This window comes from Pseudophryne corroboree, chromosome 6 (assembly GCF_028390025.1).
Source record: "Pseudophryne corroboree isolate aPseCor3 chromosome 6, aPseCor3.hap2, whole genome shotgun sequence".
NCBI classification, from domain to species: Eukaryota; Metazoa; Chordata; class Amphibia; order Anura; family Myobatrachidae; genus Pseudophryne; species Pseudophryne corroboree.
The window spans coordinates 187,911,466-188,199,823 of record NC_086449.1 but is presented as its reverse complement, the minus strand read 5'-3'; the positions used below and the strand labels follow the sequence as shown (position 1 = coordinate 188,199,823).

Below are 288,358 nucleotides of genomic sequence, written 5' to 3'. Positions count from 1 at the left end.
CACAGCGGCGATGCCTTTGCACTTGAAGAGTAGCTCCTGGCCAGCGCAGCTTTAGCGTGCTGGACGGGAGCTACTCATCGCTCCCCGGCCCTCAGTGTCTGCCACTCCCCACACGGTCCGGCCATGCCTGCGTTTCACCCCCTCCCGCCCATCGATCGCCTTTGCCTGTCAGTCAGGCAGAGGCGATCGTAGCTCAGCGCCGGGCCTCCGGGCCCCGGCGCGCATGCGCAGTTCTGACCTGATCGCTATGCTGCAAAAAACTGCAGCATGCAATCGGGTCAGAATGACCCCCTAAGGGGTGTAGTACGGTATGCCGGCGCTCGGGCTCCCGGCGACCAGCATACCGGTGCCGGGAGCCCGACCGCCGGCATACCGACAGCGTGGCGAGCAATAAGGAGCCCCTTGCGGGCACGGTGGCGCGCTAAGCGCGCCACACTATTTTATTCTCGCTCCAGGGGGTCGTGGACCCCCACGAGGGAGAATAGCTGTCGGTATGCCGGGTGTCGGGATTCCGGCGCCGGAATAATGTGCGCCGGGATCCCGACATTCGGCATACTGAAGACCACCCCCCCTAAGTGCAGGAGCCATAGTAGAGCGGGTTGAGATCCCGTCTTCACTCGATCACAGTATGACAGGTGTATCCCTTTGCATAAACCAGGGTGCCATAGATGTGCCGGGACGGAAGTACGGTGGATGCGCTCCAGGGGCTCCACCTCCGGTGGAGCAGCTGATTCCAGTGCATTATTCTCTCTTTGGGTGCACCAGCGCACGGGGCGGCACACGCGGCTGCTAGCCAACACTACTTTAAAACAGCGCGGCGCACCATTTAATCAAAAGCATTTTTCGGCGCCATGCGGGTGGGGGTGGAGCTAAGCTCCATACAGACACTAGTCTAGCCCCCTCCACAGACAAGGTGTGCGCGCTTCGGCGGCAGATGAACTTTACACATTGGGGGGGAGTATTCAATTGTTTGAAAAGTCAGTTGGGTGTCTGTTTTTTCCTGTATAATAGACAGGAAAAACCAGACACCAAACCGACTTTTCAAACATTTGAATTAACCCCATTATATCTGAATGTCTATGGAATTGAGGTATGTGAGACCTGGGTTCCTGTCCAGATTTGGACAACAGCAGGGATACGGTTTCCTGGCCAGATAAGGTCAGGATCGGGGACCTGGGTTCTGACTTCCTGCCCATTTCGGGACAGGATCAATTACATCTGTAATAAATTTATTAGCAATGATTAAATAAATGTAATAAATGTTTGAACTGACCCATGGCACCATTCGCTCTCAAGCTGGGGGGCTGGGGCCTGCATTAAAGAAGCTGACACCCCAATATATATTCTAGGGATATATATACATGTTTATAATATGTTGTATATATGTATAGCTGTATGTATTGATATAAATATATCTATATAGATCCAGTTCTTATTAGCAATAGCTCCATCTGATATACCGGTGATGATTGCTTCACGCTACGATTAAATACAGGCTTAAGTATATGAGGCGTCGCGGAGGGTGTGATTGTTAGCGTTACTGCCTCGCAGCACTCACACTTTTGGCCATTACTGTGTGGAGTTTGTATGTTCTCCCTGTCCTGTATGCACTTTGACACAGATACTTGTTTTGACAGTGTCATCTACTGGCCTGGTAGTTTAGTAACAACCGGTGTTTATCGCTTTTCTGCCTTTTGAATAGGATCAGGGTAATATATGTTCTTATTAGTTTAATATCTGATACACCTCTATCGGGGGGATTTATATATATATATATATATGTGTGTGTATATTGAATGGATTTTAAACAGGTGATGGAAGAAAGGGTAACTCTGTAAACCCTACGCATTGACCTGGTATTACACTTTCACCGGTGTAACTATGTTATTTGAATCCAACACATCTATACAAACATCATGTAGTCTCGGATTTGAGTTTTATAAAATTCTATCATTCTTATTGCAAACACAGCATGCTGTGCGCTATACCTGGGAACATTCACTAAGATGTATTCCCAGTGGCGCACCCAGGGGGGGTTTCCGAGTACCCAGAAACCCCCTCCACTAAAAAAAAAAAAAAAAAAAAAAATTTTTTTTTTTTTTTTTTTACACACACATATGATATATATATACATGTGTATATATATGTGTACTGTATGTGTGTGTACATATATATATATATATATGCATGTTTAATATGCTATGTATATGTGTATATGTATGTGTATGTATATATATATATATATATATATATATATATATATATATATATATATAGATATATATATATATACACACCCACAGACACACTAGTTTTACGGACCCAGCATATACTGGGTCACCTCAGTCCCCACCCCCGTGATTGGCTCCGCCCAGTTCTGGAAACCCCCCCCATGCAAATCCTGCGTTTGCCACTGATTCCAGTCTCTACTGTCTATAATGACCTTTATTTCCCACAGATTCCTAGAATACAGGCATCTCCCTGAGTGTCCATTTGACTACGGTCAAGTCGGTTTTCTCTGTCCAGCTGAGTTTTACTACAATGAACAGGGAAGTAATTGAAGCTCATCAGAATCTAATTAGGCAGGAATTTGTATAGAAGATAATTCAAGGTATGCTCCATCCTTTCCTTCTGTTCTGGTATTCGCAACATTGTAATACTGCACAGCACAAATAGACGCCTGAGAGGCGGTTATAGCTTCCTGATACACTGCCAGAGCTCAACCTTTCGCTTACAGGCGTAAAAAGGGAGTTTCCACTTAAGCACATCCAGTGCTTCGAGCGTCCCCTTACAACGGAGCCACCCACTAACGGAAGCTCGGAAGGATGTGAAGAGCAGTTTATTAATTTATTCCCGTAATCAGGTTTGCTGGTAAGGGTGAGGAGTATTGGGAAGGGAGAAATTTACACTTTGTGTCATTTTATGTCTTGCTATTGCATTCCAATTATTCGGAATATATACATTACATGTCTGTAACGTCAGTATATATGTATCTGTGTACCTCCTATTCCTACAGGATAGGGAGAATGGAGATTGTTGACAGAAATGTCTGACAGCGCTCTGCCATCCATTACCAATTTCTACTCTTCTTCCCTATTTATGGAGGGATATCTACGCTATGGTAGTATTCCGTCTCTTGTCCAGCAAGGAGGTTCGTCTGGACCACCCTTTTTCAAACATCTGGATAGGTATATTTATGTGCAGATGTGTTTGTTTGTATGTATGTATGTATGTATGTATGTATGTATGTATGTATGTATCTATCTATCTATCTATCTATCTATCTATCTGTATATATACACATATATCTATCTATGTTGTCTAGCCCTGAGGACGGGGAGTTTCCCCGAAACATGTAGGCAATAAAGGGACATCGTTTGCATAACTCCACCAGTCTGTCTGAGTGCCGCCGATACTTCTAGTTTGTACAGGCACCATTTGACCTGGAGGGCACCACAGCAAAGTACTCATTGAAGCCAGGAGTGCCGGAAAAATCTTTTCTTCTATGTACATCTATATATCTATATATATATATCTATATATCTATATATATATATATATATATATATATATATATATATATATATATTAATTGGTATGCATGTACAGGTTGTGGGTATGGTCGGTTTTTCTCTAAGTAGATTCCATCGGCAAATTACATTACCTCCCATCTCAACTGGAAAATTGCAGTGTGAAAGGGGTCTCACAACTCTCTTTCACGATTGGGATTAAGGACTCCACATTTATAGGTCATTTATCTCAATTGCAACTCTCTTTCACGATTGGGATTAAGGACTCCACATTTATAGGTCATTTATCTCAATTGCAACTCTCTTTCACGATTGGGATTAAGGACTCCACATTTATAGGTCATTTATCTCAATTGCAACTCTCTTTCATGATTGGGATTAAGGACTCCACATTTATAGGTCATTTATCTCAATTGCTTACAGACAAAGGATCCTCAATTTTCAGATATCTGGCTTCTCTCAGAACCATAATTCCAGTAGTATAGCGAAAGGAGTCCTGGGCCTTAAGGCACTAATTCGGACTCCAAGCCTTCAGCTAACATACTGATTGTTTTGTTTACAGTTCTAAAAAATAAAAAATAAAAATGATCAGGAACACCACGCAATATAGGGTCCTGTATTATGGTCACAGTCTCTTCTGGACCTGAGGGTTTATATCCCAGTTCGGACTTGGTGAAGGGGGATTTTCCTAAATGTCTTTAGATTTTTCCTCCTTGTTGCCTTCTGACAGATTCTTCTTCAGTAGCTTGGTTTTATAGTCCTCTAGTCATCTTCCAGCTTTTAATATGTTTTCCCCTTGACGCCCCGTGGCTCAGGGGGTGTTTTCCTTGGTCGCAGGAGCCGCTCATTTGTGACCTCGACTTATTGGCTTCATCCCTTAGCTGGATGACCTATTACTCTAGGCATATTCCAGAGAGAGATTTGATTAATGCTTCTGTTTCTACAACAGTATATACAGTACTGTATGAGGGACACTTTCCTTGAGTCTCAGTACATACAGAGACTTTAGCCAGAACGTGTAGGCTCCATTGGATACTCTCCTTGAGAGTAAGGATTCTCTTGCTGGGTCCTTGGCTCATCCAGTGTACTCTCCTTCTGGGAGCGTTGGTTGACCTTCAATAGGAATTCCCGTTAAGCCCTTTCCATTTACCTATGGGGTCTCCTTGTCACAGGGACTGGATTTTTCCTGCAAGCGGGACTCATTTCCTCAGTTACGGATTTTTTCCATGTTCTGTTGTACAACCCAATTTATCTCTTCGGACCAGTGCAGGTATTCCCTTAGAATTCTGCGCTGCCTATTGAGGTCCTGGACCCAGGACTACTTAAAAGTGCTGGGTCACATCGCCTCTCCCTTTGAGAGTGAGTTGCTTTAGTCAGGTCAGGCTACACCCCTACTGTAGCATACTTTTAGGATTAAGAATATACAGATTATGCTCTACTCTTCTACTGTAGCATACTTATAACAGTAAGGAGTCACCATATTGTGCTATACCACCTTTGTTTTTTTATCCACAGGACATCTTCTTGACCATAGTCCTTGCAGTAGACAACTCCTACCTTAGTGGAAGGGGCTTTTCTATATAAAACTTGCTAAGGTGCTCCTCATTTTTTATCTACTCTAGTGGGAGCGACAACAAGGGAGACCTTGTCTGCTCTGTGGGTTTTCCAGTTAGCTTGGGTGTTAACTGATTTTCTGCTCATTCTTTGTTTTTTTTTCCTCATGCAGTGTGAACAATATACGACTGTCTTCACAGGTCTTGGTCTCCAGATCTGCTGGTCCGTCTCGCGGGTGACCCTGGTATGTTGCCTCGGGCATTCGGGCTTGTTCTGGCACCTACATTTCACATATTGGTGGTCATTCCGAGTTCTTCACTCGCTAGCTACTTTTAGCAGCAATGCAAACGCAAAGCCGCCGCCCCCTGGGAGTGTATCTTAGCATAGCAGAATTGCTAACGAAAGATTAGCAATTCTGCTATTAAGTATTTCCTTGCAGTTTCTGAGTAGCTCACAAAGTAGACGTGATTCCGCACCAGTATTCTGAAGGTTCCAAAAAAATTATTTATACTAATAATAATACAGTACCAGAATAACATGTAATATGCACGTATGATTCGTGTTTTGATTGAAAGGTCTGGTGGTGCACCCAGAGTCAGAAAGAAACTAGGAAGAGAAGGAAATACAGAAGACTCTTGTGTGGGTGCACTCTTTTTTAGATTTGTTAATATGAAGATATTAAAACATAACTTTTATTATCTAATTATTCTAAGAAAAAATCCACGTTTATATGATCCACCACAATTAATTCATAAAAATATATTAATACATACGAATATGATTCAGCCCACCAGCATCTCTGAGGGATGCCATATCTATTGATGTGGCTGAAATTTAAATTTTAATTTTTAATTTTAATATTGGTTGTGGTTTATACACACCCCAACTTTTCGAGTTTGATCAGCCACATCAATAGATATGGCATCCCTCAGAGATGCTGGTGGGCTGAATCATATTCGTATGTATTAATATATTTTTATGAATTAATTGTGGTGGATCATATAAGCGTGGATTTTTTCTTAGAATAATTAGATAATAAAAGTTATGTTTTAATATCTTCATATTAACAAATCTAAAAAAGAGTGCACCCACACAAGAGTCTTCTGTATTTCCTTCTCTTCCTAGTTTCTGAGTAGCTCCAGACCTACTCCTAGATTGCGATCACCTCAGTCCGTTTAGTTCCTGGTTTGACGTCACAAACACGCCCTGCGTTCGGCCAGCCACTCCCCCGTTTCTCCAGCCACTCCTGCGTTTTCTGCTGGCACGCCTGCGTTTTTTAGCACACTCCCGGAAAACGCTCAGTTACCACCCAGAAACACCCACTTCCTGTCAATCATTCTTCGATCAACAGAGCGATTGAAAAGCTTCATTCGCCCGTGAGTAAAATAGCATAGTTTTGTGTAAAATTGCTTAGCGCGTGCGCCCTGCGGTGCATACGCATGCGCAGAACTGCCGGATTTTAGCCTATTAGCAATTCTGCTAAAAATAGCAGTGAGTGAACAACTCGGAATGACCACCATTGTCTGTTCAAGGTGTAGTGATGGGATGCGGGGGAACTCTGGTGGCTCAGCATGTTAGATCCCTCATTTTACGTGACCTACTCAGACGCATCTGTGGCCGCATGCATTTGTATCCTATCAGATGGCAGATGTTGCCTGAGGTGCACAGCAGGTCCCTGACTGCACTTCTTTAAGGTAGAGACTTGTTTATTGCTCTTCTCTATGGTGCTTTCTACTGGATATTCAGCTGTTCAGGGTGTTGTTGGCCTTCAACATTCCGCATTAGTCCTTTGGATCTCGATTGATATTGCAGTGTTGCAAACTGTCTGGCTAGCCCATGCTGTCTATGGGTATTTAAGGGCTTGATTATGGATTTAGTCTTTGCATAACCATGATGGCTCCACCTTGGGTTTGATATCTGCCTGGCCAGACTCGACATGCTGTCTGGTTCGCTGGCATGGCTGTTGGTATGATCAGGGCCGGCGCTTCCATTAGGCAGCTTTAGGCAGCTGCCTATGGGCGGGAGATCTAAAGGGGCGGCCCGCTGAGGCTGCCCCGGAGAAAACAGTGCATAATTGACAGTAGAGGGTGAAGGCACAGAATGGTGTCATAACAAGGTTGGGACAGCATAGGGGGTGTAGGGGGCACAGCTTGGAGTGCACTGTGTCTGTGCATAGTCATACCGATCGCCCACGACTCCTGTGATGCAGCATAGAACCCGCTGTCAGGCAAACCCGAGTCTCCGTTCAGCCAAGCTCCTGTGGCTGGTCCCTCCCTTAAGAGCAGCCACCAATGAGCTGAATCTTTCTAGCAGACCCGCCCCCCTCAACCCCTTGTAAATGTTCTTCTTCCTATACGACGTGCAAGCCTGAAACACCACCTGTCCAGGGCCAGAGCTAGAGACTGATGTAAATCAGTCCTTCTTAGCATCTCTGTGCAATGAATGAGATCTAGTGGAATTAGTTCCTCGATGGTAAGTCTTATTTCAAAATAATCTCACTGGACGAAAGTATATTGATACAGTACCAGATTGCGGCGTCCCACACGTCTGTGTAGTGAGCATTCTAACTTTGAGAGTTTGGAATGGGATTGGATGAATGGCGTAGGGGTCTTCACAGTGTCTGTCTGCTCATGTATGCTGCAAGGAGTAGACAATGTAGGGGCTCTGGACTTGTCCTCTTTCTCTTACACTGTCCTACAGTGGTGCGTCCGGGTTCAGACGCTCCCCTGAAGGCCAAAACCTAACCATCCAGGAACTAATTCCACTAGATCTCATTCATTGCACAGAGATGCTAAGAAGGACTTATCCAAGTGGAGTTTGTTACAAAGTTACATTTGTTGCATATTTATTTCACGTATCTTTTTCTTTTTTTCCTTTCTCCCTGTTTTGTGCTAATTTTGCTAATTCTGCACAATATAAAGCGTATGTTTAACACTGCATTTTACTCTAGTTTATTAAACAAACACTAACTATCATAAAGGTTGCAAAAACAAGTTAAGCATATAGAAGGAATACGGCATTCTAGTGTTACTCTTCAGAGAATAGAGGTGGTACAAACAAATGCATCACGATATACAGGGGTTGAGCGCAGTTAGGTAGAATACCTGTAATCAGGTTTGTGATTATAATCCCCCCCACCCCATCACTGTTTACATGAAGGCTCTTCCTCATCTCTAGGTCTGCCAATCTCATTGCTTGCTCTCAACATTCTAGATTGAAAGATTTAGGTTTACAATCTTATTTTTCAGTTCACTGGAGGGAAGAGGGTGTTAGGGGTGGTGCGAGCATAATGTGTAAGGGGCACTTCTGTGTGGTATAATGTGTAAAAGGGGCTCTAGTGTGCATGTTAATGTGAGCAATGGACACTGCTGTGAGGTGTGATGTAAATAACAGACACTACTGTAACAGTGACAGGGAAGCCGTCGTCTCTCCTGGGTACAAGTTACACTTCCCCACTGAGCTCTCCCTATGCCACAGGTGACGTTCAGCACGGTCTGGCAGTCATGCCTCTGCAGCAGGGACAAGATCCACTTGGGATACTTATCGGTGCATGTTCGCTTGTCTCCGATGTAGTAATGCCAGACCGAGCTGCTAGGCCATCCACGTCCTGATCCGGGAGCCCCTTGTCTGCAAACCCCAGGGAGCGGGTCCAGTACACACTATCAACCATGGTCCCCTGCTACGCATCTGGAAGCCGAGTCAGCAGCAGTAGCGTCCACTGTGCACACGGCACCCTGCAGATACACTGACCAATGACAGTGGCAGCAGCTGCAGGAGGTCCCGTGCTGTGCACAGGAACAAGTTCACCATCTGGCCAAATACAGGTCACCGTGCAGTGCCAGCATGGTGCGGTGGTGCTAAACCCTGACACAGATCTATCTCCTTCACGATTTTTCACCTTAGGGGGAGGTGTGTGTATATGGGTGGCATAAGTTTTGCCTCGGGTGCCAAATTACCTTGCACCGGCCCTGGGTACGATATATGTATCCCAAGCGATATATGTATCCCAGTTGTCTTGGTGGGTCTCTGTATCGGTTGCCTCTGGGTCATCCTGCATCTTATGTTGCCTGACATCCTTTTGTCACGCTCCACAGTCTCTTGGTTGTGTACTTCAGTCACGGCTGGACTGTGCAGTGTTCAGGAATACTCAGCACTCTCCCACCCGTTTGGGAGGCTCTGGGACGTCCCCATGGTAAGGAACTCCAGCGTCCCCTATGGATGATAGAGAAAACAGGATTTTGGTACTTACTGATAAATCCCTTTCTCTGAGTTCATAGGGGATGCTGGACGCCCACCCTGCGCTGCTCTCTTCCAGCGGTGTGGTTATAACCCTGGTTGCCCCTGTGGTGCCGGGTGGCTGGGTGTCCTTAGGACCTGGTTGCAAGTTTTCCTTGTGTTACTGTTATTTTGACTTTTTTGTCTGATTCTGTGTATCTATGTGTGTTTCTGAGGTTCCTGTTTTACAGATTCTCTTGGCTGTTTTGCTTACCTCCTCCTCTGTTGGTCGAGTTGCCGTCTTTCCTCGGGCACAGTTTCTTAACTGGTCTGGGGAGGAGTATAGAGGGGGAGGAGCCAGTCACACACATTGAAAATTTAAAGTGCCGGCTCGCCTGATCACCCCATCTATACCCCATGGTAAGGAACTCTGCTGTTATTATTCTGGTACATTCTCATGCATGCACTAGCAGTGTTTACTGTATATACTTTTCAGGGGGCCCAGACCATGCACTCTCTAATGGTTAGCCAAGCCTCTGTGGTAGCTGGCCACACCCCCTCTGGATACTGGCCACAAACATGGGCCCATACCACTACATTCCCCCGGTGGGCCCTTGATTAGAGTGACCATTTTATCCCTTTTACCTGGGACTCTCATGGATTACACAGGTTCTGTGGCTGATTATACAGGTTCTGTGGCTGAAATGTAGGCTTGAAGTCAGCCAGCCACAGAACCTGTGTAATCCATGAGCATCGTAGGTAAAAGGGATAATATGGTCACTTTACCTTGATGCATCAGTCCGACACTGCTTCTTCTCATCAACAGGTAAACCAATTTAGATCACAATTGCAGCCAATTTCAACTATTGTTAATCAAGTATTACTAGGTAATTTGATCAACTAGTACTTTCATTGAATTTAAGTGATCTATGTTTTTATATCATAGCAGTGATTGCATTGCATAGTTAAAACTTAAGAAAGCTGTTATAAGTGGATTTATATCTGTACTATGTTAAGAATTTGTAGTGATTGAGTGTGGTTTACTGACCTTACATTTGTAAGATTTGATGAAGAACTTTTGCTGGAGGTGGAGGGTTGCTGTGTGGGGGTTGTAATCAGGATGAACACGTGTTGCAGTAGTTTTATTTATACAGTATAGGTTAGGATGCCAATCCTTTAGGACGTTACAGTGCCTAGTATATAAAGTGGCTAGTTATAAAGTGGCAGCTTAAAATCAATAATAGTGTTATACCTGCATTAAACCAAAGGAAAACAGAAGGCAAACAAACGACAAACCAACATTACTACAGAAGGACTGCCTTACATTCTCAAAGCAGGGAGCTATGGGGGAGAGCACCAGGAGCAGGCTCAGCAGTGACATTTTAATTTCTCCTAGGGTTAGACTATTGCACCCAGGGTAATCCTACACAGCGTGCCCAAGATGGCTGCCTCACCTGGTATCTGTTTGGGTGGAATACACAATCCTTGGAAGTTGTTACCCAAAATGCCTACACCAATCCTGCATTATGCTTACAGTGTGCTCAAGGTTTTCTTTTTATGTCTGTGTGGCTTGTCTATGGCTGTATTACTTCAATCTTCTGTATTATGTGCATTGATTTTGATGTCTGTAAAGTACCTTGAGTCCTTTTGGAGAAAGAGCGCTATATAAATAAAATTATTATTATTATTATTATTATTATTATTATTATTTTTATCATTACCTTTCTCTCCAGGCTACCCCGACGCTTTGGTGAAACAACAGGCCATTAGTGACTACCTTGTTAGAGTTGGGTTTCCTAAGCTCACCGAGTTTGATTGTGAGGAGTTGGAGAGGCCTTTTACTATGCTTGAACTGGAGGAGGCTATCAAATCTATGCCTTCTGGGAAGTCCCCTGGCCCGGGCATTTTTACTATCAACTACTACAAGGTATTAAAGATAACCTACTTCCGTTACTGTTGGTAGGCCTTTAACACTTTCTCCTAATCATAGGCGTTTCTATAATGGGTGCAGTGTGTGTGGTACACACAGGGTCCTGGTTCCAGGGGGGCCCTCACCGCACACCCATATATTATACTTACCCCTCCGGACTCCCACGGTGGTGGCTCTGAAGTGTGGACAAAAATCACTTGGAAAATGGACCGCCAACGGTCATTTCAGAGTGTTTTGCGAATACACACTGGAGATGTCCCAGGGAACAAGGCATGGGCGTCATGTTCCTGGAGACTTGCACATGCGCAGTAGATGCCAGAGTCTACTCTCTGCCCGAGAGACAGCCTCCCTTGTCATACTACGTGCCAAACTCCTGAGATTTTCTATAACAATAATTAGAAAAATACAAAGAAGACATTTATAACCACACATTCAGCACCTCTCACAAACCTGCCGTTTTCATCTAAAAAATATTTCCAGGGTCAGACCCTTTCTGACCCAGGATGCCACTAAGACTCTTATCCACTCACTGGTCATCTCCAGACTGGACTACTGTAATATCTTCCTGACTGGCATTCCTGATAAATACCTCTCTCCACTCCAATATATCCTCAATGCTGCTGCCCGGCTCATCTTCCTCACCAAACGCACTACGTCCACCTCTCCTCTCTTACTAGACCTTCACTGGCTCCCCTTCCCTTTCAGAATCCATTTCAAGCTTCTCACACTTGCTTACAAATCCCTCACCCACTCCTCTCCCATCTACATCTCTGACCTTATCTCCCTTTACACTCCCACCCGTCCTCTTTGCTCTGCTAATGCACGCCGACTCTCCTGCCTACGGATTACTTCCTCCCACTCCTACCTCCAAGATTTTTCACGTGCTGCACCACTTCTTTGGAATTCCCTACCTCTCCCCCTCAGACTATCCACCTCTCTACAAAACTTCAAATGGGCTCTCAAGACCAACTTCTTCACCAAACCCAGCCAAATCTCATCCTAAACCTCTGTTCCACGCTCTCTATGTACCCCATCTGTCTCACCCCTGTCTGTCTACCCCTCCCCTTTAGAATGTAAGCTCTCACGAGCAGGGCCCTCTTCCCTCATGTGCTTATCCTTTTCTTACTTTAATAATCCTCAACTGCATCAACTCCAGCAGTATTCTGCCACCTGATACTTATTCCAGTGTCATCTGCTGATGTAACTATGTTTATTTACCCTGTACTTGTCCTATATTGTCATCAACTGTAAGTTGCTGTTTTCCTGCTTGATTATTTATGTACTCTGTAATTGGGCGCTGTGGATCCCTTGTGCCATATAAATAAAGGATAATAATAATAATAATAATAATAATAATAATAATAATAATAATAAAAAACATGTTCTTTGTTTATTGTAATCCTTTTTATATCTAACACTGCAGATTTGTGGAGATCCAAGTACAGACAGCACAATAATCATTTTTTTTTATCGTATTTCATTCATATGTCGCTAATTCTAAGTTGTAACAATCTTATGCATAAATGGTGAATTTTGTCAGTTTTCTTTTATTTATTTTTTGTTTGTTTCTTTTTTTTTTGTAGCCATCTGTGCTGGCAACATTTCACTCCATGTAATACAGACTGAGTATCCCATATCTGTAATGCTTGGGACCTGAAGTATTTTGGATTTCGGAAATTTCTTGATTTTGGATTATTTGCATACTCTACTTTAATGAGATATCTTGGGGATGTGACCGAAGTCTAAACACAAAATGCATTTATGCTTCATATACAAAATATATGCATAGCCTGCAGGTCATTTTATACAATAGTTATAAGAATTTTGTGCATGATACAACGTTTGTGTATATTGAACGGGTATGGTTCATAGGGTCGACCACACTTAGTGTCTAGGTCGACCACTATTGGTCGACAGTGACTAAGTCGACACACAAAATAGGTCGACGCAAGCATTAGGTCGATATGAGCAAGGTCGACATGAGGTTTAAAAAAAAAATGTGTTTTTTTTCTTCTTCGTAGAGTGACCAGGAACCCCAATTAGTGCACCGTGTTCCCTCACATGGCTCGCCATGCTTCAGGAAAGGTGCCTCGCTCCACTAATGCTGTGCTCAGCACAGGTTACCGTTCCCAATTGTAGTCCACGTGGATTGTAAACCATGAAAAAAGTAAAAAAATGGAAAACATTGTGAAAAACTCATGTCGACTTTTTGTCATGTGAAACCTAGTACATGTCGACCTAGTGACCATGTCGACATAGAAACCCTGTTGACCTAATGCATGTCGACCAATAGTGGTCGACCTAATGACTGTCGACCTAAGTGTGATCGACCTAGAGACCGGATACCAGATTGAAGCATCAGATCACAAAGATGTCACTGTCTCAGGTGTATCGTAGACTCAACTTGTACCCTGTAAAATGTTAAATAAAAGTATACATTGTATTTTTCCACAAATAAATGATAATGCAAATTAGATTTTTCATTGAATAATTCTTAACAATGGACATATAATAATGAATGTATACGTGCGCACATTGTGGATATAATGGACTGACATTTATTACGTAAGTCAAATAAAAAGCGGATTGCAATATGGATTCTTTTTCTGGAGTTTGTTGATTGTTTTTACATTTTTCTGCTTTAACCTTATAGGCGAAGATTACATGTGAGAAAACTTTTAGCCTCACACTAAGAGATACAGTATAAGTTTGCCAAAGCCAGTAAGCCAGGAAACCGGCTTCCTAGCCTTGAGCATTGTCTGGATGATGCGCCCTGGAATCTCCCTGGGACTATAGATGACGTCCATTAAATCCGATTGATGTAAAGCGATATATACAAATGGCCATGAGTGAGATGATTGGGACGTGCCACGGAGAGTCTGCCAGAAGTCTACAGAGGTCTGAGTACCATGACCTCCATGGCCAGCCTGTCAGGGACATGCATTTAGGGTAGACAGCCTCCCCTGTCATACTCCCTGTCAAACTCCTAAGATTTCATATAAAAATGATTAGAATAATACAAAGAAGACATTTATAACATAAACATCTTCTTTGTTTATTGTACTCCTCTTTATAGCTAACACTCAGCAACTTTGGCTGCAGGGAGCTACCCGCCGAAGCGAATGCGTGTGATATCACGCAGCAGCCGCGGCCTGCCCCCCCCAACAGTCTGGGCACACCTGCATTGCCCGGACCATGCACCATAAACGGCAAGCGGCGGCTAAACGACGCCGGCCCGCCCCCTCCAGCCCAGCGACCGCCTCTGCCTGTCAATCAGGCAGAGGCAATCGCAGGGCTAAGACAGCTGTCGGCTGTCTGCCATGCGCCGGTGCACTGCAGCACCATCGCATGCACAGTTCAGGCCTGATCGCTGCTGTGCGAACATGCACAGCACCAATCAGGTCTGAATTAGCCCCTAAGTGTCAATTTTGATTATACTATGTACTAGATTGTACACAATATAGTCTAGATTGCCTTGCCTGCACAGTCTATCTTTTCTTGCGATACCGACTCCACGGGAGCATGCATCTGTATCACAAGCTGTGTACACACGGTGCAATTTGCACTAACTTTCCTTAAGATTATGACTATATAGTCAAAATCGTAAGGTTACATCGCACTGTGTGAATGCACTTAATAGAGGCATGACTCTGAGTGTGGAGGTGTGTCTTGTGCACTGATAGACACTTGGATGTGTCATGTGACCAGGAAGTGCACTTGGATCTCAGTCAGCAGCAGCAATAGGGATGCAGGTAGAAGACTTAATGGATACTGTAGCTTAGTGTAGTGAGGGGAGAGTTACAGTGAGTAGGGTATGAGACAGGCTTCCAGCATTCAGACCCATCCCCATGTGTGCCTCCCCAGCCATTCACCTCACCGCATGTCACTGTACTTTATCTGCTTGAGTGCCTGAGGTAACATGGAGATTGGAGCAATAACAACCTATTTTATGGTTTCACTGATATGCCATCATTTTGATGTGTGACAAACCCCACCTGTCAACCAGAACCTGAAATACACCTAGGTAAAGGGACCACTTGACAGGATGGAGATCTTGAAGGTTGAGATAATAAGCATCACAAATTTCAACCCTGGCAATAAAGACGGCCAACATGGTAGGAATGTGCCACTCTGCGTACTTCATGATATTGACTGTCCCCTTCATGGTCAGAGAGCTTCTCATGCCTCACTTATGATTTGTAGAAAACACAGCCATCTCTCTTGTGTGAAGACCCACCAGATGTCTGTACTTCACACAGGAAAGAAAAGTGCTAGTAGACTAGCACTCAGGAGTCTGTGGATTGCACTCAGCTGGGCTACGTCGCACTTGAGTAAAGTACTGCTTCATGAGAGTCTGGGAATGATGTCTAACAAAACTGACTGGAGCTGGAACTATATAGGAAAGCACAGGTGGCTGTTTATAGTGCTTAGCATGACTTTATAACGCTGGAGAGACATACAGCTTACATAGGAGTCCAAATAAAGCAGGAACAGGCTTGATCTTGTAGTACACAACAATACATAGGGCTGTGGATCGCGCTCAGCAGTAGTGACTAGTTCTGGAGAAATACAAAGCTCACATGAGTCCAGAATATATTCAGCAGAACTGTCTGGACCTGGAAGCATTAACAATGAACAAAAGTCTATGGACAGGGCAAAGCAGGACTTGGTGTCACTGGAAATAAACATAGCAGCAGGTAGAATATACTGAACTGTGGAGCCAAACTCTGAATATTGTAGACTGGGACAAGCGGACAGGATACAGCAGAAATTGTTCTGGCAATGAGTAGTGGCCAGAGAGATATGTATATAGAATGCCCTGGCTGCTGACAGGGTCCTTGAGTCATGTTCAGGACACCTGGACTGGAATTGGTTGAGCAGTGGTCAGCTGATCTCTAGCAAGATGACTGCGCCCATGTACCTGCTTCAGATGAAGAAAATAGTCTTACATTAATAGGGCTTGGAACATGTCTTGATACTTTAGGTGAGTGATGCACTGCCATAAAGCACCAGCGCCTAGTGCAAAAATGGGTTTTAGCAGTCCTGCGTGTAACATTACATACCCAGCAGCCTCTCTGAGAAGAGGAAATGTGAACCATAACCTGAACAGACCTAGCTAGTTCTTGGAACCAGAAAAAAACTAAGTAGATAGGGAAATAGAAGGAAGAATGTAATTCCTGCTCTCCAGGTTAGCCATCTGAGAGGGGAGCCCAGAATGACCAGCCAATAGCTGAGAAATAGAGGCCATCAAAGAGGGGGTCCAAGAATGACCAGCCAATAGCTGAGAAATGGAGGGATTCACACTGCTATCTATTAAGAGTTCAGCTCCCTAGCCAGTTCTGGCATCACATTGGCCAAAGTTGCCACCCAGGCTGGCACCTATGTAGACGGGTTAATACAGAATGTCACCCTGGCTATATGCCTCACAAGCAACATAACCAGACTGTGCACTCCCTGCATGATTGAATCAGGATCAGAGATGTAGAAGAGGGGGAATGACCATGACTAACATAGGGTGTCCTACATGAAGACATGACCATAGTCACCACTACTTGCTGTCTCCAGTGCGCAGTCCAAGCAGCTGAATATTGAGTGTCTCCCAGGGATGATGGACACAAGCCTGCATTGGCTGTGCAGAAGACTCCATAGCAAAAGGTGCACCTAATGCAAACTAAAAATGGAAGCAACCCGAATCTGAGGTTTTGTGGCTATCTGGGGTATAGAGGGGAGGAGCCATGAGCACATTGGGATTCATTCAGGATCCGTGCAGTCAGAATGCCAATGCCGGAATCCTACACTGCTCCTGAACTAAGGGACTGCAGAGAGGTAAGCGGGGGGGGGGTTAGGTTTAGGCTGCAGGGGAAGGGCTAGTGATTAGTGATAGCATACTTACCTAGTTGGTGTCGTCAGGATCCTGAAAGTCGGGATGGTACTTTCGGTATTCAGACTGCCGGCATCCCGATACCATCTCAGCACACCCTGCAACCCATATTATCAGGCACAGCGCAAAAGTCTGATCGGCACATGCACTCACAAGAGAAGGGTTGATGGGCAGAGTGAACACTGCATTGGTGCACCCTCCTCTCTTGATACCCCCCCCCCTGGGAGGACCCCTGTTCAAACAACTAAGGTTTTAAAATGCCCCAAGTCTCACCATGGAAGGAGAAATCATGTATTTTTAATAACTATTAATATGATCATCATAATACACAAATTATTTAATTTATTTATTTATGTGAATTATAGATGAATAATATCAATGTATATTGCACTTTAATCATATGGGATGCTTTTTTAATTATGTTTAGTAATATTTTAATGAAATGAATACATTTCTGAAATAAAAATTAAAAACATTTGTATATTTCTATGGTGGTTTAATTATCCACTGAATTAAACCACCATTAGTGTTGAGCCGAATACTTGTAATTCCCCAGTATTGAAAAATAGAAGCTCTCACCCTTATTGGCTAGAGATAGCGTCCGTGTACCTCTCTCTGGATCTATATGCTCAGCCTCTCCACCTGAGTGTATCAGTATTAAGATCCTTTAACACCTCGGCGGCATTGATGTATAGCTAATACCCCTTTCACACAGCCATAAATTTCCCCGCGCATCAACCAGGGAAATTTCTTGGTGTGAAAGGGTACAGGGACAAAAACCCGGGATTTCTGTCCCTGCATTTCAACCCTGCAATCGACCAGGGTTGGTCCCGGGATCGTACCTGGACCCTGGACAGTGTGAATGGTGCAGGGACATGTCCCACCTTCCCGGGTTGCCTCTGCTGATGCTGATGGGCTATTCAGGGCACTTCCTGGTCTTGTGGTTTCTCTGAGACGCCCATTTTCAGAAAATGCAGGGCCATCCCCGGGTTCAGTATGAAAGGTGCAGACCCGGGATGTTTTGGCAAAAAATGCTGGTGTGAATGGTGCCAACCCGGGAATGTCCCTGCATGAGCCCGTGGCAGAATTCCCGGGTTTTGTCCCTGCATTTCTGGTGTGAAAGGGGTATTAGTAGCGCTGTAATAGGCTGGCGGTCCCAGTCCGCTGACTGCTGCAGGGACACTTAAAGAGGGCTTAGTTGTGGTCTAATTACCGGAGCTGGCAGGCACGGCAGAACATCCACTCAGGGGAAAGGTATAAATGGCTGTAGTTCAACCAGTTTTCTCTAAGGAGGCTGAAAAAGGAATACTAATAGTGCTATGTGTCGAATAAATAACTAGTGATGTGCACCGGAAATTTTTCGGGTTTTGTGTTTTGGTTTTGGGTTCGGTTCCGCGGCTGTGTTTTGGGTTCGGACGCATTTTGGCAAAACCTCACCGGAAATTTTTTGTCGGATTCGGGTGTGTTTTGGATTCGGGTGTTTTTTCCAAAAAACACTAAAAAACAGCTTAAATCATAGAATTTTGGGGTCATTTTGATCCCATAGTATTATTAACCTCAATAACCATAATTTCCACTCATTTTCAGTCTATTCTGAACACCTCACACATCACAATATTATTTTTAGTCCTAAAATTTGCACCAAGGTCGCTGGATGGCTAAGCTAAGCGACACAAGTGGCCGACACAAACACCTGGCCCATCTAGGAGTGGCACTGCAGTGTCAGGCAGAATGGCACTTAAAAAAAATAGTCCCCAAACAGCACATGATGCAAAGAAAAAAAGAGGCGCAATGAGGTAGCTGTGTGACTAAGCTAAGCGACCCTAGTGGCCGACACAAACACCTGGCCCATCTAGGAGTGGCACTGCAGTGTCAGACAGGATGGCACTTGAAAAAAATAGTCCCCAAACAGCACATGATGCAAAGAAAAAAAGAGGCGCAATGAGGTAGCTGTGTGACTAAGCTAAGCGACCCTAGTGGCCGACACAAACACCTGGCCCATCTAGGAGTGGCACTGCAGTGTCAGACAGGATGGCACTTGAAAAAAATAGTCCCCAAACAGCACATGATGCAAAGAAAAAAAGAGGCGCAATGAGGTAGCTGTGTGACTAAGCTAAGCGACCCTAGTGGCCGACACAAACACCTGGCCCATCTAGGAGTGGCACTGCAGTGTCAGACAGGATGGCACTTGAAAAAAATAGTCCCCAAACAGCACATGATGCAAAGAAAAAAAGAGGTGCAATGAGGTAGCTGTGTGACTAAGCTAAGCGACCCTAGTGGCCGACACAAACACCTGGCCCATCTAGGAGTGGCACTGCAGTGTCAGGCAGAATGGCACTTAAAAAAAATAGTCCCCAAACAGCACATGATGCAAAGAAAAAAAGAGGCGCAATGAGGTAGCTGTGTGACTAAGCTAAGCGACCCTAGTGGCCGACACAAACACCTGGCCCATCTAGGAGTGGCACTGCAGTGTCAGACAGGATGGCACTTGAAAAAAATAGTCCCCAAACAGCACATGATGCAAAGAAAAAAAGAGGCGCAATGAGGTAGCTGTGTGACTAAGCTAAGCGACCCTAGTGGCCGACACAAACACCTGGCCCATCTAGGAGTGGCACTGCAGTGTCAGACAGGATGGCACTTGAAAAAAATAGTCCCCAAACAGCACATGATGCAAAGAAAAAAAGAGGCGCAATGAGGTCGCTGTGTGACTAAGCTAAGCGACCCTAGTGGCCGACACAAACACCTGGCCCATCTAGGAGTGGCACTGCAGTGTCAGACAGGATGGCACTTGAAAAAAATAGTCCCCAAACAGCACATGATGCAAAGAAAAAAAGAGGCGCAATGAGATAGCTGTGTGACTAAGCTAAGCGACCCTAGTGGCCGACACAAACACCTGGCCCATCTAGGAGTGGCACTGCAGTGTCAGACAGGATGGCACTTGAAAAAAATAGTCCCCAAACAGCACATGATGCAAAGAAAAAAAGAGGCGCAATGAGGTAGCTGTGTGACTAAGCTAAGCGACCCTAGTGGCCGACACAAACACCTGGCCCATCTAGGAGTGGCACTGCAGTGTCAGACAGGATGGCACTTGAAAAAAATAGTCCCCAAACAGCACATGATGCAAAGAAAAAAAGAGGCGCAATGAGTTAGCTGTGTGACTAAGCTCAGCGACCCAAGTGGCCGACACAAACACCTGGCCCATCTAGGAGTGACACTGCAGTGTCAGGCAGGATGGCCCTTCAAAAAAATACTCCCCAAACAGCACATGATGCAAAGAAAAATGAAAGAAAAAAGAGGTGCAAGATGGAATTGTCCTTGGGCCCTCCCACCCACCCTTATGTTGTATAAACAGGACATGCACACTTTAACGAACCCATCATTTCAGCGACAGGGTCTGCCACATGACTGTGACTGAAATGACTGGTTGGTTTGGGCCCCCACCAAAAAAGAAGCAATCAATCTCTCCTTGCACAAACTGGCTCTACAGAGGCAAGATGTCCACCTCATCATCATCGTCCGATTCATCACCCCTTTCACTGTGTACATCCCCCTCCTCACAGATTATTAATTCGTCCCCACTGGAATCCACCATCTCAGGTCCCCGTGTACTTTCTGGAGGCAATTGCTGCTGGTGAATGTCTCCACGGAGGAATTGATTATAATTCATTTTAATGAACATCATCTTCTCCACATTTTCTGGAAGTAACCTCGTACGCCGATTGCTGACAAGGTGAGCGGCTGCACTAAATACTCTTTCGGAGTACACACTGGAGGGAGGGCAACTTAGGTAGAATAAAGCCAGTTTCTGCAAGGGCCTCCAAATTGCCTCTTTTTCCTGCCAGTATACGTACGTATTCTTTCAATGGTGACAGAATCATATGCAGTGACAGTAGACGACATGTCAGTAATCGTTGGCAGGTCCTTCAGTCCGGACCAGATGTCAGCACTCGCTCCAGACTGCCCTGCATCACCGCCAGCGGGTGTGCTCGGAATTCTTAGCCTTTTCCTCGCACCCCCAGCTGCGGGAGAATGTGAAGGAGGAGCTGTTGACGGGTCACGTTCCGCTTGACTTGACAATTTTCTCACCAGCAGGTCTTTGAACCCCTGCAGACTTGTGTCTGCCGGAAAGAGAGATACAACGTAGGTTTTAAATCTAGGATCGAGCACGGTGGCCAAAATGTAGTGCTCTGATTTAAACAGATTGACCACCCGTGAATCCTGGTTAAGCGAATGAAGGGCTCCATCCACAAGTCCCACATGCCTAGCGGAATCGCTCTGTTTTAGCTCCTCCTTCAATGTCTCCAGCTTCTTCTGCAACAGCCTGATGAGGGGAATGACCTGACTCAGGCTGGCAGTGTCTGAACTGACTTCACGTGTGGCAAGTTCAAAGGGTTGCAGAACCTTGCACAACGTTGAAATCATTCTCCACTGCGCTTGAGACAGGTGCATTCCACCTCCTTTGCCTATATCGTGGCCAGATGTATAGGCTTGAATGGCCTTTTGCTGCTCCTCCATCCTCTGAAGCATATAGAGGGTTGAATTCCACCTTGTTACCACCTCTTGCTTCAGATGATGGCAGGGCAGGTTCAGGTATTGTTGGTGGTGCTCCAGTCTTCTGTACGCGGTGCCTGAACGCCGAAAGTGGCCCGCAATTCTTCGGGCCACCGACAGCATCTCTTGCACGCCCCTGCCGTTTTTTAAATAATTCTGCACCACCAAATTCAAGGTATGTGCAAAACATGGGACGTGCTGGAATTTGCCCAGATGTAATGCACGCACAATATTGCTGGCGTTGTCCGATGTCACAAATCCCCAGGAGAGTCCAATTGGGGTAAGCTATTCTGCGATGATCTTCCTCAGTTGCCGTAAGAGGTTTTCAGCTGTGTGCGTATTCTGGAAAGCGGTGATACAAAGCGTAGCCTGCCTAGGAACAAGTTGGCGTTTGCGAGATGCTACTACTGGTGCCGTCACTGCTGTTCTTGCTGCGGGAGGCAATACATCTACCCAGTGGGCTGTCACAGTCATATAGTCCTGAGTCTGCCCTGCTCCACTTGTCCACATGTCCGTGGTTAAGTGGACATTGGGTACAACTGCATTTTTTAGGACACTGGCGAGTCTTTTTCTGAGGTCTGTGTACATTTTCGGTATCGCCTGCCTAGAGAAATGGAACCTAGATGGTATTTGGTACCGGGGACACAGTACCTCAATCAAGTCTCTAGTTGGCTCTGAATTAACGATGGATACCGGAACCACGTTTCTTACTGCCCAGGCTGCCAAGGCCTCAGTTATCCGCTTTGCAGCAGGATGACTGCTGTGATATTTCATCTTCCTCGCAAAGGACTGTTGGACAGTCAATTGCTTACTGGAAGTAGTACAAGTGGTCTTCCGACTTCCCCTCTGGGATGACGATCAACTCCCAGCAGCAACAACAGCAGCGCCAGCAGCAGTAGGCGTTACACTCAAGGATGCATCGGAGGAATCCCAGGCAGGAGAGGACTCGTCAGACTTGCCAGTGACATGGCCTGCAGGACTATTGGCTTTCCTGGGTAAGGAGGAAATTTACACTGAGGGAGTTGGTGGTGTGGTTTGCAGGAGCTTGGTTACAAGAGGAAGGGATTTAGTGGTCAGTGGACTGCTTCCGCTGTCACCCAAAGTTTTTGAACTTGTCACTGACTTATGATGAATGCGCTGCAGGTGACGTATAAGGGAGGATGTTCCGAGGTGGTTAACGTCCTTACCCCTACTTATTACAGCTTGACAAAGGCAACAAACGGCTTGACACCTGTTGTCCGCATTTGTGTTGAAATAATTCCACACCGAAGAGCTGATTTTTTTTGTATTTTGACCAGGCATGTCAAGGGCCATATTCCTCCCACAGACAACAGGTGTCTCCCCGGGTGCCTGACTTAAACAAACCACCTCACCATCAGAATCCTCCTCGTCAATTTCCTCCCCAGCGCCAGCAACACCCATATCCTCATCCTGGTGTACTTCAACAGTGACATCGTCAATTTGACTATCAGGAACTGGACTGCGGGTGCTCCTTCCAGCACTTGCAGGGGGCGTGCAAATGGTGGAAGGCGCAAGCTCTTCCCGTCCAGTGTCGGGAAGGTCAGGCATCGCAACCGACACAATTGGACTCTCCTTGGGGATTTGTGATTTTGAAGAACGCACAGTTCTTTGCTGTGCTTTTGCCAGCTTAAGTCTTTTCTTTTTTCTAGCGAGATGATGAGTGCTTCCATCCTCATGTGAAGCTGAACCACTAGCCATGAACATAGGCCAGGGCCTCAGCCGTTCCTTGCCACTCCGTGTCGTAAATGGCATATTGGCAAGTTTACGCTTCTCCTCAGACGCTTTTAATTTTGATTTTTGAGGCATTTTACTGATCTTTTGTGTTTTGGATTTTACATGCTCTGTACTATGACATTGGGCATCGGCCTTGGCAGACGACGTTGATGGCATTTCATCGTCTCGGCCATGACTAGTGGCAGCAGCTTCAGCACGAGGTGGAAGTGGATCTTGATCTTTCCCTATTTTTTTAACCTCCACATTTTTGTTCTCCATATTTTAATGCGCACAACTAAAAGCCACCACAGGTATACAATGTAGATGGATGGATAGTATACTTTATGGATGACGAGTGACAACACAGAGGTAGGTACAGCAGTGGCCTACCGTACTGCTATATACAGTATAATGGACCTGGTGGACACTGTCAGCAGACTGCTAAACTACTAGTATAAAAAAAAAGCCACCACAGGTATACAATGTAGATGGATGGATAGTATACTTTATGGATGACAAGTGACGACACAGAGGTAGGTACAGCAGTGGCCTACCGTACTGCTATATACAGTATAATGAACCTGGTGGACACTGTCAGCAGACTGCTAAACTACTAGTATAAAAAAAAAAAGCCACCACAGGTATACAATGTAGATGGATGGATAGTATACTTTATGGATGACGAGTGACGACACAGAGGTAGGTACAGCAGTGGCCTACCGTACTGCTATATACAGTATAATAGACCTGGTGGACACTGTCAGCAGACTGCTAAACTACTAGTATAAAAAAAAAAAGCCACCACAGGTATACAATGTAGATGGATGGATAGTAAACTTTATGGATGACGAGTGACGACACAGAGGTAGGTACAGCAGTGGCCTACCGTACTGCTATATACAGTATAATGGACCTGGTGGACACTGTCAGCAGACTGCTAAACTACTAGTATAAAAAAAAAAAAAGCCACCACAGGTATACAATGTAGATGGATGGATAGTATACTTTATGAATGACGAGTGACGACACAGAGGTAGGTACAGCAGTGGCCTACCGTACTGCTATATACAGTATAATGGACCTGGTGGACACAGTGTCAGCAGACTGCTAAACTACTAGTATAAAAAAAAAAGCCACCACAGGTATACAATGTAGATGGATGGATAGTATACTTTATGGATGACGAGTGACGACACAGAGGTAGGTACAGCAGTGGCCTACCGTACTACTATATACAGTATAATGGACCTGGTGGACACTGTCAGCAAACTGCTAAACTACTAGTATAAAAAAAAAGCCACAGGAGTGTTTTTCAGGCAGACAAACGTATACTGGTGGTCACTGTCAGCAAAACTCTGCACTGTACTCCTGCTATAGCTGCTCCCCAGTCCCCACAATTAAGCAGTGTGAGCACTCAGCACAGATATATCATGCAGCACACTGAGCACAGATATGGTATGGAGCGTTTTTTTCAGGCAGAGAAGAGAACGGATAAAAAACTATTGGTCACTATCAGCAAAACTCTGCACTGTACTCCTCCTAACAGCTGCTCCCCAATCCTCCCCACAATAGTAAAATAAACAAGCAAAGCAAAGCAATCAGATCAACTGTAGTGTCTCGTATAAACGGAGAGGACGCCAGCCACGTCCTCTCCCTATCAATCTCAATGCACGCGTGAAAATGGCGTCGACGCGCGGCTGCTTATAGAATCCGAATCTCGCGAGAATCCGACAGCGGGATGATGACGTTCGGGCGCGCTCGGGTTAGCCGAGCAAGGCGGGAGGATCCGAGTCTGCTCGGACCCGTGAAAAAAAAGGTAAATCTCGGGTGGGTTCGGTTTCTCGGAAACCGAACCCGCTCATCACTATAAATAACTCTTTCTCTGTGATGCCAAAATGATTGTTTTATTTTTCTATACACTTTTTCTGTGATGGTTATTTTGGATATAATGTATTATATCCAAGGAAAGGAATACTAATAGTGCTATGTGTCGAATAAATAACTCTTTCTCTGTGATGCCAAAATTATTGTTTTATTTTTCTATACACTTTTTCTGTGATGGTTATTTTGAAAATAATGTATTATAATTAGGGAAGCCAATCCAGGGCCATTTTTTCAATCCCGGGTATCGGGATTGAAAAATGGTCAATCCCGGGATTCCCGGGATTGGCTTTAGACTGTGTCCGGCCGCCCCCCACGCCCTGCCCCTCCCGCCCTGCAGACATAAAAAAAACCCGTACCTGCACAGCCAGGTAGCGGGTGATGAGGAGCCGGCGGGTGAGTGCAGCGGAGCCGGCGGGTGAGTGTAGGGGAGCCGAGAGGAGGCAGCGGGTGAGTACAGGGTGAGCCGGGAGGAGGCGGCGGGTGAAGACCGCCGAACTTTCCGGCTCGGCGGCTGCTGAAAGCGCAGCGTGACCTCACAGTCACAGGTCACGCTGCGCAGGGGGAGACAGGAGGAGGGAGCCAGGCAGCGTCTGAGCGTCCTGAGGACGCTGAATGCTGATCCCTCAATCCCCGGGATTGGAGCTTCCAATCCCGGGATTGAATCCCGGCCGTTTTTGGGCCTAAATCCCGGGATCCCGCCGATCCCGATCCCGGGATTGGCCTCCCTAATTATAATTATATATATATATATATATATATGCTCTCCTCCGTTAATTCAAGCCCTGTGTTGCTGAAGTCCTCCAATCTTCCTCAAACCCGCAGAAATATTAACACAATTAATCTTCAAGAACTTTCCACTTCACTCCAACAACTGCTTTCACCTATTTCTGCATTCACCTCTCCTGAGATGGCTGTATCACACCTTAATGAGACTCTAGAACTAGCCCTTGATGAAGTGGCTCCAGCTACCCATCACACTCCACGTAGGCCTAGATGTCAACCATGGCACTCCACATTAACAAGACAACTACAAAAACTCACACGAAAACTTGAACGTCAGTGGCGTAAATCTCGTATTTCAAGTGACTTCCTCACATATAAGACTGTCTACCATTCTTATAAAAATGCCCTGGACACTGCCAAACAAACATATTTCCAAACTCTTATCTCTGCTCAAGCCTCCAACCCCAAACGACTCTTTAATACATTTAAATCACTTCTGAATCCTCCCTCACCTACCCCACCAGCCAGTATCAAGGCACAGGATCTTGCTTTCTACTTCAAGGAGAAGATTGATAAGATCCGAAATGAAATGGTATGCTCTTCGGCAGCCAGTGACCTGCTCCGTTCTTTACCTGAACCCTCTGGCACTCTTTCTTCATTTGATCCCACAAATGAAGATGAAGTATCATCACTCTTCTCATCCTGCTTCTCCACTACCTCTCCTCTTGATCCTTTACCCTCACAAATAAGTAAAGCTCTGTCTCTGGTGCTCATCCCTACCTTAACTAACATATGTAATCTCTCTCTCTCTACTGGTATTTTACCTTCACTCTTCAAGCATGCAGTGATTACTCCCATTTTAAAGAAACAAAATTCTGACCCTAACTCTCTCTCAAACTACCGCCCTATCTCTCAGCTCCCTTGTCTCTCTAAGCTACTTGAGAGACTTGCCTACACTCGACTCACACACTTTCTTAACTCATACACTTTATTGGACCCACTTCAGTCAGGCTTCCGTTCCCAACACTCCACAGAGACAGCACTGACTAAAGTGGTTAATGATTTGGTCACTACGAAGTCTAAAGGCCATTACTCACTACTTATTCTTCTAGATCTATCTGCTGCATTTGACACTGTAGACCACTCTCTTCTCATACAGACATTACAATCCCTAGGTCTTAAAGACACAGTCATTTCTTGGTTCCTATCCTACCTATCTAATCGCTCCTTCAGTGTTCGCTTCTCTGAATCTACCTCCTCTTCGCTACCTCTTTCAGTTGGAGTACCGCAAGGCTCAGTCTTGGGTCCTCTGCTTTTCTCTATCTATACCTCATCTATTGGTAAACTAATCAGCTCTTTTGGTTTTCAGTATCATCTGTACGCAGATGATACTCAAATATACCTATCCTCACCTGACTTGTCCCTATCTGTACTGGACCATGTCACTGAATGCCTTTCTGCCATTTCATCCTGGATGACATCTCGCCACCTCAAACTGAATATTTCAAAGACAGAGTTAATTATATCTCCACCGGCCAATAGTAGGTACCAACCTGATATCTCTATCACTGTTGAAAACTCGACTATCTACCCTACCCCACAAGCTCGCTGCCTAGGTGTCATCCTTGACTCTGATCTGTCCTTTGTTCCCCACATTCAATCTGTCTCAAGATCATGTTACATGCATCTAAAAAACATATCCAAAATACGACCATACCTTACACAAGACACTGCTAAAACTCTAATCCACGCTCTCATTATCTCCCGCATTGATTATTGCAATAGTCTCCTAACTGGTCTTCCCAAAACGAGACTCTCACCACTACAATCCATTCTGAATGCAGCGGCGAGGCTTATCTTCCTTGCTAGACGTTCATCGTCTGCAGATCCACTCTGTCAGTCCCTCCATTGGTTACCTGTACTCTACCGCATTCAATATAAAATACTTTTACTCACACACAAGGCCATTAACCAAACTACACCAACGTACATCACTTCGCTTATCTCAAAATATCTCCCAACCCGACCTCTTCGCTCTTCACAAGACCTGCGTCTCTCATCCACACTCATTACTCGCTCCCACTCACGATTGCAGGACTTTCATCGGGCTGCACCCACTCTGTGGAATGCCCTACCACGCACAATAAGACTCTCCTCTAGTCTCCAAACCTTCAAGCGTTCCCTGAAAACTCACCTCTTCAGGCAAGCATACCAAATTCCAGAACCGCCCACATAACTTTCATAAACCTTCCTATCAAATTGCATCCACTCTGTACAGTCCACACATATTCTCACATGTCTTCTCATTCTATGCAATAGATAGCACCTTTCCTTATGTACACATGCCTATTTCCCTATAGATTGTAAGCTTGCGAGCAGGGCCTTCCTACCTCTATGACTGTTTGTTATCACCCATTTTGTTATTGTTATTTCAAATTGTAAAGCGCAACGGAATTTGCTGCGCTATATAAGAAACTGTTAATAAATATATATATATATATATATATATATATATATATATATATCATCCAAACAGCCGGCACTCCCCTTGCTTACATATCAGCTGCTCCGGTGCTCTCCCTAGGAACGAATTCCAATTGTAGATAGGAGACTGGGCGGCACTCAGGAGACTGTTCAATCAATTTTCTTTATTGCAAAGACATCCTACAATTGTTTCGGGCGTCCGCCCGTCGTCAGGGATGTACAACATAGAATAAACCAACATTAAATACCCTCACAGAGACTTCCCACAAACATAATTTAAAATTAACTCACCCCACCTGCGTGTCAGCCCTCCGATCTGCACACCACGCTGACCGCTGCTCTCACACACTGTGCAGCGGCTTCCATGCGGCGGGTGACGTCATCGGAAGGCGCCCGCAAGCAGGGACGAGCATAACAACACGTTGCCAAGGCAACCAAACTAAACAAAAAACAACTTCATGCGCACGGAGCATCTCATCTATGAAAAAAAACAGAACATAGATTTTACGATGCTACCAAATCATATAACCAAATAATAACAATGCAAATAAGCAAAAGAGTTATACAATAATACAAAAAATAAAGAAAGAAAACATATATTGTAAAAAACACGTATATAAAACATGAGACACTGCAGACAAAATAAGATCCACCACCTAATAAGAAATATATTAGCATCATTATATGTCCAGAACCCTCCCCAGGTAATTTCATTATAGCTATTTGCTTATAATAATTTATTTATATTGCCATTCACCACAAACAGCATATGCCAAACACCCATATTTAGTTAGACATTAATTTATGGTATACTAAAAACGCCTCAATGGACTTACAAAAAACTATGCAGTCCATGCTGTTCATTCAGCCCTTTCGGGGACAATGTGTCCAACCTGAAAATCCACTGACTTTCTAACTGAAGCAATTTCCTACCTCTATTACCACCACGAATAGACGGTGGTACATGGTCTATTATCTTACTTCTAATGCTAGCAATACTGTGCGACCGTTGCGCACAGTGGCGAGCCATGGGTTGGTCACTAGAACCTGACTCAAGGGCAGCCCTGATTGCAGACCTATGATTTGCCATCCTTTCTTTAAATTGACATTCTGTCTTACCCACATAGAAAAGACCACATGGGCAAGACAGAACATACACAACGTACCGTGAGGTACATGTGAGTGGAAAATTGATAGAATATTTTTTACCTGATCTAGGATGGCAAATAAAATCCCCCACCAGCATAGAGCGACAGGTAACACATCCTATGCACCTGAAGCATCCAGGTTTACGTGATAAGAAATGCGGAACAGATTTTACTTTCGTCAACTCCGTTACATCAACCTTGACTAGTAGATCTTTCAAGTTTTTTCCCCTGGAGTATGCAGGCATAATCCTAGCATTATGAAGGCTTGGAAGATCCTTATCAGTGTTTACAATAGGCCAGATTTTTTTAATTTCTTTATTAGTTTTTTGACTGGCCTCTGTGTACCTATTTACCCAAGGAATCCTTTGCTGGTCACCATCTACAATAACTTTACCTTTAAGAGAAACCTCCCTGGGGATTTGCAAAACCCTCTGTTTGGTGGCCAATAATAATTTGTTATCATAGCCCCTTTGCTTGAACTTAGCCACCATACCATCCAGTGCACCATCTATTTTAGAAGGATCACTTGTGATCCGTCGTGTTCTAAGCATCTGGGAATATGGTAATCCATATTTTAATGAGGGAGGGTGGAAACTATCAGCTTTAAGGACAGTGTTACGATCCGTCTCCTTAACATATAAGGATGTACAAATTTGGCCATCCCTGCATGAGATGGTGACGTCTAGAAAATTGACATTAGTGGTACTCATATCATAGGTAAATTTTACAACACTGGAGGATACATTATGACTATCCAAAAGATCACGTAAACTTTCCTGAGAACCACCCCATACAATCAGCAAGTCATCAATGTATCTAACATACATGATGACCTGATGACTGAAGGGGCTGTCCAAAAGAAGGGGTTTTTCAATCCAACACATGAACGCATTGGCGTACGACGGGGCCACATTGGACCCCATCGCACAGCCCAGGCGCTGCAGATAGAAATCACCATTGAAGAAAAAGTAGTTTCTTGTTAACACCAGAGTTAGTAATTCTAGAAAAAATTCCTTAGGCGGACCAACATAATGGGGGTTATTCTCAATCAGTGCTGCTACCGCCATTATCCCCAGTTCGTGGGGTATACACGTATACAGTCCAACCACATCTGCACTGCAAAGTACTGTACCTGTTGGAAGTGAGCCTAAAGCATTCAACCGTAACAATAATTCATTAGTATCTTTGAGATATGAAACAGTATGTTGGATGCATGGATTTAGTAAAGCATCCAAATAAACTGAAACTGTTTGAAATAAAGAACCCCTGGCAGAGATGATTGGTCTGCCAGGGGGCCTCTGACTATTCTTATGGAGTTTGGGCAAGGTATAAAATAGGGGCACCACAGGATATGTTGTTTTTAATGCTGTAAATAATTCATTAGATATCCATGAATTAGTGACCGCCCTAGATAACACCCTGTCCAACTCCATTTTGAACTCATTCGTAGGATCCTGTGTCAATTTTTCATAGATGTCAACATTTGATAATTGCCTATTACATTCAGCAATATAATCTGGCAGGTCCTGTACGACTATCGCCCCACCTTTATCAGCACTTCTGATTATAATATCAGAACGAGATTGTAGATTCTTTAGTGCCTGTCGTTCAGGACCCGTCAGATTATTATGACCACTACCATCCTGTTCATAATCATTTCCCAGCCTCTCCATGAGCCGTGAAAACGTTTTAATGGAGGGGTTATTTGACACAGGGTCAAATTTAGACTTAGGCTGTATACTCTTAAGCTGTTTAGGTACATCAGTAATAGTTGTAGTTAATACTGCCGGAACAGTTTTAAAATGTTCTCGTAATTTTAGTGTCCTGTTGAATTTAAATGATTCAACCTTCCACTGAAATGGATCGTGGCAGCCTTTGTTTTTGTCTTGTCCCTTTAGGGGTAAAAACCCGGGCCACGTATGGCAAACCGCCAAAAGGACGAGGAGAGGTGGCCAAAGCAAAAGACAAGACAAAAACAAAGGCTCGCAAGTAAGGGACCTTGTCTTTAACCTTTCTAGAACTCCACTTGATGATTTTGAATATCAGGTGTTAGCGAAGGGACTCTCTTTTATTCCCACTGTCCGCCACGATCCATTTCAGTGGAAGGTTGAATCATTTAAATTCAACAGGACACTAAAATTACGAGAACATTTTAAAACTGTTCCGGCAGTATTAACTACAACTATTACTGATGTACCTAAACAGCTTAAGAGTATACAGCCTAAGTCTAAATTTGACCCTGTGTCAAATAACCCCTCCATTAAAACGTTTTCACGGCTCATGGAGAGGCTGGGAAATGATTATGAACAGGATGGTAGTGGTCATAATAATCTGACGGGTCCTGAACGACAGGCACTAAAGAATCTACAATCTCGTTCTGATATTATAATCAGAAGTGCTGATAAAGGTGGGGCGATAGTCGTACAGGACCTGCCAGATTATATTGCTGAATGTAATAGGCAATTATCAAATGTTGACATCTATGAAAAATTGACACAGGATCCTACGAATGAGTTCAAAATGGAGTTGGACAGGGTGTTATCTAGGGCGGTCACTAATTCATGGATATCTAATGAATTATTTACAGCATTAAAAACAACATATCCTGTGGTGCCCCTATTTTATACCTTGCCCAAACTCCATAAGAATAGTCAGAGGCCCCCTGGCAGACCAATCATCTCTGCCAGGGGTTCTTTATTTCAAACAGTTTCAGTTTATTTGGATGCTTTACTAAATCCATGCATCCAACATACTGTTTCATATCTCAAAGATACTAATGAATTATTGTTACGGTTGAATGCTTTAGGCTCACTTCCAACAGGTACAGTACTTTGCAGTGCAGATGTGGTTGGACTGTATACGTGTATACCCCACGAACTGGGGATAATGGCGGTAGCAGCACTGATTGAGAATAACCCCCATTATGTTGGTCCGCCTAAGGAATTTTTTCTAGAATTACTAACTCTGGTGTTAACAAGAAACTACTTTTTCTTCAATGGTGATTTCTATCTGCAGCGCCTGGGCTGTGCGATGGGGTCCAATGTGGCCCCGTCGTACGCCAATGCGTTCATGTGTTGGATTGAAAAACCCCTTCTTTTGGACAGCCCCTTCAGTCATCAGGTCATCATGTATGTTAGATACATTGATGACTTGCTGATTGTATGGGGTGGTTCTCAGGAAAGTTTACGTGATCTTTTGGATAGTCATAATGTATCCTCCAGTGTTGTAAAATTTACCTATGATATGAGTACCACTAATGTCAATTTTCTAGACGTCACCATCTCATGCAGGGATGGCCAAATTTGTACATCCTTATATGTTAAGGAGACGGATCGTAACACTGTCCTTAAAGCTGATAGTTTCCACCCTCCCTCATTAAAATATGGATTACCATATTCCCAGATGCTTAGAACACGACGGATCACAAGTGATCCTTCTAAAATAGATGGTGCACTGGATGGTATGGTGGCTAAGTTCAAGCAAAGGGGCTATGATAACAAATTATTATTGGCCACCAAACAGAGGGTTTTGCAAATCCCCAGGGAGGTTTCTCTTAAAGGTAAAGTTATTGTAGATGGTGACCAGCAAAGGATTCCTTGGGTAAATAGGTACACAGAGGCCAGTCAAAAAACTAATAAAGAAATTAAAAAAATCTGGCCTATTGTAAACACTGATAAGGATCTTCCAAGCCTTCATAATGCTAGGATTATGCCTGCATACTCCAGGGGAAAAAACTTGAAAGATCTACTAGTCAAGGTTGATGTAACGGAGTTGACGAAAGTAAAATCTGTTCCGCATTTCTTATCACGTAAACCTGGATGCTTCAGGTGCATAGGATGTGTTACCTGTCGCTCTATGCTGGTGGGGGATTTTATTTGCCATCCTAGATCAGGTAAAAAATATTCTATCAATTTTCCACTCACATGTACCTCACGGTACGTTGTGTATGTTCTGTCTTGCCCATGTGGTCTTTTCTATGTGGGTAAGACAGAATGTCAATTTAAAGAAAGGATGGCAAATCATAGGTCTGCAATCAGGGCTGCCCTTGAGTCAGGTTCTAGTGACCAACCCATGGCTCGCCACTGTGCGCAACGGTCGCACAGTATTGCTAGCATTAGAAGTAAGATAATAGACCATGTACCACCGTCTATTCGTGGTGGTAATAGAGGTAGGAAATTGCTTCAGTTAGAAAGTCAGTGGATTTTCAGGTTGGACACATTGTCCCCGAAAGGGCTGAATGAACAGCATGGACTGCATAGTTTTTTGTAAGTCCATTGAGGCGTTTTTAGTATACCATAAATTAATGTCTAACTAAATATGGGTGTTTGGCATATGCTGTTTGTGGTGAATGGCAATATAAATAAATTATTATAAGCAAATAGCTATAATGAAATTACCTGGGGAGGGTTCTGGACATATAATGATGCTAATATATTTCTTATTAGGTGGTGGATCTTATTTTGTCTGCAGTGTCTCATGTTTTATATACGTGTTTTTTACAATATATGTTTTCTTTCTTTATTTTTTGTATTATTGTATAACTCTTTTGCTTATTTGCATTGTTATTATTTGGTTATATGATTTGGTAGCATCGTAAAATCTATGTTCTGTGTTTTTTTTCATAGATGAGATGCTCCGTGCGCATGAAGTTGTTTTTTGTTTAGTTTGGTTGCCTTGGCAACGTGTTGTTATGCTCGTCCCTGCTTGCGGGCGCCTTCCGATGACGTCACCCGCCGCATGGAAGCCGCTGCACAGTGTGTGAGAGCAGCGGTCAGCGTGGTGTGCAGATCGGAGGGCTGACACGCAGGTGGGGTGAGTTAATTTTAAATTATGTTTGTGGGAAGTCTCTGTGAGGGTATTTAATGTTGGTTTATTCTATGTTGTACATCCCTGACGACGGGCGGACGCCCGAAACAATTGTAGGATGTCTTTGCAATAAAGAAAATTGATTGAACAGTCTCCTGAGTGCCGCCCAGTCTCCTATCTACAATTGGAATTCGTTCCTAGGGAGAGCACCGGAGCAGCTGATATGTAAGCAAGGGGAGTGCCGGCTGTTTGGATGATATTTTATTTGAGTTATGCTGTTTGGGCAAATCTTATAGCAGGGCACCCCACGCTAGTGTTTTTCTATATTCGCAGTGGATGCTTCTCTTTTTAAACACATGGGACACTGACATTTTGTGGCATCATTTATATTAAAGAACGCTGTACGTCATGGAGGATGTTCCTGAATTAGGGTGTGCTATCGCCCAGCTAAATACAAGGGAATTTTTCAGTTACTCTGATGCAGAGGCTGAACATATCCTCAACACCTGTAAAGTGCAGATTGATTCCTCGGAGCCTGATAATGCCGATCTGTACAAAGACCTTTATTTTCTGAAGAAACGTGAATTAGATTATACGTATCATGCACTGACCCTGTCTGACTATTACAAAGATAAGCAAATCCCTAGGGGTTTCAGGGTGAGAAACACCCCTACAATTGGGCGATATAATGTGCTTTTCTGTAAGAAATGGGTCGGCATTCTCAATAAATGTTCCATGGACCTGCTCCTATTGGTCATTGAAGAATCATCTAAGGAGCTTACAGCTGTAAAAGCTAAAATCTCTGAGTTTGAATCAAAACATAAGCCGGTGTTAATACAGGACACTCAAACAAACTGGCTGGAGAAATTGTCTGCACAGTTGGACCAATATAAAAAAGACCTAATCAAGTTTAAACGTGATAAAAAACGTGTGGTCCAACAGGATTATGATCAAAACAGGGTCTATGTTTGGTTGAATGCTCCAGGGGCACGTCAACAACAGAGGCCATTTAATCGTAACCGGAGAGCAAGGGCACAATTCACCGACTATGAAGGATCAAGCACCTCCGCAAGTGATAACGACGTACAAGTTGCAACAACATCTCGCCAGGAACACCCTTTAGGGGTAAAAACCCGGGCCACGTATGGCAAACCGCCAAAAGGACGAGGAGAGGTGGCCAAAGCAAAAGACAAGACAAAAACAAAGGCTCGCAAGTAAGGGACCTTGTCTTTAACCTTTCTAGAACTCCACTTGATGATTTTGAATATCAGGTGTTAGCGAAGGGACTCTCTTTTATTCCCACTGTCCGCCACGATCCATTTCAGTGGAAGGTTGAATCATTTAAATTCAACAGGACACTAAAATTACGAGAACATTTTAAAACTGTTCCGGCAGTATTAACTACAACTATTACTGATGTACCTAAACAGCTTAAGAGTATACAGCCTAAGTCTAAATTTGACCCTGTGTCAAATAACCCCTCCATTAAAACGTTTTCACGGCTCATGGAGAGGCTGGGAAATGATTATGAACAGGATGGTAGTGGTCATAATAATCTGACGGGTCCTGAACGACAGGCACTAAAGAATCTACAATCTCGTTCTGATATTATAATCAGAAGTGCTGATAAAGGTGGGGCGATAGTCGTACAGGACCTGCCAGATTATATTGCTGAATGTAATAGGCAATTATCAAATGTTGACATCTATGAAAAATTGACACAGGATCCTACGAATGAGTTCAAAATGGAGTTGGACAGGGTGTTATCTAGGGCGGTCACTAATTCATGGATATCTAATGAATTATTTACAGCATTAAAAACAACATATCCTGTGGTGCCCCTATTTTATACCTTGCCCAAACTCCATAAGAATAGTCAGAGGCCCCCTGGCAGACCAATCATCTCTGCCAGGGGTTCTTTATTTCAAACAGTTTCAGTTTATTTGGATGCTTTACTAAATCCATGCATCCAACATACTGTTTCATATCTCAAAGATACTAATGAATTATTGTTACGGTTGAATGCTTTAGGCTCACTTCCAACAGGTACAGTACTTTGCAGTGCAGATGTGGTTGGACTGTATACGTGTATACCCCACGAACTGGGGATAATGGCGGTAGCAGCACTGATTGAGAATAACCCCCATTATGTTGGTCCGCCTAAGGAATTTTTTCTAGAATTACTAACTCTGGTGTTAACAAGAAACTACTTTTTCTTCAATGGTGATTTCTATCTGCAGCGCCTGGGCTGTGCGATGGGGTCCAATGTGGCCCCGTCGTACGCCAATGCGTTCATGTGTTGGATTGAAAAACCCCTTCTTTTGGACAGCCCCTTCAGTCATCAGGTCATCATGTATGTTAGATACATTGATGACTTGCTGATTGTATGGGGTGGTTCTCAGGAAAGTTTACGTGATCTTTTGGATAGTCATAATGTATCCTCCAGTGTTGTAAAATTTACCTATGATATGAGTACCACTAATGTCAATTTTCTAGACGTCACCATCTCATGCAGGGATGGCCAAATTTGTACATCCTTATATGTTAAGGAGACGGATCGTAACACTGTCCTTAAAGCTGATAGTTTCCACCCTCCCTCATTAAAATATGGATTACCATATTCCCAGATGCTTAGAACACGACGGATCACAAGTGATCCTTCTAAAATAGATGGTGCACTGGATGGTATGGTGGCTAAGTTCAAGCAAAGGGGCTATGATAACAAATTATTATTGGCCACCAAACAGAGGGTTTTGCAAATCCCCAGGGAGGTTTCTCTTAAAGGTAAAGTTATTGTAGATGGTGACCAGCAAAGGATTCCTTGGGTAAATAGGTACACAGAGGCCAGTCAAAAAACTAATAAAGAAATTAAAAAAATCTGGCCTATTGTAAACACTGATAAGGATCTTCCAAGCCTTCATAATGCTAGGATTATGCCTGCATACTCCAGGGGAAAAAACTTGAAAGATCTACTAGTCAAGGTTGATGTAACGGAGTTGACGAAAGTAAAATCTGTTCCGCATTTCTTATCACGTAAACCTGGATGCTTCAGGTGCATAGGATGTGTTACCTGTCGCTCTATGCTGGTGGGGGATTTTATTTGCCATCCTAGATCAGGTAAAAAATATTCTATCAATTTTCCACTCACATGTACCTCACGGTACGTTGTGTATGTTCTGTCTTGCCCATGTGGTCTTTTCTATGTGGGTAAGACAGAATGTCAATTTAAAGAAAGGATGGCAAATCATAGGTCTGCAATCAGGGCTGCCCTTGAGTCAGGTTCTAGTGACCAACCCATGGCTCGCCACTGTGCGCAACGGTCGCACAGTATTGCTAGCATTAGAAGTAAGATAATAGACCATGTACCACCGTCTATTCGTGGTGGTAATAGAGGTAGGAAATTGCTTCAGTTAGAAAGTCAGTGGATTTTCAGGTTGGACACATTGTCCCCGAAAGGGCTGAATGAACAGCATGGACTGCATAGTTTTTTGTAAGTCCATTGAGGCGTTTTTAGTATACCATAAATTAATGTCTAACTAAATATGGGTGTTTGGCATATGCTGTTTGTGGTGAATGGCAATATAAATAAATTATTATAAGCAAATAGCTATAATGAAATTACCTGGGGAGGGTTCTGGACATATAATGATGCTAATATATTTCTTATTAGGTGGTGGATCTTATTTTGTCTGCAGTGTCTCATGTTTTATATACGTGTTTTTTACAATATATGTTTTCTTTCTTTATTTTTTGTATTATTGTATAACTCTTTTGCTTATTTGCATTGTTATTATTTGGTTATATGATTTGGTAGCATCGTAAAATCTATGTTCTGTTTTTTTTCATAGATGAGATGCTCCGTGCGCATGAAGTTGTTTTTTGTTTAGTTTGGTTGCCTTGGCAACGTGTTGTTATGCTCGTCCCTGCTTGCGGGCGCCTTCCGATGACGTCACCCGCCGCATGGAAGCCGCTGCACAGTGTGTGAGAGCAGCGGTCAGCGTGGTGTGCAGATCGGAGGGCTGACACGCAGGTGGGGTGAGTTAATTTTAAATTATGTTTGTGGGAAGTCTCTGTGAGGGTATTTAATGTTGGTTTATTCTATGTTGTACATCCCTGACGACGGGCGGACGCCCGAAACAATTGTAGGATGTCTTTGCAATAAAGAAAATTGATTGAACAGTCTCCTGAGTGCCGCCCAGTCTCCTATCTATATATATATATATATATATATACACATTCCAAACGGACCGGCACTCCCACTATTTTCTATACACAGGCTCCGGTGCCCTCCAGGAAAATCCACAACCAGAAAATAAGAGGCGGCACTCGGAGGCTTAAAAGTGCAAATCAAAATTGTATTCCCACAAAGAAGAACTAACGTTTCGGGGTCACAATACCCCTTTGTCAAAGTGAACAAGTGTGTGTAGAAGCAAAAACGTACCTTAAATACCCAAGAATCCCGCTTAGGTGAGCCGACGCTGTCCGGGCCGCACTGGCTGTGCGCTTCGTTTCGGGTCCTGCAGAGATGACGTCATTCACATCGCGTCTGGTTGCCGAGGTAACTTTAGATGCCAGGCGGCCCGGGTGCAGCGCTGCATGAAAGAAAGCAGTGCAACTTACAGTGTCCCACTAATGAAACAACAAGTAATAAAACTAGATGCAGGCATTACTGAGACCTCACGCAGGGATGTTGTAATAATACAAGTAAAATCACTATATTGGGAGCGTCTAAAGATTAATTGAGGATGCTACAGCACTATTCCCTGAGCCCGGGATATTAAGAATATCCGGGGGTCATAATTCAATAAGGGTGATTACTAAGGTTATGCATAGGATACCGATTAAGGATGGTTCCTATTGCATATGTTGGAACGTGAATCTGGGTGAGGTTTCAGTGAGGGAGCAGAAAAAATCACCCTTACATATGAGGAAAAAGAGTCGTGCATACAATAAATAAAGGTATAGGAAGCCAGAGAATACAGGCCACTATTTAAAGATATTAAGACTCAATTTTTCATTGAGACCATGGGGACTAGTAGTTCCAAGCTCGAAAATCCATCTGGTCTCGAGCCGTAGTAGTCTTCCATCTCTGTCACCACCTCTAATATGTCTGGGGACATGGTCGATGATGAGGTGTTTCAAATCCTTCATGGTATGGCCGGCAGTAGCAAAGTGTCTGGCCACCGGCTGTTCAGAGATCTTGCCTTGCAGTGCTTGTTTAATAGCTGATCGATGGAGGGCCATCCTCTCCCGGCCCGTTCTGATGGACTTCCCTACATAATGAAGGTTGCATGGACATTTAATAATGTATATGATATGAGTGGTAGTGCATGTAAGAACATGCTTGATGTGATAGATTTTGTCACGGTGGGGATGCTTGAAGCTCGAGCCAGTAATCATGTGTTCGCATGTCGTGCATTTAATGCATTTGTAGCAGCCTGGTGTCTTCTCCAAGAATGTCGATTCTGGCCGTCTCTGTCGGTCTAGCTCGGCCTGAAAACCAGTGACATCAGAGTGGACTATTGTGTCCTTAAGATTCCTACCCCTTTGATAGCACATCATTGGTCTTTTCCCATTCAATGAGGAAAGTGATTTATCAGAGGCCACTATAGGCCATAGGGCTCTAGTGGCCCTTTGTACTACTGGACTTGAGGTGTTGTATTTTGTAAGGAATGGTATAACAGAGTCCTGTTGTTTAGGCTTAGAAGTTAAAAGTAAGTCTCTGGGAATCTTCATCACTTCCTTCTTATGCTCAAGGAGGAGTTGTCTGCTGTATCCTCTTTCCATAAATTTAGACACCAATTTATCCAGTTCTTGCTCCAAAGTGCTGCGATCACTGATGATACGGGAAACCCTGATCATTTGGGACCGTGGGAGGCCTTCCTTCAGTGGTCTTGGATGGTGACTGCTGGCCTTGAGGAGGGTATTTTTATCCGTGGGTTTACAGTACAGGCTGGTATGTAGAGCCCCATTGGTGATGGTTATTTGAACATCCAAATAATTCAGGGAGCTTGTACTAGTTTGAAATGTGTATTTAATACTGGAAACCCTTGAGTTGATGGATAACATAAGTGCTTTGAAACGATCCTCACCTCCTGTCCATAGGATGAACAAGTCATCTATAAACCGTGTGAACAGGAGGATCTGGGCAGCTACGGTTTCATCTTTGAAGAAAGCCTCAAACTCCTCCTGAAACATAAAGATGTTAGCAAATGATGGGGAGACATTGCTCCCCATCGCACACCCCGTTCTTTGTCGGTAAAATTTACCATTGAAGAGGAAGTAGTTTTTCTCAAGTGTAATACGTAAAAGAGACAGAAAAAGGGGGAGATCAAGGGACTCCATTCTTTCGTTTCTCAGGAAATCTTCCATGGCTGACAAACCAGCCTCATGGGGAATGCTTGTGTACAAGCTGACTACATCCACGACACAAATCAGTGTGCCTTCCGGGACTTGCTTGATTTCCATCAGTCGATTAATAAAGCAGGTGGTATCCTTGATAAAGTTCTTATGTTTAAGGATCAATGGCTGCAAAATGTTATCCAAGAATATCGACACTGGTTGAAAGATAGAATCACGTGCTGCTATTATGGGCCTTCCGGGAGGTGCTTGGAGGTTCTTATGGATTTTAGGGACACTGAACAGGATAGGTACCAGAGGATGTTCCTGCTTCAAGGCTTTATACATCTTTGGAGTTAAAGTGCCTTGCTGTTTTGCATTATCTAAAATGACCAGTAAGGCCTTCTGGTATTCAACAGTTGGATCCTGTTGCAATTCTTCGTATGTGTCCGTGTTACTCAACTGGCTGTTAATTTCTGAAATGTAATAGTCCAAGTCTAAAACCACCACTCCACCCCCTTTATCCGCCGGACGGATCACAATGTCCTTGTATTTCCCCAGCTGTTGTAGCGCGGACCACTCGTCCCGAGAAAGGTTACGGTGTACCTTCGCTGAGTCTGGGGCCGCATTGTATTTTTTGACAGAGTCTCCAATCAATCTGGAAAAAGACTTTATAGAGGCATTTGTGGACGTGGGATCAAAGGAGGACTGGGAACGTTGATTCAAAAATTTCTGATGTTTACTATCAAGCGGATCAACCAGAGAAGTATTTGCAGCACTAGTCTGAAAAAATTCTTGGCGTCTCAGTTTGCGCGAGAACTGATGCAGCTCGATGTTCCACGTGAAATCATTAAAGGGGTTAGTGGGGACAAATGAGAGTCCTTTCTCAAGCACAGATTGTTCCACATCTGTGAGGACCCTCTGTGACAAATTATACACTAGGGTTTTTTGCTTAGTGAGGCTCCTCTGGTTCCTCGAGCTTTGGCCACCCCTGCGGGTGGTCGCCCTCTTCTTCCTTTCTCTGCTGGTATAGCCGACGCTGCCCCTAAAGGGGCCGTTGGTTGCTGATGAGGTCCCTCCGAGTCGACTGGCCCGAAGTCGCTGTCGCTGTTGGATGTCCCTGTTATATTCTGTTGGACCTCTCTCCTTTTGCGCCAGCTGTGTTTACTCCGGAAATTATACGGTTTGGAAGGCGTTGCGTTGTCACCCATGAGCCATCTGTAGACTCTGTTTGTGTCGTAATCCTCTTCGAGACCCTCCATAAACAGGAGTTGCAAAGTGAGACCAATCAGGATTGGATGCAGAAATTTCAAGTCCAAGTTGACAAGTACAAGAGTGACTTGATCAAATTTAAGCGTAATAAATTGACCATCGTTAAAGAGGATTACGACACAAACAGAGTCTACAGATGGCTCATGGGTGACAACACAACGCCTTCCAAACCGTATAATTTCCGGAGTAAACACAGCTGGCGCAAAAGGAGAGAGGTCCAACAGAATATAACAGGGACATCCAACAGCGACAGCGACTTCGGGCCAGTCGACTCGGAGGGACCTCATCAGCAACCAACGGCCCCTTTAGGGGCAGCGGCGGCTATACCAGCAGAGAAAGGAAGAAGAGGGCGACCACCCGCAGGGGTGGCCAAAGCTCGAGGAACCAGAGGAGCCTCACTAAGCAAAAAACCCTAGTGTATAATTTGTCACAGAGGGTCCTCACAGATGTGGAACAATCTGTGCTTGAGAAAGGACTCTCATTTGTCCCCACTAACCCCTTTAATGATTTCACGTGGAACATCGAGCTGCATCAGTTCTCGCGCAAACTGAGACGCCAAGAATTTTTTCAGACTAGTGCTGCAAATACTTCTCTGGTTGATCCGCTTGATAGTAAACATCAGAAATTTTTGAATCAACGTTCCCAGTCCTCCTTTGATCCCACGTCCACAAATGCCTCTATAAAGTCTTTTTCCAGATTGATTGGAGACTCTGTCAAAAAATACAATGCGGCCCCAGACTCAGCGAAGGTACACCGTAACCTTTCTCGGGACGAGTGGTCCGCGCTACAACAGCTGGGGAAATACAAGGACATTGTGATCCGTCCGGCGGATAAAGGGGGTGGAGTGGTGGTTTTAGACTTGGACTATTACATTTCAGAAATTAACAGCCAGTTGAGTAACACGGACACATACGAAGAATTGCAACAGGATCCAACTGTTGAATACCAGAAGGCCTTACTGGTCATTTTAGATAATGCAAAACAGCAAGGCACTTTAACTCCAAAGATGTATAAAGCCTTGAAGCAGGAACATCCTCTGGTACCTATCCTGTTCAGTGTCCCTAAAATCCATAAGAACCTCCAAGCACCTCCCGGAAGGCCCATAATAGCAGCACGTGATTCTATCTTTCAACCAGTGTCGATATTCTTGGATAACATTTTGCAGCCATTGATCCTTAAACATAAGAACTTTATCAAGGATACCACCTGCTTTATTAATCGACTGATGGAAATCAAGCAAGTCCCGGAAGGCACACTGATTTGTGTCGTGGATGTAGTCAGCTTGTACACAAGCATTCCCCATGAGGCTGGTTTGTCAGCCATGGAAGATTTCCTGAGAAACGAAAGAATGGAGTCCCTTGATCTCCCCCTTTTTCTGTCTCTTTTACGTATTACACTTGAGAAAAACTACTTCCTCTTCAATGGTAAATTTTACCGACAAAGAACGGGGTGTGCGATGGGGAGCAATGTCTCCCCATCATTTGCTAACATCTTTATGTTTCAGGAGGAGTTTGAGGCTTTCTTCAAAGATGAAACCGTAGCTGCTCAGATCCTCCTGTTCACACGGTTTATAGATGACTTGTTCATCCTATGGACAGGAGGTGAGGATCGTTTCAAAGCACTTATGTTATCCATCAACTCAAGGGTTTCCAGTATTAAATACACATTTCAAACTAGTACAAGCTCCCTGAATTATTTGGATGTTCAAATAACCATCACCAATGGGGCTCTACATACCAGCCTGTACTGTAAACCCACGGATAAAAATACCCTCCTCAAGGCCAGCAGTCACCATCCAAGACCACTGAAGGAAGGCCTCCCACGGTCCCAAATGATCAGGGTTTCCCGTATCATCAGTGATCGCAGCACTTTGGAGCAAGAACTGGATAAATTGGTGTCTAAATTTATGGAAAGAGGATACAGCAGACAACTCCTCCTTAAGCATAAGAAGGAAGTGATGAAGATTCCCAGAGACTTACTTTTAACTTCTAAGCCTAAACAACAGGACTCTGTTATACCATTCCTTACAAAATACAACACCTCAAGTCCAGTAGTACAAAGGGCCACTAGAGCCCTATGGCCTATAGTGGCCTCTGATAAATCACTTTCCTCGTTGAATGGGAAAAGACCAATGATGTGCTATCAAAGGGGTAGGAATCTTAAGGACACAATAGTCCACTCTGATGTCACTGGTTTTCAGGCCGAGCTAGACCGACAGAGACGGCCAGAATCGACATTCTTGGAGAAGACACCAGGCTGCTACAAATGCATTAAATGCACGACATGCGAACACATGATTACTGGCTCGAGCTTCAAGCATCCCCACCGTGACAAAATCTATCACATCAAGCATGTTCTTACATGCACTACCACTCATATCATATACATTATTAAATGTCCATGCAACCTTCATTATGTAGGGAAGTCCATCAGAACGGGCCGGGAGAGGATGGCCCTCCATCGATCAGCTATTAAACAAGCACTGCAAGGCAAGATCTCTGAACAGCCGGTGGCCAGACACTTTGCTACTGCCGGCCATACCATGAAGGATTTGAAACACCTCATCATCGACCATGTCCCCAGACATATTAGAGGTGGTGACAGAGATGGAAGACTACTACGGCTCGAGACCAGATGGATTTTCGAGCTTGGAACTACTAGTCCCCATGGTCTCAATGAAAAATTGAGTCTTAATATCTTTAAATAGTGGCCTGTATTCTCTGGCTTCCTATACCTTTATTTATTGTATGCACGACTCTTTTTCCTCATATGTAAGGGTGATTTTTTCTGCTCCCTCACTGAAACCTCACCCAGATTCACGTTCCAACATATGCAATAGGAACCATCCTTAATCGGTATCCTATGCATAACCTTAGTAATCACCCTTATTGAATTATGACCCCCGGATATTCTTAATATCCCGGGCTCAGGGAATAGTGCTGTAGCATCCTCAATTAATCTTTAGACGCTCCCAATATAGTGATTTTACTTGTATTATTACAACATCCCTGCGTGAGGTCTCAGTAATGCCTGCATCTAGTTTTATTACTTGTTGTTTCATTAGTGGGACACTGTAAGTTGCACTGCTTTCTTTCATGCAGCGCTGCACCCGGGCCGCCTGGCATCTCAAGTTACCTCGGCAACCAGACGCGATGTGAATGACGTCATCTCTGCAGGACCCGAAACGAAGCGCACAGCCAGCGCGGCCCGGACAGCGTCGGCTCACCTGAGCGGGATTCTTGGGTATTTAAGGTACGTTTTTGCTTCTATACACACTTGTTCACTTTGACAAAGGGGTATTGTGACCCCGAAACGTTAGTTCTTCTTTGTGGGAATACAATTTTGATTTGCACTTTTAAGCCTCCGAGTGCCGCCTCTTATTTTCTGGTTATATATATATATATATATATATATATATATATATATATACTGCTCAAAAAATAAAGGGAACACTAAAATAACACAACCTAGATCTGAATGATCTTATTAAATACTTTGTTAAATACTTTGTTCTTTACATAGTTGAGTGTGCTGACAACAAAATCACACAAAAATTATCAATGGAAATCAAATTTATTAACCCATGGAGGTCTGGATTTGGAGTCACCCTCAAAATTAAGGTGGAAAAACACACTACAGGCTGATCCAACTTTGATGTAATGTCCTTAAAACAAGTCAAAATGAGGCTCAGTAGTGTCTGTGGCCTCCTCATGCCTGTATGACCTCCCTACAATGCCTGTGTTATGATTCCTGTACTCCAGACCGGAGGAGATCTTATGGCAGGGATCTGAGTACAGGAAAATAAGCTGGTTGTGGGAGCTGGATAGCCTAGTAACCCCTGGCGCCCTAACTCCGTTGTCTCGCCCGTGTTATCAGAAATCCCCTGCGAGACTATGGTTGCTTGAGCCCATGGCAGCCGCGTTCGAAGGGCGGATTATGTCTGCCCAACCCCGATGCCCCCGCAGGTCTTAATGGGAGACAAGGGGAAGTCCGAGACAGGGTGATAACAAGGGGCCCTCTGACTAAGCAACCAGGCCAGGGGTTACAAGCTAACTAACTAAATCAAAAGGTATGTGCGGACTTGCCGCCAGGAAAAAGGACAACCAAGGATCCACTGATCCGACACTCCTATCCGGCACCGCCGGACACCAGAGTGGATCTGTGGAAGCGGAATCCTCCGCAAAGCTCCAGAACACAATTAAACAAAATAATAAACAGAAGCGGACAAGCCGCAACACACGGCTGCGCCGCGACTCACGAACACCACCAGATGTTAAAGGTGCTCGGTCAGACTCCAGGAACAGATGGTAACTTCCGAGTACAGGATCTCTGAGGACAGGAACAACCGAAAAGACCGGGACTGGGAACTCTCTGCAGCAGACACAGGCAAACAGGAAGCTATCACCGGCGTCTGTAAGAAGTCCTGAGGGTGCCTTTATTCAGGCACCCTCCAATCAGGATCCAGACAGGACAATCAAATAGAAATGCCGTGCAGCTTGCATGCTGCACGGCCAGCACATAATCAGGGTAATGAGAATAGACCCAGCAACGGGGAACGCGGCTGAACGTGGCGTCCCCGTTGCTAAGGTCAGAGCGGCTCCGTGCGCCCGGCGTCTTAGCGTTGCCAGGGAGCCGGCGGCTGAACGCGCACGGCGTCCCTGGTTGCTAGGCGCCGGGCCGCACGGCCGAGCGGACCCCGGCGCCTAACAGTACCCCCCCCTTGAGGAGGGGTCAAGGAACCCCTAAAGCCAGGTTTCCGAGGAAATTCACGAAAAAATGCCCTTTTGAGCTTTGGGGCATGAAGGTCTTCATCCAGGACCCACGACCTTTCCTCTGGCCCATAACCTCTCCAATGCACCAAAAAATAAAGCCGACCCCGGGACAACTTGGAATCGAGAACCTTCTCAACCAAGAACTCTTGCTGACCCTGTACATTAACTGGTGATCTCCCCTGAGATTTTTTACGAGGAAATCTGCTGGACGAAACATATGGTTTAAGCAATGAGCAATGGAAGGTATTTCCGATCCGTAAAGTTTTTGGTAAACGTAACCGGAAAGCAACTGGATTGACTTTTTTGATAATGAGAAATGGTCCAATATATCTAGGACCCAATCTGGCTGAGGTTTGTCGAAGTTTGATGTTGCGAGTCGACAACCACACCCTGTCTCCTACTTTAAAAGTGCACGGCCGCCGGAGCCTGTCAGAAAATTTTTTTTCCCGGAAAGCTGCTTTTCTGAGAGCCAGGTGCACTTTTTTCCAAATAAGTTTAAGATGAGAGGTCAGGGCCAGAGAGGAGACAGAGGAATGTTGAAAAAATGAATTAGCTCTGGGGTGGAAACCAAAAACTGCAAAAAATGGAGACACATTGGTGGAGGAATGACAGGCATTATTATAAGCAAACTCCGCCAATGGAAGAAACTCAGACCAGTCATTTTGGAGTTTGGCCGAGTACAAACGCAAATATTGTTTTAGAGATTGGTTAACTCGCTCAGTCTGTCCATTGGATTGTGGATGATAGCCGGAGGTTAATGATAATTTCATCTTTAATGAAGCACAAAAAGACTTCCAAAATTGCGCAATGAATTGTGGACCCCTGTCAGAAACAATATCAGTGGGTAACCCATGGAGTCTGAAAACATGACGGAGGAACAAGACTGCCAATCCCTGGGCAGATGGCAATCGGGGAAGAGCAATAAAATGGGCCATCTTGCTAAAACGGTCCACTACCACCCATATGACTCGGCATCCGGCTGACAGAGGGAGATCCACCACAAAATCCATGGAGATATGCGACCATGGCCTAAGAGGAACTTTCAAGGGCATAAGTTGACCAATAGGCAAAGAACGGGGAACTTTATGCTGTGCACAGACCTGACACGAAAAAACAAACTCTTTAATGTCTTTGGAAAGACCAGGCCACCATACTGAGCGGGATACTAATTCAAAAGTCTTAGCGATTCCCGGATGCCCTGCAACTTTGCTATCATGAAATTCCGCCAAAACAGTTGCTCTCAAAAACTCAGGAACAAAAAGACGACTAGCAGGAGTATTTCCCGGAGCTTGATGTTGAAGCAGCTTTAATTGGGAAAATACATCCTGTGTGAGACCTGCCTGAATGACTGAAGGCGGAAGTATGGGAGTAACAGGACTGTTGTCTTGAACCGGAAGGAAACTGCGTGACAGGGCATCTGCCTTGGTATTCTTGGAACCTGGTCTGAAGGTGATAATGAATTTGAAACGAGTAAAAAATAAAGCCCAACGAGCCTGTCGGGCATTCAGTCGTTTAGCCGATTCAATGTATTGAAGATTTTTGTGATCAGTCAAAACTGAAATGGTGTGGGTAGCTCCTTCAAGCCAATTTCTCCACTCCTCGAAAGCCCATTTAATAGCCAGCAATTCCCGGTTACCAACATCGTAGTTGGATTCTGCAGATGAGAATTTCCTGGACATAAAGGCACAAGGATGTAACTCAAGGGAATCTGGATCCTTCTGAGAAAGGATAGCCCCTACTCCAACCTCCGAGGCATCCACCTCAATAATGAAAGGTAATTCTGGGTTGGGATGTCTAAGGACAGGGGCTGAGACAAAGGCTTGTTTTAAGGCCTGAAAAGATAACTCCGCTTCACATGACCAATTGGTAGGATCTGCTCCCTTCTTAGTAAGTGCCACAATGGGAGCAACTAGGTCAGAGAAAGAGTGAATAAATCTTCTATAGTAGTTTGCAAACCCTAAAAAGCGCTGAATTGCTTTTAAATTGGTGGGTTGCGCCCAACTAAGGATGGCTTGGAGCTTTTTTGGTTCCATTCGGAATCCCCGAGGGGAAATAATGTACCCTAAAAAGGATACTTCCGTGACATGAAATTCACACTTCTCCAGCTTGGCATATAAGTGATTTTCACGTAATCTCTTTAGCACCTGACGCACCTGGGTAACATGTTGTTCCACGGAGTCAGAATATATCAAAATATCGTCTAAATAGACCACGACGAATCTTCCCAGAAACTCACGGAGCACATCATTAATGAGATCCTGGAAAACTGCCGGAGCGTTAGATAGGCCGAATGGCATGACCAGATACTCATAGTGGCCCGACTGAGTACTAAATGCCGTTTTCCACTCATCCCCTGACCTGATTCTGATGAGGTTATATGCTCCTCTAAGATCAATCTTAGAAAAAATAACAGCCGAACGTAGCTGATCAAAGAGGACAGAGATCAGCGGCAGAGGGTAAGTATTCTTTACTGAGATTTTATTCAAAGCCCTAAAGTCAATGCAGGGTCTGAGTGAACCATCCTTCTTCTCTACGAAGAAGAAACCTGCACTTAAAGGGGATTTAGATGGCCTGATAAACCCTTTCCCAAGGCTTTCTTTCACATACTCATTCATGGCCACAGTTTCAGGACCAGACAATGCATATAACCTTCCTTTAGGCAACGTGGCACCAGGAATTAACTCAATGGCACAATCATAAGGCCTATGGGGAGGCAAAATATCCGCATTGCCCTTGGAAAACACATCAACAAAATCCTGGTATTCCCCAGGAATATGTGCGGAACTGGCGGCAGCTACTCGGATAGGAAGCGTAATACATTCTTTATCACAGATGGTACCCCATTGTAGGATCTCCCCAGACTGCCAATCAATGACGGGATTATGAAAGGCCAGCCAAGGATGACCCAGAACCACAGGAACTGCTGGACAATGGGTAAGGAAAAACTCAATTTTTTCAGAATGCAGAGCTCCCACCGAGAGCAAAACAGGAGGTGTACATAGAGAAATAACCCCATTGGATAAAGGACTCCCATCTAAACCATGCATGGTGATACACCTACCTAAGGTTAGCTGAGGAATACCTAAGGCCTTGGCCCATGGCCCTCATTCCGAGTTGTTCGCTCGGTATTTTTCATCGCATCGCAGTGAGAATTATCTTAGTGCGCATGCGTAATGTTCGCACTGCGCATGCGCCAAGTAACTTTACTAAGAAGAAAGTATTTTTACTCACGGCTTTTTCATCGCTCCGGCGATCGCATTGTGATTGACAGGAAATGGGTGTTACTGGGCGGAAGCACGGCGTTTTAGGGGCGTGTGGCTGGAAACGCTACCGTTTCCGGAAAAAACGCAGGCGTGTCTGGGGAAACGGTGGGAGTGCTTGGGCGAACGCTGGGTGTGTTTATGACGTCAGCCGGGACCGAAAAGCACTGAATTGATCGCACAGGCAGAGTAAGTCTGGAGTTACTCTAAAACTGCTAACTCGTTTTTGATCGCAATATTGCGCATACATCGGTCGCACATTTAAGAAGATTAGATTCACTCCCAGTAGGCGGCGGCTTAGCGTGTGTAACTCTGCTGAAATCGCCTTGCGAGCGAACAACTCGGAATGAGGGCCAATGTTAAATCCATAAAGTTTCCTGCAGCTCCACTGTCCACAAAAGCAGAGACCGAGGAACAGAGGCTGCCATAGGAAACTTTAGCAGGAACCAACAGTGAATTATTTGAGGAGATGAGCTGCAGACCAAAGTGAACCCCCTCACAATTCACTTGGTCAGGAAGTTTCCCAACTTGTTTGGACAACTACGGGCAAAATGTCCCTTACCTCCGCAGTATAAACACAGACCATAATTTTGCCTCCTGGTTATTTCTTCCGGAGACAATTTGGAGAGACCAATCTGCATAGGCTCCTCTATGTCTACAGGAATGGAAGGAACCCAGGGAGAGGACCCGACAGATGCCCCTTTTTCAGCCCTCCGCTCTCTGAGCCGACGATCTATTTTAATAGATAGCTCCATGAGGTTATCGAGGGTCTCAGGAGCGGGATACTGGAGGAGACTGTCTTTTATAGATTCCGATAAGCCGAGGCGAAACTGACTGCGCAGGGCTGGGTCATTCCAGCCACAGTCGTTCGACCAACGGCGAAACTCCGTACAATAATTCTCTGCGGGACTCCTACCCTGTCTAAGAGCACGCAACTGACTTTCTGCGGACGCCTCTCTATCAGGGTCGTCATACAATAGCCCTAAAGATTTTAAAAAGGCGTCTACAGACGATAAGGCCGGATCGTCTGTCTTTAAACCAAAAGCCCAGGTCTGAGGATCCCCCTGAAGTAGAGAAATAATAATCCCAACCCGCTGAGCCTCTGTACCTGAGGTAACTGGTCTTAAACGAAAATACAGTTTGCAAGATTCTTTAAAATTAAAAAACTGTTTTCTATCCCCAGAAAAACGGTCAGGCAGATGCATTTTTGGTTCAGGGATGACCCTCTGGGAAGTCCGTAACAGATCTTCCTGTGACCTCACCCGGAGGGACAGATCCTGAACCATCTGAGTAAGTTCCTGAATCTGACTAACAAGAAGCTGGCCAGGGTTTGGCCCAACACCGGTGGGATTCATAAGGCCGACAAAAATCTCCCAACTAAAAAGTGAAAAAATTTACTGTAAGTTAAATCTTTTCTTTTGTAGGCCGGTGATAATGTTATGATTCCTGTACTCCAGACCGGAGGAGATCTTATGGCAGGGATCTGAGTACAGGAAAATAAGCTGGTTGTGGGAGCTGGATAGCCTAGTAACCCCTGGCGCCCTAACTCCGTTGTCTCGCCCGTGTTATCAGAAATCCCCTGCGAGACTATGGTTGCTTGAGCCCATGGCAGCCGCGTTCGAAGGGCGGATTATGTCTGCCCAACCCCGATGCCCCCGCAGGTCTTAATGGGAGACAAGGGGAAGTCCGAGACAGGGTGATAACAAGGGGCCCTCTGACTAAGCAACCAGGCCAGGGGTTACAAGCTAACTAACTAAATCAAAAAGGTATGTGCGGACTAGCCGCCAGGAAAAAGGACAACCAAGGATCCACTGATCCGACACTCCTATCCGGCACCGCCGGACACCAGAGTGGATCTGTGGAAGCGGAATCCTCCGCAAAGCTCCAGAACACAATTAAACAAAATAATAAACAGAAGCGGACAAGCCGCAACACACGGCTGCGCCGCGACTCACGAACACCACCAGATGTTAAAGGTGCTCGGTCAGACTCCAGGAACAGATGGTAACTTCCGAGTACAGGATCTCTGAGGACAGGAACAACCGAAAAGACCGGGACTGGGAACTCTCTGCAGCAGACACAGGCAAACAGGAAGCTATCACCGGCGTCTGTAAGAAGTCCTGAGGGTGCCTTTATTCAGGCACCCTCCAATCAGGATCCAGACAGGACAATCAAATAGAAATGCCGTGCAGCTTGCATGCTGCACGGCCAGCACATAATCAGGGTAATGAGAATAGACCCAGCAACGGGGAACGCGGCTGAACGTGGCGTCCCCGTTGCTAAGGTCAGAGCGGCTCCGTGCGCCCGGCGTCTTAGCATTGCCAGGGAGCCGGCGGCTGAACGCGCACGGCGTCCCTGGTTGCTAGGCGCCGGGCCTCACGGCCGAGCGGACCCCGGCGCCTAACAGCCTGGGCATGCTCCTGATGAGGTGGCGGATGTTCTCCTGAGGGATCTCCTCCCAGACCTGAACTAAAGCATCCGCCAACTCCTGGACAGTCTGTGGTGCAACGTGGCATTGGTGGATGGAGCGAGACATGATGTCCCAGATGTGCTCAATTGGATTCAGGTCTGGGGAACGGGTGGGCCAGTCCATAGCATCAATGCCTTCGTCTTGCAGGAACTGCTGACACACTCCAGCCACATGAGGTCTAGCATTGTCTTGCATTAGGAGGAACCCAGGGCCAACCGCACCAGCATATAGTCTCACAAGGGGTCTGAGGATCTCATCTCAGTACCTAATGGCAGTCAGGCTACTTCTGGCGAGCACATGGAGGGCTGTGTGGCCCCCCAAAGAAATGCCACCCCACACCATTACTGACCCACTGCCAAACCGGTCATGCTGGAGGATGTTGCAGGCAGCAGAACGTTCTCCTTGGCGTCTCCAGACTCTGTCACGTCTGTCACATGTGCTCAGTGAGAACCTGCTTTCATCTGTGAAAAGCACAGGGCGCCAGTGGCGAATTTGCCAATCTTGGTGTTTTCTGGCAAATGCCAAATGTCCTGCACGGTGTTGGGCTGTAAGCACAACCCCCACCTGTGGACGTCGGGCTCTCATACCACACTCATGAGGGGAAATTTACTAAGGTGGGAGATTTTTAGAACTAGTGATGTTGCCCATAGCAACCAATCAGATTATATCTATTATCTGCTAGAAGCAGCTAGATAAATGGTAAGTAGAATCTGATTGGTTGCCATGGGCAACATCACCAGTTCTAAAAATCTCCCACCTTAGTTAATTTCCCCCATGGAGTCTGTTTCTGATCGTTTGAGTAGACACATGCACATTTGTGGCTTGCTGGAGGTCATTTTGCAGGGCTCTGGCAGTGCTCCTCCTGTTCCTCCTTGCACAAAGGCGGAGGTATCGGTCCTGCTGCTGGGTTGTTGCCCTCCTACGGCCTCCTCCACGTCTCCTGATGTACTGGCCTGTCTCCTTGGTAGCGCCTCCATGCTCTGGACACTACGCTGACAGACACAGCAAACCTTCTTGCCACAGCTCGCATTGATGTGCCATCCTGGATGAGCTGCACTACCTGAGCCACTTGTGTGGGTTGTAGGGAGGTCATACAGGCACGTGGAGGCCACACACACTACTGAGCCTCATTTTGACTTGTTTTAAAGACATTACATCAAAGTTGGATCAGCCTGTAGTGTGTTTTTCCACTTTAATTTTGAGGGTGACTCCAAATCCAGACCTCCATGGGTTTATAAATTTGATTTCAATTGATAATTTTTGTGTGATTTTGTTGTCAGCACATACAACTATGGCCCTCATTCCGAGTTGTTCGCTCGTTCTTTTTCATCGCATCGCAGTGAAAATCCGCCTAGTACGCATGCGCAATGTTCGCACTGCGACTGCGCCAAGTAACTTTACTATGAAGAAAGTATTTTTACTCACGGCTTTTTCTTCGCTCCGGCGATCGTAATGTGATTGACAGGAAATGGGTGTTACTGGGCGGAAACACGGCGTTTCAGGGGCGTGTGGCTGAAAACGCTACCGTTTCCGGAAAAAACGCAGGAGTGGCCGGAGAAACGGTGGGAGTGCCTGGGCGAACGCTGGGTGTGTTTGTGACGTCAACCAGGAACGACAAGCACTGAACTGATCGCACAGGCAGAGTAAGTCTGGAGCTACTCTGAAACTGCTAAGTAGTTAGTAATCGCAATATTGCGAATACATCGGTCGCAATTTTAAGAAGCTAAGATTCACTCCCAGTAGGCGGCGGCTTAGCGTGTGTAACTCTGCTAAATTCGCCTTGCGACCGATCAACTCGGAATGAGGGCCTATGAAAAGAACAAAGTGTTTAATAAGAATATTTCATTCATTCAGATCTAGGATGTGTTATTTTAGTGTTCCCTTTATTTTTTTGAGCAGTGTATATATATATATATATATATATATATATATATATATGCTACCTCTGAAGTATCACTTGAAATGCTTTTTATTATAAATACTATTAAGATCTCTGCTAAGAACAACCGACTGATGAAACAATGATGCACAAGTGCTAGCCTTAATAATGTGGACAATTTCATTGGCTGAAGCCGATTTAAATACTTATCTAATCTAGTCACCTGTATGCACCTCCTGAGGAAACCGCTGAGAGCTATAGCGGAGAAACGCTTAGAGGAACCCCACATGTGTGCACACCTGTTCCGGTGACTGGTTGAACTACAGCCGTTTATACCTTTCCCCTGAGTGGATGTTCTGCCGTGTCTGCCGGCTCCGGTAATTAGACCGCAGTCAAGCCCTCTTTAAGTGTCCCTGCAGCGGTCAACAGACCGGGACCGCCAGCCTACTACAGCGCTGCTTAGCTATACATCAATGCCACCGAGGTGTTAAAGGATCTTAATACTGATACACTCGGGTGGAGAGGCTGGGCATATAGATCCAGAGAGAGGTACACGGACGCTATCTCTAGCCATTAAGGGTGAGAGCTTCTATTTTTCAATACTGGGGAATTACAAGTATTCGGCTCAACACTAAATATATTACTGTAAACTGAAACTTTATTTCACCTGAGAGTGTAATAATCACTCTGGAAGCAGTATTGTGCATACATGTGAACATTACGTCCACTAGCATCAGTCCACATCTAAAGTGTGTGTTATGAGAGATCATTTTAATCTAATTGTGTTATTATTTATGTATGTAATTAAAATGTCTACATAAATATTTTAAGCGCTTATCATTGGTTTGCTTTGTATCAATGTGTTTATTTTGGTTAAATTGACGTCCAGATTGTCTATTAGAAGCTGCATTAATATGCTCCCTAACTCATGAGGTGCATGTAACACCAGACTCCTTACCTCAGAGGTTGTGTTACCTGTCAGTCTAAACTGTGCAATAAGTGTGATGGATAACCCGCGCTTTGAAAGTTTTGTGGAGCTGCTCCTTTAAGAAATAATAACAATAAAACGGAATGACAGGAGCACTTAAATATATAAAATGAATTAATAAAAATAATAAAAGATTTTTTTGCAAACACCTGTGAAAAAAGAAATGGTTAATTAGAAATGTTTACAGCACTTTCGTGCTAATGTGAGAAGTCCTGTGCGGGAGTCCTTTTTATAGATGCCGGCACTTCGGTCCGTACTGCGGCTGCAGTGGGAAAGTCTAACTAGCTATCCCTATTGCTGCCTACCTTTAGTCACGTCCAGACTGTGCTTCTTTCTTGCGGATTGCGTCCTGCCGGCTGGTCCCGATGCTGGTACACCCGCTCCCGTCTTCACAACCGTTTGGCGCCAATTTAAGCGCTCCTGTCATTCCGTTTTATAGTCTAAACTGTGCGCCCGATAATTTTCCACATGTGCATGGGTAATACTAAGCACATTTGAAAAATGTTGTAAAGGAATTTATAGAAGCACGACTGAGATAGTGACACCTTTGCTGTCTGATGCTTCAATGGACACAAGCTTTGTTTAATGCACACAATTATTAAAACTATTGTCTAAAATGACCTTCAGGCTGTGTGTATAAGGTGTATATGAAACATAAATGCATTCTGTGCTTAGACTTGGATCCCATCCCCAAGACATCTCATTATGGTATGGTTTGCAGCCCTATATAAAAGACACAATTTTGGGGCTACTGTAAGCACGGCATCACACACACAAGTTGACCCCAAACCTTTATGGATTGTAAGTGTTTTTTAATCCACAGGTACTGTAGCAACAACAAGAAACACCAGTGTGACAGTCGGCAATTGTGCGTCACAGTAGGGGAAAAAATCTTTCCTAACCCTGTAAGGGACACAGGGAAGGAGGGCTGCTGTTTCATGCAAGCGGCCAGCAGTAGTTATTGGAAGAAAGACGGTTTCACCATAAGCACAAGAAGAAGTTCTCAGGTTGTTGAATTTCTTATTACAGGCAGTGACAGTAAAATCACTGAGTGAATGTAAAAATGTATTGGGTGCCTTTGTTTTACAAGCAATGGTATCTGTAGCTATAAATAGCATTATGGGGGTGATTCACCCAGACAATTATTCCAATCTGCAGTTTGTGGAGCAGAAGGATTTTCTAACCTCTCTTATGAGGCAAAATTTTAGATTGTACGTTATTTAGTAATGTGCAGTGCCTTACTGCAAAGCTGCTTTCTGTCATTGAGGCGTTTTATGCTCAATAAGGTCCTCAACTGGTTTACTGGCCTTAACCTGGTCAGGCCCATCCAATATACGCTCTGGCAGCTCCTAATGTAATCCATGCTCTTGACCTTAAGGGGCCTTCACACGGTGCGATATGCACCCGCGATTTAAACCAAATGGTTTTAATCAAATCAAATATGGTGCATATGGCACCATGTGTACAGGGATTGCGATGCTGATGCGCGGTCCCGCGGTCAGACTGCAAGCAAACAGGGTGCATATTTACATCACACAAGCCACTCCCTGAGCCCTCCTCTTTTCACTGCGCGGAGGAAGGAAAGGAAGCCATCAAGCAGCAGCCGGAGCCTTGAGTTTTGGTATTAAAAACAGTATCCAAACTCCAGGTCGACTCCAATTGGTCGACACACATTGGATCGACACCCGAAATAGGTCGATACTGACAAAAGGTCGACATGGAAAAGGGTCGACATGAGTTTTGACATTTTGTTTCATTTTTTTGAACTTTTTCATACTTTACGATCCACGTGGAGTACATTTGAGAACAGTAAGGATGGCGAGCGAACACGCTGCACTAATTGGGACACCAAAACACAGTAAAAAAACTCATTTCGACCTTTTTCCATGTTGACCTATTTCTGGTGTCGACCTAATTGGTGTCGACCTGGAGTCCCAGACCCTTAAAAACCACTGACCACCAATGTTTTTACTTATAATGGCCGCCGCTGTTTATCCCCTGTGAAAAGGTGCCACCCACACTCCTGTAATACCAACCCACTATTTAAACAAGCTTTTTTTTTTTTTTTTTTAGTATGGTTCAAATCGCACATGGTTTAAATACCACCGTGTGTATATGCAATGTCAGCACCCGGGACGTCAAGGAAAATTGCATGGTACAAATCTCACCGTGTGTTAGTACCAAACGCCCAGATCTCATCCAATTTGGCTGCCCGTGTGTGGACAATTTTCAGTCCTTGTACAGTCTTAAAGTGTTTGCATATACATTTATAAATGTTCTCATCAGCTTTATAAAAATCAAATTGCATTTGATAGTTTATTGTCAATTACGTTTTATTATGTTTTGCTACCTTCTTTGGCGAAGAATATCTTCATATTGGGTCAAGTATATTTTGTATTTGTTTAAAAATGAACTAGAACTACATTTGTAATGGTCATTTCTGACTACTACAGGGTCATTCAGATCTGATTGCTGCTTTTCGCACAGGGGGGCGATCAGGTCCAAACTGCGCATGCGTATGTACCGCAATGCACAGGCGCGTCGGACAGCTACAACGGGCTTCGCCGGTCAGCGACAGGATGGTGCGAAGGATCCATTCGCACGGGCATACGCAAGATGATTGACGAGAAGAGGCCGTTTGTGGGTGGCAACTGAGCGTTTACAGGGAGTGTCTGGAAAAACGCAGGCGTGTCCAAGCACTTTGAAGGAGGGTGTCTGATGTCAGCTCCGGCTCCGATCAGCAGGATTCAGTCGCACTGGAAAAGTAAGTCCTGGGCTGCGTAGAAACAGCACAAACTGATTTCTAGCAGCTCTGGCAACACATAGGAGCGCACACTTGCACAGCGAAAATATACTCCCCCTGTAGGCGGTGACTATCTGATCGTAGAACAGCAAAAAACGCAGCCCAGTGATCAGATCTGAATTAGGCCCTATAGACAGTGGGCCAGATGTATTAACCTGGAGAAGGCATAAGGAAGTGATAAACCAGTGATAAGTGCAAGGTGATAAATGCACCAATCAGTTACAATATGTAAATTAACTGTTAGGATCTGATTGGCTGGTGCGTGTATCACCTTGCACATATCACTGGTTTATCACTCCCTTATGCCTTCTCCAGGTTAATACATCTGCCCCAAGGTTTGTTGTTTTTTCCTTTCATTTTCAATCACAAACAGAACATATCAATCAACAGGCTTGGTTGGTGGTAACCCTGAGATAAAAGATTTATTAGCGAGAGGTAATCAGGAAACACTTTATAGTACAAAAAATAAACCAAAATGTAGCTGCAAATTTTTCTCCAAACCCACCGCTGAACCTCCCCCTGCATAACTCATTCATGTGGCCAGATTGTGGACGTTCTCCCCAATCCAGCCTACAATAGCAACATCAACCTATGCCTTACTGCTGGACTTGTTCCATATGCAACAGTCCCCATGATCCAACTGCAGTTACTCCCTGTGTTGCGATGGCACTTTTGCAATAAAGCAGTTAATACCCAGCCTTAATAGCAGTCATTACACTATATAATGTATCAGCTATTTAGCTTCAGGCTATTGGATTTCTTACATAAATATATAATTTGTGCATTTTTTTGTTTAGTTCCTTTTGCAGCCATGGACACATATTACTACACAGACAAAGCTGAAGTAGAGTCCACAATTTGCAAAGTGTGCTGGACACTGCCATTCTGGACATCAGAGGCTGATCATTTCATGGGACTGGTTCTGTTTTCTAGAGCTGTACTCCCTTACATTGATGTTATGAATGTGCCCTTTTCTCCAGGTGTAGGATAGTATCACTTTTTTGTTCCCTACATTAAAATACGTGGAGTGTTATAAATTAACCTCTTCTGCTTTATAGTTCACTATTATAACCTCCTCTGATATATAGTTCGCTCTTTAAACCTCTCCCTGAAACATACACAGAAACATGGACCTCTCCGTACTCGCATGGTGGTGGAGGAGGTGACCGCTGGTGTAATGGGGAGCTGCTGCTTAGTTCTTACATTTACAGTCAATAGGAGGCAGCGGCAACTCTTCAGTCATTGCCAGCACAGCCTGGTGTGCGTTAGGATAGTGCTCCTGGTGAGAGGTATCTCAGTCTCCACCCTGTGCACTCTTTCTAGGGGTGTCTTTGGGGAAAACTGGGTGTGGGGGCATTGTGGGGCATCCCATAGGAGCAGTTGGGTGTTTGGGATGGATGGAGACACAGACATCTCTACCCCTGCATGGTGACCCCTGCATAATGGGGTCTGGCGAGAGGCGTGGGGGGTCTGTACAATATGATACAGGCAGGTGGTGCGCAGCAAAAATTCAAGTGGGGAGTTTGGGTTCTAGACGGAGAGAAGCTTCATAAAGACCCTCTTCATCCAGCACTCCTGAGGAGTCCAAGAGATACTGTGTGACCTGCAAGAAACAGTAAGGAATAACGTTTGTAAAGTGTATGGGTAGTTGTACAAAGGTGGGTAGAATGCCCTTTACAGTAATATGCGTACAGACATGTCCCCATTACTAAACATTCTACAATGCAAAGTTGAGAAACAATTATGCAGTTATCTTTCTTGATTTGTAAGAAGCCTCAGTGCTCCGCAGCACCGGGCAGAGTTCTGCATTGGCACTGTACTGCACCGTAAAGAGACAATGTAAAACCACATACAATGGGGGCATCATCACATCAAAATGTCTATGATAGCAATAACATGCTGTTATGCTAGCTATACCCCCATTTTATAGGAGAAAAAGGTACGATCTCACTTGCGCTCCAAAATTGTCCAACTATATAGTAGATCCTTGATGTGATGATTAGCTGATGTAATCAGTTCACACGTTAATCGGAAATTTTCACATGAATTCACACGTTATCCGGAAATATTCACATGCAAAAAATGAATGAACATATGATAGTGTAATACTGTAAATGAACTTTGCTCATATACAGTATTACACTATCATATGTTCATTCATTTTTTACATGTGAATATTTCCGGATAACGTGTGACCTGACTACATCAGCTAATCATCACATCAAGGATTATTGTTGGACAATTTTGGAGCGCAAGTGAGATCGTACCTTTTTCTCCTACATGCATTTCTATGTTTGGTGGCCTATTTGTACTTTCTTCTGCTGCTCCATTGTGCAGTGCCACAGGTAGAATTGTTTCTTTTCCATACCCCCAGTTTATGTATACACACTGCTCAAAAAAAAAAAGGGAACACTAAAATAACACATCCTAGATCTGAATGAATGAAATATTCTTATTAAATACTTTGTTCTTTACATAGTTGAATGTGCTGACAACAAAATCACACAAAAATTATCAATGGAAATCAAATTTATTAACCCATGGAGTCTGGATTTGGAGTCACACTCAAAATTAAGGTGGAAAAACACACTACAGGCTGATCCAACTTTGATGTAATGTCCTTAAAACAAGTCAAAATGAGGCTCAGTAGTGTGTGTGGCCTCCACGTGCCTGTATGACCTCCCTACAACTCCTGGGCATGCTCCTGATGAGGTGGCGGATGGTCTCCTGAGCAGTGGCGGAACTAGCAAGCGGTGGGCCCAGGTGCGACAAAATGCTTTGGGCCCCCCCCCCCATCCCATCCAAGTCCACCCCCTCACCCCTTGAGAGGATCTGGTGAGGGGGACCTGCTCAGGGCCAGAGAAATGGATAACTAGCAACAGTGCCGTAACTAGACATTTTAGCACTGTGTGCAAGAAACGGCATCGGAGCCCCACCCCTGCATGCAAAACAGGGGCAGTGCGCGCCGTAGGCGCGCGCAAAAATACATAGTGGCGTGGCTTCGCGGGGAAGGGGTGTGGCCACAAAATAATACCAATTCCTAAAACGGTGCACAGTAGTCTCCATTCTTCAAATTACGCCGCACAGTAGCACCACTACACCAGGTAGAGACCCTTTTACACCTTACAGCGAACAGATTCCTCTTTTTACACATTACGGCAGACAGCGTCCCCTTTTTACACATTACGGCAGACAGCGTCCCCCTTTTTATACATTACGGCAGACAGCGTCCCCTTTTTACACATAACGGCAGACAGCGTGCCCTTGTTACACATAGCGGCAGACAGCGTGCACTTTTTACACATTACGGCAGACAGCGTACACTTTTTACACATAACGGCAGACAGCATGCCCTTGTTAAACATAGCAGCAGACAGCGTACACTTTTTACACATAACGGCAGACAGCGTCCCCCTTTTTACACATTACGGCAGACAGCGTCCCCTTTTTACACATTACGGCAGACAGCGTACACTTTTTACACATAACGGCAGACAACGTACACTTTTTACACATAGCGGCAGACAGCGTGCCCTTGTTACACATTACGGCAGACAGCGTGCCCTTGTTACACATTACAGCAGGCAGATTCCCCCTTTTTACACGTTGCGGCAGGCAGTCCCCCGTTTTTACACATTGCGGCAGGCAGATTCCCCATTTTTACACATTACAGCAGGCAGATTCTCCCTTTTTACACATAGCGGCAGGCAGATTCCCCATTTTTACACATTGCGGCAGGCAGTCCCCCCTTTTTACAAATTGCGGCAGGCAGTCCCCCATTTTTACACATAGCGGCAGGCGGTCCACCCTTTTTACACATTGCGGTAGGCAGTCCCCCATTTTTACACATAGCGGCAGGCAGTCCCAACAAATAAAGAAAGAAAGAGACAGAAAGAAAGAAAGAAAGAGACAGAGAGAAAGAAATAAAGAGAAAGAAAGAAAGTAGAATCATACTTACCCTCTCCGCTGGCTCAGGCTCCTCGTGCAGCTTGACGATTCCCGGGCAGTAGACGAGGTGGAGGAGGGAGCCGCAGCAGCGCTGTGTTATTGGTGGAGGCGCTGCTGCTGCTGCCCCCCTGCTTCACTATAGGCAGTTCTCGGAAGACAGCCTATAGTGAAGCAGAGGGGCAGCAGCAGCAGCGCCTCCACCAGTAACAAAGCGCTGCTGCGGCTCCCTCCTTCACCTCCGTCCTCCTCCTTCCCCCGTCCGTGCCGCTGCTCTTCTCCTCTGTGGGCGGCTGTGCGCTGCGGGCAGCGGTTGCCCGCAGCGCCTTCGGCATGTAATGAGTCAGTTTGACTCATTACATGCTTGGGCCCCTGGACAGAGGCGGGCCCCAGTGCAACGCACTGCTTGCCCTGCCGGTAGTTCCGCCTCTGCTCCTGAGGGATCTCCTCCCAGACCTGGACTAAAGCATCCGCCAACTCCTGCACAGTCTGTGGTGCAACGTGGCGTTGGTGGATGGAGTGAGACATGATGTCCCAGATGTGCTCAATTGGATTCAGGTCTGGGGAACGGGCGGTCCAGTCCATAGCATCAATGCCTTCGTCTTGCAGGAACTGCTGACACACTCCAGCCACATGAGGTCTAGCATTGTCTTGCATTAGGAGGAACCCAGGGCCAACCGCACCAGCATATGGTCTCACAAGGGGTCTGAGGATCTCATCTCGGTACCTAATGGCAGTCAGGCTACCTCTGGCGAGAACATGGAGGGCTGTGCGGCCCCCCAAAGAAATGCCACCCCACACCATTACTGACCCACTGCCAAACCGGTCATGCTGGAGGATATTGCAGGCAGCAGAACGTTCTCCTTGGCGTCTCCAGACTCTGTCACGTCTGTCACATGTGCTCAGTGAGAACCTGCTTTCATATGTGAAGAGCACAGGGCGCCAGTGGCGAATTTGCCAATCTTGGTGTTCTCTGGCAAATGTCAAACGTCCTGCACGGTGTTGGGCTGTAAGCACAACCCCCACCTGTGGACGTCGGGCTCTCATACCACCCTCATGGTGTCTGTTTCTGATCGTTTGAATAGACACATGCACATTTGTGGCTTGCTGGAGGTCATTTTGCAGGGCTCTGGCAGTGCTCCTCCTGTTCCTCCTTGCACAAAGGCGGAGGTAGCGGTCCTGCTGCTGGGTTGTTGCCATCCTACGGCCTCCTACACGTCTCCTGATGTACTGGCCTGTCTCCTGGTAGCACCTCCATGCTCTGGACACTACGCTGACAGACACAGCAAACCTTTGTGCCACAGTTCGCATTGATGTGCCACCCTGGATGAGCTGCACTCCGTCTCATGCTACCACTAGAGTGAAAGCACCGCCAGCTTTCAAAAGTGACCAAAACATCAGTCAGAAAGCATAGGAGCTGAGAAGTGGTCTGTGGTCACCACCTGCAGAACAACTCCTTTATTGGGGGTGTTTTGTTAATTGCCTATAATTCCCAGCTGTTGTCTATTCCATTTGCACAACAGCATGTGAAATTGATTGTCAATCAGTGTTGCTTCCTAAGTGGACAGTTTGATTTCACAGAAGTGTGATTGACTTGGAGTTACATTGTGTTGTTTAAGTGTTCCCTTTATTTTTTTTGAGCAGTGTATATATATATATATATATATACAGACCTGTATATATATATATCACACACACAAAATAAATATATATATATATATATATATATATAATTCTAATAAGATTTAATCCAGGCACAATCATTATGCTCAGACTTCATAGTGGCTCTGTCTCCCAGTTTGGGAACGTTCGTGCCTGTGGGTCCGGTGTCAGTAAAGCAATCTACTTGGATGACTACTATTATACCAGTCTATTTTAGGCAAAAGGTTGGTGGGAAAAGGTTGGTGGGTCATGGTCTTTTAGCCTTACCTTAGGCTGATGTTCTATCTTGTAGGACGTCTGCTGAAACTGCCTAATCTCCCGAATTATATGTGAAATCTAAAACCAAAAGATAAACCAAGAAATTGTGTTACAGTCAAAGTCTGAACAGATGTCCATAATACAGCCTCTACCATCTAATAATGCCAACAGTACAAGCAAGTCCAATTAATGGGAAGGCAGTATAGCAGCTACCAGGAGATACACACAAATCGTATTAGATAGTAGATTGTTACTTGAAATCAGGCAAAAAAGTAAGTGTGCGCCTTCCCCCACCCCGACTCAATGCTTTTACTATGGGAAACAATCTGGACTTTGATGTGGTATTCCTCAAAAACCTGACCACTTATCAAAATTCTGCAACCTTATTGCACATCTACATCACACACCCTATCGAATGGCACCTGAACCATCAAAATCAGTGTTGTCATTTCAGAGTAGTTGCTCCCTCACCAAAAAATTGCTTAGCCCAGTGGTTCCCAAAGTTTTTTGAGTCACGGCACTCTGAAGTGTCAGAATTTTTTTCACGGCACCCCTAGGTCAAAAGTTTCTCATACCCCTTTCACACAGAAAATGAAATTACCGGGTGAAGCAGTTCTAACCAGTATTTTCACGAAAAACACGGGTCCTTTTTCTGTGTGAAAGGGTCAACACGGGTTGAAATTCCCGGGACTTCGACCTAGGAATTTACCAGGGTTGGAGATACGAGAATTACGACGGGTTGACCCTTTCACACAGACAAAATACCCATGTTGATCCGCAAATTACTGGGTCGAAATTCTTGACCCAGTAATTTGCTTCTCTGTGTAAAAGGGGGGTCAGACAGTGTCCAGCAGACTTCCGGTGGGCGGGCCATCCAGCATGGCTGCTTTTAACATGGGCTCCGTCTTGCAGGATTAGAACCCTCAGCCATCCTCCTGCAATATACCCCTCATTCACCTGAGAGACCTACCCTGCTTCTCCCTGAACTGAGGGGAACTCGGAGATACCCTGCACGAGTGGGTACAAAATTGTAAGCCCCCGGAATCCGGCCCTCAAAGAGACGGCCTGCATGAACGCCGGTAAGCTGACTGGCGCGAAAAGCAAAACCCCGGGTCCTGCTGACATAGCCCCTGCCGTGGGCTCTAACTATCTCATACCTGCTGCTCCCCGGTGAGGACAATCACACGCGGTGACCCGTGGACTGGCCGAGACTCCTGCTCCCCTGCGGCCGCCTGATTGATCAGCCGTCGGGTACGTGAGGAGATTTCCGCAGCTGCCCGTGACGAGGACCCAAGACGAAAGCGATCTGTGGCCGGGCTATCCCTGCGCCCACCCCCCGCCTCTCCGGCCCCTGGTCCCCGGGCGGTGTTGCAAGACCTGGGAACGCACCTGACGCGGCGGAGCGATGGACGGCGTCAGTGACTGGTGACGGTCATAGAACGGAGGAGGACTTCAGCCTGCCTGCTACAGCGCGGTGAACGCCGGCTACGCCTGAGACCGGCTGCGGTCTGATCGCGGGAGAGGGTGAGCGACATTCTTGCCGGGAACCTGGGTGGATGTCCCTCATTGCCCCTGTATTGCCGCCTAGTTCCAGACCCTACTCCCAAGCCCAGTGCCTCTGACTCCTGGGATCCTACTAAAGCACCGGCCGGACTCACTTGTCATCCTGCGGTGGACAGACGGCAGAGACTGTTGCAGAGGGCTGTATAGGTGCCTAGGACAGCTGGGGTGCCTTGGAGGAATTGCTGGCGTACCCCCCCCCCCCCCTTTTTTTTTTTTTTTTGTCTCTCATATATATCTTCCCTGCAGCTTTGGAGGAGAGGCTTTGACACCTGGTGGTTGGCTGCAATTGACCCTGCATTGATAGCTGGGGGAACTGCTGGCAGTAGACTGGACTGTGTCACTAGCTGCATGGGTTCTGCTGCTGGGACTGCAATCTCCCTGGTGACTTTGTGTGGACCCATCTTTATTTTATAAATGCTAATTACCTCCTCCTAGCCTTTATCTTACCTACACACACTTTCCTATTACTGTTTGAAACTCTTACTCTCTCACTATTCTGCTTTTTCTTCCTATTTTTATTTATTCATCTATTTTTTCTTTATTATTATTTTTGGTAGCTGCCACAGGTGACACTGATACTGGAGTGTGTGGAAATCGCTGTGCAGAAATTTTTGAGGTAATATCGCCATCTGGTGGATACTTGGTTTCAGCAGTAAATTGGCTATACTAATCCATTGTTATCCTTTAAAAAGCCTTTTTACGGGAGCAATTTATTCTATCTTGATTAATATCTGTCCCTCAATGGTTTTGCACTGATTTAGGCTCCTGCCGGGAGATTTTAGGGTGCAATGCCCCTACAATACCCTTATCTGTACACTGTGTAATCTAATGTCTACTTAAATGTTGTTGCTATTTTTTTGCTGAGTAGCACTGACATATCTTCTGACTCAGGCCATTACGTGAGGTGTTTTATTATCATATATACTGTAGTGTGTTCGTATAGAAGCCCCTAGCTTATTGCATATAGTGGTCTACGGACCGGGGGATGGACAAATACGTCCATAAAACTCCAGCGGTTAGACTCTCCCAATCCTCAGTTACTACAAGAATGAGTAAGATCAAGAACTCAGCGGGGAAACCCAACCCCCCCTCGCCCCCGGAGGCAGGGAACTCCCGAGACCAAACTCAGGAGGTGGAGGCGCTTCCTGATCAAACCTCGTTAGTGCATATGGCCCAGGAGCTCTCCCGACTCCTCATGCCCCAAATTGACAAGAAACTTGAGAATATCCCTTTAATTGATAAAAGGCTTGAACAGATACAGACACTGCTTGATTCAACGCTTGCGAAAAAATTGACCATAACACCTCACTAGAACAGCGGGTTAGCGATGGGGAGGATCAGATGCACACACTCCAACGCTCCACTGACACTCAAGATTCCTCTCTTAAAACTCTACAGGCAAAAATAGATGAGCTTGAAAACAGGGATAGAAGATCAAATCTACGCTTTGTGGGCATCCCCGAAGCAGTTAAGGACAGACAATTGTCAGATTTTGTAACGACTGATATATTCCAGGCGTTGGGAATCACAGATGCCCCATTCTTATCTCACATTGAAAGGGTGCACAGAATTGGTCCTGCTCGCCCTGATGCTGAAGTGAAGCCGAGGCCTGTCATTGCGAAATTCATGGACTTTCGTATGAAGTAACATGTATTGCGCTCTTATCGCAAACTCCAACAATTGGTAGTGCAGGGAAAACGTATTTTGATTTTTCAAGATTTCTCGGCCTCTGTTGCGCAGAAGAGAAGGGAGTTCTCGGATGTTTGCAAAATACTCCATGAGAACAGTACTAGATTCGCACTGATGTATCCCGCTAAACTACGCATTCACGACAACGGTCGCACATTGATATTTGTTGATCCCGCCACCGCACAATCCCATGTTACACACATGCTGAACCCTGGAAATCCACCACACTAATACTAGACATATTGATGTTATATACTCTATGCCTGAGTCGATCTAATTTTCACACGAGAGAGACACTTGGTCTCTTCACATGCTACTTAGCTTGAATTTTAATGTTGCATTTACTTCTGATAGGTTTCTAAACATTATGTGGTTAAGTGCCCTGTGTCAGAGTCGGTATAGACTCTATTTGAGAGAGACATTGGGTCTCTTTGCATGCTACTCAGCTTACATTCTAATGTTATATATATTTCTGATAGGCCTCTCGCCAGTGCTACCGGTGGGTTTGGCACTCGCGTGGTCTTTAGTTTGGTTTGGAAAAAATGGAAAATGTTATGTGAAGCAATGTGTGTTTTTTTTATTTTACTTTTTATTTTATTTTTTGTTGTTTTTGTTGTTCTGCCCGTGCCGTGCCTTCCTCGCCCGATCTGCTTCTAGGCTCAATGACATTGTGTGGTCTCGTTCGTTCCTCTCCGCTCGCTGGGAAGGAGGAGGACGGCGATGTGACATGATATTCCCGTTGGAGAGTCACCCTAGGGTGGGAGTGGGTTGATGGTCAATGACGGATCCTAGGATAGGGGCCTCTAACGCAGATTCTTGTTTTAAACTGTTATCCTGGAACGTGGGCGGCCTTAACTCCCCGATAAAACGTAAGCGGGTTGTCACACACCTGAAGCGGTTTAGACCTCAAATTATATTTCTCCAAGAAACCCACTGGATGGAGGGCGCCTCCTCTGCTCTTCGGGCACCGTGGTTGGATAGATGTGTCTCAGCAGATAACACGAGGAAGACTAGGGGGGTGGCGATTCTATTTAGCAAACACCTACACTATACTGTTTTAAACTCTGTAGCTGACCCGGGGGGACGTTATTTCATTTTGGACGTGGAGATTTGGGGTAACAAATACACACTGGTTAACGTATATGCACCGAATGGCGAGACAGCTGCTTTCTTCCAAGAAATTAGCTCTCAACTGCTTCAGCGAGATAATTCTCAGCTTATCCTGGCTGGTGACTGGAACACAGTTGACGATCCTACTGTTGACAAACGCCCTGTCCCGCGCACTGCCGGTTCCCCTTCTTGGACACATCTCCAAACACTGAAAACCTCCCTTCAACTTACTGATATTTGGCGTCTCCTCAATCCCTCTGACAGATCATTTACTTTCTTCTCCGGGGTTCATAGCTCCTGGTCCAGAATTGACTCCATATTGGTTGCAGATTCCCTAGTGACGCGAGTCATGAAAGCTGATATACACAACATTCTGATATCAGACCATGCTCCTGTGACATTGACGCTGCAAAGAACTCTTCATTCAGGGGGTTCTAGGATTTGGAGATTTCCAAGCTATCTCTATAACTGTGATGATTTTAGAAAATTTCTGATAACAAGTTGGGCCAATTATTTAGACGATAATTTAGAGCACTGGGACCGCCCAAACATTCTTTGGGGAGCGGCAAAAGCAGTCTTAAGGGGTCAAATTATTGAGTATGTTCATAGATTGAAAAAGAAAAACTTAGCGATTTATACCACCTTACACTCAGAATTGACTGATGCAATGCAACGCCATCTTACCCTACAGACTGATGAGTCCTTGCGGCTTTATTTACAGGCTAAACAGCTCTTAAACGATCACTTACTAGCGCAAGCAAAACGTGATGTGGTATTCTCTTCCCACAAGTACTACACATGGGGTAATAAATCCGGTAGACTACTGGCAACCATGGCTAGGAAGAAAACGACACGCAAATTCATTACAGCTGTTAGACATCGCGCCTCGGGACAACTCCTTACCAATTCCCCAGACATATTAGATAATTTTGAATCTTACTTTGCGGACCTATACTCTGATCTCCCCTTCAACGAATCCACCCACACCACACTCCTACCAGACACTCTATTACCGCCAATCACGACCGCACAGTCGGATCTACTAGTGAGAGCTATTACAGAAGAGGAACTGATCTCGGCAATGTCCAAACTGAAGTTGCACAAATCTCCAGGCCCTGACGGCCTCTCTAATGAATTTTACAAAATCCTCCAGCCCCATGTGGTTCCGACTCTGCTGGAAGTGTTCAATAGCCTTTTACAGCATCGCTCCTCCTTTCACCATTTCACGACAGCACATACTATTTTAATCCCTAAACCTGCGCATGACCCACAATTGGTGACCTCTTATAGGCCTATTACGTTGCTAAACACCGACATAAAACTATTTACTAAGATTCTAGCAGACCGGCTGCAAGTTATTCTCCCCCACACTTTAACTAGCCACCAACTTGGCTTTGTTCGCAATACCCATTCGGTTAGAGGAATTAGGGCGGCGATCGCGGCAGTTGTAGCTTCTGCTCAATCGCCCCAATCCAGAAATATACTCCTCAGTTTAGACACCACCAAGGCCTTCGACACAGTACTCTGGCCCCATCTATTTAAGGTCCTGGAACGTAGACTGTTCCATCAAGACTTCATTGAAACTATTCGATACCTATACGACTCTCCCTCGACTTCCCTTTTGCTTAATGGCTATATGAGCAACCCGGTGGTGATGCATCGGGGCACGCGGCAGGGTTGCCCCTTATCTCCCCTGCTGTTTAACCTTTCCATAGATCCCTTACATCGCTTGTTGTTAAATGATAATCAGTTTCAAGGAATCCAGATTGGTCGCAGAAATCTAAAACTTACTGCTTTTGCCGATGATCTTCTGCTATATATCTCTGATCCGGAGGCTTCATTGACACATATATTTAATCTATTACAGGCTTATGGTCAAGTTTCAGGCTTTAACGTTAACTGGGCAAAATCGGTGGCACTCAGATTGGGGAATGGTTCATTTTTGAGGCAGGGGGCGATGAATCTACCATTACAATGGAGTTCGGATCACATAACGTATTTAGGGATTCGAATATCGAGAAAGCCTGAGCGACTATACGCCCTAAATTTTACCTCGGCCATTCGAACAATTGAAACAGAACTTGAGACATGGAAAGCTATGCCTTTATCATACTTGGGGAGGGCTAGCTTGATCAAGATGATATCATTCCCCCGTCTGATGTATTTCATTCAAGCCATGCCACACACACTTCTACCTAAAGACGTTCAACGTCTCAATTTTCTCTTTAGGAGATTCATCTGGCAGGGAGGGAGACCGCGTATAGCGCTAATCAAACTACAGCAGACTGTAGGGAATGGGGGAATTAACTTCCCTAATATCTTATGGTACTCCCAGGCGGCCCAACTACGTTACCTACATGACTGGATGCAAAACGATAACACATACACAAATACAGACATAGATAGAGAATTTATACAGGAGGGGGATCTCATTACATTTCTACATCTGCATGATCAGGAGGTGTCCGAGGAGTTGAGGGAAAACCCCTTACTGTGGAACGTAAAAAAACTGTGGAAGGAAATGCGACATAAACTAAATCTAAATGCCCACAAATCATTACACCTTCCGTTCGTGGTTAATCCAGACTTCCAAGAGGATCAGGCACATTACCCGTATACTATATGGAGGCTGGGGGGGGTGTCCAGGATCGGTGATTTAGTAGACATGCGGGGCTCGAGGCCGTTCACGTTCCAGGAGGCCACTACTAAATACCCAACTCTGAGGGCCTTTCCTGTAGCCTTTCTTCTGGCTCAACACTATATTTCATCCACTATCAGATGTTTTTCACCTGGGGATTGGGATAATCCGATGGATAGAATGTTGAAACAAACCCCTAGGGTTAAGAAAGCAATCTCGAATGCGTATGGGTACTTTCGGAACGTCCTGGACTACTCGAGGGGTCCGGGAGGGGTTATGTCTTGGAGAGAAAGTCTTCCGAACGTTGAAATCACTGACCTACTGGCGGCACATGTTAAAACCTGCAAATTCTTTCCCTCTTCTAGATATAAAGAAATGTCTCTCAATGTTTTGCATAGGACTTATCTATCGCCCCATAGACGACACTTGATAGGACTTGCTGACACACATACTTGTTAGAAATGTGGCACTCCTCAGGCAGATATGTTTCACTGTCTGTGGACATGTCCCTTAATCAGACAATTTTGGATTCAGATACGAAATTACTTGACGGCCAATCTGGTAAATTATTGGAGGTTGTCTCTGGAGTGGGCGCTCTTTGGTATTATACCACCGAATCAGCGCCTCTCGTTGAGCAGTAAAAAACTGTTGCTGGCAGTTAGTTTGGCGGCTAAAAAAAGCCATCCTGCAGGTGTGGATAGCGAAGGATCCACCAACTCTATCATTATTTAAAGCCAAATTATTCTACCTCTTTAGGATGGAGTGGATAAGTGTTCTGCTAGAAAAAGACGCCAAGATACACAATTTCTTTGAGGTTTGGGAGAGTTATATAACGACCCTGTCAACAGCGGTTAGGAAACAGCTCCACGACTCGTTGTCCAACACAGAATGGTTTCTCACTAGAATGGCTGCGGGGGATCCGCCGATTGTACTTTAAAAGTTAATTGACGAACAGGGCACTGTGGGCGGGTTGGGGGGGAAATTGGGTACGGCACGGGTATTGCACATACGTGTATATACATGTGTGTGTATATTTGCTTTTATTTTATTTTTATTTATTTATTTATTTATTTTTTATTGTAATTTCCTTCTTTTATTATATTCGAAAGTACAAATATGGGTCAGCCGACTGAGTTGGATTTCAGATCAGTAGGACAGATGATCTTCAGAGGTCCTGTTACATACCATTGTGATGCTGTTGATTGCTTATAACAGATTTATCTCTTGACTAAGGACTCAAATGTATTCTTTTTGTTCTGTTTTCTTATAATACCCTTATATCAAAGATTTAAAACATACTGAACATCTATGTATGTATAACATGTATTGCTTCAATAAAAAATTTATGTTAAAAAAAAAAGACAGTGTCCAGCAAAACGAGCCGGCACTGAAATGCTGGGTAATTGCCGGGTTTTCTGTCTGAAAAAGATTTTATTGAGAAAAAAAATATTAAGTAAATTAAGTTTATATGTCATCTTTTAGGTTCCGTTATGCGGTGAGGGGCAGGATTCACTGTTTGTCCACATATTTTAAGATTGTAAGCCACAAGAGCTGGTTCTGCCTAATACTTTGACCGTAAATAATTTGGTCCTGGAACACCAACCCCGAGTCACCCCTGTATGTACCCCGAGGCAACCCAGGGTGCTTAGGCACACAGCTTGAGAATTACTGGCTTAGCCAATAAAATATATAGATACCTACAAAAACACATGAAAACCAACCAAAACTGTGTTTTAGAAGAAACTAATTATGCAGGTAATTTCTCTCTATATGATTTATGTGACTGTTATGTTTGCAATCATTAAATCTGTAATATCAGCAAATGATTTTCTTTTACTAAAATTGCCTCTACTCCTGGAAAAACAGCATATAGCAGCCAAAGCAGAGTCTCTGTGGTGAACCACATTGTAGCTGCCTGGTACGGCAGGAAAATGGTGGTCTGCCTGCATGCAGACATGTGCTCTGGAGGGGAGGGTGGACCGATCCTATCCACTTTGGGCTAACAGACAGGCTTGGATCCAATGGGAACCCCCCACTGACTATGAGGAGGCGCTCAGCACAGCCCCAGTGAGGGAAACCAGCGAGGAAGCATACGCTAAGTCTCAGTCTAATGACTGCCGCTGCGGCTGCTCAAACTTTTACACCCACTGCTTTACTGCAGCCGGCATATAGTGTGCTCATGTACATACTACTGGGATGGGGGTGCAACTGCAATTTCGGCACTTACTGCCCCCTCCCCACTCCAGTGTACAGTAGTGCCCCAGTGTCTAAGGACACTGTACTCAGGGACCTAGACACTGGCCTGTGTCACAGCTGTGGCAGGACCCTTGTGAAGCTCCCCCGACATAGACAGACTCTGACAGCATAGAGTCTGTCTGTCCAGTTAGTAAAAATTTAAAAAAAAAATTGAAACAGGCTACCCAGCAATCTAATAGACGGCCGGCACCAATAGGTACTTAAACTAAACTAAAGTCAGGTGGGGTATAGAGGGGGAGGAGTGAAGTTCAAATCATCTAGGATTTAAAGTGCCAGGCTCCACACATGACCGTCTATGCCCCAAACTGACTCCAGTGTCCTCCAGTGGATGAAGACTTGCTTGGCATTCATTTATACTGCCGTTTTGTTTCTATTGGTCAATGTCACTGATGATGGCAGCTTTGACAACCCGCTGGTTAGTAAATTCACTGCAAACGGTTAGAATTGCTTCTATCAGTGTACTTGTATATCTCACCATCCTCATCTTTGAGAAATTGACCAGTCCATCCTCGGTATAATTCGGGGTACCCTCCTCTATAAATGCCAGATCTGTCAGGTACATCCCCAGGTAAGGAACACAGGGAGGGTCACAGCTGAGGGTAAAAGAGAACACAAGGTTTAACATCAATCCTCAGGTAGCCATGTTCTGCAGGGGATGCCATCACTATACTCTATAACACTGTAAATAAAGTCAGTTCACTCTGCAGTAAGATGACACTATTAGTGATTGAAAAATGTGCACCAGACTCATACTGAGTGCAATGCCCGACAGAATGATAACAGAATATATTGTACATCTGATGTGTGCTGAGTGTAATGTACAACAGGGAATGATAATATGATATAGGGGGTAATTCAGACTGCATTGCTGCAGGGGCAGCGATCGCAGTCTAAATTACTTTGTGGAGTGCGCACCCTGGTAACCCAGTGAGATGCTATCAGCATGTCACTGGTGCGATCGCCTCTGCCTGATTGAGGCAGCCGCTGGGCAGGAGGGGGCGTGCCTGGACAACAGAGGTATGTCTGGACCGTTGGGGGAGGGGGGGGGGGGGGGCGGCGGGCCGCGGCAGCTGAGTGACGTCACATGCAGCCACTGTGACCCAGGACGCGGCGAGAAGCAGCACTGGCAGGGAGCTACTCGTCAGGTACAAAAGCATCGCCGCCGTGCAATGCTTTTGTACCTGTGCGAGGGGGGGCAGAGCCAGACATGCAGGCGGACTAGCCATGTGCTGAGCGTCCCCTCCGCATGTCTGTGAAACTGATCGTAGATGTGCTAAATTTAGCACATCTATGATCAGCTCTGAATTAAGCCCATAATGTACACCAGAAGAGCGCTGAGTGCAAGGTATGACAGGAAATGATAATATGATATAATGTACACCAGAAGAGCGCTGAGTGCAAGGTATGACAGGAAATGATAATATGATATAATGTACACCAGAAAAGCGCTGAGTGCAAGGTATGACAGGGAATGATAATATGATATAATGTACACCAGAAAAGCGCTGAGTGCTATGCACAACAGGAAATGATAATATGATATAATGTACAACAGAAGAGCGCTGAGTGCAAGGTATGACAGGGAATGATAATATGATATAATGTACACAAGAGGAGCGCTGAGTGCTATGCACAACAGGAAATGATAATATGATATAATGTACACCAGAAGAGCGCTGAGTGCTATGCACAATAGGAAATAATAATATGATATAATGTACACCAGGAGAGCGCTGAGTGCTATGCACAACAGGAAATGATAATATGATATAATGTACACCAGAAGAGCGCTGAGTGCTATGCACAACAGGAAATGATAATATGATATAATGTACACCAGAAGAGCGCTGAGTGCTATGCACAACAGGAAATGATAATATGATATAATGTACACCAGAAGAGCGCTGAGTGCTATGCACAACAGGAAATGATAATATGATATAATGTACACCAGAAGAGCGCTGAGTGCTATGCACAACAGGAAATGATAATATGATATAATGTACACCAGAAGAGCGCTGAGTGCTATGCACAACAGGAAATGATAATATGATATAATGTACACCAGAAGAGCGCTGAGTGCTATGCACAACAGGAAATGATAATATGATATAATGTACACCAGAAGAGCGCTCAGTGCTATGCACAACAGGAAATTATATGATATAATGTACACCAGAGGAGCGCTGAGTGCTATGCACAACAGGAAATTATATGATATAATGTACACCAGAGGAGCGCTGAGTGCTATGCACAACAGGAAATGATAATATGATATAATGTACACCAGAAGAGCGCTGAGTGCAAGGTATGACAGGGAATGATAATATGATATAATGTACAACAGAAGAGCGCTGAGTGCAATGCACAACAGGAAATGATAATATGATATAATGTACACCAGAAGAGCGCTGAGTGCTATGCACAACAGGAAATGATAATATGATATAATGTACACCAGAAGAGCGCTGAGTGCAAGGTATGACAGGAAATGATAATATGATATAATGTACAACAGAAGAGCGCTGAGTGCTATGCACAACAGGAAATGATAATATGATATAATGTACACCAGAAGAGCGCTGAGTGCAATGTACAACAGTAAATGATAATATGATATAATGTACACCAGAAGAGCGCTGAGTGCTATGCACAACAGGAAATGATAATATGATATAATGTACACCAGAAGAGCGCTGAGTGCTATGCACAACAGGAAATGATAATATGATATAATGTACACCAGAAGAGCGCTGAGTGCTACGCACAACAGGAAATAATAATATGATATAATGTACACCAGAAGAGCGCTGAGTGCTATGCACAACAGGAAATGATAATATGATATAATGTACACCAGAAGAGCGCTGAGTGCTATGCACAACAGGAAATGATAATATGATATAATGTACACCAGAAGAGCGCTGAGTGCTATGCACAACAGGAAATGATAATATGATATAATGTACACCAGAAGAGCGCTGAGTGCTATGCACAACAGGAAATTATATGATATAATGTACACCAGAGGAGCGCTGAGTGCTATGCACAACAGGAAATTATATGATATAATGTACACCAGAGGAGCGCTGAGTGCTATGCACAACAGGAAATGATAATATGATATAATGTACACCAGAAGAGCGCTGAGTGCAAGGTATTACAGGGAATGATAATATGATATAATGTACACCAGAAGAGCGCTGAGTGCAATGCACAACAGGAAATTATATGATATAATGTACACCAGAGGAGCACTGAGTGCTATGCACAACAGGAAATGATAATATGATATAATGTACAACAGAAGAGCGCTGAGTGCAAGGTATGACAGGGAATGATGATATGATATAATGTACAACAGAAGAGCGCTGAGTGCAATGCACAACAGGAAATGATAATATGATATAATGTACACCAGAAGAGCGCTGAGTGCAAGGTATGACAGGAAATGATAATATGATATAATGTACACCAGAAAAGCGCTGAGTGCAAGGTATGACAGGGAATGATAATATGATATAATGTACACCAGAAAAGCGCTGAGTGCTATGCACAACAGGAAATGATAATATGATATAATGTACACCAGAAGAGCGCTGAGTGCAAGGTATGACAGGGAATGATAATATGATATAATGTACACCAGAGGAGCGCTGAGTGCTATGCACAACAGGAAATTATAATATGATATAATGTACACCAGAGGAGCGCTGAGTGCTATGCACAACAGGAAATGATAATATGATATAATGTACACCAGAAGAGCGCTGAGTGTTATGCACAACAGGAAATGATAATATGATATAATGTACACCAGAAGAGCGCTGAGTGCTATGCACAACAGGAAATGATAATATGATATAATGTACACCAGAAGAGCGCTGAGTGCTATGCACAACAGGAAATGATAAATAATATGATATAATGTACACCAGAAGAGCGCTGAGTGCTATGCACAACAGGAAATGATAATATGATATAATGTACACCAGAAGAGCGCTGAGTGCTATACACAACAGGAAATGATAATATGATATAATGTACACCAGAAGAGCGCTGAGTGCTATGCACAACAGGAAATGATAATATGATATAATGTACACCAGAAGAGCGCTGAGTGCTATGCACAACAGGAAATGATAATATGATATAATGTACACCAGAAGAGCGCTGAGTGCTATGCACAACAGGAAATTATATGATATAATGTACACCAGAGGAGCGCTGAGTGCTATGCACAACAGGATATTATATGATATAATGTACACCAGAGGAGCGCTGAGTGCTATGCACAACAGGAAATGATAATATGATATAATGTACACCAGAAGAGCGCTGAGTGCAAGGTATGACAGGAAATTATAATATGATATAATGTACAACAGAAGAGCGCTGAGTGCTATGCACAACAGGAAATGATAATATGATATAATGTACACCAGAAGAGCGCTGAGTGCAATGTACAACAGTAAATGATAATATGATATAATGTACACCAGAAGAGCGCTGAGTGCTATGCACAACAGGAAATGATAATATGATATAATGTACACCAGAAGAGCGCTGAGTGCTATGCACAACAGGAAATGATAATATGATATAATGTACTCCAGAGGAGCGCTGAGTGCTATGCACAACAGGAAATAATATGATATAATGTACACCAGAGGAGCGCTGAGTGCTATGCACAACAGGAAATGATAATATGATATAATGTACAACAGAAGAGCGCTGAGTGCTATGCACAACAGGAAATGATAATATGATATAATGTACAATAGAAGAGCGCTGAGTGCTATGCACAACAGGAAATGATAATATGATATAATGTACAACAGAAGAGCGCTGAGTGCAATGCACAACAGGAAATTATAATATGATATAATGTACACCAGAAGAGCGCTGAGTGCTATGCACAACAGGAAATGATAATATGATATAATGTACACCAGAAGAGCGCTGAGTGCTATGCACAACAGGAAATGATAATATGATATAATGTACACCAGAAGAGCGCTGAGTGCTATGCACAACAGGAAATGATAATATGATATAATGTACACCAGAGGAGCGCTGAGTGCTATGCACAACAGGAAATTATAATATGATATAATGTACACCAGAAGAGCGCTGAGTGCTACGCACAACAGGAAATAATAATATGATATAATGTACACCAGAAGAGCGCTGAGTGCTATGCACAACAGGAAATGATAATGTGATATAATGTACACCAGAAGAGCGCTGAGTGCTATGCACAACAGGAAATGATAATATGATATAATGTACACCAGAAGAGCGCTGAGTGCTATGCACAACAGGAAATGATAATATGATATAATGTACACCAGAAGAGCGCTGAGTGCTATGCACAACAGGAAATGATAATATGATATAATGTACACCAGAGGAGCGCTGAGTGCTATGCACAACAGGAAATTATATGATATAATGTACACCAGAGTAGCGCTGAGTGCTATGCACAACAGGAAATGATAATATGATATAATGTACACCAGAAGAGCGCTGAGTGCAAGGTATGACAGGGAATGATAATATGATATAATGTACACCAGAAGAGCGCTGAGTGCAATGCACAACAGGAAATTATATGATATAATGTACACCAGAGGAGCGCTGAGTGCTATGCACAACAGGAAATGATAATATGATATAATGTACAACAGAAGAGCGCTGAGTGCAAGGTATGACAGGGAATGATAATATGATATAATGTACAACAGAAGAGCGCTGAGTGCAATGCACAACAGGAAATGATAATATGATATAATGTACACCAGAAGAGCGCTGAGTGCAAGGTATGACAGGAAATGATAATATGATATAATGTACACCAGAAAAGCGCTGAGTGCAAGGTATGACAGGGAATGATAATATGATATAATGTACACCAGAAAAGCGCTGAGTGCTATGCACAACAGGAAATGATAATATGATATAATGTACACCAGAAGAGCGCTGAGTGCAAGGTATGACAGGGAATGATAATATGATATAATGTACACCACAGGAGCGCTGAGTGCTATGCACAACAGGAAATGATAATATGATATAATGTACACCAGAGGAGCGCTGAGTGCTATGCACAACAGGAAATGATAATATGATATAATGTACACCAGAAGAGCGCTGAGTGCTATGCACAACAGGAAATGATAATATGATATAATGTACACCAGAAGAGCGCTGAGTGCTATGCACAACAGGAAATGATAATATGATATAATGTACACCAGAAGAGCGCTGAGTGCTATGCACAACAGGAAATGATAATATGATATAATGTACACCAGAAGAGCGCTGAGTGCTATGCACAACAGGAAATGATAATATGATATAATGTACACCAGAAGAGCGCTGAGTGCTATACACAACAGGAAATGATAATATGATATAATGTACACCAGAAGAGCGCTGAGTGCTATGCACAACAGGAAATGATAATATGATATAATGTACACCAGAAGAGCGCTGAGTGCTATGCACAACAGGAAATGATAATATGATATAATGTACACCAGAAGAGCGCTGAGTGCTATGCACAACAGGAAATGATAATATGATATAATGTACACCAGAAGAGCACTGAGTGCTATGCACAACAGGAAATTATATGATATAATGTACACCAGAGGAGCCCTGAGTGCTATGCACAACAGGATATTATATGATATAATGTACACCAGAGGAGCGCTGAGTGCTATGCACAACAGGAAATGATAATATGATATAATGTACACCAGAAGAGCGCTGAGTGCAAGGTATGACAGGAAATGATAATATGATATAATGTACAACAGAACAGCGCTGAGTGCTATGCACAACAGGAAATGATAATATGATATAATGTACACCAGAAGAGCGCTGAGTGCAATGTACAACAGTAAATGATAATATGATATAATGTACACCAGAAGAGCGCTGAGTGCTATGCACAACAGGAAATGATAATATGATATAATGTACACCAGAAGAGCGCTGAGTGCTATGCACAACAGGAAATGATAATATGATATAATGTACACCAGAGGAGCGCTGAGTGCTATGCACAACAGGAAATGATAATATGATATAATGTACAACAGAAGAGCGCTGAGTGCTATGCACAACAGGAAATGATAATATGATATAATGTACACCAGAAGAGCGCTGAGTGCTATGCACAACAGGAAATGATAATATGATATAATGTACACCAGAAGAGCGCTGAGTGCTATGCACAACAGGAAATGATAATATGATATAATGTACACCAGAAGAGCGCTGAGTGCTATGCACAACAGGAAATTATATGATATAATGTACACCAGAGGAGCGCTGAGTGCTATGCACAACAGGAAATGATATGATATAATGTACACCAGAGGAGCGCTGAGTGCTATGCACAACAGGAAATGATAATATGATATAATGTACACCAGAAGAGCGCTGAGTGCAAGGTATGACAGGGAATGATAATATGATATAATGTACACCAGAAGAGCGCTGAGTGCAATGCACAACAGGAAATTATATGATATAATGTACACCAGAGGAGCGCTGAGTGCTATGCACAACAGGAAATGATAATATGATATAATGTACAACAGAAGAGCGCTGAGTGCAAGGTATGACAGGGAATGATAATATGATATAATGTACAACAGAAGAGCGCTGAGTGCAATGCACAACAGGAAATGATAATATGATATAACGTACACCAGAAGAGCGCTGAGTGCAAGGTATGACAGGAAATGATAATATGATATAATGTACACCAGAAAAGCGCTGAGTGCAAGGTATGACAGGGAATGATAATATGATATAATGTACACCAGAAAAGCGCTGAGTGCTATGCACAACAGGAAATGATAATATGATATAATGTACACCAGAAGAGCGCTGAGTGCAAGGTATGACAGGGAATGATAATATGATATAATGTACACCAGAGGAGCGCTGAGTGCTATGCACAACAGGAAATTATAATATGATATAATGTACACCAGAGGAGCGCTGAGTGCTATGCACAACAGGAAATGATAATATGATATAATGTACACCAGAAGAGCGCTGAGTGCTATGCACAACAGGAAATGATAATATGATATAATGTACACCAGAAGAGCGCTGAGTGCTATGCACAACAGGAAATGATAATATGATATAATGTACACCAGAAGAGCGCTGAGTGCTATGCACAACAGGAAATGATAATATGATATAATGTACACCAGAAGAGCGCTGAGTGCTATGCACAACAGGAAATGATAATATGATATAATGTACACCAGAAGAGCGCTGAGTGCTATGCACAACAGGAAATGATAATATGATATAATGTACACCAGAAGAGCGCTGAGTGCTATGCACAACAGGAAATGATAATATGATATAATGTACACCAGAAGAGCGCTGAGTGCTATGCACAACAGGAAATTTTAATATGATATAATGTACACCAGAAGAGCGCTGAGTGCAAGGTATGACAGGGAATGATAATATGATATAATGTACACCAGAAGAGCGCTGAGTGCAATGCACAACAGGAAATTATATGATATAATGTACACCAGAGGAGCGCTGAGTGCTATGCACAACAGGAAATGATAATATGATATAATGTACAACAGAAGAGCGCTGAGTGCAAGGTATGACAGGGAATGATAATATGATATAATGTACAACAGAAGAGCGCTGAGTGCAATGCACAACAGGAAATGATAATATGATATAATGTACACCAGAAGAGCGCTGAGTGCTATGCACAACAGGAAATGATAATATGATATAATGTACACCAGAAGAGCGCTGAGTGCTATGCACAACAGGAAATTATATGATATAATGTACACCAGAGGAGCGCTGAGTGCTATGCACAACAGGAAATTATATGATATAATGTACACCAGAGGAGCGCTGAGTGCTATGCACAACAGGAAATGATAATATGATATAATGTACACCAGAAGAGCGCTGAGTGCAAGGTATTACAGGGAATGATAATATGATATAATGTACACCAGAAGAGCGCTGAGTGCAATGCACAACAGGAAATTATATGATATAATGTACACCAGAGGAGCACTGAGTGCTATGCACAACAGGAAATGATAATATGATATAATGTACAACAGAAGAGCGCTGAGTGCAAGGTATGACAGGGAATGATGATATGATATAATGTACAACAGAAGAGCGCTGAGTGCAATGCACAACAGGAAATGATAATATGATATAATGTACACCAGAAGAGCGCTGAGTGCAAGGTATGACAGGAAATGATAATATGATATAATGTACACCAGAAAAGCGCTGAGTGCAAGGTATGACAGGGAATGATAATATGATATAATGTACACCAGAAAAGCGCTGAGTGCTATGCACAACAGGAAATGATAATATGATATAATGTACACCAGAAGAGCGCTGAGTGCAAGGTATGACAGGGAATGATAATATGATATAATGTACACCAGAGGAGCGCTGAGTGCTATGCACAACAGGAAATTATAATATGATATAATGTACACCAGAGGAGCGCTGAGTGCTATGCACAACAGGAAATGATAATATGATATAATGTACACCAGAAGAGCGCTGAGTGTTATGCACAACAGGAAATGATAATATGATATAATGTACACCAGAAGAGCTCTGAGTGCTATGCACAACAGGAAATGATAATATGATATAATGTACACCAGAAGAGCGCTGAGTGCTATGCACAACAGGAAATGATAAATAATATGATATAATGTACACCAGAAGAGCGCTGAGTGCTATGCACAACAGGAAATGATAATATGATATAATGTACACCAGAAGAGCGCTGAGTGCTATACACAACAGGAAATGATAATATGATATAATGTACACCAGAAGAGCGCTGAGTGCTATGCACAACAGGAAATGATAATATGATATAATGTACACCAGAAGAGCGCTGAGTGCTATGCACAACAGGAAATGATAATATGATATAATGTACACCAGAAGAGCGCTGAGTGCTATGCACAACAGGAAATTATATGATATAATGTACACCAGAGGAGCGCTGAGTGCTATGCACAACAGGATATTATATGATATAATGTACACCAGAGGAGCGCTGAGTGCTATGCACAACAGGAAATGATAATATGATATAATGTACACCAGAAGAGCGCTGAGTGCAAGGTATGACAGGAAATTATAATATGATATAATGTACAACAGAAGAGCGCTGAGTGCTATGCACAACAGGAAATGATAATATGATATAATGTACACCAGAAGAGCGCTGAGTGCAATGTACAACAGTAAATGATAATATGATATAATGTACACCAGAAGAGCGCTGAGTGCTATGCACAACAGGAAATGATAATATGATATAATGTACACCAGAAGAGCGCTGAGTGCTATGCACAACAGGAAATGATAATATGATATAATGTACTCCAGAGGAGCGCTGAGTGCTATGCACAACAGGAAATAATATGATATAATGTACACCAGAGGAGCGCTGAGTGCTATGCACAACAGGAAATGATAATATGATATAATGTACAACAGAAGAGCGCTGAGTGCTATGCACAACAGGAAATGATAATATGATATAATGTACAATAGAAGAGCGCTGAGTGCTATGCACAACAGGAAATGATAATATGATATAATGTACAACAGAAGAGCGCTGAGTGCAATGCACAACAGGAAATTATAATATGATATAATGTACACCAGAAGAGCGCTGAGTGCTATGCACAACAGGAAATGATAATATGATATAATGTACACCAGAAGAGCGCTGAGTGCTATGCACAACAGGAAATGATAATATGATATAATGTACACCAGAAGAGCGCTGAGTGCTATGCACAACAGGAAATGATAATATGATATAATGTACACCAGAGGAGCGCTGAGTGCTATGCACAACAGGAAATTATAATATGATATAATGTACACCAGAAGAGCGCTGAGTGCTACGCACAACAGGAAATAATAATATGATATAATGTACACCAGAAGAGCGCTGAGTGCTATGCACAACAGGAAATGATAATGTGATATAATGTACACCAGAAGAGCGCTGAGTGCTATGCACAACAGGAAATGATAATATGATATAATGTACACCAGAAGAGCGCTGAGTGCTATGCACAACAGGAAATGATAATATGATATAATGTACACCAGAAGAGCGCTGAGTGCTATGCACAACAGGAAATGATAATATGATATAATGTACACCAGAGGAGCGCTGAGTGCTATGCACAACAGGAAATTATATGATATAATGTACACCAGAGTAGCGCTGAGTGCTATGCACAACAGGAAATGATAATATGATATAATGTACACCAGAAGAGCGCTGAGTGCAAGGTATGACAGGGAATGATAATATGATATAATGTACACCAGAAGAGCGCTGAGTGCAATGCACAACAGGAAATTATATGATATAATGTACACCAGAGGAGCGCTGAGTGCTATGCACAACAGGAAATGATAATATGATATAATGTACAACAGAAGAGCGCTGAGTGCAAGGTATGACAGGGAATGATAATATGATATAATGTACAACAGAAGAGCGCTGAGTGCAATGCACAACAGGAAATGATAATATGATATAATGTACACCAGAAGAGCGCTGAGTGCAAGGTATGACAGGAAATGATAATATGATATAATGTACACCAGAAAAGCGCTGAGTGCAAGGTATGACAGGGAATGATAATATGATATAATGTACACCAGAAAAGCGCTGAGTGCTATGCACAACAGGAAATGATAATATGATATAATGTACACCAGAAGAGCGCTGAGTGCAAGGTATGACAGGGAATGATAATATGATATAATGTACACCACAGGAGCGCTGAGTGCTATGCACAACAGGAAATGATAATATGATATAATGTACACCAGAGGAGCGCTGAGTGCTATGCACAACAGGAAATGATAATATGATATAATGTACACCAGAAGAGCGCTGAGTGCTATGCACAACAGGAAATGATAATATGATATAATGTACACCAGAAGAGCGCTGAGTGCTATGCACAACAGGAAATGATAATATGATATAATGTACACCAGAAGAGCGCTGAGTGCTATGCACAACAGGAAATGATAATATGATATAATGTACACCAGAAGAGCGCTGAGTGCTATGCACAACAGGAAATGATAATATGATATAATGTACACCAGAAGAGCGCTGAGTGCTATGCACAACAGGAAATGATAATATGATATAATGTACACCAGAAGAGCGCTGAGTGCTATGCACAACAGGAAATGATAATATGATATAATGTACACCAGAAGAGCGCTGAGTGCTATGCACAACAGGAAATGATAATATGATATAATGTACACCAGAAGAGCGCTGAGTGCTATGCACAACAGGAAATGATAATATGATATAATGTACACCAGAAGAGCACTGAGTGCTATGCACAACAGGAAATTATATGATATAATGTACACCAGAGGAGCCCTGAGTGCTATGCACAACAGGATATTATATGATATAATGTACACCAGAGGAGCGCTGAGTGCTATGCACAACAGGAAATGATAATATGATATAATGTACACCAGAAGAGCGCTGAGTGCAAGGTATGACAGGAAATGATAATATGATATAATGTACAACAGAACAGCGCTGAGTGCTATGCACAACAGGAAATGATAATATGATATAATGTACACCAGAAGAGCGCTGAGTGCAATGTACAACAGTAAATGATAATATGATATAATGTACACCAGAAGAGCGCTGAGTGCTATGCACAACAGGAAATGATAATATGATATAATGTACACCAGAAGAGCGCTGAGTGCTATGCACAACAGGAAATGATAATATGATATAATGTACACCAGAGGAGCGCTGAGTGCTATGCACAACAGGAAATGATAATATGATATAATGTACAACAGAAGAGCGCTGAGTGCTATGCACAACAGGAAATGATAATATGATATAATGTACACCAGAAGAGCGCTGAGTGCTATGCACAACAGGAAATGATAATATGATATAATGTACACCAGAAGAGCGCTGAGTGCTATGCACAACAGGAAATGATAATATGATATAATGTACACCAGAAGAGCGCTGAGTGCTATGCACAACAGGAAATTATATGATATAATGTACACCAGAGGAGCGCTGAGTGCTATGCACAACAGGAAATGATATGATATAATGTACACCAGAGGAGCGCTGAGTGCTATGCACAACAGGAAATGATAATATGATATAATGTACACCAGAAGAGCGCTGAGTGCAAGGTATGACAGGGAATGATAATATGATATAATGTACACCAGAAGAGCGCTGAGTGCAATGCACAACAGGAAATTATATGATATAATGTACACCAGAGGAGCGCTGAGTGCTATGCACAACAGGAAATGATAATATGATATAATGTACAACAGAAGAGCGCTGAGTGCAAGGTATGACAGGGAATGATAATATGATATAATGTACAACAGAAGAGCGCTGAGTGCAATGCACAACAGGAAATGATAATATGATATAACGTACACCAGAAAAGCGCTGAGTGCAAGGTATGACAGGGAATGATAATATGATATAATGTACACCAGAAAAGCGCTGAGTGCTATGCACAACAGGAAATGATAATATGATATAATGTACACCAGAAGAGCGCTGAGTGCAAGGTATGACAGGGAATGATAATATGATATAATGTACACCAGAGGAGCGCTGAGTGCTATGCACAACAGGAAATTATAATATGATATAATGTACACCAGAGGAGCGCTGAGTGCTATGCACAACAGGAAATGATAATATGATATAATGTACACCAGAAGAGCGCTGAGTGCTATGCACAACAGGAAATAATAATATGATATAATGTACACCAGAAGAGCGCTGAGTGCTATGCACAACAGGAAATGATAATATGATATAATGTACACCAGAAGAGCGCTGAGTGCTATGCACAACAGGAAATGATAATATGATATAATGTACACCAGAAGAGCGCTGAGTGCTATGCACAACAGGAAATGATAATATGATATAATGTACACCAGAAGAGCGCTGAGTGCTATGCACAACAGGAAATGATAATATGATATAATGTACACCAGAAGAGCGCTGAGTGCTATGCACAACAGGAAATGATAATATGATATAATGTACACCAGAAGAGCGCTGAGTGCTATGCACAACAGGAAATTTTAATATGATATAATGTACACCAGAAGAGCGCTGAGTGCAAGGTATGACAGGGAATGATAATATGATATAATGTACACCAGAAGAGCGCTGAGTGCAATGCACAACAGGAAATTATATGATATAATGTACACCAGAGGAGCGCTGAGTGCTATGCACAACAGGAAATGATAATATGATATAATGTACAACAGAAGAGCGCTGAGTGCAAGGTATGACAGGGAATGATAATAAGAATTTACTTACCGATAATTCTATTTCTCGGAGTCCGTAGTGGATGCTGGGGTTCCTGAAAGGACCATGGGGAATAGCGGCTCCGCAGGAGACAGGGCACAAAAAAGTAAAGCTTTTACCAGATCAGGTGGTGTGCACTGGCTCCTCCCCCTATGACCCTCCTCCAGACTCCAGTTAGGTACTGTGCCCGGACGAGCGTACACAATAAGGGAGGCAATTTGAATCCCGGGTAAGACTCATACCAGCCACACCAATCACACCGTACAACTTGTGATCTAAACCCAGTTAACAGTATGATAACAGAAAGAGCCTCTTAAAGATGGCTCCTTAACAATATAACCCGAATTTGTTAACAATAACTATGTACAGTATTGCAGATAATCCGCACTTGGGATGGGCGCCCAGCATCCACTACGGACTCCGAGAAATAGAATTATCGGTAAGTAAATTCTTATTTTCTCTATCGTCCTAAGTGGATGCTGGGGTTCCTGAAAGGACCATGGGGATTATACCAAAGCTCCCAAACGGGCGGGAGAGTGCGGATGACTCTGCAGCACCGAATGAGAGAATTCCAAGTCCTCTTTTGCCAGGGTATCAAATTTGTAGAATTTTACAAACGTGTTTTCCCCCGACCACGTAGCTGCTCGGCAGAATTGTAATGCCGAGACCCCTCGGGCAGCCGCCCAAGATGAGCCCACCTTCCTTGTGGAATGGGCCTTAACAGATTTAGGCTGTGGCAGGCCTGCCACAGAATGAGCAAGTTGAATTGTGTTACAAATCCAACGAGCAATCGTCTGCTTAGAAGCAGGGGCACCCAACTTGTTGGGTGCATATAGTATCAACAGCGAGTCAGATTTTCTGACTTCAGCCGTCCTTGAAATGTATATTTTTAAGGCTCTGACAACGTCCAACAACTTGGAGTCCTCCAAGTCGCCAGTGGCCGCAGGCACCACAATAGGTTGGTTCAGGTGAAACGCTGATACCACCTTAGGGAGAAAATGCGGACGAGTCCTCAGTTCTGCCCTATCCGAATGGAAGATTAGATAAGGGCTTTTATAAGATAAAGCCGCCAATTCAGATACTTTCCTGGCGGAAGCCAGGGCCAGTAACATAGTCACTTTCCATGTGAGATATTTAAAATCCACCTTTTTCAATGGTTCAAACCAATGGGATTTGAGGAAATCTAAAACTACATTTAGATCCCACGGTGCCACCGGAGGCACCACAGGAGGCTGTATATGCAGTACTCCTTTAACAAAAGTCTGTACCTCAGGAACTGAGGCCAATTCTTTTTGGAAGAATATTGACAGGGCCGAAATTTGAACCTTAATAGATCTCAATTTGAGACCCATAGACAATCCTGATTGTAGGAAATGTAGGAAACGACCCAGTTGAAATTCCTCCGTCGGAACACTCCGATCCTCGCACCACGCGACATATTTTCGCCAAATGCGGTGATAATGTTTCGCGGTGACTTCCTTCCTTGCCTTAATCAAGGTAGGAATGACTTCTTCTGGAATGCCTTTCCCTTTTAGGATCTGGCGTTCAACCGCCATGCCGTCAAACGCAGCCGCGGTAAGTCTTGAAAGAGACAGGGACCCTGTTGTAGCAGGTCCCTTCTCAGAAGTAGAGGGCACGGGTCGTCCGTGACCAACTCTTGAAGTTCCGGGTACCAAGTCCTTCTTGGCCAATCCGGAGCCACTAGTATTGTTCTTACTCCTCTTCACCGTATAATCTTCAATACCTTTGGTATGAGAGGCAGAGGAGGAAACACATATACTGATTTGTACACCCAAGGTGTTACCAGTGCGTCCACAGCTATTGCCTGTGGATCTCTTGACCTGGCGCAATACTTGTCCAGTTTCTTGTTGAGGCGAGACGCCATCATGTCTACCATTGGTCTTTCCCAAAAGTTTATTAGCATGTGGAAGACTTCTGGATGAAGACCCCCCTCTCCCGGGTGAATATCGTGTCTGCTGAGGAAGTCTGCTTCCCAGTTGTCCACGCCCGGGAAGAACACTGCTGACAGTGCTATTACGTGATTCTCCGCCCAGCGAAGAATCTTGGCAGCTTCTGCCATTGCACTCCTGCTTCTTGTGCCGCCCTGTCTGTTTACATGGGCGACCGCCGTGATGTTGTCCGACTGAATCAACACCGGTTTTCCTTGCAGGAGTGGTTCCGCCTGGCTTAGAGCATTTTAGATTGCTCTTAGTACCAGAATGTTTATGTGAAGAGACTTTTCCAGGTTCGTCCATACCCCCTGGAAGTTTCTTCCTTGTGTGACTGCTCCCCAACCTCTCAGGCTGGCGTCCGTGGTCACCAGGATCAAATCCTGTATGCCGAATCTGCGGCCCTCCAATAGATGAGCCTTTTGCAACCACCACAGAAGATATACCCTTGTCCTTGGCGACAGGGTTATTCGCAGGTGCATCTGAGGATGCGACCCTGACCATTTGTCCAACAGATCCCTTTGGAAAATTCTTGCATGGAATCTGCCGAATGGAATTGCTTCGTAAAAAGCCACCATTTTTCCCAGGACTCTTGTGCATTGATGTACAGACACCTTTCCTGGTTTTAGGAGGTTCCTGACAGGTCGGATAACTCCTTGGCTTTTTCCTCGGGAAGAAAAACCTTTTTCTGAACCGTGTCCAGAATCATCCCTAGGAACAGCAGACGTATCGTCGGAAAACAGCTGCGATTCTTGGAATATTTAGAATCCAGTCGTGCCGTCGAAGAACTACTTTAGATAGTGCTCTTCCGACCTCCAACTGTTCTCTGGAACTTGCCCTTTTTAGGTCGTGCAAGTAAGGGATAATTTAGATGCCTTTTTTCTTTGAAGAAACATCTTTTCGGCCATTACCTTGGTAAAAAGGCCCGGGGTGCCGTGGGTAATTCAAACGGCATCGTCTGAAACTGATATTGACAGTTCTGTACCACGAACCAGAGGTACCCTTGATGAGAAGGACAAAATTTGGACATGGAGGTAATCCTTGATGTCCAGGGACACCATATAGTCCCCTTTTTTCCGGTTCGCTATCACTGCTCTGAGTGACTTTATCTCGATTTGAACCTTTTATGTAAGTGTTCAAAACATTTTAGATTTAGACTATGTGTCACCAAGCCGTCTGGCTTCAGTACCACAATATAGTGTGGAAAAATAATACCCTTTTCCTTGTCGTAGGAGGGGTACTTTGATTATCACCTGCTGGATATACAGCTTGTGAATTGTTTCCAATGCTGCCTCCCTGTCGGAGGGAGCCGTTGGTAAAGCAGACTTCAGGAACCTGCGAGGAGAAGATGTCTCGACTCTCCAATCTTTACCCCTGGGATAATACTCGTACGATCTAGGGGTCAACTTGCGAGTGATCCCACTGCGCCCTGAGACTCTTGAGACTACCCCCCCACCTTGAGTCCGCTTGCACGGCCCCAGCGTCATGCTGAGGACTTGGCAGACGCGGTGGAGGGCTTCTTTTCCTGGGAAAGGGCTGCCTGCTGCAGTCTACTTCCCTTACCTCTATGTCTGGGCAGATATGACTGGCCTTTTGCCTGCATGCCCTCATGGGAAAGGAAAGATTGAGGCTGAAAAGACGGTGTCTTTTTTTAGCTGAGATGTAACTTGGGGTAAAAAAGGTTGGATTTCCCAGCTGTTGCTGTGGTCCCCAGGTCCGATGGACCGACCCCCAAATAACTCCTTCCCTTTATACAGCAATACTTCCATCTGCCGTATGGGATCTGTATCACCTGACCACTGTCGTGTCCCTGACATCTTCTGGGAGATATGGACAACGCACTTATCTTGATGCCAGAGAGCAAATATCCCTCTGTGCATCTCACATACATATATATAGAATGCATCCTATTAAATGCTCTACATGAATAAAATATTTTCAGTCAGGGAATCCGACCAAGCCAACCCAGCACTGCATCTCCAGGCTGATGGCGATCGCTGGTCGCAGTATAACCACCGTATGTGTGTATATACTTTTTAGGATATTTTTCCAGCTTCCTATCAGCTGGCTCCTTGAGGGCGGCCGTATCTGGAGACGGTAACGCCACTTGATAAGCGTGTGAGCGCCTTATCACCCTAAGGGGTGTTTCCCAACGTACCCTAATTTCTGGCGGGAAAGGGTATAACGCCAATATTTGCTATCGGGGTAACCCTACGCATCATCACACACTTCATTTTATTTTATCTGATTCAGGAAAAACTACAGGTAGTTTTTTCACTCCCACATAATACCCTTTCTTGTGGTACTTGTAGTATCAGAAACACGTAACACCTCCTTCATTGCCCTTAACGTGTGGCCCTAATGAGAAATACGTTTGTTTATTCACCGTCGACACTGTATTCAGTGTCCGTGTCTGTGTCTGTGTCGACCGACTGAGGTAAATGGGCGTTTTTAAAACCCCTGACGGTGTTTCTGAGACGCCTGGACCGGTCCTAATAGATTGTCGGCCGTCTCATGTCGTCAACCGACCTTGCAGCGTGTTGACATTCTCACGTAATTCTCTAAATAAGCCATCCATTCCGGTGTCGACTCCCTAGAGAGTGACATCACCATTACAGGCAATTTCTCCGCCTCCTCACCAACATCGTCCTCATACATGTCGACACACACGTACCGACACACAGCACACACACCGGGAATGCTCTGACAGAGGACAGGACCCACTAGCCCTTTGGGGAGACAGAGGGAGAGTCTGCCAGCACACACCAAAAACGCTATAATTATATAGGGACAACCTTATATAAGTGTTTCTCCCTTATAGCATCTTTTATATATATACAATATCGCCAAAATCAGTGCCCCCCCTCTCTGTTTTAACCCTGTTTCTGTAGTGCAGTGCAGGGGAGAGCCTGGGAGCCTTCTCTCCAGCTTTTCTGTGAGAGAAAATGGCGCTGTGTGCTGAGGAGATAGGCCCCGCCCCTTTTTCGGCGGGCTCGTCTCCCGCTATTTTTGAAGTTAGGCAGGGGTTAAATATCTCCATATAGCCTCTGTGGGCTATATGTGAGGTATTTTTTGCCTCTAATAAGGTTTTTATTTGCCTCTCAGAGCGCCCCCCCAGCGCTCTGCACCCTCAGTGACTGTTGTGTGAAGTGTGCTGAGAGGAAAATGGCGCACAGCTGCAGTGCTGTGCGCTACCTTTATGAAGACTCAGGAGTCTTCAGCCGCCGATTTTGGACCTCTTCTCTCTTCAGCGTCTGCAAGGGGGCCGGCGGCGCGGCTCCGGTGACCATCCAGGCTGTACCTGTGATCGTCCCTCTGGAGCTAGTGTCCAGTAGCCAAGCAGCAAATCCACTCTGCACGCAGGTGAGTTCACTACTTCTCCCCTAAGTCCCTCGTTGCAGTGATCCTGTTGCCAGCAGGACTCACTGTAAAGTAAAAAACCTAAGCTAAACTTTCTCTAAGCAGCTCTTTAGGAGAGCCACCTAGATTGCACCCTTCTCGTTCGGGCACAAAATCTAACTGGAGTCTGGAGGAGGGTCATAGGGGGAGGAGCCAGTGCACACCACCTGATCTGGTAAAAGCTTTACTTTTTTGTGCCCTGTCTCCTGCGGAGCCGCTATTCCCCATGGTCCTTTCAGGAACCCCAGCATCCACTTAGGACGATAGAGAAAATATGATATAATGTACAACAGAAGAGCGCTGAGTGCAATGCACAACAGGAAATGATAATATGATATAATGTACACCAGAAGAGCGCTGAGTGCTATGCACAACAGGAAATGATAATATGATATAATGTACACCAGAAGAGCGCTGAGTGCAAGGTATGACAGGAAATGATAATATGATATAATGTACAACAGAAGAGCGCTGAGTGCTATGCACAACAGGAAATGATAATATGATATAATGTACACCAGAAGAGCGCTGAGTGCAATGTACAACAGTAAATGATAATATGATATAATGTACACCAGAAGAGCGCTGAGTGCTATGCACAACAGGAAATGATAATATGATATAATGTACACCAGAAGAGCGCTGAGTGCTATGCACAACAGGAAATGATAATATGATATAATGTACACCAGAAGAGCGCTGAGTGCTATGCACAACAGGAAATGATAATATGATATAATGTACACCGGAGGAGCGCTGAGTGCTATGCACAACAGGAAATTATAATATGATATAATGTACACCAGAAGAGCGCTGAGTGCTACGCACAACAGGAAATAATAATATGATATAATGTACACCAGAAGAGCGCTGAGTGCTATGCACAACAGGAAATGATAATATGATATAATGTACACCAGAAGAGCGCTGAGTGCTATGCACAACAGGAAATGATAATATGATATAATGTACACCAGAAGAGCGCTGAGTGCTATGCACAACAGGAAATGATAATATGATATAATGTACACCAGAAGAGCGCTGAGTGCTATGCACAACAGGAAATTATATGATATAATGTACACCAGAGGAGCGCTGAGTGCTATGCACAACAGGAAATGATATGATATAATGTACACCAGAGGAGCGCTGAGTGCTATGCACAACAGGAAATGATAATATGATATAATGTACACCAGAAGAGCGCTGAGTGCAAGGTATGACAGGGAATGATAATATGATATAATGTACACCAGAAGAGCGCTGAGTGCAATGCACAACAGGAAATTATATGATATAATGTACACCAGAGGAGCGCTGAGTGCTATGCACAACAGGAAATGATAATATGATATAATGTACAACAGAAGAGCGCTGAGTGCAAGGTATGACAGGGAATGATAATATGATATAATGTACAACAGAAGAGCGCTGAGTGCAATGCACAACAGGAAATTATAATATTATATAATGTACACCAGAAGAGCGCTGAGTGCAAGGTATGACAGGAAATGATAATATGATATAATGTACACCAGAAGAGCGCTGAGTGCAAGGTATGACAGGGAATGATAATATGATATAATGTACACCAGAGAAGCGCTGAGTGCTATGCACAACAGGAAATTATAATATGATATAATGTACACCAGAGGAGCGCTGAGTGCTATGCACAACAGGAAATGATAATATGATATAATGTACACCAGAAGAGCGCTGAGTGCTATGCACAACAGGAAATGATAATATGATATAATGTACACCAGAAGAGCGCTGAGTGCTATGCACAACAGGAAATGATAATATGATATAATGTACACCAGAAGAGCGCTGAGTGCTATGCACAACAGGAAATGATAATATGATATAATGTACACCAGAAGAGCGCTGAGTGCTATGCACAACAGGAAATGATAATATGATATAATGTACACCAGAAGAGCGCTGAGTGCTATGCACAACAGGAAATGATAATATGATATAATGTACACCAGAAGAGCGCTGAGTGCTATGCACAACAGGAAATGATAATATGATATAATGTACACCAGAAGAGTGCTGAGTGCTATGCACAACAGGAAATAATAATATGATATAATGTACACCAGAAGAGCGCTGAGTGCTATGCACAACAGGAAATGATAATATGATATAATGTACACCAGAAGAGCGCTGAGTGCTATGCACAACAGGAAATGATAATATGATATAATGTACACCAGAAGAGCGCTGAGTGCTATGCACAACAGGAAATTATATGATATAATGTACACCAGAGGAGCGCTGAGTGCTATGCACAACAGGATATTATATGATATAATGTACACCAGAGGAGCGCTGAGTGCTATGCACAACAGGAAATGATAATATGGTATAATGTACACCAGAAGAGCGCTGAGTGCAAGGTATGACAGGAAATGATAATATGATATAATGTACAACAGAAGAGCGCTGAGTGCTATGCACAACAGGAAATGATAATATGATATAATGTACACCAGAAGAGCGCTGAGTGCAATGTACAACAGTAAATGATAATATGATATAATGTACACCAGAAGAGCGCTGAGTGCTATGCACAACAGGAAATGATAATATGATATAATGTACACCAGAAGAGCGCTGAGTGCTATGCACAACAGGAAATGATAATATGATATAATGTACACCAGAGGAGCGCTGAGTGCTATGCACAACAGGAAATAATATGATATAATGTACACCAGAGGAGCGCTGAGTGCTATGCACAACAGGAAATTATAATATGATATAATGTACAACAGAAGAGCGCTGAGTGCTATGCACAACAGGAAATGATAATATGATATAATGTACACCAGAAGAGCGCTGAGTGCTATGCACAACAGGAAATGATAATATGATATAATGTACACCAGAAGAGCGCTGAGTGCTATGCACAACAGGAAATGATAATATGATATAATGTACACCAGAAGAGCGCTGAGTGCTATGCACAACAGGAAATGATAATATGATATAATGTACAATAGAAGAGCGCTGAGTGCTATGCACAACAGGAAATGATAATATGATATAATGTACAACAGAAGAGCGCTGAGTGCAATGCACAACAGGAAATTATAATATGATATAATGTACACCAGAAGAGCGCTGAGTGCTATGCACAACAGGAAATGATAATATGATATAATGTACACCAGAAGAGCGCTGAGTGCAATGCACAACAGGAAATTATAATATGATATAATGTACACCAGAAGAGCGCTGAGTGCTATGCACAACAGGAAATAATAATATGATATAATGTACACCAGAAGAGCGCTGAGTGCTATGCACAACAGGAAATGATAATATGATATAATGTACACCAGAAGAGCGCTGAGTGCTATGCACAACAGGAAATGATAATATGATATAATGTACATCAGAAGAGCGCTGAGTGCTATGCACAACAGGAAATTATAATATGATATAATGTACACCAGAAGAGCGCTGAGTGCTATGCACAACAGGAAATGATAATATGATATAATGTACACCAGAAGAGCGCTGAGTGCTATGCACAACAGGAAATGATAATATGATATAATGTACAACAGAAGAGCGCTGAGTGCTATGCACAACAGGAAATGATAATACTATATAATGTTCACTAGAGGAGCGCTGAGTGCTATGCACAACAGGAAATGATAATATGATATAATGTACAACAGAAGAGCGCTGAGTGCTATGCACAACAGGAAATAATAATATTATATAATGTACACCAGAAGAGTGCTGAGTGCTATGCACAACAGGAAATGATAATATTATATAATGTACACCAGAAGAGCGCTGAGTGCTATACACAACAGGGAATGATAATATGATATAATGTACACCAGAAGAGCGCTGAGTGCTATGCACAACAGGAAATGATAATATTATATAATGTACACCAGAAGAGCGCTGAGTGCTATGCACAACAGGAAATGATAATAAGATATAATGTACACCAGAAGAGCGCTGAGTGCAATGCACAACAGGAAATTATATGATATAATGTACACCAGAGGAGCGCTGAGTGCTATGCACAACAGGAAATGATAATATGATATAATGTACAACAGAAGAGCGCTGAGTGCAAGGTATGACAGGGAATGATAATATGATATAATGTACACCAGAAGAGTGCTGAGTGCTATGCACAACAGGAAATGATAATATTATATAATGTACACCAGAAGAGCGCTGAGTGCTATGCACAACAGGAAATGATAATATTATATAATGTTCACTAGAAGAGTGCTTAAATTGGGGGGTTATTCAGAGATATATGTAGCCAAATCTGCATTAATCTCTGCACATGCTGGGGGCTGCCCAGCATGTGTGAGGCCGCCTCCCGATGCGTCCACATACTAATTGTGGATGCATCGGATCCAAGGTTGACCCCTGGCAGCGCTCAGGCGGTCAGCGGCCATTTCTTGATCGGTCCCGGCCTGCCCCCGTTCGCCCCCCCCCAGTGCTGCAATGGCGCCCTGAAAAGCCTTCTGCTGTCAGTCACATTGCGGTCGCATCCATCAGGGATGCAACCGCAATGTGTGTGTCCGCGCAGGCTGCTGCGTATGCGCAGATTACCTCCATCAACAAACTGCGCTGCGGGCCGCTGCCAGGTCTGAATGACCCTCATACACCAGAAGAGTATAGACTGCAATGTACAACAGAGAATGATAATATTACATAATGTACACCAGAATGTACAAGAGAAGAGTGCTGAGTGCAATGTACAACAGGGAATGATAATATGGGCCGGATTCAGAGGGGAACACACAGCGATCACATATGCATCTTTGCCGGTCCTCTGTGTGCGATATAAAAGCCCTTCCCTGGTGTATATCCATGCATATGAATGTGCAAGGACTGAGACACCTGCTATAAGCGCCTGTAAACGCTACAATACTGCCTGGTGCATCTTTAGACGTAACAACGGTCACACCACCAAAACTGGCACCAGCCCCATAGTAGTTGTACATTATCAGCCTGTATATGGCCTCCAATGTCAACGATTGAAATGTGTACACAACCACTGTCAGCCTGTGACACTCCGACAACAGCCCATTAGACAACCGCCATGCGTCTGTTTACGCCCAGAAATGCACCAGCCCCATAGTAGTTGTACATTATCAGCCTGTACATGGCCTCCAATGTCAACGATTGAAATGTGTACACAACCACTGTCAGCCTGTGACACTCCGACAACAGCCCATTAGACAACCGCCATGCATCTGTTTACGCCGAGAAATGTCCAGCACTTTTCCAAAACATTTCTATTTGCACTCTGAGTAATGCATGCTGCATGGGCATGGGCGTAACTATAGTGGGTGCAAGGGGTGCCACTGCTATGAGGCCCAGAGGCTTAGGGGGGCCTGGACTAAGGTTATAAAGCTGCATACCAATTTCCCAGATTTGCTTGCTAAGCAATTGGGTCTGATCCATTGCCCAGTCTGAACTGCGTGACATTACATTCTCAGTGTGGGGAATGTGTAGTGGAAGCTATAATGGTAAGGGGGCACTGTAATGTGGCATCTGTTGAACTGGAGGCCACTGTAATGTGGCATCTGTTGAACTGGAGGGCACTGTAATCCTATATAATAAAAGGCAAACGCTGCTTCCCACCTCTATTGGGGGAATTCAAGTGTTTTGTGCGTCAGCGGCCACTAGATGGCGCCTGACAGAGCAATTCAAGATTTTCTCCGTTCGGAAACGCACAGCCACGGGCGCTGACATTACTGTCATGTTGTTCTGACGGGCTGGTAACTAGTGTGTCATAATCTGATATGCTCATTGTAATATGGAGGGCAGTATAATGTTACATAAGAACTGGGGCACTGTAATGTGGCACAGTATGAAATAGAGGTACTAAAATTAATAACTGATGCGTGGAGGTGTCTATCTAGATGCACTGGGACAAGGGCCACTTCAATATGTTGCTATGGAGTCAACAAAGTTCTGGTTATGCCCCTGGCAATGGGAGTTTTTAGGGATTTTCATAGGGATCGATAATTTAAAAACATTGATGGTCTATGCCCGATGTCAAATACTTTTGCCTCTGATAGGAGGAGAACCAAATGGTCTACCACCATCGATGACATAGAACCATTTGATAGTGTGTTTTTTTCCCCTAGCAGTGCAGGAACATCGAGTATAACTCCACCCCTGACACCCTCAAAGCCCTGCCCCCAGGCTGTGAATGGCCAGTAGGCCAATCAGTGAAAGAAGAGGGATGGCCATCAGTGGTTAAAACCATCAATGGTCTTCCATAGCACAGTTTGCTACCATCAATGGTCACCCATAGATTTGCCATCGATGGTAACCATCGATGGAGAGCACACCGATGGCCATCCCTTGATTTTAACGCATGCGCAGTAGCAAAAAATAGTCCAACTCTGTGGACATCAGCATTGCGTGTAACTCTGAATCAGGCACTATGGGGGTCATTCCGAGTTGATCGCTCGCTAGCAGTTTTTAGAAGCCGTGCAAATGCTATGCCGCCGCCCACTGGGAGTGTTTTGTAGCTTAGCAGAAGTGCGAACATTTTTATCGCAGAGCACCTGTAAAAAAAAATTGTGCAGTTACAGAGTAGCTCAAAACCTACTCAGCTCTTGCGATTACTTCAGACTATTCAGTTCCGGATTTGACGTCACACATCCGCCCAACGTTCGCCCAGCCACACTTGCGTTTTCCCTGGCACGCCTGCGTTTTTCCGAATACACCCTGAAAATGGTCAGTTGCCACCCAGAAATGCCCACTTCATGTCAATCACTCTGCGGCAACCAGTGCGACTGAAATGCATCGCTAGACCCTGTGCAAATCTGCATCGCTCGTTGTGCCTGTACGACGTGCGTGCGCATTGCGCCGCATACGCATGCGCAGAACTGCCGATTTTTAGCCTGATCGCTGCGCTGCGAACAAATGCAGCTGGCGATCAACTCGGAATGACCACCTATATACAATGTACACAACATGATACAATGTATGACAAGACTTGGCATTATAATATAATAATGTACACAATGGGGTATATTTACTAAGATTCGTAATTTCCGAAAATAGGTCAAAGTTCAATCACGAATGACATCGACAGTGTAAAACTGCAACTTTTTGAATTGATTACGATGGATTTACTAAGCTGTCGTATTCGTATTTTTCTTTGCTTCCGATGTCGATGTCATTCGTTTTTTTTTTACCTATTTTTACGGCAGTGATTAGCAAAACACTGCCGTTTTTTTTTACAATCAATCTCGGCCGGATCTGTGTGATCCGTGCTGGGGTTCTTATTTTTTTTTTTTTTAATTAAACAATGTAAAATCCCCAAAAAAAATGCGTGGGGTCCCCCCTCCTAAGCATAACCAGCCTCGGGCTCTTTGAGCCGATCCTGGTTGCAGAAATATGGGGAAAAAATTGACAGGGGTTCCCCCATATTTAAGCAACCAGCATCGGGCTCTGCGCCTGGTCCTGGTTCCAAAAATACGGGGGACAAAAAGAGTAGGGGTCCCCCGTATTTTTAAAACCAGCACCGGGCTCCACTAGCTGGACAGATAATGCCACAGCCGGGGGTCACTTTTATACAGTGCCCTGCGGCCGTGGCATCAAAAATCCAACTAGTCACCCCTGGCCGGGGTACCCTGGGGGAGTGGGGACCCCTTCAATCAAGGGGTCCCCCCCCCCAGCCACCCAAGGGCCAGGGGTGAAGCCCGAGGCTGTCCCCCCCCATCCAATGGGCTGCGGATGGGGAGGCTGATAGCCATTTGTGATAATGAAAAGATATTGTTTTTAGTAGCAGTACTACAAGTCCCAGCAAGCCTCCCCCGCATGCTGGTACTTGGAGAACCACAAGTACCAGCATGCGGCGGAAAAACGGGCCCGCTGGTACCTGTAGTACTACCACTAAAAAAATACCCAAAAAAACACAAGACACACACACCGTGAAAGTATAATTTTATTACATACATACACACATACATACATACTTACCTTATGTTCTCACGCAGGTCGGTCCTCTTCTCCAGTAGAATCCAAGGGCTACCTGTTGAAGAAATTCTACTCACCAGATCCATGGGTCCAGGCTCCTCGGCAAATCCAGGGTTAATCCACGTACTTGAATAAATAAAAAAAAACGGTGTCCCGACCACGAACTGAAAGGGGACCCATGTTTGCACATGGGTCACCTTCCCACGAATGCCAGAAACCCACTTTGACTTCTGTCTAAGTGGGTTTCTTCAGCCAATCAGGGAGTGCCACGTTGTAGCACTCTCCTGATCAGCTGTGTGCTGCTGTCCTCACTGACAGGCAGCACGCGGCAGTGTTACAATGTAGCGCCTATGCGCTACATTGTAACCAATGATGGGAACTTTCTGCCCTGCGGTTGACCTAAAGTGACGTCACCGCTGAGCAGAAAGTTCCCAGCATTGGTTACAATGGAGCGCATAGGCGCTACATTGTAACACTGCCGTGTGCCGCCTGTCAGTGAGGACAGCAGCACACAGCTGATCAGGAGAGTGCTACAACGTGGCACTCCCTGATTGGCTGAAGAAACCCACTTAGACAGAAGTCAAAGTGGGTTTCTGGCATTCGTGGGAAGGTGACCCATGTGCAAACATGGGTCCCCTTTCAGTTCGTGGTCGGGACACCGTTTTTTTTTTTTATTCAAGTACGTGGATTAACCCTGGATTTGCCGAGGAGCCTGGACCCATGGATCTGGTGAGTAGAATTTCTTCAACAGGTAGCCCTTGGATTCTACTGGAGAAGAGGACCGACCTGCGTGAGAACATAAGGTAAGTATGTATGTATGTATGTAATAAAATTATACTTTCACGGTGTGTGTGTCTTGTGTTTTTTTGGGTATTTTTTTAGTGGTAGTACTACAGGTACCAGCGGGCCCGTTTTTCCGCCGCATGCTGGTACTTGTGGTTCTCCAAGTACCAGCATGCGGGGGAGGCTTGCTGGGACTTGTAGTACTGCTACTAAAAACAATATCTTTTATTTTACAACAAAGGCTATCAGCCCTCCCATCCGCAGCCCATTGGATGGGGGGGGACAGCCTCGGGCTTCACCCCTGGCCCTTGGGTGGCTGGGGGGGGGGACCCCTTGATTGAAGGGGTTCCCACTCCCCCAGGGTACCCCGGCCAGGGGTGACTAGTTGGATTTTTGATGCCACGGCCGCAGGGCGCTGTATAAAAGTGACCCCCGGCTGTGGCATTATCTGTCCAGCTAGTGGAGCCCGGTGCTGGTTTTAAAAATACGGGGGACCCCTACTCTTTTTGTCCCCCGTATTTTTGGGACCAGGACCAGGCGCAGAGCCCGATGCTGGTTGCTTAAATATGGGGGAACCCCTGTCATTTTTTTCCCCATATTTCTGCAACCAGGATCGGCTCAAAGAGCCCGAGGCTGGTTATGCTTAGGAGGGGGGACCCCACGCAATTTTTTTGGCAAAAATAAGCACTTTCCCACCCCTTCCCACTGATATACATGCACGGATCTCATGGATCCCTGCATGCATCTCAAATCACGGAAAAAAAAAGCAGGTCTGTTTTTTTTTAGGACTTTTTTACGAGTTGTAATTTTTCACGGCAGTGTTTTGTGTTTTTTTGCTTTGCACTTCTTAGTAAATGACCGAGATTCATATCTAAACAGGCGTAATTTGACCGATGGTGTATTCATTCGTAATTTTTTACCTGAACTAGCAAAAAATTACGAATGCCCTCATCACTGCCGTGATTAGTGTTTAGTAAATGACCGAGATTAACCGAGATGACACTTTGAAGAAAAAACGGCATCTCGGTCAAAATCGGGAGCTTAGTAAATATACCCCAATGTCAGTTCAGAATACAATTCCCATCAAGCATCAGATGACAGTATAGGTGCAAGGGCCCTCATTCCGAGTTGTTCGCTCGCAAGCTGCTTTTAGCAGCTTTGCACACGCTAAGCCGCCGCCTACTGGGAGTGAATCTTAGCTTATTAAAATTGCGAACGAAAGATTAGCAAAATTGCGAATAGACACTTCTTAGCAGTTTCTGAGTAGCTCCACACTTACTTGGCATCTGCGATCAGTTCAGTGCTTGTCGTTCCTGGTTTGACGTCACAAACACACCCAGCGTTCGCCCAGACACTCCCCCGTTTCTCCAGCCACTCCCGTGTTTTTCCCAGAAACAGTAGCGTTTTTTCGCACACACCCATAAAACGGCCTGTTTCCGCCCAGAAACACCCACTTCCTGTCAATCACATTACGATCACCAGAACGAAGAAAAAACCTCGTAATGTCGTGAGTAAAATACCTAACTGCATAGCAAATTTACTTGGCGCAGTCGCACTGCGGACATTGCGCATGCGCATTAGCGGCTAATCGCTCCGTTGCGAGAAAAAAATAACGAGCTAACAACTCGGAATGACCCCCAATGTTTTACCTACCAACATCACTGAGAATTACAGTGGCCCTCATTCCGAGTTGATCGCTCGCTAGCTATATTTTGCAGAGCAGCGATCAGATAGTCGCTGCCTCTAGGGGGGTGTATTTTCGCTTTGCAAGTGTGCGAACGCTTGTGCAGCCGAGTGGGACGCAAAAGTTTTTTGCAGTTTCTGAGTAGGTCTGAACTTACTCAGCCCTTGTGATCACTTCAGCCTGTCCAGTCCCAGAATTAATGTCAGACATCCGCCCAGCAAACGTTTGAACACACCTGCGTTTTTCCAACCACTCCCAGAAAACGGTCACTTGACACCCATAAACGCCCTCTTCCTGTCAATATCCTTGCGATCAGTTGTGCGAATGGATTCATCGCTAGAAGCATTGCACAGCAACGATGCTGTTTGTACCCGTACGACGTGCGTGCGTATTGCGGTGCATACGCATGCGCAGTAGTAACCTGATCACTGTGCTGTGAAAATCTGCAGTGTGCGATCAACTCGGAATGACCCCCAGTATCCCAATATTGCATATTTTCAACACTTTGGGGGTTATTCAGAGATGGGTGCAGATCGCTGCATACACAGCAAGATCTGCGTCCATCTCACATGTTGGGGGCTGCTTATCACAGGGCAAGGCCGCCCAGCAAGTGTGGCGCCGCCTCACGATGCATCTGCAATTTAATTGCGAATGCATTGAATTAAGGTTGACCCCTGCCGATGCAGCCTGGCTGCGCTCTCAGGCGGTCCGTCGCCATTTTTCTAATCAGAGCAGCTGCATGTGACGTCACGCAGCCACCACGAAAACGCTCCCATTCATCCCACCACGCCCGCGAAATACCATGTCGCCGTACACCCAACGCCCGCCGCTGTCAGTCATGTTGCGGATGCATCCTTCGGGGATGCGGCCGCAATGTGAATGACCGCCAATGTGAATGACTGCCTACGTACGGCAAACTGCGATGCGGCTGCATTAGCGGCTAGGTCTGAATTAGGCCCTTTGTGCTCTTCACTACTAAATGATGATAACATAGTATACTGTACACAAGAGTTCTGGGAGAACTGCAGTGGCGGGGATGGCAATGATTCATATTATAATGTACAGAGTTTATGAAAATGGAAAAATTTGGTTCTTTAATGCAAGTTTCTTTTTTTTTGTGACCAGCCAATCATTATATACAATATTTATTATTTCCCCTGTTTCTGGTGTATGTAAAGATGGTAGGCACTGCACAGGAGCCAATGTTTGTTCCCTCTGATAGGAAGAGCGGGGCGGCTTGGCATGCTCATTGCTGAATGTGGGTTACTCGCAGTAATCCATCTGATTCTGTGCCCAAATGCAAACAGGGTTTTGTTTAGCAGATGCGATATGTTAACGAACTTCAAGGGGTAGATAATTAACGAGAGTAAGATGTAACGAATGAGAGCTAGATGTACCCATACATTTCATACTGCCCACATATGCAAAAATTATTCTTCATTTTGAAAAAGAGAAATTTATCTCTAAAATTGATCTGTGATAGCTACCAGTATGTCGCCGATCTAGCTCTTCAAGCGGGATGTAGTCAGGATCCCGGTGGTCTGAATACCGACGCCGGGATCCCGACCGCCGGAATGCTGGCAAAGCTGCCACCACTATTCCCACTCCTGGGTGTCCATGACACGACACCCATGCAGTGGGAATAGAACCTGTGGCAAGCGCAGCGACCACTAAGTCCGCAGCGAGGTGAGCGCAGCCTCGCCCCCCTACCGGCATTCCAGCGGTCGGAATACTGGCGTCGGGATTCTGACCGCCGGGTTCCCGTACCCAACCCCTTCAAGCATGTATATGTTACTTATGTGAAAACTTACTTCTTCAAGGCCTCTCTCAAGTTCTTAAATCGTCCTTCTGAAGACACCAACTTCTGGAGACGGTCAATCAAAGTCTTTGTCTGTGAAGAGGTATTGCAAAATGAGGGTTATGTGCAGTAAAAAGAGGATTTAGAGAGCAATGAAGGGTAAAACAGAAAGCGTATAAATGCATCCTGTATACATAAATCTTATTATATTATACATCCGACGCTGAAACAGGCAGTCAGGGTATGTTTAGTACCTGTTTGGACACTTTGATCCAGGTTCTCTTGAGTCGAAAGATTGCACTGCGATTTAGTGATGACGTAATCTCCAGAACAGCGTTGTAATTGTGTAGACAGCGACAAATATCAGCCACTGCCACCCACTTCTCAATTGTACATCCACGTAATCCCGGCTCCTCACTCCGCAGAATCTCTGTGGCAATCAGGTTACTCATCTGACACATAAGTGTTATAATATTAATACTTTATCTTGCTGTTTCTTTCCATTTTTAAATTGTATATTATAGCTTATATTATGAAACAGTGCAGTGAAAGAGAAGCCATTGATAAACTTCTCACAGTTAACGCTTTACATAATTAGTTATCAAGCATAATTGGCATTTGGAACCAGCAAGAGGGAGAATTATCCCAGCCTTAACATCCTACAACCATCATCAACCCAATTACATATCAGTGCTTGCCATACAATAATATATACCAATTAGCCACTGTGTTCATCTATATTTGCATCAGAATCGCTGCAATTGAGTTATATAGATTATATATAATAATATGCTAATTTAGATCTTTCTTACTCTGACCAATTAACCCTAGAATTCTTGGTCTAATGCAACAATCTCTGGATATCTACTATGTTTGGACTATAATAGAATAATGATACATTCTCACAAGTTTTGAGTGTATTCTCCAAGAGGCTGCACTCCTACCATACATACAGTGACTGAGAAAGCCAATCACTTTTGCCTAGGTAGTGTATGAGACAACATTAACGTTAATGGTATATATGTAACAGACCCACAGTGACTCACGTGGTTGAAGTGGTTGCTTGTGCCCATGATATATGGTGTTCTCTCATTCTTGTCTGCTTTCATCCAACCTTGACCAAAAAATTCCCTATAGGGAGAGGACACTAAGTGACTCTGCTACAGCAGAAGACATCAAGCTAGAGTCAGACAACCCCAACAATGGAGTGTGACAGTTGGGCTAAACCACAAATAACAGATTTTAGTAGTGTGGATGATAGGACACGTGTTTGTTGGTGAAAAGACAGAAGGATGATGATGATGATGATGTCAGTTGTTCGTGGCTGGGATGGAAGTTTTGTTTGTTTGTATTTGATTATCAAGCAGCCGTCCTGTCCATTGACAATGAGATGGAGGATATTAGTATACAAAGAAAATGACATACAAAACAATACTTAAATTCACCATCGTTTTTAACATAGATGTTACAGATTCATTTTTGCAACCAAATTGTTGATATTATAGTCCAAAATTGTGTGTAAGACATACTGTAGCCATAAGACTGGTGGATGACGGAGGGCAAATTTGGATTCATTTCAGTTGTGATGCAGACAGGTAGTGTGGTATGTTTAGGGTATTTTATTAAGTGATGAGACTCACTCATATGGGATCTTCTTGAAGATCAGATGATCCAGTAACGTCAGCTGTTCTGCAATCTCCAGAGCAGAGAGAGACTCAAATGGATCCACGGGAGTGCTCAACACCTGTAAAGCACAAGCACCCCTACATATCAGATACACACATTATGGGTGATCAGTCTTTGAGAAATGTCATCTTTCATCTAAATTAAAAATAAATAAATATATCACTTCCCTCTAGCAAATCTCTTTTAACTCGGCTGCGGCTATAAAAGTGCCTGATTCATAGTGACATGCATTTGTGGCCACATTGCGTCCTCTGATATAAAAGCGGGTCTTTAGCTATATTCAGATTGGCCCTACATATTAGTTTTGGCCTACGTTATGGATCCATGGGCAGAATGTAATGAATTCCGAGTTTGGCGGCCGTGCGGGATGCCAGCTGAACTCGGACATTTGTTTTAAATGTGCACTCATGTACAAGGCATGGTTTTTGTCTTGTACATGATCGCCCCTTTTAAAAAAACGTCCAAGTTTGGCCGGCATTCCGCTTGGCCAACAAACTCGGAATTCATTACATCCCGCCCCATATAAGTTTTGGCACCAGATATTACTCTGCATACATAATTATTTTTGCACGTGGGACCGTGAAACATAGAAACATAGAATTTGACGGCAAATAAGAACCACTTGGCCCTCTAGTCTGCCCCTTTTGTTTTTTTACCATATTTTTTTTATCTCAAACCTTATTTGATCCTTATTTCTTTGTAAGGATATCCTTATGTCTATCCCATGCATGTTTAAATTGCTCTACTGTCTTAGCCTCTACCACCTCTGATGGGCTATTCCACTTGTCTACTACCCTTTCTGTGAAGTAATTTTTCCTCAAATTTCCCCTGAACCTCCCCCCCTCCAGTCTCAGTGCACGTCCTTGTGTCCTATTGCTTCTCTTCATTTGGAGAATGTTTCCCTTCTGGACCTTGTTAAAACACAGATATCTTGTACATACTGTAATGTCTGCCATCATACAAAGCTCTACAAATAGTTGTCTATGGCTAGATTTTAAAAATGGGGCTGCAGCCACCAGGTGGCGTATTTCCTGAACCGAACAGTGCTGCTCTGAAAGATTAATATCATATATCATAAGGGAACCATGAGGCTGCAACTTCTAGTATAAGAAATCTCCTACAAAGTCTGAATTTATAAGTCTGCATCCTAAAGAAAATCGGTGATGATTAACAAAGAAAAATGTGCTATAGCATAAAAGTCACAAGAGATTACCTTTAAGGAACAAAAATATAATGTAATACATAAACTAAGCGGTATCATGATGATAGGTCGACAGAAATAAGGTTGACAGTCAATAGGTCAACCCCATATGGTCGACCTACATTGGGTCGACATGGTCAATGAGTCAACATGTAAAATGACGAGTGTTTAAGCTCGACATATTAAAATGGTTGATATGACAATGGTCGACATTATGGTTGACACAAGTATTTTTTACTTGTTTTCATTTTTTTCCTCAACTTTTTCATGGTTTACCATCCACGTGGACTACAACTGGGAACAGTAACCTGGGCCTAGTGCAGCGGTAGCAGAGCGAGACGCCTTGCCTGACTTTTTTACTGTGTTGACCAACGCCGGCTGCTGCTCAGCACATATAAACATACATGTTATGATGTATGTAAAATACTGTACGTGCTGGCTTGTTCCCCCAGGGATCGGCAGTGCAGTGTCTATCAGGCGCCGTGCGGCACCCGGGACTCGGCATAAGGCTTCACGCTCTTTCTAGGCCCACCTCAGACTCCCATTGGCTAGTTTCACAGGAATTTCCCTGTTATATGAAATGTCACATGAATGTATTACCAGCTCCTCTAATCTTTGCACAGAGACTTTTGTCTCTCTATCACAATAAACTGTTTTAATGTTTAAACTTCAAAACTTACCATGTGTTCAATCTCTTCCAGAGTGACCTGACTATCTCCAGGGTCCTCCTGTGTCAGTGTGCTGGCAACAGAAAACAAACCCGGTAAGTACATTCACACAAAGTGTTTGTACAGAGCTATGTCAAGTTATAGGTATGCTTACTGGGATGTTAGTTAGTAACACTGTACGAAAAGCAATGCCGTTTTGAAACCCGTGGCAACCAAAAAGCTATCAGCTTTTAGATGTCTGGTGCAGCCAAGCTAATCTATTTTGTTTACAAGGTATGCCATATGCTGTCTCAGCAGCTGTCCAGTCAGTCCATAAAGGGTTATTTAGGTGAGGTTTAAAATTAATCTACTGTTCACATTTTAGTCTCCTAGGTCAGCGATTCTCAAACGCGGTCCTCAAGGCACCCCAACGGTCCAGGTTTTAGGTATATCCATGGCTCAGCACAGATGGTTAAATTGACTCAGGTGCTAATTAAGTCACCTGTGGCCAAGCATGGATAAACTTAAAACCTGGACCATTGCGGTGCCTTGAGGACCGCATTTGAGAACCTCTGTCCTAGGTAGTGATGCATACTTGCCTACCTGACCCTCTCCATGAGGGAGAAAATGCTCTGTTCCTGGACTTCCCTGGTAATGTATGATTGTCATCACCTGTGGTGAAACACCTTTCTTATCAATTACCTAGCTCACCACAGGTGATGGCAATCATACATTACCAGGAAAGTCCAGGAACAGAGCATTTTCTCCCTCATGGAGAGGGTCAGGTAGGCAAGTATGTAGTGATGTGATTACACAAGTCCTGAGCTACGTTAATTTAGTGATGTTAAAATCATAAATGTGAGAATGTAGGGGTTTATGCAGCTTTGTGAATGAAATTGGCTGCACCCTGAGGGAACAGGTCAGCATCTGTGATCGTCTCACCGAATAATATTGGCAGCAGCCTTCCTTTCCTGCGCTAGCAGCTCAGGATTGTGGATAACCTCCTCCAGGAAGCTGATGACTTTGTTCTTCAGCGGCAGGTTTGTCTCAAAATCCTGTCAAAATAGAATAAAAAAAGAAACCATGTTTGTCCAATGTCAGTTGCTATAACATACCACGTTGAGTACTGTAACAATTAGATTTTTGGTTCACTTTTGAAGACTAGTATAGGATTAAACAATTTGTGCTTAATTTTAAATGCTACAAAATTGGTAGAGTCAAAACACCATGGGTCTCAAGCCCAAGCAGTGCAATATATTTAAGATTTACATCACCAGACCGTAGAGCACAATGTAACAAATACCACTCCATCTGTACAAAAGTAGAAAGTTTATTTCCCCTCCATGGTGGATGCTTCCAGCGTACCTGAGCATGTTTGGACACCCAGTGTCTCAGGACATTCAGCACACGGTTTGTGGCTGCTCTTCTGATCACAAATTCCTTGTCTCCATTCCTCTGATCTGAAGGAAAACCTGTAGCCCACAAAATATACAAAAAACCTCAGTCATGGACTTGGAAATCTATTTACAGCAATGCAACTGTTTACTTCTTGGAATTACTTGTATCCTGGAACAATGGCTCTATACTGTTTTGCATTGTCAATTATCATTGGCTTTTCACTTCTATCTACTTTCTTGGTATATGCAATTGCGGTCGAATTCCCGAAATTGTCGAATTTCGGGACTTTTTCGCCCCCAAAAAAAAATCGTCAATGCAATTCAGTACTTTCCGTGCAAAAAACGGACTTTCAAAATTCGACTTTTTGAAATTCGACTTTTGTCAAATTCGACTTTTCTGCAATGATACAAGTGCTGCAATTCGACCAAAGTATATTCAATTGAAGTTTGGAAATTCGACAACAGTGCTTTTAGACAGTAAATTCAACTTTTTCAATCCGCCACACTTTGGTGGGTGAAACTAATAAAAAAAATTTAAAACATGTTTTTTTTTGTGTTTTTTTTATTGATAATAGCATATCTATTTATATTAGAAGGGATTAGGTACTTGGTTTGTCTTTTTTGGAGGCACAAGTATTATTTATATATTTTTTTAAATAATTTTTATTTTTTTATTTTTTTAGATGGAATGGTAAAATTCAGAAAAAAAATGGCGTGGGGTCCCCCCTCCAAAGCATAACCAGCCTCGGGCTCTTCGAGCTGGTCCTGGTTCTAAAAATGCGGGGGGGAAAATTGACAGGGGATCCCCCGTATTTTTAAAACCAGCACCGGGCTCTGCGCCTGGTGCTGGTGCAAAAAATACGGGGGACAAAAAGAGTAGGGGTCCCCGTATTTTATACACCAGCATCGGGCTCCACTAGCTGGACAGATAATGCCACAGCCAGGGGTCACTTTTATACAGTGCCTTGCGGCCGTGGCATTAAATATCCAACTAGTCACCCCTGGCCGGGGTACCCTGGGGGAGTGGGGACCCCTTCAATCAAGGGGTCCCCCCCCCCAGCCACCCAAGGGCCAGGGGTGAAGCCCAAGGCTGTCCCCCCATCCAAGGGCTGCGGATGGGGGGCTGATAGCCTTGTCAAAATTGAAAGAATATTGTTTTTTTCCAGTAGTACTACAAGTCCCAGCAAGCCTCCCCCGCAAGCTGGTACTTGGAGAACCACAAGTACCAGCATGCGGGAGAAAAACGGGACCGCTGGTACCTGTAGTACTACTGGGAAAAAATACCCAAATAAAAACAGGAGACACACACCGTGACAAGTACAACTTTATTACACACTGCCGACACACATACATACTTACCTATGTTGACACGCCGACTGCCACAGTCTCCGACGATCCGAGGGTACCTGTGAAAAAAATTATACTCACCTGCCAGTGTCCAGAGATAAATCCACGTCCAGAGATAAAATCCTCGTACTTGGCAAAAAAAAAAACACGAACACCCGTACCATGCCGGACTGAAAGGGGTCCCATGTTGACACATGAGACCCCTTTCCACGAATGCAGACACCCCCGTGACAGCTGTCACAGAAGTGTCTCTTCAGCCAATCAGCGAGTGCAACGTCCTTGCACTCTGCTGATTGGCTCTGTGTGCGTCTGAGCTCAGACAGCGCATCGCAAAGCCTCTCCATTATATTCAATGGTGGGAACTTTGCGTCAGCGGTGAGGTCACCCGCGGTCAGCGGCTGACCACGGGTAACCCCACCGCTACCCGTAAAGTTCCCACCATTGAAAGTAATGGAGAGGCTTTGCGATGCGCTGTCTGAGGTCACACGCGCACAGCCAATCAGGTGAGCGCCACGGAAGTAGCGCTTCCTGATTGGCTGAAGGGACCTCAGTGACAGGAGTCACGTGATGTCCCGGCATTCGTGGAAAGGGGTCTCATGTGTCAACATGGGACCCCTTTCAGTCCGGCATGGTACGGGTGTTCGTGGGTTTTTTTTGCCAAGTACGAGGATTATCTCTGGACGTGGATTTATCTCTGGACACTGGCAGGTGAGTATAATTTTTTTCACAGGTACCCTCGGATCGTCGGAGACTGTGGCAGTCTGCGTGTCAACATAGGTAAGTATGTATGTGTGTCGGCAGTGTGTAATAAAGTTGTACTTGCCACGGTGTGTGTCTCCTGTTTTTATTTGGGTATTTTTTTTCCAGTAGTACTACAGGTACCAGCGGGCCCGTTTTTCTCCCGCATGCTGGTACTTGTGGTTCTCCAAGTACCAGCTTGCGGGGGAGGCTTGCTGGGACTTGTAGTACTATTGGAAAAAACAATATTCTGTCATTTTACTCAAGGCTATCAGCCTCCCATCCGCAGCCCTTGGATGGGGGGGACAGCCTCGGGCTTCACCCCTGGCCCTTGGGTGGCTGGGGGGGGGACCCCTTAAATGAAGGGGTCCCCACTCCCCCAGGGTACCCCGGCCAGGGATGACTAGTTGGATATTCAATGCCACGGCCGCAGGGCACTGTATAAAAGTGACCCCCGGCTGTGGCATTATCTGTCCAGCTAGTGGAGCCCGATGCTGGTGTAAAAAATACGGGGGACCCCTACTCTTTTTGTCCCCCGTATTTTTTGCACCAGCACCAGGCGCAGAGCCCGGTGCTGGTTTTAAAAATACGGGGGATCCCCTGTCAATTTCCCCCCCGCATTTTTAGAACCAGGACCAGCTCGAAGAGCCCGAGGCTGGTTATGCTTTGGAGGGGGGACCCCACGCCATTTCCCCCCGGGTTTTTCCCGTTTTTCCAAATCGCGGCAAAATCCGGCAAATCGGCCGTTTTTCGCCCGCGGGACTGTCGAATCCGTTTTTCATTGAATATGGTGAATTCCGGAAGCCACCTGCCGGAATTCACCTGTCGAATTGTGTCGAATTAAAAAACGGCGATAATTTGCCGCGATTCGCCGCTAATTGCATATACCAATTTCCAAGATAATGTCACACATTTAATTACTTGTCCTTGAACTATTCATATGATGTTCATCAAAATATGAACAATAATACCATGCTTTTATTTGCAAGATACACACATATATGCAGTATATTATTATTTGCGCAGATAGCAAAAGTCTTTCTGTTTTGTGTACATATATGGCATTAATACTGCCATGCAGCTGGTACCATGTACAGTGCATCCAGAAAGTATTCACAGCGCTTCACTTTTTCCACATTTTGTTATGTTACAGCCTTATTCCAAAATAGTATAAATTCATTTTTTCCCTCAAAATTCTACACACAATACCCCATAATGATAACGTGAAAAAAGTTTTTTTGAGATTTTCAAGAGATAAAAGTGAAGCGCTGTGAATACTTTCTGGATGCACTGTATAATATAAAAGTGCGGGCATAGTTCTTTTCTGTTTTGTCTCTAAACTTTCATTGTCGGCACCTTGAGGATGTGCAAGTCTACTTTCTGTGACGACATGTTATACTTATTACCCAAATATTGGACAAAAAAAAGATGTAATAATTAGATTATAGTTTAATCACAGAATGGTTGTTTTTATCACTAGAAGAGCTACTGAATGCATTGCTTCTTCTTTTTTAGTATCACATCTAGTTGTTTTATTTGTCAAACGTCAATTATCCTATTCCCTTCAAACATCCTGATTAAGCTCAATCTATATTCTCACTAGATATATTTCACTCTTTGTACATTCCCCATTATTCTGCATACATCTCTATGTACCTACCTGCTGTGGCTAAAGACATACGCCGATAAGTCTCCTTGGTTGGAGTACCCTCATTAGCTCCGGCCGTTGCTATTGCGAAGGCAGAGGCTGCTGATAAGTTGCTGCGATTACTGTCGTGCTCCCGACAGGAAGTCATCACCATTCCATTATTATATGAAAAGAGTGTAAAATCTGTACAAGAAAAGTTGACATCATCTTAAGTACACCAGTCACCTACACACATCGGAAGCTGCCATTCTGTGGGCTTATCAACATCCACGAGGACAATGCCTATCAATCCACTAGGAGCAAGTGACAACGATAATACACAAGGTGCCTTATAGTCCTGTTTTTTTATCAAAGTATATTTGTGGGTATATCCCAGAAAACACCCATTTTCGGGTGTAGCTCCAAATATAAGGTATATCTTCAATGTATGTAGGAGGGACCGCAGAAGGTATACCTCCAGGGAGTTACCCCTCCATTGCAGCCCGCAGCCGCATCCCCTATGAGGGATGCGATGCTGCCAAACTTACCAATATCGGGAATGTGAAGCATTCCCGATATTGTCCCCCCGGGGCTACCGCTACTTGGGGATGGTGGTAGTCCATTGTAGTCTATGGGTTACTCATCGCACTTGTGTCTGGACAGAGGGTTCCTCCCGGAACCCTCCACAGAAGTGGCCGCTATGCAGTGCAGTCTGTCTGACCACGCATGCGCAGAACACCCCTCCCCTCAGCCACCACAGCACATTGCAGGGATGGGCTCCGCCTGTTCCTGCATGTGCTGGATGATACATACAGACAATAGGATTGCATATTGCAATGTGATCCATAATAAAATGGGCCCCTTAAGCTCTCTTCCTCACACTGTGTCAACATGTTCTGGCTCCAGCAAGCATCAACATGGCTAATCGTGTACCTGGAATGGCTCATATTGTCCTTAGTTGGCTTTTCCCCCTCAAAAGTAAACATTTACATTAAAGGTACATACTGTATCCATTGTACAAAGTCTGTGTTTTATTTAAGATTTGTTTGTGGGTGGGACAGTAAAAGAGGGTGCCCAAGAAGTTGGATAAAACAGATGAAACAGTTAAAACAGTGGTTCCCAAACTGGGTACCGTGGAACCGTCAAGTGTGGCACTTGCAGCGGTGCCTCGGGTTTGTGGTCCAGGGCCAACAATATTATTTATGGTCAATGTAATCGGCAAAACCAATGCTTGTGGCTGCCAAACATAAAATATATGGAAAACAGGAGCAAATCCTGTCCCTCCCCACACAACTGAACCTAGGGATGACATATAAACACAATTTACTTAATTTCAAGATTTGTTTCTGAATTTCTCAAAAAGATACTTTTGACCTTGGGGTGCCATGAAAAAAATTCTGATACTCTAGGGTGCCGTGACTCAAAAAAAGTTGGCCAACCACTTTGTTAGAACATTGCAAACAAGATTACAGAAAACTATTTCTTATAAATATAGATGGTTGATATACAGGTAAATGTAAATTATTACATGCTTTGAATAAATGGCTTGAATTCCTTTTTTTATTAATTTTTCATAAAATAGGATGAGATTACATTTCTAAATAGCATATCTAAAGCATGTTTGAAAAGGAATAATAGAAACTATTTTGTTGCAGTATGCATTAAAGATGATTTATTTACCTGCAGAGTTCCGTCCACGTTGAGAAATTGGGGTGGTCGGAGAGCGGGTGGGGGATGTGTCAGTCTCGGCCTCATCGCTTTGTGTCTGTTCATTGTCCGATTCTGCACGGCAGGAAACCTCAGAGTCTGCAGAAGATAATAAATGATAAATCAGCATTTGAAACTCATTGTAATTTCCACCACCAATGTGACTACTGCCCCTTCTGCAGTCTCTGCTCCTGCTTTCCTTTATTGCAACTTTCTCTCCAACCCTTACTTTGCCTTGGTGTTACTGGCTCCTCGTCTCTCTCTGCAGGTGGCTCCTCTCCCTCGCCCACCTTGCTTGGAAAGCTTCCAGACACATAAAGTTTATTGATGTCCAAACTGGTCTTGCTGTATGGGGGAGGAGCAGGGCAGGCACTTGTATGTCCATTGGGAGAACATCCTAGGGCAGCCAGGTCCAGGGCTTTTCCACCGGTGATAATAGGAATATTGAGAGATAATTTGCGTCTACGACTAGGTGATGACGACTTGGTGATAGAAAGGGGTGGTGGAGATGAGAACTTGCGTGTAGCTCTAGGAGATTTGGGTGGCTCACCATACAGGAGTTTATTATTCTGATTACTTGCAAACAGTAGCTCTAAAGACCTGAGGAGGTGACAGTGAATAGGTGTTATCAAGCCAAAATGCTAATAACCTGATCTCACTAATGCATGCAAGCAAAGATAAGCAAGCCTGCAACTACATAGCAAAGTCTGGACAATATTGGGTGGAGATTACGAAACAATGTCAATCTTGTAAAGTTGTGCAACCTACCCATTTGCTTACAGGTGCATGTACATAAAGTGGACAACCCCATAAAACATATTGGATTCTAACTCAGACCAAAAAGAAGACCCTGAAGTCCAGGTTAGAAGGGAATACATTTATATCACAGTATTTTATAACAAACAGCAAAATAAAGTTGTGCAGAGGCAGCAACATCTTACTAACCCCAAGTATAAACATAGTAAATAAAACAAAAATTATATTTAATTGTGGATATATAGGAGCTGACTCTGAGTCGCAGACGAAGTGGCTGTATTTGTGGGTCAGATTATGGCCCAAATCTATCAAGCCTTGAAGAATGATAAATAGCTTGGTGATAAAGTACCAACCAATCAGCTCCTAACTAACATGACAGGAGCTGGTTGGTTGGTACTTTATCACCGTGCAATTTATCACTCTCCAAGGCTTGATAAATCTGGGCCTTACTGCCTTATGTTAACATGAGTTTCCATAGGGCTAATGTGAGGGTCCAGCCAAGTTACTAGGCATGCCTGTTTCTATGCCAACCGCCGCAACCGTCACCCAGCCCAATGCTAGGTGCAAGAGAGCTATCAGATAGAGGCTTGCTTTCCCCATATACACGGCTCAGAATTGAACAGAGCCTCAGAAACACACCCATGGTGCATTTCCTTCCATATGTCAGTGTGGTTACATATGATTGCACTGTCACCCACCAGGTACGACACCGAAATGCTCAATTTTATGGAAAGACAGATCCGGACAAATTCTGTACAACTCTAAATATGACGGACATACACAAGGTTGCATAAATTTGCATCTGTGCATGTGCTGTATACATCCATGCAGAGAACCATCTGACTCAGAATCAGCTGCTTAACATGTAAACATCCTGTAACATACATTATTCCTTTTAACAAACCATTACATGATAGCTCCTGCAGTCTATATTCTTAGAACACCTGTCTCACCTCTTCCTACTACCTACTTTTTACTACTGATAGAGTGATCGTATACATTGGGCTGAATCCCAAAGGAGCCTTACAGAGGGTCCCTAACTCCATATCCATGTGTGTTCCACTCATGAAAAATGTCCACACCTCTACAAACAGTGCACATGGCCAAAACCAGTGACCAGATGCAGCACAACTTGGAAGGACACAATATTGTAATCACTAACCTACAACTCCAATGTCAGTAGTCATGTAATTAAATAGGCTGGTATTAAAATGACAGTAACCAATAAGTAACAACAAATGCACAATACAATACCTACAGGGATATTCTTCCAATAATAAATACAGATATGTTACAAAGCGTCAGAGTGATCTGTGTGAGAGGAAGGTTAGTCCGACATATAGATCCCCACCTGGCTGGGATAGCGCTGACTGGTTTCCTGTAGATAGCTATAAGCTTGTCAAGCACAATCTCCGCGGTGGTGAAGACCCGGTAAGAGTGCAAGAATGTGTTTAGAAAGTCAATGCTCAGGAAGCGCAGATCAGTGAGCCGTTCCAGTAAGCGTTCAACACTTGCGTAGCGAATCTGCAGAACCTTGCAGGAGTTCATAGTCTTGCTGAATCGAATGTCAATGTCGTCGCAGTACAGACTACTGTCCGACCTATAGGAACACATTTCCAAGAAAGAAGATTGTACAGGCAATGTGAGCAGGAACAAGAATGAAAACATAAAGTGACTGAGTTATTAAGGAATAAGTGCATTTTTCTTTACCCTTTAATATAATATGATCCCATTTTTTTATGTAAACCGCCCTCCATTCCAGTACCTAACACCTATGCATGTCAATTTAAAGGTATCAATTTAGGGGCCTGATTCAGCAACTTCTATTGGCAGTCGCCCGTCTGTGAGTTTATGCAAATGGTCAACAAACGCCTTTCCTTGTGTACATCTGTGCGCCTGAACGTGCAAGGACTGAGACACCCTCTTCTAGACCCCGTGCATGCTGTAATACCGGTTGGTGCGTTTTTATGGTATCCGCCCTATAGATCTACACCTGGAAGGTCTACTGTCAATAGGCCGACCACTAATGGTAGATATGCATTAGGTCGACAGGGTCAAAAGGTCGACAAAGTCAAAAGGTCAACATATAAAAAGTAGCAGTTCAAAAGGTCAACAGGCAGAGCCTGCCCTAGCCAATATGATGCCCTAGGCAAGATTTTGGCTGGTGCCCCCTAGCACCACCGCTGGTTCCGCCTCTGACCTTGCACCTCTTTCCTAGCACTATCACCCCTCACCCATAGCAGTCATTATTTTGGTGTTTGTACCCCCTATATTTTAAATAGGAACAGTTCGCACATTTGGCGCACAGACCAAAAAGGGGTGTGTTTTTGCTGGCAAGGGGCATGGCCACACAATAGTAACCCCACTTCCAATTATGCCACACATTACTGCAACTTTATTCACATTTGATCATGCGATAGTGTTCATAATTCATGTTACATCCCACAGTAGTATCACTTTTCCTTATAAACGTTACTCCTCAAAGTAGAGCAATTCAGCTCCTTATTCACATTACACCACACCCTATTGCTCTTTATTCACACTAGCCGACACAGTAGTGCCCTTTCTATATGCAACGCCACATAGTAGAGCACCTTATACACATAATGCCACACATTAGTAATGCATGTATACACAATTGCACACAGTAATGCCCCTTACACTTATGAGACACATTATTAATGTCCTTATAAGCATAATGCACCTTACACATTATGACAACCTTTATTAATGCCATTTTACACATAATGTCCCTTACACATATGCCACACATTATTAATGCTCTAATACACAGGTTCTCAAACTCGGTCCTCAGGACCCCACACGGTTCATGTTTTGCAGGTCACCTGTAGATTTTTAAAATGTGACAGTTGCTGATACACAGTACACCTGCTGGGTGACATGGAAAACGTGAACCGTGTGGGGTCCTGAGGACCGAGTTTGAGAACCACTGCTCTAATACACATAATGACACACATAGTGACCCCTACACATTTGCTGCACATTATTAGTGCCCCTATACACATAATGACACACATACAGTAGTACCCTGTTACACATATGCCCAGCGGTGCAAGTATGCGGGTACGGCGTACCCTTAAGAATTTCGCCGTGGGTACGTCGTACCCACACCGACGGGCCGCCGCTTGCTACCGCTGATGTGAGGGGAGGAGAGCGCAGCCTGCGCCTCTCCTGCCCTCAGTGTCTTCGTTCAAATCAGCGCCGCCCGTGAGCCAATCGGAGCTCGCGGAGCTTTGATTGGCTCACGGATCGGCGCTGAATATTGAACTCACCCGCCGGAGACTGAGGGGAAGGAGAGGCGAAGGCTGCGCTCTCCTTCCCTCACACACGGGAGACAACACAACAGCAGCAGTGGTGAGCTGGGAAAGGGGGGGGGAGGCAGCACTGTGGGGGGCAATGTATATCTAGCACTGTGGGGGGCAATGTATACCTGGCACTGTGGGGGGCAATGTATACCTGGCACTGTGAGGGGCAATGTATACCTGGACTGTGGGGGGCAATGTATACCTGGCACTGTGGCGGGCAATGTATATCTGGCACTGTTGTGGGCAATGTATATCTGGCACTGTTGTGGGCAATGTATACCTGGCACTGTGGGGGGCAATGTATATCTGGCACTGTGGGGGGCAATGTATATCTGGCACTGTGGGGGGCAATGTATATCTGGCACTGTGGGGGGCAATGTATATCTGGCACTGTGGGGGGCATTCGTGTATCTGGCACTGTGGGGGGCATTCGTGTATCTGGCACTGTGGGGTATTCGTGTATCTGGCACTGTGGGGCATTCGTGTATCTGGCACTGTGGGGCATTCGTGTATCTGGCACTGTAGGGCAACGTGTATATGGCACTGTGGGGCAACGTGTATCTGCCACTGTGGGGGTCATATGTGTATCTGCCCCTCCCCCATATGTGTATCACGCCCACATTTTCATTGACCACGCCCCATATAGCATTTGGCCACACCCATTTTTGGCACGCACGCCGAAGGCGCGCGCACACAGTACCTGTAAGACATTTTTTCTACTTGCACCACTGCATATGCCGCACATTATTAATGCCCTTATACACATAATGACACACATAGTGCCCCTTTACACATATGTTGCACATTATTAATGCATTTTTACATGATACACATAATGCTCCTTACACATATTCCGAATACTACTGCACAATCAACCCATTTACATGCACACAGCACTCACACTGCCACTAACACTGTGACCTCTGCCAATGCTTGGATACAGATGTGTCCTCATAAATCTTGCCTCAATGCCAACGTCAGGCACCTTTTTTTATGAAAATGCATCTTATTTGCATTGCTATGTGGCTAGGATACACAAGCAGCTTCTGCTGATTAAACTGATATGCAGCATGCCTATATACTGTGTGAGACTGTGGCTGTATCTGCATATGAAATGCTACACACAGAATATAGGCATGCCGCATATCATTTTAATCAGCAGAAGCTGCTGATGCCCTAAGGCATATCAAATGCCCTAGGCAATTGCCTAGTTTGCCTATGCCTATGGCCGGCTCTGTCAACAGGGTCAAAAGACAGACATGGTCAAAAGGTCGACATGACAATGGTCAACACACATATAGAAGGCACAGATTTTTGTATTTTATTTTTTCATTTTTTCCCCAACTTTTTCATACTGTGCTGAGCGCACCCTACCCAAAGCATGCCAAGTGCAGCAGTACACTAATGGGGCTTGTTTGTGGCAGAAAAGTGACAAAACACCCCCCAAAAAATAAATAAATTTGTGTCTACCTTTTTTGTTTTGACTATTTCCATGTCAACGGTTTGACCCTGTCGACCTTTCCTGCTGTCAACCTATTCTATGTCAACCTTTTGACCCTGTCGTCCTAATGCATGTCTACCATTAGTGGTAGACCTACTGACTGTAGACCTTTTTTGTGTAGCTCTAATAATCCACACCCCATTTTTATACGTCACCAACGACTGCACCATCAACTCTTGCAGCAGCACTATGGTAGGTGGCATCTCCGTCTGACCACGGCCTCCTATGCCTGCAGCTGCTCTGCTTCCAATGACATGCCCATGACACTCCATAATATCCCAGCTGAACAGACCATTTTTGCATGCAGTGCTAGCCACCTCCCAGTCACTGCCCAGGAACACACATCACTTTTCCGCCACATTTTTTATACCATCTGGATGGATCGCAAAAGAACCTCTGTTTGTACACTCAGGGTAACGCATGCATCGTCGGGGGTTTCCAGAAATCTTTGCACACGTGGAGTTGCAGATAATTGCTGAACTACGTGAACATCGACATTGAGTGCAGCTATGAATCAGGGTGGTCATTCCGAGTTGTTCGCTCGTTGCCGATTTTTGCTATGCTGCGATTAGTTGCTAAATGCGCATGCGCATGGTACACAGCGTGCATGCGCTTAGTTATTTTACTAAAAACTTAGCAGTTTTGCTGTTGTTCATGCTGCGCTTTTCAGACGCACTGCTGATTGGTGAGTGATTGACAGGAAAGGGGCGTTTCTGGGTGGTAACTGAGCGTTTTCCGGGAGTGTGCTAAAAAACGCAGGCGTGTCAGGGAAAAACGCGGGAGTGTCTGGAGAAACGGGGGAGTGGCTGGCCAAACGCAGGGCGTGTTTATGACATCAAACCAGGAACTAAACGGACCGAGCTGATCGCAATCTAGTAGGTCTGGAGCTACTCAGAAACTGCAAGAAAATATTTAGTAGCAATTCCGCAAATCTTTCGTTCGCTATTCTGCTAAGCTAAGATACACTCCCAGAGGGCGGCGGCCTAGCGTTTGCAATGCTGCTAAAAGCACCTAGCGAGTGAACAACTCGGAATGAGGGCCCAGGTCCTAAATCTCTATTCAATCTGAATTTTCTGATGATAGGAAAAGGTATAACTAATACTAGTGTCCGAAGCTCCAGTTATATACATATTTAGTGGCTGCTATGAGAATTTCTCATGTAACCCATGCCATAGTCATCCTTTGTGCTCACAGGACAAGTGATTTGACACCAAGAGTTCACTACAGTAAGAGAAGTAATGGAGTGGAACATTCTACTAGGGGACATCATACAATCAGGGGCAATACAGGACTTCCATAACGATAAAGCCAAAAGTGCCTCATGCTCTACTACCATAGATTATTTTTTTTGCCAACTCACTTGATCATCTGGGGAACAGTGACCTTGGAGTTCTCTTCAAACGCGTTCATCATCAGCCCATTGCAGCGGATGTTATCCACACACTGAAGAGCAGACCCAGGGTCAGGTATGGGCACAGAGAACAGATAATAGAGAAGGAAACAAGATGGAGGGAAGAGATGGGGCACACAAAGAGAGGCCAGAAAGGTCACAAAGACAGTGTTTATTTGTGAAAGTTGTGTGTGTTCAAATTAAAAGCTGACAGGAAATATTTAGAGATATTGTTGTGGTTTCATAAACAGATCCCATGGCCGGGATGTAATGAAGTCCGAGTTTGGTGGCCATGCGGGATGCCGGCCGAACTCTGAGTTTTTTTAAAGGGGCAATCATGTACAAGGCTACACCATGCCCCTTTAAAAAACAAAAACCTGAGTTCAGCCGGCATCCCGCATGGCTGACGTTATAGCTGATTGCTTTTACTAAGTAAAACATTTGCAGCTCCCAGTAGTTTCACAGAAATTCTACAGGGCCACAATGGGACATCCAGCAATAACCTCAAAACTGTAAAAGTGTTTCACAAACAACACAAGCAGCCCACTGGTTCTTTGCTCAATAGAGTTTAAGGCTCCAGGTGTCTCATTAATACAACTGTGAAATGAAATGGCTTTAATACTATACACCCTGCCCAGACAAGTTACAGGAAAGTAACACTCTGTCTTGATATGTTACAGGAAAGTAACACCCTGTCCTGACATGTTACAGGTAGTAACACCCTGTACGGGTTCACTACGGCTGGCCGGCGGTCGGGCTCCCGGCGACCAGCATCCCGGCGCCGGGAGCCCGACCGCCGGCTTACCGACAGCGTGGCGAGCGCAAATGAGCCCCTTGCGGGCTCGCTGCGCTCGCCACGCTACGGGCACGGTGGCGCGCTACACTATTTTATTCTCCCTCTATGGGGGTCGTGGACCCCCACGAGGGAAAATAAGTGTCGGTATGCCGGCTGTCGGGCTCCCGGCGCCGGTATACTGAGCGCCGGGAGCCCGACCGCCGGCATACAGAAGACCACCCCCCTGTACACCCTGTCCTGACATGTTAAAAGAAAGTAACACCCTGTCCTGTCATGTTACAAGAGGCACCATCCTGTCCTGACATGTTATAGGAAAGTAACACCCTGTACTGACATGTTACAAGAAGGTACACCCTGAACACCCTGTTCTGACATATTACAGGAAGTAACACCCTGAACACCCTGTCCTGATATTTTACAATAAGTAACACCATGAACAACCTGTCCTGACATGTTACATACGGTTACCACCTTATCCATTTAATTCTGGACACATTTTAATTACACAGGTTCTGTGGCTGGCTGACTTCTAGACTCCATTTCACCTGGTTTTAATCAGCCACAGAACCTGTGTAATTAATATGTGTCCAGAATTAAAAGGATGAGATAGTAACCCTAATGTTACAGGAAGTAACACCCTGAACATCATGTCCTGACATATTACAGGAAGTAACACCCTGAACACCCTGTCCTGACATTTTACAAGAAGTAACACCCTGAACACCTTGTCCTGACATGTTACAGGAAGAAGCATCCTGAACACCCTGTCCTGACATTTTACAAGAAGTAACACCATGAACACCCTGTCCTGTCATGTTACAGGAAGTAACACCTAAGCATCCTGTCCTGACATTTTACAAGAAGTAACACCCTGAACATCCTGTCCTGACATGTTACAGGAAGTAACACCTAAGCATCCTGTCCTGACATTTTACAAGAAGTAACACCCTGAACATCCTGTCCTGACATGTTACAGGAAGTAACAACTAAGCATCCTGTCCTGACATTTTACAAGAAGTAACACCCTGAACATCCTGTCCTGACATGTTACAGGAAGTAACACCCTGTCCAGACATGTTACAGGAAAGTAACAAACTGTCCTGACATGTTACAGGGAGTAACACCCTGTACACCCTGTCCTGACATGTTAAAATAAAGTGACACACTGTTCTGTCATGTTACAGGAAGTAACACCGTGAACACCCTGTCCTGACATTTTACAAGAAGTAACAACCTGAACACCCTGTCCTGACATGTTACAGGAAATAACACCGTGAACAACCTGTCCTGACATGTTACAGGAAGTAACACCCTGAACATTCTGCCCTGACATATTACAGAAAGTAATACCCTGAACACCCTGTTCTGAAATTTTACGAGGCGTAACATCCTGAACACCCTGTCCTGACATGTTACAGGAAGTAACACCCTGAACTCCCTGTCCTGATATTTTACGAGAAGTAACACTATGAACACCCTGTCCTGACATATTGCAGGAAGTAAAACCCTGAACACCCTGTCCTAACATTTTACAAGAAGTAACACCATGACCACCCTGTCCTGACATGTTACAGGACGTAACACTGTGAACAACCTGTCCTGACATGTTACAGGAAGTAACACCCTGAACATCCTGTCCTGACATATTACAGAAATTAACACCCTGAACACCTGTCCTGAAATTTTACGAGAAGTAACACCCTGAACACCCTGTCCTGACATGTTACAGGAAGTAACACCCTGAACACCCTGTCCTGACATTTTACAAGAAGTAACACCATGAATACCCTGTCCTGACATATTACAGGAAGTAATACCCTGTCATCACATTTTACAAGAAGTAACACCATGAACACGCTGTCCTGACATGTTACAGGAAGTAACACCCTGTCCTGACATATTACAGGAAGTATCACCCTGTTCTGACATTTTCCAAGAAGTAACACCCTGAACATCTTGTCCTGACATGTTAAAGGAAGTAACACCCTGTACACCCTGTCCTGACATATTACAGGAAGTAACACCCGTCCCTGAACACCCTATACTGATATGTTACAGGAAGTAATATCCTGTCCTGACATGTTAAAAGATGGTAACACAACTGAGATGGCTGGAGGACACATTTATACTAAAGAGCAGATTCTACACAGAACTACAAGAATCGAGCACATAGTAAAAAGTGTAAGTATAACAACTGCAAAATATGTGGCTTCAAATTTAGAAGACAGAACCAGAAATTAACCAGAAGGCAGAGATTACGGAGGGCAGGTTATAAATGCTGGATAATGTACATCAGTAGCGGTCAGAGAGGGATAAAACAACACTCAGAGAACCGGAAAAGTATTTTAGGTATAATAATAATTAATAATAATGACAGCAATAATAATATGGCACAGATGATACCATGAAGATGCAATGATGTCATGGGTTTTATGGTGGCAAGGTGATGACAAATTGATGACACAGTGGTGACCTGGCTGATGTCACTGGTCCATGCTGCTTTCTCCTGCCTGGAGGATGCCAGTAATATGACAATAAACGTAGCAGAATCCTTGGGTTCCACTGAGATCTTGAAGTCCAAGTGATCCCCATCCTGTGTGGGAGGCCTGTCTGCAACAGTAGACAGCAGGACAAGAATTGAGCACGGAGCAGTCTATATGCAATGTAACTGAGCACAATAAAAGATGATAAAAAGAAAGGATGGCAATGTTATGACCTGATGCTAACTTAGGTGTTATTAGAGTAAAAGAGTAAGTACAAAGGTCACTGAGTGTTTATACGAAGTATACTGACTGTCATCATCATCTTGATCTTCCAGTAAGGTGCAGTCCATCAATGATATGACCCCATTCTAGAAGGGAAGCAGAGAATTGCACTTATCAGAGACATGTCTGTGATTCCAGTTATCAGAGATGCAGCAGATGCAGAGATGTTCAATTGTGAGAAAGAGAACCAGACGTACAAGATTCGTCTTCATACATCTATGCCGCAGTTACACCAAACAGCCCCTCTTGGCATGCTGGGTCCCATGAGAATCTTATAGCTTTGGGCATCTTTTTTGCATAGTTTTTGCCAAAAACATGTCTTACAGTAGATGCAACACTATGTGACTAGGAGGCACCAGGAGATTGTGCGGATTAATTTGATATGTGACACTTGTATATTTGTGTACAACTGTCTCTGAATGTGCTATACAAGTTCTTTTTTGCTTCATATACAGACTCAGTCGCATACTGATATACAAGTGCACATATAAAATGAATCAGCGCAGTCTCTTGGTGCATCCTAGTCAGCGGTGGCTGCTGCCCCTGGGCTGCAATGCTGACTACCTAGTTTGATGGGGTGTGGGGATAGGGGTGTTAAGCACATATAAACATACATGTGACGATGTATGTAATATATGTGCTGGCAGTGTATCCGGGATCGGTAGCGGCACACTGTATATCACAGCCGCTGTGCAGAACCCGGGACTCGGCATTAGGCTTCACTCTCCTAAACCCGCCCCTAGACTCCTGTGAAACTAGAAACTAGCCAATGAGAGTCTTTGGGCGGGATTAGGAAAGCGAATTCTAATGCTTGCTGGCTGAGTCCTGGGTTCATCATGGCAGCTGACACAATCAGGGAACTTATATAAATATAAATATATATATATAATAAGAATTTACTCACCGGTAATTCTATCTCTCGTAGTCCGTAGTGGATGCTGGGAACTCCGTAAGGACCATGGGGAATAGACGGGCTCCGCAGGAGACTGGGCACTCTAAAGAAAAGATTAGGTACTATCTGGTGTGCACTGGCTCCTCCCTCTATGCCCCTCCTCCAGACCTCAGGGAAACTGTGCCCGGAAGAGCTGACACAATAAGGAAAGGATTTGGAATCCCGGGTAAGACACATACCAGCCACACCAATCACACCGTACAACTTGTGATACTATACCCAGTTAACAGTATGAATAACAACTGAGCCTCACTAACAGATGGCTCATAACAATAACCCTTTAGTTAGGCAATAACTATATACAAGTATTGCAGACAATCCGCACTTGGGATGGGCGCTCAGCCTCCACTACGGACTACGAGAAATAGAATTACCGGTGAGTAAATTCTTATTTTCTCTGACGTCCTAGTGGATGCTGGGAACTCCGTAAGGACCATGGGGATTATACCAAAGCTCCCAAACGGGCGGGAGAGTGCGGATGACTCTGCAGCACCGAATGAGCAAACTCAAGGTCCTCCTCAGCCAGGGTATCAAATTTGTAGAATTTTGCAAACGTGTTTGATCCCGACCAGGTAGCAGCTCGGCAAAGTTGTAAAGCCGAGACCCCTCGGGCAGCCGCCCAAGAAGAGCCCACCTTCCTCGTGGAATGGGCTTTGACTGATTTAGGATGCGGCAGTCCAGCCGCAGAATGTGCAAGTTGAATCGTGGAGCAGATCCAGCGAGCAATAGTCTGCTTAGAAGCAGGAGCACCCAGCTTGTTGGGTGCATGCAGGATAAACAGCGAGTCAGTCTTTCTGACTCTAGCCGTCCTGGAAACATAGATTTTCAGGGCCCGGACTACGTCCAGCAACTTGGAGGCCTCCAAGTCCCGAGTAGCCGCAGGCACCACAATAGGTTGGTTCAAATGAAACGCTGATACCACCTTAGGAAGGAATTGGGGACGCGTCCTCAATTCTGCTCTGTCCATATGGAAAATCAGATAGGGGCTTTTACAGGACAAAGCAGCCAATTCTGACACCCGCCTAGCCGAAGCCAAGGCCAAAAGCATGACCACTTTCCACGTGAGATATTTTAATTCCACGGTCTGAAGTGGCTCAAACCAATGTGATTTTAGGAAATCCAACACAACGTTGAGATCCCAAGGTGCCACCGGGGGCACAAAAGGGGGCTGAATGTGCAGCACTCCCTTAACAAACGTCTGAACTTCAGGCAGTGAAGCCAGTTCTTTTTGAAAGAAAATAGACAGGGCCGAAATCTGGACTTTAATGGAACCCAATTTTAGGCCCATAGCCAGACCTGACTGTAGGAAGTGCAGAAAACGACCCAGCTGAAATTCTTCTGTGGGGGCCTTCATAGCCTCACACCAAGCAACATATTTTCGCCATATGCGGTGATAATGCTTTGCTGTCACATCTTTCCTAGCTTTTATCAGCGTAGGAATGACTTCAACCGGAATGCCCTTTTCCATCAGGATCCGGCGTTCAACCGCCATGCCGTCAAACGCAGCCGCGGTAAGTCTTGGAACAGACAGGGCCCCTGCTGTAGCAGGTCCTGTCTGAGAGGCAGAGGCCAAGGGTCCTCTGAGATCATTTCTTGCAGTTCCGGGTACCAAGTCCGTCTTGGCCAATCCGGAACGATGAGTATAGTTCTTACTCCTCTCTTTCTTATTATCCTCAGCACTTTTGGTATGAGAGGAAGAGGAGGGAACACATAAACCGACTGGTACACCCACGGTGTCACTAGAGCGTCCACAGCTATTGCTTGAGGGTCCCTTGACCTGGCGCAATATCTTTTTAGCTTTTTGTTTAGGCGGGACGCCATCATGTCCACCTGTGGCCTTTCCCAACGGTTTACAATCAGTTGGAAGACTTCTGGATGAAGTCCCCACTCTCCCGGGTGGAGGTCGTGCCTGCTGAGGAAGTCTGCTTCCCAGTTGTCGACACCCGGAATAAACACTGCTGACAGTGCTATCATGTGATTTTCCGCCCATCGGAGAATCCTTGTGGCTTCTGCCATCGCCATCCTGCTTCTTGTGCCGCCCTGTCGGTTTACATGGGCGACCGCCGTGATGTTGTCTGACTGAATCAGCACCGGCTGGTTTTGAAGCAGGGGTCTTGCCTGACTTAGGGCATTGTAAATGGCCCTTAGTTCCAGAATATTTATGTGTAGGGAAGCCTCCTGACTCGACCATTGTCCTTGGAAGTTTCTTCCCTGAGTGACTTCCCCCCAACCTCGGAGGCTTGCATCCGTGGTCACCAGGACCCAGTCCTGTATGCCGAATCTGCGGCCCTCGAGAAGATGAGCACTCTGCAGCCACCACAGCAGAGACACCCTGGCCCTCGGGGACAGGGTGATCAGCCGATGCATCTGAAGATGCGATCCGGACCACTTGTCTAACAGATCCCACTGAAAGATCCTTGCATGGAATCTGCCGAATGGAATTGCCTCGTAAGAAGCTACCATCTTTCCCAGGACTCGCGTGCAGTGATGCACCGACACCTGTTTTGATTTTAGGAGGTCTCTGACCAGAGATGACAACTCCTTGGCCTTCTCCTCCGGGAGAAACACCTTTTTCTGTTCTGTGTCCAGAATCATACCCAGGAACAGCAGACGCGTCGTAGGAACCAGCTGCGACTTTGGAAAATTCAGAATCCAGCCGTGCTGTTGTAGCACTTCCTGAGATAGTGCTACTCCGACCAACAACTGCTCCCTGGACCTCGCCTTTATAAGGAGATCGTCCAAGTATGGGATAATTATAACTCCCTTCTTTCGAAGGAGTATCATCATTTCGGCCATTACTTTGGTAAATACCCTCGGTGCCGTGGACAGACCAAACGGCAACGTCTGGAATTGGTAATGGCAGTTTTGTACCACAAAACGGAGGTACACCTGGTGAGGTGGGTAAATGGGGACATGCAGGTAAGCATCCTTGATGTCCAGTGATACCATGTAATCCCCTTCTTCCAGGCTTGCAATAACCGCCCTGAGCGATTCCATTTTGAACTTGAACCTTCTTATATAAGTGTTCAAGGATTTCAAATTTAGAATGGGTCTCACCGAACCGTCTGGTTTAGGTACCACAAACAGTGTGGAATAGTAACCCCTTCCCTGTTGAAGGAGGGGAACTTTTATTATCACATGCTGGAGGTACAGCTTGTGAATTGCCGCCAGTACTACCTCCCTGTCCTGGGGAGTGGCTGGCAAGGCCGATTTGAGGTAACGGCGAGGGGGAGACGTCTCGAATTCCAGCTTGTATCCCTGAGATACCACATGTAGAACCCAGGGATCCACCTGTGAGCGAACCCACCGGTCGCCGAAGTTCCGGAGACGGGCCCCCACCGCACCTGGCTCCACCAGTGGAGCCCCAGCGTCATGCGGAGGATTTAGTGGAAGCAGGGGAGGATTTTTGTTCTTGGGAACTGGCTGTATGGTGCAGCTTTTTCCCTCTACCCCTGCCTCTGGGCAGAAAGGACGCGCCTTTAACCCGCCTGCCTTTCTGGGGCCGAAAGGACTGTACCTGATAATACGGTGCTTTCTTAGGCTGTGAGGGAACCTGAGGTAAAAATGTCGACTTCCCAGCTGTTGCTGTGGAAACGAGGTCCGAGAGACCATCCCCAAACATTTCCTCACCCTTGTAAGGCAAAACCTCCATGTGCCTTTTAGAATCCGCATCACCTGTCCACTGCCGAGTCCATAATACTCTCCTGGCAGAGATGGACATTGCATTTATTCTAGATGCCAGCCGGCAAATATCCCTCTGTGCATCTCTCATAGATAAGACTACGTCTTTAATATGCTCTATGCTTAGCAATATAGTGCCCCTGTCAAGGGAATCAATGTTATCAGACAGGGAATCAGACCACGCTGCTGCAGCACTGCACATCCATGCTGAAGCAATAGCAGGTCTCAGTATAGTAACTGAGTGTGTATATACAGACTTCAGGATAGCCTCCTGCTTTCTATCCGCAGGCTCCTTTAAGGCGGCCGTATCCTGAGACGGCAGTGCCACCTTTTTTGACAAGCATGTGAGCGCTTTATCCACCCTCGGGGACGTCGTCCTCTGGCGGGAAAGGGTACGCCATCAGTAACTTTTTAGAAATCACCAGTTTCTTATCGGGGGAAGCCCACGCTTCTTCACACACTTCATTCAACTCATCTGATGGGGGAAAAACCACTGGTTGCTTTTTCTCCCCAAACATAATACCCTTTTTAGTGGTACCTGGGTTAATGTCAGAAATGTGCAACACATTTTTTATTGCCGTAATCATGCAACGGATGCCCCTTGTGGATTGTGTATATGTCTCATCCTCGTCGACACTGGAGTCAGACTCCGTGTCGACATCTGTGTCTGCCATCTGAGGTAGTGGGCGTTTTTGAGCCCCTGATGGCCTTTGAGACGCCTGGGCAGGCACTGGCTGAGAAGCCGGCTGTCCCACGGCCGTTACGTCATCCAGCCTTTTATGTAAGGAGTTGACACTGTCGGTTAATACCTTCCACATATCCATCCACTCTGGTGTCGACCCCACAGGGGGTGACATCACATCGGCACCTGCTCCGCCTCCACATAAGCCTCCTCATCAAACATGTCGACACAGCCGTACCGACACACCGCACACACACAGGGAATGCTCTGACTGAGGACAGGACCCCACAAAGTCCTTTGGGGAGACAGAGAGAGAGTATGCCAGCACACACCACAGCGCTATATAACACAGGGATATTACACTACACAAAGTGATTTTTCCCTATAGCAGCTATAATACACAGTATTGCGCCTAAATTTAGTGCCCCCCCCTCTCTTTTTTACCCTATTGAGCCTGGAAACTGCAGGGGAGAGCCTGGGGAGCGTCCTTCCAGCGGAGCTGTGAAGAGAAAATGGCGCCAGTGTGCTCCCGCTCTTCATATTAATATTATGGCAGGGGATTTTTACACATATATAGTTTATTAGACTATATTATGTGTATTTTTGCCATTTTGTAAGGTAATCTAATTGCAGCCCAGGGCGCCATCCCCCAGCGCCCTGCACCCATCAGTGACCGGAGTATGTGGTGTGCATGGGGAGCAATGGCGCACAGCTGCAGTGCTGTGCGCTACCTTAATGAAGACCGGAGTCTTCAGCCGCCGACTTTGTCCTCGGATTTCTTCCGTCTTCTGGCTCTGCAAGGGGGACGGCGGCGCGGCTCCGGGACCGGACGACCGAGGCTGGGCCTGTGTTCGATCCCTCTGGAGCTAATGGTGTCCAGTAGCCTAGAAGCCCAAGCTAGCTGCAAGCAGGTAGGTTCGCTTCTCTCCCCTAAGTCCCTCGTAGCAGTGAGTCTGTTGCCAGCAGATCTCACTGAAAATAAAAAACCTAATAAATACTTTCTTTACTAGAAGCTCAGGAGAGCCCCTAGTGTGCAACCAGCTCGAGCCGGGCACAGTTTCTGGTCCTTACGGAGTTCCCAGCATCCACTAGGACGTCAGAGAAATATAGTTTCAAAGATCTTGATTAATATCTAGACATTGAAATAACAATAGCGCAATCTTCTAATCATTGTCATAATACAGTTACTGTTAGGATATGAAAGTGTGAAATTCTACTATAAGAAATTGTTCATTACTGATGTACTTGTTATACTGGAGATAAGATATATATATATATATATATATATATATATATATATATAAACAGAGGCAATCTCGCATTGATACTCTGTAGCTATAATGCTGTAGGTTTACCTTAGTGAGGTGCAGTTTTCCCCCAGAGCTGCGAGTACAGATCAGTAGGTGTTTGGAGAATAAGAAGCACTGACGCTCTCCTTCCTTCCGCAGGGAAAGGGACCCAAGCCGCCCTCTTGTCACCCTGCTCTTCTCAGACATTGGCACCTGAATCAAGCAGCCTGAAGACAATACAAGTAGACCAGTCATTTCCGGAGTCTGAATGTAAGAGCCATGGTCACCACTTAAACCTATTCAGAACTGTTGTAAATGAGAGAGATGGAACATCTACAGCGACGGTTGCTAAGTGCCAGGGAATATATTTTTGGTTGGCTGTGTCTTGGTATCACTATCAACCTCTAATTATTACTATTATTATTATTATTATTTTTATTCAGATCCCATGTGTTCTTTTATACAGCCTTAAATTAAGACAAATTAAATCAATTTTGGAGAAATTAGGTAGTGTCTTCTTAAAAGTTGTTGGGGTCATGCTCCAGTTGCTGGGGACATGGGGGTGATTCAGACCTGATCGCACGCTAGTGTTTTTCGCTGCGCTGAAATCAGGTCATAACTGCGCATGCACCACAATGCGTAGGCGCGTCATACGGGTACAAAGCGGCTGGTTGCTGTGCGATGGATTGTACGAAGAATCCATTTGCACAGCTGATTGCAAGGAGATTGACAGGAAGAGGGCATTTGTGGGTGGCAACTGACCGTTTTCTGGGAGTGTTTGGAAAAACGCAGGCGTGTCCAAGCGTTTGCAGGGCGGGTGTCTGACGTCAATTCCCGGCCAGAACAGGCTGAAGTGATCGCAGCGGCTGAGTAAGTTCTGGGCAACTCAGAAACTGCGCAAAACTTTTTTGTACTGCTCTGCTACACATGCGATCGCACACTTGCAAAGCAAAAATACACTCCCCTATGGGCGGCGACTATCTGCTCGCAGCAGCGAGCGATCAGGCCTGAATTAGGCCCATGGTCCTGTTGTTAGGGTAATGCTCCTGTTGTAGAGTGTAACTCTAATACTCTATTCTAACATACACAACTTGCAACCCCATTTTTGTGTTTATAAACACAAAGGAAGGATTTGTGTAGACTGCCCTATAGGTAACCTTGAAATAAATAAGTAACTAAATAAAGAGAGTGGTATTTTCCACAGCAACCAATCAGATTGGTTTCATTTTGTTCTCTAACATGCACTAAAAAACATAATCTTATTAGTTGTTATGGGCAACATAACTGTTCTATTCCAAAGTAACATAACACAAAATAAGTAATGTACAATTAAGTAATTTCCTGTAAACTAGACAGACAATACTGATTTTATATGTACGTAATACGTACACTTTAAATATTGAAGAAGGGCGATTAGCACTTACTCCAGTGTTGCCGACATTCTGGCTGCCCCCTCCAAGAGAGAGCAGACAGCTTGGCTGTGCAGGCGGGCATGACGTGACATAGGGGCGTGGTTGCATAATCGTGGCCACGCCCCCGCTATACAATGCTGTTTTTACAGGCATTGTACAGCAGGGGGCATGGCTACGATGACGCGATTCAGTACGAATCGCATCATCGGATCCCCTCGGACTGCCCACTTGTGCTCTGTTAGTGGGTGGCCGAGGGGGTGTTGCGGGAGGCTGTGCCGCTGCGGGAGACTTGCTCATCTTTCCAGGGAGCCGGGAGTGGCCATTCCAATAGGGTAGGCAAGTATTGACTCACCCAAATTATAATTTACATAATTTCCTAACTGTTCTGCTGTGCCAGTGGGTGCTGGGGGGTCGGAGACTGGATCTGAGCTATTGTTATTGTTTTGTGTTACTGTCATCCTCGATGGGTCAGGGGCGCTGGGGGAACTACAGTACTGTGCTATGTAATCGGGAAAATCCATTATGCAGGGTTACACTCCACAGCAACCTGGCAAAGTGGAATATTCATTAGATAAATATTTTAACTATTGCATTTCCAGTTCACTTAGCAATGAAGCAATAAACTGTAAATGATGACCAATAATTTACATGTTAGATTCAGTGCCCCAGATTTCATACCTTGCCGCACGAATGTCTGACTGGTATCCAACAATATTTCACAGCCCTCAACTATCATCCTTTCAATGGCCAAATTTTTACGGATATTTTCTGTCTCACTGACTTCGTCGTGCATTATCCTGAAGAAGAGAGACATGAACAAATGTATTTAGTATATTTAGAATATGTACGCTGGTAAATTGGAATGCAGGTTTATGCCCGTTGTCACGATCCATCACATGATCAGATCCCAGAATATGATATTTCTCCTATTGTGTGTGATATAAGATGTTATTTCCTGTGAACTGCTTGTGGACATAACCTGAAGAGGTCTGCCTGCTATTTCCCTCTGCTAGGTTGTAAATATTGTGGACATAACCCCAGGGTGTTATCACTGAGTGCATTTCCCCAAGCCACTCTGTACTGAGGCCATAAACGTATTTAGTAGTGACAAGATCAAAACCCAGCAATAAGGTGGGAGAAGAAATTTATGTTCGAGCTCTGGTCTCTCATCCTATCATAAATGTTGGAGGTGGAAGACTGCATCATTCAGCTCTCACCTTCAAACAAACTGGTCACTTAGGACTTAGGTCATAAAGCAAACAGCCTGCAGTTCTGTGTCCATGTGGGTTAATCCCCCTCCCCTAACTCTTGCAAGACAGCTAGGTGAAGAGGGTGTATGATACCTTAAGACAGGCATGTTCAAACTGCAGCCCTCCAGCTGTTGAGAAACTACAAATCCCAGCATGCCCTGACACAGCTTTAGCATTCTCTAACAGCAAAACTGTGTCAGGGCATGCTGGGATATGTAGTTTCACAACAGCTGGAGGGCCGCAGTTTGGACATGCCTGCCTTAAGGCCAGTGTCCAGCAATCCAGTATTGAGCTGGTTAAAAATCTCAAGGGTGGGGGGAGTGAGTGCATCTGAAGGGTAGAACTATCACTCTCTCAGTCAAATGTGTTCATTCTTTTTATTTTTGTTTGAGATTGCACTGTACTCTGTATTTTTAAAATATTCTTAATAATCTTTGTAACATTTTTTGTAACTAAGGGGGGTATTTACTAAGCAGTGATAAAAGTGGAGACGTGAGCCAGTGGAGAAGTTGCCCATGGCAACCAATCAGCATTGACGTAACATTTATCATTTGCATACTATAAACATATACAGTGCAGCTGATTGGGTGCCATGGGCAACTTCTCCACTGGCTAACCTCTCCACTTTTATCACTGCTTAGTACATGTTCCCCTAAAGCTCTTAAGTATTCTTGGAATTATAATTACAAATTCTAGTCCTGATTCTGTGATTCTTAGAACCTAAGGCCTAAGACCTTAATAACTGTGCGTGACAGGTAGAAGCGAAAGCTACCTTGCATTTAGACGCTAAAATCCCTCTTGCTGGTGGTGTCGAATGTGTTTGTATAACTCCGCGTGTCCAAAGTGACCCCCACGTCACAGTCGGTGCTTCTCAGATTGGCGTATCTGGAGAAGCGACCGGCAGGTCCGTGACACCCGTGTATTAAGTGTTCAGTCTCACCTTGACAACTCTTCCAGTTTGGATTTGGCAAATTCTAGGCTGTTGCGTTCTACGTGTTCATGGGGTGTGTGAGCCAACAGCTCATGCAGAGTAAGGATGTAACGTGGGATCTGTGAGAGAGAGAAAAAATAAAATTACTTGTGAAATAATCCACATTTCTAGTGCTCTCTCAAAGATACTCCTGTTGCTGAGATACAAAATGTATGTACTATAAAACATGTTATTTTGAATGCATGCAGTTCTTTCATATAGCCAGTAGATGTCAGCCTTGTTATAGCCCTTTATACTAGAGCTGTTTATTGTCAAATAGACTGAATTATAGATCAGATGCAATTTATGTGAAATTACTGTATTTGATCAATAAAGTATAATTCAATCCTTTCACTGCCCTGCAATTTAAAACTACAGTCACCAGGTTTATGGCAGATTATTAGTCTAAATATGGCCTCCAATGTGGGGGGTTCTGTGCCTATAAGCAAGATTGTATTAATAGAGGAGGGGTCCCGTGTGCAGTCTCCATCTGACCCTCCTCCTCTTCAGCCTGCAGCGCAGTAGTTTATGAGCATTAGGGTCACTAGGAGAAGCTAGTGCGCACAGGACCTCACGGAAATGGTGCGGCAGCCATTTTCACAGTGATTTTCCTACTGCGCATGCACAAAATGCCCGGAAAATGGCCGGTGCGCCACTTTCCCATTGACTTGTGCAGCCCTGCTGCTGACAATGCGGCACTCCAGAGGCATAAGTATCCAAGAAATGGGTGCAGGGTGTGCGGTGTGGGCCCCCCTTGATGCCCCCATTCTAGATACTCCATTGACTATAAGCGACACTCCTATAAGTCACAACATTTCTATGCACCTGTTTAGTGAACCTCTCTGTTACCTCCCAGTAACCATCTAGGAACGCCATATACAATTCTACCTTCTACATTTGTACAGCGACTCATGAACAAAATTAGGATGCAAGCATGGTGCAACTCAGCAGCATGGGCAAACACAATACATTGCTCCACTGCATCCAACATATGTGTGCAAGTGCCACCCCAGCAATGACTGAGGGCCTAATTCAACATGGATCGTTAGAGATATCACAAATCGAGCGATTATCGAATGACTGCGCATGCGTAGCGTTCGCTTTACGCACACTCAAGGGGTAATAGTGATAGAAAACGCATACAGATTGTAATCGCAATGTAGCTGATGTTTGACAGGAAGTCGGCGTTTCTGGGCGGAAACCTGACGTTTTTGGGGTGTGTTAGAAAAAAACCCAGGCGTGCACAGGTATTTTTGGGGAGGGTCTCTGACGTCAGCACAGACCACTTCCAGCAGGTCTCAGTCGCAGATTAGTGGCAGCCTCAGACCTACTCACATTTGCTCAGACGGCAAAGTTTCTTCGATGTTCCAGAAATTGCGTATGCATCTGCGAGTGGATAGCGATCTGCAATACATTGGCAATTTTGTGCGGGGCGTTTTTCCTTCCTGACGGGTGACGCCTTTTTACTCGCAGACAACTGCAATTTCTCTGAATATCGATCCATGCTGAATTAGGCCCTGATTGACTGTTTTAGAAGCGGCAGATTTTTAATCTGTGCACTAAAATTGGAAACAAAAATTCTAATTCAGATTTCGGAGACAAACTTGAATCCCACTAGGATTCTACAAGTTCTTGGTTTTGGGTCATTCCTACATTTTGCAAAAAAAATGAAAAATGCATTTTAAGGACAGTTCCTCTTTTGTGTCTCATAGTGACCTGGAACATAGGGTAGGTGAGGAACGTCTCCAGAGTTCTCTCCTCACAGTCCGGTTTGGCTTCATATTGTTTCAGTAATTTGTCAAAGTCTCGGTTCTGTTTGCAGTGAGCCAGGATCTGCAGACTGTACTGATGGTTCCGCACAAATTCTTGGTAAATGTTTAGCATTGGCAAAAGAATGTCAAAGAGATCCGCTGAAGACGGAATGTGAGAGTGTCAGAGAAATACACTTTGAGATACATGGTGACACATTTAAGAGCCTGGAAAGTGGTGATAGGCATACCAACACACATGGAACAAAGCAAAGGACAACACTTTCTCACCCAACACCAACGTGGGCCAGCTGGAGATTCGCGCTTTCAGACCCTGATAAAAGATCTGATGCAGAAACATGATGGTTTCACTGCAAAAACAAAAAGACATGTAAAAAGACATCACAACAAACATCAAAATATAAAGATGCCAATTTGATTATGCCCAAAGCATTATTCAAACACATGGTTTTCCACTTACGCTGAGGTTAAAAAAATAAATAAATATATATATATATAATAATAAGAATAATAAGAATTTACTCACCGGTAATTCTATTTCTCGTAGTCCGTAGTGGATGCTGGGACTCCGTAAGGACCATGGGGAATAGACGGGCTCCGCAGGAGACTGGGCACAACTATAAAGAAAGCTTTAGGTCTAACTGGTGTGCACTGGCTCCTCCCACTATGACCCTCCTCCAGACTTCAGTTAGGATACTGTGCCCGGAAGAGCTGACACAATAAGGAAGGATTTTGAATCCCGGGTAAGACTCATACCAGCCACACCAATCACACCGTATAACTCGTGATACTATACCCAGTTAACAGTATGATAACAACTGAGCCTCTCAACAGATGGCTCAACAATAACCCTGTAGTTAAGCAATAACTATGTACAAGTATTGCAGACAATCCGCACTTGGGATGGGCGCCCAGCATCCACTACGGACTACGAGAAATAGAATTACCGGTGAGTAAATTCTTATTTTCTCTGACGTCCTAAGTGGATGCTGGGACTCCGTAAGGACCATGGGGATTATACCAAAGCTCCCAAACGGGCGGGAGAGTGCGGATGACTCTGCAGCACCGAATGGGCAAACTCTAGGTCCTCCTCAGCCAGGGTGTCAAACTTGTAGAATTTTGCAAATGTGTTTGACCCCGACCAAGTAGCTGCTCGGCAAAGTTGTAGAGCCGAGACCCCTCGGGCAGCCGCCCAAGAAGAGCCCACCTTCCTCGTGGAATAGGCTTTCACTGATTTAGGATGCGGCAGTCCAGCCGCAGAATGTGCAAGCTGAATCGTACTACAGATCCAGCGAGCAATAGTCTGCTTTGAAGCAGGTGCACCCAACTTGTTGGGCGCATACAGGATAAATAGCGAATCAGTCTTTCTGACTCCAGCTGTCCTGGAAACATATATTTTCAGGGCCCTGACTACGTCTAACAACTTGGAAGCCTCCAAGTCTTCTGTAGCCGCAGGCACCACGATAGGTTGGTTCAGATGAAACGCTGATACCACTTTAGGGAGAAACTGGGGACGAGTCCTCAATTCTGCCCTATCCATATGGAAAATCAGATAAGGGCTTTTACATGACAAAGCCGCCAATTCTGATACACGCCTGGCCGAAGCCAAGGCCAACAACATGACCACTTTCCACGTGAGATATTTCAAATCCACGGTTTTAAGTGGCTCAAACCAATGTGACTTTAGGAAATCCAACACCACGTTGAGATCCCAAGGTGCCACTGGAGGCACAAAAGGGGGCTGAATATGCAGCACTCCCTTAACAAAAGTTTGAACTTCAGGTAGTGAAGCCAGTTCTCTCTGGAAGAAAATCGATAGGAGCCGAAATCTGGACCTTAATGGAACCCAATTTTAGGCCCATAGTCACCCCTGACTGTAGAAAGTGCAGGAAACGGCCCAGCTGAAATTCTTCCGTTGGGGCCTTCCTGGCCTCACACCACGCAACATATTTTCGCCATATGCGGTGATAATGGTTTGCGGTTACTTCTTTCCTAGCTTTAATCAGCGTAGGAATGACTTCCTCCGGAATGCCCTTTTCCTTCAGGATCCGGTGTTCAACCGCCATGCCGTCAAACGCAGCCGCGGTAAGTCTTGGAACAGACAGGGCCCCTGCTGCAGCAGGTCCTGTCTGAGCGGCAGAGGCCATGGGTCCTCTGAGATCATTTCTTGAAGTTCCGGGTACCAAGCTCTTCTTGGCCAATCCGGAACAATGAGTATAGTTCTTACTCCTCTTCTCCGTATTATCCTCAGTACCTTTGGTGTGAGAGGAAGAGTAGGGAACACATAAACCGACCGGTACACCCACGGTGTCACTAGAGCGTCCACAGCTATCGCCTGCGGGTCTCTTGACCTGGCGCAATACTTTTCTAGCTTTTTGTTTAGGCGGGACGCCATCATGTCCACCTGTGGCCTTTCCCAACGGTTTACAATCATTTGGAAGACTTCTGGATGAAGTCCCCACTCTCCCGGGTGGAGGTCGTGCCTGCTGAGGAAGTCTGCTTCCCAGTTGTCCACTCCCGGAATGAACACTGCTGACAGTGCTAACACGTGATTTTCCGCCCATCGGAGAATCCTTGTGGCTTCTGCCATCGCCGTCCTGCTTCTCGTGCCGCCCTGTCGGTTTACATGGGCGACCGCCGTGATGTTGTCTGACTGGATCAGCACCGGCTGGTTTTGAAGCAGGGGTTTTGCCTGACTTAGGGCATTGTAAATGGCCCTTAGTTCCAGAATATTTATGTGCAGGGAAGTCTCCTGACTTGACCATAGTCCTTGGAAGTTTCTTCCCTGTGTGACTGCCCCCCAGCCTCGAAGGCTGGCATCCGTGGTCACCAGGACCCAGTCCTGTATGCCGAATCTGTGGCCCTCTTGAAGATGAGCACTCTGCAGCCACCACAGCAGAGACACCCTTGTCCTTGGAGACAGGGTTATCAGACGATGCATCTGAAGATGCGATCCGGACCACTTGTCCAACAGGTCCCACTGAAAGGTTCTTGCATGAAACCTGCCGAATGGAATCGCTTCGTAGGAAGCTACCATTTTTCCCAGGATCCGCGTGCAGTGATGCACCGACACCTGTTTTGGTTTTAGGAGGCCTCTGACTAGAGATGACAGCTCCTTGGCCTTCTCCTCCGGGAGAAACACTTTTCTCTGTTCTGTGTCCAGAACCATTCCCAGGAACAGTAGACGTGTCGTAGGGACCAGCTGTGACTTTGGAATGTTTAGAATCCAGCCGTGCTGTTGTAGCACTTCCCGAGATAGTGCTACCCCGACCAACAACTGCTCTCTGGACCTCGCCTTTATCAGGAGATCGTCCAAGTACGGGATAATTAAAACTCCCTTCTTTCGAAGGAGTATCATCATTTCGGCCATTACCTTGGTAAAGACCCTCGGAGCCGTGGATAGACCGAACGGCAACGTCTGGAATTGGTAATGACAATCCTGTACCACAAATCTGAGGTACTCCTGGTGAGGATGGTAAATGGGGACATGCAGGTAAGCATCCTTGATGTCCAGTGATACCATGTAATCCCCCTCGTCCAGGCTTGCAATAACCGCCCTGAGCGATTCCATCTTGAACTTGAATTTTTTTATATATGTGTTCAAGGATTTCAAATTTCAAATGGGTCTCACCGAACCGTCCGGTTTCGGTACCACAAACATTGTGGAATAGTAACCCCTTCCTTGTTGAAGTAGGGGCACCTTTACTATCACTTGTTGTGAATACAGCTTGTGAATTGCCTGTAACACTGCCTCCCTGCCTGAGGGAGTGGTTGGCAAGGCAGATTTGAGGAAACGGCGGGGGGGAGACGTCTCGAATTCCAGCTTGTTCCCCTGAGATACTACTTGAAGGATCCAGGGATCCACTCGTGAGCGAGCCCACTGATTGCTGAAATATTTGAGACGGGCCCCACCGTACCTGGCTCCGCCTGTGAAGCCCCAGCATCATGCTGTGGACTTAGAGGAAGCGGGGGAGGACTTTTGCTCCTGGGAACTGGCTGTATGCTGCAGCTTCTTTCCCCTACCTTTGCCTCTGGGCAGAAAGGACGCGCCTTTAACCCGCTTGCCCCTATTGGGCCGAAAGAACTGTACCTGATAATACGGTGCTTTCTTTGGTTGTGAGGGAACATGGGGTAAAAATGTAGACTTCCCAGCTGTTGCTGTGGAAACGAGGTCCGAGAGACCATCCCCGAACAACTCCTCACCCTTATAAGGCAGAACTTCCATGTGTCGTTTGGAATCTGCATCTCCTGTCCACTGCCGAGTCCATAACCCTCTCCTGGCAGAAATGGACATTGCACTAATTTTGGATGCCAGCCGGCAAATATCCCTCTGTGCATCCCTCATGTATAAAAGTGCGTCTTTTATATGCTCTACGTTTAGCAATATAGTGTCCCTGTCTAGGGTATCTATATTTTCTGACAAGGAATCTGACCACGCAGCCGCAGCACTGCACATCCAGGCTGAAGCAATAGCCGGTCTCAGTATAACACCTGTGTGTGTATATATAGATTTCAGGATAGCCTCCTGCTTTCTATCAGCAGATTCCTTCAGGGCGGCCGTATCCGGAGACGGTAGTGCCACCTTCTTTGACAAGCGTGTGAGCGCTTTATCCACCCTAGGGGATGTTTCCCAGCGTGACCTATCCTCTGGCGGGAAAGGGTACGCCATTAGTAACCACTTAGAAATTACCAGCTTTTTATCAGGGGAAGCCCACGCTTCTTCACACACTTCATTTAACTCTTCAGATGGAGGAAAAGCTACTGGTAGTTTTTTCTCTCCAAACATAATACCCTTTTTTGTGGTACCGAGCGTAACATCAGAAATGTGCAACACATTTTTCATTGCCTCAATCATGTAACGTGTGGCCCTACTGGAAGTTACATTAGTCTCATCGTCGTCGACACTGGAGTCAGTATCCGTGTCGACATCTGTGTCTGTCATCTGAGGTAGCGGGCGTTTTAGAGCCCCTGATGACTTTTGAGACGCCTGGGCAGGCACAAGCTGAGAAGCCGGCTGTCCCACATTAGGTATGTCGTCAAACCTTTTATGCAAGGAGTCGACACTGTCGCATAATTCCTTCCACAGCACCATCCACTCAGGTGTCGACCCCGCAGGGGGTGACATCACGTTTACAGGCATTTGCTCCGCCTCCACATAAGCCTCCTCATCAAACATGTCGACACAGCCGTACCGACACACCGCAAACACACAGGGAATGCTCTGACAGAGGACAGGACCCCACAAAGCCCTTTGGGGAGACAGAGAGAGAGTATGCCAGCACACACCAGAGCGCTATATAACACAGGGATCCCACTATAAATGAGTGTTTTCCCTTATAGCTGCTTTTTTATATATCAAATATATATATCTATACTGCGCCTAAATTTAGTGCCCCCCCTCTCTTTTTTACCCTTCTGTAGTGTTCAGACTGCAGGGGAGAGCCAGGGAGCTTCCTTCCAGCGGAGCTGTGAGGGAAAAATGGCGCCAGTGTGCTGAGGGAGATGGCCCCGCCCCTTTTTCGGCGGACTTTCTCCCGCTTTTTCTGGAATACTGGCAGGGGTAATTTTACATCTATATAGCCTCTAGGACTATATATGATGTAGATTTGCCAGCCAAGGTGTCATATATTGCCCTCAGGGCGCCCCCCCCCCCCCCCCAGCGCCCTGCACCCATCAGTGACCGGAGTGTGAGGTGTACATGAGGAGCAATGGCGCACAGCTGCAGTGCTGTGTGCTACCTTGGTGAAGACCGAAGTCTTCTGCCGACGATTTTCCGGACCTCTTCGTTGCTTCTGGCTCTGTAAGGGGGACGGCGGCGCGGCTCCGGGAACGAACACCAAGGTCGGGTCCTGCGGTCGATCCCTCTGGAGCTAATGGTGTCCAGTAGCCTAAGAAGCCCAAAGTACCACCTGTTAGGTAGGTTCGCTTCTTCTCCCCTTAGTCCCTCGCTGCAGTGAGTCTGTTGCCAGCAGATCTCACTGTAAAATAAAAAACCTAAATATACTTTCTTTCTAGGAGCTCAGGAGAGCCCTTGGTGTGCATCCAGCTCAGCCGGGCACAAGATTCTAACAGAAGTCTGGAGGAGGGTCATAGTGGGAGGAGCCAGTGCACACCAGTTAGACCTAAAGCTTTCTTTATAGTTGTGCCCAGTCTCCTGCGGAGCCACTATTCCCCATGGTCCTTACGGAGTCCCAGCATCCACTTAGGACGTCAGAGAAAATATAAAATTCTGCAGTCAGTCAAATTAAGTAGGGGTCAGTTAGCAGGGTCCAACAAAGGCATGCATCCATTGAGGTATATGTGTTGTTCTAAAGGTTATACAAACCTTCACACTTGTCCATCTCTGAATTAGTGAGGTACAGGATTATTAGCTCACCTTACTTACTAAGTACCCTCTCTAGGAGGACCTATAGACCTGCCTCTGGCCTCCCACAAACTAACAAAACTACAGGCCCTTAGCTCTGCTAGTACCTGTAAAAAAATGATAAATTGGGTGGAGTTCCTAAAAAAGATCAGATCATACATTTGGTGCCCAGTCTCTCTCCCATCTCCAGACTATACCCAGCATAATGCTCCAGTGCCCACTAGTTGACGATAAAGGAAAAATGTTTTTCTATTTGTCGTTTTTAAATGATTTCTTCTTTAGAGCATGTTCCCCACAGCATACTATTAAAGGCTATGGGACTCATTCTTAGTTGCATGCAAGTCCAATATGGCCGCATCTAGTGATTCTTGGCACACTGTGCACATGCTCGTGCAAAAACGTGCATCCTTGCATATCTGAGTGAACGAATCTTGGACGCTTCTCTTCAACTGTGAAATGGGCATCAACTAGGTGATAAGTGGGCGTACACTCAGAGGAGAACCATCCTTTAGGAGTGTAGTAGGCATGTAGCCAGAGCTACACCATATTCTGAGTAGTGCTTATGCCAATGGGAAACCTAGATTAGTCGTATCTCCTGCAATTAGCATGGGGTAGCTGTAGGTGCCAATTAGAATGATGACAATTGCTCTCACTTATGGAGAAAATAGAGCGGTGTGATTAGTATGCATTAAGACATAGGGGGATATCCAATTTCCCGCAGTACATTACCGCAGGTAATGATATCGCCCGGGGCTATCCTATTAGACCCGATAAGCCATCACGAGCCGTGGTTTATGAGGGATTGTGTCACCTGTCTCAGCACCAGGCATCAGCTCCCCTGGCAGCTCCAGCTCCCTGACAACTTTGGCTCTCCTGTCACGTGACCCCACCTGGCCGGGGCACCCAGGGCGGGAGAAGCAAAATCCCCGATAAGTGCCGGCTTTTCAGGTCTGCAGCGGCCAAAACACACAAGTTTCACAGAAACTGAGTGTTTTCGCAAGTGTTTTTTTTTTCTATAGGAGATCTAATTGGAGACCCCGTAAAAAAAAAATATAGAAGAAACATCAGGAAAAATAGCTAAACACTCCCATGTTTCGATCCCAATGTTTCATCGCACCTAGATGGATACCCCCCATAGTATAGCTGCACTAGCATTTCACCTGCAATCCGTTCATATTTTGGGATGCATGCGACTCTTTTCAATTACTGTATCTGCCCATTTAACTTGGAAAAAAATAATAATTCTATTTCATTCTAATAGTTCATGATATTTATTTGATATATTAAAAAAGTGTATTGTTATTTTACTCCAACAGCTTAATTATTCATGCCTGTGATGGAGCCCTGGTCAAGCAGTCCATACACTGTGACCCACATGTTTATCCATACACTGAGGAATCTCTCTTTTGTTCCTATATGTATTCCCCCCACATCCCATGTTTGATACACCGAGGCAGGTTGGATAGCTACCTGTTGAGGAAGATGCTGCTAACATCATCATGAGTGATTGGTGGCTTCTTGGAGCTGGCCGCCATCCGCAGAGGCCGTAGGAAGTTGTTGACCAGAATATGCAATTGCTGTACATACTCGGCCTCTGCTTCCAGCATGCTAAACACCACCTGGTTCCTCTTCCGCATGCTGTCAGCGTGCGGAGACCTCGAGTAATCCTGGATTATGCTCTTCCACTTCCGCCGGCACAACCAGCCACGTAAGAAACTCTGCACCTGAGGAAGGGACAAGGAAGGAGCAGTAATGATAAAGATAATGTGAAAGGTCATGTACAGCGATCAGTTATTGGCACAATCCATGGTCAGTAAAAGAGAATGGTGGATATTGTTACCTTCTTTATTTTCTTTATGTCAGTGTCTTCAGTTGAAGCTGAGCTCGGTGTGGACTGAATGCGCTCATTATCCTTCAGTAATGACGCAATCTAGGAAAAGAAGCACAAGGCTCTCTCACGTCAAATATCACAATAGAACATGTCATACATACTTTGCTCAAGAAAAGCCTTTACCTCTACCTACGTGGTTGTAAATTGAGAAAAGCAAGGACAAACCTTAAGAACACTTTTCTTTGTGCAATTCTACAAGTAAATCAGTGCAACAATAATGCAAACAAAAAGCAGCGGCCAACCACAGTTTCAGTCACATACAGAAACAAAGTGCATGATAGGCACATCATGTCTGTTTCTAGTGGCCACCTTACATTGATGGGCAACAGGTGGCCCTCGGATCTTCACGAGCCCGACAACCCGAATCCCCCAAGTTTTTCAAGGATTTGGCATCTGCTCAGACTGTTACTGAATAAGTCTGAGCCTAATCATCTCCTCTTGTTCTTAATCTCATAACTGCATGATATGACCACACACCGCAGGAGATGGGAGAGAGAGTGCAGGCCCGAATAAAGAGTGCAGTCCTGTCAGCAATAAGCTAGCTCCTTCTTGTGTGGGAAAGGCCATGATTCCACTATTTTGACTGACTGACAAGGTAAGTGCACTTTTTGGGCAAGATTCTATTAGTGGTAATTAGTTGTTGACTACTGGTAATTAGTTGTTTAGTAGTAGTAGTAGTAGTAGCAGTAGTAGTAGTAGTAGTAGTAATAGGTGGTCATTGGTACTCCCAGTGAGTGTTGGAAGAGGAAGTCTGAAGAGACTTATGGAGTACATGTGGCACTTGAAGGCATGTGGGTCATTGTTGGGCTTAATGTGAAGTCTGAGTGGTATGTGGCTGTATGAAGGTATTTGCAGATCTGTAGGCATATGGTCTGATGGATATCTGAGGTGAGGGTATGACAGGATGCAAAGGTAATATAGAGGCTTTTTTTGCCTTTTAGAAAATAAATCATTTTTAATTTTGGGTGCTTAAAATAGTGCAGGGTGATGCGGAGAGAGAAAGACGACAGTACAGTGACACACAGGAAGAGCTGCACGTGGGTATTACTCTACTATTAATGAGACTGGAGGTAAATGTGGCCAACAATGTATAGCAGATCTATACACTATTCTGAGCTGCAGAACGATATTATTGTTTATTTACAGTACATGGCATCACACAATACTGTAGCGCTGTACATGGTGTGCAGTGGTACAACAAGCCAAATACCTAGCAAGAGATAGGGGGCGTGGCCTAGCTGGACATGGAGTAGGACGTGATTTCCTTGTTCCCCAGCCTAATACTCCTGAAATATCTCCTGCTGCCCTATATGAGAGCCCAGCTTGCCCTGCTCGGATACATGAATAGTTGCTGCCCGCCCTGAGCTGTGTTTGGGGACGATCCTGTGCCTCATCCCGGTGTACAGTGCCCGAGTGTGCCGTGCTGCTCTGGCCGGGCACGGCCTACGTGTGCCGGCGCCATCTTGGAGACCGCCGCGGCCTGCTGTCTGAGCCCTGCTCCCGCCTCCTGGCCGGCCTGACTCGCCCTGTGGTTACCTGAGGGATGGATCGCGTGGACTGCCGCTCTGCCTGCCGCTCTGCCTGCCCTGTGCGCTGTTCTCCCTCCGTGCTGTTGCCGCTGCAGTGGATACGCTGCCTGTGTGGGACGGCCAGGCGCCATTTTGGATTCGATGGAGAGCGCGGACCCGCTCCCGTCTGTGCCTCTTCCGCTGCCTGCTGCCTGAACTGCCGGACCTGGACCAAGGGCTGGGGAATCTCTTCTCTGCTGCCACGGAGTGAAGTGTCTTGTGCCTGCTGCACTGAGTGTCTTACTTGTGGGGGCGACATCCACAGTGTCAATGTGCTAACTCCTGCTGCCTTTATGGAATATAGTTTATACCCAGAGCCTGGTGCAGTCTGCCTGTTTCTGTTGCTGGAGGTGCTTGAGAGCTGTGGGGTGGTGAGTGGTGGTGTTCCTTCTCTCCTCTCTCCCTCCTCTATGCTCCTGTGCTACATACCTCACTGCTATGACTCCACATAAATTAACATTTGTTCCTGGAGTAACTGTGCTCATTAAGGTGACTTCTCTCCGTTCCCCACCCCTCACTTCTCTGGATTTTTTTATTTTTATTGCATAATTGCATAAAGTGGCGCTGCCATACCTGTGCCTCCCTTTTCTACCTGTTGGAAGATTTATAACATAACCTTCCTTTACCTGGCTCCACTGTGTAAGCCTGATGGTCCTGCGACGCCGCGCCTCTGCTGCAGCCGTCTAGCGCAGTTTGCCCACGTAGAACGGACTCCTGTTTCCTCTGCATCTTCATCTCTGTTGTCAGCTGCCTCCTCTCCCCCTTCTCCCAACATGGTGGAAGTTGCTGAAGTTACTATGTCCCAACTTTTGCAAGCCATTAAGGATTCTGAAAAGCGTCTTGCTGATAAAGTGGCGGAGGTTCATGTCGATATTTCCTTTATACGCCAAGATATGCATAAGCTCAGGAACAGACTCCTATATGCCTATTCCTGCCAGACTTACTTCCCTGGAATCACAGATGTCTGCATGCAAACTTAAATTGACGGATATCGAGGGACGTCTCAGGTGGAACAATGTTCGCTTTGTGGGCCTCCCCGAAAAGTCGGAGGGCTCCCAACCGGAACAATTTCTGGAAACCTGGTTGTTATCCACATTCGGCAAAGATTTGTTTACTCCGCAGTTTGCTGTTGAGTGGGTTCATCGAGTTCCCACTCACCCCCTTCCTCCAGGTGCGCAGCCCAGGACTTTTATCGTTAAGATCCTTCACTACAAAGACAGGGATACTATTCTACGTCTTGCCAGGATTAAAGGTCTGCTGGAACATGGAGGTCAGAGAGTGGCCGTGTTTCAGGACTTTTCGGCTGAGGTCCAGAAATCCCATTCGCAGTTTACACAGGTTAAACAGAAGCTGCATGATCTACAATTACAGTATTCTATGGTATACCCTGCGCGGCTTCGAGTGGTGTCTGGCAACAGCACATATTTCTTTGACACACCAAGGGAAGCTTCTGCTTGGATTGATCTGCAGCCTAATCACCGCGTTGCTCCACCTTAAGAGACTTTTATACGTATTCCTTGCTTGTATTTCATTTTTCTAGCATTTATTGTTTGATATCTGCGGGATGGATGCCTACTGTATTGCTTTTTGTCAGGGCCATTATTTCCTATGTCATGTCATGTCCTATGGGTTATGGGGTTTTGTTGCCCCGCAGCTAGTTAATTTTTCTTTTATAGTTTGATTCTCTTCTAGAGTCTTTGCAATGTTTGGGGTAGGTGTACCTATGTTTGGGTTGGTATGCGGGGAGGGGGTGGTTGGGTTTTGTTGTTTTTCTTACTTTTATTTTTTTGTATTTTTGTGTGTGCTTTTCTAGTGCTACTCTGTATTATACGTGCTGATTTATGTATGTCCCCTTCCTGCGTGGGGGGCGGCTGGTGCCGTGCTGGGGCAAGTCTGGTTTAGTGTTTCTGTGCTCCAATTTTATTCATCATCATGGTAAGCATTCTCTCCTGGAACGTTCGTGGCCTTAATGATAAGGTCAAGCGTTCTCTAGTGTTAAAATTTATTAGGACCCAAAACCCGGGTTTGGTTTGCCTTATGGAGACGCATCTTATTTGCAACCGAGTTCTTTCACTCAGGAAGCCATGGGTGGGGTGGGCATTTCACTCCACCTTCCATTCTAATTCTAGGGGTGTATCGCTACTGATTCATAAAAATTTTAACTTTGTATGTACTAAGGTTCAAATTGACCCGTTGGGATGTTATGTGTTTCTAGCCGGCACAATACACAGTTCCCCATTTGTACTACTTGCTATATATATCCCCCCCCCCCCCCCCCCCCTTACAACTCTGGAATCCTTGTGAAGGCATGCACCTTTATGCAGGAATTTCCATCTGTCCCAGCTATATGCACTGGTGATTTTAATGCTGTTATGGATGTGTCTGCTGATAGGTGGAGGCCTGCTAACCAGGCTACGACTGCTGGACTCACTGCCTTTGGCCGCCTGGTCTCCGAGCTTGGTCTTGTGGATGTCTGGCGCTTGTGAAATCCCTCTGTCAGCTGTTTCTCCTGCTTTTCAAGTTCGCATGGAGTATTTTACCGTATAGATTTGGCATTGATTACTCGCTCATTACTTCCCTGTGTATCCACAGTGAGATATTTGCCACGTGGGATATCTGATCACTACCCTATATTGCTATCTCTGAGTGTTGATATACCTAGGGGGGCATCCTTTTGGAAGCTCAACCCTTTTTGGCTGACACAAATGGGTGCAGCCTCTGAATTAATTGTGCTTTGGGAGGAGCTCTTTGCTAATAACCCTGTTTGCAATAATGCCCCCTTGGTGTGGGACGCTTATAAGGCTTTCCTGCATATTTCATTGATTTCCAGAGTCTCCCAATTGAAGATATTTAATAGAAAAACTGAGGATGAGTTGGAGAGGAGGAGTGGTGAACTTGAACAGACTTATTTGCGTAGTGGCCTCCCAGAGGATCGGGTGGAATGGCTGATTGTTCATAAACAATCGTCGGATTTCCTTCTTGATAAATCAAAGATGTTTACTGTTCCGTGCCCATGATTTCTATTTTCAGGGAGATCGGTCGGGAAAATTCCTGGCCTACTTGACTAGACAGGAGCTGACCCCCACCACTGTGCATAGTATAAGGAACACGTCTGGCATTATTTGTACAGATACCCCTTCTATAGCTTCTGGTTTTTATGAACATTTTCTAGATGTTTTCTAGATGTTTATAGAGCCATACCGACAGCGTGGCGAGCGCAAATGAGCCCCTTGCGGGATCGCTGCGCTCATCACGCTGCGGGCACGGTGGCGCGCTACGCTATTTATTCTCCCTCCTGGGGGGTCATGGACCCCCACGAGGGAGAAAAACTGTTGGTATGCCGGCTGTCAGGATTCCGGCGCCGGTATACTGTGCGCCGGGATCCCGACAGTCGGCAACCTGAAGACCATCCGATTATTTGACCATGATAGAGGTTCCCGTGCTGAGTCCCAATTCCTGACAACTTTTGGAAGCGCCCATCACACTGGAGGAGGTTGAAAATGCCATTAGGTCCTTTCCCAGTAATAAAGCCCTGGGGGTAGATGGTCTCCCTATTGAATTGTATAAAACACATCTGGATTTTTTTGCCCCCAAACTCTTGTTGATTTTTGAATCTTTGTTGCAGGGTGGTACTCTCCCCCCGTCTATGGCTGAGGCGCTGGTGGTGCTGATACTGAAGCTGGGTAAAGATCGCCTTTCCTTAGATTCGTACTGTCCTATCTCCTTGCTGTCAACTGACATTAAAATTCTTGCCAAACTTTTAGCGCTCCGACTTAACGGTGTGGTGCTGGATCTGGTCCATTTTGATCAAACTGGCTTTATGCTGGGCAGATCTACCACTGTTAATCTCAGACGATTATTTACATATATGCAGATGGAGGGTGATGAGTTGGACGGTGCGGTAGTTGTTTCCCTGGATGCTGCCCGTGCCTTTGATTCTGTAGAATGGGTGTATCTTTGGGAGGTCCTTGTAAGATTTGGGATAGGCCTGAATTTCTTGTCCTGGGTTAAACTCTTGTACTCCTGTCCCGCTGTGAGGGTTATTGTCAATGGCTTCACCACTGGGTCCTTTCTGTTGGGGAGGGGAACTCGACAGGGGTGCCCTCTGTCCCCGCTACTTTTTGCTCTTGCAGTAGAGCCCCTGGCTTGTGCTATTAGAGCTACCGCGAATATAACAGGGCTTCAAATTGTGGGTCAAGAGGAAAAAATTGGTCTATACGCGGACGACATGATCTTGTTTTTGAAGGATATATCCCGTTCATTGCCTGCCCTTCTCGAATTGGTATGAGAGTTTGGCTCTTTCTCGGGTATTTGAATTAATTGGGACAAATCAGTGGTGTTTCCATTGAGCCCCTCTACATTACCTCCCCTCTCCTACGATCTTCCCCTTAAGTGGTGAACCCAGTTTAAATATCTCGGTATTCAAATTTCTCCTTCTCCTAAAGATTTTGTTGCCTTGAATTTGACCCCCAGATTGATAATTTATGTATAACGACGCGAATTTAGCAGAAACTCCCTTTGACTGTTACGGGTTGTGTGAACATTGTTAAAATGATCATCCAACCCAAATTTCTTTATATACTGCAGAATGCACCAGTTTATATCCCTGCCTCACAATTTTTGTTGATTTCCCGCTATATTGTCTCGTTTATTTGGGAAGCTAAACGGGACCATATTGTATACAAAACACTTAGTAGACCCAGAGTGGAGGGTGGCCTGGCACTGCCGGATATACGTCTATATTATTTAGTTGCCCAGCTGGTACAACTTTGTGAATGGGTTACCCCGGGGGATTATGGGAACCTCCCAGTGGCTCTTTTGGATAAAATTTGCCTAATATTTATTCTGTTGCAGTTTTCACTAGCACATACTTCATTGTCCTCTCTTCCTCCATTACTACAACAGGCTCGTAGAGTATGGCTGGCAGCTGAGAAATTGCTGGGAGATTCAACAATAGACCCCTGCTCTCCAGTCTGGAACAATATGTCTTTTTCTGAAACTTATGGTTTAGAGGGTAGCTCTGGCTGGGCCTCTTTCGGGGGGCCGGCCATGGGACAACTTTATCAGGATGGGGTGCTCCATAGTTTTGATTATTTATCTACTACATATGCAATCCCTAGACATTATTTTTTTCGGTATTTGCAACTCCGACATGCACTGACAACGCAGTGGCGGGGCTCTGCTCCACAACTCTCTTAATCCCCTGTTCATACAGTAATCCGTACGTTGTGTTCTGGTGGAAGGGTCTCTGTTCTCTACTCCTCCCTCCTCTCCTCCTCTGGGTCGGATGGGCTGAGTGCCCTCCGAGCTAAATGGGTACAAAATTTGGATACATTTGATGATGAAGACTGGGACCATATCCTGGCCTCCCCGTGTGTGGCTATGGTGAGTGCTAGATTCCAGCAGATACAGCTGTATATCCTACATAGGGTCTACTGGACTCCTTGTGGTTTGTTTACATTTGGAGACTCGGCTTCTGATAACTGCCCGAAATGTTCTGCTCCAGCTGCTGGGTTCTGGCACTTGCTTTGGCAGTGCCCGCGGGTGTATGGCTTCTGGAAAGATGTCAAGACCTCTGTGTGTCACACGGGTATACAGATTCCGTTGATGACTCCACGTATCTGTATATTTGGTCTTGATTTACAGGAATCCCTCCCGTCTCATTCTCGTCTTTATGTCAATAACACTTTAACATTAGCCCGAGTGTGTATAGCCCGCAACTGGATGGCTCCTGCCCCTCCGTCATCTGCTGAGTGGGTTGCCCTGGTGAATACTACTCTCTCCCATGAGCATTTTATGTATACTAAACGTAACTGTCCAATTAAATTTTTTAAGGTATGGGGCTCTTGGAAGAACTCTCAACACTTTATTGATCCTTCGCCATAAATATTATGTGGATGTGTTGTATTTAACGCTAGGCTGCTCCCGGCGTGGACCAGCCTACCTCCCACGTATCTAAGCACGCATCTAGGCACGTAACTTGATTTTCTTTTCTTTTCCATATTCTGATGAACGGTATTGGTGTATCCTTTCAATTTATTGGTGTTATAATATCTCTCTTATATTGTCGCTGACTGACATAGTTAAAAACCTTTAATACTTTCTGTCTACAGCTTGTGGTACTATTTGATGGTTATGCGCATGATATATGGCTATGCCTCTTTCACATACAGTCTCGGTAATTTCTGCAGGCGACACATGAAGAGCACAATTATGGTTTTGTATTTTTTTTTTTTTCGTTATCATGTTCTTTAAAACAATAAAAAAACACTTGATTCAAATACCAAGCAAGAAAAGGCAAAATGCAGAACAGTCACAAAGCATAAATGCAATAATAATGTAAGATATTAAGTATAATGCATACTGTAGGGTGTAATAAGCAAGGTACAGAACAAAGCGTAATACAGAACATGCTGAAGGCATGGGCCTGCTTTTGAATGGTAAAGGATGACAGGCCTATTTAGGTGGTACACTTATAAGCTCTGATATACAGGTAGGTTTTTAAGTAGTGTTTAAAAATGTGGAGCCTGTGAAGTCTAAATGGGCATGGCAGTGCATTTCACAAGTGGGGAGCCAGATGGAAAAAGTCTTGCAGGGGAGAGTGGGACGCGGTTATCGGTGGGAAGTTGATGCGCTGGTCACACGCAGAGTGAAGAGAGCAAAAGGGGTTAGAGATATGGGGGACGGAGAGCAACTGAGGACTTTATAGGTGAGGGGGAGGAGTCTAATTTGTATCTCAAGGGCAAAATCGGTCTCAACCTGGCATTGAGGATGGATTCATGGGCCTAATTCAAACCTGATCGGTCCTGTGCATTTTCGCACAGCAGCTGATCAGGTCTAAGCTGAGCATGCGCCGGCGCATGCCAGACAGTCGACAGCCGTCTCAATCCTGCGATCGCCTCTGCCTGATTGACAGTCAGAGGTGGTCGCTGGGCGGGAGGGGGCGAGCTGGCGGCATTTGACCGCAGTTTAGGGGCGCGGTCCAGGCAACGCAGGCATACCCGGACCATGTGGGGGGCTAGCCGTGGCAGCTGCATGATGTTACACGCAGACGCTGCGACCCTCACAGTGACGAGTAGCTCCCTGCCAGCGCGCAGGAGCTGCGCTGGTAGGGAGCTACTCCTAGGGCCTAATTCAGAACTGATCGTAGATGTGCTAAATTTAGAACATCTACGATCAGTCACACAGACATGTGAGGGATGCCCAGCACAGGGCTAGTCCGCACCGCATGTCAGGTCCTGCCCCGCCGCACAAGTACAAAAGCATTGCACAGCGGCAATGCTTTTGTACTTTAGGAGTAGCTCCCCACCAGCGCAGCTCCTGTGCGCTGGCAGGAGCTACTCGTCGCTGTGAGGGTCGCAACTAATGGTCCGGGCACGCCTGCGTTGACCGGCCCGCCCCCTCCTGCCTCTGCCTGTCAATCAGGCAGAGGCAATCGCAGGGCTGAGACGGCCATCGGCTGACTGGCATGCGCAGTACATACCTGATCGGCTGCTGTGCGAAAACGCACAGCAGCGATCAGGTCTGAATTAGGCCCCTAAAGTACAAAAGCGGCAATGATTTTGTACTTGTGCGGGGGGTCGGGCCTGACATGCGGGGTGGGCTAGCCCTGTGCTGGGCGTCCCCCCGCACGTCTGTGTGACTGATGGTAGATGTGCTAAATTTAGCACATCTACGATCAGGTCTGAATTAGGCCCCAAGTGGGAAGAGAAGGATCAGAGAGAGAGACATACCGGAGAAGGTTACAGTAGCTAGGAAGGGAGATAATGAGAGTTTTAGTTGAGAAGCTGTGAAAATATATTAAGTCCTGATGGTGTTTCAGAGCAGGAAGATACAGGGTCTTAGAGATTGGAAAATGTGAGTGAAATGGGGAGTAGAGTCAAGAATGACACTCGGGCAGCAGAAATCTGGGAGTGAGGAGAGCAAAGGTTTTGTGCATAGTGTCATAGATGTGGCGTGGTCGGAGACTCTAGAATAAGGCATGGTGTATAAGCTTAAGTTTAAACATGCTGAGCTTCAGCTTTACCAATAAATTGGCATAATGCAGTAAAAGAAGAAAAGAGACTGTACTAAGGGGGTCATTCCGAGTTGATCGTAGCTGTGCTAAATTTAGCGCAGCTACGATCGTAAACTTAGACACGTGGGGGGATGCCCAGCACAAGGCTAGTCCGCCCCGCATGTCAGAGCCGACCCCCCCCCCCCCCCCCCCACACACAAATACAAAAGCATCGCGCCCTTGTATTTGACGAGTTACTCGTCGCTCCCGCTGGCCGCCCCCCAACGGTCCGGCCACGCCTGCGTTGGCCGGACCGATCCCCCTAAACGGCGGCTTAACGCCGCGGTTCAGCCCCCTCCCGACCAGCGACCGTCTCTGTCTCAGAGGCGATCGCTGGGCACCAACGACTGCCATGCGCCGGCGCATGCGCAGATCAGACCCGATCGTACAGCTGCGAAGAAGTGCAGCGTGCGATCGGTTCAGAATGACCCCCTATAAACATCACCGTGTCACAATTATAAATGATAGGTATTTTAAGGTGATTTCTCCTTGCAGTTTACCCAGACTCTTTTAAAGAGACCATTAAGTATGAGAATAATATGAACAGAAAAAAGTACAAGGTTCTGCACTTGGGGTAGGATCTGGTTGGCTGGAAAGAGCTGCACAGTTCTCTGGGATACAATAGGTTAATAGTCTGTTAAGGAGAAATTTCTTATGAAAAGCACAAAATCTTACATAAATATTTCATAAATATTCAGAGTTTCAGCTTTTTATATTAAACAATTCTCATTAACACATCAAAGTGTTAGCAGCTGTGACACAGACATCACATCTCATTGGCACCATGTCCTCCTCCTATTTATCCCAGCACAAAGCGAGCACTACATGAAATGTATACAGCAATCGCTATAATAACACTAGACACAAAAGAGACTTAACTGCACATAAACTGTATACAGCATATATTACATGCAGACAGCAACACATGCAGCTGGGGTGCAAGGAGGCTGCTTCAGGAGTACATGCAGGGAACATCAGAGGGAAAGGTGGAGGTAACAGCATAGCAACAAATCACACATTTCATTCTCTATATTGCAGTAAATTGTCTGATTGGTTGCTAAGGGTAACAGTTAGTGATGAGCGGGTTCGGTTCCTCGGAAACCGAACCCCCCCGAACTTCACCCATTTTACACGGGTCCGAGGCATACTCTGATTCTCCCGTATGGCTCGGTTAACCCGAGCGCGCCCGAACGTCATCATCCCGCTGTCGGATTCTCGCGAGATTCGGATTCTATATAAGCAGCTGTGCGTCGCCGCCATTTTCACTCGTGCATTGGAAATGTTAAGGAGAGGAACGTGGCTGGCGTCCTCTCCGTTTATTAATGTTGAATTCTTGATGCAAAAATATTTGTGCTTATTGCTTAATTGTGGGGACTGGGGAGCAGCTGTATTATATAGCAGGAGTACATGCTGAGTTTTGCTGACAGTGACCACCAGTATACGTTGTCTGCCTGAAAAACACTCCATATCTCTGCTCAGTGTGCTGCATATATCTGTGCTCACACTGCTTAATTGTGGGGACTGGGGAGCAGCTGTATTATATAGGAGAAGTACAGTACAGAGTTTTGCTGACAGTGACCACCAGTATACGTTGTCTGCCTGAAAAACACTCCATATCTGTGCTCAGTGTGCTGCATATATCTGTGCTCACACTGCTTTATTGTGGGGACTGGGGACCACCAGTATATTATATAGGAGGAGTACAGTGCAGAGTTTTGCTGACAGTGACCACCAGTATACGTTTTCTGCCTGAAAAACACTCCATATCTGTGCTCAGTGTGCTGCATATATCTGTGCTCACACTGCTTAATTGTGGGGACTGGGGAGCAGCTGTATTATATAGGAGGAGTACAGTGCAGAGTTTTGCTGACAGTGGCCACCAGTATACGTTGTCTGCCTGAAAAACACTCCATATCTGTGCTCAGTGTGCTGCATATATCTGTGCTCACACTGCTTTATTGTGGGGACTGGGGACCAGCAGTATTATATAGGAGGAGTACAGTGCAGAGTTTTACTGACAGTGACCACCAGTATACGTTGTCTGCCTGAAAAACACTCTATATCTGTGCTCAGTGTGCTGCATATATCTGTGCTCACACTGCTTTATTGTGGGGACTGGGGACCACCAGTATATTATATAGGAGGAGTACAATGCAGAGTTTTGCTGACCAGTGACCACCAGTATACGTTGTCTGCCTGAAAAACACTCCATATCTGTGCTCAGTGTGCTGCATATATCTGTGCTCACACTGCTTTATTGTGGGGACTGGGGACCACCAGTATATTATATAGGAGGAGTACAATGCAGAGTTTTGCTGACCAGTGACCACCAGTATACGTTGTCTGCCTGAAAAACACTCCATATCTGTGCTCAGTGTGCTGCATATATCTGTGCTCACACTGCTTTATTGTGGGGACTGGGGACCACCAGTATATTATATAGGAGGAGTACAGTGCAGAGTTTTGCTGACAGTGACCACCAGTATACGTTTTCTGCCTGAAAAACACTCCATATCTGTGCTCAGTGTGCTGCATATATCTGTGCTCACACTGCTTAATTGTGGGGACTGGGGAGCAGCTGTATTATATAGGAGGAGTACAGTGCAGAGTTTTGCTGACAGTGACCACCAGTATACGTTGTCTGCCTGAAAAACACTCCATATCTGTGCTCAGTGTGCTGCATATATCTGTGCTCACACTGCTTTATTGTGGGGACTGGGGACCAGCAGTATTATATAGGAGGAGTACAGTGCAGAGTTTTACTGACAGTGACCACCAGTATACGTTGTCTGCCTGAAAAACACTCTATATCTGTGCTCAGTGTGCTGCATATATCTGTGCTCACACTGCTTTATTGTGGGGACTGGGGACCACCAGTATATTATATAGGAGGAGTATAATGCAGAGTTTTGCTGACCAGTGACCACCAGTATACGTTGTCTGCCTGAAAAACACTCCATATCTGTGCTCAGTGTGCTGCATATATCTGTGCTCACACTGCTTTATTGTGGGGACTGGGGACCAGCAGTATTATATAGGAGGAGTACAGTGCAGACTTTTGCTGACAGTGACCACCAGTATATATAGCAGTACGGTACGGAAGGCCACTGCTCTACCTACCTCTGTGTCGTCAAGTATACTATCCATCTAGATTCTATACCTGTGGTGCATTTTAGTTTTGCAGTTTGCTGACAGTGACCACCAGTATATATATAGCAGTACGGTACGGAAGGCCACTGCTCTACCTACCTCTGTGTCGTCAAGTATACTATCCATCTAGATTCTATACCTGTGGTGCATTTTAGTTTTGCAGTTTGCTGACAGTGACCACCAGTATATATAGCAGTACGGTACAGAAGGCCACTGCTCTACCTACCTCTGTGTCGTCAAGTATACTATCCATCTAGATTCTATACCTGTGGTGCATTTTAGTTTTGCAGTTTGCTGACAGTGACCACCAGTATATATAGCAGTACGGTACGGAAGGCCACTGCTCTACCTACCTCTGTGTCGTCAAGTATACTATCCATCCATACCTGTGGTGCATTTCAGTTGTGCGCAGTATATATAGTAGTAGGCCATTGCTATTGATACTGGCATATAATTCCACACATTAAAAAATGGAGAACAAAAATGTGGAGGTTAAAATAGGGAAAGATCAAGATCCACTTCCACCTCGTGCTGAAGCTGCTGCCACTAGTCATGGCCGAGACAATGAAATGCCATCAACGTCGTCTGCCAAGGCCGATGCCCAATGTCATAGTAGAGAGCATGTAAAATCCAAAAGAACAAAAGTTCAGTAAAATGACCCAAAAATCAAAATTGAAAGCGTCTGATGAGAAGCGTAAACTTGCCAATATGCCATTTACGACACGGAGTGGCAAGCAACGGCTGAGGCCCTGGCCTATGTTCATGGCTAGTGGTTCAGATTCACATGAGGATGGAAGCACTCATCCTCTCGCTAGAAAAATGAAAAGACTTAAGCTGGCAAAAGCACAGCAAAGAACTGTGCGTTCTTCTAAATCACAAATCCCCAAGGAGAGTCCAATTGTGTCGGTTGCGATGCCTGACCTTCCCAACACTGGACGGGAAGAGCTTGCGCCTTCCACCATTTGCACGCCCCCTGCAAGTGCTGGAAGGAGCACCCGCAGTCCAGTTCCTGATAGTCAAATTGAAGATGTCACTGTTGAAGTACACCAGGATGAGGATATGGGTGTTGCTGGCGCTGGGGAGGAAATTGACAAGGAGGATTCTGATGGTGAGGTGGTTTGTTTAAGTCAGGCACCCGGGGAGACACCTGCTGTCCGTGGGACGAATATGGCCATTGACATAAATACAAAAAAAATCACCTCTTCGGTGTGGAATTATTTCAACACAAATGCGGACAACAGGTGTCAAGCCGTGTGTTGCCTTTGTCATGCTGTAATAAGTAGGGGTAAGGACGTTAACCACCTAGGAACATCCTCCCTTATATGTCACCTGGTCCGCATTCATCAGAAGTCAGTGACAAGTTCAAAAACTTTGGATGACAGCGGAAGCAGTCCACTGACCACTCTATCCCTTCCTCTTGTAACCAAGCTCCTGCAAACCACACCACCAACTCCCTCAGTGTCAATTTCCACCTTACACAGGAAAGCCAATAGTCCTGCAGGCCATGTCACTGGCAAGTCTGACGAGTCCTCTCTTGCCTGGGATTCCTCCGATGCATCCTTGAGTGTAACGCCTACTGCTGCTGGCGCTGCTGTTGTTGCTGCTGGGAGTCGATCGGCATCCCCGAGGGGAAGTCGGAAGACCACTTGTACTACTTCCAGTAAGCAATTGACTGTCCAACAGTCCTTTGCGAGGAAGATGAAATATCACAGCAGTCATCCTGCTGCAAAGCGGATAACTCAGGTCTTGTCAGCCTGGGTGGTGAGAAACGTGGTTCCGGTATCCACCGTTAATTCACAGGCAACTAGAGACTTGATTGAGGTACTGTATCCCCGGTACCAAATACCATCTAGGTTCCACTTCTCTAGGCAGGCGATACCGAAAATGTACACAGACGTCAGAAAAAGAGTCACCAGTGTCCTAAAAAATGCAGTTGTACCCAATGTCCACTTAACCACGGACATGTGGACAAGTGTAGCAGGGCAGGCTCAGGACTATATGACTGTGACAGCCCACTGGGTAGATGTATTGCCTCCCGCAGCAAGAACAGCAGCAGCGGCACCAGTAGCAGCATCTCGCAAACGCCAACTCGTTCCTAGGCAGGCTACGCTTTGTATCACCGCTTTCCATAAGAGGCACACAGCTGACAACCTCTTACGGAAACTGAGGAACATCATCGCAGAATGGCTTACCCCAATTGGACTCTCCTGGGGATTTGTGACATCGGACAACGCCACCAATATTGTGTGTGCATTACATCTGGGCAAATTCCAGCACGTCCCATGTTTTGCACATACATTGAATTTGGTGGTACAGAATTATTTAAAAAACGACAGGGGCGTGCAAGAGATGCTGTCGGTGGCTCGAAGAATTGTGGGCCACTTTCGGCATTCAGCCACCGCGTGCCGAAGACTGGAGCACTAGCAAACACTCCTGAACCTGCCCTGCCATCATCTGATGCAAGAGGTGGTAACGAGGTGGAATTCAACCCTCTATATGCTTCAGAGGATGGAGGAGCAGCAAAAGGCCATTCAAGCCTATACATCTGCCCACGATATAGGCAAAGGAGGGGGAATGCACCTGACTCAAGCGCAGTGGAGAATGATTTCAACGTTGTGCAAGGTTCTGCAACCCTTTGAACTTGCCACACGTGAAGTCAGTTCAGACACTGCCAGCCTGAGTCAGGTCATTCCCCTCATCAGGCTTTTGCAGAAGAAGCTGGAGACATTGAAGGAGGAGCTAAAACAGAGCGATTCCGCTAGGCATGTGGGACTTGTGGATGGAGCCCTTAATTCGCTTAACCAGGATTCACAGGTGGTCAATCTGTTGAAATCAGAGCACTACATTTTGGCCACCGTGCTCGATCCTAGATTTAAAACCTACGTTGTATCTCTCTTTCCGGCAGACACAAGTCTGCAGAGGTTCAAAGACCTGCTGGTGAGAAAACTGTCAAGTCAAGCGGAACGTGACCCGTCAACAGCTCCTCCTTCACATTCTCCCGCAACTGGAGGTGCGAGGAAAAGGCTAAGAATTCCGAGCCCACCCGCTGGCGGGGATGCAGGGCAGTCTGGAGCGAGTGCTGACATCTGGTCCGGACTGAAGGACCTGGCAACGATTACTGACATGTCGTCTACTGTCACTGCATATGATTCTGTCACCATTGAAAGAATGGTGGAGGATTATATGAGTGACCGCATCCAAGTAGGCACGTCAGACAGTCCGTACGTATACTGGCAGGAAAAGAGGCAATTTGGAGGCCCTTGCACAAACTGGCTTTATTCTACCTAAGTTGCCCTCCCTCCAGTGTGTACTCCGAAAGAGTGTTTAGTGCAGCCGCTCACCTTGTCAGCAATCGGCGTACGAGGTTACTTCCAGAAAATGTGGAGAAGATGATGTTCATCAAAATGAATTATAATCAATTCCTCCGTGGAGACATTCACCAGCAGTTGCCTCCAGAAAGTACACAGGGACCTGAGATGGTGGATTCCAGTGGGAACGAATTAATAATCTGTGAGGAGGGGGATGTACACAGTGAAAGGTGTGAGGAATCGGAGGATGATGATGAGGTGGACATCGTGCCTCTGTAGAGCCAGTTTGTGCAAGGAGAGATTGAGTGCTTCTTTTTTGGTGGGGGCCCAAACCAACCAGTCATTTCAGTCACAGTCGTGTGGCAGACCCTGTCGCTGAAATGATGGGTTCGTTAAAGTGTGCATGTCCTTTTTATACAACATAAGGGTGGGTGGGAGGGCCCAAGGACAATTCCATCTTGCACCTCTTTTTTCTTTCATTTTTCTTTACATCATGTGCTGTTTGGGGACAATTTTTTTGAAGTGCCATCCTGCCTGACACTGCAGTGCCACTCCTAGATGGGCCAGGTGTTTCTGTCGGCCACTTGTGTCGCTTAGCTTAGTCACACAGCGACCTTGGTGCGCCTCTTTTTTTCTTTGCATCATGTGCTGTTTGGGGACAATTTTTTTGAAGTGCCATCCTGCCTGACACTGCAGTGCCACTCCTAGATGGGCCAGGTGTTTGTGTCGGCCACTTGTGTCGCTTAGCTTAGCCATCCAGCGACCTCGGTGCAATTTTAGGACTAAAAATAATATTGTGAGGTGTGAGGTGTTCAGAATAGACTGAAAATGAGTGGAAATTATGGTTATTGAGGTTAATAATACTATGGGGTCAAAATGACCCCCAAATTCTATGATTTAAGCTGTTTTTGAGGGTTTTTTGTAAAAAACACCCGAATCCAAAACACACCCGAATCCGCCAAAAAATTTTCAGGGAGGTTTAGCCAAAACGCGTCCGAATCCAAAACACAGCAGCGGAACCGAATCTAAAACCAAAACACACAACCCGAAAAATGTCCGATGCACATCACTAGTAAAAGTACAGTTTAGCACAGTTCCCAGTGCACCTGCTTACACCAATGTCTCACCATAGTATTTCTGGGTTTGAAGGAAACAGAAGTACAGCAGGTGTTTTCAATGGTATGCGCAATAAACTCGGAGTGCAGCTATATCAAGTGTAAAAAGAGGTGTATCCCACACTTCAAGAAATATAACAATGGAAAAAGGAAACTTTCACATATGACAATAGCGCTCACCAAGTGACATGCAAAAGTGTGTGAACAACTGGTATAAAATGCAATCACCCTTAATAGAGGTATTCCTCATTGGTGAAATGAATGGAGGATGGAGATTCACTCTATGGGATCCTCATAACAAGCATCAATATTCAGATGGAGCAGATGAATTCCCAAAAATCTGAAAGATAAGTGCCTCTTTCCCCAATATGAATGGGCATGAAATAAGAGGCACCATTAAACACAGACCATAGTGTAGTAGTTTTGATAAAAACACACACTGGTTTTAATGCACAGATAAAACTTACAAGAAGTTAAAAGAACAAAAGCATGTCATAAAAGACTTCATGGGATAACACAGATGTTATATCACCCAACGATTCCTTGCAGCCACAGCAGATGGCATTGGAAGGTGTGCACAGTCTCTCCAATACCCCTTTTCCACTAGCGTAGCACGGGTCGCAGCCGTGTCGTCTGACACGGCTGCGACCCGTGCTACAGCCCCCTGCAGACAGCGCTCACCAACCCGGCAATTGCCGGGTTGGTGACGCGCTAGTGACGCGGCAGGGGCGGCGCTGGGAGATCACATGATCTCCCAGCGCCGCCCTCCCTATGCACTGTGAATGGGAGCCGTGTCGCCTCGACACGGCTCTCGTTCACACTAGACAGCTAGCCGGGTTGAACACGTGTTCAACCCGGCTAGCTACCAGGGTAGGATTCCCGGATCACTTGATCCGGGAATTTGCCGGGGGACCCGTTTCCACTAGGGAAAAACACGGGTAAATGCGCGCCCCCGCGCATTTACCCGTGTTTAAAAGAGCTAGTGGAAAAGGGGTACAAGTGTCCACTAGCATGCAGGATAACAGTGGGTAGTTGTGTCCAGATGTCCCAGGGTCAGTCACAAATTAAAAACAAGAGCCACGCTTAACGCGTATCGGACCAAACGTCCTTCATCAGAAGCGCTTCTGTGGCTGCAAGGAATCGTTGGGTGATATAACATCTGTGTTATCCCATGAAGTCTTTTATGACATGCTTTTGTTCTTTTAACTTCTTGTAAGTTTTATCTGTGCATTAAAACCAGTGCGTGTTTTTATCAAAACTACTACACTATGGTCTGTGTTTAATGGTGCCTCTTATTTCATGCCCATTCATATTGGGGAAAGAGGCACTTATCTTTCAGATTTTTGGGAATTCATCTGCTCCATCCGAATATTGATGCTTGTTATGAGGATCCCATAGAGTGAATCTTCATCCTCCATTCATTTCACCAATGAGGAATACCTCTATTAAGGGTGATTGCATTTTATACCAGTTGTTCACACACTTTTGCATGTCACTTGGTGAGCGCTATTGTCATATGTGAAAGTTTCCTTTTTCCTTTGGAGGAAACAGGACACAGATTTCCTGTTAGCTGGCCCTAATCAGAAATGCAAATTCCCTACCTATTGTAACTTAATGGATATATTTCTTGTTATAATGATATTTATGTAACTGCTCATTGCGACAAGTACTGTCTTGTATCTGTATAGCATAATAGAAGACACGTGTATGTGTGCTGTATGACAGAACACAGGAAACTAGAACCTGACAGTTGATGGCATGTTGCTGCAGTGTAAGGAGCAGCTTGTAAAAATAGGAATTTAATACCTACCGGTAATTCCTTTTCACGTAGTCCGTAGTGGATACTGGGGTGACATTAGTACCATGGGGTATAGATCAGGTCCATTGGAGCCTGGCACTTTAAGAAATCATTAGTGTCTCCCGTCTATGCCCCTCCACCAGACTCAGTCTAGGAAAACTGTGCCTGAGGAGACGGACATACCATGAGAGAAGGCGGCGAGGTAATGAACCAACACACAACAGTAAAAACTGATAGCAGCGCTAACCAGAACAGAGGATAGCAACACTAACCATAACAAAGGATAGCAATGCCAACCAAACATGGAAACGGGAGAGCAACAGCAGACCCAACCAAGAACACTTACAACCAGGTAAGCAGGAACACGAAGCACCGAGGCGGGCACCCAGTATCCACTATGGACTACGAGAAAAGGAATGACATTAGTACCATGGGGAAGTCCCAAACTCCCAGAACGGGTGGGAGAGTGCTGAGACCCCTGCAAAACCGCTTGACCAAACTGAAGGTCATCTCTGGCCAAGGTGTTGAACCTACAGAACTTAACGAACGTGTTCGAACCAGACCAAGTAGCTGCACGGCACAACTGTAAGTCCGAGACGCCCTGGGCAACTGCCCAGGAAGAACCCACCGACCTTGTGGAGTGGGCCGGAATAGAACTCGGTAGCAGAAATGCAGCCGAAGAATAGGCTTGTTGAATGGTCAACCTGAGCCAATGAGCAATGGACTGCTTAGAAGCAGAACATCCAATTTTGGTAGCGTTGTAAAGGATAAAAAGCGAGTCAGATTTTCTGTGACGAGCAGTCCTCTTGACATAAATCCTCAAAGCCCGAACAACGTCCAAAGACTCTGGAGCAACCAATACCGGAACCACTATCGGTTGATTAATGTGAAAGGCCAATACAACTTTCGGCAAAAAGTGCGACCGAGTCCAGAGCTGCGCACTATCCTCATGAAATATCAAATATAGGATCTTACAGGATAAGGCCCCCAATTCAGACACACGTCTGGCAGATGCCAAAGCCAGCAACATGGCAGTCTTCCAAGTAAAATATTTTTCGCAATGGTACAAACCAGTCCGACTGGAGAAAGGTCAAGACCACATTGATATCCCACGGAGCCGTGGGAGGGACAAAGGGAGGTTAAATGCGAAGAACACCCTTCAGGAATGTCTGTACGTCCAGAAGTACCACCAGCTGTTTCTTGAAGAAGAGTGGATAGAGCCGAAATCTGAACCTTGATAGAGCCTAATCGTAGGCGCATATCCACGCCTGCTTGCAGGAAGAGCAGAAAACGGCCAAGTCGAAACTCCACAGGAGAAAATTTTCTACCCTCACACCAGGAAACATATTTCTTCCAAATATATATAACAACCTTGGAGGTAAGAACTTTTCTGGTTAGAATCTTCCTCTCAATTTGCAAGCCGTCAAACATAGCCGCAGTAGGTCTGGATAGACGAATGCCCCTTGTTAAAGAAGTTCCTTGAGAAGCGGCAGAGGCCAGGGACCCTCCAGAGACATGGTTAGGAGGTCTGTGTACCAGGCCCGTCGGGGCAAATCTGGGGCAATCAGAATTGCCCAAACTCTTTCCCTTTTTAGAACTTTGGGAATGAGAGGGATTGGAGGAAACAGGTACATGAACTGGTAAATCCACGGTGCCGTCAGAACGTCCACCGCTGCAGGCTGCAGATTCCTTGTCCTGGAACAGTAACGACGGAGCTTCTTGTTGAGACGAGAAGCCATCAGATCTATCTGTGGACAGCCCCACCTATGAACCAGTTGTTGAAACACCTGAGCGTGAAGGCCCCATTACCATGGATCAGGCATTCCCAACCGCTGTCCTCAAGGCACACCAACAGTGCAGGTTTTAGTGATATCCAGGCTTCAGCACAGATGGTTAAATCAAAATAACTTAGGTACTAATTAAGTCACCTGTGTTCAAGCCTGAATATCACTAAAACCAGGACTGTTACTGTGCCTTGAGGACCGCGGTTGGGAAACACTGCCCTGGATGGAGGTCGTGCCTGCTGAGGAAGTCCACCTCCCAGTTGACCACTCATGGGATGAATATGGCTGAGATGGCCCTTGCATTGGCTTCCACCGAGAGGAGTATCCGAGACACCTCTCGCATTGCGGCTCAGCTTCATGTTCCTCCCTGTCGGTTTATGTATGCCACCGCCGTGGCATTGTCCAACTGTAACTGAATGGCCTGATTTCGGAGAAGATAGGAGGCCTGCAGAAGAGCACTGTAAATTGCCCTGAGTTCCAGAACATTTATTGGGAGTGCAGATTCCTGACTCAACCACCTTCCCTGGAACTGAGCCCCCTGGATCACTGCCCCCAACCTCGGAGGCTGGCATCTGTTGTCAGTAGAGTACAGGATTGGGTACCGAAACTCCCTCCACCAGGTGAGAGATTTGTAGCCACCACAACAGAGAGATCCGTGCTTTTGGCGACAGAGCAATAGTCTGGTGCATGTGCAGGTGAGACCCTAACTATTTGTCCAGCAGATCCAGCTGGAACGGACGGGCATGGAACCTGCCGTACTGGATCGCCTCGTAGGAGGCCACCATCTTGCCCAGAAGGCGAATGCAAAGGTGAATTGAGATCTTGCGAGGTCTGAGCACTAAGTAGTTGACTATTGCCTTGTCTATGGGGAGAAACACCTTCTGAGATACCGTGTCCAGTATCATTCCCATGAACTGAATTCTCTGAGACGGTTCCAGGTGAGACTTTTGGAAATTCAGGATCCACCCATGATCTGTAAGAAGGCAAGTAGCCGAGTCGATGCTGTGAATCAGACATTCCCTGGACATCGCCTTTATAAGGAGATCGTCCAAGTAGGGAACTATGGTGACTCCCAGTTTGCATAATTGCTGCATCATCTCCGCCATTACATTTGTGAATACCCTCGGAGCTGTGGAGAGACCAAAGGGTAACGCCTGAAATTGGAAGTGGCGGTACAGTATAGCGAACCATAGGTAAGCCCGATGAGGAGGCCATATTGGGATGTGTAGATACACGTCCCTGATATCCAGAGATACCAGGAACTCTCCTCCTCTAGGCCAGACTCCACCGCCCTTAGGGATTCCATCTTCAACTTGAACACGCGCAGATGCGGGTTCAGAGATTTGAGGTTCAAGATTGGCCGTACCAAGCCGTACGGCTTCCGCACCACAAAAAGGCTGGAATAAAATCCCCTGTTGTGTAATGGAGGAGGTACTGGAACAATAACCCCCGTTAGTAGTAGTTTTTGAATGGTGTCTTGCAAGGTAACCCTTGCTACACGTGAAGCTGGTAATCTTGACTTGAAGAATCTGAGAGGAGGAGTGCTTGAGATTCCAGCCGGAACCCTTGGGATATGAGATCCCTCATCCAGGGGTCCCGGCAGGAGTTTGCCTATTCGTTTAATTGACTCACTCATAAAATTTGCAGCATCCTGGATACGATGCAGTAGAGCCATGATCTCTTCCTGGGGTAGTGTGTCAAATCCCTCTATTATAATATCAGACCATTTTACCATGGCCCTTGTAATCCAGCCGCAAGCAATAGTGGGCCTTTGCGCTAAGCCCACCGCAGTATAAATTTATTTGAGTGTAGTCTTAATTTTGCGGTCAGCTGGGTCTTTGAGGGAAATAGCCCCAGGTACAGGCAGGACAATTTTCCGTGACAGCTTGGACACTGAAGTATCCACACATGGGGGATTTTCCCATACTTTCCTATCCTTAGGTGGGAAAGGAAAAGAGTTTAGTAACCGTTTGGGAGTTTGGAATTTTTTGTCAGGATTGACCCACGCCTCCTTAAAGAGGGAGTTTAATTCCTTGGAGACAGGGAAAGTGGCAGAGGATTTTGGTTTCACATTAAAAAACAATTCCTGTTATGGTTCTGTCTCCTTATCCGGTATGTTGAGGACTTCTCTAATAAAATAAATCAGAGCCTCAACACCCTGAGACAGAGTATTGTCATCTTCCATATCCACTTCCCTTTCATCCAGATCTGGCAAATCCGTATCAGAGTCAGATTGAAGCACCTGTGTTAGCGTGCGTTTCTGAGTGACAAACAGGGGGGGCTGCGGAGCCTGTCTGTGGTTAGCAGCCTGAACAAAAAATCATCCGCAGACTTTTTTAAGGGTCTACGTTTCCTGCCTGGCAGTAGCCAACTCTGTATTTATATTAGCAATCATGCCTTTGAATGATTCTAACCACTCTGGTTCCTGAACAATGCTACCCTGTGAGGGTAGAGAACACTGGGTACGTAGGAGGGACCCCCCCCCCCCTCCCCCCCCCCCGGTGAAGGGGAGAACTATGTGTTACATGAGGGGGACACAGCCTTTTTCCCAGACATTCTCACACAGAGTTCAGTGAAATAACACCGTGCAGTGCTAAAAACATAAAGAGAAATCACACAATAACCCCAGACAGTCTATGGAGTGACACAGAGAGAAATGGGACCAGTACACAATACCTCAGGCATAACAGTACTATGCTGGGTATTTTTTTCTAAGCCTTATTAAGGCAGCTTGTGTAATACTGCTTATATGCTCCCATCCCCCCCCTTTCCCTCTATAAAACCCCCTGGTACCAATACAAGTGGTAATATAGTGCAGTTTGTGGAGGAGCAGCTCTTGCATGCAGCCTGGCAGTCAGCAGCAGCAGGAAATGACGTCTGGTCCCGCTCTCCGGGAAGCCCCGCCCCCTCAATGGCGCGCAGTCCCTCTGATTTTATACTGGCTTTATAGCAGGTTTTTGTGTAAAAAGGAGCTTGAAAACCCCTGTACATTAGCACCAGTGTGGGTGTCCGCAGCGGGCACCGCAGCCCGCAGCCGGGTGACCGCCACATCCTTATGCCGCCATTGTCACCGTGGGACCACTAACCGGGACCCCCGGTGTCTTTACTCACCGCATCGAATCTTCGGCATCTGTTAGGGGAGGCGGCATGCTGCCAGCATGTGTACACACAGTGTGGTATGTGAAACAGCGCCTCAGGAGCTTAATGTCCTGTCAGCGGGGATACGAACCATTAACCCTATAGGAAGTTGGTTCGGTCCCCCCCCTAAGTCCCACGATGCAGGCGGACTGGTGCCAGCCAGTGCTGCTTGAAAATAATAAACTAACATAAATTTCTGAAGAAGACTCTCTGAGCTCCAGAGAATGCACCCGGCTCCTTGGAAACATTTTTCTAAACTGAGTCTGGTGGAGGGGCATAGAGGGGAGGAGCCAGCACACACTAATGATTTCTTAAAGTGCCAGGCTCCAATGGACCCGATCTATACCCCATGGTACTAATGTCACCCCTGTATCCACTAGGACGTTAGAGAAATGTATTCTATCAACAAAAGATATTTTGCTTCTACGCATTAAATGATGGGCAGCATTTTTTTAAAGCCAAAAGTAGGTTTTAAAAAACTTGGGGGCAGATGTACTAAGCTGTGGAGAGAGATAAAGTACCGAACAGTCAGCTCCTAACTGTCATTTTGCAAACACAACCCATAAAATGGCAGCTAGGACCTGATTGGCTGGTACTTTATCTTGCTCTACTTTATTACTGTCCAAAGCATAGTACATCTCCTCCTTGGTGCTTTAAATCTCGCTGCAAAATTGCCAAAATCTCTGCATGTGCTGCAATCGCCCGATTTTTATTTTCTTTAGTTATCTGCTGCCAGCAATTTGACGGCAGATAAGAACCACTTGGCCCATCTAGTCTTCCCCTTTATCCGGTCTTTAGGTTAACAACACTTAGGTCGACACTCAGGTCGACCACTACTGGTCAACATGCATTAGGTCGACATGGTTATTAAGTCAACATGGTCACTAGGGTGTATATTTACTAAGGTCCCGATTTTGACCGAGATGGTGTTTTTTCTTCAAAGTGTCATCTCGGGAATTTACTAAACTCAAATCACGGCAGTGATGAGGGCATTCGTATTATTTTGGAAGTCCTAGGAAAAAATTACGAATCAATACACCATCGGTCAAATACGCCTGAAATTTGGTAGAAATCGGTCATTTACTAAAAAGTGCAAATCACAAACACTGCCGACAATAGCCAAACACTGCCGTGATAAAATACAAATCATGAAAAAGTGCTAAAAAAAAACAGACCTGCTTTTTTTTACCGTGTTCGGATAGGCATGCACGGATCCATGAGATCCGTGCATGTTTTTCAGTGGGAAAGTGTTAATTTTTTATAAAAAAAAATGCGTGGGGTCCCCCCTCCTAAACAAAACCAGCCTCGGGCTCTTTGAGCCGGCCCTGGTTGAAAAAATATGGGGGGGGAAATTATAGGGGTTCCCCCATATTTAAACAACCAGCACCGGGCTCTGCGCCTGGTCCTGGTTCCAAAAATACGGGGGACACAAAGCGTAGGGGTCCCCCGTATTTCTGAAACCAGCACCGGGCTCCACTAGCCAGATACATAATACCACAGCCGGGGGACACTTTTATATTGGTCCCTGTGTCCCTGGCATTACATACCCAACTAGTCACCCCTGGCCGGGGTACCCTGGAGGAGTGGGGACCCCTTCAATTAAGGGGTCCCCCCCCTCCAGCCACCCAAGGGCCAGGGGTGAAGCCCAAGGCTGTCCCCCCCATCCAAGGGCTGCGGATGGGGGGCTGATAGCCTTTTTGTCAAAAAATGAATATTGTTTTTAGTAGCAGTACTACAAGTCCCAGCAAGCCTCCCCTGCAAGCTGGTACTTGGAGAACCACAAGTACCAGCATGCGGTGGAAAACCGGGCCCGCTGGTACCTGTAGTAGTACTACTACTAAAAAAAATACCCCAATAAAAACAGAAGACACACACCTTGAAAGTAAAAATTTAATTCATACATCCACACCTCCAAACATACATACTTACCTATGTTCACACTAGGGTCGGTCCTCTTCTCCATGTAGAATCCATGGGGTACCTGTTGGAAAAATTATACTCACAAAATCCAGTGTAGATCGCTCCTCTTCTTTTCTATTTGTAATCCACGTACTTTGCAAAATAAAAAAACGGACACCCGACCACGCACTGAAAGGGGCCCCATGTTTTCACATGGGACCCCTTTCCCCGAATGCCAGGAACCCCCCCTGACTTCTGTCTAAGAGGGTTCCATCAGCCAATCAGGGAGCGCCACGTTGTGGCACCCTCCTGATTGGCTGTGTGCTCCTGTAGTGTATGTCAGCCAGCACACGGCAGTGTTACAATGTAGCGCCTATGCGCTCCATTGTAACCAATGGTGGGAACTTTGTGGTCAGCGGTTGACCGAAAGTAACCTCACCGCTGACCACAAAGTTCCCACCATTGTTTACAATGGAGCGCATAGGCGCTACATTGTATCACTGCCGTGTGCTGCCTGACATACACTACAGGAGCACACAGCCAATCAGGAGGGTGCCACAACGTGGCGCTCCCTGATTGGCTGATGGAACCCTCTTAGACAGAAGTCAGGGGGGGTTCCTGGCATTCGGGGAAAGGGGTCCCATGTGAAAACATGGGGCCCCTTTCAGTGCGTGGTCGGGTGTCCGTTTTTTTATTTTGCAAAGTACGTGGATTACAAATAGAAAAGAAGAGGAGCGATCTACACTGGATTTTGTGAGTTTAATTTTTCCAACAGGTACCCCATGGATTCTACATGGAGAAGAGGACCGACCCTCGTGTGAACATAGGTAAGTATGTGTGTATGGAGGTGTGGATGTATGTATTAAACTTTTACTTTCAAGGTGTGTGTCTTCTGTTTTTATTGGGGTATTTTTTTAGTAGTAGTACTACAGGTACCAGCGGGCCCGGTTTTCCACCGCATGCTGGTACTTGTGGTTCTCCAAGTACCAGCTTGCGGGGGAGGCTTGCTGGGACTTGTAGTACTGCTACTAAAAACAATAATCATTTTTTGTCAAAAAGGCTATCAGCCCCCCATCCGCAGCCCTTGGATGGGGGGGGACAGCCTCGGGCTTCATCCCTGGCCCTTGGGTGGCTGGAGGGGGGGGACCCCTTGATTGAAGGGGTCTCCACTCCTCCAGGGTACCCCGGCCAGGGGTGACTAGTTGGGTATGTAATGCCAGGGCCGCAGGGACCAATATAAAAGTGTCCCCCGGCTGTGGCATTATGTATCTGGCTAGTGGAGCCCGGTGCTGGTTTCAGAAATACGGGGGACCCCTACGCTTTTTGTCCCCCGTATTTTTGGAACCAGGACCAGGCGCAGAGCCTGGTGCTGGTTGTTTAAATATGGGGGAACCCCTGTCATTCCCCCCCCCCATATTTTTACAACCAGGACCGGCTCAAAGAGCCCGAGGCTGGTTTTGCTTAGGAGGGGGGGCCCCACGCATTTTTTTTAAAGATTTTAACAATGATTTTTATTTTAATAAAGGTGCACAATGAAGCCCAGCACGGATCTCACAGATCCGGCCGAGATTCATTGTGTTAAAGTCGGCAGTGTTTTATAAGTCACTCACGTAAAACACTGCAAAAAAATACGAATGACATCGACATCGGTAAATACGAAAATGCAGAATACGACAGCTTAGTAAATTAGTCGTAATAAATTCAAAAAGTTGCAACTTTACACTTTCGATGTCATTCGTGATTGAACTTTAACCTCAATCGGGAAAATACGATTTTTAGTAAATATACCCCTAGGTCGACACATGAAAAGGTCAACATGAGTTTTTCAATTTTTTTTTTACTTTTTCATACTTTACGATCCACGTGGACTACGATTGGGAATAGTAACCTTGCCCAGCGAGCCATGCGAGGGGACACGGTACACTAATTGAGGCTCCCATTCCCTTTATGAAGAAAATGACACCAATTTTTTTTTAAACTCATGTCGACCTTTTGCCATATTGACCTAATGCCCGTGTCGACCTATTGCAGGTGTCGACCTACTCACTGTCGACCAATAGTATTCGACCTAATGACTGTGGACTCAACGACTCACTTGTGTGTACAAAGCTTTCTTTTGATAGGCTTGCCCCTGTAAATGCACTAAGGGGGAGATTGTAAGCAAAGCAAAAAAGAGCAAGTAACTATGCACCTTGTTAAAACCGTGCTGCACTGCATGTGGGGCAGATCTAAAATGTGCAGAGACATTTAGGTATGAGAGTGGTGTGTCCAAACTAGACAAGGCTATTGACTACTAAAGTTTCTAAAACATCAGTGATTTATGGTCAATGTAGAATACTTTTGTCATCAACGGGAGAGAACCAGATGGTTTTCCACCATCGATGGTATAGAACCACCCGATGGTGGTTCTCTTAGCTACAGAGTGCCGCAACTCAGAGCATAGCCCTGCCCGCCCTTCCCCAACACCCGTGAAGCCCCACTGCAAGATTTTGATTGGCCAATCAGTGAAAGTAAACAGATGGCCATCTGTTTGTGAAACCATCGATGGTCATCCATCGTACAGTATGCAACCGTGAATGGACACCTGCCATATCACCATCGATGGTAACCAACGTTAATAAATCTCTGTGTGTGCGCAGTGCAACTGTGACGTATGCACTGCACAAAAAAAGGCTCACATGCGCAAATATCAGCATTGCGTCCATCTCTTAATCAGGCCCTTTGTTACTACTGAGGTATGTTACTAATAATGGATATCAATTACTAATAAAGTGGATCTGTTATTGTTGGACTTTCCAATTATTAGAAGGGTCTCACCTCAGATTTCAGACGCTCGACCTCTACCTCTCCATCCTCTATCTGGTGTCTCAGCTGTTTTGCAACCTTCTTCTCGGTTTCCACAATCTGCAGCAAATGCAGATACTTCTGCATAAGGGCCTCATGCTCGGTCACCAGGGTCTTGTAGCTGAGACAGTAAAAACAGGTTCAGATAAGACGGTGAAATAACACAATGACCTTCATGTAAGTACTTGTCGCAAAGGAAACAAATGAATCGGGAAAAATAGCACTGGGAGATGCACCATTCCAGTGTAACTGCGAGAAAAGTTTGCTGACAGGTTATGCACTTTTCAGACAGCTGTTACAAGTGATATTTCCCGCTTAAAGCTAAAATGACTATACCGACCCTCTAAAATCTCTTTACTACATTAATGTGCTACCTGCTAAGCATTATGGGGTCTATGTACTAAGCCTTGAAGAGAGATAAAGTGGACAGAGATAAAGTACCAATCAGCTCCTGTCAAACACAGACTGTAACATGACAGTTAGAAGCTGATTGGTTGGTACTTTATCTCCGTCCACTTTATCTCTCTCCAAGGCTTAGTACATCCTATATAATAAAAGGCTAACGTTGCTCCTCATCTATATGGGGGGAATTGCAGTGTTATGTGCGCAGACAGCCACTAAATGGCGCCCAACAGAGCAATTCAAGTGTTGCTCCATTCAGGCGTGCACAGCCGCCGCCACTCTCATTACTGTTATGTTGATCCATCATTTTGATGGGCTGGTAACTAGTAGACCCTATAATGCATTAAAGAGATTTCAGCCTGTCACTTACCCCTTTTACACCTACGAGCACGGGTCGCAGCCGGGAGCCTGACACGGGAGCTGCCCCCTGCTGCGACCCGTGCTCGGTCCCTTTCCCATCAGCAGTCACAACCCGGCATATGCCGGGTTGGTGACGCTTCTAGCTACACGGCAGGGGCGGCGCAGGGAGATCACATGATCTCCCAGCGCCGCCCATCCATACAGTGTAAACGGGAGCCGTGTCGCATCGACACGGCTCCCGTTTACACTACACCCTACCCGGATCATTCCCGTGTCCTACCCAGGTAAATAGCCGGGTAGGATTCACGGGTCACTTGATCCGGGTTGACCCTTTTCCACTTGCCAAAAACACGGGTAAATGCGCGCCCCCGTGCATTTACCCGTGTTTTTTGAGCTAGTGGAAAAGGGGTATTAAGCAGTCTCAAGAATAGGATGAAATGCAGTAAGATAACATGTACATTAAATTAGTTTAGTTTTAGTTAACCAATTAAGTTAAGATCATTGTGAAAATAACCAGAGCAAGGAGAGTCAAAACTTTACTTCGAGCCTATCTCTGGAGGAATCCTGAAACATTCTGGGCACTAAAGAGGAGACAGCACCATATTTGAAATGGGACAGATTATAGATACAGACCGTCAGCCAATCAGGGGATAGCCAATGACAGACAACTGCTCAGAAGATAAGCACCAATGGTGGTCATTCCGAGTTGATTGCAGCAGCAATTTTGTTAGCAGTTGGGCAAAACCTTGGGGGTAATTCCAAGTTGATCGCAGCAGGATTTTTGATAGCAATTGGGCAAAACCATGTGCACTGCAGGGGAGGCAGATATAACATGTGCAGAAAGAGTTAGATTTGGGTGGGTTATTATATTTCTGTGCAGGGTAAATACTGGCTGCTTTATTTTTACATTGCAAATTAGATTGCAGATTGAACACACCCCACCCAAATCTAACTCTCTCTGCACATGTTATATCTGCCTCCCCTGCAGTGCACATGGTTTTGGCCAATTGCTAACAAAAATCCTGCTGCGATCAACTTGGAATTACCCCCCATGTGCACTGCAGGGGGGGGGCAGATATAACATGTACAGACAGAGTTAGATTCGGGTGGAGTGTGTTCAAACTGGAATCTAGATTGCAGTGTAAGAATAAAGCAGCCAGTATTTACCCTGCACAGAAACAAAATAACCCACCCAAATCTAACTGTCTCTACAAATGTTATATCTGCCCCCCCTGCAGTGCACATGGTTTTGCACAATTGCTAACAAACCTGCTGCTGCGATCAACTCAGAATTACCCCCAATAGACAGCAGAAAGCTGGCCAGAAGATAGCTGGTTAGAAGACTGGCCTGTGGGGGTAATTCAGAGCCGATGGTAGATGTGCGAAAAAACTCACATCTATGATCAAATTCTTTCACATGTGGGGGGATGCCAAGCACAGGGCAAGTTCGCCCTGCATGCCGGATCCAGCCCCCCCCACAGACATGAAAAAGCATCGCACGTTGGTGATGCTTTTGCATGTTTCGAGTAGCCATCTGCCTGCACAGCCTAGCTGTGAAGTCAAACGGCTACCTGCCATGTTTAGTGGTGCAGCGGCTGCATGTTACGTCACGTAGCCGCCGCGACCGGCCCCAGCAACGGTACGGACACACCTCCGTTGTCCTGGCTGCGCCCCTTAAATGGCGCGTCGACACCCACAAAATGCAGCATTAATGCCCCATTCCTGCCCCCCTCCAGGTCTTAAACTGCGTTCTGAAGAGAATGCAGTTTAGGACCTTGCACATGCCTGTACCTGCATACGTGGCTAAGGTAAGTGAAAGGTGAGGAGGGAGAGGGAAAGAAATCAGGGGGGAAGAAACTACAATTCAATCCCAGGGATCCAGGGACTGGGATTTATTCCATCCCTAATCCCAGGATTATAACAATGGGGCAGGGTTGCTTCCTTGGCCAGCATGAGTTCATAAACTGTCCAGGAATATATATTAACTCAGGTCTTATAGTAAATTATTATTATGTTTCAGCTGCTTTCACTTCATATGAGTTCACCCCAGCCTATAAAACACCAATTAATGGACATTCCATACAGTGAAATATCAGCCTTATTCAAACACCAGGGGGTATATTTACTAAAATTTGTGTTTGGGATGATTTGATGGGAGTTTAATCTCGATTTTCATCGGACGTATTTTACTGCAACTTTTTGAATCCATTTTCGGTAATTTACTAAGCTGCCGAGTTTTCTATTTTCCGATGTCGATGTGATTCGTATTGTCGGGCAGTGTTTTACGGGAGTGATTAGTAAAACACTGCCGGACATAACACAATGAAGTCCGGCCGGATCAGTGAGATCCGTGCAGGGCTTCATTGTGTACATTATGAGGTGTTTAATTAGTTAAAAATCAAAGAAAAAAATTGCGTGTGGAACCCCTCCTATGCATAACCAGCCTCGGGCTCTTTGAGCCGGCCCTGGTTGTAAAAATACAGGGGGAAAAATGCGTAGAGTCCCCCCATATTTATACAAACAGCACCGGGCTCTGCTTCCGGTCCTGGTTTAAAAAATATGGGGGACAAAAGATGTAGGGGTCCCCCATATTTTTAAAACCAGCACTGGGCTCCACTAGCCAGAGAGATAATGCCACAGCCGGGGGACACTTTTATATAGGTCCCTGCGGCCGTGGCATTATCCCCCCCAACTAGTCACCACTGGCCGGGGTTCCCTGGAGGAGTGAGGACCCCTTAAATCAAGGGTCCCCCCCCCCCCTCCAGGCACCCAAGGACCAGGGGTGAAGCCTGAGGCTGTCCCCCCCATCCCTGGGCAGTGGATGAGGGGCTGATAGCCTTTGTGTAAAAAAAAGAATATTGTTTTTTGTGGTAGAACTACAAGTCCCAGCAAGCCTCCCCCGCAAGCTGGTACTTGGAGAACCACAAGTACCAGCATGCGGGGAAATAACGGGCCCGCTGGTACCTGTAGATCTACAACAACAAAAAATACCCCAAAAAAACACAACACACACACCGTGAAAGTAAAGTTTTATTTTACATACATGCACACTTACACGCTCAAATACTTACCTATTGTCCCATGGAGCCCCTCGGTCCCCTTGTCAAGTAGAATCCACGGGGTACCTGTCAAATAAATATTATACTTACAACCAATCCTGTGTAGATCTGTCCTCTTGTTATCCGACGTAATCCAGGGACTTGAATAAAATAACAAACCGGAAACCCGATCCACGTCACTAAAGGGTTTGCATGTTTACACATAGAACCCCTTTCCCCGAATGCCGGGACCCCCCCGTGACTTCTGTCACTGAAGGTCCCGCCAGCCAATCAGGAAGCGCCACATCATGGCGCTTTCCTGATTGGCTGTGCGCTCCTTGTCAATCAGGAGGAGCGCAGTGGCTAGAATGGAGGAGAGCGCTCCTCCATTCTACCCAATGATGGGAACTTTGCGGTCTGCTGTAAACCGCAATGTTAATTGGGATCACTCAATGAATAAACAGCCGCGTTTGACAGATGGTCTATTCATTCATTCGTATTTCTGCCCCCTGCCGTTAAAACCATTACGAATAGCCCCAATACTGCCGAGATTTGTGCTTAGTAAATTCCCTTGTTGCCACTTACAGGAAAAAAAAACCTCTGACAAAATTGTAACTTTAGTAAATATACCCCCTGATCGCAGCAGCAAGTTTTTTCTCTAAATAGGCAAAACCATGTGCACTGCAGGGGGAGGGGCAGATATAACATGTGCAGAGAGAGTTAGATTTGGGTGAGGTGTGTTCAAACTGAAATCTAAATTGCAGTGTAAAAATAAAGCAGCCAGTATTTACCCTGCACAGAAACAATATAACCCCCCCCCCTCCCAAATCTAATGGTGCTCATATACTTTTGAAATATCTGGTACAACCCTTCGATTTCGACTGCATCAGTGCGATAAATCTCAGGATTGTATGCACATCGAATGTGTCCCCTGATGCGACGCGAGGGAAGGCTGGTCAAATCTCGCATCTCAAGATCCTATGAGCTGCACTTAATATTTATCGGATCGCACTTGCGATCGCATGCTGTTTTTACCACATTCGATTTATCGCACTGCAATGTGCGATTTGTGAGTTATTCAGCTCACTTCCTGGACACTCCCCACCACCCACTTCTGGTCACCCACTTTCTGGTCTCAAGGGGCATGCAATAAATCACACTGCATGCGCATCGAATACGATTTATCGCACGGGGAGCTTCAAGGGAAATCAAAGCGCAATATTTCATCGCGCTCATACACACAAGTGTATGGGCACCATAACTCTCTTTGCACATGTTATATCTGCCTCACCTGCAGTGCACATGGTTTGCCCATTAGAGATTTTGCTGCTGCGATCAGGTCTGAATTAGGCCCTTAGACACATCGTTCATGATATTGTCCAGTGTGTATGCACTACATCGCTGACGATGAGCTCTCCTGCGCGTTGTCAGCAACATCTTGCCATCATTCGTCGCTGCCGGCATCGGCAAGGGTGTATGCCGACACCCCCGCCGGATCCGATCGCTGACAATATCGCATTGTTTGCATGTCGTCTAGTGTGTAAACATAAAGGTGCATACACACTAAATGATATTGTGTACGATGTGTCCGATTTGGACACATCGTTCACAATATCGTCCAGTGTGTATGCACTATGGGGGTAATTCAGACCTGATTGTAGCAGCAAATTTGTTAGCAGTTGGGCAAAACCATGTGCACTGCAGGTGGGGGCAGATGTAACGTGCAGAGAGAGTTATATTTGGGTGGGGTGTGTTCAAACTGAAATCTAAATTGCAGTGTAAAAATAAAGCAGCCAGTATTTACTCTGCACAGAAACAATGATCCACCCAAATCCGTCTCTGCAAATGTTATATCTGCCTCCCCTGCAGTGCACATGGTTTTGCCCAACTGCTAACAAATTTGCTGCTACGAATAGGTCTGAATTACCCCCTATGTCGCTGACAATGCGTGCTTCCCCTGTGTCGTCACCAACATCCCCTGTGGACCTCCATGTCACAAAAATGAAAACATTAAAAAACACAAAAACAAAACAGTGCAAAGTGTTAGAAGATGACAAGAAGACATCAAGGTATGAGAATAAAGCTGGGTACACACTAGAGCGATGCCGGCACGAAATGCCATTTCGTAACAACATTTTGCCTACATCGCTCAGTGTGTACGGGGGATTGCGCGCTCCCACTGTCGATAGCGATAGACGCTTGGTTCTATGTGCTGCACATAAAACCAAGCGTTGTCGCTAGCGCCCTGTATTATGCTAATGGAGGACGGAACATGTTTGTTCCGACCTTCATTAGCATCGCCCCAGTGTGTACACACAATCTAGGGCTGACAGGGATTCGTTCCAACGTCGGAACGAATCCCCGTCGCTCTGTGTATCCACCATAAGAACTTCCAAATCACACACAATACATTCAGCCAAGACCAGTGGACCTGTATTACTGAAGTTGCTGATATGTTTCTGGGTGGTGGAATGAAGTTGGAAAATAGGAGTGGCAACTAAGGATGTGCCTGAAGCATTTATAATTCCTTTACACATGAGTGATCCAAGAATTCATCTCCTTCACTGTCAGATGTGATATCTACACAGATTGCACAGGGCACCTACTAGAAAAGTTTAACTCTTTAAATACTATTTATGTAAGGTGACATATTCCAATGGGGAGCATGTGCTTATTATTATATGTGATTTAATATATCTTTCCCTGTAAATTATAAGGATATTTCACATCAAGAGGCACTCATAATTATATATAGAAATGGAAGAGATGACATCAGAAATCACAGATAAACAGATATTATTTAGCAGAATATACTATAATGTAATACACATTGATTCTGAGGTTTCAGTATGATGTACTGACGGCCGGGATTCTGACTGTCAGTATACTGGCAGCAGCATCCCAGCCACCAGTATGCCGGCAGCGGAGCGAGCACTAGAGAGCTACCTTGCGGGCTCACTGCGCCTGCCACGCTGCGGGCACGTTGTCTCACTGTGCTCGTCACAAGTTATATTCTCCCTCTATGGGTGTCGGGGACACCAACAGATGGATAAAAGCCTGTGGCAACAGTATTCCGGCGGCAGCATTTCACAGCTAGTCTGGATTCCGGCGTCGACAATGTGACCACCGTGATCCCGACTAGCAGTATTGTAACCACTTCCCGATTCTGATATGTTAGAATCACCAGTGTATTTTATAGAAATAATGACTCATGGGCTGAAGCATGCTGGGATTTGTTGTTCAATGACAGCTTGTGACCTTGTACTTTGGTAACATGGGACACATTTTTGGGCAATTACTTATAAGGGGCAAAAGAGACCTACAGAGGGTTCCGAGGACAAAGTTAATAGTTAAAAAAATAAGGAGGTTGGAAGATAGATAATGATTAGACACATTTGGCCTGTTTATATTGCGACAAATATACATATTAGAATTTACCTAATTGGTATTTATAAACATCTCTAAGGTCTGCACAAAGATTTGTCTGATGAGCTTTTTATACCTAGGAATGTGCAGGTAATAAGGCCGCATTCGCTATGGCTGGAAGAAAAACGTTTTCTCCATAAGGATCTACCTTGTAAGGAACGTCAGACAGTGGAATCCTATACCAATGGCGGCAAGGATGTCCTACTCATCAATTGAATTGAAAAGTAGATTGAATGCCTTTCCAGCAAGGGGTTGTTAATCGAAAAAATTAATCTGATCCAAGAAATAAATCTGATTCATTTATAGGGGGGTCAGACAGGATTAATAACTTTACATCTGCCTAGCTGGGATTGTGGTTTGCTTTCTTGCAGAATCAGCAAGGCAAGGTCTTATATGTTTCCCCACAGTATGAGACTGTAGAACTTTGTGGTGCCTTATAAATACATAGAATACTAAAAAAAAAAAAAAATGGCTAAGCAAAGAGGGCATATATTTGTGCTCTGTGCAGCAGCACAATCGCACACCTAGGTACTGGCCTTGTAGCATATAATCCTCTGCTAATAGGCACTACTAAAATATATTTTGCATGTCCAAAAATGTACAAAAATTTTTATTATGGTCTTCTGAAAATGCACAATTACCCTTCCATTATAAAGGAGAAAGTCTATTGAGGGACATTTTCTTCTATTTTAATATTACCCTGGCCAGGGCCGTCTTTTCATATGGGCTCAATGGGCAGTTGCCCAAGGGCTCCAGGAATATAAGGGCCCTATGCTGATAGCTGGGGATCCCCTTTTTTCCATGGGTACCAGATTTTTGAAAATCAGCCCTGGGGAACTGGAGATATCCGACTTCAAAACAGTGGTCCCCATCCGAGCCTGTTAATTGCTCTTCCTAGCCAGATATCTCAGGTTCTGTCTGACTTATGGTGCCCATACACTTGTGCGATTGGCCGCACTGCGATTTCCCCGGCTGGCAAGGCTGCGATAAATTGCATCTGAAGTGCTTTTTTTGTATTCGACGTGCATGCGATCATGCGATAAATCGCATGCCCCTTGCGACCTGAAATCGGGTGATCCACAAGGGGTGGATGGGAGTATCCAGGAAATCAAAACAACACAGATCGCACATCGCAGTGCGATAAATCGCATGTGCTTAAAAACCACATGTGATCGCACATGCGATAAATATTAAGTGCAGCACATAATATCTTGAGATGCGAGATTCGACCAGCGTGCTCGCGCATCGCATCGGGGGACACATGCGATTGACATGTGATCCATGCGATATATCGCACAGATGTGGTCGCAATCGCATGATTGAACCCGATATCGTCCTAGTGTATGGGCACCATTAGAGTTTTTCTGAGGATAAACAGGTTGAGTATCCCATATCCAAATATTCTGAAATACGGAATTTTTTGAGTGAGAGTGAAATAGTGAAACCTTTGTTTTTTGATGGCTCAATGCACACAAACTTTGTTTAATACACAAAGTTATTAAAAATATTGTATTAAATGACCTTCAGGCTGTGTGTATAAGGTGTATGTGAAACATAAATGAATTGTGTGAATGTAGACACACTTTGTTTAATGCACAAAGTTATTAAAAATATTGGCTAAAATGACCTTCAGGCTGTGTGTATAAGGTGTATATGAAACATAAATGCATTCTGTGCTAAGACTTGGGTCCCATCACCAGGATATCTCATTATGGTATACAATTATTCCAAAATACGGAAAAATCCGATATCCAAAATACCTCTGGTCCCAAGCATTTTGGATAAGGGATACTCAACCTGTACTCCAAAGGCTAGGACTCTCCCCTTTTGGAGGACACTGGACGCTTCTCTCTACAATGCCCAGAATCAGAGATATCAGTCTTCCAGCAGATGGCCCCTGCTCCAGCGCCACACGTCTGGTATGCAGTTTTATATTTCCATCAGTGAATTGCTCTGACTCCTGAACTCTGATCTCCAAGTCCACAGTACCTCCTGAAAGGTCGAACTCTCTCGTTTTTTTTTTTATCCCATTGAAAGCTAAGAGATCTATTACCAGGAACTGGAGATATCTATAGTCAAGCAAGCTGTCCTCCCACCGGAAAATTATGAATATTAAGCCCACTCCACTATCCACCCCTCCCCTGCGTATTAAACACCCCTTCCACCCTGGAAGTCATGTAGCGGAGCCCCTTCATTCAGCCCAATACACCCTTCTACAGTTTAGTGTTCTCCCTCCCACCCCATCTCTGCAGTATAGGAGTAAATAGCAGAAATGACTGCTCCAGGTCCTACATGCTGAGCGGAAGATAGAACACCCCCAACCGCAAGCGGGACATCACAGCTGCCGCTGATTGCACCCCCACCCCTACTGCTGGAGGTTGGGTATGGGCCCCAGTGCATTTCTTTGCCCAGGGGCCTACACTGCTGTTGAGACGGCCCTGACCCTGGCTATTATTATTGTTAGCTCTCTACTCTGGGAACGCTGACATTATCTCCACTGAACCAGCAGGAAAACCATTTAAAAATTGGGTTCAGCAATCCAGGGTTCCTCAAGGCCTGCTGTGCACTAGGCAAGAGCCAAAGTTGTGTAATGCATGATCTGACTCTGCTTCAAGTACACCTGCCTGAAGAACTTGCAGTGTGGGCAGAGCTTTGCTAGAGACAAAACGGAACAGACTGGGTGGTTGTCCAAGGTAATCCAATCAGGTTCTGCCACTCAGTCTAAGCTGGTTTTGGCATTCTTGCAAGGTGTTTTGCAGCTGTGCCTGGAGCATTGGTCCTGGTAGCTTGTAAATAGGTAACTGCAGGGCCGGATTAACAATGGGGCGGATGGAGCTGCAGCTCCAAGCCCCCACTGAAAATAGGCCCACAGGATCTCCTGCAACGCAGATAGTGTTGACAGGAGAAAAAAAAACTTTTCTCCTGTAATCACAAACAGCATTCCGCCAGTCCAGTCCAAAGCTTTGCCCATCCCCTCCCAAGCCACTAGCAGCCCTGCACAACCAACCTCTCACCCTCAGTGTCTCCCCAAAGCAATCTACACCCAGGTCCGTGATAAGCTCCGCCCCCCGGCCGCGATAAGCTCCGCCCCCTTAGTCCATCTGCTGCTGTACCTGAATAGTTCCTCTGCTCTCACATACAGCATCCAAAGCTGTGAATCCGGACCTTAAGCTCCGCCCCCTGGTTCTTCCACTCGATTCCCCTTTCACCCGATCTCCACCGCTGGCCCATGTTAAGCTCCGCCCCATGGCCCAACGTTACTGAGCACCCTATCAGCCGAAGCTCTGCCCACTGGACCGCGCGCAGCGTTGTCTCAGTCTCATGCTCCCTGCTTCATCTGTAGTCCTGTCCTGCTGCTTTAGCGGCCAGTCCTCTATTTAAAAATATTTAATATGCTGCCAAACAGTGGTGTGAGGTGTTCTGCAGCTGCTGTTTGTCACTGGCTGCTCTATGCCCCGCGTCTAGAGTGGTATCTGGTGGCAACATCATGGCAGCAGTGGTGTAACGATGCCAGGGCATAATCCCTGGGCGCCGGCCTGTGCGGGATGCTGGAGCAAGGCTTATTAAGCATACTGATCACCCACCCAGAGTCGGCGCAAAGCAGCAAGCTGGGGTATGCATTGCGCCTCATTCAATGCCCGCAGACCTGTGAGCTCCGAGAGGAAGGGCAGTCATCAAGCAGTGCGGCGCACGGAGGGGAGCTGCTGAAAAAACGGAAGAAATGTGCTGAGACCTGGAGGAAGGGGAACCGCTGACTGTGCTAGTGTCCTGACTCCTCAGACACGCCCCCTCCATTGGCACGTCAGAACCGCGGTAGGCTTTGGCGAAAGAGAGTGGGAGCTGCTACAGCCAGGTATGAGGTAAGCAGAGCAGGTGGGGTCAGCGCCGGCATTTATCGGGCCCCCATACAGCCGTCACCCACCTCCGGTGTCCTGTCTACTCCATCCAGCCTGTCACAACCCCAAACGCTCTGCCTGCCATGTCACTTCTCATTATCCCATCCCTCATTTACTGCCTCACCTACACTCCCAAGATTAATTTCCTCATTCACTGCCCCCCCCCCCCTCTCTCTCTCTCTCTCTCTAACTGCCCCAGGTCTCTCTCTTTGCTACAAGTGTCTCTTTCTGCTCCACGTCTCTCTCTCTCTATTGTAGCCAGGGCCGGTTCTTGCCTTTGTGGCGCCCCGAGCAAAACGATAGGGGCGTGGCTTCATATGGGGGCATGGTCAGTTACGCCCCCATTTGTGCCCCCTTTAGCGCCGCTGGAAGAGAAAAAAAAATAAAAATGTATACTTACTATCCCCGCTCCTGATTCCAGACCACTGCAGACAGCCGCCGGCGCCGCTCCTCTCCTCGGATCAGCATAGACACTAGAGGTCAATTATGACCGCTAGCGTCTGTGCCACAATGCTGTGCGGTGCCGCGATGACGTAATCGCGCACCGCACAACAAAGGTCCCCTCCACGAAGGGAACCAGCGGCGAGGGTCACAGCAGGGAGCACAGCGGCTGAGGGTACAGTAGCGGATCTGGCCATGATGCGGCGCCCTCCGGATGGCGCCGGCGCCCTCTGGAAGGCGGCGCCCCGGGCAAAAGTCCTGCTTGCCCGTGGCAAGATCCGCTACTGATTGTAGCCCATACACTTGTGAGATATCAGGTACAATACTTCGATTTCAATCGCATCTGTGAGATAAATGGAAGGATTGTATGCACATTTAAGGTACCATGTGACGCGATGCGCGGGCACACTGCTCGAATGTCGCATCTCATGATATTATGTGCTGCACTTAATATTTATCGCATCGCAGTGCGATCGCATGTGTTTTTTTTAACACATGCAATATATTGCACTGCGATGGGCACCCGCCGGGCCACTCCCACTCAGTGGTGACGCGATCATCACGTGATTACCATGCGACCTATCGCATGATCGCATGGTAATAACTTTGGCAGTTCAGGTGCGATTTCATCGCACCTGAACTACCGGTGCGATGCCCTGCGATGTTGCGGGGCATCGCACAAGTGTATAGGCACCATTACTGCCCCAGGTCTCTCGCCCTGCTCCAATTGTCTCTTTCTCTCTGCTCCAAGTCTCTCTCTCTCTCTCTCTCTCGCTCTCTGCTCCATGTCTCTCTGCTTCAAGTGTCTCTTGCTCTCTCTCTTTCTGCCCCAGGTCTCTCTCTCTGCTCCATGTTTCCTTCTCTCTGCTCCACGTATCTCTCTCTGCTCTATGTATCTCTCTCTCTTCTCCATGTATCTTTCTCTTTCTCTGCTCCACATCTCTCTCTACTCCACATCTCCCTCTCTCTCTCTCTCTCTTTGCTCCACGTCTCTCTCTCTACTCCACATCTTCCTCTCTCTCTCTGCTCCATGTCTCTCTCTGCTCCACGTCTCTCTCTATCTCTAACTGCCCCGGGTCTCTCTCCCTGCTCCAAGTGTCTCTTTCTCTCTGCTTCAAGTATCTCTCTCTCTCTCTTTCTGCTCCATGTCTCTCTGCTTCAAGTGTCTCTTGCTCTCTCTCTCTGCGCTCCATGTCTCTCTGCTCCACATCTCTCTCTCTGCTCCATGTCTCTTTCTCTCTGCTCCACGTCTCTCTCTTCTCCAAGTATCTCTCTCTTCTCCATGTCTCTCTCTCTGCTCCACGTCTCTCTCTCTGCTCCACGTCTCTCTCTCTGTTCCATGTCTCTCTCTCTACTCCACATCTTCCTCTCTCTCTCTGCTCCATGTCTCTCTCTGCTCCACGTCTCTCTCTATCTCTAACTGCCCCGGGTCTCTCTCCCTGCTCCAAGTGTCTCTTTCTCTCTGCTTCAAGTATCTCTCTCTCTCTCTCTTTCTGCTCCATGTCTCTCTGCTTCAAGTGTCTCTTGCTCTCTCTCTCTGCGCTCCATGTCTCTCTGCTCCACATCTCTCTCTCTGCTCCATGTCTCTTTCTCTCTGCTCCACGTCTCTCTCTTCTCCAAGTATCTCTCTCTTCTCCATGTCTCTCTCTCTGCTCCACGTCTCTCTCTCTGCTCCACGTCTCTCTCTCTGTTCCATGTCTCTCTCTCTACTCCACATCTTCCTCTCTCTCTCTGCTCCATGTCTCTCTCTGCTCCACGTCTCTCTCTATCTCTAACTGCCCCGGGTCTCTCTCCCTGCTCCAAGTGTCTCTTTCTCTCTGCTTCAAGTATCTCTCTCTCTCTCTCTCTCTTTCTGCTCCATGTCTCTCTGCTTCAAGTGTCTCTTGCTCTCTCTCTCTGCGCTCCATGTCTCTCTGCTCCACATCTCTCTCTCTGCTCCATGTCTCTTTCTCTCTGCTCCACGTCTCTCTCTTCTCCAAGTATCTCTCTTCTCCATGTCTCTTTCTCTGCTCCACGTCTCTCTCTCTCTCTCTCTGCTCCACGTCTCTCTCTCTGTTCCATGTCTCTCTCTGCTCCAGGTGTCTCTCTCTTCTCCACATCTCTCTCTTTTCTCCATGTCTCTCTCTCTCTCTCTCTGCTCCAGGTGTCTCTGACTCTCTCTCTATCCCAGGTGTCTCTGACTCTCTCTCTGCCCCAGGTGTATCTCGCGCTCTCTGCCCCAGGTGTCTCTCGCTCTCTCTGCCCCAGGTGCCTCTCGCTCTCTCTCTCTGTCCCAGGTGTCTCAGTTTCAAGGTGCACGATGGGAGAGTTGGAGGAAACCACTGAACACATGGGGCCTGGCCATTAGGCTATTGAATATCTTCATTAAAAAAGAATAATACGTTCAATTGGCTGGTGGTTGATGGCAGGCACGCGGGGCTCCCGAGAAATAACGCACCCTGGCTACCCCCCCCTTAATCCAGCTCTGCTGCATTGACACACAATAGGCCCTTCATGAATTTCAGCTCCAGGCCCATGTGGACATTAATCTGGCACTGGGTAACTGAGATAAAAGGGCAAAACCCTCACTAAGGAAGTTTCATCTCATGCTGAGTCGCATCACCGCATGCATGGAATAATAAGAAGGTAAGTGATACAGCAACAGGTGAAAATCTGGGGGGGGGGGGGGGGGGTCTGTAAACTGGTGCAGGAGAAACACAGATGACAAACACTGAAGTGGGAATCAAATGATCCAACATAAGAAAAAATAACACCATAGTGTCAACATACACATCCTTCTACAAGCAGGTGAAGAGACCAACTGTCAAATATCCCCTGTGTATCTACAACTCCACACCTCACTCAAAACAACAGAACTCTGAAGGTTCTGCTAAGTGTTGTATTCATTATTTCCACTATACAATACAGAGATGAATGTGAAGTATCATCTGGAAAGTGAATGAATGGATTATAATAGGCATTCTGTATTGTGTGCAACAAACATGTTTCATAAATAATGTAAGAAAACAAACCTAGAAAAAATGAATCCTGGCAAGCAATGGACAGTATAATGGGGGTAATTCCAAGTTGATCGCAGCAGGAAATTTTTTAGCAGTTGGGTAAAACCATGTGCACTGCAGGTGTGGCAGATATAACATTTGCAGAGAGAGTTAGATTTGGGTGGGTTATTTTATTTCTGTGCAGGGTAAATACTGGCTGCAAATTAGATTGCAGATTGAACACACCACACCCAAATCTAACTCTCTCTGCACATGTTACATCTGCCCCCCTGCAGTGCACATTGTTTTGCCCAATTGCTAACAGAATTCCTGCTGCGATCAACTTGGAATTACCCCCAATGACAGGTCCAAGGGGGTTTTCCTAGATGGATTGCAGCAAGGCCACGCCAGAGCAGCTGTTTAGTGGAAGCAGCCTAATGGACTGTGCACTCACGTGTTTTCCGTTTCTGAATTGGTTATACTTATACGTCCATAGTGTCTTTTACTCTTGATAACAATACCAATCAAAATGGACGGTTGGATATAAAATTCCATATTTATCGCAAATTAATTCTTCAGCAATTACTCACAGCTCCGATATAACCCACAAAGATCACAATGTTGAATTATGGGTAATGGATAAAAGCGGTAGACATATATTGGATAGACTAAACTTATCCAGTAAAAAAAAAAAAAAACATCAAAAACTATTTAGAAAGCTCATTAAAATTGATATTAGTTAAAAATGAAATACACAAATCTAAGTGGTTATGAAATTTTAATACGGTAAATGCACATTGCTTTGGGCATGCTCAGCAGATAACATCTGAAAATTGCACCTATTACTCTAGGAATTCACAATGTTCACAAGAGCTGAGTCGCTGTTATTATGGCAGGTTTGGGTGAGGGTCAGTGCTCCTCCTCATCACACAAGAGACATTCATCTAGTTACTGGGTGAATGTTGATAGGACAAAAATTTTTATGAGCTTTGCCAGCGGGAACTGACGCCATCTGCAAATGACGTAAACCACACTGAAACATAGAATTTGGCAACAGATAAGAACCACTTGGCCCAGCTAGTCTGCCCTAAACATATGTACATGCACACACCAGTGTTAATATTTTTTCTAGAGCCAATTAGCCTACCAGTATATTTTTGGATTGCGGGAGGAAAACGGAGTACCCGGAGAAAATCCACGCAAGCACTGGAAGAATATACAAACTCCACACAGTTAGGGCCATGGTGGGAATCGAATCAGTGACCTCAGTATTGTGAGGCAATAATGCTAACCATTATACAGTGTGTGCCAACTGCTACTGTACGCTGAAAGGACCACTTATCATGTCGCACTGGAGGGTTAACACCTCCTGTGCATGTCACCGGAAAAAGGGCGTGGCTTTGTGGGAAGAGGCATGGCCTCACAGGAAGGGTGGGGGATCTCATAGTTAACACCCATACTACAAGCCCCGCTCCTTCCTAATGGAAGCCCGAAGTGCAAAGAGGGATCTATTCGGATCCCTCCACCCAGAGCCTTAACTAGACATTTTGGTGCCCTGTGCGAGAAAGAGAATTGGTGCCCCCTCCCCCATATTTAAAATTGGGACAGTGTGCGCCGAAGGAGCACCCAAAGAATATAGGGGCGTGGCTTCATGGGGAAGGGACGTGGTTACAAAATAATACCAATTCATATTACATTGAACAGTAGTCTCCATTGTTCAAATTACTCCATACAGTAGTGCCACTTATACACATTACACCAGGTAGAGTTCCTTATACACATTACTCCCCTTTTACACATATTATGTCAGACAGAGCCCCCTTTTACACTTTACACCAGACAATGCCCTGTTTACAAATTACACCAGAGCCCCCTTTTTACATATTACGGCAGGCAGAGTCCCCTTTTGATACATTACAGCAGCAGAGTCCCCCATTTTATACATTACAGCAGGCAGAGTCCCCTTATGACACATTACGGCAGCTGAGTCCCCCTTTTTATACATTACAGCAGGCAGAGTCCCCTTTTGACACATTACGGCAGGCAGAGTCCCTTTTTACACATTATGGCAGCAGAGTCCCCCTTTTTACACATTACGGCAGTAGAGTCCCCCTTTTTACACATTATGGCAGCAGAGCCCCACTTTTTTACACATTACGGCAGGCAGAGTCCCCTTTTGAGACAATATGGCAGCAGAGTCCCCCTTTTTACACATTATGGCAGGCAGAGTCCCCTGTTTACACATTACGGCAGCAGAGTCACCCTTTTTACACATTATGGCAGCAGAGACCCACTTTTCTCTTTTATCCACTAGGGGACACTGGAACTTCTTCAGACAGCTAGGGTGTGAAGTATGCAGACTGGAGATAGCACAATCTAAATAAAAAATGTATGCACAGCTGGCTCCTCCCCCTTCATGCCCCATAATCCCTGTTTGAAAAATTGTGTTGGAGGTGCAGCACAGAAAGGGAGCGCCTGCTCCACTAAAGAATTCATTGTTATATAATAAAATTTCTGGAGCCAAGCCAACCTATCTGAAAGGGGGGCGAAAGCTCAAAACTGTACGAGATACAAAGACCCTGTTTGAAGGGGTCGGCATCTCTCTCAGGAGATCAAAATACAGCTGGAGCAGAGTGAGTATTTATTGAGGGGAGGACAAGCGGTTACTGCTGGGCAGCAAAGCGACTGCCCCCCCCGTCCCCCGTCCCCCCATGTATCTGAGTTATACTCTGCAGCACAAGCGGAGACATCAGCCCGAGAACTCCTCAGAGGTGAAGTGGCAGGAATAGTTTTAGCCACGGTAGTAACAGAGACCTGGCGGTAGCACTGTTAGAGACATGCTGCTGGAACAAGAGGCCGTTCCCAGACCACTACCAGAAAGCAGAACCCTAAACCTGCTGACAAGACCGTGGCATGACGGTCTCCCAGCTCACCTTGGGTCTCCTTTGGTGGGCGCACGGTTGGAAAGGTTTCGGGACACCTGGGCCGAAACCTCACCAGAAGTCTGGATCAACAAAGGGTCCGGCCGCAGCGGGACCAGAGGCTCCGGAGTGGGCGCAAGTGCTGAGAGACACTGGGGTCGCCGCTGGGAGAGCAGAGACCAGGCGGCGCTGAAAGTCCGTCTGAGTCACGGTTAGGCCAAGACTCTGCTGCTATGATCTCTCTGAATAAAATTTATATAATACTATATGCTTTTAACAATATAGAAGGGGTGAATTCCCGGGTGTGGGAGGCAGTAAATGGAGTGGGAAGCTCCGCGCTGACATAGAGCGGCAGGAAAAGCTTAGATGTGAACTAAAAATGTATTTCAAAAAAATTGTAACAATCACTCCGTGCGCAACAACTGCAGCCAGCAGAATGTAAACACTCTAAAAAGAGGTTTCCTTCACCCCTCACCACAGTGATACAATAGAAATAAACTGAGTGTAACACTTAGCCGGTGCTGTAGGAATGTTGTCCTATTTCAATATCCTCCTCAAACTTCCATTTCCATAAGACCCGGTTTCACCATGGGAAAATGAAACAGAGGTAATAATAGTGAAGTTTGTTTATTACATACATTGGGGTATATTTACTAAAAATCGTATTTTCCCGTTTGAGGTCAAAGTTCAATCACGAATGACATTGAAAGTGTAAATATGCAACTTTTTGAATTTAGTACGACTAATTTACTAAGCTGCCGTATTCTGCATTTTCGGTTTTACCGATGTCGATGTCATTCGTTTTTTTAGGCAGTGTTTTACGTGAGTGACTTGTAAAACACTGCCGACTTTAATACAATGAATCTCGGCCGGATCTGAGAGATCCGTGCTGGGCTTCATTGTGCACCTTTATTAAAAAAAAAAACAGTGTTAAAATAAAATAAAAAAATGCTTGGGGTCCCCCCTCCTAAGCCAAACCAGCCTCGGGCTCTTTGAGCCGATCCTGGTTGCAAAAATATGGGGGGAAAAATGATAGAGGTTCCCCCATATTTAAACAACCAGCACCGGGCTCTGCGCCTGGTTCTGGTTCCAAAAATACGGGGGACAAAAAGCGTAGGGGTCCCCCGTATTTTTGAAACCAGCACCGGGCTCCACTAGCCAGATACATAATGCCACAGCCGGGGGACACTTTTATATAGGTCCCGGCGGCCCTGGCATTACATAACCAACTAGTCACCCCTGGCCGGGGTACCCTGGAGGAGTGGGGACCCCTTCAATCAAGGGGTCCCCCCCCTCAAGCCACCCAAGGACCAGGGGTGAAGCCCGAGGCTGTCCCCCCCATCCAAGGGCTGCGGATGGGAGGCTGATAGCCGTTTTGTAAAAATAATAATATTGTTTTTAGTAGCAGTACTACAAGTCCCAGCAAGCCTCCCCCGCAAGCTGGTACTTGGAGAACCACAAGTACCAGCATGCAGAGGAAAACCGGGCCCGCTGGTACCTGTAGTACTACTACTAAAAAAATACCCCAATAAAAACATAAGACACACACCTTGAAAGTATAACTTTAATGCATACATCCACACCTCCATATACACATACTTACCTTATGTTCACACGAGGGTCGGTCCTCTTCTCCATGTAGAATCTATGGTGTACCTGTGGAAAAAAATATACTCACAAAATCCAGTGTAGAAGGCTCTTCTTCTTGTAATCCATTTGTAATCCAGGTACTTGTCAAAATAAAAAAACGGACACCCGACCTCGCACTGAAAGGGGCCCCATGTTTTCACATGGGACCCCTTTCCCCGAATGCCAGAAACCCCCTCTGACTTAAGTCTAAGAGGGTTCCTTCAGCCAATCAGGGAGCGCCACATTGTGGCACCCTCCTGATTGGCTGTGTGCTCCTGTACTGTATGACAGGCGGCACACGGCAGTGTTACAATGTAGCGCCTATGCGCTCCATTATAACCAATGGTGGGAACTTTGTGGTCAGCGGTGAGGTTACTTTCGGTCAACCGCTGACCACAAAGTTCCCACTATTGGTTACAATGGAGCGCATAGGCGCTACATTGTAACACTGCCGTGTGCCGCCTGTCATACAGTACAGGAGCACACAGCCAATCAGGAGGGTGCCACAATGTGGCGCTCCCTGATTGGCTGAAGGAACCCTCTTAGACTTAAGTCAGAGGGGGTTTCTGGCATTCGGGGAAAGGGGTCCCATGTGAAAACATGGGGCCCCTTTCAGTGCGAGGTCGGGTGTCCGTTTTTTTATTTTGACAAGTACCTGGATTACAAATGGATTACAAGAAGAAGAGCCTTCTACACTGGATTTTGTGAGTATAATTTTTTCCACAGGTACACCATGGATTCTACATGGAGAAGAGGACCGACCCTCGTGTGAACATAAGGTAAGTATGTGTATATGGAGGTGTGGATGTATGCATTAAAGTTATACTTTCAAGGTGTGTGTCTTATGTTTTTATTGGGGTATTTTTTTAGTAGTAGTACTTAGAGATGAGTACTACAGGTACCAGCGGGTCCGGTTTTCCTCCGCATGCTGGTACTTGTGGTTCTCCAAGTACCAGCTTGCGGGGGAGGCTTGCTGGGACTTGTAGTACTGCTACTAAAAACAATATTCATTTTTTTACAAAACGGCTATCAGCCTCCCATCCGCAGCCCTTGGATGGGGGGGACAGCCTCGGGCTTCACCCCTGGTCCTTGGGTGGCTGGAGGGGGGGACCCCTTGATTGAAGGGGTCCCCACTCCTCCAGGGTACCCCGGCCAGGGGTGACTAGTTGGTTATGTAATGCCAGGGCCGCCGGGACCTATATAAAAGTGTCCCCCGGCTGTGGCATTATGTATCTGGCTAGTGGAGCCCGGTGCTGGTTTCAGAAATACGGGGGACCCCTACGCTTTTTGTCCCCCGTATTTTTGGAACGAGGACCAGGCGCAGAGCCCGGTGCTGGTTGTTTAAATATGGGGGAACCTCTATCATTTTTTCCCCCATATTTTTGCAACCAGGATCGGCTCAAAGAGCCCGAGGCTGGTTTGGCTTAGGAGGGGGGACCCCACGCATTTTTTTTTAAAGAAAATAACACTTTCCCATCCCCTTCCCACTGATAAACATGCACGGATCTCATGGATCCGTGCATGCCTATCCAAACACGGGATAAAAAAGCAGGTCTGTGTTTTTTTAGCACTTTTTCACGAATTGTATTTCTGCACGGCAGTGTTTGGCTAGTGGGGGTCATTCCGAGTTGTTCGCTCGGTATTTTTTTCTCGCAACGGAGCGATTAGTCGCTAATGCGCATGCGCAATGTCCGCACTGCGACTGCGCCAAGTAAATTTGCTATGCAGTTAGGAATTTTACTCACGGCATTACGAGGTATTTTCTTTGTTCTGGTGATCGGAGTGTGATTGACAGGAAGTGGGTGTTTCTGGGCGGAAACTGGCCGTTTTATGGGTGTGTGCGAAAAAACGCTACCGTTTCTGGGAAAAACGCGGGAGTGGCTGGAGAAACGGAGGAGTGTCTGGGCGAACGCTGGGTGTGTTTGTGACGTCAAACCAGGAACGACAAGCACTGAACTGATCGCAGATGCCGAGTAAGTCTGGAGCTACTCAGAAACTGCTAAGAGGTGTGTGGTCGCAATTTAGAGAATCTTTCGTTCGCAATTTTAAGAAGCTAAGATTCACTCCCAGTAGGCGGCGGCTTAGCGTGTGTAAGGCTGCTAAAAGCAGCTTGCGTGCGAACAACTCGGAATGACCCCCCCATTGTCGGCAGTGTTTGTGATTTGCACTTTTTGGTAATTTACTGATTTCTACCAAATTGCAGGCGTATTTGACCGATGGTGTATTGATTCGTGATTTTTTCCTAGGACTTCCAAAATATTACGAATGCCCTCATCACTGCCGAGATTTTTGCTTAGTAAATTACCGAAATGACACTTTGAAGAAAAAACGGCATCTCGGTCAAAATCGGGACCTTAGTAAATATACCCCAATGTTTAAAAACATGAAAACATGAAGACATCACAAGTATTGCACCAAACAGCTCCTGGTAACATATAGGGCGGGTAATTACCAAATGAAAATGGAACCGTGGCCAAACAGTTCCTAACAGCGCGTATACAAATGATGAAAGATGCAGATCGTTCAATCACCATACACACGATCACCGGTAGCAAACTCCGCGTTCCCTGCTGTCACAAGAGCTCCCAACGCGTTTCCACCCCGATCTGGGGTCTTTGTCAAGGTATCCTGGTGAATTTAATTTGCGTCCATTTTGTTTTGAAGTGTAGGCGCGCAGTTTGAGCGGGCTTTCCCCACTGAGGGGAGGTTAAAGGAGAAATACAGAGGGCCTCCAGCTGTGTGATTACAAGATCTTTTTGCTCCCTATATCCCTACGGTCTTTCTCTTCCTATTCTAACAGGGTAAAGGCACTGCTGATTGGTCTGTGTGTGTTTCAACATGTCAAAAGCACCAACCAAGACCACAAAAACTTGCTATGTATGTTCTAAATGTGGAAAAAAGAGCACTAATGTTGACAGCTCCGGGGTGTGCAACACATGTTTGGAAATGGACGCTCAACCTGGGAGCAGTGGTCCGTCTGGGTCATGGGAAAGTGCTTTGGCAGATATTTCTAAAGAAATGGCGGAATCCCGCAAGCAACATTTAGAATTGGCAGCAGGGTTTTCCAAAACTATGGAGGAATTTCTAATTAGAATTACACTGCCCGCACAAGCAGAAAAGAATGTGCGTAAAGCGGTAAGGAGACCACTCCCTCTCCTACGGGAAGATTCTTCGGAGGAGGAAGAGGAGGGTCTCAGAGGACGAGGAGGAAAGAGAGTCAGTAGAGCAAATCATGTATGTCAGTCCTCAGGAGAAGGACGCTGAGGTTAAGGGATTAGTTTCCCTTATTGAGGAGGTAAAACAGGTCCTTGACTTCAAGGAAGAAGAAGTTAAGGAACCTGAGGTTTTTGATTTATTTGATTCTCAGAAACCATAAACAGCGTTTTTTTACAATTCCTCAAACTCTCCAGGATCCAATGGGAGGAGCATGGAAGCAGCCCGATAAACGCTTCCAAATTCCAAAAAAATTCACGGTTAATTACCCTCTACCCAAGAGTGTCATGTCCAAGTGGGAGGTTCCGTCGATTGTGAACGCCTCCCTGGCTAGACTGTCAAAAAAGACAATCTTGCCGATTCCAAACGTGACTACTCTAAAGGATGTGTCAGATTGTAAATTAGACACAGCTCTAAAATCTATTTTTGTGGCTGCGGGAGCATCGCACAGATCTACAATTATTAGTGCTTGGGTGACCAAAGCTATTGTAGCATGCGCTGGTCATATTGTTCAAGCTGTAGAGGAAGATAACAGCCAAGAGGAGATAGTTAGATTAGCGGAGCATATCCGTGAGTCGGTTACATACATTTGCCAAGCCACAAAGGATGCTAGCATCTCGGCTTTGGCTATATCCGCCAGAAGGATTCTGTGGCTCAGGGAATGGCAAGTGGATTCTGATTCCAAGAAGACAGTGGAGGTGATCCCTTTGTAGGGGAGACTTTGTTCGGGCCGGAATTAGACAGGTGGATTTCACAGGCAACAGCAGGGAAATCTACTTTTCTGCCTACTTCATATCCTAGAATCACGCCACCGGTCAGAAGAAATTATTCTGGTTCAGTGTTCAATTCATTTAGGTCTCAATCCTTTCAAGCTAGAGGAAGATTACTTCAGACGGAAGTAATTCTACCTGTCCCGACCTCACAAAGAGGGACGGGATTTTATTCAAATCTTTTTTGTATTGCCAATACCGGATGGGTCGGTCAGGCCAATCCTCAATTTAAAAGTTTGGAATCAGTTCCTGAATGTTTACAGGTTCAAGATGGAGTCAATACAGTCGGTTATTGCAGGACTGGAACAAGAAGAGTTTATGGTGTCCATGGACATAAAGGATGTGTACCTCCATATCCCAATTTGGACCCCACACCAAGCCTATTTACGGTGTGCAGTGGGCAAGAATCACTACCAGTTCAGAGCCCAACCATTCGGCCTATCATCAGCCCCGAGAATCTTCACAAAGATTATGGCAGTCATGGTTGCGAAATTGAGAACGTTTGGGGTAACGATAATCCCATATCTAAACAACCTTTTGATCAAGGCTCCCTTTCAGGACCAGTTGATCCAGGATGCTCAGACTACTTATCAGTTTCTAATTCGACACGGCTGTATCGTGAATTTCAAAAAATCCAACCTACAAGCAACGCAGAGGATTCAATTACTGGGTCTCATCTTAGATATGATACATTTCAAAGTGTTTCTCCCAGAAGACAAGATTCGGGACATCAGGGAAATGGTATGTCAGGTTCTACAGAACCAGACAGTCTCTCTCCATCTTTGTGTACGGCTTCTTGAAAAGATGGTGGCATCTTTCGAAGTGATCCAGTAAGGAAGGCTACATTCCAGACCCTTTTAGCTGAATCTGATTGCTCAGGGGGCAGGCATGCATTTGCTTCTACACCAAAGGATTCGCTTGTCGCCCCAGGCCAGAACCTCGTTAATTTGGTGGTCAGTCCACAAGAATCTAGCAGCGGGAAAGAGGTTTGGAATCTGGGATTGGAAAATTCTAACAACAGATGCCAGTCTCAGAGGATGGGGAGCAGTACTGGAAGACCATCAGTTTCAAGGAAGATGGTCACCGCAGGAGAGCAGTCTTCAAATAAATATTCTGGAACTAAGAGCCATTTACAATGCTCTTCTACTAGCGGAAGACCTAGTGAGGACTCAACACGTGAGAGTACTGTCGGACAATGTGACGGCGATGGCCTACATAAACCGTCAGGAAGGAACAAAAATTTGCATGGCTTTAAATGAGGCCACAAAGATCCTGGCTTGGGCAGAGAAATGCAACATAATCCTGTCGGCGGACTTCAATCCAGGAGTGGAAAATTGGGATGCAGACTATCTAAGTTGCCAAGATATGCATCCAGGGGAGTGGTCTCTACACCCACAGGTTTTCGACGTAGTAGTACGACAGTGGGGTCTACCGAAAATAGATCTAATGGCATCGCAAAACAACCATCAATTACCGAGGTATGTGGCCAGGACGCAGGATCCAGCAGCAGAGGCGGTGGACGCGCTGGCGATTCCCTGGACATACTATCTGGTGTACATCTTTCCGACGTTTCCCCTTTTACCGAGAGTGTTAAAGAAGGTGAAAAAGGAAAGAGCGTGGGTGATCTTAATAGCACCAGACTGGCCTTGCAGAAGTTGGTACTCGGACCTGAGGGGACTCCTAATGGAAGATCATTGGAGGCTGCCGCAGAGGGAGGACCTCTTGTCTCAAGGCCCATTCCTTCAACCAGATATGAACCATCTACGTTTGACGGAGTGGTTCTTGAGACCAGGATTCTAAGAGACAGGGGAATTCCGAAATCAGCTATCCTCACCATGTTAGCTGCAAGAAAGCCATTCACTGCGACGCATTACTATAGAATATGGAAGAGGTATATGAACTGGTGTCAGTCTAAGGGGTGGAATTCCAGAGAGTTACGCCTTATTAGACTTTTGTGATTTCTCCAAAATGGTTTGGATGAAGGTTTGAGGTTGGGATCCTTGAAGGTACCAGTCTCTGCCATCTCTATTCTTTTTCAACAACGTGTGGCGTCCTTACAGGAGGTTCAGACATTTTTATAAGGTGTGCTGAGCATACAACCACCTTTCCGTCCTCCCACAGCCCTGTGGGATCTAAATTTAGTGCTCAAATTTTTTAAATCAGCAGTTTTTGAGCCTTTGGAGAAAGCTGATCTTAAGTATATATCCGGGAAAGTTACCCTGCTCCTAGCTTTGGCATCTGCAAGAAGGGTCTCAGAGTTGGGAGCCCTATCGTGTAAAAGCCCCTTCCTTATTTTTCATGAGGACAGGACGGAGCTCCGTACAAAAGCGGAATTTCTTCCTAAGGTGATTTCAGGTTTCCACATTAACCAGCCTATTGTGGTCTGCTCCTTCCAGGGGTTCACGGAAGGAGACTTGTCTTTGGACTTGGTCAGAGCCTTAAGGATTTACATACAGGTTAGACCTCTATTAGAAAGTCTGACTCTGTTCTGTATGATGGGCCCAAAAAGGGATGGCCGGCCTCTAAACAGACTCTAGCCAGATAGATACGATTTACCATCAGGTAGGCTTATATCTAGTGGTAAGAAGGTCCCCTTTCGGGTAGGTGCTCATACCACCAGATCAGTGGGTGCTTCGTGGGCGGCGGCTAGAGGAGCCTCCACTACCCAACTTTGCAGAGCTGCAACTTGGTCATCAGCACACACGATCACTAGATTCTACAAGTTTGATACGTGTGCGTCTAGGGATACCAGGTTTGGCCGTTTAGTTCTGCAGGCTTCGGACAGCATTCCAGCCCATGGGAGTATCTCTGGGATGTCCCCAGCTGTCTGAAGAAGTTCCAGTGTCCCCTAGTGGATGAAAGAGAAAAGAGGATTTTGATACTTACCGGTAAATCCATTTCTCTGAATCCACTCGGGGACACTGGATGCCCACCTCGGTGCTGTCAACCTGTGTGTTCTTGTTAAATTTAGTTCAAATGGTTTTCATTACTATGTTAATGGTTCTTGGTTGCTGTTTGATTTGTTGCTACGGTTGGTTCCTCTCTATAAGGCCTTGGTTTTCATGTTCCCTCTTCTCTCCGTAACATTTTTCAAACTGAGGGATTATGAGGCGAGAAGGGGAAGGAGCCAGCTGTGCATAAATTTGTTATTTAGATTGTGCTACCTCCAGTCTGCATACTTCATACCCCAGCTGTCTGAAGAAGTTCCAGTGTCCCAGAGTGGATTCAGAGAAATGTATATATCGTTAAGTACCAAAATCCTCTTTTTACACATTACGGCAGGCAGAGTCCCCTTTTTACACATTACGGCAGCAGAGTCCCCCTTTTTACACATTACGGCAGCAGAGTCCCCCTTTTTACACATTACGGCAGCAGAGTCCCCCTTTTTACACAATATGGCAGCAGAGTCCCCCTTTTTACACATTACGGCAGCAGAGTCCCCCTTTTTATACATTACGGCAGCAGAGTCCCCTTGTCACACTCGCGGCGCTGCGGCTGCCGCGCTTACCGCTCCGGGTGCGCTGGGTTTCTCGGCGGTCGCCGCCCCCGGTGGGCACCGGGTTGTTGCGTCTTGCTGGCGCTGCCTCCGTCGGGTTCCCGGGGTGTGGGCGCCGCCATTGCGCCTGGCGTTCACGGGAGCGTGGTGGGCGAGTGACATCATCGGCCCCTTCCGCCAATTTGGAGAGAGCGGAAGTTCAAAGGAAGATGCCATGCAGAGCTCCGGCGCCTGAGTATTGTCTCGTCTATGATCACCAGTGCTAGCAGCGTTCAGTGAGTTCTCTAACTGAACGTCTCCTGTGTACCAGCGTTGGCAGAGTATCTCTCAGTGGAACATTCACTGTGCTACCAGCGTTACAGTGTATCACCTAGTGGAACAATCACTGTGCTACCAGCGTTACAGTGTATCACTCAGTGGAACAATCACTGTGCTACCAGCGTTACAGTGTATCACCTAGTGGAACAATCACTGTGCTACCAGCGTTACAGTGTATCACTCAGTGGAACAATCACTGTGCTACCAGCGTTACAGTGTATCACTCAGTGGAACAATCACTGTGCTACCAGCGTTACAGTGTATCACTCAGTGGAACAATCACTGTGCTACCTGCGTTACAGTGTATCACTCAGTGGAACATTCACTGTGCTACCAGCGTTACAGTGTATCACTCAGTGGAACAATCACTGTGCTACCAGCGTTACAGTGTATCACTCAGTGGAACAATCACTGTGCTACCAGCGTTACAGTGTATCACTCAGTGGGACATTCTCTGAGTTTCAGTGTTTCTCTTAAGGGGACACCTCCTGTGTTTCCTGTATTACATGATATCTCCAAGTGGAACGCCTTCCATACTTCCAGAGTTACAATGAATCTTAAATCCTCATTCATTTCTTCAACATCGCTCACAAGCTTCTCATTCTTCAAACATCGCTCACAAATTCTTCATTCTTCAGTGTGCTTCACCATCGTTCTCAAATCCTCATTCATTTCTTCAGCAATGCTCACAAGTTCTTCATTCTTCTGTGTGCTTCACCATCGTTCTCAAATCCTCATTCATTTCTTCAGCATCGCTCACAAGTTCTTCATTCTTGTGTGCTTCAACATCGTTCTCAAATCATCATTTAATTCTTCACCATTATACGCCAGTTACTACGGCTAGTTCTGCATGAGGAAAACTTACATCCGGCCATCCCTGCTCCGGTCCAGCTGTGGTTCCTCCTTCCGATCATCGGAAGAACCCCAGAGTTCTCAACACTCCGAACCCAGGTCAGTGACACCCCTTTTGACACATTACGGCAGCAGAGTCACCCGAGAGTGAGAGAGTGTGTGTGTGTTATACTTACATTTGACAAGCCGGCAGTCCTCTTTTCCTTCCCGCCCTACGCGGCGGCTCTACTATGGGTGCGCTCTCACAGAACATGCGGAGGAATCCGGGAGGCGAGGTGGACGAGCTGCACGGCTACCATTGTGAGAAGAGGCAATGCACTGCAGCTGAGTGGGTGACGGTGGGTGGCCGGCCGGCCGGCCGACCGACTTACCCCACATTGTGGCGGCGTGGCCAGGTGGTACCACTGGCACACCACTAGCTATGGTCCTGCCTCCACCTTATTCAGCCCTTGCTGTGCACATGCGAAAGCAGTAGTGGTGGGAATCGCAGGACACCTACTTTTTGGAACAGTTGTTCCAGCACCAGAGGAATACTGAATACTGAAAGGCCTCTAAAGGTTTATAATAAACGTTTTTATGGAAATAATTCCTTATCAATCACTGTGAAGAGCGCTGCTAAGTCATTTAATGTAAAAAGGAAAAATAGGGGTAGTGTGTGAAAAGTCAGAGTTAACTTCTTAATGTTATTATAAGTACAATATTCTAAACCAGGTGTAGTCAACAAAGATTTTTTTTTGGGTGCGAGACGATCAATATTACAAACTCCATAAGAATTGGCCATCACAATTACAACATGCATAAACACTTTCAAAAGTCATAGATCCGTGCGAAAAGTGTTACTGGCTTTCCTGTACTTCTTTTATTGAGTTATTTTGCTCAATTTAGGTTGGACATTTGTAGTCTGAAGACAAATATTCGCTTCAGAATTTTATAGCTCCACTTGAGTAGGTGCTGGACTAACTGTGGCAGGGATATGCAGGCCATGCTTGGGTTCTCCGGTTTGAAGGGGGTCTAGGGTACTGAAAAGTCTTCTCTGTGAGGAAAGGAGGTGAAGCAGTGTAGGAGGTGCTGAGCAGTGACTGCAGTAGGAAAGGGACTGAGACCGTAGGTGCCACTCAAAACACTGAGTGCCATTTTCTAGCTATAGTGGCAAGGCTACACCCATTTGTAAAGACTGGAAAAACTCTTATCCAATAAACCTAAACACGTTGCAGTCCGAGCCTTTCCACAAATACAGGTCTGTTGCATTGAGGTCCGATGATGGCGTATGTGTAGCATGCATAGAGTGAATACAGCATTGTAGTTAGTTTATATGGATTCTATAACATAACTATGCAAAAATGCAGCATGTGTCTGAATTACAGTAACTGGAACAGAGACATGTAGACTTTGTATTTCATGTGTTTTTGGATTTGAATTTGGCAACTGTAATTTCTATCTATGTAGCCTGAGTTTGTGGTGACTTCAGTACTGTAGTGCTGTCTAGCTGCTATTAGTGCATTAGGTATAGACTGGGTGTGCAATATACCTGGCTCGAGATATAGCCGATACCCACTCTTCACAGTCCTTAGAATCCTCAGTGCGCAGCTCCAGAGGCTTCTGATTCTCATGGTTAAAGTTGATGATAAAACAATGCTGCCAAGAAAAAAAAGAAGAAATAGTCAGCAAAATACACAATAGTACACTGGAAATACATAAAAAGTACACACATAGAACATATCTATATGTTACACGCAAATACTGAACACGCACCAAGAAATATACAAGAAAAATATGATACTTTCCCTTTATACTAAGTTGTCTGCTTTAACACCTTTAGATGTATACAGTATTTTGGCAAATTTTGACTATGTTTCTTTATTTGGGTAACGATGCGCTAATTAAACTCATAAACGCTTATTTTTCCATTACAGATGGAGTTTCCTCAACTGAATAGCTTTCTGTACGAAGTCTCAGTAAAGATTCCAATGGCTCATGGGACAGAAGGGGATCTCTGAATTCTGAATTGGTATTTTTGTTAATGGGCTGCCCAGTTAGTTCATATATCTTGGTGGAAGCAGACCAGTCCCAATAAATGCCATTTACTCATGACTCTGGTTGATTCTACCACTGTGATATTTAAGAGTTTTCTTTTTGTCTTTGCGCTTTAACCACTTCAACTATTGAAGACATTTTGGCATCAGCTAAAATGTTGCAGTAAAAAATTAAGTTGTTCAGTTAATTTTTATAGTCAGTAAATCTATACTGGTGTGTGAGGGCTCCATTATCTAATCAATGTTATTCTTTAAAAAAAGCAAGTGAAAAGGGTAAATATATCTAGACTAGAAGATTATGTGAGATTATTAACTTTTGTGATCACCATCAGCTGAATACTGATACAGGATACCTAGAAACCACTCCCACCCTACAAGGCTGATCCCTCACTGCAGTGCACCAATATCTTTTTGGGGTGTGTATGTGTGTGCGTGACTAAAGGTCCCTACACACTTGGTGATATTAAAGGACTATATAAACGATATAGTTCAAAAATAAACGATAAATCGTTCATATCGTTCAGTGTGGATGCATCAACGATGAATGATGGGCGTCCCCGCAGTCGATCATTGTTGGTCGATCATCGTTTATTCATGCAAGCCAATTTGGACAATTTCGATGTAATGTAATGTTATATTGTTCAAATCGGCAATAAAATAAGATTTTAAACCTAACGGTAAATCTTTTTCTCCTAGTCTGTAGAGGATGCTGGGGACTCCGTAAGGACCATGGGGTATAGACGGGCTCCGCAGGAGACATGGGCACTATAAAGAACTTTAGATGGGTGTGCACTGGCTCCTCCCTCTATGCCCCTCCTCCAGACCTCAGTTAGAGAAACTGTGCCCAGAGGAGATGGACAGTACGAGGAAAGGATTTTTGTTAATATAAGGGCAAGATACATACCAGCCCACACCATCCACACCGTATAACATGGAATATACACAACCAGTTAACAGTATGAACAAAACAGAATCAGCCAAAGACTGATCTTAACCGTAACATAACCCTTATGTAAGCAATAACTATATACAAGCCTTGCAGAAATATGTCCGCACTGGGACGGGCGCCCAGCATCCTCTACGGACTAGGAGAAAAAGATTTACCGGTAGGTTTAAAATCTTATTTTCTCTTATGTCCTAGAGGGGACTCCGTAAGGACCATGGGGATTATACCAAAGCTCCAGACCGGGCGGGAGAGTGCGGATGACTCTGCAGCACCGATTGAGCAAACATGAGGTCCTCATCAGCCAAGGTATCAAACTTGTAGAATTTAGCAAAAGTGTTTGAACCCGATCAAGTCGCCGCTCGGCAAAGCTGTAATGCCGAGACGCCTCGGGCAGCCGCCCAAGAAGAGTCCACCTTCCTAGTGGAATGGGCTTTTACCGAATTTGGTAACGGCAATCCAGCCGTAGAATGAGCCTGCTGAATCGTGTTACAGATCCAGCGAGCAATAGTCTGCTTAGAAGCAGGAGCGCCAACCTTGTTGGCTGCATACAGGACAAACAGTGCCTCTGTTTTCCTAACCCGAGCCGTCCTGGCTACATAAATGTTTAAGGCCCTGACTACATCAAGGGACTTGGAATCCTCTAACTCCTTCGTAGCCACAGGTATCACAATAGGTTGGTTCATATGAAACGATGAAACTACCTTAGGCAAAAATTGAGGACGAGTCCCTAATTCTGCTCTATCCACATGGAAAAACAGATAGGGGCTTTTGTGAGACAAAGCCGCCAATTCAGACACCCGTCTTGCAGATGCCAAGGCCAACAACATGACCACCTTCCAAGTGAGAAATTTTAATTCAACCGTTTGAAGAGGTTCAAACCAGTGAGATTTTAGGAACTGTAACACCACGTTAAGGTCCCATGGTGCCACTGGAGGCACAAAAGGAGGCTGTATGTGCAGCACTCCCTTTACAAAAGTCTGGACTTCTGGGAGAGAAGCTAATTCCTTCTGAAAGAAAATCGATAGGGCCGAAATCTGTACCTTAATGGAGCCCAATGTTAGGCCCATATCCACTCCTGTCTGTAGAAAGTGGAGAAAACGGCCCAGATGGAAAACTTCCGCAGGAGCATTCTTGGATTCACACCAAGATACATACTTTCTCCAGATACGGTGATAATGTTTCGCCATCACCTCCTTTCTAGCCTTCATCAGCGTAGGGATGACTTCTTCCGGAATGCCTTTCCCAGCTAGGATTCGGTGTTCAACCGCCATGCCGTCAAACGTAACCGCGGTAAGTCTTGGAACATTCAGGGTCCCTGTTGCAAAAGGTCCTCTCTGAAAGGAAGAGGCCACGGATCTTCTGTGAGCATTTCCTGAAGATCGGAATACCAGGCCCTTCGAGGCCAATCTGGAACAATGAGTATTGTCTGCACTCTTTTTCGTCTTATGATTCTCAATATCTTTGAGATGAGTGGAAGAGGAGGGAACACATAGACCGACTGAAACACCCACGGTGTCACCAGGGCGTCCACTGCTACCGCCTGAGGGTCCCTTGACCTGGCACAATACCTCTGAAGCTTCTTGTTGAGGCATGACGCCATCATGTCTATTTGAGGAAGTCCCCAATGACTTGTTATCTCTGCAAAAACTTCTTGATGAAGTCCCCACTCTCCTGGATGGAGATCGTGTCTGCTGAGGAAGTCTGCTTCCCAGTTGTCCACACCCGGAATGAAGACTGCTGCCAAAGCGCTTATGTGATTTTCCGCCCAGCGCAGAATCCTGGTGGCTTCCGCCATTGCCACTCTGCTCCTTGTTCCGCCTTGGCGGTTTACATGAGCCACGGCTGTGCTGTTGTCTGATTGAATCAGAACCGGTAGGTCGCGAAGAAGATTCTCCGCTTGACGTAGGCCGTTGTATATGGCCTTCAATTCCAGTACGTTGATGTGTAGACAAGCCTCCTGGCTTGACCATATCCCCTGAAAGTTTCTTCCTTGTGTGACTGCTCCCCATCATCGGAGGCTCGCGTCCGTGGTCACCAGAACCCAGTCTTGAATGCCGAACCTGCGACCCTCTAGAAGGTGAGCACTCTGCAGCCACCACAGGAGAGACACCCTGGCCCTGGGGGACAGGCTTATTTTCTGATGAATTTGAAGATGGGACCTGGACCACTTGTCCAGAAGGTCCCACTGAAAAGTCCTCGCATGAAACCTGCCGAAGGGGATGGCCTCGTAGGTCGCCACCATTTTTCCCAGTACTCGAGTGCATTGATGGACTGACACTCTTTTCGGTTTTAACAGGTCTCTGACCATGTTCTGGAGTTCCTGGGCTTTTTCTATTGGGAGAAAAACCCTCTTTTGTTCCGTGTCCAGAATCATGCCTAAGAAAGATAGTCAAGTTGTTGGAACCAACTGTGACTTTGGTAGATTCAGAATCCAGCCATGTTGCTGTAGCACTCTCAGGGAGAGTGCCACGCTTTTCAGCAACTGATCTCTCGATCTCGCTTTTATCAAGAGATCGTCCAAGTACGGGATAATTGTGACTCCCTGCCGGCGCAGGAGCACCATCATTTCCGCCATTACCTTGGTGAAAATCCTCGGGGCCGTGGAAAGCCCAAACGGCAACATATGAAACTGGTGACAGTCCTGTACAGCGAATCTCAGGTACGCCTGATGAGGGGGATATATGGGGACATGAAGGTATGCGTCCTTTATGTCCAGTGACACCATAAAATCCCCCCCCCCTCCAGGCTGGAGATAACTGCCCGGAGCGATTCCATCTTGAATTTGAACTTTTTCAAGTACAGGTTTAGGGATTTTAAATTTAGAATGGGTCTGACCGGGCCATCCAGTTTCGGGACCACAAATAGGGTTGAATAGTACCCCTTCCCCTGTTGAACTAGGGGAACCTCGACAACCACTTGTTGTTGACACAGTTTTTGAATTGCAGCTAAAACTATCTCCCTCTCTGGGGGAGAAGTTGGTAGAGCCGATTTGAAAAACCGGCGAGGAGGCACATCTTCGAATTCCAGCTTGTAACCCAGGGATACAATTTCCCTTGCCCAGACGTGGCTGAAGAGTCGAAGACGTGCCCCAACCGGCGCAGACTCCCTCAGAGGAGATCCAGCATCATGCGGTGGATTTAGTAGAAGCCGGGGAGGACTTCTGCTCCTGGGAACTAGCCGTAGCAGGCAGTATTTTCCCTCTTCCCTTACCTCTGGCGAGGAAGGAAGAGCCCCGACCTCTTCTGGACTTATGCGACCGAAAGGACTGCATCTGATATTGCGCCGTTTTCTTTTGCTGTGGGGAAACATAAGGTAAAAAAGTAGATTTACCCGGTGTAGCTGTGGAAACCAGGTCCGCAAGACCTTCCCCAAATAAATCCTCACCTTTGTAAGGTAAAACTTCCATATGCTTCTTTGAGTCGGTATCACCCATCCATTGGCGGGTCCACAGGGCTCGCCTAGCAGAAATCGCCATGGCGTTGGCCCTTGAACCTAGCAGACCAACGTCTCTCTGAGCGTCTCTCATATATAAGACTGCGTCTTTAATGTGACCTAAGGTCAATAAAATGGTATCCCTATCTAGGGTATCAATGTCAGCTGACAACGTATCCGTCCAAGCCGCAACAGCGCTACAAACCCAAGCCGACGCTATTGCCTGTCTGAGCAAGGCCCCCGTATGTGTATAAATAGATTTTCTCTAACGTCCTAAGTGGATGCTGGGGACTCCGTAAGGACCATGGGGAATAGCGGCTCCGCAGGAGACTGGGCACATCTAAAGAAAGCTTTAGGACTAACTGGTGTGCACTGGCTCCTCCCCCTATGACCCTCCTCCAAGCCTCAGTTAGGATACTGTGCCCGGACGAGCGTACACAATAAGGAAGGATTTTGAATCCCGGGTAAGACTCATACCAGCCACACCATCCACACCGTATAACATGGAATATACACAACCAGTTAACAGTATGAACAAAACAGAATCAGCCAAAGACTGATCTTAACCGTAACATAACCCTTATGTAAGCAATAACTATATACAAGCCTTGCAGAAATATGTCCGCACTGGGACGGGCGCCCAGCATCCTCTACGGACTAGGAGAAAAAGATTTACCGGTAGGTTTAAAATCTTATTTTCTCTTACGTCCTAGAGGGGACTCCGTAAGGACCATGGGGATTATACCAAAGCTCCAGACCGGGCGGGAGAGTGCGGATGACTCTGCAGCACCGATTGAGCAAACATGAGGTCCTCATCAGCCAAGGTATCAAACTTGTAGAATTTAGCAAAAGTGTTTGAACCCGATCAAGTCGCCGCTCGGCAAAGCTGTAATGCCGAGACGCCTCGGGCAGCCGCCCAAGAAGAGTCCACCTTCCTAGTGGAATGGGCTTTTACCGAATTTGGTAACGGCAATCCAGCCGTAGAATGAGCCTGCTGAATCGTGTTACAGATCCAGCGAGCAATAGTCTGCTTAGAAGCAGGAGCGCCAACCTTGTTGGCTGCATACAGGACAAACAGTGCCTCTGTTTTCCTAACCCGAGCCGTCCTGGCTACATAAATGTTTAAGGCCCTGACTACATCAAGGGACTTGGAATCCTCTAACTCCTTCGTAGCCACAGGTACCACAATAGGTTGGTTCATATGAAACGATGAAACTACCTTAGGCAAAAATTGAGGACGAGTCCCTAATTCTGCTCTATCCACATGGAAAAACAGATAGGGGCTTTTGTGAGACAAAGCCGCCAATTCAGACACCCGTCTTGCAGATGCCAAGGCCAACAACATGACCACCTTCCAAGTGAGAAATTTTAATTCAACCGTTTGAAGAGGTTCAAACCAGTGAGATTTTAGGAACTGTAACACCACGTTAAGGTCCCATGGTGCCACTGGAGGCACAAAAGGAGGCTGTATGTGCAGCACTCCCTTTACAAAAGTCTGGACTTCTGGGAGAGAAGCTAATTCCTTCTGAAAGAAAATCGATAGGGCCGAAATCTGTACCTTAATGGAGCCCAATGTTAGGCCCATATCCACTCCTGTCTGTAGAAAGTGGAGAAAACGGCCCAGATGGAAAACTTCCGCAGGAGCATTCTTGGATTCACACCAAGATACATACTTTCTCCAGATACGGTGATAATGTTTCGCCATCACCTCCTTTCTAGCCTTCATCAGCGTAGGGATGACTTCTTCCGGAATGCCTTTCCCAGCTAGGATTCGGTGTTCAACCGCCATGCCGTCAAACGTAACCGCGGTAAGTCTTGGAACATTCAGGGTCCCTGTTGCAAAAGGTCCTCTCTGAAAGGAAGAGGCCACGGATCTTCTGTGAGCATTTCCTGAAGATCGGAATACCAGGCCCTTCGAGGCCAATCTGGAACAATGAGTATTGTCTGCACTCTTTTTCGTCTTATGATTCTCAATATCTTTGAGATGAGTGGAAGAGGAGGGAACACATAGACCGACTGAAACACCCACGGTGTCACCAGGGCGTCCACTGCTACCGCCTGAGGGTCCCTTGACCTGGCACAATACCTCTGAAGCTTCTTGTTGAGGCATGACGCCATCATGTCTATTTGAGGAAGTCCCCAATGACTTGTTATCTCAGCAAAAACTTCTTGATGAAGTCCCCACTCTCCTGGATGGAGATCGTGTCTGCTGAGGAAGTCTGCTTCCCAGTTGTCCACACCCGGAATGAAGACTGCTGCCAAAGCGCTTATGTGATTTTCCGCCCAGCGCAGAATCCTGGTGGCTTCCGCCATTGCCACTCTGCTCCTTGTTCCGCCTTGGCGGTTTACATGAGCCACGGCTGTGCTGTTGTCTGATTGAATCAGAACCGGTAGGTCGCGAAGAAGATTCTCCGCTTGACGTAGGCCGTTGTATATGGCCTTCAATTCCAGTACGTTGATGTGTAGACAAGCCTCCTGGCTTGACCATATCCCCTGAAAGTTTCTTCCTTGTGTGACTGCTCCCCATCATCGGAGGCTCGCGTCCGTGGTCACCAGAACCCAGTCTTGAATGCCGAACCTGCGACCCTCTAGAAGGTGAGCACTCTGCAGCCACCACAGGAGAGACACCCTGGCCCTGGGGGACAGGCTTATTTTCTGATGAATTTGAAGATGGGACCCGGACCACTTGTCCAGAAGGTCCCACTGAAAAGTCCTCGCATGAAACCTGCCGAAGGGGATGGCCTCGTAGGTCGCCACCATTTTTCCCAGTACTCGAGTGCATTGATGGACTGACACTCTTTTCGGTTTTAACAGGTCTCTGACCATGTTCTGGAGTTCCTGGGCTTTTTCTATTGGGAGAAAAACCCTCTTTTGTTCCGTGTCCAGAATCATGCCTAAGAAAGATAGTCAAGTTGTTGGAACCAACTGTGACTTTGGTAGATTCAGAATCCAGCCATGTTGCTGTAGCACTCTCAGGGAGAGTGCCACGCTTTTCAGCAACTGATCTCTCGATCTCGCTTTTATCAAGAGATCGTCCAAGTACGGGATAATTGTGACTCCCTGCCGGCGCAGGAGCACCATCATTTCCGCCATTACCTTGGTGAAAATCCTCGGGGCCGTGGAAAGCCCAAACGGCAACGTATGAAACTGGTGACAGTCCTGTACAGCGAATCTCAGGTACGCCTGATGAGGGGGATATATGGGGACATGAAGGTATGCGTCCTTTATGTCCAGTGACACCATAAAATCCCCCCCCCCTCCAGGCTGGAGATAACTGCCCGGAGCGATTCCATCTTGAATTTGAACTTTTTCAAGTACAGGTTTAGGGATTTTAAATTTAGAATGGGTCTGACCGGGCCATCCAGTTTCGGGACCACAAATAGGGTTGAATAGTACCCCTTCCCCTGTTGAACTAGGGGAACCTCGACAACCACTTGTTGTTGACACAGTTTTTGAATTGCAGCTAAAACTATCTCCCTCTCTGGGGGAGAAGTTGGTAGAGCCGATTTGAAAAACCGGCGAGGAGGCACATCTTCGAATTCCAGCTTGTAACCCAGGGATACAATTTCCCTTGCCCAGACGTGGCTGAAGAGTCGAAGACGTGCCCCAACCGGCGCAGACTCCCTCAGAGGAGATCCAGCATCATGCGGTGGATTTAGTAGAAGCCGGGGAGGACTTCTGCTCCTGGGAACTAGCCGTAGCAGGCAGTATTTTCCCTCTTCCCTTACCTCTGGCGAGGAAGGAAGAGCCCCGACCTCTTCTGGACTTATGCGACCGAAAGGACTGCATCTGATATTGCGCCGTTTTCTTTTGCTGTGGGGAAACATAAGGTAAAAAAGTAGATTTACCCGGTGTAGCTGTGGAAACCAGGTCCGCAAGACCTTCCCCAAATAAATCCTCACCTTTGTAAGGTAAAACTTCCATATGCTTCTTTGAGTCGGTATCACCCATCCATTGGCGGGTCCACAGGGCTCGCCTAGCAGAAATCGCCATGGCGTTGGCCCTTGAACCTAGCAGACCAACGTCTCTCTGAGCGTCTCTCATATATAAGACTGCGTCTTTAATGTGACCTAAGGTCAATAAAATGGTATCCCTATCTAGGGTATCAATGTCAGCTGACAACGTATCCGTCCAAGCCGCAACAGCGCTACAAACCCAAGCCGACGCTATTGCCTGTCTGAGCAAGGCCCCCGTATGTGTATAAATAGATTTTCTCTAACGTCCTAAGTGGATGCTGGGGACTCCGTAAGGACCATGGGGAATAGCGGCTCCGCAGGAGACTGGGCACATCTAAAGAAAGCTTTAGGACTAACTGGTGTGCACTGGCTCCTCCCCCTATGACCCTCCTCCAAGCCTCAGTTAGGATACTGTGCCCGGACGAGCGTACACAATAAGGAAGGATTTTGAATCCCGGGTAAGACTCATACCAGCCACACCATCCACACCGTATAACATGGAATATACACAACCAGTTAACAGTATGAACAAAACAGAATCAGCCAAAGACTGATCTTAACCGTAACATAACCCTTATGTAAGCAATAACTATATACAAGCCTTGCAGAAATATGTCCGCACTGGGACGGGCGCCCAGCATCCTCTACGGACTAGGAGAAAAAGATTTACCGGTAGGTTTAAAATCTTATTTTCTCTTACGTCCTAGAGGGGACTCCGTAAGGACCATGGGGATTATACCAAAGCTCCAGACCGGGCGGGAGAGTGCGGATGACTCTGCAGCACCGATTGAGCAAACATGAGGTCCTCATCAGCCAAGGTATCAAACTTGTAGAATTTAGCAAAAGTGTTTGAACCCGATCAAGTCGCCGCTCGGCAAAGCTGTAATGCCGAGACGCCTCGGGCAGCCGCCCAAGAAGAGTCCACCTTCCTAGTGGAATGGGCTTTTACCGAATTTGGTAACGGCAATCCAGCCGTAGAATGAGCCTGCTGAATCGTGTTACAGATCCAGCGAGCAATAGTCTGCTTAGAAGCAGGAGCGCCAACCTTGTTGGCTGCATACAGGACAAACAGTGCCTCTGTTTTCCTAACCCGAGCCGTCCTGGCTACATAAATGTTTAAGGCCCTGACTACATCAAGGGACTTGGAATCCTCTAACTCCTTCGTAGCCACAGGTACCACAATAGGTTGGTTCATATGAAACGATGAAACTACCTTAGGCAAAAATTGAGGACGAGTCCCTAATTCTGCTCTATCCACATGGAAAAACAGATAGGGGCTTTTGTGAGACAAAGCCGCCAATTCAGACACCCGTCTTGCAGATGCCAAGGCCAACAACATGACCACCTTCCAAGTGAGAAATTTTAATTCAACCGTTTGAAGAGGTTCAAACCAGTGAGATTTTAGGAACTGTAACACCACGTTAAGGTCCCATGGTGCCACTGGAGGCACAAAAGGAGGCTGTATGTGCAGCACTCCCTTTACAAAAGTCTGGACTTCTGGGAGAGAAGCTAATTCCTTCTGAAAGAAAATCGATAGGGCCGAAATCTGTACCTTAATGGAGCCCAATGTTAGGCCCATATCCACTCCTGTCTGTAGAAAGTGGAGAAAACGGCCCAGATGGAAAACTTCCGCAGGAGCATTCTTGGATTCACACCAAGATACATACTTTCTCCAGATACGGTGATAATGTTTCGCCATCACCTCCTTTCTAGCCTTCATCAGCGTAGGGATGACTTCTTCCGGAATGCCTTTCCCAGCTAGGATTCGGTGTTCAACCGCCATGCCGTCAAACGTAACCGCGGTAAGTCTTGGAACATTCAGGGTCCCTGTTGCAAAAGGTCCTCTCTGAAAGGAAGAGGCCACGGATCTTCTGTGAGCATTTCCTGAAGATCGGAATACCAGGCCCTTCGAGGCCAATCTGGAACAATGAGTATTGTCTGCACTCTTTTTCGTCTTATGATTCTCAATATCTTTGAGATGAGTGGAAGAGGAGGGAACACATAGACCGACTGAAACACCCACGGTGTCACCAGGGCGTCCACTGCTACCGCCTGAGGGTCCCTTGACCTGGCACAATACCTCTGAAGCTTCTTGTTGAGGCATGACGCCATCATGTCTATTTGAGGAAGTCCCCAATGACTTGTTATCTCAGCAAAAACTTCTTGATGAAGTCCCCACTCTCCTGGATGGAGATCGTGTCTGCTGAGGAAGTCTGCTTCCCAGTTGTCCACACCCGGAATGAAGACTGCTGCCAAAGCGCTTATGTGATTTTCCGCCCAGCGCAGAATCCTGGTGGCTTCCGCCATTGCCACTCTGCTCCTTGTTCCGCCTTGGCGGTTTACATGAGCCACGGCTGTGCTGTTGTCTGATTGAATCAGAACCGGTAGGTCGCGAAGAAGATTCTCCGCTTGACGTAGGCCGTTGTATATGGCCTTCAATTCCAGTACGTTGATGTGTAGACAAGCCTCCTGGCTTGACCATATCCCCTGAAAGTTTCTTCCTTGTGTGACTGCTCCCCATCATCGGAGGCTCGCGTCCGTGGTCACCAGAACCCAGTCTTGAATGCCGAACCTGCGACCCTCTAGAAGGTGAGCACTCTGCAGCCACCACAGGAGAGACACCCTGGCCCTGGGGGACAGGCTTATTTTCTGATGAATTTGAAGATGGGACCCGGACCACTTGTCCAGAAGGTCCCACTGAAAAGTCCTCGCATGAAACCTGCCGAAGGGGATGGCCTCGTAGGTCGCCACCATTTTTCCCAGTACTCGAGTGCATTGATGGACTGACACTCTTTTCGGTTTTAACAGGTCTCTGACCATGTTCTGGAGTTCCTGGGCTTTTTCTATTGGGAGAAAAACCCTCTTTTGTTCCGTGTCCAGAATCATGCCTAAGAAAGATAGTCAAGTTGTTGGAACCAACTGTGACTTTGGTAGATTCAGAATCCAGCCATGTTGCTGTAGCACTCTCAGGGAGAGTGCCACGCTTTTCAGCAACTGATCTCTCGATCTCGCTTTTATCAAGAGATCGTCCAAGTACGGGATAATTGTGACTCCCTGCCGGCGCAGGAGCACCATCATTTCCGCCATTACCTTGGTGAAAATCCTCGGGGCCGTGGAAAGCCCAAACGGCAACGTATGAAACTGGTGACAGTCCTGTACAGCGAATCTCAGGTACGCCTGATGAGGGGGATATATGGGGACATGAAGGTATGCGTCCTTTATGTCCAGTGACACCATAAAATCCCCCCCCCCCCTCCAGGCTGGAGATAACTGCCCGGAGCGATTCCATCTTGAATTTGAACTTTTTCAAGTACAGGTTTAGGGATTTTAAATTTAGAATGGGTCTGACCGGGCCATCCAGTTTCGGGACCACAAATAGGGTTGAATAGTACCCCTTCCCCTGTTGAACTAGGGGAACCTCGACAACCACTTGTTGTTGACACAGTTTTTGAATTGCAGCTAAAACTATCTCCCTCTCTGGGGGAGAAGTTGGTAGAGCCGATTTGAAAAACCGGCGAGGAGGCACATCTTCGAATTCCAGCTTGTAACCCAGGGATACAATTTCCCTTGCCCAGACGTGGCTGAAGAGTCGAAGACGTGCCCCAACCGGCGCAGACTCCCTCAGAGGAGATCCAGCATCATGCGGTGGATTTAGTAGAAGCCGGGGAGGACTTCTGCTCCTGGGAACTAGCCGTAGCAGGCAGTATTTTCCCTCTTCCCTTACCTCTGGCAAGGAAGGAAGAGCCCCGACCTCTTCTGGACTTATGCGACCGAAAGGACTGCATCTGATATTGCGCCGTTTTCTTTTGCTGTGGGGAAACATAAGGTAAAAAAGTAGATTTACCCGGTGTAGCTGTGGAAACCAGGTCCGCAAGACCTTCCCCAAATAAATCCTCACCTTTGTAAGGTAAAACTTCCATATGCTTCTTTGAGTCGGTATCACCGGTCCATTGGCGGGTCCACGGGGCTCGCCTAGCAGAAATCGCCATGGCGTTGGCCCTTGAACCTAGCAGACCAACGTCTCTCTGAGCGTCTCTCATATATAAGACTGCGTCTTTAATGTGACCTAAGGTCAATAAAATGGTATCCCTATCTAGGGTATCAATGTCAGCTGACAACGTATCCGTCCAAGCCGCAACAGCGCTACAAACCCAAGCCGACGCTATTGCCTGTCTGAGCAAGGCCCCCGTATGTGTATAAATAGATTTTCTCTAACGTCCTAAGTGGATGCTGGGGACTCCGTAAGGACCATGGGGAATAGCGGCTCCGCAGGAGACTGGGCACATCTAAAGAAAGCTTTAGGACTAACTGGTGTGCACTGGCTCCTCCCCCTATGACCCTCCTCCAAGCCTCAGTTAGGATACTGTGCCCGGACGAGCGTACACAATAAGGAAGGATTTTGAATCCCGGGTAAGACTCATACCAGCCACACCATCCACACCGTATAACATGGAATATACACAACCAGTTAACAGTATGAACAAAACAGAATCAGCCAAAGACTGATCTTAACCGTAACATAACCCTTATGTAAGCAATAACTATATACAAGCCTTGCAGAAATATGTCCGCACTGGGACGGGCGCCCAGCATCCTCTACGGACTAGGAGAAAAAGATTTACCGGTAGGTTTAAAATCTTATTTTCTCTTACGTCCTAGAGGGGACTCCGTAAGGACCATGGGGATTATACCAAAGCTCCAGACCGGGCGGGAGAGTGCGGATGACTCTGCAGCACCGATTGAGCAAACATGAGGTCCTCATCAGCCAAGGTATCAAACTTGTAGAATTTAGCAAAAGTGTTTGAACCCGATCAAGTCGCCGCTCGGCAAAGCTGTAATGCCGAGACGCCTCGGGCAGCCGCCCAAGAAGAGTCCACCTTCCTAGTGGAATGGGCTTTTACCGAATTTGGTAACGGCAATCCAGCCGTAGAATGAGCCTGCTGAATCGTGTTACAGATCCAGCGAGCAATAGTCTGCTTAGAAGCAGGAGCGCCAACCTTGTTGGCTGCATACAGGACAAACAGTGCCTCTGTTTTCCTAACCCGAGCCGTCCTGGCTACATAAATGTTTAAGGCCCTAACTACATCAAGGGACTTGGAATCCTCTAACTCCTTCGTAGCCACAGGTATCACAATAGGTTGGTTCATATGAAACGATGAAACTACATTAGGCAAAAATTGAGGACGAGTCCCTAATTCTGCTCTATCCACATGGAAAAACAGATAGGGGCTTTTGTGAGACAAAGCCGCCAATTCAGACACCCGTCTTGCAGATGCCAAGGCCAACAACATGACCACCTTCCAAGTGAGAAATTTTAATTCAACCGTTTGAAGAGGTTCAAACCAGTGAGATTTTAGGAACTGTAACACCACGTTAAGGTCCCATGGTGCCACTGGAGGCACAAAAGGAGGCTGTATGTGCAGCACTCCCTTTACAAAAGTCTGGACTTCTGGGAGAGAAGCTAATTCCTTCTGAAAGAAAATCGATAGGGCCGAAATCTGTACCTTAATGGAGCCCAATGTTAGGCCCATATCCACTCCTGTCTGTAGAAAGTGGAGAAAACGGCCCAGATGGAAAACTTCCGCAGGAGCATTCTTGGATTCACACCAAGATACATACTTTCTCCAGATACGGTGATAATGTTTCGCCATCACCTCCTTTCTAGCCTTCATCAGCGTAGGGATGACTTCTTCCGGAATGCCTTTCCCAGCTAGGATTCGGTGTTCAACCGCCATGCCGTCAAACGTAACCGCGGTAAGTCTTGGAACATTCAGGGTCCCTGTTGCAAAAGGTCCTCTCTGAAAGGAAGAGGCCACGGATCTTCTGTGAGCATTTCCTGAAGATCGGAATACCAGGCCCTTCGAGGCCAATCTGGAACAATGAGTATTGTCTGCACTCTTTTTCGTCTTATGATTCTCAATATCTTTGAGATGAGTGGAAGAGGAGGGAACACATAGACCGACTGAAACACCCACGGTGTCACCAGGGCGTCCACTGCTACCGCCTGAGGGTCCCTTGACCTGGCACAATACCTCTGAAGCTTCTTGTTGAGGCATGACGCCATCATGTCTATTTGAGGAAGTCCCCAATGACTTGTTATCTCTGCAAAAACTTCTTGATGAAGTCCCCACTCTCCTGGATGGAGATCGTGTCTGCTGAGGAAGTCTGCTTCCCAGTTGTCCACACCCGGAATGAAGACTGCTGCCAAAGCGCTTATGTGATTTTCCGCCCAGCGCAGAATCCTGGTGGCTTCCGCCATTGCCACTCTGCTCCTTGTTCCGCCTTGGCGGTTTACATGAGCCACGGCTGTGCTGTTGTCTGATTGAATCAGAACCGGTAGGTCGCGAAGAAGATTCTCCGCTTGACGTAGGCCGTTGTATATGGCCTTCAATTCCAGTACGTTGATGTGTAGACAAGCCTCCTGGCTTGACCATATCCCCTGAAAGTTTCTTCCTTGTGTGACTGCTCCCCATCATCGGAGGCTCGCGTCCGTGGTCACCAGAACCCAGTCTTGAATGCCGAACCTGCGACCCTCTAGAAGGTGAGCACTCTGCAGCCACCACAGGAGAGACACCCTGGCCCTGGGGGACAGGCTTATTTTCTGATGAATTTGAAGATGGGACCCGGACCACTTGTCCAGAAGGTCCCACTGAAAAGTCCTCGCATGAAACCTGCCGAAGGGGATGGCCTCGTAGGTCGCCACCATTTTTCCCAGTACTCGAGTGCATTGATGGACTGACACTCTTTTCGGTTTTAGCAGGTCTCTGACCATGTTCTGGAGTTCCTGGGCTTTTTCTATTGGGAGAAAAACCCTCTTTTGTTCCGTGTCCAGAATCATGCCTAAGAAAGATAGTCAAGTTGTTGGAACCAACTGTGACTTTGGTAGATTCAGAATCCAGCCATGTTGCTGTAGCACTCTCAGGGAGAGTGCCACGCTTTTCAGCAACTGATCTCTCGATCTCGCTTTTATCAAGAGATCGTCCAAGTACGGGATAATTGTGACTCCCTGCCGGCGCAGGAGCACCATCATTTCCGCCATTACCTTGGTGAAAATCCTCGGGGCCGCGGAAAGCCCAAACGGCAACGTATGAAACTGGTGACAGTCCTGTACAGCGAATCTCAGGTACGCCTGATGAGGGGGATATATGGGGACATGAAGGTATGCGTCCTTTATGTCCAGTGACACCATAAAATCCCCCCCCCTCCAGGCTGGAGGTAACTGCCCGGAGCGATTCCATCTTGAATTTGAACTTTTTCAAGTACAGGTTTAGGGATTTTAAATTTAGAATGGGTCTGACCGGGCCATCCAGTTTCGGGACCACAAATAGGGTTGAATAGTACCCCTTCCCCTGTTGAACTAGGGGAACCTCGACAACCACTTGTTGTTGACACAGTTTTTGAATTGCAGCTAAAACTATCTCCCTCTCTGGGGGAGAAGTTGGTAGAGCCGATTTGAAAAACCGGCGAGGAGGCACATCTTCGAATTCCAGCTTGTAACCCAGGGATACAATTTCCCTTGCCCAGACGTGGCTGAAGAGTCGAAGACGTGCCCCAACCGGCGCAGACTCCCTCAGAGGAGATCCAGCATCATGCGGTGGATTTAGTAGAAGCCGGGGAGGACTTCTGCTCCTGGGAACTAGCCGTAGCAGGCAGTATTTTCCCTCTTCCCTTACCTCTGGCGAGGAAGGAAGAGCCCCGACCTCTTCTGGACTTATGCGACCGAAAGGACTGCATCTGATATTGCGCCGTTTTCTTTTGCTGTGGGGAAACATAAGGTAAAAAAGTAGATTTACCCGGTGTAGCTGTGGAAACCAGGTCCGCAAGACCTTCCCCAAATAAATCCTCACCTTTGTAAGGTAAAACTTCCATATGCTTCTTTGAGTCGGTATCACCCGTCCATTGGCGGGTCCACAGGGCTCGCCTAGCAGAAATCGCCATGGCGTTGGCCCTTGAACCTAGCAGACCAACGTCTCTCTGAGCGTCTCTCATATATAAGACTGCGTCTTTAATGTGACCTAAGGTCAATAAAATGGTATCCCTATCTAGGGTATCAATGTCAGCTGACAACGTATCCGTCCAAGCCGCAACAGCGCTACAAACCCAAGCCGACGCTATTGCCTGACTGAGCAAGGCCCCCGTATGTGTATAAATAGATTTTCTCTAACGTCCTAAGTGGATGCTGGGGACTCCGTAAGGACCATGGGGAATAGCGGCTCCGCAGGAGACTGGGCACATCTAAAGAAAGCTTTAGGACTAACTGGTGTGCACTGGCTCCTCCCCCTATGACCCTCCTCCAAGCCTCAGTTAGATTTCTGTGCCCGACGAGAAGGGTGCACACTAGGGGCTCTCCTGAGCTTCTTAGTGAAAGTTTTAGTTTAGGTTTGTTATTTTCAGTGAGACCTGCTGGCAACAGGCTCACTGCATCGAGGGACTAAGGGGAGAAGAAGCGAACTCACCTGAGTGCAGAGTGGATTGGGCTTCTTGGCTACTGGACATTAGCTCCAGAGGGACGATCACAGGCCCAGCCTGGATGGGTCCCGGAGCCGCGCCGCCGGCCCCCTTACAGAGCCAGAAGAGCGAAGAGGTCCGGAAAAATCGGCGGCAGAAGACGTTCCTGTCTTCAATAAGGTAGCGCACAGCACTGCAGCTGTGCGCCATTGCTCTCAGCACACTTCATACTCCGGTCACTGAGGGTGCAGGGCGCTGGGGGGGGCGCCCTGAGACGCAATAAAACAGGATAAAAATACCTTACATGGCAAAAAAATACATCACATATAGCTCCTGGGCTATATGGATGCATTTAACCCCTGCCAGAATATACAGAAAAACGGGTGATAAGGCCGCCGAAAAGGGGGCGGAGCCTATCTCCTCAGCACACTGGCGCCATTTTCCCTCACAGCTCAGTTGGAGGGAAGCTCCCGGTCTCTTCCCTGCAGTCACTACACTACAGAAAGGGTTAAAAAAAGAGAGGGGGGCACAAATTAGGCGCAGTATTAAAACATACAGCAGCTATAAGGGGAAAAACACTTATATAAGGTTATCCCTGTATATATATATAGCGCTCTGGTGTGTGCTGGCATACTCTCCCTCTGTCTCCCCAAAGGGCTAGTGGGGTCCTGTCCTCTATCAGAGCATTCCCTGTGTGTGTGCTGTGTGTCGGTACGTTTGTGTCGACATGTATGAGGAGAAAAATGATGTGGAGACGGAGCAGAGTGTCTGTAACAGTGATGTCACCACCTAGGGGGTCGACACCTGAGTGGATGTACTGTTGAAAATTACGTGACAGTGTCAGCTCTGTATAAAAAAACAGTGGTTGACATGAGACAGCCGGCTACTCAGCTTGTGCCTGTCCAGACGTCTCATAGGCCGTCAGGGGCTCTAAAGCGCCCGTTACCTCAGATGGCAGATACAGACGCCGACACGGATACTGACTCCTCGGATACTGACTCCTGTGTCGACGGTGAAGAGACAACCGTGATTTCCAGTAGGGCCACACGTTACATGATTGAGACAATGGAAAATGTTTTATACATTTCTGATAATACGAGTACCACCAAAAAGGGGTATTATGTTCGGTGAGGGAAAAACTACCTGTAGTTTTCCTGAATCTGAGAAATAAAATGAGGTGTGTGATGATGCGTGGGTTTCCCCCCGATAACAATTGATAATTTCTTAAAAAGTATTGGCTGTATACCCTTTCCCGCCAGAGGTTAGGGTGCGTTGGGAAACACCCCCTAGGGGGGATAAGGCGCTCACACGCTTGTAAGAACAAGGGCTCTACCCTCTCATGAGATGGCCGCCCTTAAGGATCCTGCTGATAGAAAGCAGGAGGGTATCCAAAAATGTATTCACACACATACTGGTGTTATACTGCGACCAGCAATCGCCTCAGCCTGGAGGTGCAGTGCTGGGTTGGCATGGTCGGATTCCCTGACTGGAAATATTGATATCCTAGATAAGGATAGTATATTATTGCCTATAGAGCATTTAAAAGATGCATTTCTATATATGCATGATGCACAGCGGAATATTTGCCGACTGGCATCAAGTATAAGTGCGTTGTCCAATTCTACCAGTAAAATGGTCAGGTGATGCGGATTCCAAACGGCATTTGGAAGTATTGCCTTTGAAAGGGGACATTTGGGGTCGGTCTTTTAGACCTGGTGGCCACGGCAACAACTGGGAAATCCACATTTGTACCCCAGGTCGCCTCTCAAAATAAGACGCCGTATTATCAGGCGCAGTCCTTTGTTGGCAAGCGGACAAAAGGTTCCTCTTTTCTGCTCGTGACAGAGGGAGAGGAAAAAGGCTGAAGAGATTACCCAGTTCCCAGGAACAGAAACCCTTTCCCGTCTCTGCAAAGCCCTCAGTATGACCCTAGGGCCTTACAAGCTCAGGCACGGTGGGGGCCCGTTCTCAATGAATTTCAGTGCGCAGTGGGCTCACTCGCAAGTAGACCCCTGGATCCTTCAGGTAATATCTCAAGGGTACATATTGAAATTCGAGACGTCTCCCCCTCGCCGTTTCCAAAAGTCGGCTTTACCGACGTCTCCCTCTGACAGGGAGGCAGTTTTGGAAGCCATTCACAAGCTGTATTCCCAGCAGGTGATAATCAAGGTACCCCTCCTGCAACAGGGAACGGGGTATTATTCCTCACTATTGTGGTACCGAAGCCAGACGGCTCGGTGAGACCGATTCTAAATCTAAAATCTAAAATCTTTGAACACTTACATACAGAGGTTCAAATTCAAGATTGAGTCACTCAGAGCAGTGATTGCGAACCTGGAAGAAGGGGACTACATGATGTCTCGGGACATCAAGGATGCTTACCTTCATGTCAAAATTTACCCTTCTCACCAAGGGTACCTCAGGTTATGGTACAGAACTGTCACTATCAGTTCAGACGCTGCCGTAGGGATGGTCCACGGCACCCCGGGTCTTTACCAAGGTAATGGCCGAAATGATATCCCTTCGAAGGAAGGGAATTTTAGTTTTCCCTTACTTGGACGATTCCCTGATAAGGGTAAGATCCAGGGAACAGTTGGAAGTCGGTGTAGCACTATCTCAGGTAGTGTTGCGGCAGCACGATTGGATTCTCAATATTCCAAAATCGCAGCTGGTTCCGACGACTTGTCTTCTGTTTCCTAGGGATGTTCCTGGTCCAGAAAAAAGGTGTTTCTCCCGGAAGAGAAAGCCAGGGAGTTATCCGAGCTAGCAGGAACCTCCTAAAACCGAACCAAGTCTCAGTGCATCAATGCACAAGGGTTCTGGGTAAAAATGGTGGCTTCCTACGAAGCAATCCCATTCGTTAGATTCCACGCAAGAACTTTCCAGTGGAACCTACTGGACAAATGGTCCGGGTCGCATTTTCAGATGCATCAGTGGATAACCCTGTCACCAAGGACAAGGGTATCCATCCTGTGGTGGTTGCAGAGTGCTCATCTTCTAGAGGGCCGCAGATTCGGCATTCAGGACTGGGTCCTGGTGACCACGGATGCCAGCCTGCGAGGCTGGGGAGCAGTCACACAGGGAAGGAATATCCAGGGCTTAGGGTCAAGCCTGGAAACATCACTTCACATAAATATCCTGAAGCTAAGGGCCATTTACAATGCTCTAAGCTTAGCAAGACCTCTGCTTCAAGGTCAGCCGGTGTTGATCCAGTCGGACAACATCATGGCAGTCACCCACGTAAACAGACAGGGTGGCACAAGAAGCAGGAGGGCAATGGCAGAAGCTGCGGGGATTCTTCGCTGGGCGGAAAATCATGTGATAGCACTGTCAACAGTATTCATTCCGGGAGTGGACAACTGGGAAGCAGACTTCCTCAGCACGACCTCCACCCGGGAGAGTGGGGACTTCACCCAGAAGTCGTCCACATGATTAAAAAACTCGACAGGTATTGCGCCAGGTCAAGAGACCCTCAGGCAATAGTTGTAGACGCTCTGGTAACACCGTGGGTGTACCAGTCAGTGTATGTGTTCCCTCCTCTGCCTCTCATACCCAAGGTACTGAGATTGATAAGATGGAGAGGAGAAAGCACTATATTCGTGGCTCCGGATTGGCCAAGAAGGACTTGGTAACCGGAATTTCAAGAGATGCTCACGGAGGATCCGTGGCCTCTACCTCTAAGAAGGGACCTGCTCCAGCAAGGACCCTGTCTGTTCCAAGACTTACCGCGGCTGCGTTGACGGCATGCCGGTTGAACACCGGATCCTGAAGGAAAAAAGGCATTCCGGATGAAGTCATCCATATCCTGATCTAAAGCCAGGAAGGATGTAACCGCAAAAACATTATCACCGCAATTGGCGAAAATATGTTGCGTAGTGCGAGGCCAGTAAGGCCCGACGGAGGAAATTCAACTGGGTCGATTCCTACATTTCCTGCAAACAGGAGTGTCTATGGGCCTGAAATTGGGGTCCATTAAGGTTCAGATTTCGGCCCTGTCAATTTTCTTCCAAAAAAGAACTAGCTTCAGTTCCTGAAGTTTAGACGTTTGTAAAAGGGGTACTGCATATACAGCCTCCTTTTGTGCCTCCAGTGGCAATTTGGGATCTCAATGTAGTTTGGGTTCCAAAAGTCACATTGGTTTGAACCACTTAAATCTGTGGAGTTAAAATATCTCACATGGAAAGTGGTCATGCTGTTGACCCTGGCCTGGGCCAGGCGCGTGTCAGAATTGGCGGCTTTATCCTGTAAAAGCCCTTATCTGATTTTCCATTCGGACAGGGCGGAATTGAGGACTCGTCCTCAGTTTCTCCCTAAGGTGGTTCCAGCGTTTTCACCTGAACCAACCTATTGTGGTGCCTGCGGCTACTAGGGACTTGGAGGAATCCAAGTTGCTGGATGTTGTCAGGGTCCTGAAAATATGTTTCCAGGACGGCTGGAGTCAGGAAATCTGACTCGCTGTTTATCCTGTATGCACCCAACAAGCTGGGTGCTCCTGCTTCTAAGCAGACTATTGCTCGTTGGATTTGTAGTACAATTCAGCTTGCACATTCTGTGGCAGGCCTGCCACAGCTAAAATCTGTAAAAGCCCGTTCCACAAGGAAAGTGGGCTCATCTTGGGCGGCTGCCCGAGGCTGTCTCGGCTTTACAACTTTGCCGAGCAGCTACTTGGTCAGGGGCAAACACGTTTGCTAAATTCTACAAATTTGATACCCTGGCTGAGGAGGACCTGGAGTTCTCTCATTCGGTGCTGCAGAGTCATCCGCACTCTCCCGCCCGTTTGGGAGCTTTGGTATGATCCCCATGGTCCTTACGGAGTCCCCAGCATCCACTTAGGACGTTAGAGAAAATAAGAATTTACTTACCGATAATTCTATTTCTCATAGTCCGTAGTGGATGCTGGGCGCCCATCCCAAGTGCGGATTGTCTGCAATACTTGTACATAGTTATTGTTACAAAAATCGGGTTATTATTGTTGGGAGCCATCTTTTCAGAGGCTCCTCTGTTATCATACTGTTAACTGGGTTCAGATCACAAGTTATACGGTGTGATTGGTGTGGCTGGTATGAGTCTTACCCGGGATTCAAAATCCTTACTTATTGTGTACGCTCGTCCGGGCACAGTATCCTAACTGAGGCTTGGAGGAGGGTCATAGGGGGAGGAGCCAGTGCACACCAGTTAGTCCTAAAGCTTTCTTTAGATGTGCCCAGTCTCCTGCGGAGCCGCTATTCCCCATGGTCCTTACGGAGTCCCCAGCATCCACTACGGACTATGAGAAATAGAATTATCGGTAAGTAAATTCTTATTTTAAGGTAATTTCCTGTCTGCAATCAGCAGGATCCTTGAGGGCTGCCGTGTCTGGGGATGGTAGCGCCACCTTTTTGGACAAGCGCGTTATCGCCTTGTCCACCCTGGGTGAGGATTCCCACCGTAACCTGTCCTGCGCAGGGAAAGAATACGCCATAAGAATTCTTTTGGGAATCTGCAGTTTCTTGTCTGGAGTTTCCCAAGCCTATTCAAATAACGCGTTCAGCTCATGAGATGGGGGAAAGGTTACCTCAGGCTTCTTTTCCTTAAACATGTGTACCCTCTTGTCAGGGACAGAGGGCTCAGCTGTGATATGCAAAACATCTTTTATTGCAATAATCATATAATGAATACTTTTGGCCACCCTTGGGTGTAACCTCGCATCATCGTAGTCGACACTGGAGTCAGAATCCGTGTCGGTATCAGTGTCTGCTACTTGGGACAGGGGACGTTTCTGAGACCCTGACGGGCCCTGTGACACAGCTAAAGCTATGGATTGACTCCCTGTTCTATCCCTGGACTCTGCTTTGTCCAACCTCTGATGTAATAAAGACACATTTGCATTTAAAACATTCAGCATATCCAACCAATCAGGTGTCGGCGTTGCCGACGGAGACACCACAATCATCTGCTCCACCTCCTCCTTAGATGAGCCTTCCGCTTCAGACATGCCGACACAAGCGTACCGACACCCCCACACACTCAGGGATATATCTATATGGAGACAATTCCCCCAATAAGGCCCTTTGGAGAGACAGAGAGAGAGTATGCCAGCACACACCCAGCGCCAACTGACACTGGAAACAAAAGTCCCAGACAAAACAGCACTTTTATATATATAATATATAAATATACACTCACTGCGCTAATTGTGTTCAGCAGGGGAGAGCCTATATACATATTAGCCAGTCCCTAGAGGTTTATTATTGCTGCCCAGGGCGCCCCCCCTGCACCCTGCACCCTTCAGTGCCCGCTGTGTGTTGTGTGTGGGAGCAATGGCGCGCAGCGTTACCGCTGCGCGTTACCTCAGAGAAGATCTGAAGTCTTCTGACGCCTTTGAAGTCTTCTTTCTTCTTATACTCACCCGGCTTCTATCTTCCGGCTCTGTGAGGAGGACGGCGGCGCGGCTCCGGGACGAACGGCGAGGGTGAGACCTGCATTCCGACCCTCTGGAGCTAATGGTGTCCAGTAGCCTAAGAAGCAGAGCCTTTCATTTAAGTAGGCCTGCTTCTCTCCCCTCAGTCCCACGCTGCAGGGAGCCTGTTGCCAGCAGTGCTCCCTGAAGATAAAAAACCTAACAAAATTCTTTTATCAGAGAAACTCAGGAGAGCTCCCCTGTAGTGCACCCAATCTCCTCTGGGCACAGGATCTAACTGAGGTCTGGAGGAGGGGCATAGAGGGAGGAGCCAGTACACACCCATCTAAAGTTCTTTATAGTGCCCATGTCTCCTGCGGAGCCCGTGTATACCCCATGGTCCTTACGGAGTCCCCAGCATCCTCTAGGACGTAAGAGAAAAATCGTTCAGTGTGCATGTAAAAAAATCGTTGATGAAAAATCGGCCAATGTTGGTGGCAATTTCATATATATATATATATATATATATATATATATATATGCGCGGAACCCCTTCACCACCCTTACCCATTACAACTACTGCGCTTGCCCCTGACTGTATAATCCTTCTTGTCAATTTTTGCACTGTGCTACCGAACCCTTAAACCCTCTTAAGTTAAAGATAATAAGTGGGCATAAGTAGAGAGAAACAGACGCTCCAATAGATCAAATGGAGTTTTTAAAATAAAAGCTTATATTAGAAAGTTAATCCACACTCACATATTAAATATATTCGCAGCATAAACATAATAGTGTACTGTATGTGATTACAATTGTTATCTTACTACTGAGAGACAGGAAGCACGCCTGCAACGTATGAGATGAATCTGTTCTACAAGCGGTGTTAGCAATTATCATGCAGTGTTGGGGTGCAGCATTAAATACTAGTGTTGTGTTCTCACTATCACATGACCAAATTCCAGTATCTAAAACCGCTCCTCTATGCTTTACGATACTTGCTACCACGACCTGTAGAAGAGAACATCTCTAAACCTGTTGCTGCGATTCTGATTGAGTCTCTGTCTTCTGCTGATCAGTTTGTTCTTTACAGTGACAGAGAGAGCATTCAGAACTCCTTACATAAGCAGTAAATGTTTTCTATATGTGAGTGTTGTTGGTAAATATCCAATATGAAGTTCTAATTTAAGAACACTTGTTCCTGTACCAATGGCTCCACTGTACAAACCCTCCAATTATAACTGTCCTGGATAAACTACTGCATTTCAGCCTTTTCTAAGTATAGGTTCTCTATCAGAATGGCCGGCACAGTATGTATGATTCATGCCTAGAGAATTCTGCTGTGGAAATACTTTATTCATTTTAACTATTCCACCCACAATGGAACGAAAAACGATAATGTATCACCCACAATGGAACGAAAAACGATAATGTATCAGGTGGAGCATAAAAACAACACAATTTTATATCTTCCATGCTGTATATGTCACAATGGCTGGGATACCTGCTCATTCTGATGGCCTGGCCCCACTCCGCCCTCTGCTACTCTGTATCTTATGAATAAAATACTTGCACTGCTCATTTCAGACAAGCATAGAGAGTAAAAGGAGTGCAGCGTGGGACCCTGATCTTTTTACTGGAGAATGAAAGTGTTATTCTTTATTATATCTCACTGAATTCCCCCTCCCCCCCCAAAAAAAAATAAATAAAATACTTTTTTGGGCGGCTATCGTTTAAACAGATGGAGACGGTAACAAAAAGATAGCAGCTGTGTACATTTTGCATAAGGCACTATTATGTCACGTGAAATTTTGGCTCTAACTGTAAGCAATCATTTGGGTTTTTACTACTACTACTGCATTCTGTATACACAGAACTTCACCTAGATCAATTTGTTCTTCAGTTCAGAAAGACTAATTTATTAAAGTGCATGTGTATATTGGATATAAAGAAAAGAGTACAGCATTCCTGTTTCTTGAAGGATATGTGTTCTGTTTAAGGGGCCTATTTATCAATTGATATTTGCAGTATATTCTCTGAAAGCACTCATTATTGGTGGGATACCTTCAAATACTAAGTATTCCCTGGAGAGACCACGGCAGATATCTCCATGGGCGGGAAAAGCTGTCCTTTGGGATTTTAATCAGAATTGTACATGCATACCAGCATTAACGGCGCTATGCGCATGATAATTGTCGGGATATATCCAAAATATGCTTAGTATATCCCACACCATATCTACCGCGGTCTCTCCATTTCTGACAACAGCCACAGTGCCCATAGGTGTCTATGGCACTGCCAGCTAATGCTACCTGAAGATGGAGTTAGTCCATTGTTGCCTATGGGCTACATTTTGCAGTGTTTACCGGGAGCAGTGGCGCTGAGAGAGGGGGGGAGAGGGTACAAATAACCTGGGCCCAGATGCATGCCTCCTGTGATTAGGCCATGCCCCCTGAAAAGTACCTGGGCCCAGCCAGGCTCTCTACTGTGAGTGGGTGCTTCTCATGTGCTAGACACGCCCCCAAAGAGGTATGGCTATGCCCCCAGCATGCTGTGGTCACACCCCCTCCAGGGGGGGTGGGGCCCAGGAAGTTATTGTACCGTGACCCAGGATTTCTCTTGGCAGCCCTGACCGGGAGTGGGTTCTCGTCCCGGAAATGGCCACTGCACATGTGTAGCCAGCAGACCATGCATACACAGGAGTCCCAATAGTGGAGTGATTATACTCATACTTGCCTACCTGACCCTCTCCATGAGGGAGAAAATGCTCTGTTCCTGGACTTTCCTGGTAATGTATGATTGCTATCACCTGTGGTGAAACACCTTTCTTATCAATTAACAAGCACAGCACAGGTGATGGCAATCATGCATTACCAGGAAAGTCCAGGAACAGAGCATTTTCTCCCTCATGGAGAGGGTCAGGTAGGCAAGTATGATTATACTATATGCGGTCACTTCCGTCCGGAGCCCCATCCCTGCGACAGTATATTGATACATTCAGTTGGTATTAAATTTCTTATTAACATGAATAGTGGCAATAAGAGATCGCAATAAGAGATCGGTCAGGTGTCTGTTTTTTCCTGTCTATTAGATAAGAAAAAACAGACTCCCAACTGACTTTTCAAACATTTGAATCTCCCCCACTGAGTCTAAAACCTGATAATTGATAAATATGCCCCTAAATGGGCAAAGACCCTTCTGGGGTCAAAACACGTAGAGGGGGGGAGCCACTTGTGAACTACAGTAATTGTGATCATATCCAAGGATGAAAGAAGGAGAGGCTTATAGGCCCTACACACTGGCCGATTTTCTGAAAGATATGAACGATCTCGTTCATAAATGAACGAGAACTCGTTCATATCTTTCAGTGTGGAGACTCCAGCGATGAACGATGCGCGGCCCCGCGCTCGTTCATCGCTGGTCTCCCGTCGGCTGTGCATGCAGGCCAATATGGACGATCTCGTCCATATTTGCCTGCACTTCAATGCAGCCGCGTGACGGGGGGAGTGAAGAAACTTCACTCCCCCCGTCACTGCCCCCCCCGCCGCCGGGTCGCTCGTCGGCCGTCGGGCACCTCGGCGGCGCATCGTCAAATGAGTAGGGCCCCTTACTGATGGGGCCCTGTTCTATAACTACAGCTGCCTCTTTTCAACTCGGTATGAGATCACCTGTCCTGCTTTTGTGAGTTACTGGGGGATATTCAAATGTCTGAAAAGTCAGTTGGGTGTCTGTTTTTTCCCATCTAATAGACAGGAAAAAACAGACACCTGACCAGCTTTTCAAACACTTGAATTCCCCCCACTGTCTGCTTGTTGTGTAAAAAAGATGTTTTATATGAACTTTTTCTCTGCTTTCTGTGCCTGCACACCATTTAGAAGGAGTTTCTGTGCCTGCACACCATTTAGAAGGGGTTTCTGTGCCTGACAATAAGGAGGAAAGAAAAACTTTTAATATAAAGACCCACCGGATGTGCCTGTTATACAGTAACTACCAATATTGTGAGTGTTCTGCTGAAGGGGCACCCCGACGATATGCAGTATGGGGATGGTGATTGCCTGTCTGGATATTTTGATATGCCTGTTTTCATGAGTAATTTGTTGAGGGGGTCTCCGCACAACACTGCACTCCATCCAACAGGATAGTTGTGTGTGTTCCACAGGGTGAAATATTTGGAAAGGATTTGTACCCTACTGTGTTAAACGAGGTTCTTTCTGTGTCCCCCCTTTACATATACATTTCCTGAGTGCTGAGACGGAGAAAGAGGAACACCTGAAAAAAAAAAATCTAAGGGAAGTGTGGTTGATGTTTTGATTTAAACGCCTATGTTATACAATTGAAACTGTGGTAGAAAGTGTACTTGTAGGAAAATAGGTGTGATGCCATTTCTGTTGTTAAGCTAAAGCAGCTGAAGTGTGCGCACAAAGATTGTTCCATTTTTTGTAATGCCCCTAAATGACTTTACAGAGGGTTCACTACGATATGCCGGCGGTCGGGCTCCCGGCGACCAGCATACAGGCGCCGGGAGCCCGACCGCCGGCTTACCGACAGTGTGGCGAGCGCAAATGAGCCCCTTGCCAGACTATTTTATATTCCCTCCAGGGGGGTCGTGGACCCCCACGAGGGAGAATAAGTGTCGGTATGCCGGCTGTCGGGATCCCGGCGCCGGTATACTGTGCGCTGGGATCCCGTCATTCGGCATACTGAAGACCACCCTTTACAGAACTCTTTTACTCATTGTGCTGTATATAAAATGTTTGTATCTGTTAATGGCCCACACTAAGTGGGGTATCCAATTACCCGCGGTCATTTACAATAGGTAATTGCATCGTCGGGGGCTATCCAATTAGCCCCGATAAGCCAGCATGTGCCACAGCTTATCAGGGATTTTGTTTCACCTGCCTCAGGCAGACGAAACCAAATCTCCAAAAGCAGCCCCACAGCCAGTGACTATACACAGGTTTCACTGAACCTGTGTGTTTTCGTAAGAAACTGTATTTTTTTTACAGGCGATCCAAATGAAAAAAAATCGGTGAAACATTGAGAAAAACTGACGTTTTATCGTGGCTAATTGGATACCCTCCTAAGTGGAGGTACTTATTTATTAAAATGAAACAATATTCATGAGAATTCTATAAGAATTAGTGGAATCACAGAGCAGCGCTTCACTAATGTCATTAGTTCCCAGTGAACTGATACGGACGAAGGACCCTATTCAGTAAGGATTGCAAATTCAGCTTTTTAGCAGAATTTGCAATCCTCTGACTCGCATGCTGGGGGCCGCAATTAGTGCGCGGTCGCTGAAATCAGGGAAGCCTCCTGCCGGCGCAGACTGGCTGAGACGGCAGGAGGCCTGCCGCCATCTTTTTGATCGAAGCGGCTGCGCCTGACGGCCAGAGCGGCTGCGTGTGATGGCCCGTTTTCCTGCCACCGTCCCCGCAATGCCCCGTCTTGGAAACGGAGTGTTGCCGTATGCCTCCCGCCCCGCGAACGCCTCCGCCTGTCAATCAGACAGAGGCGTTCGCATTTACTGCGGGTCACCCGCAGAAAATGCGGACGCACGCGCAGAACGGGCCCTGCGTAGGCGCCCGGTGGGCGAACGCAGAAATTATGGTTGGATTGTGATTTGCAATCCAACCTGAATTAGCCCCTATATTCACATGAATATATTTATCCTACAAATTGGCTGCGTGCACTGTATGTAGGTGAACAGTATACTAAGTGGATTAACTGAATCTAGTGCAGAGTAACTGATGGACTATAGTTTAGATACAGTGCTTGCTGCAGAGTGAGATTGAAAACACACTTCAGGGCCTATTTATCATTACGCACTTTCCCCAACAACAAAGAAGATTTTTTTTATTACTACAAAAATTAAATTTTTATTCCTGTAAAAAAAAAAAACCCACAAAAAAATACTAAAGTAGTTGAGATTTGCCAGGCCAGTCTCTGTAAATATGTGCATACACAACGCGTCTGCACCGGGACTGAAAAAACTGATTGGGCTCTCACATCCACTAAAAAAATAAGATTTTAAACCTACCGGTAAATCTTTTTCTCCTAGTCCGTAGAGGATGCTGGGGACTCCGTAAGGACCATGGGGTATAGACGGGCTCCGCAGGAGACATGGGCACTATAAAGAACTTTAGAATGGGTGTGCACTGGCTCCTCCCTCTATGCCCCTCCTCCAGACCTCAGTTAGAGAAACTGTGCCCAAAGGAGATGGACAATACGAGGAAAGGATTTTGTTAATCTAAGGGCAAGATTCATACCAGTGCACACCATCCACAGTATGAACAAAAAACAGTATCAGTCAAAGACTGATCTCCACTGTAACATAACCCTTATGTAAGCAACAACTATATACAAGCCTTGCAGAATTTGTCCGCACTGGGACAGGCGCCCAGCATCCTCTATGCACTAGGAGAAAAAGATTTACCGGTAGGTTTAAAATCTTATTTTCTCTTACGTCCTAGAGGATGCTGGGGACTCCGTAAGGACCATGGGGTTTATACCAAAGCTCCAGACCGGGCGGGAGAGTGCGGACGACTCTGCAGTACCGACTGAGCAAACGCAAGGTCCTCATCAGCCAGGGCATCAAACTTATAGAATTTTGCAAAAGTGTTTGAACCTGACCAGGTAGCTGCTCAGCAAAGCTGTAAAGCCGAGACGCCTCGGGCAGCCGCCCAAGAAGAGGCCACATTCCTAGTGGAATGGGCCTTTACCGAATTTAACGGCAATCCTGCCGTAGAATGAGCTTGCTGAATCGTGTTACAGATCCAGCGAGCAATAGTCTGCTTCGAAGCAGGAGCGCCAACTTTGTTGGCTGCATACAGGACAAACAGTGCTTCTGTTTTCCTAACTCGAGCCGTCCTGGCTACATAGATTTTTAAGGCCCTGACTACATCCAGGGACTTGGAATCCTCCAACTCACTCGTAGCCACAGGCACCACAATAGGTTGGTTCATATGAAATGAAGAAACCACCTTAGGCAAAAATTGAGGACGAGTCCTCAACTCTACTTTATCCACATGGAAAGTCAAATAGGGGCTCTTGTGAGACAAGGCCGCCAATTCGGACACCCGCCTTGCAGATGCCAAGGCCAACAACATGACCACCTTCCAAGTGAGAAATTTCAATTCAACCGTTTGAAGAGGTTCAAACCAGTGAGACTTCAGAAACCGTAACACCACGTTAAGGTCCCAAGGTGCCACTGGGGGCACAAAAGGAGGCTGGATGTGCAGCACTCCCTTTACAAAAGTCTGGACTTCTGGGAGAGAAGCCAATTCCTTCTGAAAGAAAATAGACAGGGCCGAAATCTGTACCTTAATGGAGCCTAATTTTAGGCCCATATCCACTCCTGTCTGTAGAAAGTGGAGAAAACGGCCCAGATGGAAATCTTCCATAGGAGCATTCTTGGCTTCACACCAAGATACATACTTCCTCCAGATACGGTGATAATGTTTTGCCGTCACCTCCTTCCTAGCCTTTATCAGAGTAGGGATGACTTCCTCCGGAATGCCTTTCCCAGCTAGGATTCGGCGTTCAACCGCCATGCCGTCAAACGTAACCGCGGTAAGTCTTGGAACACGCAGGGCCCCTGTTGTAACAGGTCCTCCCTGAGAGGAAGAGGCCATGGATCTTCTGTGAGCATCTCCTGAAGATATGAATACCAGGCCCTTCGAGGCCAATTTGGAATAACGAGTATTGTTTTCACCCTTTTCTCTATCGTCCTAGTGGATGCTGGGGTTCCTGAAAGGACCATGGGGAATAGCGGCTCCGCAGGAGACAGGGCACAAAAAGTAAAGCTTTAGGATCAGGTGGTGTGCACTGGCTCCTCCCCCCATGACCCTCCCCCAAGCCTCAGTTAGATTTTTGTGCCCGGCCGAGAAGGGTGCAATCTAGGTGGCTCTCCTAAAGAGCTGCTTAGAAAAGTTTAGCTTAGGTTTTTTATTTTACAGTGAGTCCTGCTGGCAACAGGATCACTGCAACGAGGGACTTAGGGGAGAAGAAGTGAACTCACCTGCGTGCAGGATGGATTGGCTTTTTTGGCTACTGGACATTAGCTCCAGAGGGACGATCACAGGTACAGCCTGGATGGTCACCGGAGCCTCGCCGCCGGCCCCCTTGCAGATGCTGAAACAAGAAGAAGGTCCAGAATCGGCGGCATGAAGACTCCTCAGTCTTCTTAAGGTAGCGCACAGCACTGCAGCTGTGCGCCATTTCCTCTCAGCACACTTCACACGGCAGTCACTGAGGGTGCAGGGCGCTGGGAGGGGGGCGCCCTGGGAGGCAATGAAAACCTATTTTTGGCTAAAAATACCTCACATATAGCCTCCGGGGGCTATATGGAGATATTTAACCCCTGCCAGAATCCGTTAAGAGCGGGAGACGAGGCCGCCGAAAAAGGGGCGGGGCCTATCTCCTCAGCACACAGCGCCATTTTCCCTCACAGAAAGGCTGGAGGGAAGGCTCCCAGGCTCTCCCCTGCACTGCACTACAGAAACAGGGTTAAAACAGAGAGGGGGGGCACTAATTTGGCGTTAGAAATATATAAAAAAGATGCTATAAGGGAAAACACTTATATAAGGTTGTCCCTATATAATTATAGCGTTTTTGGTGTGTGCTGGCAAACTCTCCCTCTGTCTCTCCAAAGGGCTAGTAGGTCCTGTCCTCTATCAGAGCATTCCCTGTGTGTGTGCTGTGTGTCGGTACGTGTGTGTCGACATGTATGAGGACGATGTTGGTGAGGAGGCGGAGAAATTGCCTGTAATGGTGATGTCACTCTCTAGGGAGTCGACACCGGAATGGATGGCTTATTTAGGGAATTACGTGATAATGTCAACACGCGGCAAGGTCGGTTGACGACATGAGACGGCCGACAAACAATTAGTACCGGTCCAGACGTCTCAAAAACACCGTCAGGGGTTTTAAAACGCCCGTTTACTTTAGTCGGTCGACACAGACACAGACAGGGACACTGAATCCAGTGTCGACGGTGAATAAACAAACGTATTCCTTATTAGGGCCACACGTTAAGGGCAATGAAGGAGGTGTTACATATTTCTGATACTACAAGTACCACAAAAGAGGGTATTATGTGGGATGTGAAAAAACTACCGTAGTTTTTCCTGAATCAGATAAATTAAATGAAGTGTGTGATGATGCGTGGGTTCCCCCCGATAGAAAATATGGGCGGTATACCCTTTCCCGCCAGAAGTTAGGGCGCGTTGGGAAACACCCCTTAGGGTGGATAAGGCGCTCACACGCTTATCAGAACAAGTGGCGGTACCGTCTATAGATAGGGCCGTCCTCAAGGAGCCAGCTGACAGGAGGCTGGAAAATATCATAAAAAGTATATACACACATACTGGTGTTATACTGCGACCAGCGATCGCCTCAGCCTGGATGTGCAGAGCTGGGGTGGCTTGGTCGGATTCCCTGACTAAAAATATTGATACCCTTGACAGGGACAGTATTTTATTGACTATAGAGCATTTAAAGGATGCATTTCTATATATGCGAGATGCACAGAGGGATATTTGCACTCTGGCATCAAGAGTAAGTGCGATGTCCATATCTGCCAGAAGATGTTTATGGACACGACAGTGGTCAGGTGATGCAGATTCCAAACGGCACAAAGGTGTATTGCCGTATAAAGGAAGAGGAGTTATTTGGGGTCGGTCCATCGGACCTGGTGGCCACGGCAACTGCTGGAAAATCCACCGTTTTTACCCTAAGTCACATCTCTGCAGAAAAAGACACCGTCTTTTCAGCTTCAGTCCTTTCGTCCCTATAAGAGTCATATCTGCCCAGGGATAGAGGAAAGGGAAGAAGACTGCAGCAGGCAGCCCATTCCCAGGAACAGAAGCGTTCCACCGCTTCTGACAAGCTCTCAGCAGGACGCTGAGACCGTACAGGACCCCTGGATCCTACAAGTAGTATCCATGGGGTACAGATTGGAATGTCGAGACGTTTCCCCTGCGCAGACTCCTGAAGTCTGCTTTACCAAGGTCTCCCTCCGACAAGGAGGCAGTATGGGAAACAATTCACGAGCTGTATTCCCAGCAGGTGATAATTAAATTACCCCTCCTACAACAAGAAAAGGCTAGGTGAGACCTATTCTAAATCTAAAAAAATTTGAACACTTACAAAGGTTCAAATCAAGATGGAGTCACTCAGAGCAGTGATAACGAACCGGGAAGAAGGGGACTATATGGTGTCCCGAGACATCAGGGATGCTTACCTCCATGTCCCAAAATTTGCCCTTATCACTAAGGGTACCTCAGGTTCGTGGTACAGAACTGTCAGTATCAGTTTCAGACGCTGCCGTTTGGATTGTCCACGGCACCCCGGGTCTTTACCAAGGTAATGGCCGAAATGATGGTTTTTCTTCGAAGAAAAGGCGTCTTAATTATCCCTTACTTGGACGATCTCCTGATAAGGGCAAAGTCCAGGGAACAGTTGGAGGTCGGAGTAGCACTATCTCGGATACTGTTACAACAGCAGGGGTGGATTCTAAATATTCCAAATTCGCAGCTGATCCCGACAACAAGTCTCCTGTGCTTAGGGATGATTCTGGACACAGTCCAGAAAAAGGTGTTTCTCCCGGAAGAGAAAGCCAGGGAGTTATCCGAGCTAGTCAGGAACCTCCTAAAATCAGTGCATCATTGCACAAGGGCCATGGTAAAAAAATGGTGACTTCCTTCGAAGCAATTCCAGTCGGCAGATTTCATGCAAGAACTTTTCAGTGGGATCTGCTGGACAAATGGTCCGGATCGCATCTTCAGATGCATCAGCGGATAACCCTTTATCCAAGGACAAGGGTGTCTCTCCTGTGGTGGTTACAGAGTGCTCATCTTCTAGAGGGCCGCAGATTCGGCATTCAGTTTTGGATGTTGGTGACCACGGAGGCCAGCCCGAGAGGCTGGGGAGCAGTCACACAAGGAAAAAATTTTCAGGGAGTGTGATCAAGTCTGGAGACTTTTCTCCACATAAATATAGCTAAGGGTAAATTTATAATGCTCTACGCTTAGCAAGACCTCTGCTTCAAGGTCAGCCGGTATTGATCCAGTGGGATAAAACATCACGGCAGTCGCCCACGTAAATAGACAGGGCGGCACAAGAAGCAGGAGGGCAGTGAAAAAAAAAAAAAACTGCAAGGACTTTTCGCTGGGCGGAAAATCATGTGATAGCACTGTCAGCAGTGTTTTCATTCCGGGAATGGAAACTGGGAAGCAGACTTCCTCAGTAGGCACGACCTCCACCCGGCAGAGTGGGAACTTCATGGGGAAGTTTTCCACATGATTGTAAACCGTTGGGAATTACCAAAGGTGGACATGATGGCGTCCCGTCTGAACAAAAAACGGGACAGGTATTGCGCCAGGTTAAGAGACCCTCAGGCAATAGCTGTGGACGTTCTGGTAACACCGTGGGTGTACCAGTCGGTGTATGTGTTCCATCCTCTGCTTTTCATACCTAAGGTACTGAGAATTATAAGACGTAGAGGAGTAAGAACTATACTCATGGCTCCGGATTGGCCAAGAAGGACTTGGTACCCGGAACTTCAAGAGATGCTCACAGAGGACTTATGGCCTCTGCCGCTAAGAAGGGACTTGTTTCAGCAAGTACCATGTCTGTTCCAAGACTTACCGCAGCTGCGTTTGACGGCATGGCGGTGGAACGCCGGATCCTAAGGGAAAAGGCATTCAGGAAGAGGTCATTCCTACCCTGGTCAAAGCCAGAAAGGAGGTGACCGCACAACATTATCACCACATGTGGCGAAAATATGTTGCGTGGTGTGAGGCCAGGAAGGCCCCACGAAGAAATTTCAACTCGGTCGATTCCTGCATTTCCTGCAAACAGGGGTGTCTATGGGCCTCAAATTGGGGTCCATTAAGGTTCAAATTTCGGCCCTGTCGATTTTTCTTCCAGAAAGAATTGGCTTCAGTTCCTGAAGTCCAGAAGTTTGTCAAGGGAGTATTGCATATACAACCCCCTTTTGTGCCTCCAGTGGCACTGTGGGATCTCAACGTAGTTCTGGGATTCCTCAAAACACATTGGTTTAAAACCAGTCAAATCTGTGGATTTGAAGCATCTCACATGAAAAGTGAACATGCTCTTGGACCTGGCCTGGACCAGGCGAGTGTAAAATTGGTGGTTTTTTTCTCAAAAAAGCCCATATCTGTTTGTCCATTCGGACAGGGCAGAGCTGCGGACTCGTCCCCAGTTCTCTCCCTAAGGTGGTGTCAGTGTTTCACCTGAACCAGCTTATTGTGGTGTCTTGCGCCTACTAGGGACTTGGAGGACTCCAAGTTGCTAGATGTGGTCAGGGCCCTGAAAATATAGGTTCCAGGACGGCTGGAGTCAGGAAAACTGACTTGCTGTTATCCTGTATGCACCCAACAAACTGGGTGCTCTTGCTTCTAAGCAGACTTTTGCTAGTTGGATGTGTAATACAATTCAGCTTGCACATTCTGTGGCAGGCCTGCCACAGCCAAAATATGTAAATGCCCATTCCACAAGGAAGGTGGGCTCATCTTGGGCGGCTGCCCGAGGGGTCTCGGCTTTACAACTTTGCCGAGCGGCTATTTAGTCAGGGGCAAACACGTTTGTAAACTCCTACAAATTTGATAACCTGGCTAAGGAGGACCTGGAGTTCTCTCATTCGGTGCTGCAGAGTCATCCGCACTCTCCCGCCCGTTTGGGAGCTTTGGTATAATCCCCATGGTCCTTTCAGGAACCCCAGCATCCACTAGGACGATAGAGAAAATAAGAATTTACTTACCGATAATTCTATTTCTCGGAGTCCGTAGTGGATGCTGGGCGCCCATCCCAAGTGCGGATTATCTGCAATACTTGTACATAGTTACAAAAATCGGGTTATTATTGTTGTGAGCCATCTTTCAGAGGCTCCGCTGTTATCATACTGTTAACTGGGTTCAGATCACAGGTTGTACAGTGTGATTGGTGTGGCTGGTATGAGTCTTACCCGGGATTCATAAATCCTTCCTTATTGTGTACGCTCGTCCGGGCACAGTATCCTAACTGAGGCTTGGGGGAGGGTCATGGGGGGAGGAGCCAGTGCACACCACCTGATCCTAAAGCTTTACTTTTTGTGCCCTGTCTCCTGCGGAGCCGCTATTCCCCATGGTCCTTTCAGGAACCCCAGCATCCACTACGGACTCCGAGAAATAGAATTATCGGTAAGTAAATTCTTATTTTTTGTCTTATGATTCTCAATATCTTTGAGATGAGAGGAAGAGGGGGGAACACATAGACCGACTGAAACACCCAACGTGTCACCAGGGCGTCCACCGCTACTGCCTGAGGGTCCCTTAACCTGGCACAATACCTCCGAAGCTTCTTGTTGAGGCGTGACGCCATCATGTCTATGTGAGGAATTCCCCAAAGACTTGTTATCTCTGTAAAAACTTCTTGATGAAGTCCCCACTCTCCTGGATGGAGATCGTATCTGCTGAGGAAGTCTGCTTCCCAGTTGTCCACTCCCGGAATGAAGACCGCTGATAGAGCGCTTACGTGATTTTCCGCCCAGCGAAGAATCCTGGTGGCTTTCGCCATTGCCACTCTGCTCCTTGTCCCGCCTTGGCAGTTTACATGAGCCACGGCTGTGACGTTGTCTGATTGAATCAGTACCGGTAGGTCGCAAAGAAGATCCTCCGCTTGTCGTAGGCCGTTGTATATGGCCCTCAATTCCAGTACGTTGATGTGTAGACAAGCCCCTGAAAATTTCTTCCTTGTGTGACTGCTCCCCATCCTCGGAGGCTCGCGTCCGTGGTCACCAGAACCCAGTCCAGAATGACGAACCTGCGACCCTCTAGAACAGTGATTTTCAACCTTTTTAAACTCGTGGCACACTAAACAAGATTTTAAAACTGCCAAGGCACACCATCAGTTTTTTTTTAATCAAATATCTGCCCCTCATATATCCACACACCTGCCCCCCCCCCCTTAGTAATTCCACACACCAGATCCCCCCCCCCCCCTTAGTAATTCCACACACCGGCTCCCCCCCTTAGTAATTCCACACACCAGCTCCCCCTTAGTAATTAGTAATTCCACACACCGGCTCCCCCCCCCTTAGTAATTAGTAATTCCACACACCTGCCCCCAGCACCCATAATAATTTGTCATGCTTTAATAACTAAATATCAGTGAGGAGTGCTGGGACCTCACCTCACCAGGCAGCACGGAGCAGCAGAGCACTGTGTGAGTGGGCGGGCGACATGCGGTGCGTGACCTATGACTTACCATAGGTCACGGGCCGGCTGTCAGAACGAAAATGCAGCGCTGGATGTGAACAGCCTCCCGGATGCTGCGGGGCTGTCTGGCGTGTGACGGTTGCATGTCTTGCTGGCTGGCGGCAGCGGGTATGTGCGCCTGGTGCGGGCGGTGTTGTCAGGTCTTGCTGGCTGGCGGCAGCGGGTATGTGCAGCGGGTGCGGGTGGCAGGCGGTGGTGTCAGGTCTTGCTGGCTGGCGGCAGAGGGTCTGTGCGGCGGCACACCTAGCGTGCCGCGGCACACCAGTTGAAAAAGACTGCTCTAGAAGGTGAGCACTTTGCAGCCACCACAGGAGAGATACTCTGGCCCGGGGGGACAGGCTTATCTTCTGATGTATTAGTAGATGGGACCCGGACCACTTGTCCAGGAGGTCCCACTGAAACGTCCTTGCATGAAACCTGCCAAAGGGGATGGCCTTGTAGGCTGCCACCATTTTCCCCAGTACTCGAGTGCATTGATGAACAGACACTCTTTTTGGTCTCTGACCATGTTCTGGAGGTCCTGGGCTTTTTCCATCGGGAGAAAAACCCTCTTCTGTTACGTGTCCAGAATCATGCCTAGGAATGATAGTCGAGTCGTTGGAATCAATTGTGACTTTGGCAGATTGAGAATCCAACCGTGTTGTTGTAGCACTCTCAGGGAGAGCAACACGCTCTTCTGCAATCGATCTCTCAATATTGCTTTTATCAGGAGATCGTCCAAGTATGGGATAATTGTGACTCCCTGCCTGCGCAGGAGCACCATCATCTCCGCCATCACCTTGGTGAAAATCCTCGGGCCGTGGAAAGCCCAAACGGCAATGTCTGAAACTGGTAATGACAGTCCTGTACAGCGAATCTCAGGTACGCCTGATGAGGAGGATATATGGGGACATGAAGGTATGCATCCTTTATGTCGAGTGACACCATAAAATCCCCCCTTCTAGACTGGAGATCACAGCCCGGAGCGATTCCATCTTGAATTTGAACTTTCTCAAGTACAGGTTTAGGGATTTTAGATTTAAAATGGGTCTGACCGAACCATCCGGCTTCGGGACCACAAACAGGGTCGAATAGTACCCTTTCCCCTGTTGAACTAGGGGAACCTTGACAATCACTTGCTGCTGATACAGCTTTTGAATTGCATCGAACACTACTTCCCTCTCTGGGGGAGAAGCTGGCAAGGCCGACTTGAAAAATCGGCGAGGGGGCACCTCTTCGAATTCCAGTTTGTAGCCTTGGGATACAATATCCATCGCCCAAGGATCCACGCCTGACAGAACCCAGACCTGGCTGAAGAGTCGAAGATGTGCCCCCACCGGTGCGGACCCCCTCAGTGGAGCCCCAGCGTCATGCGGTGGATTTAGTAGAAGCCGGGGAGGACTTCTGCTCCTGGGAACTAGCCGTAGCAGGCATTATTTTCCCTCTACCCTTACCTCTGGCGAGGAAAGATGAGCCCCGACCTCTTCTGGACTTACGCGACCGAAAGGACTGCATCAGATACTGTGGAGTTTTCTTTTGCTGTGGGGGAACACAAGGCAAAAAGGTAGATTTACCCGCGGTAGCTGTGGCAACCAGGTCCGCGAGACCTTCCCCAAATAAAACTTCACCTTTGTATGGCAAAACCTCTATATGTTTCTTTGAGTCGGCATTACCCGTTCATTGGCGAGTCCACAGGGCGCGCCTAGCAGAAATCGCCATGGCGTTGGCTCTCGAACCCAGCAGCCCAACGTCTCTTTGAGCATCCCTCATATATAAGACTGCGTCTTTAATGTGGCCTAAGGTTAATAAAATGGTATCCCTATCTAGGGTATCAAGGTCAGCTGACAAGGTATCTGTCCAAGCTGCAACCGCACTACACACCCATGCCGATGCTATTGCCGGTCTGAGCAAAGCACCTGTATGCGCATAAATAGACTTTAAAGTAGTTTCCTGCCTGCGATCAGCAGGATCCTTGAGGGCTGCCGTGTCCGGAGACGGTGGCGCCACTTTCTTGGACAGGCGTGTTAAAGCCTTGTCCACCCTGGGTGAGGATTCCCAACGTACCCTGTCCAGTGCAGGGAAAGGATATGCCATAAGAATCCTCTTGGGAATCTGCAGTTTTTTATCAGGAGTTTCCCAAGCCTTTTCAAATAACGCGTTAAGCTCATGGGATGGGGGAAAGGTTACCTCAGGTTTCTTTTCCTTATACATGCGCACCCTCGTGTCAGGGACCGAGGGGTCATCTGTGATACGCAAAACCTCTTTTATTGCAATAATCATATAATGAATACTTTTTGCCACCCTCGGGTGCAACCTCACTTCATCATAGTCGACACTGGAGTCAGAGTCCGTGTCGGTATCAGTGTCTGCTATCTGGGATAGGGGACGTTTTTGAGACCCAGCAGGGCCCGGTGACCCAGCCGAAGATTGACTCCCTGCTCTTTCCCTGGACTCTGCTTTGTCCAATCTCTTATGTAATAAGGTCACATTTGCATTTAAAACATTCCACATGTCCATCCAATCATGAGTCGGCGTTGCCGACGGCGACACCACAATCATCTGCTCCACCTCCTCCTTAGCTGAGCCTTCCGCATCAGACATGCCGACACACTCGTACCGACACCCCCACACACACAGGGATATAGTTAAGGAGACAGTTCCCCAATAAGGCCCTTTGGAGAGACAGAGAGAGAGAGTATGCCAGCACACACCCAGCGCCAACTGACACTGGAAAATAATGTCCCAGATAATAGCGATTTTATATTAAATTACTGTGCAATACACTCACTGCGCCTTACAAGTGCCCCCTCTCCTCTTTTCAGTCCTGTGTCACCGTGTTCAGCAGGGGAGAGACCGTGGAGCCAGCTTCTCAGCAGATCTCTGTGGAGAAAATGGCGCTGGTTAGTGCTGAGAGACCAAGCTCCGCCCCCTCCAGCGTCGGGCTTCGGTCCCGCTCAAAATATCTCAAACTGGCGGGGGATTGAAAGAAATACTGCCTCCGCAGTATCTATGCCAGATATAGAGGCTGTATTGCTGCCCAGGGCGCCCCCCCTGCGCCCTGCACCCATCTGTGCCCACTAGTGTGTGTGTGTGTATGTGGGAGCAATGGCGCGCAGCGTTACTGCTGCGCGCGTACCTCAGTGAAGATCTGAAGTCTTCTGCCGCCTTGAAGTCTTCTTTTCTTCTTATACTCACCCGGCTTCTATCTTCCGGCTCTGCGAGGAGGACGGCGGCGCGGCTCCGGGACGAACAGCAAGGGGAGACCTGCGTTCCGACTCCCTCTGGAGCTAATGGTGTCCAGTAGCCTAAGAAGCAGAGCCTATCATTTAAGTAGGTCTGCTTCTCTCTCCTCAGTCCCACGATGCAGGTAGCCTGTCGCCAGCAATGCTCCCTGAAAATAAAAAACCTAACAAAATTCTTTATCAGAGAAACTCAGGAGAGCTCCCTGTAGTGCACCCAATCTCCTCTGGGCACAGGATCTAACTGAGGTCTGGAGTAGGGGCATAGAAGGAGGAGCCAGTGCACACCCATTCTAAAGTTCTTTATAATGCCCATGTCTCCTGCGGAGCCCGTCTATACCCCATGGTCCTTACGGAGTCCCCAGCATCCTCTAGGACGTAAGAGAACTAGGATTTTAATACCTACCGGTAAATCCTTTTCTCTTAGTCCGTAGTGGATGCTGGGGTCTCCAAAAGGACCATGGGGTATAGACGGGATCCGCAGGAGACATGGGCACACTATAAGACTTTGAATGGGTGTGAACTGGCTCCTCCCTCTATGCCCCTCCTCCAGACTCCAGTTAGAGAACTGTGCCCAGGGAGACGGACATTTCGAGGAAATAATTTATTGTTTATACACGGTGACTGTCATACCAGCTCACACCTCGAACATGCCGCAGAACGTGGTATTCAATAGAACACCAGCCGACGGCATGAAAAATAGACAGCAATATGCTGACCGAAAAATGTAACACAACCTGTGTGTAAACACGACTAACTATAACATACCGCATGCCATGGCATGAATAACGTCAGCAACCAACTTGACTGAAAGAAACACCACATGAGTGTAACCACAACCAATAGCTGCAGATCCAGTACGCACTGGGACGGGAGCCCAGCATCCTCTACGGACTAAGAGAAAAGGATTTACCGGTAGGTATAAAAATCCAAATTTCTCATACATCCTAGAGGATGCTGGGGTCTCCAAAAGGACCATGGGGTATATACCAAAGCTCCAGACCAGGTGGGAGAGTGCGGACGACTCTGCAGCACCGATTGAGCAAACAATAAGGTCCTCATCAGCCAGGCTATCGAGCCTGTAGAATTTAGCAAACGTGTTTGACCCCGACCAAGTAGCTGCTCTGCAAAGTTGAACCGCCGAGACTCCTCGGGCCTCCGCCCAAGAAGAGCCCACCTTCCTGGTAGAATGGGCCTTCACCGACTTCGGTAATGGCAAACATGCCGAATTGTATCCCATATCCAGCGTGAAACCGTCTGCTTAGAAGCAGGGGCCCCAATTTTGTTGGGAGCATACAGGACAAACAGAGCCTCTGTTTCCCCAATCTGAGTCGTTCTGGTGACATAAATATTCAAAGCTCTGACTACATCGAGAGACTTCGAATCAGCCAAGGGTTCAGTAGGCACAGGTACCACAATAGGCTGGTTCCTGTGAAACGCAGAAACCACTTTTGGCAGAAATTGTTGCCGAATTCTCAATTCCGCTCTATCCACCTGGAAGATCAAATAGGGGCTCTTGTGAGACAAAGCCGCTAATTCCGACCCCCGCCTTGCGGTCGTCAGGGTCAATAGCATGACCACTTTCCAAGTGAGAAATTTTAACTCAACCTTTCGTAAGGTTCCAACGAGTGTGACATAAGAAAACTGCAACACCACGTTAAGGACCCATGGTGCCACTGGGAGCACAAATGGAGGTTGGATGTGCAGCACTCCTTTCACGAAAGTCTGAACTTCTTGGCCAATTCCTTTTGAAAGAAAATTGATAAAGCCGAAATCTGCACTTTAATAGAGCCTAACTTTAGGCCTGTATCCACACCTGCTTGCAAAAAATGGAGAAAACGACCCAGCTGAAATTCTTCCGTAGGAGCCTTCTTGAATTCACACCAAGACACATACTTCCTTAAAGCTTCGCCGTTACTCCTTTCCTAGCCTGAAGCAATGTGGGAATGACCTCACCGGAAATACCCTTTCGGGCTAGGAAATGGCGTTCAACCGCCATGCCGTCAAACGCAGCCACGGCAAGTCTTGCTGTAACAGGTCCTTTCGTAGAGGAAGAGGCAAGGGATCTTCTATGAGTAATTCTTGAAGATCTGGATACCAAGCCCTCCTTGGCTAGACCGGAACAATGAGGATCGACTGAACATTTGTTCTTCTTATGTTTATCACCTTCGGAAGAGTGAAAGTGGAGGGAACACATAGACCGACTGAAACACCCACGGTGTCACAAGGGCGTCCCCTGCTATTGCTTGAGTGTCCCTTGACCTGGAACAATATCCTTGAAGTTTCTTGCTGAGGCGAGACGCCATCATGTCTAATTGAGGAATTCCCCAAAGATTTGTCACTTCTGTGAAAACTTCTTGATGAAGACCCCACTCTCCTGGATGGAGATCGTGTCTGCTGTGGAAGTCTATTTCTCCGTTGACTATACTCGGAACGAAGAACACTAATAGAGCGTTTACATGCCTTTCCGCCCAGTGGAAAACTTTTTCGGCTCCTGCCATTGCCGCTTTTCTACTCGTTCTGCCCTAGCGGCTTACTTACTCCACCGCTGTTAACAGAATTAAGAAGGGCAGATCGCGAAGAAGATGTTCTGTTGTAAAAAGCTCTTAATTCGAGAATGCTTATTGCAGACAAGCTTCCCGGCTTGACCTTTTCCCCTGGAAATTCTTCCCCTGGAAAAACCGCTCCCCAGCCTCGGAGACTTGTATCCATGGACACCAGGATCTAATCCTGGATCCCGAACCTTCGTCCCTCTAGGAGGTGAGAACTGTGAAGCCACCACAGGAGAGATATCCCGGTCCTGGAAAATAGGATTATTTTCCAGTGCATGTGCAGGTGAGACCCGGCCCACATGTCCAACTGGTCCCGCAAACCACTCTGGTATTTGACCTGCTCACCGAATGGCCTCGTAGGTCGCAACCATCTTCTTCATCAACGGAACGTATTGATGGGTTTACACTGTTGCAAATCTGATCCGACTCTGGATCCTCAAATCTCTTTCCACAGGAAAAAAATAATTCTCTACAGGTCAGTATCTAATCTTATTCCCAACTCCTACATCTGCGTCGTTGGGATCAACAGCGATTTCCTGTGTTGAAGAACTGTCAGAGAGAAAATAAGATTTTACTCACCGGTAAATCTATTTCTCGTAGTCCGTAGTGGATGCTGGGGACTCCGTAAGGACCGTGGGGATTAGCGCTCCGCAGGAGACTGGGCACAACTAAAGAAAGCTTTAGGACTACCTGGCGTGCACTGGCTCCTCCCACCAAGACCCTCCTCCAGACCTCAGTTAGGATACTGTGCCCGGAAGAGCTGACACAATAAGGAAGGATTTTGAATCCCGGGTAAGACTCATACCAGCCACACCAATCACACCGTATAACTCGTGATACTATACCCAGTTAACAGTATGATAACAACTGAGCCTCTCAACAGATGGCTCAACAATAACCCTTTAGTTAGGCAATAACTATATACAAGTATTGCAGACAATCCGCACTTGGGATGGGCGCCCAGCATCCACTACGGACTACGAGAAATAGATTTACCGGTGAGTAAAATCTTATTTTCTCTAACGTCCTAAGTGGATGCTGGGGACTCCGTAAGGACCATGGGGATTATACCAAAGCTCCCAAACGGGCGGGAGAGTGCGGATGACTCTGCAGCACCAAATGAGCAAACTCTAGGTCCTCCTCAGCCAGGGTATCAAACTTGTAGACTCTTGCAAAAGTGTTTGAACCCGACCAAGTAACAGCTCGGCAAAATTGTAAAGCCGAGACCCCTCGGGCAGCCGCCCAAGAAGAGCCCCTTTCCTCGTGGAATGGGCTTTTACAGATTCAGGGTGCGGCAGTCCAGCCGCAGAATGTGCAAGTTGAATCGTGCTACAGATCCAGCGAGCAACCGTCTGCTTAGAAGCAGGAGCACCCAGCTTGTTGGGTGCATACAGGAGAAATAGCGAGTCAGTTTTCCTGACTCCAGCTGTCCTGGAAACATATACTTTTCAGGGCCCTGACTACATCCAGTAACTTGGAATCCTCCAAGTCCCAAGTAGCCGCAGGCACCACAATAGGTTGGTTCACATGAAAAACTGATACCACCTTAGGAAGGAATTGGGAACGAGTCCTCAATTCCGCCTGATCCATATAAAAAACAGATAAAGGCTTTTGTATGACAAAGCCGCCAATTCTGATACACGCCTGGCCGACGCCAAGGCCCACAGAATGACCACTTTCCACGTGAGGTATTATAGCTCCATGGATTTAAGTGGCTCAACCCAATGCGACTTCAGGAAATCCAACACCACGTTGAGATCCCATGGTGCCACTGGAGGCACAAACGGGGGCTGACTATGCAGCACTCCCTTAACAAAAGTCTGAACTTCAGGCAGTGAAGCCAGTTCAATTTTGGAAGAAAATCGATAGAGCCGAAATCTGGACCTTAATGGAACCCAATTTTAGGCCCATAGTCACCTTGGAGTTCTGGTTACCAAGCTCTTCTTGGCCAACCCGGAACAATGAGTATATTTCTTACTCCTCTCCTTCTTATTATTCTCATTACCCTGGGTAAGAGAGGCAGAGAAGGGAGCACATAAACCGACTGGTACACCCACGGTGTTACCAGAGCGTCCACAGCTATCGCCTGAGGGTCCTTGACCTGGCGCAATATCTTTGTAACTTTTAGTTGAGGCGGGACGCCATCATGTCCACCTGTGGCCTTTCCCAACGGTGTACAATCATTTGGAAGACTTCTGGATGAAGTCCCCACTCTCCCGGGTGGAGGTCGTGTCTTCTGAGAAAGTCTGCTTCTCAGTTGTCCACTCCGGGAATGAACACTGCTGACAGTGCTAACACATGATTTTCCGCCCATCGGAGAATCCTTGTGGCTTCTGCCATCGCCATCCTGCTTCTTGTGCCGCCCTGTCGGTTTACATGAGCGACCGCCGTGATGTTGTCTGACTGGATCAGCACCGGCCGGTGTTGAAGCAGGGGTCTAGCCTGACTTAAGGCATTGTAAATGGCCCTCAGTTCCAGAGTATTTATGTGTAGGGAAGTCTCCTGACTTTTCCATAGCCTTGGAAGTTCCTTCCCTGTGTGACTGCCCCCCAGCCTCGAAGGCTGGCATACAGGACTGACCCAGTCCTGTATGCCGAATCTGCGGCCCCCTAGAAGATGAGCACTCTGCAGCCACCACAACAGCGACACCCTGACCCTTGGAGACAGGGTTATCCGCCGATGCATCTGAAGATGCGACCCGGACCACTTGTCCAACAGATTCCACTGGAAAATCCTTGCATGGGACTTGGCGAATGGAATTTCTTCGTAAGAAGCTACCATCTTTCCCAGGGCTCGCGTGCATTGATGCACCGACACCTGTATACGTATTAGGAGGTCTCTGTCTAGAGACAACAACTCCTTGGACTTCTCCTCCGGGAGAAAACCTTTTTATCCTGTTCTGTGTCCAGAACCATACCCAGGAACAGTAGACGCGTCGTAGGAACCAGCTGCGACTTTGGAATATTCAGAAACCAGCCGTGCTGTTGTAGCACTTCCCGAGATAGTGCTACTCCGACGAACAACTGGACCTCGCCTTTATAAGGAGATCATCCAAGTACGGGATAATTATTTCGGCCATTACCTTGGTAAATACCTCGGTGCCGGGGACAGACCAACGGCAACGTCTGGAATTGGTAATGACAATCCTGTACCACAATATTGAGGTACTCCTGGTGAAGAGGGTAAATAGGGACATGCAGGTAATCATCTTTGATGTCCAGTGATACCATGAAATTCTCCAGGCTTGCAATAATCGCCCTGAGCGATTCCATTTTGAACTTTAACCTTCGTATATAAGTGTTCAAGGCTTTCCATTTTAGAATGGGTCTCACCGAACCGTCTGGTTTCGGTACCACAACATTTTGGAATAGTAACCCCGGCCTTGTTGAAGGAGGGGTACCTTGATTTCACCTGCTGGAAGTACAGCTTGTGAATTGCCGCCAGTACTACCTTTCTCCGAGGGCAGCAGGCAAGGCTGATGTGAGGTAACGGCGAGGGGGAGTCGCCTCGAACTCCAGCCTGTATCTCTGTGATACTATTTGCAGAACCTAGAGATCCACCTGTGGGCAAGCCCACTGGTCCCTGAAGTTCCCGAGACGCGCCCCTACCGCACCTGTCTCCACCTGTAGAGCCCCAGCGTCATGCGGTGGACTCAGAGGAAGCGGGGGAAGATTTTTGATCCTGGGAACTGGCTGCTGGTGCAGCTTTTATCCTTCTTCCCTTGTCTCTGTGCAGAAAGGAAGCGCCCTTGACCCGCTTGCTTTTCTGAAGCCGAAAGGACTGTACCTGAAAATACGGTGCTTTCTTAGGCTGTGAGGAAACCTGAGGTAAAATTGTTTTATTCCCAGCTGTTGCTGTGGATACGAGGTCCCAGAGACCATCCCCAAACAATTCCTCACCCTTATAAGGCAGAAACTCCATGTGCCTTTTACAGGCAGCATCACCTGTCCACTGCCGGGTTTCTAATACCCTCCTGGCAGAATGGACATTGCATTAATTCTGGATGCCAGCCGGCAAATATCCCTTTGTGCATCCTTTATATATAAGACAACGTCTTAAATATGCTCAATGTTAGCAAAATATTATCCCTGTCTTAGCATATTAATATTATCTGACAGGGTATCAGACCACGCTGCAGCAGCACTATTTATGCTGAGGCAATTGCAGGTTTCAGTATATAACCTGAGTGTGTAAATACAGACTACAGGATCGCCTCCTGCTTTTTATCAGCAGGTTCCTTCAAGGTGGCCGTATCCTAAAACGGCAGTGCCACCTTTTGACAAACGTGTGAGCGCCTTATCCACCCTAAGGGATATCTCCCAACGTGACCTATCCTCTGGCGGGAAAGGGTACGCCATCAGTAACTTTTTAGAAATTACCAGTTTCTTATCGGAGGAATCAACGCTTCTTTACACACTTCATTCATTCATCTGATGGGGGAACAAAACACTGGCTGCTTTTTCTCCCCAAAAATAAAACCCCTTTTATGTGGTACTTGGGTTCATGTCAGAAAATGCGTAACACATTTTTCATTGCCGAGATCATGTAACGGATGTTCCTAGTGGATTGTGTATATGTCTCAACCTCGTCGACACTGGAGTCAGACTCCGTGTCGACATCTGTGTCTGCCATCTGAGGTAACGGGCGTTTTTTGAGCCCCTGATGGCCTTTGAGACGCCTGGGCAGGCGCGGGCTGAGAAGCCGGCTGTCCCCCAGCTGTTACGTCATCCAGCCTTTTATGTAAGGAGTTGACACTGTCGGTTAATACCTTCCACCTATCCATCCACTCTGGTGTCGGCCCCAGGGGGGGCGACATCCCATTTATCGGCCTCTGCTCCGCCTCCACGTAACCTTCCTCATCCAACATGTCGACACAGCCGTACCGACACACCGCACACACACAGGTAATGCTCTGACTGAGGACAGGACCCCACAAAGTCCTTTGGGGAGACCGAGAGAGAGTATGCCAGCACACACCAGAGCGCTATATAATGCAGGGATTAACACTATAACTGAGTGATTTTTCCCCAAATAGCTGGTTGTATACATATATTGCGCCTAAATTTAGTGCCCCCCCTCTCTTTTTAACCCTTTGAGCCTGAAAACTACAGGGGAGAGCCTGGGGAGCTGTCTTCCAGCTGCACTGTGAAGAGAAAATGGCGCCAGTGTGCTGAGGGAGAAGCCCCGCCCCTTTTTCAACTGACTTTCTCCCGCTTTTTCTGGAATACTGGCAGGGGTAATTTTACATCTATATAGCCTCTAGGACTATATATGATGTAGATTTGCCAGCCAAGGTGTCATATATTGCCCTCAGGGCGCCCCCCCCAGCGCCCTGCACCCATCAGTGACCGGAGTGTGAGGTGTACATGAGGAGCAATGGCGCACAGCTGCAGTGCTGTGCGCTACCTTGGTGAAGACCGAAGTCTTCTGCCGCCGATTTTCCGGACTCTTCATGCTTCTGGCTCTGTAAGGGGGACGGCGGCGCGGCTCCGGGAACGAACACCAAGGTCAGGTCCTGCGGTCGATCCCTCTGGAGCTAATGGTGTCCAGTAGCCTAAGAAGCCCAAACTACCACCTGTTAGGTAGGTTCGCTTCTTCTCCCCTTAGTCCCTCGCTGCAGTGAGTCTGTTGCCAGCAGATCTCACTGTAAAATAAAAAACCTAAATATACTTTCTTTCTAGGAGCTCAGGAGAGCCCCTAGTGTGCATCCAGCTCAGCCGGGCACAAGAATCTAACTGAGGTCTGGAGGAGGGTCTTGGTGGGAGGAGCCAGTGCACGCCAGGTAGTCCTAAAGCTTTCTTTAGTTGTGCCCAGTCTCCTGCGGAGCCGCTAATCCCCATGGTCCTTACGGAGTCCCCAGCATCCACTTAGGACGTTAGAGAAACAACGATTTGTACCCCTTGTTTCTTGACCTCGCCATAGTCAGGAGAGCGTTCCATTACAGAATAATAATGGTTCTTACTACTGAAGAAAAAACATCATACTGCCATCACTCCAGCGAAATGACAAATTACAATCCTGAATAGCAAACCCAGGTAATCTTAATGCGTATGAAACCGCATTTAAAACCTTTTTCTTCTTTTACAGGCTGGAGATCCCTGCCCTGAGAGATTCCATCTTGTAGTACAACTTCTTAAGTAGAAATCTTTGTGGGATTGTTCTGACTGAGCTGTTCGGCTCAGAAGTACGAAAAAGCTTGAATAACAGCTTTTTCCTTTTTTCCTTTTTTTTTTTTTTGTGACAGGGACAGCAGGACAATGTCCTGATCCTAAACCAACCCTTGTATGGTGTCGCATACTACCTCCCCGTCCAGAGGAGAATCGGTAAGATCTATTTTAAAAATCAGTGAGGGGAAACATCTGGAAAACTCGAGTATGTCCCCCTTTTGACTTTATTCTTAACTCAATGTGTCAGGTCCATTCCAGGACTGACTGAAGAGTATTAGACGAGTTCCTACCGGTGTGGGCTCCAGCAAGATAGACCCAGCGACCTGCGGTGGATGTGGTAGAAACAGAGGACGATATCTGCTTCTGCGAACCTGAAAAGGCTGCAGACCTCTTACTTTTTCACCTTCCTCTACCTGCAAAGAAGGGGAAAACAAAACGCTATCCAACTGGTCAAAATGACTGCATCCCACAAAAAATGCGTCACCAACCGTTGTGAGGGAACATAGCTCAAGACGGTAGACTTACCAGTGGTATCTGCCGAGATCAACTTAACAAAGCCATTCCCAAACCAGGTTACACCTTCATAGGGAAGATAATCCAGTAATTCTCGGAGTCAGTGCATACTTCTTGTAGTCTCACGGCAGCATGCTGCAATGTTCTAGATAAGACCCAATTTAAGGAATATTCCATCTCTCCCCAGGGTAATTATATTGGATAACAAGGTAACTGACCATTTGTGAATACAAGCACTCCCCCATGCGTATGTAATGCAATTATCATCAAAACACATAATTAAAATATCACTTAGCTTCCTGTATACGATCCTTTGTGACAGGGCCCCGTGCAGACCAGGGGTTGACTTTCACTTTATTCTATCCACAGCGGGAAAAGAATAAACACTCGTACTCCTCGCTAAGATTTAAGACCATCTCGTCACGGATGACCTAGAGCTTTATCAACAGAGCGACCAGCACATGAAAAGGAATAACTTTACTTCAGCATTCAATAGAAATCGTAATATGAATATACATATTTAAATACACATATACACACATATTCTGTATATACATCATACGTATATGTATTTTGTCAGGAACAGCAGGGTCCCTAGTGACATTAATGTGTTCTGAATGTGTATGAACATGTACTGAATGCCATTGTTGTGGATCTAACCAGGAAACATTATGGTCGACATAAAACATAGTATTCGTCGACAACAGGGAGTAGTAACCGGGCAAAATAACATTCTTGCGACCCCGAGGGGTCTGAGGGAAATATATATACATAATGTTAATATCACTCCCCCACAAATACTACCACGTCTGTGCTAAAGCTACAGCTCAATGTATCCGTACCATACATATATATATATATATATATATATATTCAGGTATATTTTTACATTATCATGTTAATTTACACCCAGTAATAGAGTTGGTGCCGACAGGGTCACCCACATACGACTGTGTCTTCCCATACAGTGTTTACTTTGGAAAAGCTTACAACTACCGACATGCTGACACTTCATCTACTGAATCAAGTACCAGCAGGAGTCGGCAACGCCGACAGAGGGATCCCATAGCTGTTTGTGGCAGAGCCCACACACGTCGACATACGTGTACTACATCGCTATAATGGGTAGAATGCTGACAGGGAAAACACAGAAACTTTTTTACAACTCCTTAACCACATGCTCCTTTACATATATAGTGCATCTTATATGAGCCCATAGTGCACTAAGCAACTGTGCCCCCCTCCGTTTTACACTATTAGTCTTTTTCACAGTGTTTTGGCGGGCCAGCGTCTCTGTGAGGAGAAAATGGCGCTGTATAGAGTTGTGAGGGCTAAGCCACGCCCCCTGCTCGGCGCGCTTCAGCCCCGCTAATTTTTCACAGTTTTTTTACTGGCGGGGGTCTGTATACAGTGCCTATGCACTGTATACTTCTTTGCCAGGATATTATATGAGGTATAATTGCTGCCCAGGGTGCCCCCTCCCTGCGCCCTGCACCCATGTAGTGCCGCTTGTGTGTGGGAGCAATGGCGCGCAGCGCGACCGCTGCGCGGTACCTCAGAGACTCTGAAGTCTTCTGCCGTCACTGAAGTCTTCTGTTCTTCTAATACTCACCCGGCTTCTTTATTCTGGCTCTGTGAGGGGGGTGACGGCGCGGCTCCGGGAACGAGCAGCTAGGCGAACCAAGTGATCAGACCCTCTGGAGCTAATGGTGTCCAGTAGCCTAAGAAGCAGAGCCCTTGAACTCAGAAGAAGTAGGTTTGACTTCTCTCCCCTCACTCCCACGAAGCAGGGAGCCTGTAGCCAGCAGGTCTCCCTGAAAATAAAAAACCTAACATAAAGTCTTTTCAGAGAAACTCAGGAGAGCTCCCCTAGTGTGTGTCCAGTCTCTCTGGGCACAGAGTCTAACTGGAGTCTGGAGGAGGGGCATAGAGGGAGGAGCCAGTTCACACCCATTCAAAGTCTTATAGTGTGCCCATGTCTCCTGCGGATCCCGTCTATACCCCATGGTCCTTTTGGAGACCCCAGCATCCTCTAGGACGTATGAGAAAATAACAAACACATTTTACAGTTTACTTTTTTTTTATTAAACAGTAAAACAAATATTTAAAAAAACTATACACATTAAAAAATGCTATATTCAAAGAATAAAGCATTTTTATTTTATTATTTTCTTTTTTCCTAATAGCACCTCCATACTTGTAACACTTGTAACATTGGGGGTAATTCTGAGTTGATCGCAGCAGGAACTTTGGGGGTCATTCCGAGTTGTTCGCTCGCAAGCTGCTTTTAGCAGCTTTGCACACGCTAAGCCGCCGCCTACTGGGAGTGAATCTTAGCTTATCAAAATTGCGAACGAAAGATTAGCAGAATTGCGAATAGACACTTCTTAGCAGTTTCTGAGTAGCTCCAGACTTACTCGGCATCTGCGATCAGTTCAGTGCTTGTCGTTCCTGGTTTGACGTCACAAACACACCCAGCGTTCGCCCAGACACTCCTCCGTTTCTCCAGCCACTCCCGCGTTTTTCCCAGAAACGGTAGCGTTTTTTCACACACTCCCATAAAACGGCCTGTTTCCGCCCAGAAACACCCACTTCCTGTCAATCACACTCCGATCACCAGAACGAAGAAAAAAACTCGTAATGCCGTGAGTAAAATTCCAAACTGCATAGCAAATTTACTTGGCGCAGTCGCACTGCGGACATTGCGCATGCGCATTAGCGACTAATCGCTCCGTTGCGAGAAAAAAATAACGAGCGAACAACTCGGAATGACCCCTTTTGTTAGCAGTTGGGCAAAACCATGTGCACTGCAGGGGAGGCAGATGTAACATGTGCAGAGAGAGTTAGATTTGGGTGGGTTATTTTGTTTCTGTGCAGGGTTTATTGGTATACTGGCTGCTTTATTTTTTACACTGCAATTTAGATTGCAGATTGAACACACCCCACCCAAATCTAACTCTCTCTGCCCATGTTATATCTGCCTCCCCTGCAGTGCACATGGTTTTGCCCAACTGCTAACAAAGTTCCGGCTGTGATCAACTCAGAATTACCCCCATTGTCTGTGCCATGCAAAGCCATGGGGAAGCCAGCGGCAGCAATAGCGGTGTCATCACTGGCTATGTTGGGCAAGATTAGAAAAAGCCCTACTGTCATTGGAACACTATGCATAGGGCTTCCTGACCTTTAATAAAGCAGCCTCTTGGTTATCTTGTAAATCATCCTCTTTTTACAAATATTCTTCCAATAATATATAACACATACTGCGTATATAAATATCCCACAGTATTCTCCCTCCCTGTATCCATTTCCACATTTCAGTCACATCTGTTCACGCTCAAAGATTAAGTAATGAGCTACACTATTTTTGCCTTCAGCAGAATGTTTAAACCATGTTTACCAGTACTTTGTGGAGTATACACCTGATTTGTCCATATACAGAATATCTTCATTTCAAAGTGATGTAATGGTGCCAGTTGGGGTATGTTTTCCCAAATTCTGGGTGATCCTGGCATGGAACCCTTATACAGTATTTGATGGAGGAAGGGGGGGGGGGGGGGGGGGTTGTGTGATGGGTAGCAGCACATTTTAGGTGGAGTTTCCTTACTTGCATATGCCATAGTTGCCTACCCTCCCTCATTCTGCAGGAGGCTCCCTGAAATAGCAGCAATCTCCCTCACTCCCTGAATAGACCAGCAATCTCCCTGATTTCACCTTAACCCCATTATGCAGCTGTTACATTCTTGGGGGGGGGGAATAAATCAGAGATACATACATTCAAATGGGATCATCAGTGCTATTTCCCTGCATTGCATTGGTTATAAGGCACAATGATCCCTATGGCTACATGCGTTTTAAATAAGGTTTCCCGTGGCCACTTACAGTATATGGAACCTCTTGTAAAACACAATACCCGAGCAAATTCTGCAAAATATCAGTGTCTTTTCTTTAACAAATAGATCTTACTAACTTTGGGGCTCATTTACATTTGGATGTAAGTCATTTTCATGACACGCCTCTCACCGATGTAGCGGTAAGCACCCGCGCTGATAGTTGTTACTTTCACAGTCTCCCTCAAATGCTTTTTCAAAAGTAGGCAAGTATGGCATAGGCACATATGAAATAGAAAGAAGTAACAGCAGATCTCTATTTAGGTATTCCCATCATGGAGGCCAGGAGATGAAAGTAAGGAGCATATTTAACATGAGTGATATTCTTGATATCACTTGTTACTAATCTGAGAAGGTGCTCCAACCAATCAGCCGCTAACTGTCATTTTTCAAACACTTGTCAGAAGCTGCTCGGTTGGAGCACCATTTAAGATTAGTAAGGAGTGATAACAAGAATATCGCTCGTTGTTAAATTTGCCCCTAGGTCCCTTGTAGAACCATGGGTGGTACAGACACAGCCAGATTTTAAAGCTTTGAGGTACTGTAAGGGTTCCAGACTTCCAGTATGGAACAGGAAACTTTTCCTGCTGCTTAACCTAACGGTGCCTGTATTACCAAATATCGGTGAAATGAAGGCACTCTGTAGTGTAGCAGCTTCTACATGCAACAGGCTGGGCACATTCCGGCAAGTTTAAAATCATGTTAATTGACTTGTCAAAGGGGCCGGGTAGTTTCAAAGGGATGTGGTTACCATGCCAATGGTCGGGATCCTGGCGCACAAGATACCGACGCCAGAATCCTGACACTTGACGGAATACCAACGCCAAAATGGCAAAAGACGACAGAATACCAACGCTGGAATCTCGACCAACGAATCCCAGCCATGAACACAGCGGCCCGGATAAGTACTATGCCAGGGATGGGTGCAGGGAGGAGGGGTTAGGTTTAGGCACCACCGGGGGTGATGGGGGGTGGGGGGGGGGGCGGTGAATTAGGGTTAGGCTGTAGGGGGAACACAGTTAGGTTCAGAGTGCGGAGAGAGGGGGGGTTAGGGTTCGGCACCACTCAGGAGGGTTAGGGTTGGGCTGCGGGGAAGAGGCAGTTAGGTTTAGGATGCGAGGAGGGGTTAAGGGTTAGGCACTCCATGTCGGGATTTCGACTGTCGGAATGCTGCTGCCGGTCTTCTGACCACCGGCACGCCGATAGCCGACATTTCGTTACCAACCCGTCTAAAAGATTGTCACGTACTGTATAAAAACCTGCTATAATAACAAACGTGTTAATGCATTTTAAGGTATATTATATATACATATAACTTTTCTCATACATAAATGGGGTTAGAGCTTCTCTTTAGCTTTCAGTATACTAACTATACATATAGTCTACCTGAAGTATATGCATATTTATGTTCCATGGGGGTCATTCCGAGTTGATCGCTAGCTGCCGTTGTTCGCAGCGCAGCGATCAGTGAAAAAACGGCTAATCTGCGCATGCGTATGCGCCGCAATGCGCACGCGTGACGTACAGGTACAAAGAGCATCGTGGTTTTCTACAGGTTCTAGCAAAGCTTTCAGTCGCACAGCCGAACACAGGAACATTGACATGAAGTGGGCGTCTCTGGGTGTCAACCGACCGTTTTCATGGAGTGCTTAGAAAAACGCAGGCATGTCGGGAAAAACGCAGGCGTGGTTGGGCGAACGCTGGGTGGGTGTGTGACGTCAAAAGCCGTTCCTCCGTCGTTAGAATCAACACACACGAAGAGTAACTACAGGGCTGGTCTTGTTTTGCACAAAAAGATTTTGCAGGCGCTCTGCTGCACAAGCGTTCGCACTTCTGCAAAGCAAAAATACACTCCCCGGTGGGCGGCGACAATGCATTTGCACGGCTGCTAAAAGTAGCCAGCGAGCGATCAACTTGGAATGAGGGTCCATGACTGCTATACACATACAGCTGTGTATGGGCCAGCACTACCTATTATTCCTTTCAGTGGTTGACTACTGACTGTATAGGGCCACCTGTACATGTATCTCCCAAGTCCCACAATGACGATACAAACTATATTTTCTTGTACATGCCTTATTTGGGATTTTCATGTCTTCATCATTTATAATTGGAACCTTTGTAACATTCAGATGTTCCTGAGTGCATGAATGTCTGCCTAAAAGTGCTGCATTTTGTTCACAATGTACTGTGCATAAACCAAAGTTTTAAGTCCTGGAAGTGCAATACCACTTATACATGGGGTAGTCCCTGTAATAATCCAGCACTGATAGCTATATTGCATGGCAGTACGGATGGTGTAATGGTTAGTAGCATTACTGCCTCACATCACTGAGGTCACGGGTTTGATTCCCACCATGACCCTAACTGTGTGTAGTTTGTATATTAGCCCCATACTTGCATGGGTTTCCTCCCACAATTCAAAAATATACTGGTAGGTTAATTGGCTCCCTAAAGAAAATTAACCCTGGTGTGAATGGTGTGTATATAAAATAGGGAATATACTGTACATTTTAAGCTCCACTGGGGCAGGGACTGATGTGAATGGCCAAATATTCTCTGTAAAGCGCTGCGGAATATGTGTGCGCTATATAAATAACTGGTAATAAAATAAGAATTTACTTACCGATAATTCTATTTCTCGGAGTCCGTAGTGGATGCTGGGGTTCCTGAAAGGACCATGGGGAATAGCGGCTCCGCAGGAGACAGGGCACAAAAAAGTAAAGCTTTACTAGGTCAGGTGGTGTGCACTGGCTCCTCCCCCCATGACCCTCCTCCAGACTCCAGTTAGGTACTGTGCCCGGACGAGCATACACAATAAGGGAGGCATTTTGAATCCCGGGTAAGACTCATACCAGCCACACCAATCACACCGTACAACTTGTGATCTAAACCCAGTTAACAGTATGACAACAGAAAGGGCCTCTTAAAGATGGCTCCTTAACAATAACCCGAATTAGTTAACAATAACTATGTACAAGTATTGCAGATAATCCGCACTTGGGATGGGCGCCCAGCATCCACTACGGACTCCGAGAAATAGAATTATCGGTAAGTAAATTCTTATTTTCTCTATCGTCCTAAGTGGATGCTGGGGTTCCTGAAAGGACCATGGGGATTATACCAAAGCTCCCAAACGGGCGGGAGAGTGCGGATGACTCTGCAGCACCGAATGAGAGAACTCCAGGTCCTCCTTGGCCAGGGTATCAAATTTGTAAAATTTTACAAACGTGTTCTCCCCCGACCACGTAGCTGCTCGGCAGAGTTGTAATGCCGAGACCCCTCGGGCAGCCGCCCAAGATGAGCCCACCTTCCTTGTGGAGTGGGCTTTTACAGTTTTAGGCTGTGGCAGGCCTGCCACAGAATGTGCAAGTTGAATTGTGTTACAAATCCAACGAGCAATCGACTGCTTAGAAGCAGGTGCGCCCAACTTGTTGGGTGCATACAATATAAACAGCGAGTCAGATTTTCTGACTCCAGCCGTCCTTGCAATGTATATTTTTAAGGCTCTGACAACGTCCAACAACTTGGAGTCCTCCAAGTCGCTAGTGGCCGCAGGCACCACAATAGGTTGGTTCAGATGAAATGCTGATACCACTTTAGGGAGAAAATGCGGACGAGTCCGCAGTTCTGCCCTATCCGAATGGAAGATTAGATAAGGACTTTTATAAGATAAAGCCGCCAATTCAGATACTCTCCTGGCAGAGGCCAGGGCTAGTAACATAGTCACTTTCAATGTGAGATATTTCAAATCCACCTTTTTCAATGGTTCAAACCAATGGGATTTGAGGAAATCTAAAACTACATTTAGATCCCACGGTGCCACCGGAGGCACCACAGGAGGCTGTATATGCAGTACTCCCTTGACAAAAGTCTGGACCTCAGGGACAGAGGCCAATTCTTTTTGGAAGAATATTGACAGGGCCGAAATTTGAACCTTAATGGATCCCAATTTGAGACCCATAGATAATCCTGATTGCAGGAAATGTAGGAAACGACCCAGTTGGAATTCCTCCGTCGGAACCCTCCGATCCTCGCACCACGCTACATATTTTCGCCAAATGCGGTGATAATGTTTCACGGTGACTTCCTTCCGTGCCTTAATCAAGGTAGGAATGACTTCTTCTGGAATGCCTTTCCCTTTTAGGATCTGGCGTTCAACCGCCATGCCGTCAAACGCAGCCGCGGTAAGTCTTGAAAAAGACAGGGACCCTGCTGTAGCAGGTCCCTTCTCAGAGGTAGAGGCCACGGTTCGTCCGTGAGCATCTCTTGAAGTTCCGGATACCAAGTCCTTCTCGGCCAATCCGGAACCACTAGTATTGTTCTTACTCTTCTTTGCCGTATGATCTTCAATACCTTTGGTATGAGCGGCAGAGGAGGAAACACATACACTGACTGGTACACCCAAGGAGTTACCAGTGCGTCCACAGCTATTGCCTGTGGATCTCTTGACCTGGCGCAATATTTGTCCAGTTTCTTGTTGAGGCGAGACGCCATCATGTCTACAATTGGTCTTTCCCAACGGTCTATTAACATGTTGAAGACTTCTGGATGTAGACCCCACTCTCCCGGATGAAGATCGTGTCTGCTGAGGAAGTCTGCTTCCCAGTTGTCCACGCCCGGGATGAACACTGCTGACAGTGCTATCACGTGATTCTCCGCCCAGCGAAGAATCTTGGCAGCTTCTGCCATTGCACTCCTGCTTCTTGTGCCGCCCTGCCTGTTTACATGGGCGACCGCCGTGATGTTGTCCGACTGAATCAACACCGGCTTTCCTTGCAGGAGAAGTTCCGCCTGGCTTAGAGCATTGTAGATTGCTCTTAGTTCCAGAATGTTTATGTGAAGAGACTTTTCCAGGCTCGACCACACTCCCTGGAAGTTTCTTCCTTGTGTGACTGCTCCCCAGCCTCTCAGGCTGGCGTCCGTGGTCACCAGGATCCAATCCTGAATGCCGAATCTGCGGCCTTCTAATAGGTGAGCCTTCTGCAACCACCACAGAAGTGACACCCTTGTCTTTGGTGACAGGGTTATTCGCAGGTGCATCTGCAGATGCGACCCTGACCATTTGTCCAACAGATCCCTTTGGAATATTCTTGCATGGAATCTGCCGAATGGAATTGCTTCGTAAGAAGCCACCATTTTTCCCAGGACTCTTGTGCATTGATGTACTGACACTTTTCCTGGTTTTAGGAGGTTCCTGACCAGATCGGATAACTCCTTGGCTTTTTCCTCTGGAAGGAAAACCTTTTTCTGAACCGTGTCCAGAATCATTCCTAGGAACAGCAGACGAGTTGTCGGGATTAAATGGGATTTTGGAATATTCAGAATCCACCCGTGTTGTCTTAGCACCTCTTGAGATAGTGCTAAAGCTGTCTCCAGCTGTTCTCTGGACCTTGCCCTTATTAGGAGATCGTCCAAGTATGGGATAACTAATACGCCTTTTCTTCGAAGAAGAATCATCATCTCGGCCATTACCTTGGTAAAGACCCGAGGCGCCGTGGACAATCCGAACGGCAGCGTCTGAAACTGATAGTGACAGTTTTGAACAATGAACCTGAGGTACCCCTGGTGTGCGGGGTAAATCGGAACGTGTAGATACGCATCCTTGATGTCCAAGGATACCATAAAGTCCCCTTCTTCCAGGTTCGCTATCACTGCTCTGAGTGACTCCATCTTGAACTTGAACTTTTTTATGTAGAGGTTCAAGGACTTCAGATTTAGAATAGGCCTTACCGAGCCATCCGGCTTCGGTACCACAAATAGAGTGGAATAATACCCCTTTCCTTGTTGTAATAGGGGTACTTTGACTATCACCTTGTGAATGGCTTCCAACACCCTCTCCCTTTCGGAAGAGACGGTTGGTAAGGCAGACTTCAGGAAACGATGAGGAGGATCCGTCTCTAATTCCAACCTGTACCCCTGAGATATTATCTGCAGGATCCAGGGGTCTACCTGCGAGTGAGCCCACTGCGCGCTGTAATTTTTGAGACGGCCCCCCACTGTCCCCGAGTCCGCTTGAGAGGCCCCAGCGTCATGCTGAGGTTTTTGCAGGAGCCGGGGAGGGCTTCTGTTCCTGGGAAGGAGCTGCCTGTTGGTGTCTCTTCCCTCTTCCTCTGCCTCGTGGCAGGTACGACAAGCCCTTTGCTCTCTTATTTTTGTAGGAGCGAAAAGGCTGCGGTTGAAAGGTCGGTGCCTTTCTCTGTTGGGGAGTGACTTGAGGTAAAAAAGTGGATTTCCCGGCAGTAGCCGTGGCCACCAAGTCTGATAGACCAACTCCAAATAACTCCTCCCCTTTATACGGCAAAACCTCCATGTGACGTTTTGAATCCGCATCGCCTGTCCACTGTCGTGTCCATAAGGCTCTTCTGGCTGAAATGGACATAGCACTCACCCGAGATGCCAGTGTGCAAATATCCCTCTGTGCATCACGCATATAGATAAATGCATCCTTTATTTGTTCTAACGACAGTAAAACATTGTCCCTATCTAGGGTATCAATATTTTCAATCAGGGATTCTGACCAAACTACTCCAGCACTGCACATCCAGGCAGTTGCTATAGCTGGTCGTAGTATAACACCTGCATGTGTGTATATATTCTTTTGAATAACTTCCATCTTTCTATCTGATGGATCCTTAAGTGCGGCCGTCTCAGGAGAGGGTAACGCCACTTGTTTGGATAAGCGTGTGAGCGCCTTGTCCACCTTAGGGGGTGTTTCCCAGCGCGCCCTAACCTCTGGCGGGAAAGGGTATAATGCCAATAACTTTTTTGAAATTATCAACTTTTTATCAGGAGCAACCCACGCTTCATCACACACGTCATTTAATTCTTCTGATTCAGGAAAAACTGTTTGTAGTTTTTTCACACCATACATAATACCCTGTTTTACGGTATCTGTAGTATCAGCTAAATGTAACGTCTCCTTCATTGCCAAAATCATATAACGTGTGGCCCTACTGGAAAATACGTTTGAATTTCTACCGTCGTCACTGGAATCAGTGCCCGTGTCTGGGTCTGTGTCGACCGACTGAGGCAAAGGGCGTTTTACAGCCCCTGACGGTGTTTGAGGCGCCTGGACAGGCATTAATTGATTGTCCGGCCGCCTCATGTCCTCAACTGACTGTTTAAGGGAAGATAAACCATCACGTAATTCCACAAATAAAGGCATCCATTCTGGTGTCGACCCCCTGGGGGGTGACATCTGCATATTTGGCAATTGCTCCGCCTCCACACCAATATCGTCCTCATACATGTCGACACCACGTACCGACACACACCGCAAACTCACAGGGAATGCTCTAATGAAGACAGGACCCACTAGCCCTTTTGGGGAGACAGAGGGAGAGTCTGCCAGCACACACCACAAAGCGCTATATATACAAGGGATATCCTTATATTAAGCGCTCCCTTATAGCTGCTTTAATATATATATATATAGCCATTAATGTGCCCCCCCTCTCTGTTTTACCCTGTTTCTGTAGTGCAGTGCAGGGGAGAGACCTGGGAGCCGTTCTGACCAGCGGAGCTGTGACAGAAAATGGCGCCGTGTGCTGAGGAGATAGGCCCCGCCCCTTTTTCGGCGGGTTCTTCTCCCGCTATTTTTCCAGTCAGGCAGGGGTTAAATATCTCCATATAGCCCCTATGGGCTATATGTGAGGTATTTTTAGCCTTGTATAAGGTTTATATTTGCCTCTCAGAGCGCCCCCCCCCAGCGCTCTGCACCCTCAGTGACTGCCCAGTGAAGTGTGCTGAGAGGAAAATGGCGCACAGCTGCAGTGCTGTGCGCTACCTTATGAAGACTGAGGAGTCTTCAGCCGCCGGTTTCCGGACCTCTTCACGCTTCAGCATCTGCAAGGGGGTCGGCGGCGCGGCTCCGGGACCGGACTCCACGGCTGGGCCTGTGTTCGATCCCTCTGGAGCTAATGGTGTCCAGTAGCCAAGCAGCAAATCCACTCTGCATGCAGGTGAGTTTACTACTTTCCCCCTAAGTCCCACGTTGCAGTGATCCTGTTGCCAGCAGGACTCACTGTAAAGAAAAAAACCTAAACTAAACTTTCTCTAAGCAGCTCTTTAGGAGAGCCACCTAGATTGCACCCTTCTCGTTCGGGCACAAAATCTAACTGGAGTCTGGAGGAGGGTCATGGGGGGAGGAGCCAGTGCACACCACCTGACCTAGTAAAGCTTTACTTTTTTGTGCCCTGTCTCCTGCGGAGCCGCTATTCCCCATGGTCCTTTCAGGAACCCCAGCATCCACTTAGGACGATAGAGAAATAATAATAATTATGCATATTCCCTCATCTGTGAATACTGGTAGGAGTTTTATCTGAGCCCTCAACCCTTCTTCCTGTCATTATGTTTTTTCCCCCTGAACATACATAACCCAAAACGTGTAGGCCTGCGTGTTCTGTCATCCTGCTCCTGTCAGTAACCTTCTGCAGACTACAGTGACAATAGGCCACGCTGTCTTTCCTCTTAGCTTTATATACTTCTCTGTCCTGCCTTCTATACCTACTCTACGTCCACCAACTCCATATACTTCTGAAGACTCACTGTGCTCCTTGCTAGATACAACTGACTCCCTAGATACATACCTCACAAACCTGGTGGCAAATGTAGGATTTCTAGAGGAGGGATAGCAGTGGTCAGCCCGTGGAGGGGCAGTTTGGTCTGGTGCACTAATGGATTGCTCGTTTCCACACAAACAACAAAAGCTGCTGTCTCTGGGTATTTTCAGCAGCTCAGTTCCATCCCTTATACTGCATGTTGTGGCCTCAGCTCTAGCTCTGGTAATATTGTACTATTCAATATAGCTATTCTGGTCATGATTTGAGCTGCTGCCTTGGAGGGGGTTTTCCAGGCACATGGAAGTTGGAACCCCCCCATCCTGTGTTTGCTTATGCCAACCATATACACTTCTCATTACCACTACCTGTTTGCACTCCCTGTACCTGTGCAGATCCCCCTGTACCTGCCTGTGTGGACCCCTCCCTGTACCTGTGCAAACCCTCTATGTACCTGTGCGAACCCCCTATGCACCTGTGCAGACCCACTGTACGTGTGCAGAACCCCCTATAACTGTGTGGACCCCCTGTACCTGTGCAGACCCCCTGTACATGTGCAGATCACCCTATACCTGTGCGGACCCCATGTACCTGTGCTGAGCCCCCTGTACCAGTCTATTACCCCAAACTGTGCATGTCAACCCCCACACTATGTAGAGTACACCTGTCTATTTGGAGCACCAGTCTCACATCCGCAGTCCAGGCCTGTTTGCCTGTCTTGGCCACCCGCAGTGTGTAAACCTGTCTGGCTGGGTCACTCACAGTTTGAGTAGCTGTCTGTCCAGGTCCTCCACAGTGTGAGTACCTGTTTGTCTGAGACAGCCGCAGTGTGGGTACCTGTCTGTCTGGGCTACCTACAGTCTTAGTACCTGTCTGTCCAGTCCCCTGCTGTGTGAGTACCTGTTTGTCCGGATACCCTGCACTTTGAATACCTGTCTGTCCGAGCCCCCTACTGTGTTGGTACCTGTCTGTCCATGTCCTCCGCATTTTGGTAACCTAAATCCACCGGAGTTTACATAGCTGTCTGTCCATGGCTCCAGCAGTGTATACAGCTGTCTGACTGGGCCTCTTACAGTGTTGGCACCTGTCTGTTCGGACACTCCCCAGTGTAGGTACCTGTCTGTCCGACCCCCTTCAGTGTGGTACCTGTCTGACCAGGTTTCTGCAGTGTGGGTACCTGTCTGCCTGCCCCTCCCAGCAGTGTGGGTACCTGTCTTTCCGGAGCCCCAGCAGTGTGGGTACCTGTCTTTCCGGAGCCCCAGCAGTGTGGGTACCTGTCTGTCCGAGCCTCTGCAGTGTGGGTACAGTACCTGTCTGTCCGGGGCACTGCAGTGTGGGTACCTGTCTGTCCGGAGCCCCAGCAGTGTGGGTACCTGTCTGTCTGGGCCTCTGCAGTGTGGGTACAGTACCTGTCTGTCTGGGCCTCTGCAGTGTGGGTACAGTACCTGTCTGTCCGAGGCTCTGCAGTGTGGGTACAGTACCTGTCTGTCCGAGGCTCTGCAGTGTGGGTACAGTACCTGTCTGTCCGAGGCTCTGCAGTGTGGGTACAGTACCTGTCTGTCCGAGGCTCTGCAGTGTGGGTACAGTACCTGTCTGTCTGGGCCTCTGCAGTGTGGGTACAGTACCTGTCTGTCCGAGGCTCTGCAGTGTGGGTACAGTACCTGTCTGTCCGAGGCTCTGCAGTGTGAGTACAGTACCTGTCTGTCTGGGCCTCTGCAGTGTGGGTACAGTACCTGTCTGTCTGGGCCTCTGCAGTGTGGGTACAGTACCTGTCTGTCCGAGGCTCTGCAGTGTGGGTACAGTACCTGTCTGTCCGAGGCTCTGCAGTGTGGGTACAGTACCTGTCTGTCCGGGGCTCTGCAGTGTGGGTACAGTACCTGTCTGTCCGGGGCTCTGCAGTGTGGGTACAGTACCTGTCTGTCCGGGGCTCTGCAGTGTGGGTACAGTACCTGTCTGTCCGGGGCTCTGCAGTGTGGGTACAGTACCTGTCTGTCCGGGGCTCTGCAGTGTGGTTACCTGTCTGTCTCTGTCCGGGACCCCAGCAGCGTGGGTAACTGTCTGTCCGGGCAGCCCCCGCACCCCCCGCAGTGTAAGTACCTGTCTGTCCGGGCCCCCCTTGGCTCCTCGCTCGCAGCTGCATCCCTCCAGCAGGTAGAGCGCACACGGGCGGCCGCTGGACTCGCTCTCGAAGCAGAAGAGCAGGTTGTGCAGCAGGGAGAAGCTCCGGCTCTGCCAGCGGCTGTTGTCCGAGCTGCGCTTGCTAAGGACGCCTCTCCGGGTCCCGTCCTTCCGGGCCAGCTGCCCCAGGTGCACGGCGTGAGCCTCGTTCAACCGGAGCCGCTGCATCTTGTGGCCTGGGCTCGGAGCCCCGCCCCACGCACGGTGCCCCCGCTCTTCCCCCCTTGTCCGGTACTCCCCGTACAGCCGGGTACAATAATCCCACTCCTCCCCCGGTGCAGCCCGAAACCCTCCGCAGGCTGGCTCCTCCCCCTGACCCGGTAATTGGCAGCGGTGGCGGCGGGTCCTGGGTCTCCGGAGCCCGTGAGCTGGATGTCATGTGACGCCGCCGATTCAGCACCACGGACAGAGCCCAGCCCACGGCGAGGGGGAACCGAGCCTGCGTGGGGGGATCGGGAGCACCCAGAGAGACGGGGCGGGGGGGGGGGGGGGGGGGAGATATGGGGGATTTGTCCAGGTGGGGGTATATTAGGGGGGCTCAAACACAGCCAACTTGCTGGAGTTTAGCTGAGATGATAGCGGGGGCCGGGGATGTGCTCAGGCTCAGGACAGCGGCAGCTGAAGGGCAACAGGAAAGGTCTCTAGTTGGGGGAATGGTAGTGAGCGCTGGCAGCATACCTCCCAGCACCTCACACGGCCAGAGAGGGAAATAGAACATTTAATCTTGCACCAAAAAAAAAACAAAAAAACACTTATATTTCACTTATTTTCATAATAGAGGTTCCACAAAATATTTCCCTCATTCTGCATTTGCCTATGGAATTGCGCACCTTTTTCCAACGGTATGTGACCGTAAGCGTTTCCACTCCTTTTCCAAACGCAGAATGAATTGATTACCGTTGTCCCGGGTCAGCATTGACACTCGAAAATCGTATAACATAATTTGAGCTGCTGGCTTAGAGGGGGGTTTCCGGGTAAATGGAAACCCCACCTGTGTATGCCTATGCCAACCATATAAACTTCTCCTTACCACTATCTGTTCGCACCCCCTATACCTGCCTGTGTGGACCCCTCCCTGTACCTGTGCGAACCCCCTATGGACCTGTGCAGGCTCCCTGTACGTGTGCAGAACTCTACCTGTGTGGACCCCCTGTACCTGTGCAGACCCCCTGTACCTGTGCAGACTCCTTGTACGTGTGCAGATCACCCTATACCCGTGCGGACCCCATGTACCTGTACAGACTCCCTGTACGTGTGCAGACTCCTTGTACGTGTGCAGATCACCCTATACCTGTGCTGACCCCATGTACCTGTACAGACTCCCTGTACGTGTGCAGACTCCTTGTACGTGTGCAGATCACCCTATACCTGTGCGGACCCCATGTACCTGTACAGACTCCCTGTACGTGTGCAGACTCCTTGTACGTGTGCAGATCACCCTATACCTGTGCTGACCCCATGTACCTGTACAGACTCCCTGTACATGTGCAGACTCCTTGTACGTGTGCAGATCACCCTATACCTGTGCTGGCCCCATGTACCTGTACAGACTCCCTGTACGTGTGCAGACTCCTTGTACGTGTGCAGATCACCCTATACCTGTGCGGACCCCATGTACCTGTACAGACTCCCTGTACGTGTGCAGACTCCTTGTACGTGTGCAGATCACCCTATACCTGTGCGGACCCCATGTACCTGTACAGACTCCCTGTACGTGTGCAGACTCCTTGTACGTGTGCAGATCACCCTATACCTGTGCTGACCCCATGTACCTGTACAGACTCCCTGTACGTGTGCAGACTCCTTGTACGTGTGCAGATCACCCTATACCTGTGCTGAGCCAGCTGTACAAGTCTATTACACCAAACTGTGACACTCAACCTTGACACTCGGAAATCGTATAACACCTGTAAAATACTGTTGATACAACTTTTTGCTACGATAACGCTTATCACTGGAAGACACGCATATCACCAGACCTTCCGACGCCTCGCAGTCACAGATAAAGAGAAATTGTGGTGAAATTTCTCCCAAAATCAGTTTTAATTAATCCAGAACCGTCCATTTTGCAGAAGTGTTATGTCCCAGCTATATGATATTCAAATAACGCTTTTATTTTTCTGTTCTGCAAAATACTAACATGCACTAAATTTGCAAATTTGCATCTTTTGCTAAATTTACAAAATAAGTATACAGTAACTCAAAAATTGGTGGTCAATTAGTTCTGTTTTAAGCTGTGGTTGGCATAGGACAAGGAAGGCCAAATTCTGTCAGTGAATCATGCAAAGTTTCATGGCCAATGCAGAATAATGTTGCTGAGAAACCATAGATTTCCCATGAGATCCCGTCATTATCGGAGGTTATCAAGTCTCTGTAAAATGTTATTGGAATTGCGGTCTTAAGGCAGTTTCCAAAACTAGTCTTATTTCTTTTTAAGCAAACATAATGACATTTAAGGATGGCGTTATGCTTATTTTCCTTGTGTTACCATTGTAATGTGCCATTGTGAAATTCTATGCACATGTGCAGTTCAGAAATCCTGGTATTTTGTTGCTTGGGCCTTATCGGCTCATGCATGCCTAGAAAAGAAGATGGGTGGAAATAATTATTTTGCATGTATAAGCTCTCCATCCTGCGTATTAACAGAATACTTTTACATAGTCCCTGCCACAAAGCCTTACACCGGAGTATAACCGGTATTCTTCATCTGTAACCTGTTGCTTGTTGGTTAATATATACCAATAATACAGATCAGTACCGTTGATCTAAGATGGGTACTACTGTGGAGAAGAAAGGGGCAAACCAAACACAGGATTTCTGAAAGGGGGTTTCCAGACGCTTAATTATAGAGCAAGTGTGGGAAGCTTGTAAAGGGAGCATAATTAGAACTTATCAAGCTATAGACTGCTTCATAGAAAGTGTAGTGTATGTAATACATCAGACAACTACAGGGCCCACATTCACAGAAAGCCATTAAAATACGGAAGTACAGTAGGACCAGCCTGTCTCAGTTGTTTTTTTTGCCTAGATGTGGCCACCTTTTCACAGTCCAAGCTCTGCAGAGCATTGGAGCAAGTTTAAGTGCCTTTGGGACCAGCAGAATAGCCTAGCACCTGTCCTGGACATACATGAACACATTGGTCTCCTCATACACTGTATAGTGTATGTAACACAGTATCAATAATTAACACTATAGATCAGGCATTCCCAACCACGGTCCTCAAGGCACACCAACAGTGCAGGTTTTAGTGATATCCAGGCTGCAGCACAGACGGTTAAATCAAAATAACTGAGCTACTAATTAAGTGACCTGTGCTGAAGCCTGGATATCACTAAAACCCTGCACTGTTAGTGTGCCTGTGACCGTGGTTGGGAATGCCTGCTCTAGATGGTCTATATCAGGGGTTCTCAAACTCGGTCCTCAGGACCCCACACAGTGCATGTTTTGCAGGTAACCCAGCAGGTGCACAGGTGTATTAATTACTCACTGACACACTTTAAAAGGTCCACAGGTGGAGCTAATTATTTCACTTGCGATTCTGTGGGGAGACCTGCAAAACATGCACCGTGTGGGGTCCTGAGGACCGAGTTTGAGAACCTGTGGTCTATATTATAGGCTGTAGGGGAGAGTGTCTAAAGAGCATGTATCAAACATTATGTATCAAACATAATGAAATAAATAAATAATATAAGTGGTCATTAAAAAGTTAAACATCCTATAATTTTTATTATTCTAGTCCACAGGTTCTCAAACTCGGTCCTCAGGACCCCACACAGTGCATGTTTTGCAGGTCTCCTCACAGAATCGCAAGTGAAATAATTAGCTCCACCTGTGGACCTTTTAAAATGGGTCAGTGAGTAATTAATACACCTGTGCACTTGCTGGGTTGCCTGCAAAACATGCACTGTGTGGGGTCCTGAGGACCGAGTTTGAGAACCCCTGTTCTAGTCAACCGTTGCTCAAAATCAAGCAAAAAAAAAAAAAAAAAGCGTGCTTCCCACTCTCAATGCTTTTTCTATGGGGAAAAAAAAATCACGACTTTGACGGTTTATTCCTCAACAACCTGACCACTTCTAAAAATTTGCAACCTTATTGCACAGCTACATCACACAAAGTATTGAATGACACCTGAACCATCAAAAACAGTGTTGTCATTTTAAAGTAGCTGCTCTCACAAAAAAAACATTGCTTAGACTAGTGGTTCCCAAACTTTCTTGAATCACGGCGCCCTAGAGTATCAGCATTTTTTTTTTATGGCACCTCTAGGATAAAAGTTTTTTTTATTAATTTTGAAAAAAAATTCTTAGATAAATTGTGCCTACCTGTCATCCTTAGGTTTAATTATGTGGTGGTTTACAGTTTTGCTTCTGGTTGTCCACATGTTTTATGATTGGCAACCACTAGCACTAATTTTGCCCATCACTTTGACCACAAATGATTTGATTTGGTCCTGGACCACCAACCAGAAGCACCCATGCTAGAGCCAACTCCAGGTTGCCTAGGCACACAGTTTGAGAACCACTGGCTTAGCTGATTAAATATAGAGATACATTATAAAACCAGTAGGAGACAAAACTGAGCATTCTAAGCACACATTCTCCCTCCTCATGGTAAGATGCCTTTCTCTTCTTGCTGACAGCGGATCTCTGGCCACTCCGGTCTGGTGCACTGATTAAGCATTCAGATATACACACAACTGATTTGGTAGGAACTGCTTCTGCCATTGGGTATGCACTGCAGCTCTATTCTGTCTCTTATACTGAATTCCGTGGCTGTAGCTCTAGGACCACGCAGAAACATTTGCCAAAACAGACAGCAAGCTCAGTTGTGAGCACCCACTTGTGGATAGTAGTTATTGCGACTAGACTGTAAAAAGGTGCTCAGACATTGGGGGTAATTCCAAGTTGATCGCAGCAGGAATTTTTTTAGCAGTTGGGCAAAACCATGTGCACTGCAGGGGGGGCAGATATAACATTTGCAGAGAGAGATAGATTTGGGTGTGGTGAGTTCATTCTGCAATCTAAATTGCAGTGTAAAAATAAAGCAGCCAGTATTTACCCTGCACAGAAACAAAATAACCCACCCAAATCTAACTCTCTCTGCAAATGTTATATCTGCCCCCCCCCCCTGCAGTGCACATGGTTTTGCCCAACTGCTAAAAAATTTCCTGCTGCGATCAACTTGGAATTACCCCCATTATCTAGAGACAGAAGAAATCTGTCTGCATGGTGTGGGACAATAAGGAGCAGAGTGCAGATAACTGATGCAGTGAAGCAGCTTGGAAGCAGTGCACACTTGGCAAGCATTGAGAGCCTTCTTGCTCCTTAGGCAAACCTACATCATTTCAGGAAAGTGCAAACCATGGAAAGTGTTGCTCTTTATCAAGCCCCATCTGATGCAACAATTCAGAGGGTAGCCATAGTTGCCCACATAGTTATTTCCCTATCATAGTCACATTACAGACAGTGGAGAAAAACAATATAGCAGGTGCAGAAATTAACTTCTGGATGACAGAGCAGAGAGGTAATGTTGCATAGTTGGAGGCCTTGAATAGACAGGGGGTTTTAAGAGCTGGGGGGGGGGGGGGGCGTGTGCAGCTGCCCCCTCCACCACACACACTGTGCTGCAGCGTCCTGCTTGTTCTTGGCGGCACCATCTTTCCAGTATTAATTCAGAAAGGTGACACCTGCGCAGAAGAGAGCAAAGACTCTTGCACAGTCAAAGTGTCTTTTCTAGCTCCCGTGTAATGCCATATTTACAAACATAACACTGTAGAAATTACTCCATTGGATGAGTATAAGGGACCTGGTGCGCTCTATGGGCAGGTACAGTGGCAAACTGGGCGGTCCTGGATGTATGGTGTTCTGTGTGTGGCCCCACTGAGCCCGTGTACACTGAACACCCTGTTTCCATTAGAGATACTGTACTTCGCTGGTGGATAGAACAGCAAGAATGGAAAATGGATGAGAGTTCAAATCAGGGTGTATAAATTCACAGATTAGATGAGATCTAGAGGACTGGAATAGGATTATCTGAAATTGAATATGACGAATTTGAGATGTAAGTGAACAGGTATCCGGATGATAGGTCGACAGTAAAATGGTCAACAAGCAATAGGTCGACACCAAATTGACGACATTCAAAATGTCGACCTGGTTAAAAGGTTGACGTGACAATGGTCGACACATGAAAATGTCGACATGAGTTTTTTTTTTTTACTTTTTTCAATTTTCAGTACATTTCCAAGGGTCATAGTTGGTAACTGACAACTAAACCATTCAATCTACAGTTTTCCTTAGTAATACCATACTAAACAAAGACATGAGCCTGTATTAGATTGCAAAACAATGTCCTTTGTGTTTTGGACCAGGATCACCCTAAAAATATATATTATTTTGCAGCAATGATTATGTAAATTATATCTATCTATATGTTTAAAATCAATTAGATTGCATCAACCTTAGGGCATAATATAACACAGATATATTCCATGTAATAAAAATAATAGCACATGTGATCCTTTATTGAGCCCTGGAAGATGTAATGTATTCTCAATTGGTATGAATCTGATGGCATGGATGTGTATTTTCATGCAGTGTGTAGTTTTTGCGAGCCGGGAGAATGACCCACCTTTTCTGTCACTTTAAACACAATGATTTACACAGGATATGAAAGTTACAATCCATACCTTTAATATTACTGGCACATGATATAGTTATGCTAGATAACACATTATTAGTATTAGATGTGCTGACTCTAGTTGTTTGGGGTGTGCGTGCTGCAGTCCCACATTCCACGCAGATGAATACTGGAGTATAGAGATTGGTGCAATGATCAGACTGAGAGACACAGCTATTTATAGAGTCTTGTCGCCTACACACTTCTAGCAAACGTCTCCCAGCATCCTCAGCACAGAGCGGAGCGGGTGGGGGCAAGTGGGAGGAAGGAGCACAGAGGCTGCTGGAGACACAAAGAAATTGTGTCTGTGTGGGTATAGATATATGTGTGTATGTGTACATAGTGCCATACAGTACAGTACATGTGTACCTAAATAAATATGCATAGTTCCATGCATGCTCATACAAGGATAAAGCAATATGGATTCAAATAGTAACAACGTGGATGGAGGGATTGCTCACAGTGAGCTACAGCTTTGTGTGCACATGTCCGGTGTCATGTATACTCATTTGTGTCCATGGTATCAAAATTGTACACCTCCATATTGTTTGTAACTTTTCTGTATGTGAATAAGCATGTGTGGAGCCTAGGCTAGTGGTTCACTCTATACCAGCGGTGGCTAACCCGTGGCTCTTGAGCCACATGCGGCTCTTTCTTTATTCAAATGTGGCTCCCACACTCAAAGTCACATGACCACAACAGATCTGGAAACCGCTGCACTCCAGCCAGTCACACAGCAGCACTACGGGGACTGAGAATTGAGGGAACCAAATAGTAGAGGTGAGACAACCATTGGCAAACAGAGGACACATGAGGGCTGCTGCAATAGCATGAGTTGGGGGGGGGGGGTCTGGAGTGACACAGGAGGGTGCAGGCTGGAGTGACATATGGGGGAGCTGGCTGGAGTGACACATTGGGGCAGATGTATTAAGCCTGTAGAAGTGATAAAGCGGTGATAAGTGCAAGGTGATAACGCATCTGCCAATGTAAATTGACAGTTAGGAGCTGACTTGCTGGTTGGTGCGTTATCACCTTGCACTTATCACTGCTGTATCACTTCTCCAGGCTTAATACATCTGCCCCAAAGACACATGGGGGAGCTCACTGGAGTGACACAGGAGGGTGCTGGCTGTGGTGACACGAGGGAGCTGAAGTGTGTTATGTGAATATGGATTTTTCAATATATTTTATATGTGGATTTGGCTTTTTCAATTATTTTATGTGAAGTGGCTTTTTCAATATATTTTATGTTTGATCTGGTTTTAAAATGTATCTTATGTTGGATCTGTCTTTTTCCATGTATTTTATACCAGGGGCATGGCCTAGCTGGCAAAAGGCCACACCCCATTTTTGCACACGCGCCTTCGGCTTGATGTCGGCTCTTTGACATACCTAACAATAATTTTTGGCTCTTTATCTCTGACTGGTTGGCCACCCCTGCTCTATACATTGATATTCAATCACTAGACAGTGATGAGTAAGTGCTGGATTATAATATGGATTCTCAAGTGGTAATCCAGAGCTCGGGACTTCAGATTCGTTCATAATTTAGCCATTCAAACTCAGTTTTGCAAATGTGATCTTAACAAACGATAAAGTGAACTTTGCGTAATAGATGCTCATGCTATATATCCTAGTGATATTGGAAAGAAGCTTCTTATAGGTTGTTGAGTAGGGTTGGGTATATTTTACCGGTGGCCGGGATCCCCGTTGAGTATAGTAATGCACTTGGACTGAAGGGTTAGCTGTATGTTTTAATCAAACTTTAAATTCAAGAGTGTTCCTTCATGAATGTTGAACAACTATGGCTGTTATAGTGGGAGACCTGGCATGACATAAGTATGTAGCTTGGGGGCCTCTAGAGAAGGCTTTATACATTAGTAGACCTTGACATTAATTGGTCAATTGTCAATTCATTACTAAATGGTTTTAAATACAGGTAATTTGCAACAAAACGGCACCATATCCTGTAAAGCAGATTTGTGTGGGCACTTTTTGTGGGCACTTTTTCCCAATGAGCGTAGCTTCTTGGAGCAGCTGTTGTGTTCTACTTTGTGATTATGGTCATAGGAAACCCAGGAACAAATTAATGAATCACAGTAAAACACAGCTGGATCCTTGCTCAGACTCACCCCACCCACCTCCAATCAGATATCTATAATCTCTGTGGGAGCAGCCGGTAGTAAAAACTAAAGCGGGTGCTTAGAAGTTAAAATTTAGGTCTGTTTTTGTTTGTATTTAGAGGAGCATGCATATGTTTATTTTATTTTTACATCCTGTCATTTTTTGGTTTCCTTTTCGTAATTTTTTTTTAGATATTAACTGAAAGTTTATTTAATTGATATTTTTATATTAGTGTACTTTTTTAATGGGAGTGGGCCGAATAGGATCTGTCTTTTACCTTTGTCCATATCATCCTTCACTCCTAGTAGCAATGAGTGCAGAGAAACCAAACAGATGACATTCCATCACCATCTGCTGTTGTGCTAGATGTGAGTGTTCAGGGCCTAATTCAGAGCGGCACGCAAAGTGACCATCCTGTATTTTACTTCCACAAATATTCAGAGTATGTGTCAGCCATATCTATGAGCCCGCACCCAGGACCGCAACTAGGTATGTGTGTGAGCGGGGCCATCGCGCAGGGCATAGGTCCCTGGGGGTAACACCATTGCTGCCCGCCCAACGGCACCTGCATGTGGCTTGTAGGGATGAGGGATCGCTACTGCTCATGTCATCCTTAGGATTCTCCAAGCAGTGCTCTAATTCCCAGTGCAGGCAGCCCTGCCCATTAGAAGTTATGTCATGGGTTTGAGTGTGGGGCAAGCACAGAGCACCCTCCCCCCGTGTTATGGCACTGGCCGCACTTCCCCAATACTGTACATCTGTTTGGGAGAATAGCCATCAACAGTATCAGATTGGATACCCAATCCTGGCTGTAAAGCTCTGTCAGATCTTTGCATGGCATCTATTCATGGAAGAGAATGACTGGGGGCATGTTCAGCAGTTCCCGGAGCGCTGGGCATGATCCCATTGTCATGAAAAATGGGGACATGGCTAGCGGGCAGGCACAACATTCCCTATGAGGCCATGCCCTGTAGTCATGAGGTTTGTGTCCCTCTTTACACCTGCAAGAAGTTGGGAGATATGAGACAGTGGTATCAGTTATCTCAGGAACTGCTGAACTCTTGAGATTTTCATGCACAATATCTAGAGTTTATAATATAGCGATTGGTATACAAAAACAAAAATCCACTGAGCGACAGTCCTGTGGTGCAAAAACACCTGTATAACACAGTGACATTGTAATGACACTATCTGAATCATGTAACAAAGGGGTTAACAAACTGGTATTCACCTTCACCCCCCTCTCACACCTAGGGGGTCATTCTGACCTGAACGCTCGCTGCAGTTCTTCACAGCGCAGCGTTCAGGTCAGAACTGCGCATGGTTGACAGCCGATGGCTATTGTTTCCTAGCGATCGCCTCTGCCTGATTGATAGGCAGAGCCGGTCGCTGGGCGGGTGGGGGCGGTCCGCAGGGCGTGGTGCGGTCCATGCGTGGGGCGGGCCGCAGCGGCTGCGTGTGATGTCACACGCAGCTGCTGCGAGCCAGACAGTGACGAGTAGTTCCCGGCCAGCCGTAGGAGCTGCGCTGGCTGGAAATTACTCTACAAGTACAAAAGCATCGCCGCTGTGCTTGTGCGGGGGGGGGGGGGGGGGGGGGGGGGCTGGGGCTGACATGCAGGGTGGACTAGCCCTGTACTGGGCGTCTCCCCGCATGTCAGGGAAGATGATCGTGGCTGTGCTAAATTTAGCACAGCTACGATGAGGTCGAAATGACCCCACTAGTTAATACAAAGTCTACACTATTTAAGGCCTTGTAGCTGAATTGTATGTGTTCTGTGGTAGAGGAAGGACATATCTACAGATGTAGCCACACTCATCATGTCTATAACAAAGCCAGTCGGGCACGCCCGTGCTTAGATAGAGGTGCCTACTTAGACGCACGCGCATGTCCTAGTCATGGGCACGCTTGGCACACTTGGCTTGCCACAAATACGACAAGCTGCAGGCTAGATGAGCATGGCTACATGTATATAGGCATACCTGGGCAATGCTAGTCACTTTGTTGAGAAGTCAGCAGACTATGATAAGATTAAGGGGCATTTATCATTGATCGCATATTGCATCCGATCTGGGCAGAATCTTACTACCCAGGATGGCATTGCAATATGCTATCCTGTCAGCGGGATGTATCAAAAAAAGAGCCCATCCATGCCATGTGCCAAGCGGGATGTCCGGGCCTCAGCGCATGCGTGGTAGCTTCACTGCCATGCACAGGGGCCATTTTTGGTGGAGGGTTCCTGGTGAACCCTGCTGGAACTACATCCTGAGATGTATAGCCCATAGGCTACACTGGGCTGCTGCAATCAGGAGAGTGCGGTAGCTGCGGGGATCAATATCGGGAATGCTTTGCGGACGAATGTCCTATAGAATGTTATGGACATACAATATTTCTTTGATTTGGTTGGTCAGTTTGCCAGAGAGAAATTATGAATCTCCCAACAGGCACAAGAATAGTTATATAATCGTAATACAAGCGCTTGAGTTATTGTACCAAGAAAGAAGGTTCTGTTACCATTGATTACTCCAGGTAGAAAATTCCAAATAAAATGGCAGGGTCCTTTCTGAGCAAATCATAGAGTAAGATACATAAATTACGAAATTTCCCAACCTGATACCAGAAGGGGAAAACAGATTTATCATGTGAATCTACTGAAAACTTGGACAGGACAGGAGATACTGTTTGTTCAACCTGCTGAGGGTGTAATTGATCTAGGTCCTCAAGTATCCATGAATGTTTTGCCAACGGGTCATGTTGACTTGTCGGTGACTCTTTATTAACCATAGAGCAGAAAAGTTCTCTAGAACCCCTGGTGGCTGACTTTCCGTATGTATTTTCGAATACTCTGGGGCGAATGAATTTGATATAACTTAAAAGTTTGACCCTTCGAGGGGTGGTTGTGGCCTTATAGGCTGGCAGTTGGCCAGTGTGAACAAGGTGTTATAGAAGTGAAAGAAATGTTGAAATTAGGGGTGATAGAAAACTCCAACAGTGACTGATGTAGTCCTTCTTTTCTGCATGGATTTTAGAAAGATGATTGCAGTCTCAAAGTTTGATGCCTAGCTGAGGGAGGGTAAACTTCATGATCTGTTAGGTTCAGAAAAGTACATATTGGGCCCCCTCCCCTCTAGCCGGTAGCATTCATTACTCTAGCGCTGTCACAGAGTCTAGTGTGCATGCGCAGGTCCACGGGGAAAACGGCGCAGCAGCCATTTTCCCAGTGATTTTCCTCTTGCGCATGCGCAAAACACCGGGAAAATGTCTACTATGCCATTATTACAGTAATTTCTGCAGTGCTGCTGCTGCGATGTGGGACTCCTGAGGGTAAGTATTGAAGAAAATGGATGCAGGGTGTTCGGTTGGGCCCCCACTGGACCCTGGGGACCCATATGCACCGCACACACTGCATCCATTATAAATATACCAGTGGATCTATACGTATGTGGTACAGTATGCTGGAAAACTGCTTTGCTATGATACTACTATGCTATGATACAACTATATGCTGCAATACTGCTAAGCTCTTGTGACTAATTAATAAAGTGTCATATTGTTTATTTACAACTGTGTCAACTCCACTTGGAACTACCTCGCTTCACCCCATCTAAGCTTTTCTGAGGTTATTAAATAGCCCCAGTAGTGCCATCCTCATAGAAAACAGTATATGTTTAATTTACCGGCTGCCGGGATACCGACACCAGAATCACGATAGCTGGCAATGCCGACAGCCGGAATACCGGTGCAACAGGACTATTTCCACTTGTGGGTATCCACAACATCCATACAGTGGGAATAGAACCTGTGGCGAGCGCAGTGAGCCACCGGGCCCGCAGCGTGGCCAGCGCAGCAAGACCGCAGGGGGACTATTTGTGCTCAGCCCGCTGCCAGCATACTGGCAGCTGGGATGGCGCTGTTGGTATAGGTAAATCATACTGATCCCTAGAAAACTATGGGCACAGCTACTACAAGCACTATTGTGCAGAAAGCAGGAGATTTCTCCTACACTATATATCCTGCTTTTTAGTCTTCGGAAATAGCTGTGATACTTATTTCTGCCGTAGAGTTGAGGAAACAGCTACTGTGTTTTCACATGTTTTATAAATACAGTAGGCCGCAAATGAGCCTGTACTACAAAGCATGTCACAGTCAGACACACTCTCATAGCAGATGGAAAGTGGCAGAAGTGCAATACATGGTGATTCCCTCTGGCTGCTCTGCGATTGTAATACTGAATTATCTTGTGTTGGCTATCGAATATTATAGGCATGTTCTCACCATCACAAATGGGTTCCTATGGATTAAATAACTGTCAAAATCAAAGCTAGATGATTACAGAGCATTTAACATTCACATTATTGTTATTGATTCTTGAAGCTATAATCCCACTTTAAACTTAATGGCTGAAATTATGAAAAGGTCCTGTACTACAACTCAGTACACATTGTGGACTGTAGGCAGCACAAGTTCCTGACACAGAGAAGTTTGTTAGATGATTTATTTTTGGTGAAAGGTTCCAACGTGTGTGTGTGCGTGTGTGTGTGTGTGTGTGTGTGTGTGAGAGAGAGAGTGACGGATGGATGGAGCTTCCACATGACTTCCCAGCAATGTCACCTGAATGCACACCGTTGACCCAAAGTTCACACTTAGGCATATAAACATAAAGGGGTCAATTCAATTTGCTGACAGTTGAACAGCGCCGGGAATTAGCTCCCGGCACTATTCAATACAGCAGCATATGACACTTAATTGTCGGGAATTCCTCTCGCACCTCGGGGGGTGAGAGTAGAAATCCAACAAAAGTGCTGGCGCGCGGCGGGAATCAGCATCGCGCCGGGCAGTTAAGTCGGAGAATGCCCGTTCTCCAGACAAATCAACTTGTTAAGTCTGGGAAAACGGGCATTCGCCGACTTACATGAGCAGAATTGAATAGCGACGTGGAGCTAATTCCCAGCGCTATTCAACTGTCGGCAAATTGAATTTACCCCAAAGTATGCAAATGCACAGGAGAATTTACACGTATAAGTGAACATGCAAAATCTGAGAAGGATCCATTTTTTATATTCATCTATTAGAACAATAATAACTTATTTAAAGTGGGCCCAGTGCTACCTACACACAGTGCCGTAACTAGACATTTTAGCGCTGTGTGCAAGAAACGGCATTGGCGCCCCCCCCCCATATTTTAAACAGGGCACGTGCTCGCTGTAGGCACGCGTCTAAAATACAGGGGCGTGGCTTCAAAGGGAAGGGGCGTGGCCACTGAATAGTACCAATTCACAGTAGTATCCCTTGTTCAAATTACACCACACAGTGAGAGAGAAAGTGTGTGTGTGTGTGTGTGTGTGTGTGTGTGAGAGAGAGAGAGCGCAAGGTGTAGTGTGTGTGTGTGTGAGCATTCCCCCCAGAGCATTCCCCCCAAGCTGCCACGATCAGCCAGTGTTTATGGCTCCCAGCGCCATCAATGCTCACCCACCACCACTGCGGAGCTGTCTCGCTGCCTCCCCCTGCAGTGTTTGGGCTCCCCACTGACCCTACAAACGTCACGTGTGGGTCCCCCCTCTGGCATGTGTATATATTCCAGCGATTGCTGTTAAAAAGGAGTGCGCCGGGATAAACACGCCTGGCTGAATAGCTTATTTAAAAAAGTGCTGGAACACAAATTTATGCACACGGTATGAGCCGAAATTCACATTACAGCACACGGTATGATCTACATTTCAGGGACAGGGAGAGAGAGAGTGACAGAAGGGACAGACAGTGACAGAAGGGACAGGGAAAGTGACAGCAGGGATATAGGGAAGCAGGGAAACATTACCTGATACGTGCAGCGGAAGGGACGGTTGGCGGCGGCGGAGCCCATGGTCTGCGGGGATACGGCGGTACTAAGCTGTCCGTTGCTGCGGCGTTGATGTCCCTCTGACCACCGCCAGTTGTGGTCAGCTTTCAGTGGCAGTGCAGCGTGCGTTGGTCAGCGGTGGGCGGCTGTGAGATTATATATATATATAAAAAATACATTTTTGTTACATTTATTCCTCCATGTCCCTGCAGTCCAAGTGATCTGAGGGTGAGCTGCAGTCCAAGTGATCTGAGGGTGAGCTGCAGTCCAAGTGATCTGGCCCAGATCACTTGGACTGCAGCTCACCCCCAGGTCACTTGGACTGCAGCTCATCCCCAGGTCACTTGGACTGCAGCTCATCCCCAGGTCACTTGGACTGCAGCTCATCCCCAGGTCACTTGGACTGCAGCTCATCCCCAGGTCACTTGGACTGCAGCTCAACCCCAGATCATCTGAGGGTGAGCTGCAGTCCAGGTGATCTGAGGGTGAGCTGGCCAGACACTTCCCACCCAGTACAGCTACCCAACCCCCCTCCCTCATCTCGCCTGTGTGGTGATGCCGCGGGCCGCCGTCCCGAAGGGTGCAGGTACTGCTGAGGAGTGCGGAGGACAAGGAAGGTAAGGTTCCAGCGCTGCCCAGCGCCGCATCGCGTCCCCCAGCTCTGGCGTTCCCGGCCGCTGCCTCCGTAGCTCCTGCTGCTATAGTGACGCCCGCGCATGCCCCAGCATCCTAAGTGGCCGCGGCAGTGAGGGGGAAACTAACTGTACAGCAGCGTCGGGACTGTGAGGAGACAGGAGGCCGCGGCAGTGAAGGGGGAAGACCCGAGTAGCAGCGCCGGGACGGGGAGGAGACAGTTGGCCGCGGCGGTGAGGAGGAGAGGAAACCCGAATTGGCAGCGCCGGACGGGGAGGAGACAAGTGTCCGCACTGCAGCAGCATCATTTCCTCCCGTCACCGTCACTCACTGTGCGAGCTGTTCTCAGTCTTAAGCTCCGGCTTGGGGCGGGGATAGGCAGAGCTGACCGTCACCTAATATTGATTGTGGTGGAGGCTGCTGATTGTGCCCCAGATCATCCTGCGCTGTGTGCAAGGCACACAGCGCACATACCTAGTTACGGCTCTGCCTACACATAGGGGGTCATTCCGAGTTGTTCGCTCGTTATTTCTTTCTCGCAACGGAGCGATTAGTCGCTAATGCGCATGCGCAATGTCCGCAGTGCGACTGCGCCAAGTAAATTTGCTATGCAGTTAGGAATTTTACTCACGGCATTACGAGGTTTTTTCTTCATTCTGGTGATCGTAATGTGATTGACAGGAAGTGGGTGTTTCTGGGCGGAAACTGGGCGTTTTATGGGTGTGTGCGAAAAAACGCTACCGTTTCTGGGAAAAACGCGGGAGTGGCTGGAGAAACGGGGGAGTGTCTGGGCGAACGCTGGGTGTGTTTGTGACGTCAAACCAGGAACGACAAGCACTGAACTGATCGCAGATGCCGAGCAAGTCTGGAGCTACTCAGAAACTGCTAAGAAGTGTCTAATCGCAATTCTGCTAATCTTTCGTTCGCAATTTTGATAAGCTAAGATTCACTCCCAGTAGGCGGCGGCTTAGCGTGTGCAAAGCTGCTAAAAGCAGCTTGCGAGCGAACAACTCGGAATGACCCCCATAGTGTGGCCCAGTGGTTCTCAACATCAACCCTCAAGTTGTCCCAACAGGTCATGTTTTGAGGATTTCTGTCTGTGGAAACAGGTGGGATAACTATTGACCCAGCAAAATAGATTAACTCACCTGTGTTTTATTAAAGAAATCCACAAAATATTACCTGCTAGTGGTACTTGAGGATTGTAGTTGAGAGTCATTGGTGGAGACAGTAACATCCCTCTTTCACCAAAAACCCGGGTTGGACCTGAGTTTTTAAACACAGTTCCATCCCAGGTCAGACCCCGGTCAGATCCTATTTACACTGGACGTTCAACCCAGGTTATTCCCGGGTCAGCCTCATTTACCATGCACCCATGTGCAGTGTTTCTGTTCTGGCAGCACTTGGAGGTGACAATCTCCAAGTGTAACACCCCGGGGTGAGAGAGGTGTCACAGGTGTTGAGTGGCTTTATGATGGACCTTTCCCCTACAATGTTTCTCCCCATACTTTGTCCTGTAGTACTGTGTTCAGAGAGGTAGGATAGATTAATACGTAACAGGAGTGAGTCAGCAATTCCAACAGGATGTCTTTTTATTGAGCTGCAATGAACTCTGGATTGTAGATGATGATAAAAGATAAAGGGGGTAATTCCAAGTTGATCGCAGCAGGAAAGTTTTTAGCAGTTGGGCAAAACCATGTGCACTGCAGGGGAGGCAGATATAACATGTGCAGAGAGAGTTAGATTTGGGTGGGGTGTGTTCAAACTGAAATCTAAATTGCAGTGTAAAAACAAGCAGCCAGTATTTACCCTGCACAGAAATGAAATAACCCACCCAAATCTAACTCTCTCTGCAAATGTTATATCTGCCCCCCTGCAGTGCACATGGTTTTGCCCAATTGCTAACAAACTTGCTGCTGCGATCAACTCAGAATTACCCCCAAAGAAAGAAAAGACAATTGGCTACAGTTCACACCACAAAGGAGCCTTCAATATGCAAAAGACAATAAATTGGAATCACAAAAGAATGGCAGAATATTATTGGACTCACAGATGAACACGTTAATTAGAATCACAAATATTGGCATGAGATAATTGGAATCACATAATGTAGTCATGAGGAGAGAGATGAAAAATACAGCAATTAGCAATAACCAACACTAACTTTCTACCTTTCCCTAGCCAAGGTATTACAGTCTTCACCGGTAATAAATGTTGGAGCTCTGGTAGAAGTCAGCTGGAAGTCTGCTGTGCCACAGTATGTCAAAAAGGATAGGCACACAAATTAAAGGCCAGTCCTTAATGGCTCCTCTCAGTCCCAAGATGGCCACTGCGTCTGTGCCTCTCCTCAGGCCTGGCGGTATACGGTCTCCGGCTACGGCGTTGCAACACCTGCTCACCCGGTATTTGTCTCTCCATCAGCACCCCGCTGTTTGCACTCTGCAGAGATGTTCTCACCTGTCACTTGGTTTTTCAGCTCCTGCTCTGCTCCACGTGTAATCAGTGTTCCCACACCTCCTCTGTCACTCCACACCATGTGATCGGACCAAGGTTCCGCTTTAACGGCTGCTGTGCCACGATCTCCCCTTGTGCTGCTGCAGACCAGTAAGTCAGGTCTTAAAGGGGCATATGCACCACCTTTCGGGGTACCACACAAGCTCCTGTGATACAGCTCTCCATAGGCTTGCAACGAGACCCAGGGCAGATGACCGAGATCACCCGTTTACACTGTAGCCATATCTGGATCCTTCCCTGGTCTGATCCTGGTAGCTACCTTTCGGTATGATGTTTGTAGGAGTATGACCTTGTGTCATAACCCTGTTTTTAGTCATGTTGTACAGTGCCACATACATATAATACTCCAGTATAGTGCCACATACATATAAAAACTCCAACAAATGGTTGCCTCCACAGTGCCAGATACATATATGCCCCAACAGTGCCAGATACACATATGTCCCCACAGTGCCAGATACACATATGCCCCCAGTGCCAGATACACATGCCCCCACAGTACCCGATACACATGCCCCCAGTGCCAGTTACACATGCCCCACAGTGCCAGATACGTATATGCCCCCAGTGCCAGATACACATGTCCCCACAGTGCCAGATACACGTCCCCACAGTGCCAGATACATATATGCCCCCAGTGCCAGATACACATGCCCCCACAGTACCCGATACACATGCCCCCAGTGCCAGTTACACATGCCCCACAGTGCCAGATACGTATATGCCCCCAGTGCCAGATACACATGTCCCCACAGTGCCAGATACACGTCCCCACAGTGCCAGATACACATGCCCCCAGTGCAGATACATATATGCCCCACAGTGAAAGACACATATATGCTCCACAGTGCCTGGTACATATATGCCCCACAGTGCCAGGTACATATATGCCCCACAGTGCCAAATACATATATTCCCCACAGTGCCAGATACATACATGCCCACAGTGCCAGATACATATATGCCCCACAGTGCCAGATACATTTATCCCCCACAGTGCAAGATACATTTATGCCCCACAGTGACAGATACATATATGCCCCACAGTGCCAGATACATATATGCCCCACAGTGCCAGATA

The 288,358-nt window shown here is 46.3% G+C and overlaps 1 protein-coding gene, 1 long non-coding RNA gene and 1 pseudogene across 3 annotated transcripts; 2 read left to right on the top strand and 1 right to left on the bottom strand.

Annotated features, from left to right (window-relative positions):
* Positions 1-1,678: 1,678 nt before the first annotated feature.
* Positions 1,679-1,892, top strand: LOC134938212 (U2 spliceosomal RNA; annotated as a pseudogene).
* A 56,727-nt stretch (positions 1,893-58,619) lies between these two features.
* RASGRF1 (Ras protein specific guanine nucleotide releasing factor 1) lies at positions 58,620-269,936 on the bottom strand. Of its 2 annotated transcripts, XM_063925469.1 has the most exons (27): positions 269,411-269,936; positions 204,474-204,580; positions 175,179-175,326; positions 146,495-146,584; positions 146,125-146,378; positions 138,561-138,640; positions 138,238-138,431; positions 136,492-136,601; positions 134,980-135,098; positions 132,956-133,116; positions 126,314-126,371; positions 125,994-126,130; positions 122,695-122,777; positions 117,859-118,107; positions 115,981-116,351; positions 115,725-115,850; positions 114,078-114,248; positions 110,301-110,407; positions 109,878-109,990; positions 108,969-109,029; positions 107,042-107,145; positions 106,448-106,532; positions 105,656-105,853; positions 105,415-105,494; positions 73,820-73,937; positions 64,098-64,166; positions 58,620-59,826 (listed from the first exon to the last, which is right to left on the bottom strand). In XM_063925469.1, exons 1-27 carry the CDS (start codon positions 269,657-269,659, stop codon positions 59,734-59,736), a joined length of 3,735 nt encoding a protein of 1,244 aa, XP_063781539.1. In that variant the 5' UTR covers positions 269,660-269,936; the 3' UTR covers positions 58,620-59,733. The 2 variants fall into 2 exon arrangements, with proteins under 2 accessions (XP_063781539.1, XP_063781540.1); XM_063925470.1 differs by lacking the exons at positions 204,474-204,580; positions 269,411-269,936 and adding an exon at positions 185,545-185,682.
* Positions 185,775-205,033, top strand: LOC134931784 (uncharacterized). The gene is made up of 2 exons (XR_010179173.1): positions 185,775-186,291; positions 204,859-205,033. It is a non-coding gene; the product is annotated as an uncharacterized LOC134931784 (long non-coding RNA).
* Positions 269,937-288,358: the final 18,422 nt, after the last annotated feature.

Excerpts from the sequence above, each read along its gene's own strand:
- RASGRF1 (XM_063925469.1), bottom strand. The coding sequence starts at position 269,659 with ATGCAGCGGCTCCGGTTGAACGAGGCTCACGCCGTGCACCTGGGGCAG. Across the intron at positions 133,117-134,979 it reads TCAGACATTCGTGCGGCAAG|GCTGCTTGATTCAGGTGCCA; the intron begins GTATGAAATCTG and ends TATTGTCTTCAG. Across the intron at positions 110,408-114,077 it reads TATGTCTTTAGCCACAGCAG|GTTTTCCTTCAGATCAGAGG; the intron begins GTAGGTACATAG and ends TGTGGGCTACAG.